Here is a 244,955-nt window from a genome sequence, read left to right as displayed (position 1 = left end):
TCAAGTTACGTATTGTTAGCCATGAATGCAATACTTTTATTGCGAAACATAAAAAGCAATGCAGGCGTAGATAATTACAAAATTACCACCATGCCATCGAAGATTAAATTCAAAGAATTGTTTAATTGCCGCACGTACGTATCTACGTATAATTTAAGAATATTCATAAACATAAAAATCAAAATATCACACTTTGCAGTTCCAAGTACAAGGTGCTAAGATAATTATAATCGATAATCCTTGGCATATCCTAAACATATCATGTTTTGTACAGTTTAATAAAACAATATGGCGCTTTTAAACAAGTTTTCTGGTACTGCTAATGTTCTATTTATGTGCAGTCATGTACTCTAACTGATTAACGACACTTAGCACTTTGAACACGCGTAATTCGAAATTGGACAACAACCGGAACGAAAACCGAACAGTTTTCTTTCTTGTGTCACTGTTATTGCTTAAGAAAAACATAATAAATACCAGGGATATCACAATATAGTAACTGGATATGCTTGTAATTTAAATTTGAAAACATCGTTTAGATTTTCATTGTTTCGATAATGGTTGGATCCGCGATGGTCGTGATTATCGTGTTTGGCGGAAACAATGGCGTTGAAAATGTGGCGAGCTTTTTATGTCTACTGCATGTAGTTTATTACAGGTGCTTTCGTTACTTTAATACCTTGAGAGTTGTGAATGACATTCATTACGAAGAAGTGCACTGACCTAATTACACCCCATGGATTTTTTTATTAATAATTGGCTTTTAGTGCCGTTTTTTTACAAAATAAATATTTACCAAGTGAATTATTTATAAATTTATAGTTATTTATGTAATGAGGCATTGAATTATTAATAAATTGAAGTTTTGTATTTTTTAACATCTGTTAACATCTATTTATCTCAGAATAAATTTTGATTATAGATATCAAATGAAAATGCGGGAATTAAAAAGAAAACAACGGAACTAAATAAAAATATATTTCGGTCCACTAACCCACGTACGCATGCATTCATTCTTCATCGTCGCGGTAATGTATGACTGATTAACAAGTTGTAAATCAGCGCCGGTTGTCGTACGGAAGAAGTGGAAACAGTCGGCGTCAGCAAGTCAGCCCGCGACAACATGAAACAGAAACAATAAAAGAAACTAGAGTCTCAGAGAGTTAAAGCAAATTGACGTCGTCTTCGCGGTATACAGAAATTAATCTTGTGACCACCACTGGTAAGCTTTAACGGTGTTTGTGTTTTCACAAATAAATTTTATTCACACCAAAATGTGTGTAAGTAAACTTTATACAAACATTTCGATTCTTTATAAGGTTTAGAATTTAAAAAACTTGTTTATGCGAGTTTACGCAACAAAACAGTTTTTATTGGAATTAGCTGCAATTGCAGGAATCGTGATCTGAAGGTATTTATGCGTAGGGTTACGCAGGAGAACAATGAAGCAGGCGGATGTAAGAAGCTTGCGAAATTTGCGATTCGTTTGTAGGAAAAGGGAATCTAATCAGACGTTTCAAGCTGCTAGTGACGAATTACTTTGGCGATTATTGTAATTACCTTACAGGAGGAACAATAATACAATGTCTGGTGATTAAATAAACTGTGTGAATGAAGAAAAATGGTTGTAATCGTGATAAATGATGATTTTTAATCTACAAGAAAATTATTTAAGGAAAAAAAAATTTTTACTTGTTTATTAATAAAATTTTTGTTATATTTTGGTAATAATAGATTTATTACTGCAAATTCTTAAACAATTTACGAAAAAAAATGTTAAAACATCCGCCATTTTAAAAATAACCTCATTTTTATCATAAGTAATAAAAGAAAAATCTTCAAGAGGCTAGTATTTTGATTTTTTTTTAGAGGTATTAGTTTTATTTGATTAGCTTACGAATTATATTTACGCTTTCAAAATAATTATGATTCCCACAATCTATTTCTTTGTTACGTATGACATATCCCATTAAAACTCATCAACTTTATAAGAGCATACCAAGAACACACGGCGATGGGTTATGTTATCACCATTATGACGATTATAAACCAAAACCATCAAATGACAAATGTCAATAACTGCGCATGCGCATATTTGAATATATCACAACCGCGCCATAACTATATTTTTACAATTAGCACCATAGAAAAATCTTAAAATAGTTCATGGTCAAAATACACAAACAAATTATATATTATTTATATTATGCAACATATTTTTTATAGCTTCACCAGTAATTCTCTTATTCAATCACGGACGATTATTATTATTAATACTTACATGTTATAACCCGTAACAATTTTCAACTTTCCATACAGTTCATCTGGACACAGACAGCAATCCATTACCTAATATTAACCATGTAGCATTGGTTATTCATAACGAGATTAAAGTGGAGTTAATTTATGCAACTAATGTTTTAATTTTATGTTTGCATCTTGCGTTATAAGCGAACTACCGGAACACAACGCCGACTCTAATTTGCAGCGATGTAAATTTGAAAATCACAGGTAATCCATTATTCGGCGATTAAGCACCACGGAATATACGAAAAGATTTTAAACATTCCGGCGCTTCTGAAGCGCTTGATTTATCCAAGTTACACGTAACGGTGTTCTGCGCGCGCGTGCAATGTTCGTTACTGCGTGTTTTAATTGCTGCTTAATTGTTGAATTTGAACTGTAAAATACGCACTCGCTATGCTTGCTTACTTCCTGGTCACAATTGCAATGCAGAATCGCAGATTTCGTAATTATTAATAAATGCGCAAGCGCTCCCGCGCAAACGCTTTTACGGTCTAGAGCATCAAATAATTATTTTTATATTTATTTATCGCGCAGATTAAATTATAAATTCAATTATATCTGATTTTGAGTTTTAATTATTTCATCTCGTTGATTAACTTCAGTTTGCGTGATTTGATTAATGATGATTGGATTTGTGAGTTATGTCAGTAAATTATGATTTTATTTGCGCGAAGACGAGTAAAGAATAAAAACAAGTTTTTCAAGTTTGTGTTATTTTGGTTATTTTCCGATAGTGGTTTTGCTTTTAAAATCAAATGTTTTTACTTTAAATCGGAGATTTTTCGTAGACAGTTTAGTCAATTGTAAGCTGTTGATTTTGTGAATTTACCTGCTTAGAAGCCTTTGGGTTATTAGCAATATTTTTAAGAGAATGGAAGTATAAGCTGCAACGCTCTTGACTCTTGTACTCGTAACTCTTGTAAAACTGTTGTCTATGAAACCACTTGTTGAATTAATTAGAAAATATTAGTGTTACACCGAAATATGTAACCTGTTACGGATTTGTTAATATACAATTTTTAATTTAAAGATAAATAACATAAATTCACACATGTGTTGTTGGTGTACTTATATTGGGTTGCCTATATTTAAATAACTATAAGTTATTTCATGTAACAATTAAAACGAAGATGTCATTAAAAAACACGTAATATACATACTTTTATTTGCAATTTCACATTTATCTTACATCTATTACATATCACCCTGAAAATATTTGTTAATCTATTTTGGCAATCACACATAAAATTGATGACTCAATTCCATAGTTTATCAGGATTAACATAAAAATGCATTTTATGAAAATTTGTTGTCGTTAATAACAATTTAAATACATGGACACAGAAATCATTAATATAATCTAAATTTAATCTAGTATACATACAATAACAGAAGAAATGAAATACACCAACTGCTAAAATGTGTTACCAATGGGAACATAACCTCTACCTTGACAGAAGTTGAGCATTGAAAGAGTTGACAAAATTAACTTAAAACTGACCCCACTTTCGGCAATCGTTTTTGCGGCTCGTTTCGAATTCTGAAGAACGGATTTTCTCATCCGATAACTTCCTCCCGCATTCACATGTCGCTGTAGCATCAGCATCAAATCAACGCATTGCATTCCATGCATGATCTGCGCATTACGCCTCCGCCGTGAGGCAGCATTGATTATTTATTTATGAAAAGTACAAACAAAAAGAGCAATAATTGGGCAATAAGAATCGTGTTTCTGTGTCAAGCGCACTATTTTACTATTTTGCATCACTGACAAAGCACATTTTTCATTTTGATTGAACATTAAACTCGTCAAAAGTAGAAAGAGGGTTAAGATCTTTAGAAAGGACCTTTCTTTGATTAAAATCAACTAGAAAACAGAAGTAAATTAAGCGGAACCATGCAAGGTAATAAAATTAGGGCAATAATTCGTTTTATGCTGTTTTTAAATGACAATCAGGCGTTTTACGTCGTTTTTCCATTAAAGTATTCAAATATTGATGGAAATATTGCGTGTGTGCAGGTTCACGGCCAAAGTAGAGACGACGGAGGTGGGAAAGTTGCCGGCAGGACGTCGACAGCGGATTTCTTTCGGCGGACGGCGCTGCCGCCTCCATTGGCGGCGAGGGATCCGCAGCAGCCGACCGCCACCACGAAGGCCGGGAGTCGCGCATCATGACAGCGGCGGACGCGCCAGCACCGCTACAAGTCGCGCTACGCTGCGTCCCCTAGTTCGTCGCCTGCATCGTCATGAGTGCGGTTGGTGCGGTCGTGGCCGTTCAGCGCCGTTTGCGTACTTCTTGAACTGGCAATCCGTGGTGCAGCTTCCAGTTGCTTTGTCGCGTTGTTGCGTATCTCACCATACTGGGAAATACAAATGGAACAAGTGGTTTGCTATCAAAACGACTCCACGGGATCTTCAGTAAGTAAAATTCACTTATTTCATAAAAGAAACTTAAAAAATTTAAAATCAGCTTGAAAATAATTTGATTTTTGATATATTTAGAGATAATATGGGAAATCAAAGTTCATATTTTTATTGAATATGAACTTTGGCGGGTATTTTCTATTCATTGACTATTGATATTAATACGTAATGCTTACGCGCATTTCTTTTATACGTGGAATTTTTAACTAAGTGGTTTTTTTTTGATTAATAGTAGAGATTGTTTGGTTTTGCATTGTGCGTGGTTTCGTCGATTTGCATTTATTTATTAAAGCCGTCAATGCTAATTTAAATCAAAACAACAAGAATTTATACACGTGCGATGAATGTACATGTATTGCGTGTTGCAATTTACAATTTAACTCATTGATTTACAAAATCGACTTTTTGTTGAATATAATTCATCCTAGTCACGCACAATCAACAAATTTCACTTAGGTAGTCCCATGCTCATCGATTATATATTTTTTATTTTCGTTGAGGTACAACGAAAAAGGTTTCTCAATTTAACTTTCGCTGAGTTTTAAGTGGCTCAAACATAATAGATGCGTAATTCTCGCAACCGCATTTTAAAACAAGTTTTTCGGGTTGTTGCTGGTGGGTTTACAACATGGGCGGTAGTGCTGGCTGGGCACACTTTAATAAAATAATTTAAAATTTTGGTTATCTTTGATTACTTGCTTGAAATGAGTAATGAATAAACATTGTTATTCTGCATTCCTTTACGAGTTTTTATTTTATTGTGTTTGTTTGGGTTGGGTGCAAACATTCAATTTATCAATTGATGAGGAAGTTTTACCTAATAATAGCACGCGTTTGATCCACGTTCGCGACCTTCTACCTGCCTGGCATTCCCCGACCTTTAACATTAATTGTCACCAGACACACGTAGGAACATTATAGTCTCATTTAGGCCTTTTGTCTGTTCATTGTTGGTAGACGTTTCTATTGTGATTGTGAATATTTTTAATGTATTTACAACTTGGAAATATTATTTCTAATGATGTTTGTAATGATGAGGTGACAATAGGTATCTAATTAATTTTGTTTGTAGAAATGTTAAAATATGGAAAATTTCTACCACATGAATTATCTGATTGACATGATTCACTTGATAAATTTCACCAATTTTCTAATGTAATTTGTAGCGGTAGTGAAAATAAGCGATTGCATTTTGCTTGGCGATTGAGGTGAAAGTCGCTAGTACTGTTACTCGTGGTTTTCGAACCATTAATGTGTTGAACTCAAAATCTATGTTCAATGATAATGAAATAAAGTAAATTACGCTTAAAAAATTAAAGTATGGTTCAGCTAATAATGATTAGTCTAATGAAACGAAATGTTGATGGAATATTACCAATATTCAAATCAAACTATTTTTTCATTAAGTTTATACATTTTTAAAGCCGTTTTAACTTAAAGAGGCCGCTAAAATTAACACGTATTGAGAAAATGGCGCCCATGACCTTGACAGAGGACAGTTTTGAAAAACTCAAACTTTTATTTCAAAAGTTTGTTTTGATAAATTTTTTCTTAAAACTTACTTCAACTGCCTTCTTAAAACTATCAAAATTTTCTTAATTTGGTGATTTTATATGATTAAAGATTAGAATAAGCCTAAATTTGATAGAAATATTTGATAATACTGATGATTCAGAGCACTTTATGGATATATAAGACTGCTGATACAAATCAAAGGGATTCCAACGCAGGACATAATCCTTGCTGACATTTTCAAACAGCACGTGAAGAAACACCCGAACAAAACCTGCATCATTTGACGATCAGGAATGGACGTTTTCCAGTAGAAGAAATTTTTAACAACAAAATAGCGAATGTCTTTAAGAGTCGCACGGTTACAAAGAAGGCGATGTTGTTGCACTCTTTTTTGGACAACAAAGCCCGGAATTTATCTGCACGTGGTTGGGTCTTTCAAACTGGGTGTTATTGTACCTCTGCATTAATACAAATCAACGATTGGCGTCGTTGGTCCATTCAATCACAATTGCTAAGAGTCAGGCGGTTGTTTTCGGTGCAGAATTATCTGAAGGTAAAAATAATATAGTTATTAATTAATAGAAAGTGTTATATTAATTTATTTGTGTGTTTTATAGCTGTACGTGATGTAGGATAAATTGAATCAAAAGTCGCGCTTTACAGGAGTTCAGGCTGGTTTAAGGGAACAACCAAAGTATTTTGCATCCAAGTTTTCGTAACGTATTGAATGGCCCTTCTGGCTGAAATAATCCTACTCCACCGCAGAATACGGAAAAAAGTTGGGTATTATGATAAGCGGTGTATATTTACACTTCTGGCACGACAGGATTACCAAAAGCTGCAGTTATTACCAATTCAAAGGTATGAAAAACTAATTTTCATTAGTATTTACGCTAACTTTTAATGTTTTTATACTCTAAGGGTACGCATTTTATCGCTGCTGCTATCCATTGGCTCGCCGTTTTTACAGGATTCCGACCGTTTCTACACCACTTCCACTTTATCACACAGCAGGTGGCTGTATGTCCACTGGTCAGATGCTGTACGGCAGTACACTTGGTGATAAGAAAGAAATTCTCACGCGTCTTCCCTTCTTTCAGACATACGCAAAATATGACTGCACTGTGGCGCAATACATCAGCGGAAATGTGTCGCTATGTACTCGCAGTAAAACCAATGAAGGGGACGGTAATCACAAGTTGCGTTTGATTTTTTGGAAATGGTCTACGTCCGCAAATCTGGGAGGAATTTGTTCAAAGATTTAACATTCCGCGCGTTGCTGAATTCTACGGAGCGACTGAGAGAGGCAATGCGAAGATATTTTGTCAATGTGGATAACACTGTTGGTGCGATAGGATTTATCTCAAAATTATTCCAGCTGTGTATCCCTATTAGCATCATTAAAGTGGATCCAGTGACTGGTGAACCAACAAAGAGATGCAGATGGATTGTGTCAGTTGTGTAAACCTGATGAACCCTGGTGTTTTCGTTGGGAAAATTGTACCTGGAAACGAATCCGAGAGCATTCCTTGGATATGTGAACAAGAACGGCTTATAAAGAAATTGTACATGATGTATTCGCTCGAGGAGATTCCGCTTTCTTGTCAGGGGATATTTTGGTAGCGGATGAGTTGGGCAACTTGTTTTTCAAGGATCGTACTGCTATAGGGGATACTTTCAGGTGGAAAGGGAGGAAAATGTTTCTACTTCGGAGTTGAAGGCGTGCTTAGCAACATTGCAGGTATAAAGATGTCGTTGTGTATGGGTTGAGGTAAATTTAAACATAATTTCGGTAAATGTAAATCGTAATACTAATATCTTACAATAGGTTAGAGGATCGGAAGGACGCTGGCATGGCCGCATTTTGGACACAAGGGAATACTTTGAATATTCAATCGTATCTGAAGGAATTAAAACAGTTACCATCCTATGCACGTCCAATGTTTTTGCGAACGCTGACAAAACTTGATATGACTGGTAAGTTTAAAACATTGTGTTTTTGCTATAATTAAGTTAACCAACCTTAAAATTTTAATTCAGGGACCTATAAACTGAAGAAAGTGGATCTTCAAAAGGAATGCTACGATCGAACGTGATTAAGACAAACTTTACTACTTGGACGCGAAAACCGGCCAGTATCAGCCGCTCACGCCCGACGTGTTCGAGAAGATCAACAGCGGCGTCATAAGACTTTAATTTCATGGCGTTTTTAGCTGAAATCATCAACTTAAGATCAATCATACTATATATTTAGGGGATATTCACATAGAAACTAATGTGACTGTTGTTTTTGTTATATAAAATGCTGCGGTGCACAAATATTTATATAGGTAATTAAAGAAACGAAAAACTTAAATCGAGCTGAATACGTAAGTGCAAAGAATTCTTGTCCTAATATACATATTTTTTAAGTGGTGAAAAGAGATTAAATATTTACAGATTTACACAGTTCGACTGCAGCACTGTTTTGTTATCGTATTTTTGTAATGATGTGTACTGAGGATAAATTTATTTTACATTGCGTTTGCAATAAAAATGTTGTTTGCTATTTTCCAAAGGTACAAGTTCAAAAAGTACAGCAAATTTTAAAATAGGTTAAGTGTAGGTGCGATGCAATCACTTTCTGAGGGTGCTTACAGTGTTTTCAGAAAACTTTTCTTCCAGGGATGGATAAACCTGCAGCTTGTGATTCAGTCTAAAGGAGAAAACATAATATATTAATAAGAAAAGTTAACAGTTTAATGATAAAAAACGTACTTTTCAAAACCTTCTTTGATTTCTTCAGCTTTGCACGGGTCGCAAGCAATGGCGGTTTTCACCATTTTGGGTTCAAACAGGTTGGCAATATACTTATCTCCAACACGGTTAAGATCATCAGTGGTAACTTTGTTAACCTTACTCAACAACTCCCTAAAAATTAAAATAAAAGATAAAATTAGTGCCAAAATACATAAACTTCTTGTGAATGGGAAAACTGCCGTGCTTTATAATCAATTCCATAGAAGTATGAGCTCAAGGAAAGTGGAAATGGCCGAACCAATAGTCTTCATTATCAATCAATTCAAAATGAGCAACTTTTTTCGCTGATTCAAAAACAAATTGGCGTCCCATTTCTCCTGCAGTTGTTGGGTGACAATATCTTGGGATTCCTTGTATGCACCAACTACATTTGTGATTTTATGAAGACCAAGTAGAGTAAACCTTCGTTAGGTTTCAAAGACATTAAAATGTATGATAAACCTTTTACTCACGCACTTGTTTCCACAAAGGACCCCTTAAATAAAATAACAGTACTGTAAAATTTTAGGTATAAATTATGCAAATAAAGCAATAAAAAAAGAGAAAAATCTTACCTCACACTGAATTAAATATTGCAAAATAAAGCATCAATGCTGATAGTCAGGATCATTAAAGTCTTTAATGCTTGGTGTTGCCTGGATAGAAGAAATGAAGATTCCAAATAAACCCATGCCAATGATAAATTGGCTGGCGAGTCGGTTGCAAGGTTTGCTGTGAGCAAATGAATAATCCGTGTCAGCATGAAGTCTAAGCAAATTAAAATTGAAGTAAAAATCATTTTTTAAAGTTAAAATTGTGAAAATAAAACGTACGGTTTTGTGTCTGCAATTCATTAAGAGATTTCGCAGGAAATCATCCACAACTCAGCTGCACCATTAACCAAATCCACATTACCCGCACAATACAACAAGCCAACATTTACTGTGAGAAGTGATTATTTTACGAATCGACCTGAATGTTTCTAACTACAGATTCGACCGTCTGAATCCAGCTGCTCCAAGAGCTTGGTTAAGAAAGCATGTTGGGATAGAATACTATCGCTTGTATGTTGCTGTCTATAAATATACAGTGAATAAATAATATCTAAATACTTTTGTTTGTTTATATGTATAATTACCTTTATTATAAATCATTGCTTTCATAGCATAGGCAACCATACTCGCCATTACGCTTCAACTGCGCAATATTGTTCGCCATCTTGTTAGCCATAATCTTCAGCACTTCCGCCATCAAATACGGTTTCATACAGGAATTTCGCAACCAAGCGATTCCTTTCGCATATTTAGCGCATTCCAATTTGCATCTGTAAGCGTGGCGGTTTGCGAATGCGGCCCAACTTTGAAAGATGAAGCATTGCCATCGTTTAGACCAATCGTCGCAGTCCAAGACACTAAATCAACGTTCATTCGGGCGATGACTTCGATCCTCGGTATGACTGTTTCACCGACGAATTAGTTGACTCTTGAATGGTTTCGAGAAGAATCGGTAAGAACATACGTTGTTCTGCGTTTAATTTTGATGTATCCAATAAAGCAAAACATCTAAAACACAAATACAATTATTGTGATTATTATGATAGAAATAAAGACTTACATAAACAAAGTTGCTCTTAATGTGATCAAAATACGAACACGGGTGTTTTGCTCAAGTCAATCCTACTTATCCTCGCTTGGACGAAAAACGTTCAATCGAATGGAAACTGATGCTTTTAACACCAGGTATAGGCACAGATTGCACTACGGAATCAGGAGGCGGGCGTTCGTTATAAGCGATTGCTTTCTAACATTTCATCCTTTTTCTTTCAGGCCTCCTCGCTCAACTATTAATTTGTTGTCTGCGAGCCTCTCATCGCTTGCCATCGACGCCTGCTCTTGTATACTAGGCACCCCTGGAATCGCCAGCTGGATGTTATCGACAAAGCATTGTTTCCAGTAATGAAACCCAGAAAGACTCTGGCCTTCGTCCAACATCTTTTTCAAATCAACGATTGATTCACCCGCTCCAACTACACAACAATAAAATGTTAATTTAATATTTAATATCCTACAACTTGAAGAAATGTAATTACTTTACATCTTCTTTAGTGTCGCATACAACATGTGTCCAATCACTCATGAAAGTTTCAAGCAGTATGACGCGGATTGACCCCCAACGCTGCTCAAACCTCCTGAATGTGCCTGTTGATGACGTTTTTCATCTGCTCCATGAATATCCTCATCATCAGCAATTTGTTTCAACACTTCGGTTCAGCCAGCTCACCCAATGCCAATTTATTAGCCGGCACGTTGTGGAAAAAGAAATACACGCATGATTCAGCATTTTCAGTACTGCATGAAACTCGACTTGCATACGGCTCGGGTATTTCAAATGAATTTTTGCAACGAACTGATTGATAAATCAGACAGATATTTCATGAGTATGCCAACTGCGACAGTGCATACTGATCGCCGACAGCGGGTGGACCACGCCAGGCAACACCAAACATTCCGTTGTTCTCCCTCATCGATGGATATTTAACCACCAGGTCTTCAGCAGTCTTAAATGGCGGAACTGGTTTCTTTTTGCCATGGACGATAAACAACTTTGGGGCCTTTCGCGAGATTCTGTCCTCTAGTTTTCAATGCTTGGAAACTTTCTGGTTTTATTTGCCCAGTGATGATTAATTCCTTATATTTTCAGGCCGGTAGAACTCCTTGTGATACTCCCTGCACCTTTTATGTTTAGAAAAGATAAGATAGCATCTTAGAAAAACACATTTCATTGTTTCACTTTAGTATTACTGCAACTTTCTCAAATTCTTCACAATTCCACCTGCTCTAGATGAATATCCACATTCACCAGGATAGATCTTCCTTGCCATGGTCAAATGCATTCTAGACTCAGCACTGTTTTCTCTTCCAGCATTTCACAGTAGACTACTCCTGCATCTTCAGCTTTCTCCAGTAACATGATGGACTTCAGTCACAAAATCCTTCATCCTTAAATAATAGGGTTTAGTCAGGATAAAGGTGAAATAAGTTTAATTTAACTTACAGTCAGAATAGGGTATGAAAATGTGATCAAGATAAATTGGTAGCAAAGGAGGAAACCTTCACTGCTCCGCAGTCTCCATGGTGTAGCAGGTGCGGGATCCTACATCAGTCCATGTGATTGTACCAGACGCCAAGCACCTGTTGGCTAGTAAATCGGAGAACTCCCTTTGTATGGATATTCTCTACGCTACAAGAAATACCAGATGTTCCACCGGCGAAAACCATCATCATCCAACAAGCTTCAGTTACTAAATTTTATGATAATAAATTGGTACCTATTGGTTTCTATGTTGTGAATTTGATAGTCTTTACCAAGACAGAAGTACCCATTGACTATAGGCCCTTCAACTTCAGCAACAATCACAGTTAATCCTGTTTTAGTTGATTTGTACTATGCAATGGATTGTTGTAGGCTTTCAGTGAATATAGGTGTTCAAAACCAGAAGGCTCTTTGATGCCAGGTGTACTGTCGGTATGGCATGATTAAAACTTTGGTATAAATGGCAATGCTGCTGAATATTCTCTTAAAAATATTAGGAAAATATTTGAAGAACACGCCGCTTTCCCTGTAGCAGCCGGAATGAAACCTGAATTTTGAAACCGTCATGTACGGCACCGTTTGAAATTCAAACGGTCACTTGAAAACATTTATTATTAATTTTTAACAACGGGAATGGGCTTATTGCAAACTACAAAGGTCTTAATTAATAACACTGTATTATTAAGTTATAAATATTTTCGCAGAGTAATTTGTTACACGTAGCCGATATATGAGGAGTTCAGATAGGCAACTCAGTATACAAAATTACTTTATTTCTTTGAAAGTTCTTAAGGATTAAACGATTAAAACATTATAAAGCAATAAACAGATGCAAGTATATTATAATTTAATGGCTTACTATTTAAACTTAGTTTACTTGATTAGAATGCTGCTTGCAAAGTTATTCAACTGCTTAAATTAATTAAATATACTTAAACACAATAATAAAAAGCAATTTTCTACTGCAGATGTAATTTTGCTAACTTTCTTGATAATTTGTTAATAAAATCGATCTTTTTTATAAATCTAAGTATTCCCTTTAACGTAAAACATTTAAGTGTCCCAGCCAACAAATACTGAATCGATAGGCCGTGGTTGTTGAAGAAATAGTTTATGATTCCAGCATAGAGGCAGGTATCTAGAATATGACCTCAGTCCCTCTATTACCATGTCTGATTCTTGGTTTCAATACAGCCTATACCTTGGGGAGGAGCTTAGTCGGCAGGTAAAATACAAAAATGCCTTCCAATGAAGAAGGGTGGACGACTTTACAACCCCAGGCTGATCTAAGGTGCATGTGGAAAACTAGAACAAATTCAATTAGCAACTTAGGAAAACTTTGCTGAACAATGTACATTTTAATGACTTTACCTGCTGTAAGACTCGGTTAATCTGAATCTGCAATTAGAATCCTAAATATCTTATCGGATTAGAAATTATCATAAAGAATGCATGGGTTCAACTCAATCTTGAACAATTTCGACCAATTAAATTTAAATTACTCAACAAAATAAGTAGAAATAAAGATGATGAAGGTGCCCCCTCAACTTCCTTGAGAAGATCCAGAAGTTAGAATTGTAAATTTCACTCTTCCTCCACTGTTATCACCACTAATAAGAGCAACTGGATTAACCTCAATATGGTTTCAAAGTCCCGGTATGTAACTTTATAGAAAATATGTAATTTAAATCGAAGTAACGTAAATGTCTCACCCCAGATACCAAGGCCACTGTAGCGATGTCCAAAACATGAAATTTAAAACCAAAGTTATATACAAAATATACCTTCGAGATTAAATGTGTGTTTAACTTGAATCACAGTAAATCAATTTAAAACCTTTTTTGAAGCAACTACACGTATATATTGCACAATAACTGTTGCTTATCCTTTATATATCTACACACAAGTGAAACACTCTTCAAAATAGCCCTGAAAGGCTTAAATAACAAAACAAACAGCTTTCAACACCCTCACTTGAACAACCAAACTATACATCTCTATAAATGCTCTATTAATACCAAACCAACTCAAACTAAATGCATTGAACACTTAGCCAAGGTCCCAAAATGATAAATCCAATCCAGATTTCTAGGTTCTGAGTTCGTTGTGGGGCCCCTCAACAATGTTGCAAGTTGTGTGTAAAGTTGAGGTTTTGTGTATTCACGTTGATCACAACATCCACAAAACCGTTCGACACAATAAAAACATCGATATCGATAGTTTTTGAGTTGATCTAACGATTGGTGGCCTTAGATTCGCGCAGGAAACTCAGCAGGAAAGTCGATTCACCTGCAAACCCACCTGCTACACTTAATAAACGACACTGTCGCGAAACTTTGAATTAAAGCGGTATTCATGGGGATACACTTGCTGGGGTGTATTCGACGACGAGGATCACGGGATTCCGCACGCAGATTTCACTTGAGGTGTGATTGAAAGAAATTCACGAAAAATGTGTTTTGCCGCCGACGGTTTTTCATGTCATTCACGTAACCGCCAGAAATTTTCGTCGCGATTTAAACCCAAACTTCTTAACACTATGAATCGGCTCGTGCGATACCTCATTTGAAGGGCAAGCGCGATTCTGTACACATTGATGTAACTCTCAGCCGATTTCGTTAATTTTTGGGAAATAATTTTTCACCCATAAGAGCTCCATATAAATAAATAATTCAATTTTTAAAATTTTGTCAGGCCGATTTTACAGCAGCTAGAAGTCCCAAAAGAGGTATCAAAAAATCATAGTTAAAATTCTAGTTTATTTTGGCTAAGTTAGATTGATCACAAACGGCTTAATTAAATTTTTTCATTTTTTGCTAATTACCCCTTACCCAAAAATCAGGTTTCTATAAATTGCGGAACTTCGGCGGTTGGATCTTCTTTCTATCTTATGCGATTATCAAGCGTATCGTGCGTCAGTATTCATAGCGTTAATCCGAATCAAAAATCTAACCCTCACTAAAGTTTCCGCAACAGTTGGTAAATCTATAAAATGCGCCTTCCTCGTCAATGTCATTTTTTCACACTGATACCAACCGCAACCGCAACCTCAAAGTTGAAGCTATACTAAAATCAGTGCATACTAAATCAAATCGGTGAGTGTAAATAACTAACAGCCAACACAAATAATTCAATATTTATACATTTTAAAATAATATTTCTATTTTTAGAACTTCATGAACGCAAATAGCTGACATTCATAGAGAAACTGATAGTTTGGAACAAATTCATCAAAGAAAATGGAAAACAATTCGTTAAAGTAAGTTATATTTTTCAACATCAAAACAAATCATAACCTGCAAATATAGTTTAATTAATTATTTAAATTTTTAGAAGTTTTAAGTAAGAACTGTGAATAACTGCAATTCAGAGAGACTGATAGCTCTGGAAACCAATTCGTCAAGGAAATGGAAATCAGTTGTTGAAGTAAGTTATTTTTTTTTACTTTAAGACAAATAATATTTGGTTCGTATATTTTAAATTAATTATTGTAATTTTTAGGAATTTTAAGAACGTGAATAACTACTGTTTTGTAATGAAATACAATCCATTATTACAACTACACATCAATGTAAAGGATACTGCAGTTATTTAAGTAAGTTATTTCTTAATTTCAACTTTCCACTTCAATAAAAATGCATGAAACTTAATATAAATAATTTCATACTAATATTTTTTCATTGTTTTAGTCCAACAACAAAGAAAACAACAAATAATTTCAACAAACATTGCGGTGAAAGTCACAGTTTTGAACAACAGAAAACCAGCAAAGTACGAAAGATGGTGCCCCTGTTGTAATCTGGATTCCTACGATGCTAATTAGAATTTCCTGTCCCAAACTGACGAGATGTTGCTTGATGAGGACCAATGGACCAATATAAAACCTTTTATCAACGCATCCTGCGAGATGAGCTGTTATCTCGAGGAGCGATTAAAGTAGGTAGTGGTGATGCCTATGATCGTAGCTGCTGGCGTGAAGCCTCCGTCACTCTTGTATCTGGGGTGCCATTGAAACCAGTATTTGTCATTCGGCTAATCCAACCAGCAATTGCTAGAAACGCCGGATGTCCATAAAGCAGTGAGTTTGTTTTTCATCGTGTACGCACGAATATATTTGAATCGTGTTTCGCGTCAAGTGTTACCGCGAACACTTCTTTTGCTTAAATTTGCATCAAATTCACTAATTAATTAATAATTACACTACTTCTATTCATTACAGTAGTTTATTTTAATTTTATTATTTTATACTTTAATTGTTAATTACATGTCTACGTGAACATTTTATTAAAAATCCTTTGCTTAAATTTCACCGAACTCGTATTAACGTACATAGAATCAATCGGTCAACACACACATACACACACACACACTACAAACACTACATTGGCACTTTTGCTCGGTTCGTTTCGGCGTGAATGCGTGAGTTCCTGCAGTATTTGGTGTGTCTAGGTACACTTATTTACCCACATTCTCAACACAACACTTTACACGTTCTGTCTCACGCAGAACACCACAAATTAACACAAATTAATTAATGCAACGCGCGCGGCATTTTGAAGTAGAGATTTCAAATGCTTGCAATATAAGTATGAATTAATGCATGCCTGTTGAATGAATTGTTTATATTTCTTTTTGGTATGATTTGTGTTGTACTGTATTGTATCACTCTCATTTGTGTATGTCGTGTTAAATTTTGGGCAACTAAAAGCCGGTTGCTGCCGCTGGGATGCAGCAGTCGGTCACTTTTGTTATCCGTTGCAAAAATCAGTTTTGCACATCGAGCACACCGCCAAACGCGTCGCGGTCATGTTAGGTGCGCCTATTTTTTTTATTATAATCGGTTTGTGCTCAAAGCTATCTCATGTACTTAGGCAGGGACAAAGGCAGCAGTCTTATTAAAATAGTTATAAGTATCCTACCTCCTCTTAGCTGTGTGAATGATGAATACTGTTTAGAAATTTGTGTACTAATCTTTTTCCGCTTTCAGGATAATCGCGATTTAGCTATTGGTTGTCATTAGGCAGGGTTTTAGGTCCTTCTATCCTGATTAATGTCTTTTTTCTGTATACAAATTTATATATGTATGTACTAATCTAATATGTTTCTCTTTTTAGGTGACATATTTGTTTATTTTTGTATGTTTTTATTGCTATTATTTATATTATGTATTTGTATTGTGTGTGTGAATGAGTTCCAAAATCCAAACAATCCTTACTAATGAATTATGTTTTTCTTTCAGCAACTAATTAAATATTTCTTTCTATGTTTCCTTTCAGGGCGTTTTGTTTGAATCTGATAATCAGTATTTTAATTTATGTTGCAGGATCCTGATGCTAGGCCATTGTGGATGTTCTGTGTTGTTTTGTGTTCTATTCTTGAAATTTACTAATCACAACTTTGTTTGCTTGTTTGTTTGATACAGGTATTCGAAGTGCTTGCTGAACTGGTAGAATCATTAATATCAGTGTATTAATAATCATTTATTACTAGTCCTTGTGTCTTATTAAAAACTCGAAAAGCTGAATGCTTTGTTGCTGCAATGTCAATCCATCATTATTCATCCATGGATAAAGAAGATAATTCAAGAAACGGATTCTGATATGATGGGGAAAGATTTCTGCAATATACCAAAAGAAGAAGATCTTAAATGGGTGGTAGTTAAATTGATGGTAGAAATGAGAAAATCGTCGAAAATTCTTTTAAAATGGACGGCAAACAAGAACAAGTCAGTATCAATTGGAAACTTGTATTCGTTTATATCGGACAAACAAAAATCTGCTTTAATTTCAACTGAACTTTATTTCAACTTTGTATTGAAATACTTAGAGTTATTCGGTCAACAATTTCACACACACACACATACACTTACACTTTCTACCCTGTTCATGATCATTGACTGGGTTTCCGGTATTGCTGTAAGCCAGCACAGCTTACCTAACATTTTAACACAACTACACCTACACATTTTACATCATCATAAATAACATAAATTAAAAACAATACAACATTGGGTCAGCAACAATAAGAACTGAATAAAATTAAGAATGATACGAAAAGATTGAATTAGATTTATTTTCTGAGAAAATATTTGCCAGTACAACTTCAAATTGCATCATTTATAATAAAACACGAAGAAAACCAATCAGATGGAAAATTTTCCCCAGATGTAATGTAGATTTCTATTAAGAAAAATGGAAATACATGAACTGAATTATTCCAAATGAAGAACGAAGTCGAAGATAAAATGACAAAAACAACTAAATAATTACCCCCAAGTTAGATACAACGAGAAAATGGCAAATTGAATAAAATTGAATTGGATATGAATTACAACTGTGATAAATAATTGTGTTTGTGTGTTTTATATAGTGCGCGAGTGTATTTATATAGTTCGCGAGTGTTGAATTATAGTGTGGGAGTGCGGGAGTAAATCGAATTTCATCAGTTTTTCCAATTTATATACACACACATACACTACACTATCTACCCTGTTCATGAGAGATCATTGACTGGGTTTCCATATTGCTGTACTTCATACGTTTACCTAACATTTTAACACAACTACACTTACACATTTTTTACATCATCATAAATAACATAAATTACAACAATACAACATTGGGTCAGCAACAATCGGAACAGAATAAAATGAAGAATAATAGCCAAAGATTGAATTAGATTTTATTTTCTGGGGAAAAACATTTGCAAGCAGCCAACTTCAAACTGCATCATTTATAATAAGACACGAAGAAACCAAGAAGAAAGAGAATTGTCCCAAAGATGCATGAAGATTATTCCGAACGAGGAACGAGAAATCATAAGAAGTCGAAGATAAAATAGATCCTGACTTAACTGTAACAACTAAAGAATGAACTTCAAGTTAGATACAACGAGAAAAATGGAAAAATTGAATCAAATTGGAATTGGATATGAATTACAACTGTGATTAATAATTGTGTTTGTGTGTTTTTATATAGTGCGCGAGTGTGATTATATAGTGCGCGAGTGTTGAATTATAGTGCGGGAGTGAAAATCGAATTTCATCAGTTTTTCCACTTACATACACACACACATACACTTACACTTTCTACCCTGTTCATGATCATTGACTGGGCTCTGTGGTATTGCTGTGCTTCGGCACAGCTTACCTAACATTTTTAACACAACTACACCTACGCAATTTTTTACGTCATCATAAATACTCGTAACATAAATTAAAACAATACAACATTAGTAGTAGCAGCAGCAGTAATCGGAACAGAATAAAATGAAGAATGATACCCAAAGATTGAATTAGATTTTATTTTCTGGAGAAAACATTTCCAAGCAGCCAACTTCAAATTGCATCATTTATAATAAGACACGAAGAAACCAAGAAGAAAGGGATTGTCCCAAAGATGTATGAAGATTATTACGAACGAGGAACGAGGAATCATAAGCAGTCGAAGGTAAAATAGATCCTGACTTAACTGTAACAACTAAAGAATGAACTTCTAGTTAGATACAACGAGAAAAATGGAAAAATTGAATCAAATGGGAATTGGATATGAATTACAACTTCGTTATAAATAATTGTGTTTGTGTGTTTTATATAGTGCGCGAGTGTGACAAATAGTGCGGGAGGTGAAGTATACTGTTTTAAATAATCAACAACTATTTAGAATAACAGAAGACAGAAGAACCCCAGGAAGAAGAATAACAGAAATTGAAAACTTAGAAAATATCAACCTCAACTAAAAATAAATGGAATTGACACCTACATCCCGAAAGAGAACAAAATAAAAATGGAACGGTTAAATGCTGATATCAACTTAAAGTGAAGTGTTGTGAATTATTAATAGTGCGCGAGTGTTGAAGTATATTAAAGTGGGCCGCTTTATACAAGTGATAGTGCGAGTGCGGGAGTGTCGTGAAATATTTAATAATATCTTTACAGATCAACAGTTTGCACCGATTGCACGAAAGTCACTGTTTGAAATAGTCATGTTGCACGTTGTTGCGTTTCTTGCCTTTGAATGAAACAAGAAGATTCTTTCCATCCAAATAAGATGAGATGAGTAAGGCTCCCATTGATATACGCACATTTCAAAAGAAGCAGGTGAGTTAGCACCACATAAATTCATTTACGGTCAAAATAATATTTAATTGTATGTTATATATTTTACTATTAACAGAAGCCGAAGAAGAAGATGTTATCCGTCCACGCTGATGCTCGATCCTGAAGGTCTCGGCTCAGCTATCTTCCGCCTTTGGGGATCAGGGCCTGATGTGCTACCCATCAAGGAGTGGGCTACTGCCCTCAGGGGTATGCAAAACTGAAAGAAACTGAGGTGAGTTTTATTACAGTCAACTTTTTATTACAAGATTTTATTTGATTTATTCATTAATGTTTATCTCAGCTGAAGACGAAGTGAAGAAGAAGCCGATGCGGGATGCAGTTCCACAATGCCGATGTCCATCCTAGTCCTAACCCCGCCATCTTTCCGCCTTAGATCAGGCCCGATGTGTATACCCATCAAGGAAAAGGGCTACCAGCCCCTTCAGGGTATGTAAACTGGAAAGAAACCGAGGTGAGTTTATTACAATCATTTTTTACTACAAGACTTTTTATATTTGGTACTTATTTTTTATTATACCATATTTATATTTTATGTTAACTCAGCTGAAGACGAAGAAGAAGAGATCGATGTGATGCGGTTCCATCAACTCCGCTGTCGATCCTGAGTAGGGGACCTGTTGCAGCCAACTATTCGACCAGGAAAAGCCTCTGGGGGTCGGCCTGATGTGTATACCCATCAAGGAATGGGCCACTGCCTCCGGGGGTGTGTACAGTTCCAAGAAAATGAAGGTAAATGTGATTTTAATGAATTTTTGTCTTCCACATTATTAATTTTATTCTTCTATTGATATTTACAGATGCGGCAAGGGTTCATTTCTCGATTACAAGCTAATTTTATTTTTCACTAATCTAATCTATGTTTACTATTAAAGGAAGCAACATGCCATCTGCAGCACAACTCAACATTTCGTTTAATTATCGCGAATCCGAAATAAAGGACAATCGGGTTGCCTGTCCTCCGCGAGCTCCAGATTACCCTCGAGGGTAGGGGCAACTGCCTTTGATGGTGATCAGGGGCACCTCAACAGCTCGTTAAAACGCTGCGTATTAGTATTTAGTAGTAGTAGTAGTTGAAGTAGTAGTAGTAGTAGTAGTAGAAGTAGTTGCACAAGTAGTTAGTTGTAGTTGCCATTGTTACCTCGTTTATTTTTTGTTGTGTTTTATTATTTTCTTTTTTTTTTTATTTTTATTTAGGTAATACTCGAGGTAACATTAACCCGGCCCAGGGGATTGTCATTGCAAACACTCCACCTGGGTAATTCTTGTCAGACGCGTCCACGTCGCGGGGGTGGGCACCATCTTAATTATTTATTTTAATTATTTCAGGAATAAGTTTCGAATTTTTATTTTCAAAATCTATTAAGATGGTGGCAAAGTTCTGACAAGGACCCTCTCACATGGGTATAAACAGTGAATTTTGCTTAATTTTACTGATAATATATTATTTTAGTAATAAAATTACTTCATTATAAGTTAAATAACTTGTATTTAATATAACTGCATAAACTATTACAGATCATCGAACAACACACTTCAAATACAGCAGATACATAGATGTTAGGCAACCAACATAACACACAGTTAGTGATATTAATAAGTACGTACAGCTGTGTGAGTAATCTTCTTCTCTGTCTCTTCAACATCCACTGCTGTTATGAATGTATTTCTCTCCTTGTTTTAAGCTGTTCAACATGGTCCACTCCTCTACTGTCCGAATGACGTATGACAGCCAAGAATTTGGTGAGATAAATTAATAATTCAATACCCGCGTAGTTGTGGAGCGAGAGCTGGTGATGGTGCGCGCTGGAAAGTGAACATGGTTACTCTCCCAACGGCGTAAACACAAACCATGCAACCAAGCACATAGAAAAAACCAGCAGCAATCAGGTACTACCAAATAAATATTTAATAACTGCTAAACTAGTAAACTACTCTTATGTTAGCATACATAAAACAATGCACACATTAATTTCAATGTTTGTTGACAAACTGAGTGTCGTTACAAGACTAATCACCAATTAACAAATGAATACTCTCTGAATTACTCGTCTATAAATCATAAAATACGGTAGCGAGAAATTTCATCATTTAGAGCAAATTTAATTTATTGATACAATGACAACCGTTATCAATATGTTTACTTTCCAGATCAAACATGCTGCAAATTTAACATGATGAAAAAATGATTAGAAAATGCAATCGCTGCAGAGTCGATCTGAATGATTTTGTGCATGGCAAGCAACTTGTGGAAACACAGCAAGTGGAGGTTGATTAACATGTGAATATATTTAGATAAACAATCAGTGCCATAGAATATATGATATGGACGAAATGCGTACGCCGATTTTACGCCCGAACAGTCGGCAGAAATCCAACATCTTATCTCGACTGCTGAAGAACATGACCAGATGGAGATTCTTCCCGGCTCGACTCACCTCACAGAAAACGTGTATTCTATTAGTTATTATTCTCTGTTGCCTGATTATTGTATATAACTACTATTATTTAAATCATTCAAGCACCACATGGCATACATATGGGTGAGTTTTCAATATTTCACAGTTATGATTACATTGTTTATGGAATATTATATTTTTAGATTTCATAGAAGTACAAGACCCACTCCAATAGTTAAGTGCAACGTGGGAAATGGTCCACGATTTCCACAAAATCACGAACACAAAATGGAGGGTCGATTAAGGAGCGATCCGAAAGTGTTGCTCTTTGTAGAGACAATGTATTCGAAACTTGGTAAAGATATTGCTGAGTTATTGGTGTATACAAGGATAAAATATAAGGAGGAAGTGGCTGGGAAGAGTCTGCCAGTGTTGACGAGTCTAGATAAGGGTAAATACGGCGTGATTGTGTTTGAAAACTTCAACAAGTACCTGCAAATGGATAAGTGGAATCGTGAGCTGCTCGATAAGTATTGCAAGGAGTATAATGTGGGAGTGATTGGTTTCATCACGCAGAAGGAAGAAACGTTTGTCGGCGCTGAGCTGAAAGGATTTCCGCTGTTTATTCATACAAATTTACAATTGAAGGTGAACACTCGCGTTATTTAGTAAATTTTGTTCGGTTTCTAATTATAGTTTTGTTTGTTTCTTTAGGATGCAACACTGAATGATGCTTCACAAATCTTAAGACTGACGCGTCCTGGCGAAACGGTCGAAGGCCCACTGCCTGGCGATGATTGGACGATATTCCAATCACATCACAATACATATGAACCGCTGGAACTGGCGCACAAATTGGACGATTTCGAACAGAATCACTCATCCAAAATGCCGTTAACTACTGTCATGCAAGATCACGGTCGTTTTGATGATATTCAACGTGTTATTTTCGGCGCAGGGTTGAAATTCTGGCTGCACCGGTTGCTTTTTCTTGACTCGCTGAGTTATCTTAGTCATGGGCAGCTTAGTTTATCGCTTGATCGACAGTTTCTCATCGATGTGGATGATATCTTCGTTGGTGATAAGGGAACACGGCTTAAACCGGATGATGTGCGTGCTATGTTAGCCACACAGCAACGTATTCAGACAATGGTGCCGGGTTTCCGGTTTAATTTGGGTTTCTCTGGAAAGTATTATCAACATGGTGATGCTGAGGAGGATAAGGGTGATGATCTCATACTGGAAAACATTGACAAGTTTTCGTGGTTCAGTCACATGTGGAATCATCAGCAACCGCATCTCTATGAAAATGAATCGCAGCTAATTGCAGATATGATTTTGAATAAAAATTTCGCCAAAGAAAAAGGTAATTTTGTCGATTTTCAAGAGAATTTGATTAATTTTGTTGTTACTTAAGGTATTCCTGTGGATTCTGGATATTCTGTGTCACCACATCACTCTGGTGTGTATCCTGTGCATGAAATTTTGTACAGTGCATGGAAAAAGGTGTGGAATATTCGAGTAACATCCACTGAAGAATATCCGCACTTACGTCCAGCAAGGCAAGTATAACATATGCAATCAAAGTAACATAAATAAATAATAAATTTAATTATTTCAGACTTCGTCGAGGTTTTATTCACCGCAATGTAATGTGTTTGCCAAGACAAACGTGCGGTTTGTTCACGCATACAATGTTCATTGATAGATACCCGGGTGGTCGGGTCAAACTCGACGAATCGATTCAAGGCGGCGAGCTCTTTCAGACAATAGTTTACAATCCTGTAAGTTATCAATCGCTTTGTGGTGGCTTCCCAATAATTAAATGATTTATTATTCCACGCAGATAAATATATTTATGACACACATGTCCAACTACGGCAACGATCGCTTGGCCTTGTACACGTTCGAATCGGTAATCAAATTTCTGCAGTGCTGGACGAATATTAAGTTGACATCAGCACCGCCGCTGCAATTGGCGGAAACGTATTTCAAACTATATCCGGAGGAAACTGATCCCATCTGGGGCGTAAGTGATTATAATTTGCATAAAATATTAAATTTAATAATTATGCATGTTTAGAATCCCTGTGATGATGCGAGACACAAAAAGATTTGGTCCCGTAACAAGTCCTGCGACTCACTGCCACGTTTTCTCGTCATTGGCCCGCAGAAAACCGGTACAACAGCATTATACACATTTTTATCCCTGCATCCGTCGATTGCGAGTAATCTCCCTAGTCCGACAACCTTCGAGGAGATACAGTTCTTCAACGCGAATAATTACTACAAAGGTTTAGATTGGTATATGAAGTATTTCCCGGTGGATGCAAATGCGACGCGGTATTTGTTCGAGAAGAGCGCGACGTATTTCGATGGCGATTTAGTGCCTAAACGCGTGCACGCCCTGCTGCCGCACACCAAATTGATTACGATACTGATCTCGCCGGCGAAGCGCGCATATTCGTGGTATCAGCACACGAAAGCGCACGGCGATACCATTGCCAATAACTACAGCTTCCACCAAGTGATTACCGCCGGCGACACTGCGCCGAAACCGCTACGCGACCTGCGAAACAGGTGCCTTAATCCTGGCAAATTTGCACAGCATTTAGAGCGATGGTTGAATTACTTCTCGCCGCAGCAGCTGCACATCATTGACGGCGAGAGTTTGAAGTCAAATCCGGTTGAAGTTATGGATGAAGTGCAGAAATTTCTCAAAATTGTACCACAGTTAAATTACACTGATTTAATAAGGTAACCATTAATATTAAACTTTAAAAACTTATAATTTTAACTAAATTATATTACAGATACGAAGAAAAGAAGGGATATTTCTGTCAAGTTGTCAAAGGCGACAGGACTAAGTGTTTAGGCAAGAGTAAAGGACGAAATTATCCACCAATGGAAGATAAGTCACTGAAACTGCTGCAGAGACATTATCTCAGTCATAATACCGCGCTGCTGAAGTTATTGAAGCGTATTGGGATGCATAACGTGCCACAATGGTTGCAGGACGATCTTACCGACACTCCGACATAGAACAAACAGTATTTTACAATGTATACCAGAGATTTCATCAAGTTGCAGTACTTAATTGTTTAGGAGCAAGTCGAGACACTGATGCGCGGCAATTTTTACTTGAGAGCAATGATTCATTTCTTGAATTGAATTGATGATAAAATGACAGCCGATCGTGCAAGTTGATAGTCAATATTTTATATGGACGAACATTATTCTAAAACATTTCTATATGTGTACATATTACGTATGTATAGTTGCGGAGCGTCGTTTTCTAAATGTGATCATTTATTGTAGGTAGGTTTATTGAGCGATTCGCACGCGTTTGCAAACTGACATTCCTTCAAAGAGTAGTGTATATTGTGTATCTATTTTTCTATGTGTTTTACATCATTTTCATCATTTAGGATACAACAGCTCTAAACTTTGGATCATCTTACCAGGAATGTCATCTTGTAAAGTTGCGACTTAAAACAATATTTTGATGACTTATTGAACTGGTTTCCGAGTCAATCTGAATGTATCTATTAAATCTAAATGGAAGCGCTTAAAGTTTAGTTGTTAAGCGAGACGAAAGATGAATATATTAACGCTGTTAGTAGCTGAGTAGTTGTAGAGGTAGTGCAGAACGAAGCAAGAAACATTTCTACGTGAAAATCTAAACTTAAATTTAACGTATCGCCCAACAATAGTTCGTTTACTTTCTGGGTCCAAACTGTTTACCTGTAACCACGGTGTTGTAACATATCACATCGGTTCGTTTATTATTGTGACGTTCCTGAATGCAATAACAATGTGAATAAAGCAGTGCAGAAACTGCCTCAGTGTGCAATAGCTAATCATTGTTCAAGATGAAGTTGTAATAATGCTTAAACTAGACGAAGAAGGGAACGGAAAGTGCACTGGCCATACACAGATATTTGTGCATATCTTCTACTACGTAATAATAGGGACTGACTGTTTACTGATTGCGGATGATGAACTACATGTTTGATTAAGATTACTTGTAGCACGTGCCATACGAGATGAGTTTATTGAGTGGAGGAAGCAATAACGGCAGGATTTTTGAATTGTGGCTAAATAGTTTTTGTTGATAATCGATGTTACGCTCAGAGATAAGAGAGAGAGAATGATGAATATCATTGATTGTAATTGTTGAATCACAAAAAGACAATAAAATATTAACTTCATCTTAACACCAACTTGATATTTGCACGTTTTTGATCGATTGCACTTCTAAGAAAGAAGAATGTTTCACTTTGGTGTGACATGTTTGATCAATATTTGTACTATGTTTTCGTTTCTATGATAAAACTAGGGTAGTAGAGTAACAGTGCAGTAATTTTGCAAAACCTAACAGGAAAATGTAGTCAATTTTGTGTTTATTCTGTAAATTACATCATCAATCATGGGAAATACTGAGAGTAACGTGACAAGCGGTGTGAAGAAACAAGCAGGCGCATCTGTTCAGCCAATTTATAAATTGGCGAATTTAAAAGGTATCAAAACACCAGGACCTTTTGGATTTTAATTAATCATTCTCTTTGTTAGGTGGTGGATTATTAGTAGAACTTATGAAGAGAGCAACACAGAATAAGCAATATGCAGAGATTGATCACGCAATTAAAACAAAAGTATGTTTTAAACAAATATCTTACTTTCAATGATATTTTTGTTGCCACTTTTATATCATTCTTAGGTTGAACCTTTTCTGTACAACAAAGGAAAAGGTAGATATATACCAATTGCGGATCTAGTCCTTCTAAGAAACAAAGAACGAGCTAAATATAAACATCTACCACCATTGAAATCCATGGAAAACCCAGACGATTATGAAGTGGACGACGAAGGACCAGAAGTCACCGAAGAAGAATATCAAAGAAGTATGCAACACAATAATTTAATTTAAAATTCAATAATTTATGTTTATTATTGTATTAGATCCGAGTGCATATCGCCATACTTGTTGGAAATTGCGGGAACGTGGAGCTGTAGGTGAAACCATCCTTCATTTATGTCTGTTGAATGCCACATCTCTCCATGCAGATATTGCTAAACGTTTACTACGGTTTTATCCGAAACTTATTAATGACATTTACATATCTGATGAATATTACGGTGAAAATGTATTGCACATTGCCATTGTCAATGAGGATCCTGGAATGGTAAAGTTTCTTCTGCAATCTGGTGTGAATATTCAAGAGCGATGTTTTGGTAATTTTATGTGTCCGGAGGATCAAAAATCGTCAAGAACAGATGCCTTAGATCATGAATGGGTTAATGTGTGTCCACAAACTAATTATGATGGGTATATTATAAAATAGTCGCCATTTTTGTTTTGTATATACTTATTATGTGTAGGTATGTCTATTGGGGTGAATATCCTTTAACATTCGCTGCGTGTCTAGGACAAGAAGAATGTTTCAGACTCATGTTATCAAGAGGTGCGGATCCAAATGCACAAGATACAAATGGAAACACAGTTTTACATTTGTTGGTAATCTATGAAAAACTCGTAAGAAATGTGTTCTTTAGCATTTATTGCTAGTAATACTATTAATATGATTGTTTTAGGAGTCTTTTGACATGGCTTACGAAGTCGGGGCCAGTTTACATATCAAAAACGTATTAAATTTAACTCCATTACGATTAGCTTCTAGATTAGCCCGTGTTGAACTATTCTTCCATATTCTCAATCTTAGAAAGAGAGATTTACTGGCAAATTGGTAGTATTACATGCGCGGCGTACCCGTTGAATCAAATCGATACAATTGATACAGAAACAGGCAATATAAGTCGAACGTCCGCTTTGAATTTAGTTGTTTTTGGAGATAAAGACGAACATCTTGAACTAATGGACGGAGTTCTTATTGATTTGCTAAATGCAAAATGGAATACATTCGTCAAAAACAAATTCTATCGACAGTTCTTCATGTTTACGTTTTATTTTATAAATTCATTGATTGCGTTTACTCTGCGTCCTGGGCCGCCTACACCAACTGAAGCTAAAAACGCAACAAATGCTACAAATGGCAACTTTACTCTTAGTAAAATCAATGAAACTTTAATTTTAATTCCAAATATTACACTTACTACAATAGGTATGAATCTATTATAACATTAAATGTAAATTTGTTCTTAAACTTGCGAATTTTAGGAAGTATTGATGACATAGATGATATGGAAGAATGGTGGGACAATTTACGTGAAGAATGTAGATTAATGGCAGTAGATCAAGCCGATCAACAGATTCGTTTGATAACTGAAGTTGGAATGCTCATTGGTGCTTTTGTTTATCTATGTGCAGCTTTTAGAGAAGCTCGTTTCTTAGGTGGACGCATGTTTTATGAAAATTTGGTATCATAACTCATATATTCATTTGTAACAATAGTTTAAATCTTAATTTTTGTAGATGACTGCGCCTTCAAGAGTTATGTTTTTATTTTCGTGCATTTTGACGTTAATAATGCCAGTGTTACGATTTTCTTGCCAGACTGAAAATGAAGATATCATGTCGCTAGTTATAATGTTAACAACGGCGCCATATTTTTTGTTTTTCTGTAGGCAAGTACCTAATAATAACAAACATAATAAATTAATCAACATTAAAAATTTATGTTTTCAGGGGATTTAAAACAGTAGGTCCTTTCGTCGTAATGATATACAGAATGGTAATGGGTGACTTGCTTCGTTTCGCTTCGATTTATTTAGTGTTTGTTATGGGTTTCTCACAAGGTAAACTTTCAAAACTTATTTTGAAGACGTATATTCATAAAAATTTGTTTGTAGCGTTTTATATCATCTTCCTATCGTTTGATAATCCACTCACACCCTGAAGAAGTCGACGATTCGAATACAAATCCAATGTCTACGCCCGTGGAATCCATCATGGCGATGTTTCTAATGTCAATGACGAATTTCGGAGATTATTATGATGCTTTAGCAAAAACTGAGCATGAAGTTGGTGCAAAGGTAAATTTTACTCAGCCTAATACAATAATACTAAAATATTATATTTCAGATTATGTTTGTAATATTTATGGTCATTGTTGGCGTACTTTTGATCAACATGTTGATCGCCATGATGGGAAACACTTATCAGAAAATTGCAGAAACAAGAAATGAATGGCAAAGACAAGTAAATATCTAATTCTACACTTATCCAACATAAAAACATTAATAATTTGTATTTAAGTGGGCGCGCATTGTTTTGGTTGTTGAAAGAGGCGTCAGTCCTTCAGAACGACTCAAACAACTCATGGTTTATTCCCAACCAATGTCAGACGGCACACGAGCTCTGGTTCTCCGTCTTAATCAAACAGTACAGCTTCAAAACAAAAATATTTATGATTTCTGTTATTAATATTATGTTTTTTGTTTAATTAGGATGAAGATAAGGAAGAAATGAAAGAGATCCTCGAAATGAAACGCCGACACGAACGCTACTTGAAAAAGAAGCTACAAGCTCAAACAACCATACATTCTACAACAAATGGACACAAAGTTGTTTAGGTTTACACTTATGCATGTCATACTTTTATTGTTATGCTTACAATTAGCACTTACATACATTAATTCCTTAAGTTATAAATACTATGTAAATATGTATGTATTACCAGGTGTAATTTATGAAAGTGAACATAGGAATTTGAAAGCATAAATTACACAAGGTACCACACACTATTGAAGCCTATTGATTATTGTTTAAAAATTAATTCTATTGAAACATGTTAGTTTTCTATCTATGTCTAGCTTTTTTGTTATTGTTTTTCTTGGCATTGCTACTACTGAAGTTTTTCTGTTTTGCAGACATTTCCCTTCCTGGACTAGATCTATCCAGACCATTGGGTGTACCATTTGTATTGGAATTAGTTGAATGTTTGCCAGCTGTTTTTATGTTTGAGTCAATGTGATTGGAGATAAGTGGGGCCATGTTGGTATCACTGGAATCTTCATTTGTTTGTGATTCAGTGTCACTGTGCCTCTCAGTTTTTTCTTGTGTATCAACTATACCACTAACAGCCTGAAACAATTCATAATTCATAAATGTTTGTACACCACAAGAAGTCAGTGTGTTCTTACTGCCATAGAAGTAATGGAAGACTTTGAGAACAATCTTTCAGCTTCCTTGAACTTTCTATTGCGTTTATCTGCTTTGGAGTTCGTGGTTTTATTGCTAGAGAGATATCTGTCCCAACCTCTGATAATATTGCCATAGAGTTGTGTGTCTTCCAGGTAAGAGCCTTCGAACGCATAGATTTGTCGCTCTAAATTCGCCAATGTTTCCTATAATTTTGAGGTTATAATTAAAATTTGCTGTTTTTTGGAGGAGCATTTAACATTACAGCTATTTCGGCTTTGCGTTTCACTAACTCCGCTAATTCTGTACGCGCATCAATTGTTGTACTGCTTTTGTTCGACATTTTACGTGGTTTATGCACAAAAAATCAGATTTATTTTGGTTCTCGTCCCAAACAACAACAATGACAAGGAATGATCACGTGGTGTTAGTCTATGTATATTTGCACATTGCCACCACCAGATGGCGTCTGCATTCCTGCACATTGCTAACATAGTTTTATTTCAGGTGTTCCGTAGTTCTTTTCAACAACAACAAGTGATACCAGGCGAAAAAGGTGCAAATAATACACAAGGTAAACGCATACTTACATATATTTATAACCACGATAACATTCGCCATCGTATTTCAATTGTATCTTCGTATTAACAATAACTTCTCGTACCCTCGTGATGCCTCATCCCTCAGTTCAATATTTAACTCGACGCTTCTTAACAATAATAGAATATTTCGATTTCTCGTATTAATACAAAAATAAGACGCATTAGAAATAAAAACATATAAAAGTCTATCATCAATCAATGAATACGCATTAACTTAAGTATAGTTAAAGTTAGATCACATTGTAAAGCATTGAACGATATTCACCTCTGAACCGGCATCTCTTAGTTAACTTTTGATTCGTTCGCGTTGGAAAAGTCTTAGAAATTCTCATTACAAAAGTCGAACATATCTCAGAAACTCACAAGTATTAAATACAAATCTATACAAATGATTGAACGATATTTGTGTGTGTGTGTGTGATGCTTAAAACTAGTCACATGAAACGGCCGACGAAACCAATATTATTCGTAAATGTAAAAAAATATTGCCAGTTTCGTACAAAAATAAATACTCCTATGATGCGTAAGTGTCCGTCTGCTTCGGGCGCAGTTAAATAAAACTCTACTAATATAACATATACAAAATAAAAACGCTAAAAGAGGTCCGTTCGGATCAATCCAGATCGAGCGCGCTCTCGATCATCGTCGTCTCGCGCAGCATCTGCATGCGGTTGGCGCTCATCAGGAGGTTCTCCTTATCTTTAGGCGTGAGGTCGTTGTTCTCCAGCTTGCGTTTATCCGTCGCGTTGAGCGCGTTGTTATGCACCAGCGCGTCGGACATCTCCACCGGGTCGAGATATAAATCCTCGACGTCAATGTGCGCGTCGAGGTTCTGCGACAGCGACTGCGACTTGGTCAATTCACTCGCGACATTACTGTACACCGGCGCCGAATTCAGACATGGCTGCGAGGTGTACTGCGTGGGTTTTAGATTGGATGCGGCCTCTGACATCGCGACAATCGCCAGCGGTTGTTCGTTGTTCACCAGTTGTGTGACACTGCCAGCGTTCGACTCTGAAATTAGCATATTTCAATCAATATCATAAAATTAACATCCACACAAACTAAAATCGACTATTATTGCAAGAATCAAAAAAGCGTAGAGTGCACACGTCTATTCGTCGTTTTTTTTGTGCGAAACAAAATTAATTATTAAAATGAAAACAAAACGCATTCACCTATAGGTCCTAGACCTAGCTCTAGACGACTAGACACATAAAAGTTTGAATAAAAAGCCGTTCATTAGCAGAATTATTAATAGTAAGAGAGCAGCCGTGTTCTGTACGTGCACAATATCCACTTGCCACTTACCGCTTCGACACCGTAACGCGAGTAATATTTTTGTTTCGCAAAAACGCTTCCATCACAGCGAGAGTACAATGCAATTCAAACAAAAAAGAAAACAAAATCTGTTTATAAGGTCTAACAAGACGACGAATCATGAGCAGAATGTAATGTGTTAATCATTTTAAACGTCGAGCTAATTAAATTCATTTCCTCCACGAATTCAGTCTGAAATTTCATGAGTAATGTGTCGCAGACGAGTTGAGAGAAGTGAGATCAATAGAATCAGAGTGATAGTGATAAAAAATAGTTAGAAAACCGCGCGTTTCACGAGTTTACCGCGTTATTGTTTTAAATATTTGAGAATCTTTGATTATATTTTTGTTTTTAACTCTCTGCACTTCTAGTTGAGACACTAGAAAGTCCCGAAATAGTAATTATAATCGTATTTGTTTAGTATCTTTGCTTTTAAATATATAGATTTATATTTTTAGTATTTTGTATCTTGTATCTTGTATAGTATAGCAATACGAGGTAATAATATTGAATTTGTTTGGTTTTTGTGGGTGGTTTTCATTTGGAAGAGTAGTGTTTATCTGTTTACATAACGTCGCCATCCGTGTGTTATCCAAGATTGTCTTGAATATAAAGCCGACTAAACTCGGGCTTGGGAAAATGATTAACATTCGCGATGTTGTAAACGCCGCGCTCGTTGCGCAAGCGATTGTTCGGACAATCGCTATTCGTGCAGACGGCGTCGTCGGCGTGCACATTCTGATAAACAAACCCGCTGTGCGGCCGCATCGGGGGCCGACGCCCGACCGGGGGAGCGTAATAATCACCGCGCGAAGGCGGCGGTCGCATACCAAACGACGCACTGTAGCGTTTATCCGGCGGCGTGTACGCGCGTTCGCCCGGATCGCAGTCGTAATATCGATCAAAGTGATTATGATGATTGTAAATCTGATCCATGGAGCGATCGCGAGCCGCAGGCGGCTGCTGCTTCAACTGCGGCAGCGAAGAACTATGCACCGGCTGTCGTGGATACATGAGTTCCGGTGGATAAGCAGCGTATGCGCGCGGTTGTGGCGGCGGCGGCGCCATGGGCACCATCGGCACCGGCACGATTTGATGCGACTTGGGCGCCGGCTTCTTTATGGGCGTGTTATGATGCGTTGGATAATGACTGTAGTACGCACCTGTGTTTTCCGTCGTCTGGCGGTACACGCCCGGCATGTCGGCTGTTATCGGCGGCGCGTTATTCTGAAGCACACATTAGACAGAAAACATGTCACACCACACGCGCTTGTGTTTATCTTTACAAATACTCACAATACTAACGGGCGCAATGGGCAGGCCGTACATTTTCTGGGGTAAATGCACTTGCTCGGTGATAGGGTGCTTGGACAGTTCGGCTTTGTACTCGTCGGTGACAATTCCACGCCTGGAAATTGCATTTTATTCAAATCACATCACATATCATGCGTGGCTTTAGAATCTATAAATACCTGTCGATTAGAGAGGGACCCAATGGTCCGCAGAGGATTTGCAGGCAATTTAAACACACATTGCCCTGCGAGTACGGATTGAACGGCTCCTGGCCGCGTTTCGACGCGAATGAACCCTTGATGTCTTCGTTTGTGGTTTGATTGCTGGTTGTGAGGTATGTGTGGAAGCCGGCGAGGCCGAGAATACTCCAGATACTGAAGAAGCATATCAGTGCTACTATCAGACTGGCCGGTGACTTTTTAACGGCTTCCAGGAATTGACCACTCTCGTCCTTACTAACTATAATCAAAAAACAACGAAAATTAACGATTTTCAACACAAAAAATCATAGATAACATTTTTTACCGTTGAAATATTGATAACAGAATAATATTTTTAGTTTTTTTTGTGTACTTACTTAGAATTAAATGAGTTATTGCGCAAGCAAATATAAATACGGCGAGAAACGCTAAAGAGACTATAAACATGTAGAAGAAGCGGTAATTCCTTCGGCCGACGCAATTACCAACCTGCAACAGAGAGACAAAACAATACCAATTAGCGGGGCCGAAAACACGATCCGTCATAATTAACGCCAACGCCAAATAACATAATTAACGTGTCAAGTTCATTATTGTGCTGCGGCGCGCATAGTTTCAATCATTTCAATGCGTGTGACCGCCGGGGAAAAGTTAAGCTGCCGGCAGATTTACGCGAATAGGCGTGTAAAATGGAAAGTTTTTAAATAATCGTGACATAAACCACACACGTGATGACAAAAAAATAAAGAACCGCTAAAACGGTTTCAACTTTCACCTAAAAAACAACTTTTTTCGTGCTTGCGGATTAAGAAGTAAAACAGAATTATTATCATGTTATAATGACAATTAACTAAATAAATAATTTCAAATCATTTGTAGATATTTGGCAAGTATTGGCAATGGCAATAAACCGCAAAAACGTTGCACACACCAATGAATGCACAAACAGTTTGATATTTTTTACGCATACGTCTAAATATAACAATCCTTGAATCATAACACAGACGATATTTTTTCGAATTCCACTTCTTCATTTGTTAAATCGAATAATAAACCGCGTAATTTATTTTTTTTACTGAATTCAAGCGTAAATATGATTTCATAAAAACATTTTCTCGACCTTGTCCTATTTATTTATTTCCGATCAGCTCTATTTAATATATTTTGAGTAACCTTATTCTCGAGAATGTAGTTTGAAGTGCAGATACTAATTATAGCATTACGCCACCGTTGCTTTCATCAATCTGGCCAGTCATCGCAAACAAACACAAAAAAGACGCGTTTTACATTGGTAATAATTAAAATATCACATGGAATATAATTCTGAGTTAGTAGACATGATTTTTAACGTTGAACTGTCAATAACATGTTATTGGTGAGGTTTTTTTACAATATGAAGCTTTTAACATCATTTATCCTCGAGAAATGTAATTATTTCGTCATGTAGTAATGCAATTGTGTTACAAATTGGTTAATTTGCTTGAAAATGCAAGTTTAATTTACAATTAAACTATAAATTGTCTTGGGAAGTCGAAATTATATTTATTTTGTGGTTTTTGGTATTCTGCTTATTGCTTATTGACAAAAAAATCGATTTTTATTAACATAATTTCATATTTCGTGAGATTTTCCTAATTTTTAATCAAATTTATTTATTTTCACACATATTCTACACACGCGTGATTAATTAATAATTTCCTAGGATGTTTAATCATCCAAATATACGTGAAGATGATTTTTCTTTGAATATTTGCTCAAGTTCCCAGAAATTTTTCAATTTCCCAATCAACACATGCACACATCTGCTCTGAATGTAATTTCGACATGAGAAGAAAATCACAGCTCACGTTTTATTGATAACATTCGACAGCTATTTTTATCAACACGCCACAATCGGCGAAACACATCCGCGCGATATCAATATCGCACAACGAGCTGCTCCCAGAAAATAATCAAACTAAGTAATTTTGAACGTGAAATGTACGTCAAACTGTGAAATACAAACAATTAAAACATCATTATTCGTTTACGTGTTTAGCAGTAGACGGTAAACATCCATCAACATGTTAAGTAAATATCAATCAAAGTCTTCAGATGTATATTAACCCAACGCATTAACTAAACATTTATCTTGTCAAATAAATAAATGAAGAAGCAGTTAAATCCACAGTGTAGATTTTATCACATTATAACGAGGTGACGTTACATCCAGGAACAAAAAATAACCAAATATTGGGATTTTACGGCGACCGGCATCTGTCTAATCATTTGTAAGCTGATTATAAACTCAATTACTCTAGTAAAAATGCCGGTAAATATTTCCTGAAGTCTAAATATGAATTCCGCGTCGCTCAGTTGTATTCACTTGTGTTATGTTTAAATGATTTTGTTGTAACGCAACGTGCACCCCAACAAATTAGCTGAAAAATCGTGCTTAAGTTATAGAAATTTGCATTGCAATTTGTAGGGATGTTGGGATCATAATTACAACAATATTTCAAATGTTTCTATTAATGTCATGTCTTTGAAAAATATTCTAGATTATAATTTCTAGAAATAAAAATATTTTTCGTCGTTACCCAGAGGAATTGTAACGCTATAAAGAGGAAATTAATATAAAAAACCAAATTGTACAAATTTCGTCCTTATACGGAGTTATATTTAAAAACTCGGACAAAGATTAATGAAACCAGCGCATATGTTGCTGTACTTTTATATAATTTACAATTTCGAGTGATATCGCAATGTTACATTGAGGTACAATAAAACAAAGCGTTTTATTAACGAGCACGACGAAACCTGTGCGTTTCATCATCAAAAAACGTTCAAATCATGGGAATAAAAACGAAAACACCGCTTATAATTCACAAATTAACATAAATTAGAAATTATAATTTCTACAGTGCGTAGTTTAGCAACGAGAACACTTTAGGTATAATTGATTTAGGTGAAAATGTAAATAAATGAAAATAAACGTCTGCTTACCCAAGGACAGTGATGATCGAAACGATCAACGCAATTATCACACAAACTGCAGTGTGAGGCACGTGGCGGTCGGAAAATCTTGCACGTGAAGCAGTACTTCAACTTCACCGTCTGCCCCTTGACGATCACTTCTTTCGTGCGTGGTGGAGGCCTATACGTCGGCGAATTCGCCGAATTTGTTACTTCTGAAAGCGTCGATGATGTGTTTTAGCCGTTTTACAAAGCGCAAAACTAGTGTAGGTGAATTAATATATACCGATTTGTTTCTCTACGTAAGCGGCCTCATCGGGTGTCGCTCTCGGGATAATTCCGGGGTCGGTGAGTGATGTGCGTAATAGCGACAGCATGGTAAAGAGGAAAAGCAAGGCGCCGATGATTGGTATCGCAATAGTGACATTCACCGCTAAATACGCACAACTAAAACACGATAATTAATCACTTTAGCACATGATTTCTATTTTAGTATTTTAGGTGTATGGGTAATACTCTTACTCGTAAATAAAAAACAATGTGCTGGTGATTGTAATTAGCAAAACGGTGAGAACGAAGATGCTAGAGTTGGGCGCGATCATCAACCGGCCATCGCAGAAGAATCTGTTCCGTCCAGCGAACATTTCCCATTTTCTTGTGATTTGCCTCTTGGTCATTTTCACCCTAACGCGTGTTACACGGTTACAACCTGTGTGATGCGTTTGCTGCTCGTGTGACTCACGCAAATTTCGAGTTGTAAAAGTAAACAATATTGGGTGGAGGTGTGATGCAGAAATGAATAAACTGGTAGAGTTGGTTGTAGAAATATGGTGGTGTAAATTGGTGTGATGATGAGTTAGTTTCCTACGGCGAGGGGATTATGTCCAGTCATAAACAAAATTGTTGCAGTGGGCCCTGGTGCACATTATCGTCACGCGTCGTGTGATGTACATTTTCTCATTTTTCTTGCGCGGAGCGATTGGCGTCGGGCTGGCGAAATGATTGCGCGCACTTGTTTGAGCACGCCACGATACTGCAAAGGCAATAATTACGAGGATTATTGCGGGCAGTTCGATCACGACAAGTTAATCATGTTACGACATATGAGTCGCTTACACCGAATGCACTACTTCGCGGCTACTCACACGCCTACATCCGACGTTGTTGATAATCACAAACTGGACTGACGCGAGTGACGTTTGTGTTCATCGCTCATGTGTAAATGAATGAATGAGATTTCCAAGGAGGGGATAAAACTTTGGTGATGTCAATCCTCCTAAATATTACAAACATTAAACGTTGATTTAAATTTGTTAATATAAATTATATAGAATTATTATGTTATTTGGAAACATGTGATGAGATTTGTGTAAATTTGACATATCCCATGTGTTTTTAGTTCTCTTAAAACAGATTTAAACTTAGTTCAGTATGTACCAATCTTGAATATAGTAATTTCCAGTGCTGCCAACTTGAAAGTAACTATTGGTTTAAAATTTGTTACTTTTATAGATGTGATTTCGGCAATTTTTAGTTAAATTTTTATTTAATATGATACTAATGTTTTATTAATTGCTATAAGATTTTAATGTTATGTATTACTTATTTTATTTTAATAAAACACTTCTTCAGTTCCATTCTAACCTTAAATTATAAACATGTTATAAACATGCGAAGAATGCGAATGGTGTGAAAAGTTTTATTTACTTTATAAAACTATTTACACCCCAAAATTTATACATAAGGAAATAAAAATGGGTGAATACTCGGGTGCAACATCGGATACAAACGTAATTGGTGCTCTTTTCGGCGATTCACAAGACTATAACAAACCAATCAAAGAAATTGAGGTATAAATATTTAACATTTTATTTAATTCAATTTAATATTAATTAATACACAGGAAAAATGGAAACTAGTACCAGCTTTCCTCAAAGTAAAAGGTTTAGTCAAACAACACATAGACTCATTTAACTACTTCATCAATGTAGAAATCAAGAAAATAGTGGAAGCAAATGATAAAGTTACATGTGATGCAGATCCATTATTTTACATCAAGTACACCAATGTTTATGTTGGGACACCTGATGTTGATGAGGGTTTCAACATTACAAAACCAACAACTCCACATGAGTGCAGACTGAGAGATATGACTTATTCAGCTCCTATTACAGTTGATATTGAATACACTAGGGGAAATCAGAGAGTTTCTAGAAGTGGATTACTAATAGGCAGGTTAGTATAGAATTAAATATTTATATAATTATTCTATTAACATTAATGTTTGTTTGTTTAAGAATGCCTATAATGCTGAGATCTTCAAACTGTGTTCTTGACAACAAATCTGAGTATGAATTAGCTAAGATGAATGAATGTCCATTGGATCCAGGAGGATATTTTGTTGTCAAAGGACAGGAAAAAGTTATTTTGATTCAAGAACAGCTCTCAAAGAATAGGATTATTGTTGAGGAGGGAAAGTATGGCATTCAGTGCCAAGTTACAAGTTCAACTCATGAGAAGAAGACAAGAACACTTGTGTTTGGCAAGGGGAATAAATATTATATGGGACATAATACTTTTACAGATGTAAGTATAAACTTACACAATATAAAAGTAAATTAAGTTTAATATTTTATTTGGGTTGATTGTAGCCTATTCCAATTTCAATTGTTTTCAAAGCAATGGGCATAACAAGCGATCAAGAAATCTGCCAAATCATCGGTGTCCCTGACGTGCGAAAAATCACACCGACACTTGAAGAATGCCACGTTCATCGAGTCTACTCACAAGAAGCCGCGTTGAAATATTTAGCATCGAAGATTGTCGTCAAACGATATGTAACTTCAGCAAGTAAAGTAAAAACACCAGTGGATGAAGCTAGAGAATTACTAGCAACGACTGTTTTGGCACACGTGCCTGTTTCGGAGTTTAATTTCAAATGCAAGGCTATTTATCTTGCATTAATGGTAAAATATTTATTTTATTTTTCAAAAATTACTTTAAAAATACTAAATTTGTTTTTATTTTTATTTTAAGCTAAAGCGAGTAATAGAAGCACAAACAGATAGGACTCTGCTTGATGACAAAGATTACTACGGTAATAAACGTTTGGAACTTGCAGGATGGCTGCTTGCGCTGATGTTTGAAGATGTCTTCAAACGATTCAACTTTGATCTGAAGGCGATTGCGGAGAAGACGATTCCGAAGATTCGCGCGACGCAATTTGATGTTATCAAATACATGCGATCAGAACTTATTACCAATTGTTTGGTTTTTGCTATTTCAACTGTAAGTTTTTGATTAATCAAAAGATAATCATTATAATTCAATTATTTTGATTTAATACAGGGAAATTGGACCATCAAACGTTTCAGAATGGAACGACAAGGCGTAACGCAAGTTCTCTCACGTTTAAGTTACATCTCTGCTTTGGGGATGATGACTCGCGTCAATTCTCAGTTTGAGAAAACTAGGAAAGTGTCAGGTCCACGATCTTTACAGCCCAGTCAATGGGGGATGCTTTGCCCAAGTGATACACCTGAAGGTGAAGTAAGTATAATTAAAGTCAATCGTAATACGCATGCGTTCAACACTAAAAAAAATGACTATTTTCTCTTAAATTACAATATTTTTAATAGGCTTGCGGTCTTGTCAAAAAATTTAGCATTAATGACTCATATAACAACTGAAGGCGATGAATATCCACTTATCCGCCTAGCGAACAACACCGGCGTTCTCGATATAAATACAGTCGGAGGCGAATTCATAAACAACCCAAAAGTATACCTCGTATTTCTCAATGGTAACATCATCGGTGTAATCAAAAACTACCGCCATCTTATCGATATGTTCAGACTAATGCGACGCAATGGATTAATATCCGGCTATGTTTCAATCTATCCTAATCATCTACATCGCTGCGTTTATATAAGTAGCGATGGCGGCAGACTTTGCAGACCTTACATTATAGTCGTAAAAGGTCAACCGTTGGTGAAACAAAGTCACATCAAAGAATTAGAACAAGGCATTCGAAACTTTGAAGATTTCCTACACGACGGCCTCATTGAATTTCTTGATGTAAATGAAGAAAACGACAGTTTTATCGCCTGCTACGAGTCGGATATAGACCCACAAACCACCCACCTTGAAATCGCGACGTTTACACTCCTAGGTGTATGCGCTGGACTTGTCCCCTACCCGCATCACAATCAATCACCTAGGAATACTTATCAATGTGCTATGGGTAAGCAAGCGATGGGAACCATTGGTTACAATCAAAAGAATCGCATGGATACTTTACTTTATAATTTAGTATATCCGCAAGCACCAATGGTGAAAACTAAAACCATTGAACTGACTAATTTTGATAAACTCCCAGCTGGACAAAACGCTACTATTGCTGTGATGAGTTACAGCGGTTATGATATTGAAGACGCGTTGATTGTGAACAAAGCTTCTTTGGATCGTGGTTTTGGACGTTGCTTAGTCTACAAAAACACTAAGTGTATCATGAAACGCTATGCGAATCAAACTTTTGATAGAATTCAAGGTCCACTCATTGATACCACGAATAACAAACCAATTTGGAAACATAAAGTGCTTGATTCCGACGGGATTGTTGCACCGGGTGAACTTGTCGAGAATCGACAGGTATTGATTAATAAATCTGTGCCGACTGTACCTTCGGTACCTACTCCTGGAACGGCGGCGAGTAATGCTACTTATAGAGAAGTTCCTATTTCTTACAAAAATCCAGAGTCGAGTTATGTGGAGAAAGTTATGGTTTCCACAAATGAAGAGGATTCTGGTTTGATTAAAATTCTGTTGAGGCAGACGCGAAGACCTGAGATTGGAGATAAGTTCAGTTCTCGTCATGGACAGAAAGGTGTGGTAGGGTTAGTGGTGGAGCAGGAAGACATGCCGTTTAATGATTATGGTATATGTCCTGATATTATTATGAACCCGCATGGTTATCCGTCTCGGATGACAGTTGGGAAGTTGATTGAGTTGCTCTCTGGTAAAGCTGGTTTGGTTGAGGGTAAATTTCATTATGGGACTGCGTTTGGAGGGTCGAAAGTGGCTGATGTGAGTGAAGAATTAGTTAAACACGGGTTTAATTACCAAGGGAAGGATTTTTTCACTTCGGGGATTACAGGAGAACCTTTAGAAGCATATATTTATTCAGGACCTGTATACTATCAGAAGTTGAAGCATATGGTACAAGATAAAATGCATGCCAGGTTAGTTCTATTGTTTTATTTGTTTTTATATAGTTTTTGTTAATATTTTGTTGTGGAATTTAGGGCACGAGGACCAAGAGCGGTGCTAACCCGCCAGCCAACTGAAGGTAGAAGTCGTGATGGTGGCCTGCGTTTGGGTGAGATGGAGCGGGATTGTTTGATTGGCTATGGTGCTAGCATGATGTTGGTGGAGAGATTGATGGTATCCAGTGACCAGTGCGAAGTGGACGTTTGTAATCAATGCGGGCGATTGGGATACTGCGGCTGGTGTAACAGTTGCAAGAGTTCTGGTCAAGTGTCTACTATTACAATGCCGTACGCTTGTAAACTTTTGTTGACTGAGTTGCAGGCAATGAATATCACAGCCCGGTTGACTTTGAATCATTATTGTCAATAGACTTGATTAGGTATATCATGTTATGTTTTTATAAATGAAAATCATTTCCCACATTTATGACTTATCTGTGCTTTTCTTTGAGAGTGATTGGAAGGAATGTACGATGTAGCGAAGTGGTAGAAAGTGGTAGAAGTGAGGGTGGATATCCCCTATGAGCGACCCAAGTGGGAAGAGAAGATGCCTGACGCGCCAACCACGACTCGCCGACCTTCCCCACCACTTTTGCGGGTAGCCCGCTGATATGAAAAGGCAGCGCACAGTACACTACGCGCTCAGTTCCTCTCCTCTGCCTCTTCAGGTCTTCAATTCATCAGTCACCTAACAGCGACCGTGGTTGGCGGGTGTTTATATACTTTGATGTTTTAATGTATGTTGGGTTGCCAACATGTGGTTACTTAAATAGATACCGCATGCGTAACATCAACACTTTGCATCAAGGCCACACAATTTATATATCACACCAAACATAACGCAGTTCAGCGCGGTCATGAATACACATGAATACTTCAACTTTATTTAAGTTATACCATGCGCTCGTAGTCGTACGACAACTTTCAGTTTGTTTCATAACTTGTGGTCGATAACAACGAAACGATGGCGCTCCGTGTGACAAGCAAGATGCCAAGTTACAAGTTCAACTCATGAGAAGAAGACAAGAACACTTGTGTTTGGCAAGGGGAATAAATATTATATGGGGCATAATACATTTACTGATGTAAGTATAAACTGATTCATTAGAAAAGTAAATTAAGTTTAATATTTTATTTGGGTTAATTGTAGCCTATTCCTATTTCAATTGTCTTCAAAGCAATGGGCATAACAAGTGATCAAGAAATCTGTCAAATTATCGGTGTTCCTGACGTGCGAAAAATCACACCGACACTTGAAGAATGCCATGTTCATCGAGTCTACTCACAGGAGGCCGCATTGAAATATCTAGCATCGAAGATTGTCGTCAAACGATATGTAACTTCAGCAAGTAAAGTAAAAACACCAGTTGATGAAGCTAGAGAATTACTAGCAACGACTGTTTTGGCACATGTGCCTGTTTCTGAGTTTAATTTCAAATGCAAAGCTATTTATCTTGCATTAATGGTAATAATAATGTTTTATTTTATAGAAATTACTGTAAAAATACTAAATTTGTTTTTATGTTTCTTTTAAGTTAAAACGAGTTATAGAAGCACAAACAGACAGAACTCTTCTCGATGACAAAGATTACTACGGTAATAAACGTTTGGAACTCGCAGGATGGTTGCTTGCGTTGATGTTTGAGGACGTTTTCAAACGATTCAACTTTGATCTGAAGGCGATTGCGGAGAAGACGATTCCGAAGATACGCGCGACGCAATTTGATGTTATCAAATACATGCGATCGGAACTTATTACCAATTGTTTGGTTTTTGCAATTTCAACTGTAAGTTTTTATCAGTCAAAAAGAAAAGTTAGAAATTTAAATTTGTAAGTTATTTTTATTTAATACAGGGAAATTGGACCATCAAACGTTTCAGAATGGAACGACAAGGCGTAACGCAAGTTCTCTCCCGTTTAAGTTACATCTCTGCATTGGGAATGATGACCCGCGTCAATTCTCAGTTTGAGAAAACTAGGAAAGTGTCAGGTCCTCGATCTTTACAGCCAAGTCAATGGGGGATGCTTTGTCCAAGTGATACTCCTGAAGGTGAAGTAAGTAATTAAAGTTAATCGCAATACACATGCGCAAAGCACAAAAAAATGACGATTTTCTCTAAAATTAGAATATTTTTAATAGGCTTGCGGTCTTGTTAAAAATTTAGCATTAATGACTCACATAACAACCGAAGGCGATGAATACCCACTTATTCGCCTAGCGAACAACACCGGCGTACTCGATATAAACACAGTCGGAGGCGAATTCATAAACAATCCGAAAGTATACCTCGTGTTTCTCAACGGTAACATCATCGGTGTAATCAAAAACTACCGCCATCTTATCGATATGTTCAGACTAATGCGACGCAATGGATTGATATCCGGCTATGTTTCAATCTATCCCAATCACCTACATCGATGCGTTTATATAAGTAGTGATGGTGGCCGGCTTTGCAGACCTTACATTATAGTCGTAAAAGGACAGCCATTAGTAAAACAAAATCACATCAAAGAATTAGAACAAGGCATTCGAAACTTTGAAGATTTCTTACATGACGGCCTCATTGAATTTCTTGATGTAAATGAAGAAAATGACAGTTTTATCGCCTGCTACGAAGCGGATATAGACCCACAAACCACCCACCTTGAAATCGCGACGTTTACACTCTTAGGTGTATGCGCAGGACTTGTCCCCTACCCTCATCACAATCAATCACCTAGGAATACTTATCAATGTGCTATGGGTAAGCAAGCGATGGGAACCATTGGTTACAATCAAAAGAATCGCATGGATACTTTACTTTATAATTTAGTATATCCGCAAGCACCAATGGTGAAAACTAAAACCATTGAACTGACTAATTTTGATAAACTCCCAGCTGGACAAAACGCTACGATTGCTGTGATGAGTTACAGCGGTTATGATATTGAAGACGCGTTGATTGTGAACAAAGCTTCATTGGATCGTGGTTTTGGGCGTTGTTTAGTCTATAAAAACACAAAATGCATTATGAAACGCTATGCGAATCAAACTTTTGATAGAATTCAAGGCCCACTTATCGATACCACGAATAACAAACCAATTTGGAAGCATAATGTGCTTGATTCCGACGGGATTGTTGCTCCCGGGGAACTTGTCGAGAATCGACAGGTGTTGATTAATAAGTCTGTGCCGACTGTTCCTTCTGTACCTACTCCTGGAACGGCGGCGAGTAATGCTACTTATAGAGAAGTTCCTATTTCGTATAAAAATCCAGAGTCGAGTTATGTAGAGAAAGTTATGGTTTCCACAAATGAGGAGGATTCTGGTTTGATTAAAATTTTGTTAAGACAAACACGAAGACCTGAGATTGGGGATAAGTTTAGTTCTCGTCATGGACAGAAAGGTGTTGTTGGGTTAGTGGTGGAGCAGGAAGACATGCCATTTAATGATTATGGTATATGTCCTGATATTATTATGAACCCGCATGGATATCCGTCCCGGATGACGGTTGGGAAGTTGATTGAGTTGCTCTCTGGTAAAGCTGGCTTGGTTGAAGGTAAATTTCATTATGGAACGGCGTTTGGAGGATCGAAAGTAGCTGATGTGAGTGAAGAATTAGTTAAACATGGGTTTAATTACCAAGGGAAGGATTTTTTCACTTCGGGGATTACAGGGGAACCTTTAGAAGCATATATTTATTCAGGACCTGTATATTATCAAAAGTTGAAGCATATGGTACAAGATAAAATGCATGCCAGGTTAGTTTTATTGTTTTATTTGTTTTTATTTGGTTTTTGTTAATATTTTGTTGTAATATTTAGGGCACGTGGACCAAGAGCGGTGCTAACCCGCCAGCCAACTGAAGGTAGAAGTCGTGATGGTGGCCTGCGTTTGGGTGAGATGGAACGTGATTGTTTGATTGGCTATGGTGCTAGCATGATGTTGGTGGAGAGATTGATGGTGTCCAGTGACCAGTGCGAAGTGGACGTTTGTAATCAATGCGGACGATTGGGATACTGCGGCTGGTGTAACAGTTGCAAGAGTTCTGGTCAAGTGTCTACTATAACAATGCCGTACGCTTGTAAACTTTTGTTGACTGAGTTGCAAGCGATGAATATCACGGCCCGGTTGACGTTGAATCATTATTGTCAATAGACTTGATTAGGTATAGAATGTTATGTTTTTATAAATGAAAATCATTTCCCACATTTATGACTTATCTGTGCTTTTCTTTGAGAGTGATTGGAAGGAATGTACGATGTAGCGAAGTGGTAGAAAGTGGTAGAAGTGAGGGTGGATATCCCCTATGAGCGACCCAAGTGGGAAGAGAAGATGCCTGACGCGCCAACCACGACTCGCCGACCTTCCCCACCACTTTTTGCGGGTAGCCCGCTGATATGAAAAGGCAGCGCACAGTACACTACGCGCTCAGTTCCTCTCCTCTGCCTCTTCAGGTCTTCAATTCATCAGTCACCTAACAGCGACCGTGGTTGGCGGGTGTTTATATACTTTGATGTTTTAATGTATGTTGGGTTGCCAACATGTGGTTACTTAAATAGATACCGCATGCGTAACATCAACACTTTGCATCAAGGCCACACAATTTATATATCACACCAAACATAACGCAGTTCAGCGCGGTCATGAATACACATGAATACTTCAACTTTATTTAAGTTATACCATGCGCTCGTAGTCGTACGACAACTTTCAGTTTGTTTCATAACTTGTGGTCGATAACAACGAAACGATGGCGCTCCGTGTGACAAGCAAGATCTTCCGAAATGTTTTCCAACCGCAGCTGACTGCGGTGAAATCTTTATCACATTATCCCATTGACGATGATATTTTTGGTCTAACTGATGAACAAAAACAGGTTACAACTACTTAATTAATTGCAACTCAATTTTTATTAAACTAATATTGCTTTAGTTACGAGAATCGGTTTTCAATTTCGCTCAAAAAGAATTGGCTCCGCATGCGCAAGAAATCGACAGGCTAAATAACTTTTCCGGTTTGCGCGAGTTCTGGAAGAAGTTGGGAAGTTTAGGAACGTTGGGTATTACGATTAATTCAAAGTACGGTGGTTCCGATGGACAGTATCTCGATCATTGTATTATCATGGAGGAGTTGTCAAGGGCTTGCTCGGCAATTGCGCTTAGTTACGGCGCGCATTCTAATCTATGCGTCAATCAAATAAATCGTAATGGCAGTGAGGAACAGAAAATGAAATATCTACCAAAGGTATAAATATATATTATCAATTTAATTATTCCTAATAAAATCATTTTAATTATCATTATAAAACATTTTTTACTTGCAAAATTACCAATTTGCGATAGAAAAACAGTAAAAATACGTTTATAGCATTGTAAATTACTAATAACTAATTCTAAAGTTTAAGTTTATTAATATAATTTATGGTTTAAGCTATGTACGGGTGAACACATGGGTGCACTTGCAATGTCCGAACCAGGATCAGGATCGGATGTTGTTTCAATGCGTTTACGTGCAGAGAAAAAAGGAGATTACTATATTTTCAATGGTAATAAGTTCTGGATTACCAATGGACCGGATGCTGATGTTTTAGTTGTATGTTTATCATACTTTTCTTTATAAATTTATTCTTACGACAATAATTATTGTAGGTTTATGCGAAAACGGAGATGGATAAACACCAACACGGCATCACCGCATTTATTATCGAGAAAGGTTTCGAAGGCTTTTCCACCGCTCAAAAACTAGATAAACTTGGTAAAATAGTGTCCATCATTTTGTTTTCATTTGAGAGTTATTAATTTTATAATTTTCTAGGAATGCGTGGTTCAAATACATGCGAACTTGTTTTTGACAATTGCAAAGTTCCTGCTGCAAATATGCTAGGGAATTATAATAAAGGTGTCTACGTGTTAATGTCTGGTTTGGACTTGGAACGGTTGGTCCTTTCTGCTGGCTCGCTTGGTATTATGCAAGCGGCGTGTGATGTTGCCTTCAACTATGCGCATGAGCGTAAACAATTCGGCATGCCAATCGGTACATTCCAACTATTACAGGTTTATTGTTATTTTTATTACTTTTTTATTTATTTCTAAATTTGGTAATGTATGTAGGGCAAAATGGCCGACATGTACACTACTCTAGGAGCATGCAGGAGTTATGTCTACGGTGTTGCGAGAGCTGCAGATAAAGGCAAAGTTAATAGCAAAGACTGCGCCGGTGTGATATTATATGCAGCTGAGAAAGCTACTCAGGTTGCTTTAGATGCTATTCAGATCCTAGGTAAAGAAAATATGATAACTTAATGGCCATATGATTGAATTTGTTCGGTTTTAAAAGGCGGAAATGGTTATATTAATGATTATGCTACTGGGCGATTAATGCGTGACGCTAAATTGTACGAAATCGGTGCTGGCACGTCGGAAGTACGTAGAATGCTGATTGGTAAAGCTCTCAACAAGGAATATATGAGCTAAAATAATTAAATAAAACAACAAAAACTGGTGTGACTGGTTTGTATGCCATTTATTTTTACAATTACAAAAAATCAATTGAAACTTACTTCTTTTAAGTGTTAAATCAAATTTAACATGTACAAAATGTAATAAATACAACAAAGCCATTGTAATTTCAGAATATTTACTTGTAATAATTTGTCTAAGTGTTAAAGTAAACAAGTTAAACAAAACTAGCGGCAGCCTTTAGATGTCGCTGCTTATTACCACTACTGCTAACTTGTAAATTTTAAGATATGGTATGCAACATACATTACTTAACCTCAGATTGCCGAGTGGGTTAGTCAAGTTTGGCAAATTAGTCATTGAAAAACATAACAAAACTTTCGGTTTTGGGCGTAGTTGATAGTCTGATACTGTAAATATTATAAGATAACTGTGAAAATATGGCAAAGAACACCTCCAGTTCGGCGTTTCGTAAAATTGACGTCGACCAATACTGCGAGGACAATTTCAAAGAGGATGAAACTGATTTGGGTGGACCCACAGGCCCTGATGAGAATGAAATACTAAATCTTCTCAATAAATATCCTTTTACAACACTAACAATAAAATATTTAAGTCACAAACACTTGGATAAGGTGATATTTCCTTAACATTTTCAACACAGGTCAACAAATTGATGCCTTAAAGTCAGTATTAATGAATGCACCACTAGGATCCAAAAAGGACCATGTTAGAGTAAGTTTTAGTCATTTATAAAGTTAATTTATTATAACAAAACAAATGATTCTCAGGAACAAGCCTTAAATATCACAATGAAAGTGCTCATTGCAATCAAGGCATCACAAATTGATGAAGCAATCAAATCATTGAACATTGAACTGATTGATGTGCTGATGAAGTACATCTACAAAGGATTTGAGCAGCCCTCAGAAGGAAGCAGTGGTCACTTGCTGCTGTGGCATGAGAAAGTCTACAATGTAAGTGGGGTGGGGTGTATTGTCAGGGTGTTGGCAGACAGTAAAAGAGTTTAGCTCTCTCTTAACCCATTAAATTATACAGTACACAAATGTAATTTTAACTTGGTTTTATATAACAATTTTATTGCATTCTTTGTTACAATTGTGTTGCATAAAATTTAGTCATGATAAAAGTATAAACGACTTGCTCAGCAGCGTTACAATTTTGATTTGTTGGTCTTGCAAAGCAAGTCTTGCATGTCGACGAACGCGTCTTTCAGACTTTTGACCATATCTTCAGTGGAGGCAATTTTAGAGCATTTAAAAGAAGCGACTGACATAATTATATCATCCGGGCGTGGATTATAGCAAATGCCGTAACCATCCGGATCGGATGGGCCGTAACCCATGAAACCTTCGTGTTTTGTCGGTACTTGACTGGTAGACAACTTGAAACTAGACGAGCGGACATATCCAACACTTTTGAAAAACTCATGCGGTTTGATGTTCTTTTCGAGTGCTTGCAGTTTCAATCCCAGCAAGTGTCGATCGACGCCATTACCGGCCAAAACCTGTTGAGATACAAGTAGTTTAGGGGATATTTTATGTTTTTTAACTGGTATTAATATTAACTTACGGCTTTCACGTAATCTTTGTGTGCGTTGACAGCGAGTTTCAATTTCTGAACTCTGGTCGCATCGTCGGAAGCTTCATCACACATAGCTTCCGCGAAGGCAACAGCTGCGCATGTGCAGGAACGAATAGTTTCTGTTCTGCCGTGAATAAAATGGCGCATAGCTGCTGATTCATAGGTTGGTGCAGGTTCGTTATGCAACCTACATAACACAAACATAACCTAGTTTAAAAGCTAACTTTATAGTATTTTATTGTACCTATAATATGCCAACTGGAAAGCCACCTGAATGTAACTGTCTGGACTGAGTTTCTGCGCCTTGATGAATTCTTTTCCATATTCATCGAATTTATACACTTTGACGTCGAAATCTGCGATGAATCTATCAATTTAACATTTTAAAATAGGCAAAGTTTATTTGTTAGTTAATTTAATTACTTATCGACTTCCTCCTTTGCTTTGTCGATGCTCTTGCAAAGTTGCTCATTTAATTTGAAGACGAGTGTACGCGGTACCGGATCTTTTAAGGCTGCGTCTTTTGTTTTGTCGCCTTCAGAATTTGCGATATAATCTTGGATAAAATCACCCATGGTGGTGACAGGACCACCTTCAGCTGGTGAATGTTCATAAGTAATTCCATTATGACCATCGGAACTTACAACAAACTATAAAAATAAGAAAATGTCACTTAATTGATAAAATTTATTTAATATTAGAGTTATAATTACCTGAATGCATTTATCAAACCATCTATTGCAAGAATTATACTTGCTGCCACCACCATGGATTGTTTGCATACCACTAATAGTGAGTTTGTTCTCATCCCCCAACTCTTTTATCGGAGTATCCAGGCAGAGTAAAAACAGCGATCTCTGAATGTAACGAATGCACGCCTCGTTGCACTGTGCAGCAGCAAACAAAGCTTTGTAATTTTTACCCCAGGTATCTCTATGTGTGCCTGACAAAATACCAACTCCTGGTGCAGGTTCCGTGGAATACTTAACGATGGATGTGAGTTGTTCAATCAATTGTTTTTGACTGATTGGGCATTTACAATCGTCGTAGACATCAATTTTGTAGAACTAACCAAGGGAGAATGTTAAATAGTTTGTGTTGTGACGATTTTATGTGAAATAACTTACATGATTATTGCACACGACAACAATATGTTTGCTATCGGTGTTGTATTGAAGACAATCGCTCTTCTCGCCGGGAATTCGGCATGTTCCCAATACTTTATGATATTGCTGCATGTCTAAAGGCATTTTACCCATCATTTCTTGCTTGATTTCACCACTAAATTAAAAAGTTAATTTTAAATTATTATCAAAAGGACCTAATTGTAGATTCATACTTGTCAATCTTTTTCTTGAATGCCAAAGCACCGAGAACAACATTCGCGGAATATTTTATCCATTCCTCATCACATTTAAACTTTTGATAAGCGAATGGCGTACCGGGACTGGACCATCCAATCACCGAGTTTCTATAGTCTAGGTAAGCAGCCTGGAGCCACCAATCAGCAAGCCAATTTTCGCATTTCTTCGCTCTCTCCAGAAGTAAACACTGCATTTTACATGCCTGTCCATCCTGGATAGCAAAGTTCTGCGCGTGTTTAGCGGTCTCCTTCAGCTCCTGCGGTGTCAGTAGTGGTTTACATGTGTCAAGGAACCTTTCCAATGTATCTGCCAACTTTGGGACCGGCTGTTTCGCCAAATCTTTGAGTTGATTTGATGAGTATTCTTTTGAATAAACGGGGAAAACGGGAGTACGTTTTGCGAGGACATTATTCGTTGTTAGAACAACTCGCGGTGAGACCTAAGGCATAACAAAAGTAGAAAAAGTTTAAACAATTGAACTTTTCTTACCTTGTTCTGTGCAATCAATTTCAATATGTTGGAATACATGTTAGCTTGAATATCAGCAACCTCTTGGTGTCTACACTCACAAAACCATGAATTACAACACACAAGTTATGGCAACAAAGAGTTTGATTTACTTTGAATTTAACGAAATGTAGATTGATGGGCAGGAAGTTATGTTTTACCTGACTGATGTGGCTGTCGAAGCAGACAGTTGACTTGGTGGCATGACAACTTAGAGATGCAACAGGCTTACTAAAATGATAGTGTGCACATTAACAGACTGGAACAAGAAACTAAGCCTAGGTGAAAGTCACTCACTTGCCTAGCTTGCCCTCCCAGTCCAAAGGTAAACTTGTTCATTAATTATACTTTCATTTTTTATGTGCGACGTTGCCTATAACCTAGTATTGATAATAATAAATAATTTTTCAAATATAAGTGAAGATAACGGTATTAATACTTATATACACTGCAAAAATACTAAATACTAATAAGTAGGTAGTAGTATAACCACAATTGACACAAAATAATAGACTATTTATAGCTAAATTTCTTTTATTTCTTAAAAAAATAGTATGTATAATTAATGGTCTATAATAATAAGTTCATCAATGCCCCAATCTTCATATGAGTTATCTGGTAGATATCGTCGAATAATAATGGGAATTTTCCGGGCTTTTAACTCCTTCATAGCAATTTGTAGTGGATCTGTTTCACCATCAAGTTCTACCATTACTGGTGCACACATTGCTATCTGTAATGCACGCGTGCCCAGCACCCGAGCGCGTTCATATTTCGTCATGTATTTCGTTGTTATCCGTTTGTTTTTCGGCACCCCGCCGCCAGCTTGTCCAGGTTGTAGAATATCTATATTATCACCCTCTTCTTCAGGTTGTTCTAATTCTTCAATGTTTTCATCCTCAACGTCATCCTCAAAGTCGTCTCCGATATCTCCATCTCCATCATATTCTTCGTCAGCCATGGTAGTAACAAGAAGAGTGGTTTCGAGATGGTAATTTGTTATAAATTATAACTATTTAACTATTATTGTTGATGAAAACGAAAGAAAACGTGTTTTTGGCGCGTGTATTGCGGGTTGCATGAAACATGCTGCTCACAATACTGCTCTTGCTTTATAACGTTTATTGCGCATGCGTCAACATTACATATATACAGAATGATTATATTTTAAAATGAAATAATTACTAAAAACAGCAGTATTTTTCAACGCCGTTCTTCGTTTGGGCTGGAACAAAATGATAATTACTTTAAATATTTGTAAGTTTATATGTGGATACCTTGGATTTTAAGAATACTTAATTCATTTATTGGCCAATCCTCATACGAACGATCTGGTAAATATCTGCGAATAATGAGCGGAATTTTCTTTTCTTGTAACTCCATGGTGGCGATCGCAAGAGGATCAGTTTCTTCTCCGATATCAATCATAACCGGCGCAGACATTGAGAGTTGCAGAGCTCTCGTTCCCAAAACTCGCGCAATTTCATATTTTGTTATATATTTTGTTGTAATACGTTTGTTCTTCGGTGCTCCTCCTCCAGCCTTCCCGGGTGTTATAATATCAATATAATCTTGTTCATTATTGGGCTCAGCAGTTTCCTCAAAGTCCTCTTCTTCGGCCTCCTCTTCATCGTAATCAGCTTCTTCACGTTCGTAATCGTTGTCCGCCATCGGAAGTTTATTTAAAACAAGCAACACTTGAATGAAATAAGCGGTTGATCATTGTTATGACCAAGCCTCTGTTTGTTTTAAAAACAAATTCGTAATTTTGTTTTTGTTTTGGAACCGCCATCGTGATTTTATTATGTATTTTTAAGATTAAAATTTTACCCTCTTGTTAGAGAGTAGCGAACACGCAGTATATTTGAATGGCGGCAACCTTCACCAGCAAAAGCAGTTCGCCGGTATTTTCTCCTCGAATTAATCTCTTAAAACTTAATTAAAGCTCAATCATTGTACAATGACTGACACTAAATTATCTGTGGACGAGGCCGAGTTGTACGACAGACAAATTCGATTATGGGGCATCGAATCTCAAGAAAAGTAAGAAATATGTTTTAGTTGTAAAAATAACCTCAAAATTTATCATGGTTTCTCACAATTTGATTTGAACTAAAACACGAAATTATTTTAGATTAAGAGCAGCGAATGTTCTCCTGATTAACGTGCGAGGATTGGGCTCTGAAATAGCAAAGAACATTTTGCTCTCTGGCATCAACTCACTTACTCTTCTTGATGATGGAGTTGTAACTGAAGAGGAAGTATTGAAGAACTTTTTATTATCAAATTCTTCAATTGATCAAAAGGTTAATCATAAAAATAATTATTATAAAGTAATATTAAAATATTAATTTTGATATTTATAGATTGCTGAATCAGTGGTTTTGAAAGCACAAGCTTTAAATCCTCTGGTGAAAATTTCCACAGAAACTGCTTCTATTGATTCCAAAGATGCTAAGTATTTTGCACAATTCACTATTGTGGCTGGTACTAGGCTCAAAAGGTCACAGATTCTTAAAATCTCAACTGCTTGCAGAGAATATAATGTAAAGTTCATTTGTGGTGATAATTTTGGGATGTTTGGGTATACTCTTGCTGATTTTCAACAACATCAGTATTATGAGTAAGTTTTCATTGAAAATTTATACCAAAACTTGTATTTTGATTGTTTTTACAATCTTTAGGGACCGAATTCAACTCACATCTGGTAAAAAACGAACACATGGAGGTAGCACAACTTCAGAAACTAAAAAAGTTAGTGCTACTCTTTCCTATCCGGATTTGGGCGATGTTCTAACTCTTCCCGAAACTCCATTGAAGCCTAAACGACGAAATGTCTACTTTTATTTGATGCAGGGTAAAAATTTTATATTTCTACCATTTGTTAATAGTAATTTTGTATGTAAATTGCAGTTATGCTCATGTTTCGTGAAAAATTCAATCGCGATCCAAACATTTCCACCAAAGATGATGACATTCAACAGTTGAAAGAAATAAAAGAGAAGATTTTCCATTATTATTCGGTGAATCCAGATAAGATGGACGACAAAGTGTTGAATTTACTCTTTGGCGAAGTAGTTCCCATTTGTTCCATTATCGGTGGAGTTATTGCGCAGGAAATTATCAAAGCTGTTTCTGGTAAAGAGGTTCCCATTCACAATGTTTTTCTTTTGGATCCTTTTACTTATGCTGGACGCGAAGAGCGCATTGAAGCAATGAATTTGTAATTCAGTACATTATTTATTCCTATAATTTAATAATTTCATATATCTGAAAATAAACGAATACTTTTCCATAAATTTATGTTTCGCAAAATAAGATTGTATGTTGTTTGTATATATTAAGTTCAAAATTTAGTTGAACGCCTTGTATATTTAGAGTTTAGTGAGTTTTGCTGTTGGCAACACTGTTGTCATGTTACTGTTTCTGACGCCTGCGCAGGCCGGTCAGTTTGCCAAACGCATTCGTTGCGGATTATTGTGTAAAAGGCGACCGACTTTCTCGTTATTTTACCAAAATATTTGCTTCGCAGAGTGTTTTCAATTACTACATCGATACCCCGTGGCACAGATACAACATTTGCTACATTTCCAAACCTGGATTCGAAGTTGTGAGCCCATAAACAAGTCCGCAGTCCAATCGCGTTTGTTGATTCAATCATGGCGGAGGACTTCGACGTTGAGGCGATGCTCGAAGCGCCCTACAGAAAAGACGTAAGTGGTCAGGAAGTAGCATTTCGTTATTCTCGCTTGGCATCGTAACGTGCCAACGTATTGTTAGTGTAATTGTAGATTATGCGATGTATGTTAATCACAGTGATTGCGCATGCATACAGTACGCTGTCCGTCGCGGGCATTATTTCTAAGGCGAGCCATGATCAATTGTGCACGAAATACGGGCGTACTGAATGCATTCGAATGTGGTCAAGACATGAACGCAAAATTCGTGTCGATCCCATCACGTCACAATTTTATGTGATAATTTTTTTGCTACATTACATCGTAATTTTAATTTTAGACTAATGAGGTTAAAATCGGTCTCTTACGCCATCGACACGTTAACTGAAAAAATAAAGCAACCAGGTACTGTTCAGTCACTATAATTTAGTTTATAAGCAAACTATATTCATTCAGATTGAGACAAGTCTAAAACTAGCAAAAGCTCAATGTTTAGTAAACAAGCAGTTTGAGAACTCAAATGTTTTTGTTTACACTTTCTCTATATACATTCTGTTTTATTATTATTTTTTGATGGTGATTTACTGTGTTACATTGTTGCTGATGGGTGAATTTCTCGCTTAGGGTTGTTGCTGAGGACTCACTATGATCCCGACGCGGCCAGTCGTGTAGTTTCGACTTCAATCAGTCTGCAGGCCGAATAAAATTATTGCTTCTGAGCAAAAACATGACCAAAAAGTACAGCCACAGTTACTCTAATTTACACACACAACATACACACACACACATTCTTACACTGATCATATGGATTCAATTGGTCCAAGTTTAGGAGCAAACGTAAATAAACAAAAGAAAAATTATGGAAAAAAAAAAAAAAAGACAAACAAAACTCTTCGAAATCGCTTTGTAGCGCCTGGTCTTATTGCGTGTGTTTTTTCAGAACGTAATTGATTGAATCTCTCTCTGGATCAAGTAATACCCAGCGTCCTTCCTCTTGTTGTTAAGTCTGGACGACGGTAAGTCTAGTCCCGACTAGACGTCGAAACGAGCGCAAAATGCGGCCCGCGTATTATTTTACTCGAAATACTTCGACAATTATCTGCTCCGCCACCGGCGACGATGATTCTGTGCGATCAACGTCGCATACTTTTATATAAATATATACAATATCTGTTGCAGTTATCTACCGACGAACACAGCCTTATATGTTTTGTTGAATTGAGAACGTTTGTTATTGCGCTCACATTTAAAGCAGCATAATATTAATGATTATTGTGTAATTGTTGTCATTTTTTTTCGTGTTTGTTAAATGTGAGCTGCAAAAGATTTATGTATGCGCGCATTGCGCGTACATTTGTATGTTTTGATTCAGTTGATTAATGCATTTCTGTTTTCGCACACCCCTTGTCTCTGCGCCGCCCCTTCACACATCACTATTGCTGTTGCTGTTCATAGGACGAGTACTCTGGGTCAAAGGGCAAGGAAAATGGAGGAAGTGATTCAAATAGTAAGAAATCAACCGAGTAAGTAAACTTTTTTGTTTAAATTTAATTTAAAAAATCTAATTCTAATATTTTGATTATATTAGGAGGAGAAGAAGTCGTAGTAAATCAAAGGATAAAGAACGTGATAGAAGACGCAGTCGTTCGCGTGAAAGGCGACGCTCGAAGGACAAGAAACGCAGTCGCTCTCGCGATCGTCGCCGCTCAAAGGATAGAAAACGCTCACGATCGCGCGACAATCGTCGTTCCAAGTCGCGTGATCGTGACCGCGATCGCAAACCGCCGAAAAGCGGTCGAGATGGCCGCGATCGTAGGAAGTCGCGGTCGCCGGTGCATCGCAAACGCTCACCATCACCACCGTCAATTAAGTACCCATTTCCGAAGAAGCGTCATTCTCCCATCGGACTGGGGTATCAACGTTCAGGCTCACCTAATGAAGAGTTGAGTCCAGAGGAACGCGATGCGCGTACTGTTTTTGTCATGCAGTTGAGCCAGCGGATTCGCACTAGAGACCTGGAGGATTTCTTCAGTGCCGTTGGTAAAGTACGTGATGTCCGGATGATTACCTGCAACAAGACACGGCGATTCAAGGGGATTGCCTATATTGAATTTCGAGATCCAGAAAGTGTAACTTTGGTAATTATTGTAATTTTATTCGTGAAAAAATATATTAATTGATTTCTTTGAGTAGGCTTTAGGTTTGTCCGGTCAGAAACTGCTGGGAGTTCCTATAATTGTTCAACACACTCAGGCCGAAAAGAATCGAATGGGTAACGCCATGCCTAACTTAATGCCAAAAGGAATGACAGGCCCGATGCGTTTGTACGTCGGATCCTTGCACTTCAATATCACCGAAGACATGCTGCGTGGAATATTCGAACCGTTTGGTAAGATTGATAATATTCAACTGATTATGGACCCTGAAACAGGTCGGTCGAAGGGATATGGCTTTATCACATTCCATAACTGCGATGACGCGAAGAAAGCGCTCGAACAACTCAATGGGTTCGAACTGGCTGGTCGACCAATGAAAGTGGGCAATGTTACCGAACGTCTTGATTTACAACAACAAGGTCCGTCACTTTTGGATTCTGATGAACTGGATCGGTCTGGAATAGATCTCGGAGCGACTGGTAGATTGCAACTTATGTTCAAATTGGCCGAAGGCGCCGGAATGCAAATACCAGCACCTGCTGCAAATGCACTCAGCATGGCAACGGGTCAACCTGTGGTACCACAAGTTCAACAAACCACCACACCACCAATTGCAACACAATGTTTCATGCTGAGCAACATGTTTGATCCAACCAGCGAGTCAAATAGCAATTGGGACGTGGAGATCCGCGACGATGTCATTGAAGAATGTAACAAACACGGTGGTGTGTTGCATGTTTACGTCGACAAGGGTTCACCACAAGGCAACGTCTATGTCAAATGTCCATCCATTGCCACCGCCGTGGCTTCAGTCAATTCACTGCACGGTAGATGGTTTGCTGGCCGGGTGATCACCGCTGCGTACGTCCCGCTCATCAATTACCATTCGCTGTTTCCGGACGCCATGACAGCCGCGCAATTGTTATTGCCTACCAGGAAGTGAGCGCAAAGTTAAATAATAATACAAATAAGTACAACGCGGAAACGCTAGGAGGCGTGCAGGCATTATTCGACGATATTGTGAATATTAGTATGTACTATAATTAATTTACCTTAACATTTAGTTGATAAATACTGAATCATATTGTGTAGTCGCCAATGGAATAATTACTGTTTAGTTAACAAAATTTCCAGATGTTTATGAATGATTGTTTCAATTTGTTTATTTGAGAGAAATATTTATGCATATGATTATGACGATTTACGGATAGGTGGTTAATCTGTATAAAGTAAAGAATTTTGATATGTAAATCACATTTGTTCTGTCAATGTCAGTTGATAGTGATTCGATATTAGCTGCGCTGGCTTCCCTTAAATTATTAACGTAAGTTTTAATAATTTATAGCTATAAACTAGATTTAGAAGTGAAGATATGAAAGTTTCGTACAGGTCGATTTCTAACTGTACCGTTGGTTACGCTGTAATTACACTTTTCAATCATAGTTTTTGCTACAGTCAACTTTTCGGTATTAATGTGTTCTTGACCTAGAAATGTCGCTGTCGCAGGAAGCGAAGAGTTGAAATTCAAAGCTGCGCATGAGCACCTGACACGTGCTCCTTCTAAATTTGCCCGTATGCCCGCAACACTCGCGGAAACGCCAACAAAGTTGGAAACTACATTGCGGCTGCCGCTACTCGCTGCTCGTGGGCGTTAGCAACGAGGCGGGGAGCAAAACGAGCGAAACCGTTGTCCTGCCAGCCGCTGCACCGAGTGCACCTTGTTGCCCATCCGCCAGTGCGTGTGTTGGTGCTGTTCGCGCGTACATCTCCACAGCCGATTCGACGTCCCGCAGGTAAATATCCTTCGCTGTCAGCGTATCCCCGCGATTGCGAATTGCCATCTCAATGTCACGCACGACAATGCGTCGCGTTAAAAGTGTTGGGTAAGAGGTTTTTTTTTCATCTCAGTGCTCGAGCGCGCGAGCCATGAGTCACCCACTTTTTCTAACTCGAAAACAGTCGCCTGCGTGTTGTGCGAGCCGCGCGGCGGCTTAATGTGCGCTTCATTTTTGTAACCGTTTATAAATATGTACATGTAGCCACGCGTCGCTTCGGTTGCAGCACCGCTAGTCCTAAGTAACGAACGCAACGAAAAACAGCCGTGATCATGTCGTCGTTGGGAATTTCGGCCCGATTGAAGTATCCCAAGCAGAAGCTGCAGCATGAGTTGATCAAATCGCACAGCCAGGCGCAGATACTCGCCAATAAGTTGAAGCAGGATGGCGTCATGTCAACTGGTAAATATTGCGCTTTTCCTTACACAATAATACAACAATATTTAATTTATCAATATAAACAAGTAGTGATTGTTATGAATTTTAATTGTTTTTGTTTTTTAGTTGAAAATGTCATGCAGGCTGTGGATCAAGTGGCTGCTCTCTTGGTATCACCAAACATTGATCCAACTATTTCATATAAAGACAGTATTATTAATCTGTGCCAACACTTGAAGGTAAGATGTGTTTATTTTATTCAAGGCAAGATGACAGGGTTTTATTTGTGTAGCAGGCATCAACAAATATTTAAATGTTTGCATGGTAAACTTTTATGCACAATTGAGTCAGATCAGATTAAATATCACTCTCACAAAGAGTTATTTACTTATTTCACATCAAATTTAATCAGTGTCTTACATTTAGAATTAAATTGTTAGTTTACTTAATGGTAGGTCAGGTATATTATTATTTTTCAAAAGAAGTTCGTGATAAAGCCGTGGTTTTTCCAACCAGTGACATCTGCTCATCAGATTTTAGGGATTCCCAAAATCTCTATCTTTGGTGTCTCAAAATTTTCCGTTTATTGCTTTATATTTTGCTTGGAATTCTCTCTCCTATCGCTAACTACCATTTATTACTATCGATGGTCATATAACCCTCGAGACTACTCTTGAATTCCTAGAATACAAAAGTTCTTTTCAACATCTCTCAACATCTGTTTTACTAAGTGGGCTAGTCTTTCAATTCTAGTTATTCCCAGAAATATTCGTATTCGTTTTTACTGTGTTTGGAGTAACTTTTTATTTCTTTTGTTTGTATTACCTTTGGTTTGGTGAGTTTTGCATAAAAACATTGTTGCTTGATAACACTTCACACAATATTATTCAAGAATTTCAAACATATTATGTTTATCTTACCAATGCTTATTTTCTTTAATTAATAAATAAATAATCAATCGTTTTTACAAATCTTACAGGTTTATGGTGCATATTTGGATATATTATACCAAGATCAACTGAATCGTGCGTTCGTCGTGTTCAGGAACAGCTCGCAGGATGATGCTCGACTAGACTTCTTGTCTAGACTACACTTACTCGAACTTATCGAACTTCGCGCTAACGACTGGAAGGGTTCTGATCTAATGAATCAGTATTATAGAAAGAAGGTACTCACTCAAAATCAAAAGTAGCGTGGTAGAATTAACATACTTATTCCCGATTACAGGCCGAATCGACTGATAATGTAGCCGCAATGTCCGAATCAATGATGGCGATGTCGATCACATCCAACAGCCCGCCGCTGCTTGCTCCCGGCGAGGTGATAAAACCTTCCGGGAAGTTCAAGCAGCCCACGCGAATACCAGGCAAGAACTATTGTAAAGACGAGGTCGTCATACGCAATGCAGATTCCGGAAAAGGTAAAAATTTTGATTAATTTGATTGTAATTATGTTTATTTGTGAACATAAATCTTAATTGTTAGCTGGTCATCGCTGAAGATGTGCGTATCGTATTGTGTTTGAATATATAAATGTGTGATTATAGTAATGGGGATCAAAGGGCGGCGAGTGCACATGATTGAAGAGCTTAGCGAAACGATCATTTCGTTTCAGCGAGGTAAATCGCATCGGGTGCTAGCAAAGTTTACAAAAACCGCATTACTGACTGTGACTGACTGATAATGCCACACCATACGCTCGCAATTACCACACTTATCTAGACTTACCACATACACCCACAAAGCAGATTAAAAATTTAATGTATGCGCACTAATTAAGATATGTCATGTGAGAATTTTTAGTTTTTTGGTTTCAAAAACGCACTTTACACATGCACATGTTTTGCATTTTGCATTTTTAGCGGCATCATTAGATAATAGATTCATGCCGAGTTTTACAATCATTATAACAATATTAATAGCAATAATGTTTAATAGTTTCGTGAAATATTTATGTTTGAGTATTAATTTTTTACTCAAAGAGTGTTTTTTTACGTTATTTTGGCTGTGCTAGAAGGAAATATTTAGTTTTCATTTTGCTGATGTTAATATTGCGCATGTAACAACTTCGTTTGTTTTCGTTTTATTAATGCATCAAATCTAACGCATAATTCCACGTTTTTTATCCATCTGTTTTTAATTGAGTGTTTTTGCAGTTAATCCCGGTGCCAAAGAACGTTTGGTCCAAATAACTGGCGCAAACGAAGAAAGCATCATGTAAGTAACTTAAAACTTAACAAAAGTGTGAGGAATTTAATGCATAATTTTGTAGACACGCTAAGCAATTGATCGAAGACACAATCAGGAGAAATGCGTCGCCTGTGCGCGAGCACGGCGCCGTCGGAGGCCCGTTGACGGGCTCCAGCTCCAGCATCAACTCGTCCGCATCGGAGGAGAGCGGCCTTCAACAGAATCAGCGCCATAGATCGCTGCTTCACAGTCTTAGCACCAACGACGCCAGTATTGGCGAATACAAGTACACCGTCGTCACCGGCGGACACACCATCAAGATTACCGGCGATAATTTGGATATTGTTCGTGTAAGTTGTTGAAAATTTCTTATTTTTAAACAGATATTCATTTTTCGATGTAATTCTTAGACAAGTAAACTCGTTCTGGACGAATATTTCTCTGGCGAACCAATCCAAGACATCGGTCAATTCTACAGCTTTGACAGTCTTCCGCAAGCGATCGCCGCCGATCTGCCGCCCCTTTCTCCACCGGACTCTCTCCCGTCGCCTGGCTTCGTACCAAACGGACAACCCGAAGAAACATCGGAACGGCCTATGCTGCGTCGTCCCAATATATCCATTGAGGAAATCATGCAGGGCACCACGTCACCAGAGGCTAATGGTAAATATCAGTATACAATTGAGTATTTGGCGCGTTTGGCTATGTCGCCGCTATGTTTGGTACCGCCGATTGACTGGGAGAGGATTAACACTGACTATCCGGGGCTAGTGAGAAAGGTAGCTTTCATGACTAACCGCTCAGATATCTGCGATGCCTGGTGTAATTTTGACTCTTTGCAGGTGGTGGAGCTGTTTGACGCGAAGTCATACTTGCATGATCGCTCGGACGTTAATACGGAACTATCTGTACAGAGCGTGGACGAGATGGATCCGTCGGAAGTCTGACGACGACACGAAAAACAGTTACGAAAGAAGCAATATTTTAAGGCGCGACACTCTATCGCCGAGATATGAGAGCACTGCGTAAGTTGTCGTTCGGAGCGAATATTTTTGGGCTAGAATTTTTTTGAAACTTGTTAACTTATATTTTCTACAAAAACAAAAGAAAGAAAACAAAAGCAATTCGACGAGAACGCATTGAATGAATGCACTGGTTAATAATTGTAACGACGTTCTCGAAATATTTTTGAATGTAGTGGTAAATGTTTTGTTCGATACTTTCTTGGAGGCTGTACAAACTTCGACTAGTTTGTACATCAGGAAAATGACATTGATGTCATGTGGACGTGTTTGTTTATAAAGTAGTAGATTTAGTGGGCAGGGGGTCGGTGTTACAAGGCTATCGAAAATGAATCGTAATGAGAAATTAGTTTACGATCTAAGCTGTTTCTTAATTAATCTTTTTCGAACTATGTATACTCGTATTCACAACCCTGCATTACCATATTGTTTATATGTTTTGTGTTTGTGACTTTTTTATTTGCCGTTATTCTACTGACTGATACTAATTTATTTTGTTTGTTTGTGTTTTTTTGTTTAGTTTATGTTGACAGAAGTATTTTGTTATGCAAATTGGCTATCGCGTTTTGTTTCGATACTCTTATTTGTTTCATTTTGTATTATTTAACATTAACTATATTTGAAGATATTGATGTTGGGGAGGTTTGAAGATGAAGGTTGGGTGTGCTGAAGAGATGATGTCTGTAAAATCAAAACAATACGATGCGTGAGATACAAGATTTTTATATAGAGGTGATTTTTGATGAATATTTACAAACGAAAATCAATTTTCATACGCGTGTTTTTCATATAATATAAAATCAAAGTCAAATTAAAATTGTTATGAAAAGCGTTATTTCAGATCTGAATGATCATTGAATCTCGAGATTTGTAAAATTATAAAAACTATGTAATAAGCCATTTTAGTTTGTGACTTTAATAAAATTTATATTACTCCAGAGTCGTGCAGCTTTTTTCTTACAGTTATCGATAAGTATATTGTAAGTTTGGTTGATACTGCATGTACACTAATAAATACTTTTGTTAAATAATTATTTGATTTGAAATAAATGAACAGAGTATTTATATTTATGTAGGTATATTTAAAAACAACTTTTTTATCATGTAAACCGCGCATGTTCTACGCGCATCAATGTTGCGTGCTCAGCTTACCTGCAAGCAGTGCAGCGCAGTTGGCACGCAGACTCAACGGTCTCAACACTTTGTTATTTGCATTGCGTACCGGTCGTCATGTTGTATTAGAATAGTAATTCAGATCGGCAAATAGTTATGTGTCGTAATTTAAGTGAGTGTTCAAATGAAGACGAGTGAGGTTCCACACATGTGCCCATTAATATTAATATAAAGGTAATTTAATTCTATAAATCCTTATACTATGTGCTTTCAAATGTTGAAAATACCGTGAAATATCTACGTATTTATGTTTTGTCATTTGTATGTATACATACATTCTGATTCAATTCATTCTTTCGATGTTGCACGGTATTTAGCTTGTACCTAAATTATACATAAAATTTGTACTCATATTCGTCTTTTTGGTGGTGTGAGTGTGAACCACGTTCTTGTTGTGTTCTCTTTTCCCTCTTATCGTTTGCTTTACTGTTCCTTCCAAATCTACAAATTCTTATTTCCCGTATAAGTTTGTGTACTTTAAAACTAATTTCTTTATCTCCTATATTAAGAGATAATGGTAACCTGAACGTGCGTATGGGACCACCGCATCGTGCGGACCTCGAATCCAAACAATGTAAGCATACCAAAAGTACATTTTACTATTTGATTTCATGCGTTCAGCTTGTATAGTACAATCGCACAACCTTCCCAGATGCGGAATTTAATTCTTTATTTCCCTGAATCGAAATTTATTGCGAGAAAATTCCGTAACGCGAGTTATAATGATAGTTGTGTGTATACGCATATACGCAATAGTACTCGTTGCGCTAGGAATTGTACTTTCTTAATATTATAACACGCGAACGCGGTCTTAAACTAAGTTCAGAATAATTTTCCCAGATGCGGAATTTAATTCTTTATTTCCCTGTATCGAATTTTATTGCGAGAAAATTCCGTAACGCGAGTTATAATGATAGTTGTGTGTATACGCATATACGCAATAGTACTCGTTGCGCTAGGAATTGTACTTTCTTAATATTATAACACGCGAACGCGGTCTTAAACTAAGTTCGGATTAATTTTCCCAGATGCGGAATTTAATTCTTTATTTCCCTGTATCGAAATTTATTGCGAAAAAATTCCGTAACGCGAGTTATAATGATAGTTGTGTGTATACGCATATACGCAATAGTACTCGTTGCGCTAGGAATTGTACTTTCTTAATATTATAACACGCGAACGCGGTCTTAAACTAAGTTCGGAATAATTTTCCCAGATGCGGAATTTAATTCTTTATTTCCCTGTATCGAATTTTATTGCGAGAAAATTCCGTAACGCGAGTTATAATGATAATTGTATGTATACGCACATACGCAATAGTACTCGTTGCGCTATGAATTGTACTTTCTTAATATTATGACACGCGAACGCGGTCTTAAACTAAGTTCGGAATAATTTTCCCAGATGCGGCATTTAATTCTTTATTTCCTTATATCAAATTTTATTGCGAGAAAATTCCGTAACGCGAGTTATAATGATAATTGTATGTATACGCACATACGCAATAGTACTCGTTGCGCTAGAAATTGTACTTTCTTGATATTATAACACGCGAACGCGGTCTTAAACTAAGTTCGGAATAATTTTCCCAGATGCGGAATTTAATTCTTTATTTCCCTGTATCGAAATTTATTGCGAGAAAATTCCGTAACGCGAGTTATGTTGATAGTTGTGTGTATACGCACTAATACTTGTTGTGCTTGGAATTCTAGTTTTCATGATATAACACGCGAACACGGTGTCACAATAAGTCTGCATCTAGTTGCATCTAGAGATGCGGAATTAAAATCTCCGTCGGTCTGTATTTATGTGTTGCAGAAATTCGATCTGCAACCCGCGAAAATTTGCATAAAATGGTGAATTTTTTACCCTTTTTCCAGAATTATTTGTATTTTTTCGGGTTTGCACACGACTTTGGCAGCTCAGAAACTTCAGCGTGGCATCTAGAGATAGGGATAATTTATATGACGCTACACATGGTGGGCGAATGTTTAAAATGGCCCCGGATAATCGTCGGTTGAAATAACAATATGTAATATCTACATAAATATGAATTCGTAAACTGTATTGTTTTTTTCTCATTTTATTTGTTTCAGAAAACGGTCTCCATCTTACGATTAATTAGCTGTAGTTGGGAGCGCCGTAGAAATACTGCCTAGGGAGCTAGACAGGAATAGTTTAAAATACACGAATATTTGTATGTAAACAATTTTTGTTAAGCCTATCGCAATAGCAACACCGCGTGACCGCGTGGTCGTTTCAGACATGCCGTACCCTTGCAATCCGATGAGCGCTGCATTGGTAAGTTTATAATTCAACGCGCGTTATTCATTGGTGACAACGCATATACGCAATAGTACTCGTTGCGCTAGGAATTGTACTTTCTTAATATTATGAAAGTCTTAAACTAAGTTCGGAATAATTTTATGCGAATTTAATTCTTTATTTCCAGTATCGAATTTTACTGCGAGAAAATTCCGTAACGCGCGTTATAATGATAGTTGTGTACGCATATACGCAATTAATCGTTGCGCTAGGAATTGTACTTTCTTAACGCGTCAGTACTCTTATGAATTTTGCTCACGCTAATTTGAAACGGTGATAACTTTTTTCGGAGATGAAATTTCTTCTACCTTCAAATAAGTTCTTCTACTTTAGTATTATGAACTTTTAAAATTCTTTATTATACATAATTAATAAAAATATTTTCCACTTGCGAGAAAATCGTGAGCATTTATCTCATCACGAGAATACAGATGTAACAATAAAATGTACTTTCGGTAACGGTCGGGTCAGTTCGTGCGCCTTCGTCAGTGTAGCCGTGTATTTCAAACGCATTTTAAAAGTAAATCAACCGCGCGAGATATTGAACGCATGCGCATTGAGCGTGAGCGAATCTTTCATCACGAGACTAAAGATTACCCGAAAGTTCACAAGAGTGCTTAATATTATAACACGCGAACGCGGTCTTAAACTAAGTTCGGAATAATTTTCCCAGATACGGAATTTAATTCTTTATTTCCCTGTATCGAATTTTATTGCAAGAAATTCCGTAACGCGAGATATATTGAAAGTGGTGAGAATACGCACTAGTACTTGTTGCGTTTAGAATTGTAGTTTTTTTTTTGTAGAACACGCGAACACGGTGTCACAATAAGTCTGCATCTAGACGCATCTAGAGATGCGGAATTAAAATCTCCGTCGGTCTGTATTTATGTGTTGCAGAAATTCGATCTGCAACCCGTGAAAATTTGCATAAAATGGTGAATTTTTTACCCTTTTTCCTGAATTATTTGTATTTTTTCGGGTTTGCACACGACTTTGGCAGCTCAGAAACTTCAACGTGGCATCTAGAGATAGGGATAATTTATATGACGCTACACATGGTGGGCGAATGTTTAAAATGGCCCCCGGATTATCGTCGGTTGAAATACGAATATGTAATATCTACATAAATATGAATTCGTAAACTGAATTGTTTTTTTTTAAATTTTATTTGTTTCAGAAAATGGTCTCCATCTTGCGATTAATTAGCTGTAGTTGGGAGCGCCGTAGAAATACTGCCTAGGAAGCTAGGCAGGTATAGTTTAAAATACACGAATATTTATATGTAAACAATTTTTTGTTGAGCCTATCGCAATAGCAACACCGCGTGACCGCGTGGTCGTTTCAGAGCGCGCATTCAGTTCCATTCCGGTTGCCGAGCAATACACGCGTGTTCATTGCAACTAGTTTTACTTCTCCATATTTTAATTTGATCGTAAATCGATTTATATTCAATAAGCAATCGACGACATTCATTCGAATTGAGCGTGAACGGAATTTTGCCAGAGAATAAGCACGAGTGAACTACTGTCGGTCGTCGGGGAATATTTTTCGTGTGTTGATTATACTGCACTCGTGTTGGCCTGCATGCGCACGGCTTGCGTATCCGTCTGCTGTCGGTTATCGCCCAGAATAACTTGGATTTATGTTTAATTCGAATAAGTAGATAACGGATGTGCCCGGAAATGAAGTTTACACTTACACGGGCCCTGGAGTTCCGAATATTCATCGCAGAATAGTTGCAAATGTGTGCATGTTTTAAGGCAAGTCTTCCGCGGCATTTAATAGTTGTCGATATTTTTCTATATCGTAAATGTTTGTATTTGTAAATGTTGTCAATAAAATAAAATTAATATAAATTTATATCTCATTCATATTTGTTTTTGGTATCCTCCTTGCCTTTTCAGTATATGAGCGTTTCACACATTCAATATAAATATTATGCGCATGGAGCAAGTGCAACATATCTGAGACTTGTGTTGTTGTTTTTAAAAAGTTGAATAAAGTAGAAACATAAATAGAAGAATCAACATCAGACAATAAAAACACCGTACGAGTGGGAGACGTGCACCGCCGCATGCCAGCAGACACGGATCGAATCTCAGCGGTTATAGCTGCATTTTTCTCAAATATAAAATACGGGTGAAATTTGCTGCATATAGCGAAATGCAACGAAATATAAGAGAAATTGAAATACAAGTGGAGGCGAAATAAGAGAAGTAAGAAAATAAATGGAGAACGGGAGAACAGAGAAATAGAAGAATGGGAGTAGTAAAGAATAGGAGAAGATAGAAGGAAGAGAACAGAGGAGTAGAGTAGAGAAGAGGAGGAGATAGAAGAAGAGAATAGTGATAATTTTAAATTTTTGGCACGTGTCGTTATAAGATTAGTTCGATGAAGTCGATCCTCCCAGAGGCGCCTCCGGCGCCTGGTCGATCGCCCACTGCCTCAATGCCTGCATTGCTCCCGGTCCTACAGCTACGATGTTCCCGCACATCCCCGAAATTACTGTGGGCATATCAACAATTTTATGGTGGGGATCACCCCAAAGGTGATCTCTTATAAGGACAACTTTATAAGGTCTTGTCTAAATATTTCAAGTTTGCCGCCCCGCGAGGAGGCGACACTTAAAATATTCTTACAAGTTCTGACCTGCTGAAATGAAAGAAGCTGAGGCCACTAAATCATATAGGTTACCTTAATAATTTCTATATAGAGGGGATCATCCCCTGAGAGAGGGAACTTCTTAGACCTGTTCCTGAAATGATAGAAGGCAGAAATTACACAAATCAATAAAGTAGTCAATATATCTTACTATTTATTTATTAACAATAGAATACAAGTTTAGATTTTACATGTCAACAGAATATATGTCTACAGAATACATGTCGCCATATTGAAACCGGACTTACGACCTGCTAAGCCGCGCACATATAAGCAAATACCACTTCGTACAGTTCTACCGGAATAACGCAATTAGCAAATAGCATATTTTCTACGGGGTTGAAAATGGAAACAAATATACAGGGTGTTACAAATGAAAAATTTAATATGAAAACAGAAAAACATTTTATATATGTATTCTATTTATTAACAATAGAATACAAGTTTAGATTTTACATGTCAACAAAATACATGCCGCCATATTGATACAGAACTTACGACTCCAGCATTATTTCATATACCTAAGCAAGTAAATGACGTCAAAATGTTCTATCGGGATAAAGAAATTAGCCCATTTTCTAGGTGATGGAAAATAAGCGCTACAGGAATTCATAAAAAGAAAAATTCTTAAGTGCAGACAGGAAAACATTTCAACACCAAATATCGCCTGTTTTTCTTAAACGTTACCCGGAAACAAATATACAGGGCGTTTCAAAAGAAAAATTCAAAGTGCAAAGAGGGAAATGCTAAAACAAACAGTTGAAGCAAAATATCTACGGGCACAATAAAACGAATATGAAAACAAGAAAACCTAAGTTCGAAACAAAGAACATCCAAAACTACAAATAAAACAATCTCTACGTGGTGCTAGTAAAACTAATATACAGGTGTTACAAACAAATACCTGCAACTACAAAGATAATCAATATTCACATCATGACACGGAAATTTGTAAGGAAAACAATGTAATGATTTAATGAAAATCAAAGATCTTACACAAAATCAACGGAAATTGAGCAAAAAGGTGCTATAAAAATTAAAATATTGCCAACATTTTAATATACTGTGAAATATATATTTGCTAATTGATGGCACCAAATCCTTACATAAACTATGTGCGGCGCATCATCATAAATTAATAGAATATTCGGTGGAACACATCAAATCAACAGACGGCAAGTGACGGCGCGCAGCAATACAGTCGGTAACAGGGACAAAATAACTATTTCTTTGTACATATTAAGATATACCAAACTACAAAAAACGAAAAACTACTCATGATAGAAGATTTTATTAGGTCAACAAAAATTTCTTAATTTAATGATGTTATCGAGAGCAATTCGATTAAAAAAATCGTCTACGTCGAAGCGAAAGATGACTGAGCTGACGGCCGACGGTATAGTGAGCGCGGTCGACCACATAAATATTGTCATTTTAATATTGCGCAGATTTTATAACTGTAATAATTAAATCATGCACATTATTTTCCGAAACGCGATTAAGAATTTTGATAAAACTGCTACCACGTGTTTGTAATTTGCAGATACATGCAAAAATAGTATCCTCAAATGGAATAATCAATTTAAGTTACACCGCCTTAAGTTTCCATGAAAAAAATTTATTACACACATACCTTTTCATTAATGAGGAGATTTTATATCCTGTAATATATTCTACCAACTGAAAACTCGCGCAGAGATTATTTCTTAGTTAAGAACACTCCAACCGCGACAAATCATTAAACAAAACCGCCACACATGCCCGTCCCGAATATTTTGCTGATGGCCGAAAAAGTACACGATGATTAATCCAATTAAAACCTCAAATTTTCTACAATTCTCTAAATATTCTCTGCAAGATATGCAAGTTAAAATCGAAATTTAAGAGATTAAATATTAATTCTTAAGAAAAAATTGCTTGATACTTTTTTTCGACGATTTTTGATAATCAATATCTCTTAAACTAAAAGCGATAGCAACCAACAAATTGCTGATTATGAAAGACTGAAACATTCTCTATCAGATAAAAACATAATAGAATCATATTTCTTATAGAAAAGGGTCAAAAAACGCGACTAAAAGTACTAAAAAGTGACATTTTGGTAAATGGCCATTTCTTCCAATCGCGAATATCCCGTAAACCAAAGACAAGACTGACGCAGCGTCTTAATCTTACTCATTCTCTGGCAAGATAGGATAAATAAAACGGAAATCTGAGAGATGAAATTTTAATTCTTAAGAAAAAAATTGCCAAGGGGGGGTGCTTGATACTTTTTTTCGACGATTTTTGATAATCAATATCTCTTAAACTAAAAGCGATAGCAACCAACAAATTGCTGATTATGAAAGACTGAAACATTCTCTATCAGATAAAAACATAATAGAATCATATTTCTTATAGTAAAGGGTCAAAAAACGCGACTAAAAGTACTAAAAAGTGACATTTTGCAATTTTTGGCCATTTTCTTCAATCGCGAATATCTCGTAAACTAAAAGAGATAAATAAGATCTGATCGCAGCGTCTTAATCTACGGACTATTCTCTATAAGATAGGATAAATAAAACGGAAATCTGAGAGATGAAATTTTAATTCTTAAAAAAAGATGGAATTTAAATATAATTTAATTTAATGGGGCATGAGGTCGAAAAACGCGAATGATAGTGCTAAAAATTGAAATTTATCAAATGTTTCCGAATTATTTTAATTGCGAATATCTCTTATCCATACAGATTGCATTACGTATACAAGCTGAGAGCAAATAATCAAATAGTAAAATGTATTTAAGAAATGCTTACATTCGAATTCGATGCCAAAGGCTCACACGCAGTGGAAGGTAACCATTATCCCTTTAATATAAAGGATAAACAATGTACCTGCAAGAACGCAGTGACATATTAGTTTCAATGTTCACAAACCTATAAGAAAGTAGTAAAAAAGTAGTGTGTCGATTAACGAGAAACGTTTCACTAGTTGCAATGATAAGAACATATCGACGAAAACGCGGTTCACACACCACCGAAAAATTCGAGGATAATTATATGAATTTAGATACAAGCTAAATACCGCAACGCCGAAATAAAGAATTGAATCTGAATAGTCATTTAAATGATAACAATTAGTAGATACAAGCTCCACACCACTTTTAATACGTGTAAGCACATGATATTAGGGAGTTATAGAATTAAATTACCTTCATCATATTAATAATTTTAGACCCATGCGGCATTTCACTCGCGTTCACATACGCACACTTAAATTACAACACATAGGTACACCCCGATTAGAATTACAATTCTTATACAGTATTGCTAACGGCCGCGCAATGCAAACTACGAGCCGAACGAGTGTAGGCCGCGCCAGCAATAAAGCGAAGCGTGCAGAGTTGGCGCGCGTAGCACTGATAAACAAGTTGTTTTTGTAGAGATATGAATTGGAACTGTGTGCATGTATGCGCGTGGTGATACAACTGATAAACACGGCAATGGTGAAGACAATAATCATTTCATGTTAGCATTCTAAAATGTAAAAGAAGCATTGACTAAATATGATCTTTAATTAATGTAAATTTGTCTTTACGCGCACACTAAGAATTAGCAAACAAAATGCGAGCATCTTATTTCAAATGGAGCAAATACAAAAATAAGATTACAAAACTTTGATTAAAAATTGCTATTAAAATTTACTTTAGTACATAGTTCAAACATATGTTGAAAGGATAAATAAAAGCAATTACCAGTTCAGAAGTACTCGTACACATCACAACACACAAACCACACGACAAAACACTATTTGCGTTGGTTAACACTAAAACCATGGCGAGCACACTACCGAAAGCAGCAACAACCACGCGACCGCACGGAGAGCAGGACCAGACTGAAGCGACTGAAGCAGCGCTGCGCCGATCGTGCTGGCATCCTGCGCGCAGAGCGCAAGGTCAGTGCGCGAGACGACGTGCGCATATCGATAGTCTCCTAAAATGCAGTCATACCATTTGTTTACTCCTAAACTCAAAATATATACTAAACGGGAATAGTAGAAATAAGCAATATTTATCAATCTGCTAAGATACCAAAATTTCAGCATATGACTGTAAATAGAAACACCACCATAATACATTCATCATCTATTGTAGTTAGATACATTTATACATTTATTTTATAATTTATGGATATTATATTGTGTTTTGTTGATGATTACCAAGCAGCAAAGCTAATATTGGTGCTGGAATCGACCTTAGTTGGTGTTTTAGCAAAGCTCAAATGTTTTTCCAGCCGCGCCCGTTCCATATCCAACTTATCCAAAAATTGCTCAAACTTCTCCAACAGATTCGTGCCCACATTGGCAAATTCTTCCCACACAATGTACTCATGCGTGACCAAAACGTCTATGTTCTCTTGTGAGTCGCTGATCCCAAATATTTTCTCTTCATCCAAGAAATCGACAAGAATGGCAATCATCTGCTGCACTTCGTTATCGCTGAATGCATCATAAAGATTAACACTATCAATACTGTAGTTCCAAATGACTTGGCACACCAGCATAGAAAGCGTCCAATCATACTGTCCGTATTGATTCAACACGCCGATCAACTTCTCGACACCATTCTGCTCTTGGAAAAGTTTGCGGTTTTTCGTATCCGACATGAGATTCACAAACACGCCAACGGTGGTTTTAATCAGGTTTATTTCCTCTGTGGAAAACAAATGATTATGTATCATGATCTGTTGACTGATAGGACAGTCGTGCAAACCTCCACTTAGAATTTCGATTAATGAGTTGAAACTATCCGAGTCTGCGACGTAATCGCGTGTAATTTTAGATCGGGACAAGTTACCCAATATTCTCATCGCTTCAATGACATTCTCCTTGTTGTCGCACGCAATGTATTCCGAAATAGCTGAAAACAGACAATTTTCAAATTGAGGAATGATGTAAGTTTAAATTGGATTCGGAGCGTTGATGTATTATTAAATGGCTCGGGTTATGAGAAAAAGTGGGTGGAAAGTAGACTGGTCACGTTTACCTTCCATTATATCGATTTGTTTAATGTGGAAAATGTCTTCGTCCAGATCCGGTGAATAGTAGAACGATAAGTTATTCATCGTGCTCAGAACGGACAGGACTAACTCGTTGTTTTTCTTGAACGGATTGCTGATCAATACTTTTAGAAATTCATCGATTAGTTGCGAACCGTATGCTTCGTTCATCGTTTTGCCAATGTCAGGATTTATCGCCATGTTTGCTATTATCCTGATTATCTAGAAAATATAAACACCGTTATTTAAATTCCGTATATGTATTATTATTCAATAAGTATACCTTAATCATCACATCTTCCGAATTGGTATTTTCAGTGTTCTCGCTTTCCACACCCATGGAACAATATTGTAGAGTCCTTTCCAAGTAAATGCGCCACAAATTCAATAAGGATGAAATGGAATTACTTTCGTTATAAAACTGTAAAATAGTAATAAATAATTCATGTTCATGTGGCTAATCAATGAATATCTTACTTTGACACGAGTATTATCCAAGTTAGCAACAATATTACCCATGGTGTACGTGAGCCTCACAATAATTTCTTCATTTCCAGGATATTTATCAAAAAGCCGCACAAAAATACGATAGATATCTTTATAACTCGCAATTGCGTCGCAGCACCCTTCATTAGTGGAGATGGTGCTGAAGATACGTGAAATGTTACTGATTATGTCCAAGTCGGTTGTGAAAATGTCCATTGTAAGACATAATTCAGGAATTGCCTGTGACGTTACGAAATTTTCGTAGATATCTTCATCAGAAGCAACGTTTCGCAAAGCCCCGGTTAATTGAAACAAGGCGTGGTTAGTTTGTTCCGGTATTTGCAACTTTTCCAATTTCTAAAAGTAATATTAATATTTTGGATAAAAGGTCATTGGCATCATGCGGGTGTTTAATATAAACCTACCGCATTATTCACGAGTTTGATGTGTAACACCATCAATGGTAGAATGCCTAACGATAAGATTTTTTGTAAAAGTTTCGAATTCATTGTAAGAAACTTAATCGATCCGTAACCGTAGACGCATGCTTCGGCATCGTCCAAAGGGCTGGATCTTCCAATAGCGTCCACAAAAAGTTCTACAATCAAAGGGCAATGAACGATGAAAATAGTGTGTCGAGAATTAAAATTTCATAAATCACCTAGTAAATTCTTATTGAAGAAAAGTTGGTCGTTCCTGTCATTCTTCGAGACTTTGAATATTAATTTACACACGCCGCTTAAATTGTTGCCGGTGACTCTTAGCTGAAACACATTAAACATTCATTACATGCCCGATATTTCCGACGGGGCGTCACCCCCGCGGTTGAATATGCTAACAGCCAAAATAATGCGGGCGATCGCCAACAGCAGTTCCTCGTTCTTGCTCTCCACATACTTGTACAGGCACTTCAGTATGTGTATTTTCATCTTGGAGCTAACTTTCGAGTTCAACATCCCCTCGGTTTCCATGCAATCATAGAGCGAGTTCAATAAACCGATGACCACCGGTTCGTTCACGTTGCTGTCCGGTGTAGGCTGGTGTGCGCTCTCTTTATTCAGCGAGTCGATGACCGTGGTGACGGTCAGTGGCGGCGGCGGCGGTAGCTTGCCTCGCGTGTTGCCGGCTAAAGGATAAGAAGAATTACGCCAGACCACCGGCTGGATATGAATGTAACCTGTCTGCCCGAACAGATTCTCCGAGCTGTTGACGATCTGCTTATTCTCGAAGATCTTGTTCAGATTCTGAGGTCCTAGAAGCAGACATTGCGAAAGGTTCTGCTGCTGGCGGAAGGGGCGGCCAAATGGCGTTTGGTTATGGTTGTCGTTGTAATCCGTACGTTCCTGCGGCGAGCTAAACGCGTTGCGTGTTAGCATTTCGCTCGCACCCGCCTCATTTTCCTCCGGCACTATTTCGGGAAACAAAAACACATTAAATAATTACACGAAACTATTACCATTAATAGTATGCATGTTAATGTTCTAGTAACAAGAATAGATGAATAGTTTTTATTACGATTGTCCAGGGAATACGTGTTTTTCCCAAGTTTGCGTTTTTGTAAGGTTTTTATGTTTTCCAGCGAAGGTAATCGTATCTTTTGGTGGGTTTCCTTGACGCCCAAATTAAAAATGCGCCCATCCGAGATTTCCGAAATGGAATTGGAGCGTTGGTGACGTTTTTGAGGACTTCGTGCGCTACCATCTTGGGGAAGCGGTGCATTTTCCGGTGTGCTCGGAGGAATTGAATGTTCTGCCTCAGTTTGCAAGTATTTCAAGCTATTTAAAAATACATTTTTTTCATAATTACATTGTGTTTAATTAGTAAATGGAAAAAATACCTAAACGAACTTGGTGGCCTGTTTTTCGTCCGCTTGCCGAATAAAAGACGTTCTTTATCGCGTGGCGTGAACGGTCTTTTCGTTTGTAGAGGCTTAATGGACGTTGCCGCAAACGAGTTGTCTGCCATTTGAGAATCTAGAAAATGTTTTAACGTTGACACATTTGTTGGAACTAATTGACGTATCGCGCGTATCGTTTTTTTTTTGCTTTTATAAATTTGCGTGTCATTCAACAATTACCAACGTCTTGTCATCTATCGCTAGACAACTTTTCGTATTATTGATTGTATTTAATTTCCATGCGGAAGAAAATTGTGACGGTCGCTCACAATGAGTATTGCAGTGTAAATGCATTCAAAGATAATTTATGTGAAACGGAAAAAGTAGGTTGAACCGGAATGGGTTCGAAACATGATCGAATCGTAGGGTGGCGGCAAGAAACACCGCAACGGATGTAGGTCGATGGGTGGTAGGTGTACTGCATGACAATGAAGGAGCAAGAACTGAAAATATTTTATAAATTGCTTTTGTTTGAATATTGTACAAAAACAATCCCTTGCATGTTGCATTGAATTAATTTGATTACAAACTGCAGTTTGCTTTGATCGTGATATATTGCACTTGTGTTTTTGTTTTGATATATGTTCTTTGAGCTCTACTCGTATTTTATAAATAAAAAACATTTTAGTATTGCAACTGAAGTTATAGTAAATGAAAATGATTTTATATTGTCCCTGACTAAAGTAAATGTAGTAAATATCAATCAAAGCATTAAATCGGGTAATATTGATCATAAAATGGTCTAGAGTCAATAATATTTGATTTAACAACTTACCCTTATAGCCAATCGTGCTTCGTTGATAATCTCCGCGCTTGTTTTCCTCGGCGGCGGTTCGTAAAACGGCAACGAAATCTTACTAATGGCGCCCGAACTTCTTTTATTATCCATTGCCACAAATATAAGCTTACACAAATTGATTAATCAAAAATAACGTTTAAAAACATTGAGACTACATCAATTTCCATAATATTCGTCGAATAACGCGTGTTTTGATGAAGTCAACGGAGTGTTTGTAATATGTTCAAAGCGCTCGAGCGTCTCAAACAAACTGAAACGCAGGAGCGGCGCGAAGAACCCTTCGTCCACACGCCACCCGGACAATAACAACAATTCCGTACACCTAGAATACAATTATCGATTATTTACAACTTAGCATGCAAAGCCGTCGGCGGCGAGGTGAATTCGTACGTGGAAAATGTGTGTGATGTGTTTGTGGGTGTGTGCGTGGCGCGTTGTTAGGAAACCGTTAAAACGACTTGGAAATAATCAATATTTTGAGAAATTACTAAGCGTCTAGAGATAGTTATGAGAAATTTAATGATTCAGCAATTTCCAATGACTTATAACCATCAAAAATGAAAGAATATTGAATTTACTTACCATTTACCAGTTGATAAAGTAAATAAAATTGAAGGAATGGTGAAGTAAATTAAATCAATTTTAATTCTTCATCCTAACCACCTGTATAGCACACACACTGCACACTGCACACTGCACGCTGCACTAGTCACATCTTGTTTTGTTTTTACTATTGTGTATCGAAGTAAACACATAATTGCGCGTGCAGCACGGTATTTTTCTGCGTTTTGTTTTCCACATTTTCCACATTGTTTTATCAACTATCAGCTAAGGTCGTAAAAAAGAACAAGCGACGGGTACCGCGTACTCTCTTTATTACCTTCCGCCGTTCTTACTTTTCACTGTTTGGTTTATGACTTTTAACAAGAACGTGCAGCGCAGTTGTGAATTTATTTACGTCTGTCGACTTCCGATAAGGTCTCAAGATCAAACATTGCTTTGGCAAGGTTTAGCAGTGGGGCTAGAAATTGCAGCGAGTGTAAAATAATGTTTGGCAACCCATTACTCTTAAATTGTTTAGTCTTATATTTAAGTTTATGTCTATTTATTTGTTACTAGACTCGAAGAACTTACCTATTGTTGAGTTTCAAGTTGGGTACCAACAATACAATAAAATTTGAAGCGATTATGAGCTAAAAAACACAAACACGTATATTTTTAAATTAAAAAAATAAAATTGTCATAATGAGTATTACTATTTTTCTGATAATTAATAAAGTATAAGTAAAATTTCATAAACTATAACATAAATCTCATAAAAATTCTTTTTTGTTCGTCTCATGAATTAAATTAATCTAGTTTATCCACATGAAACGAAATATCAGCATTATTATTGTTAATCACACGTTAATTATGCGTTATCATTGCTTGTTTGTTCAGAATTGATATTATACCATATTGAATATTAAAATGCACAGTTGTGTCTGCAAGTCAACATGAAACAGTCCATCATCATTACAATTTTCTTTGTTATAATATCAAAAGTTCAAATCACTAAGTGTGATGAACTACCGTCTGAAAATGAAGTAGACGGGATGTTTACTTGCCTCAGATATATTTTCAAAAACGGTTTACCTTTACTGGCAGGTCCTATAGATCCTTTAAATGTGGAGCACTATGAAATAGATTCTGAAAGTAACTTGGTATTGTAAGTTTTTCAATAATCATAAATTTTATATTGCTAATGTAATAATTTTTAGTGGACACTATGAAATAAATCAATTAATAATGACCGGCTTATCAGACTTCATTGTTGGCAGTTTTTCCACTTCAAACATTGATGACGAACATATTCTCCGCATTAAATGTAAGCTGGCATTTCATTTAAACATTACTAGCAACTATCGTTTGGATGGAAAAGTTGGAAATGTCGCATCAATAAATGGCGATGGAAATCTCGTGTAATAAAAATTTAGTATGCAATTTAAATCATTGTCTGAACTATGATTTTTTCAGAATGAAAACAAGTCCAGTCCAACTTGATTTAACAATGGATTTTGATAGCAGGTGTGAAAATCTGAAATGTTTCAAGAAAGCTCATGCAGATATTCATATGGAGTCTTCTGTATGTGACAATGTGAATATTGTGACTAGTTTAAATAATTTGCGATGTTTTATTTTAGGTGAATGTGACTGGATTGAAACCAAATGCACGGATGAGTTCCCTTATTAGCCGACAATTAACAGCAATTATCAACGATCTCTTCAACCACAATGCTGAAATTGTGGATGCTTTTCTAGATCCTCTCCTTAACGAGTTGATAGAATCATTGACTAAGATTGAAATTCCATCTGGATTAGAAGGAGTGGTGAAAATCTATTTATACTTTTTATGGATGTCTTGCAGTAAACAATTTGATGCCCTTGGTCATGCTATAGGTAAACAATAATATGTAATTATGTATGACTTTCAAATAAAAATAAAGAAAGTGGACAGCAAGTGAAATTTCACATAATATTTATTAACTCTACTATATTCAGAAAATGAGAGGCTCTATCTTCAATAAAAACCTCACTGTTTGCATGATCATTGTATCAATGATCATTTTTTATCATCACATCATTAGTTTATTCTTAATATTTACTTGTTTTTTACATAATAATAATAATAAAGAATAATATAAATATATATATAGATATATCAATAATTAATTATATATATATTTATATCAAGTTCAGAAATTTCTATTCTGAACTGTAAACCTTCAAGGACAAGGTTTACATTTATATAAGCGTGGAATTTAACAAAATGCCAGGTTGTTTTAATCATGAAGAATTTCGTGGCAAATATCCAACAACTCAATTGTTCAATTTAAAGAGAATGATAATATGGCACACTGTATAAAGAAAACAATTGTGTGTTGAATGATACAGTGCATATTGACATTTTATTAAATTCTTGCATTGGGGTAATAATCTCTATGGAAATTCGGAGTGCTAAGTACGCTTAAGAATTCTCCAACGCAATCGATCGAACCATGTAAATTATCAGTGGCCCCAACTGAATGATATTTTACCCATACGCGCATTATAGACGAAAAAATAAATATCTTTTTAATTTATACCTGTCAACATAGGCGTTATGAATGTTTGATATTAGATGTTTGATAATGGCCCCCAAAACAAATCTCGAATTGCGTTAGAGACATTATTCTCGCGCGCACTTCACTGCTGGCAAAAACAAAACAAACGACTGTTTTCCAATTGACAATCAATTCCACAGATTTCTTAATCTCTTAAATGCAATGAACAAATGTAACTCAGTAAAATTTTTCACTTGACCATAAAAATATCATTGTCCTGCTTGTCAATTGAAAATGCAACCTTTCGTTCGTCCGAAGGAAAATTTGTTGCCCCGACAGTTACTGAAAAAATGTGTGCGACTGAATCGTCACACAGCGTGTACATAAGTCAAAGAATCCGCTCATAGACAAAACCAATATTATTTTAACAACTCTCCCTCATTAATTTTACGTTTAACTTCATTGTTTTGACTTCAAACACCCTTATTACCTACGGATTGTTAATTATTACATCATTATTATCATTTCGGGCATGTTTACGCTTCGTCGTTTGGTTTCTCATCGAAATCAAAATTGAATAATCCATAAGTTCATGTGGGAAAAGTATGTTTCCATTTTTTATATATCAAGTTTAATGCCTTAACAACTTCGTTTATTGAATGTTGTGTGTGAACACGTACAATTAAGTGTCTTCGTCGTCAAGATTTTCTTATTTATACATTTTCTTTGCTTACGTGATAAACGTGTGGTGTGTTTATTAGTATTCTGTGTAGAATCGGGTGTACTATTATTATATTTCGAAAAGTTTCAAATAACAATCATTACATACTTAAAAATATCACAAAATTGTTGTTGATTGAAAAATGAGAAAACAAATGAGCCCGTGTTGTAAGATAGTATAATATCATCATCATTCCTTAGTTACGTGTGGTATTTTTTTTTTGCATCAATTTCTGCACCAAATATATACACCATAATTATCAATAAATAATCCTTATCCTTTACAATGAACTGTTATTATTATCGCCATTGTGTAGTATTATATATATTTTCTCGTAATTCTTAAGTTTGTGTTTTACTTAAATAGATTTTATAGTACATAATATGTGTAAGTCCGTTATTACAAAGTAAAATAGGGCTCACTTTATATGTTATTTAGAAATTCACTCTCATCTCATCGACATAATCTCAGGTAATTTTTGCAATTCAGATGTTATTATGTACTTACAAGTAAAAGGGTTAGTTCAATTTGAAAAATATTGTATGTATTATCATTACCTTTCTTCTCAGTGTATGAGTTAAGTTTAATTTAGTTTTATCAACAACAACTAGTTATTTTTTACCTTCATTTTGTTTGTGGTTTTAAGACGGGCAGCCTGCTTATGATGACTTGGGACGCGCATGTTTTCTTCCTTCGTTTGTTTGTTATTAAGTTTGCGATTTACAATATAGTTTAAATTAATAATCATCGATAACAACACAGGTTTCATTATGCGGCAATGTCACAAAACAATAAACTTAACACATTGATAAAAATTACATATTGCATCTAAACGTTTTGATTATATGTATATCGTGAGGAACACAAACTAGACTAACTAAATCGAAGAGGTAAACTGAACTGAATCTCGCCGCACAATGTACAAATAAAATTCTGATAACTCAACAAAACAGTTCTCGCATTATCTTCGGATCGTGTATAAAACTGGTTTCAAAGTTGTTCGTAGGACGTTTTGATGTTTCATTGTTCTGTTTGGCGATTAAAGCATTATGCAGTTCATCTTAGTATCGTATGAATTCATTTATATATCAAGTCGATTTGAAACACAAAAACTGACGAGTTAATTTCGAGGGTCTCTTGGAATAATCATAACTCACTAACATTCTGATTCGACACAGGCATGTATAATGTAAATGGAAGCCAAATTTTATGTCATTCTGCCTTCGACGATTGTTGCGATTCGCTCTTTCCTTTTTAGTTTGAATTTAATTTGATTGCGTTTCGGATTCGTGGTGTTTTCGTTTGTATTGGTTTCATTCGTTTCGGACATAAACATATGCATATACAAAGCGACTCAAAAGAATATCAAAGCACGAAGCGGCCGTCAAATTTTCTTCCTTTTGTTTTCCATTCAAGGGTGGCAAGGGGTACACAGATTCAAAATTTCATCAACCGGAGTGTACTTGTTGAAATAAATTAGTTTCTCTTTTCGTAAACAAAAACATGACACTAATTCTAAATCTACTGGTGTTTCGGTGTGTTCGGTTTCAAGAACCTTCTTTCATTTGATACTAGTCAAACATTACGATAGTAACTAGCTAAGAGTTAAGGGACAACATGCAAGGATATCATTTACAATTGATATTTCTAGATGAAATTATTTCTAATGTTTAACTATTTTAATATACGGTTTTCCATCATCTTCTACGATAAATCGTTAATTATGTGATTAGGTTTTAACTGTTAATTCAACAATGCCGCTACTCTCGGATTACAGAATGCGCGCGCTAGCAGGAGCAGCAATTGAGAAGCGGCGTCCGCGTCAGGACATCGGTGATGCGCGAGATAAACCCAAGTCCGGGATGGCGTGGGAGGGTGAAATCAAGAAATCGAACGCGGTGCGCGGAATTGAAGTTGCCAGAAAAGCAGAGACCCATTTGTGTTACGCTTGGAAGCTCTTTCGGCTTGTACGACTTATACGCCCACTCAAATCTCATTTCTAATTCGCCATAATTGTGTGGTAATACGTAAATATATAGTAATTTATAATCGTTTATAGTTGGTATTTTTATTGGTTGGTATTAAAAGGGAAAGACCTGAACAACTTACTTAATAGTACGTAACAAGTGTGTTATTATTTCATAGGTTTTATATAATATATTTTTGAATTTTTTAGTGTTTTTGTGGGTTTTTCTCATTTTTGTTCGTTAGTCATTTAAATGTTTATAATAATTGTTAATTCATTCATTAGTAATTTGGTTAGATTCTAACTTTAAACACTATCAATATTAGACGAATAATAAAGTAACTCATCGTTGGTTTATCGTTTAAGTTATATGCGAGTTTCATCATGCTTGTCATTGAGTTTGCAAATTTGTTGCACCCTTTCGCCTGTTCGAGTAGTGTTCAGTTATCAATAGTAACTTATTAACTATGTACAATTTTTAATTTCTCTTGTGTGTGTGGCGCCCGATGCACGCTTCGCGCGTCTCCAACCGCAAATCGTACACTCGGCGTGTGATAATCAGAATTAATCGTTTATAATATTGTAAGAGAATAAAGTGGCGGGCTACGTCGCCAGCTGTATAGACACCATGCATACAGACCACCCATAAATACAATATCACATCCAGAGCTCCATCCTAAACCCCATCATTTATCGTTAAATAACTTCTCGGACATTTTTTTAGAACAATTTTTCTCCAAACATTTGTTTCCTACTCTGTGCATCTTCGTTCGATTTCAATTGTTTAATTTACTAGTGCTATTTATCTAAAAATGCGCTTTTCAGGAACATTATTATCAACTGTTAACTTTGATCTTTGTTTCGTAATAACTGGGAGATTATCCAAAAAACAGAATCAACATTTCTACACATAACTAGAAACACAAATTACTGAACTTACAACAAATCATTTCTTAGTTTATCCGTTGTGGTTCCAGTTATGAAAAATGTCAATTTTGACAATAGTCCTTTTTGTTTTGTTTTGACTAGACAAAGAAGTCTGCAAAGATGCTAATACAATAAAAACAATACATCAACCAATATGGAAACAAAATCGATTTGCAGACCTTTAACGATTCAACGGATTCTTCTTTTCTCTTTTTCAAATTTAACAAAATTTCGATTCGATCGTAAATAATTAACACAATAAATCATTTGTAATCGAGTGCAGTTCGAAACAAAATTCACACTCAAATAATAATCACAGCAAATAATAGTAAATATTCAAAATGATCACATAAAAGTTTACCAACATCTCCCTTTACAGCTTCGGCCGACCAGTATTACAATACATTACTATATTTTGTTCGATATTTCACCTGGTTTCTAAACCTGTTTGTCGTCGTGTGCCACTGTTTCTGACATATTCTTCGTTATTGGTAAGTATAATAAATTAGTTTTCATTATTTTCAATATTAGTATTGTTATTGGGACGATTTGTTTTTAAATTTTATGTGTAAACGTCTATAGTTATGCTTATATCCTTAAAAATATCATTAAATATACGGGGGTGGCTCAGTACGAGCCCGGTTAGGGCCGTTTCACTTAATTATTCGTTAGTTGTCTGTAGATATTTAATCCTGCCATCATCTTCCATCGGTATCGTTATGCGCTTCTATATAATAATGGCGATACCCAAAGTCGAATACAAAAATTATCGTCATTTCTTCGTCACAATTTACTTCTTCACAGACCATTCCAGACTCTTAATCAGGGCTTAGACAGATTCTCGAATAGTGCTCTCTCTCGTCGCTCACGCATTCACGCAAATCAAATTCTCATTCATTGTAAATTTCTTGTTTCTAACTACTTTTCATGTTTCATCATTTAATATAATAAATCCTAAGTGTTCAATCGAATTTGTTTTGTTTTTAATGTTGCACCGCTCACGGCGGGAACTATCATCGCGTTCCCTTCTCGACCAGTTTGTCGAAACTGAACCAATTATGTATAATATATTTATGTATATATATAATATAGTTATGTATAATATATAACACAAACATTTTTTTCGTCATTATATGACCGTGTCGTTATTATGCCTAATTTAATAATAGAATATCATAATAATTAATTGATTATTAATTAAAAAAGTTCCTATATAAGTATATAATTTATAACTTTCTTCGTTACTTTTTTTGTTTTTTTACTTTTAAATATATATTTATATTTCTCGCAGGCTTTTCGTCATCAGTTGCATCTTCGTGTGCGCGTCGAGCGTGCGGAGCGCTTCGGCGAAGACAAAAATGAATTCCTTTTCCGAAAAACGCGGCCCAACTCGATGGTGTCATGTAGAATCACCGAAAAATTGACCGCTGGCGGCTCCGCGCGATCGACACGATGTGCAGCAGCTGCGGTCCACTTGCTACTGCGGCTGCTGCAAGTAGGAGGCAAGGGCGGCCATGACGGGGGCGGGCGGCAGTGCGACGGGGATGTGGTAGTATTTACAGACGGGACGCGAACACTGCCCCTTGGCAGCGTCGCGACACACGGCCACTCGCTGGTCCACCACTTCCACCCCATCACCTGCAAACAAAATTCAACTCATTAGCCAACCCCCCTACAGGAGAAAACGCCATAAACATGAAAACTTAAAACACAAATTGCAAAAGAAAAGAAGTTTTCAAAGTGCGCGCGACTCACCCTCCTGAAGATGAACAAACTTGCAGGCCGGCCGATTACACAGACCGCGATTAAAATCTTGGCACACCGGGAGGGTGTCCAGTAACTGAAACACAAAACATTTACAATAAGTACCATCGTCGGCAGCGCAATCAACGCAAATAGTTAATAACTAGCAGTAATGTCTAGCACATGTATTCGGAAAATCGGAAGTCTTTTTCATTTCGGCTATAAATTCATATTATTTTTGGCTTTCGATTAGAGATCAAGAACAAATACAATTAAAATTAGGCAATGGAGATCGTTTTCGGCAAGTATTTCATAAATAAAAAAAGGCAGGCACGCATAAAAATATTTAACAACCAACAAAAACTAATGAAAAACTCTTAATTAGAGGCATACAAAAAGCACTAATCTTCAGTATTGATCACTAATAGAGATATTAGATATTAATCGAGAGATATTAAAAGGACAATTCGCAAAAACCACAGAAATTTCAACGCTTTTGCATGCCAAAAAATAATAAAGAAAACGTCGATCGTATTCCAAGCATTCTGCATTTTCGCATCTCTAAAGCTCAACAAAATAAAACAAATTTCGGTTACTATACACATAATAATCGATGAGGAGGATGTAGTATAGCGAAATGAAAAATAATGTTTGATAAGCGATTGGTAACATTAAGTATCTAAAGGAAGCGTTTATTAGCTTCGGTTGGCCTTTCCCGTAGGCGTAGAGCTAATCAACAAAAACATCAATCAATGATTACATAGTAAGGCCAGAACCACAAAGCGTGATGTTAATTTCTTCGTGTTGTTGGAAGAAACAAAGATGTTTAGCGCATTTCATGCAGAATGTTTGAAACCATCGTCGCATTTGAATTAATGAAAGGTAGATATTACGCAATTTTGAAATCGATTAATAATTTAGTCATCTGTCAGAGAGAGGTTGATTTGCAGCAAATTTCTACGTTAAGAGGAATCATCTCTGACCCTATCGCGATGGATAAATTTTGTTCAAATTAAATTGAAGTTAATGAAAAGAAAGATACAGATGAAATTGCACTCTTTCGAGGTGCTCCTAAATCTATAGAAAGCTAGAAAATCAAGTTCAAGTAAAAATAAATAAAAATTAAATAAACTAACAAAAATCAACTGCAAACAGATTGTGATTATTTGGTTAGTCGTTCGGCATCATATTTAATTTGGTTTTAATGTTGCACGTTACTCGTTCTGATTAATAAATGCATTAAAAAATCAGTCACAATATGGTTGCAAATTGTGTGTAATTAAAAGCATCAAAAACAGTGCACAATATTTGATTCGGCGGCAGCGACACACGCAATTCGTTACGATCAAGAATGGACGGAACACAGAATTTTCAAATGCAATTAGGCGGCGGCTACTATTCACAAGGCGGCGGCGGCGATCTAGGAGAATCAAAAATATTTCCACCAAATGCAGGAAGCAATAAAGTAGGTCGAAAGTTGGTCGAGACGAGCAAGCCGTGCTCCAAGTGAAATATTGTGCATTGTCCTCGTTCGTACTTTTCTTTAATTATACTTGCTGGCTGTACTTGAGTGTGCGCATCTCTAAGGACGAATCTCGGCCGGCGAGACAAGTCGGCGATAATTACAGCTAGCGGCGGCGGCGGCGGCCGTACAGCAAACAGGTAGAATCAAATTAAAGTGAATACCTGTCCATGTTCATCAGTGTAGATCACAAAAGGGGCGTTTTGGGGCACAGGCTCACCATTGTCTAGGGCCGGCGACATGCAGAAACCAGCAGTGCAGCAAGCCAAAGTCATCGCAGCCAAATTTCAGCGATATTTATATATAATATGTATATTACGGATAACGGTTACAGCAATTATAAATACGTCAAAAAAACCCACCGTACACCACCACAAAGTAAATTATAATGCAAGAACGTGAGCGTGTGTGTTGTGTGTTTGGGTCGGTTGATCAACAAAATGGTGTCGTATTCAATTCGGGGTTGTTGATTATCACATGTTACAAATGATTGTCGACACATTAAGCACGTGTATAGAGAATGTAATTGAATGGGAAGACAAATTAAAGTGTATTGCAAGTAATGAGCATAAAATTGGCAACAAGGGGCGACGGTGGGCATACCCAAAAACCACAAGGTTTCCGGTCAAGAGTTGATTTTGATTGATTGATGGGTGGTGCGTCGTTTTCACGATGAGAGCACAAATTTAAGTCGTCGGATGGCAAACACACGACATTTGAATCAAGAGAAACATAACGTAAGCATGAAAAAGAAAAAGCAATCAAATTAAAATCCAATTGGAATCAAAAATGAAAAATTCTCGTCACAGTTCTCATACCCATTCACTTTAATATAAAGAGAAAACACGACACACTTGTTGAAAAACTACAGTTTTGTCTACGAGAAGCACGTAATTGGCAACTAATCTGAAAAGCAAAATTTTCAACTAAATTCAACGTTTGGTAAATGAGTTTTGTGAATGGCGGCGTTGTTAGGGTAAATTGTTACGTAGCATCCTAAGAGTGTGTAATTTTAGGTGTATACTTATGATGATGGGCGAGGAAAACAAAAAGCGTTCTACATATTACCAACATGTGTGTAAAGCTTGTGTGTGGTATTTTGTTAACGGCTGGAAAACAATCTAAAAAATAAAAGCATCTTGTTGATTAAATCATAAAAATACAGTAAATTAAAAACTAGGCTGAAAAGCTGGAAAATTTGTTTTTAAATCAATGAATCATAAACAATATTAAAATGGCGTTGATGGGAATCCAGGGGGATTGGGAGGTGTGTGTGAATACTACGCCACTACTGGAAGCACCACATGTCGAAAAAAGGCGCAAGTCGAAAACGACGTTGGCTCCTCAAACGACCGGCATGAAGATGGCGGCGCGTCCACGCTCGGCCATGTTTGTTAGTTGATTTATGCGAGCGGCGCATGCGCGCACGCGCTGTGCATGTATAGACCATGTTCGAACAACAAAGCGAATTCAAAGCACTTGTCAACTACTCTAAAATCAACAAATCGAAGGAGAAAACACAGAAGGAAGCAGGGATATATGTTGTGCTCACAGGACCAAAGAGGACCAAATCCAAAAATTACCACATAAATATATAAAAAAAGCGATCCGAAGCCTTCCGCTCCACGTTTTGTCGGCATGTGTATCGGGTTAAGAAGGGAAGAGACAGAAAGTCGAGGCGGTTACGGCAGCATGATGATTTCAGTCAGTGTGGAGGAGCGAGTGATTGTGAGAAGGGCAATTTCGAGAGAGTTTTCAACAAGATAGAGAGAAGAGACAAAAGACAACGATTACGATCTCGAAAAAAGAAGCAATAAATTACTCGATACCTATGTATATATATGGTATTTATAAGATATACATATATAGATATACCCTATATACGTATACGTAATTAAATACAATCATAAAATGATTAATAAAACAATTATCATGCACGTTTCTCAAGCAATTATTATTACAATTAAGAGTGGTCGTGTGCGATCGATAAACAAATTCCATCCTTCAAAAGCTCAATGACAATGTTTTAGGAAATTACATTACTTTACTTCTACTCAGTAGTTAGCGTCCGACATGGATTTTAGGCAGCGACACAAAATGCCGGCGTGTGGCCGATGGCGGAAACTATTTCATATATACCCAAACACCACCTTAATTAATATTGTGTAAAAGATTTGCATGATGTGCGGTTTTATTTCGAATCGTTTTTGTTGCGGGAAACAAATTGGTACGATTAGCGGTTAAGAACTGCCCAATACGCTCGCATGGAACAGTTTTAATTGTTATTTCAAAAAAAGGCACTATGTCTCCGGATGATCAATTCCCGATTTTCGGACGCCATATCAGGCAGTTGCTAACCTAACTCTCGTAAAGCTAATTTGCAACTCAGACGAGGACACATAATGTACTTAGAATTTACTGACTTACAGCGAGAACGTGTGATCGTTATATGCAATAATATAGACACGAAATGTCTTTGCTTACTCAAAAAATCGATTAATTAATATATAGTGGATAATATATATTCATAATATATAGTTATAGTTAATATAGATAATTCCTATACATGCATCACATATGTTTTTACTTATTTCTCATTTCGTCTTTGTTAGGTTTTAATCAGTAATAGTTGTCTTTAAGTTAGTTTAGTTTCATTTCATAGGTGCAATCGTTTTCAATTCGTTATTTACAAAACTTACACAGAACTTAGTTCGCAAATGTAAAACGAAATGCTTAAGACACATGGTTGTTGCGTTGACGAATTGAAAAACTCGGATTTCGATTAGTTATTATTATTGAAATTTGTGCTTCGAGATCATCGCCAAAAAGAACTCAGGAAGACTTCGAATTAAGCAGTCAATATTCGACTCTATCATCGGTAAAACGTTCTGCTTCAAGCATAAATTCTTATCAAACCTAAACGATTTAGATATTAGCGTGTGGCGCTACGCACACAAAATACTAGAAACCTACGACTAACATTGTACAAACAAGTAAGGAACAAACATTGCCACTCGTTAAAATTTAATAATAAAATATCTAAAGTTACTTTCTCTTTCGCAAAGAAATCAATACTATATGTATATCTGGCTCAGTTTTCCTTCATCTTCATATAGATCTAGTAACTAAAATTACATCTAGTGACACAAACAAAAATACTTAATAATATTAACTACTCCCAACCCAAAAAGAGCTGAGACTGACCCAAGTAGTGTGCTTATAGTAACATCATATAGAATTTAGAAACGCATGCATCGAAAAAACATGTATAGTAATAATATAGAAGCGACAGCGGACCGATGTATAAATAAAACACACTGTGACATGCAGTTGAAATTTTGTACTTATAGTTTGGTAGTTACCCAAAACCAAAGACTCTGTTTTTAAACGTGTAACACAGCATTATTGATTATGTATATAAAAAGCAAGAATTGTAGGCACTAAAAAGCGAATTGTCGACATGTTTGCATATCGCGTCTCGAATCGGGATTATTCTTCAAATCGCTCGCGTGATAGTCGAGTTTCGAACCTCTTTTTGGGTCAGTTCACATCTACAATTTGCTATCTTATCAAGTTTTCAACAAATGTTAGTTGTTTCTTTTGCTTTTCATTTCCTTCGCTGCCGTAATTAATACGAGACACAAACACACAGATAACAAACGAATGGCACTTGAAAAAATTAGTCCTCGTACCGCACAGCGTTCAACCAAAAAAAGAAAAGAAAAGAGAAACTAACAAATACATAAACAACATTACATAATTTAAGAGATAAATAGACGCAACGGCACTACCATGCGATCAACTCGATTGTTTTGTTGTTGTTGTTGCTGATGTTGTTTGTAAGGCTTTATTCGCTCTCTTTGTTTTGAGACGCAAAGAGACGGATTACACACACATTAAATCGTGTATTGGACCAAGCCACCATGCAGCAAAGTCAAAAATTTAAACTTCAATTCCAAAAATACACTAACAAAACACATTTCTAACCAGCACTAGTGTCTCACCCACGTTACTTAGGCTAAGTTTATAGATAGTTATATGGTATAATAGCATCGAAGGACATTCACGTAATGTCGAATTAGTGTGGGTGTGTGTGTTATAAGCCCTTAACTAGTGTTGTTTTTCGTTTTGACAGAGAGATAAAGGGGGAGTGGGGGGTGAGGATAAACAGGACTGCAGCATTGTTTAGGTGCAGACATAGATAGCAGATATATCTAGCGCAGTGGTGCAATATTGAGATATCACAGAGTCGAGGCACTCGCATCTTTGTTTTCATTTTTTTTTTTAGTTTTTAGTAGGCCACCCCGCCGGGGGGCATCATATCGCGGTACCGATCCGCCATTGACGCGCTGCGTGATGCATGCAAATCGGCATTGTTAGTCGTAAAACTTCAAAACATCGCTTCGTTAATAAATTTTGACTAGATTACGAACCTACCTATGCTTAATAGGAGCTAGAAAACTGATTTCTCAACAAATTAAAATTTCACAAACACGGTAAACTAAACGTAGACTAACGAATATTGCAACAAACAAGTTAATATAGTAAAAGTCAACGAACAAAATATACAAATATGTTTTGTAGAATTCGGATCGCGGTATTTATGTCGTCTTTAGTTTTTTATACGGCGGCATCACCACGTTGTTGTTGTTATTTTGCGCGGCGGCGGCGGTGGCTATGCTGTTTTGCGCGGCAGCGGCATTCGTGTATGTGGCCGAGTCCATGGACATGGTGGCGTATTGCGCGGGGCCCAGCAGACCCGTCGCCAGAAACTGGTTAGCGCTGGTGACGGCTGTGGCGGGGTAGGCGGGCCGCATGTATGCCGCCGCCGCGTAGGGGTTCATGAGCGCGGTCGGCGGGCGACCCGCCGCGGCAAAGTTCATCAAGCTGGCCTGCGACATCGCCGCGGCGTACGGGTGCTGGAGGCCGAGGCCCAAAGCGGAATTGCCAGCGGCGGTAGCTGTTAGCGGCATTTGAAAGCGATGCATGCCCGCGGCGGCAGCGGCGGCGGCGCCCTGCATGTTCATGTTCAGCACCGCTTGCTTGTTAAGCGCGACGCCCGTGTAGCTGAGCGGATTAAGCGCGCCGATATTCGCGGCTGCGGCGGCGGCAGCGGCGGCCGTACCCGACTGGGCGAGCTTCACGGCCTTGGCGTAGTTCTGCTGCGCCACTTCTTTCGCGATAGCGGCCGGATCGGGTGCCACCAAGCTGGGCACGGTGGCGGTGGCGGCCACAGTGTGCGTGCCGCTCGCGTGCACTTCAGTGTCGCACTTGGGCGGCTGCTGCGTGGCGGCGACCATTAGCGCCACCTGTGAATCGGCAGCGCTGGTCGCAACTGCGGCGGGCGGGGATGAGGAGGCGGAACTAGCGGGCGGAGCGTGTGTCTGGTTGGCTGTGTACTCACATGAGACGGGCACGAATGGCTGTTGCAGCTGCATCAGTTGCTGGTACGTGGTGGCGTTCGGCTGGTACACGGGCACGCCGGACTTGTCTGCCGCCGGCCGCTTGTACGGCATCATGCCGGGGAAGGCCTGCAAACATCAAGCAACACATCAGTACACATGTGGGCGCCTCCACCATTGCAGCATCAGCGACCTCTTCTTCCTCTCTCGCTGCGTCTCAACTCATCACACAATACTTACAAAATTATCATAATAAAAAGATCCAACAGATTTGACGTCCATCTGAAAAATGAAAACACAGATGGGTTTTAGTGTCCTGCGTGTGCGCCACTTTTCCAGCATACAAAACTGGCCAGTCAACAACATAAACGGAACAAAAAAAAAGTAAACCAAAAAGTACGAACATAAAGTGTAATTGATATAAAAGCAGAGAGAGAAACATCTCAGCAGTTAACAAGGAATGTATTTCTTCCTAATCTCATTAAATTTACTTGAACTTAAACGAGTTATCAAACGAAAAGTTTAGTACAACCAAACAAAACAAACAAATTGTTAAAATTAACGAGCATTACAAGTTACAACGTTTTGTTAGCTCGCCAATTTTAGCGGCCCCAAAAAATCATAATCAAACAACAGAGAGAGAGAAAATAAAAATCATAATTCCATGAATAAATGTTTTTCATTTACTGATATTTATTAGGATCGCTGTAATTGTAGTTGCTAGAATGTTGCGAGTTAATTAAAAACCATAACTTTTGTCTGTTTTGTACCGCTTTCCGAATAACACAGCAGACAAGTGTACGTACTGCCGAGACAAAAGCGACAATTTTCTCCCAAACCACAAAAAATAATAAAAAAACAAAATCGGTTTTTAAATTCATAATAAAATTACGAAAGCCAATATCGCTTGCAATTTGCTTTGCTGAAATCAATTTTGCGGCATGTACAGATGTAGAGATTCGACATGCAAACACATTTATGATTATACATAGTGTTACGCAAGAAAATAATAATCGTAAAAGCAGAAGCTGGCTGATCGTCAAAGCAACCTTACAAGTCTTCCTTGTGGATATAAATATTTTTTGGTAGCGATAAAAAGCTCAATCGAACGAAACGGAAAAACGCTTTTGTAAACAGTAAAAAAATAAGAAAACGCAAATGATCAAATTTTCAAAGCGTATTTCAGCCCTCTCTCACAACATGCTAACAACTCGTCTCAGGTAGCAGGTTTGCGTCGGCACTTTCTTCTTCTACGAGAAAACAATATATGCATTAGGCCCCGGTTGTGTTCGGTTCGGTCGTCAACAAGTGTGTGGTGCTAAGAAAGCAGGATTCAAGTGTGAGAACAAAACAAAGATGTGTGCGCGAGTGATTGAGTCAAAAAATGATGAAGAACGTCGCTTACGATATGTATTTAGCAAGAAGCACGGTCACAATAGCAATAATCTAATCAAAATTAAAATTAAAATTATAAAGCCGTACCACTTCCTTAGTGGTTTCAGATGTGGAGAAGCAACGTTCTGCATAAGAGTAAGAAATTAAATATTTGTGTGTGTTTGTATTTTCCGGTAGAGTGCGACTGCCGCAAAACCACTACCTCGTCAGCTCTTCTAATCATCGTTTCATTTTTACTTGGACGTGTTAAATTGTGTTATCAAATAAAAATAAAAAAGCAACAATGCAAAACTTGCTGTTCGAAGATTTGTAGCAAGTTGTGCATCGCTTGCAGATTCATTAATCAACGAAAAAACATCAAAAAACATAAAATTTCAACTGAAAAACTTTGAAAATATGTGACATGCAAAAGCAAGGCGGTACCAGTAATAGATCTGTGTCGGCGGTGCTAGGCTCTCGCGGCCTCTTCTTGCCTATCTCGAGGGCGGCAGCAGTTTGTGGCGCCAGTAAGGGCGATACCGCAGCGGGCTATTAGTGTAGTAGCACAGCGCGCGCAGAGCAGAGATAGTTTTTGGTTTTTGATTTTTTTGATTTGGTTTCGAGACAATTTTTGGTATTGTTTTCACAGCAAGACCACAAGCGCATCCGGGATAATAATAAAACAAAAAACCAGCACTAAATTAATAATCGACCATTGTACATGACGGCAGAAATGACACCAGAGTGTCCAACTTGTGCCCACAAAAAATGTCGCTCTTCAATGCTTGACAAACATTGAAGAGCAGGTACAACGTTTCGCTCTGCAATCGCATCATACAAGTCCCACAGATTGAAGCAAAACGTTGCACGTGAATATTCGCAATAAATATACAGCAATTGATAAAAATAGTACACATATCAAACAAATATTATCATTAATAATCATCGCATGCAACACTTTCACATGGGTAGCAGAAAAACACACACATCGAAAGCACACATCGATCGCGTTGCGACTTTGCAAATATAAAATGTTAAATGAGAAGAAAACAAGAACTTCAATTACAGCTCATTCGAATATTTTCATCGAAATTAAACTCTAGAAGACAAATATTGATTTGTAGTATGACTACACGTCGATAAAACATTTGTTAAAACACAGGTTATTTTGTAAACGGAACATTGTAAGAAATAATAACGCAAATGCACATTAATATAGAAAACACCCTGTTAAAACCACATTTGAAGGACTTAAATAATGTTAAATAACGTTATGCAATAGTTTCGTGACGCAATGAATCAGATGTTTTTCGTTTTCGTTTTCCCTTTACTTTCGCTTATCGAATCCATCCTGCAAACAAGCCCTTTTTGTGTGTAGAAAAATACGAGTGTGTAATTTGTTCCTGCGTGTATAATGTGTCGGTTTGATCATTTTATTATTATAATACCTTAAAGATTAATTTAAATTTTGGTAGCTAATTTCTAGGAATTTTCTAGAGTACAATACAGAGGTGAGCAAATATACGGGAGTAATTTTAGAGCAGCCAATTTGCAATGAAAATAATTGACGATCAACACAAACGATCTGATTGTATACTGAGTGTAAAACTGTCGTCTTGTTCAACACGTATGTACAATTAAAATCGACGTCGTTTCGAAGGCTTTCCAGCGTTATATAACAAGAAAACAAGGAGCAAATCAAAAACAGATCAAACTAAAGTGCTAATAAATAGGCATTGGGCTTGTTGGCAGGGGCACAGAGGGCGCTGGGGTAAAACGCACACAGCTCATCGCATGCTGGATTTGTTGTTTTTTTGTTTTGTTGTTATTTCGGTTCTCAACAAATTTAGGCACTTAAGCGCACTGCGCACCATGTAATTATATCGCAGATACAAACACAGGAAAAGAAGAAAGATTTTTGAAACAAAAACAGATCGCATGATAGACGCCGAACTAAATAAAGAAAAAAAATAGGAGAAACGTGAAGAGAAGTTACTAGAGTTTGCTAGAGTGCAGCCGCCATTTTGAAAAAACAAGTACTAAGAGAAATTTACTAGGGGCGCTATCTCGGCAGGTATTCGGTTTACTGGTCTACACAAAAAACGCAAGTGACCCACCACCTTAGCGCAAAAAGTTAAATAAGTCACATCAGCCACACATTTCATTGCATCAGGAATTGCATAAAACGAGAAATCACTACGCAGAGTATTTAGAGAACTAAGAGAGAAAAGTAAGTAAACAGAAGTACAAATAAAAATCAAGATGAAAAAGTTAAAAATTAAATAATAAACATTTTTTTCTCATCAAAAAGTCTACAATTACTTTAGTAATGGTGCAAACTGTTAAACATCTGCACATCTCAAAAATATCTACTGTACACTAAGTTATCTACGAGACAGAGTACGAAACAAATGAATAACAAAAGTCTATTTTGAGGTTACAGGTTGGTTAGTAACATAGTGCTACCACCCACAAAAATGGCCAACGGAGTACTACAAGAAACAAAACACTACAGAGAGGAAAACAAAACTATCCAGCATCAATACACTCTCTGCCTCCCCGCGGTTTTTTTTTCGCCTGCTTTTAAGCTTTTAGCTGCTTGTCTGTCAAGTCAAGTCGCATCCACAACAGAGGGAGTGAAGAGTCATTGTTTAGACGTTCGATGCGTGAAAGGGGCAAAGAGTGCACACGATGCTCGAATAGTTCTCCAATGTAAAACAAAACAAAAGAACACAAACGTTAAGAGCATATTAGCTGGTTGGTTAGAACACGTTAGAGACAACACAAAGTGGGTGCAAAAAGAGTGCGCGTGGCGCCATCTGTGCAGTCGCTTCACGCCTACCCGGCCACCAGATGGCGCTGGACGCGTGCGTTGTTAGTGACTTTAAAAGAGTGTGAGAGACAACTAAAGGTGGTCGCTAAACGCTACAGAGTGTTAGAGCTAACTAATACGGTAAACTAGGAAAGTAAGATTGAAAACAAAAAACACAGAAGAAGATTAAAAACAATTAGCGAGCGTGCGCACTAAGAATGCGTAGCATACCGCGCTAGCCCGCGACTGTGCGGCCTTGATTTGGGCTTGGAGGTGCAGAGGGGGGTGGAAATAGCGGCAGGGGTCGCGGTTGCAGCGGCCCTTGACTGCATCCATGCAGACAGTGACAGTGCCGTCCTCGTTGGCCGTCACAGAGTCGGCGGGATGCGCAAAGCGGCACTCAGACTCGGCACGCTTGCACGCCCCGCGTTGAAACTCGCGGCACACCTACAGCAGACACTCCGGCTTCAGCGCCAACCACTTCAACCACTTCAAGCCACCGCTGCAATGTAACGCAGAGGTGCGCGCGCATGCGCACTAACGCAAGAGCAGCACGCGCAACTCGCGCTCATTGTACTTAGGACCGACATGCGCATCTCCAACTATGGTGTTCGTGTGAGCGAGTGAAGGGACTCAAATCTACCATCACGTAAATATACAAGACGATATACAAAAACCCACATACACGTGTGTGTGTGTGTCCAAAGTGTGAGCAGCCGGGGTACTACTAATTTAATTCAAAGACAGCGGGGGTGAGAGAAGGTGAAGATGCGTATGCCTCCAATTTACAATAAACACTACAGGGAGGGAATTATTTATATATATATATATAGATATATTAATTAAGTCATGTGTTTATCAATAATCTATGTGTCTATTTTGTTCTGGTATTGCATTTTTTCTGCGTGTGAATTAGGGTAAATGTGTTTGTGCAAACATACAATTTTTGTGTGAGACACAATATAAATATTCAAATAATGCAATGTCTTGTCATTATAACGTTTTTTTATTATTCAAACTTAAATTTTGAAAAAACACTTCGTTTAATATTTATAAGACTATAATAAAAGGGCGGTGTAAAATCAGCAAAAGAAAAATTGTATGTACAGCACAATGAGACTATAAAAGTGTGTGAACAATATTTACATAGAGGTCGAACGGAAGAGAGAAATTCTACGATAGATTATATAAAGTCTAATAAAAGAGCATATATGTAAAAGTGATAGATAAAGAGCTGCATCATAGCGGCCTTTAAAGTTTTGCAACACTTTGTGTGTATATATGTGATTAGTGTGTTATATTCATGAACCGCGGCGTTGTTTAATCGATAACTCGGTTGAGTCAAAACAATAACCCACAAGTAAAAAACGAAACAAAAAAAACTGAAGAAAACAAAAGGGTAAACAAGACATTTTTGGGGTAGCATGTAATTACCTCCAAAGGTGCCCAACCAATCCAATAATAAAAGTAAACAAAACCTAAGCACAAAATAATAAATTAATCAAAATAAACAGAGTTAATTAAAGAGACAGAAAAAAAAACAATAGACAATATAAAGTAAAGTAAAGTAAATCAAGGTAAAGAAAATAAATAAACAAATAAAGTAATTAAACCGCTGTTTAGTTTTTTATGAATTCGTTTCCCCCCAGTATAGTAATGGCATTTGCTAGCGTCATCCGTCATCGTAGGGAGTTTGATTCCATCGTCAATATATTTGCAAAAATTTTTAGGTAATAAGAAAAGTTCAATTCAACAATAGAACGTCGCAATATTATTATTAAACACATGATGCAGCGGTTCGTAGTAGAACGCTGTCGCAAAATTGTGCGCTAGGTTATGATGATAGTGCGGGGCGAGATCGGCGCTTACCTCTAATCTATCGGAGCGAGGCATCTTCTGTTGCACGACCGTCTGCGAGACGACGCTGAGGGGCGACGCGACGCCGGTGGGGTCGGGGCCCATAATCGCGGGCATAATGGGACCTGGGGCGTAGTACGGGCTGTATGTGTTGCCCACCTGCGGCATGCCGGTGAGATAAGGATTCGCTGCCTGCAAAAACGAAAAAATCCAAACAAAATCGTTAGCGTAGAATTCATATCACACACACCCCCCGCAACACAAACACTAGTCTAAATACTAAAGAGTATGCGTGGCAAAACTACGGCAGGCAAACGAAAAAGCAAAAACCCAAAACTGTTACCATCAGTGCAAAACGATCGTCTAGCGTCATTGCGTTGGATGCGTGATGGCGCGCGAAAAGGTTCATGTCCGCCTCCTTCTCTCGCCAACAGATTAAGTAAAACAATTCAACCCAACCCAAGTGACAAAAATAAAACATAAAAAAACACACATAATTAGTAAAAATACTTTTCTACGCCTCAGGTTAAATGAGCATCGAAAAGCTACTCAAAACAATCTCATGCTATTTATTGTTTGTAGCACACTAATATACAGGAAATATACGTACGACTGTGGGCACTTGTCCAGGGACGATGGCCTGACCGGGCGTCAAACCCATCTGCTGTATGAGCGCATTCTTCAGCGCCAAGTGATTCCGCCCATTGATGAGCAGCTGATCCTTGAGATGTTGCGGCGGGTGGAAGTACTTGCATGGTGGCTTTTCCCTGTTACACCGACCCTAGAACCCAAAACAGAAAACCGACAATAAATAATCAATTCCAACGCCTCCTAGGTGATATTTCCATCCGGTGACAACTGATTTCATATTAGAGGACGTTTTAAAGCTTTTCAGGTTTAATATAAATTCGCGACGAAAACGTAGCAAAGCGGAAAAATGTCGTTCCCGGTGCGTTAAAATTGACAGCGAAGGCTTTGGCGTCCCCGCCTGCTGCGACATGACATGGGGGATGTCGATACCGAGCATTCCCAGCGTGTCGAACGCGATGACGACGGTTTGCTAAATATATCCGTATAAACACGTATAGTGTGCGTTCGCAGCGCGCGGCGATAAGCAGAGAAAAAAGCGAACGAACGAACGAAAGGGCCAACACAACACGTCAGTTACGTAATCCAAGGATCTGCACAAAGGTGCCAGCCGAGGAGGGATGGAAAGTCAATGCTATCTTGAAAGATCAACTTCATCGCTCGGTTGAGTTCCGAGTTGCAGTTGAGCGGAGAGCGTAATAGAAAACCCTCGCGTTTCCGGTGTACACGAAATGACACGGAAGCCCGGTTATTGTAAACAACAACTTATTAAATATCAACAATGTATTTTGACAGTATTCCAAAGGTGTAGCTATAATGTGACCAAAAGAGTTTCCTTTTGTCGAAGGGAAAACACACGCAAGCGACCGCGGAATGAGAAATCTTCGTCTGGTTAGCAGACTACTACTCGGCGGTCTAATTTTCCGGCCGAGTGGACCGTGCAGTCCCCGAGCGCTGTCCCGGTCCCAACTCTTTGCCCAGCCTTGATGCGCCATAATGCTCAGATGATTTTTAATGTCCCAGGCAAGCAAGCAGAGCCTTCATCTCGAATTTTACCTATGCAAAATTGTAAAATGACTAAAGAAAAATACCCAATGCCCAAAGCAATTTGACTTAATGACAAAATGCGCATTTTGGGAATTACCTCGGCCAATAATTTAATAAAGTAAGCAAGTTTACAACCCACTTCAGATTTGACCCCCATTATCAATATGCTGCCGACTTTGACTTCCGAGTTGGCCCCTGAAGATGTCCACGCTGGCCGACCGGGGCCAGTCTATAACGACCAAATTAACAAACTTGTATACGCAGAGAGTTTGTCGGCCCCGCCCGCACGCTGTGTTAGATAAACCCCCCGAGTAACTTTCAACGGCATTCTACACCACTCGTCCATAGATTAGACATCCGCAGCATCAAGTATCAGCTAAACGCGCAGATTGAGAGCGTGTGTTGCACAGATGAAAAGAGACCCTCTTCCCAAACTTTGTATAATGGTAACAGCTGATGCATCATAACCCAAGCAAGCACGAAATGCAATGTTTACTCTTCTAACAAGATGCGAGTTGGAACGACGAAGAGAAACTTATATTAAATATAGAATTCGGCTGCTTGCAAGCGCGCAGAGATGTTTGATCACTACGTGAATTAGACGTCTGGTCTGTCGACGCGCGTCTTCCGACTTCCGATGGCGGTCAATTACGCTCCACCAATGCCCTTTCCTCTTTGATTCGATACCGAAACCGAGCGACTCATTAGAACCCGTTGAAACGATGTTAGCCAAGCGAGTTGCGGGGGCCGACGTCGAAGAAAGTACGTCATATCCGATATCGTGACCGACCTGATGGTCGAAGCCGGAAGTTGCACGCCAACCCCGTTTCCTTATCACTGCGCGCACTGGCGCGAGCGCTGATTACGATTGCAACTAATGGCGAGACGTGAAACAGTGGCGAGATCGAGAATTAAAGCGAAAATATTGTCAATGTCCACTGCCTCGCCTCGCCCACGAGAGTCGGTCGTGCCCGTTAAAAAGATATCTATCGAATAAATGTCGAAGGTTCGTGCGCTTTTGCCACGCCATGGCGCGCAAGCCTATAATCCTCATGCGTTCAACACTTTAATATAATGTTACGACCCCTCGAACGACGCCATATATATGGGCCAGGTTGAACATGCAATAAATTCACGTGCTATTAAATTTTCCCCGTGCGCTCACTAGCAGCGCCGAGGCCCGCGCGTTATGTCGGAGCGACGCGTGTGAACACCAATTCGAAAACTAGCGCCTAGTGGAACAAACACGTAGGAATACTATGTTCGAAAATACAATCAACTTGCTTGTCGGGAGACCCACGGCCCGGGAGTTGAAAGATTGTAAATCCGCAAAATAGGTTTCCTCAAGGGGGAAATTCCGTTCGCCAACCATTTGTATCTCGTCGTGTTCGGAAATAATTGCGAGTGGAATTTTAATAAGGACCCACACAAAACCCCAAAATAGAAGTGATGATTTCTCACTGTAAAACCATCGAATCTAACCCCAAAGTTTCCATTTCTTCCATCGCGCAAGAAAATTGTTAAATAGTTAAAACTTTCGTCTGTAAAAGTTTCATTACATTACGAGGTATCACCGTGCGCGTAGGAAAACACGCCAACCACCGCCACCTAGCGCTTCCACGTCCCTCCATTTAGCAGATTAAAACTAGCCCACATTTTCAGCCGTTAAATATTTATTTCCTTCCAAGCCATCAAGCGCGTGTTTTCTCATCGCGCGCGCGCGCGAAGCGACATGCAATTTTAATGCGATTGCACCGGACGTTGATTAATTCAAATCGCCGCGCCATCTTAAAACTTCACATCGGAATTCCCGGCGCATTCCAGCAGCGCGTCAGGGTAAAGTGCGTCTCGCAATTTAATGACTCGTCATTGTTATGCTCATATTTTGACCTTTTAAACCCCGCGCGCCTCCAGAGAGAGAATTTCGCAGTCGGCCTTTGGCCGTCCCCTCTGCGCGCGCGAAATATGGAAACATGTTCAGCTGGCATTTTAATTTTATGCATGGCCGCGGCCTTTTGCCACCCGGTGAAAATGTCAGTGGGGTAGTACTACTGTGCAAAACGAGTGGACGCGCCAGAAAGATAATAATACGTATATGACCCGCACGAGGACTTGGAAAGTGCTGTTTCACGCACAGCCCGGCGCCTTCACCACCTATCCGCACACATACATACACAAACGCAAGTGCGAAGCGTCCCCTGATTAAATCATCACGAATGGTTGTTGAGGGTTCGGGCCGACTTCATTCAGCGCATTTCATGCAAACCAAATTAATACAGTGATGTTTAGGCTTTCGTGGTTTTGCTGAGAATCCAAGAAATTAGCACTGCACCAGCGCGAAGAAACTGTTTATGAGATTTTGATTACAGATGATGTGAGGAGAGAGATTGGAGGAGTGGTATTATTAACTCGCGTTGTGTTGATTTATCAAATTGATTCAAACATCACGTCAGAGTGTGGCAACACTAGAGGCCGAAGGCCGCCGGGCGAAAATGGGGGGTTCACTGATTGTGTCAATACGCACACGAGCGAAATGCAATGCGCGCGAGCTTCGTAATGTGCAGGAATTACTAAATAAACAGTCATATTTACCGAGAGTGCGTGTATATGGCATCGCACGTATGCTGCCCAAAAGTGTATTGGATGAAACAAGCACAGCGCGCACCGTACGGGGAGCACAGCGCGTGCACGTCTGTCCCGGATTACTCCGTTAATTATACATAGACAGACCCTCTCGCCAGCCGCCCGGCTGAAGGTTCGCAAACGGTCAGTCGTCTGCAAACTTCCTCGCAAAGCCTGCGGACCCACATGAGCCTGACCCCACGTCTTTTGCCACTGTATAAACATGCCCAAAACTCTATATCATTTCTGCTCGCTTCGCTCCATCCTATCGGATTTCGTGTCAGAGCTAAAAATCGCAAAGTGCAAGAGCCAGCCGGCCTGCCTTCCTTCCATCCAGGGGCAAAGCCAGTGAGTGTCTGCTCGCGTATGCACAATCATTTCTTATTTTCCAGATTTGCCGATTTTCGGAGTGAGGTCAAAGATGCCATGAGGAGATAGCAGACGCCCGAGACGCGGAAGGTCTCTGTGCTGGATGGAGAGAAAATCCAGGCGAGGCACGTACGCCGGGGAGATGTTTCGGATTTATTCGCTTTCCTACTCGCCTTTCTACCAAAGACGAAAAGTGCCTGACAAATGACTCCCACGTCCAACTCTCCATGCCATGCGTCGCAGTGTGCACGATGTGCAAGACTATCCATCACATTTTTACAACTATTTCCTGTTTGCTGCGACCCTTCCAGCGATCCCATCTCGACTATCACCGGCAGAAAGAAGCTGCCTCTTCGTGCTTCAACTATGTATAAATATATTACCGAATAAATTTATGCTGAACATACAATATGATATTTCGCATATTATGCAATGAGTACTACCAATCTGGAAAGCTAATTTAATTGCGCTCAATATTTGATTATCTAGTGCGGAAAATCTACGTTCTCCAGCTGTGCTTTTTCTGTATGTATAGAGCACATGATCGAGGTGGAGCATTAATAATTCCACCTTGTGTCTCCTCTTCAGAATGACCGCCGCTCTCGCAGGATGATGACCATATGCCGTCACGGTGTTTGCTCTTTCTCCATTGTGAGCCTTTTGTAAAAATGCAAACATGAATGTTGAAAACCTTCATCGCCGAGCGGAAATTACGTCCAAACAATGAGAAAAAGCCCGGGCGTATTTTTCAACTGCTGCAGCCTGCTGGTCGTCTGTTATCAGTCGTTTTGCTTCGATTGTTTCACTCAAACTTTCATGCGAATGTCACAAGTCAAAATGCGTATTTTGACGAAATTAAAATTTCGAGAATGTGTGAACTCTGGGAATCATCGGTGCGAACACTTTTGTTCTCGATAATTTCAACTTATTTAATTAAAATTCAAAATTTAATTAACTCGAAGGACATGCTCCGGCAACTTTTTCATATTTCCTAAATTTTTCATTTCGCTGGGTTGCGCACCATGCTGGGTGCGTAGAAGACTCTCCAAGAGATTAGAAAAAATTAAATCGTTAAATTATCCCCGACCGCAAACTAGGACGCTGCGCTAATTCGTTGCGTGAAATTAAAACGCGCCGGTTAGCCGGTGCTGCAGCTGCAAAGATCGCGCGGCGGGTGGCAGAAAGAACCGCGCAAAGCGCCAATTATGTCACGCTAAATAAGGCAAAAATGCCGGAGACGCCTCGCTTCTGTGGTTCTACAACTCAAGCGAGCGTGCAGCAGCAGCAGCAAAAAAAAAGAAGATGAAAAAGGTGATAGCCGGCGCGCACAAACGCGGCGAAGGAAAAATTTCAAGCCCATAAAAGACAAATTGTGCGGAAAATGGTCCCAGGGCCACAAGCGGCTCTAGGGTCAAGATTCCGGAATGCGAGATTACGACAGCAGGTGGACCTTCCTCATGCCGCCCAGCAACACACTCGAAGGGCAGATGAGCACAAGGCGCCGGGGCGGGAAACATTTATGCGCATTCCTGTCGCGATCGCGCCCCGTCCGCACGAGAAATGCCCATTATCGCCAGGGTGGAGCAGGACAATGACTGCAATAATTCGCGCAATTGCCCACCGTACACAACGGCGGCTATCATCGCTTCGAGAATGCAAGAAGTGAGGAGGAATTAACCGCATGCTCGCGAACTTAGGTGCTTTCGCGGTTTCAATGGCGCATGGCCGGCGTGAATAAATGGGCATAATTTCGCCAAGAGGCGGATGCTGCGTGCCGATGCGGCGCGAGCGGCGTGCGAGCGCACATAATTTCGTTATAAACTCGGCTACACAATAATTTAAACTTAATAAAGCACTTAATCGTTTAAATATGAACAATTCGCGCGCGCATTACGTATTTAGAAGGTGCTTAACGCAAGCAACAAACTTTAACCCGCAATTAAATGAAAAATAGCAAAATTCAAGCTACACGCGGCGCGTGACATCATTAAAATATGATTTGCGTGTGATAATAGACATCCTCCGGGGTGTGTATCATTTACGCGTTAGCGGCGCATGTCGAGCACGGCCGCGAACACGAAATTAAAGTCAAGTTTCGCATTACAAGTTTTAAATGTGCGAAATGGCAACAGGTTGCGTCACCGGAGCGGAGCTAACTGAAGCAACACAACAATAAAAACAGAAGCATTACACTCGGTAAAAGCAGCGCGCCGAGACACAAAGTTGAATGTGGATTACGAGCGTGTCTAAACAATGAAACTCAACGAAAACGACAATTAAATACAAAATGCAAACATTGCCGCAAATTGAAGTTTTTTTTCACAAAAGCAAAATTATTGGGCGTTAGTGCGTGTCAACACCACGGGAGTTGTTTATTACCATCGCATTTGTATTTCGACGCACGATTGCAGCACGTCTTCCAGACGTATAGGGGTGTCTAATGCGTCTAATGCCAGTTAAGCCGCACGAGTCTGGCGACGTTGAAGCTTCAATGATGAGAAGGTATTCGCGTCGCGTCGACGTGCGATACGACGCCGCACGTCTCGCACTTTCACCCTTACTCTTTGTCGCGCCCCGTAACGAGCTTAAAGACTGCCGAAAACAGATGTTTGATTAACTTTCGCCGGGGCGGCAACAAAGTGAATGCAAACAAAGAGCACCGGAACAAATCCACGACTAATTGTGAAAAATATTATTTTCAGCTGATGACATTTTACCCGCTACTCCTCCCCGCCGCTTACATAGTGAGTCGGCGTGATTAGGCGAAGCACTTGAAGCGCATAGTGAGCGAAAAGTAATGCAAATAAATTGGTCTTTTACACGCCGGAGAGAAATGTATTAGCCATCAAGATGATTACACAAGTGAAGGAAGCCGAGGCGGCAAGGAGGCAATAATTTCATTAGTGTCCGCCATGCCGCATAAAAGCTGCCGCCTTGTCTGCGTTCATCAAGGAGCAAAATTAAAATCTTAAACACTGCGCGCCCGCCACCGAAACGCGAAGCTAAAAATGTTGACGTGGATGAAATTACAAAAATCCCGTTGACAATTTTCATTAAATCTTAGCCCATCGCGCATCATTGCCGCCCGAAGCTCCCCTCTAGAAAATTGTTATTGTTTACGCTGGTCGTATAAACCAGCAAGCGATTTATTTAAGTGCCAAACTGCACTTGGAAAACTCGCCGAAACGTACGAAATGTCTGTGCGAATGTACGTAATGGGCAATGCGTACGTCGTTAACGAACACTGTGTGCGGCCAAAGCAAACGAAAAGTGGACGCACCAAATGGAAAACTCCATTTCGAAGCGGGGCAATAAGAACAAACTGAAATGTCCATCTCTCCATCTCGCTGGACACGGACGTCGGCGACGTAGTTATGTGCATGAAAACAGAATGTTGCGCAAAAGGAATGAAAACCGAGGGAAAACTGCCCTCCGCTTTGCTTGAATTTATCGTTATGCCTGCGCGCTCGCGGACGATAGTTTCGCCCCGGTGGCGCGCGAGCGCGCGGGGGTGGCCGCTGGGGAGACGTGAGTTAGCTACGTGGCCGTCCCGCGCCCGTCCCTCGAGGCCCGTTTACCTGCCCAACGACTGATTGGGAAACGCGGGCGCAAACTCGCAAATGCGCTCAAACACGACGCAAACCAATACGAGCGCGCACACGCCAACAACACACGGGGATGGCAAAGCAGCGAGGAAAGCGCACGAAAACGCCAAAAGCAGCCAAGATCCACTCTCTGGAGGGCAGAGAAGCGCATCTTTTCCTTCGCCTTTGATCAGTTCCGGAGGCTTTCTGCCTGTGAATTACCGACTTTCCAGACGCTCGTGTGGAAAACCGACGGATGCACTCTCTCCTGCATTTTTTCCTTTCTTTATTTTTTAGGAGGAATAACCAGCGCAGGTAAATTCATCGCATACACATTCGTCCTTACAAAGTAAACTAAGTTACGATTTTCCAGCATGTCTACTCTTTTTTGCAAATAAAAAACAAGAGCAAATTTTTACAAGTTTTGTGATCAAAACAAAACTTTATGGTGGAGGCGCCAAGCTGAGTGATGGCGTAGAAAAGGCTCCAATACCGGCAAGAACCAATTACACACGTTTCCGGCGCGCGGACAAATTAGGCAAGATGGATTACAGTAACCCGACCACGTTAAACTCGGCAAAATTTCATTCGCTGCCCAAGATAATTTGTTCACCCAAAGAAAGTCATGATAAATATTGTCGCATTGCGAGTCTGCACAAATTATATCAATAATAATGTAAAATCACGCACGTAACTTGTTTCGGCGCAAGTTTTTATGCCCCTTTTTTGCTATATTCAAGGGATTAAAATACGATTTCAATATGTTTTACGACTTTCCACGCTCGAGGAGCAAAAAAAAACCGAGACAGAAAGCGGCAAATCCACGAGAGGAAATGGTATTATAAGGCACGCCACGACTTTGGCAAGTAATAAAGTGTCATTAAAAAGTTCGCAAGCACGAAATTTTCTCGCTTGTATTGCGCGGGCGGCAAAGTTAGCGGTGGAATCGCGCGCGCTCACACCATTCGCGCGTCGCAGTGTCGTTAAGCAACTACAACTAAAACTGTGTGGAGAGGAGAGAAGCAAAAAAGTCGCTTTATCTTCGGCCTTTGCGCAAGTTTTCTCGCATGATTTTCGGTTCTCGGGTAATTCGCGGAAGCGAAACTACTCCGGCAACCATGAAACTACATCCATCCCAAAGGAAATTAGCGGCTCGCAATATGAGAGCTAAAGTGGCAAAATAATTGCGGCGCAAAATAAGAGCGAAAACGCGCCTCAAACCGATAAACACAACGCGCGACAGCTGGATGACGTCTTTACGGATCTGATTACATCGGCCCGAGAGATGATGAAAAACGTGCACGGATTAATTAAACCGATAAACTGCATATAAATATAAATATAAATATAAAACCACTTTAGTTTAAAAGTGGGAATCGTCATAGAAATCATAAAAACGTGAATGGTAAACGACCCAACACACACACCGAGTTCAACATTCCTTAAAAATGTGAAAGACAAATAAAGGCAACGTTCGCGCCGGGCGTTTGAGGAACGCAAAGCGGCGTAAAATTTAATGAAGCACGTTCTGGCAGCGCCGAGCTCTCGAGGCCCATTCAGAGCGCTTCGAGCACACATTTCACATTTTGCAAGGCCCCTCTTCACCCGCCCCAGTCGTCCTGCAGTTCGCGTTATAATTATGTAAAAAGATGTTAGTTTAAATATCAGTTGTTTCCGGCACCCGTATGCAACAGCAACACTTCAAAGCTTTGCCAGTTATTCTTCATTAATATAACGCGCATAACGAACAAAAATTCTAATTTTTAAAAATAAGATCCTAATACCTCTTTTTATTCTAAACTTACAAAACCTCTAATCGTCACGAATATGAAGGAAATGAAGTGTAACTCACCTGAAACAATAAAAAACAATACGTATTAGTACGGTTACAATATAGAGCGCAGGGCATGGCAATAACATTTTATGAAAATGTCAAACGCATAAATTTTACAGGCGTTTGACTTAAGGGCGAAAGTTAGAGTAATATCGCAATATGAAACGTTTTCGATGTAAATCGCGGCGCGAGAAGAAAGTCTAGAGGGAGCAGAGGTGAGAAGGCGTCCCGAACGCCGGCAATAGCGGCTTTTATTTATATTCCGCTGCGACGCGACGCCTTAAAAATTTATCTCGAATGATTGACGTATTATGAAGCGCGGCGATGCGGAATAGAAGCGTAAAACTCGCGCGACAGCGATGAACGAGCGCGCACTCTCGGTGCATATAAAGCATCATCCTTCATGTCGGCGTTTTTGCGCCAACAGATTTTACAGTGCTGTTCACCTTTTGCACCTTATTTAGCGCCGAGTCAATTTTCACACCGATTCACTCCGGGAGAAGAAATATCGAGATGCATTATCGCAAATTGAATAATTAGGCGCGAAAGGCGACACGCGCGCGATGTGCAACCGTAAAATCAGCGAAGATAAGATTGATCGAAGCGACAATGACACGTCACACGCCCGAGTCTCATAAATACTCGGGTGTAAACTGTTTGCTAGTGCTCTTCGCGAGATGTCATGTCTCCTGGTGTAATGACAACTAAGGAGAACAGCGTGTACACGATAAGATCCGGGTTAATGAAGTAGAGTTAGCTGAGGAGCACGATATTAATCCACAAGCAAAACAAATTGGAGCTTGTGCAAGCAATTTGGATCCACTCAACGCAATACAATATTTCATTTATACTTGACTTGTTTATAATGCCGCGCAGAGATAAATAAACTAATAAAACATCTTGCACGAAAAAAATCAGATTCCTTCGTGTTTTTCATGCTTGACAAGCGCTTCAGGATCGCATTTCAGTGAGCAAACTCCCAAGGCTGAAAATTGGTTGTGCGTTTTCCGAGGGTTTCGTTTCGAATGAGCAGCGCGCATCGCTGCGAGTGTTTGTTGTAATCGAGCGGCGCGCAGATCAGATCGCCGAGCGAACGAAAAGAGGACGAAAATTGAGCGCCGCTAATCTCGATCTGCTATCAGTAATCAACCGAACGGAAGTAAGCTAGCTCTCCCGGACTGCAGGCAGCGGCTTCTTTTATCGTCGTCGCCGTCTTTTCGGCGCAAACTTTTCCTCCCGACATTTCGCTCGTCTTTTCGTCGCGTTTACACATCTACCCGCCATGAATATATGAGAAGCTTCTAAAGCAGTAAGTCGACGGTGTTTTACAGCGTGTTTTTGCCCGAACCTCAGTATAAATTTTCACTTTCATTCGTCCTTGCCGCGACGCGTGCGTACAATAAGTCAGGACCGCGAAATGCGGAAAAACTAAGGAAGAAAAGTGGTTGACGAGTGACAAATGATGCCGAGCAGACAGCTCCTTAGGCGATCGCATGTACGTTGTTGTTTTGTTGCTTGGCGAGCGCGTAGTACAAAACACACGAGAATAGACACCCCACACAAAGAGACGTGGGCGACACAACCACCCACCACCGCTGCCGCCGTGAGTGATTACCGGACAAGACGAGATCTGCCCCAACGGTTAATCTTTTATGTATGTGTTTAGTACACTTTTACTATTTTTCCACCATTCCCTCCGTGGCAACTGTCGCGTGCGCATAAAATCTACACCACGATAGTAATTTGTAATTTAATTCAAAACTTTTACGAAAATACTTTTTGCACCAGAGGACTAATGGAAAAGAGAGGAACACAGAAAAAAAAACTAATCCGAAAATGGATTTGAACGCACGGATGGTCGTTTGACCCGTGCAATACAAATCAAAGTCGGGTCGATTTTTAGCGCGCCCGCAAATAAACTGGGGCTAGGCGACCAGTTATACTCCACAGGCAAAGAAATACGCGCTCTGCAGTGCTTTTCCGCGTTTGCGAGCGTAAAGCTCTCGGTCACATGGCGGCCGCTTGACGCGCGGCTAGCCCCCTTTTTCCAATCGATAGCCGCGTGTCGTCATGACAACACACGCGGCGGCGGCCCGCTTATCACCCATCAGCAGGCCGCCACCGCCGCACGAATGCCACGCGCTCGCAAACCACCAACAGCGCCATCTATAAACCGGTAGCCACGAAATTAATACCCAGGTAGAGAGACGCACCACCGTGGAAAAACTTGATGGAATTAGGAAAATGTGGAAATTTGCAAGAAATTTCAAACTCGACTAGATTTACATTTTCGCCGGCTGAGGCGCAATTACACGCGCACGCGGCAGAATTAAATTTGAAACTCATTAAAAACGAAGCGCGGCAGGACTAAGTCTGCAACGAGGACGCCAAGAATGCGACGATATCGCATGCGCGCGCGCTCGCTGAGCTATAAGTTATTAACGCTCCACGCCGACTCAACGTTCCCGATCGCACGGCTTTCATCCGTCTCATTGTCCTGACCGGCACGCCGCACACTCGCAGGACGATAACAATCCGGCGCCAAGCCCTCCCCAACTTTTATTGCTTTATAATGAACATGTGGCGACCACGCCGCATTCATCGAACGTCGTATTTACCCGCCGTAGGGGCGGATGGATTTTTATGTGTCGCGGCAAATTTTATTGCAAAACCGGCGTCAACAATACGCAATACAAAGCAGGCACAGGGAGTGTAATTAATTTACAAGTGCAATTTGTAATTATTACTAGATTAATGAAGCTGAATGAGCGATAAACAAATTTGCGCGGCGCCTTGGTGTCGCGTATGACGTCATTAACATAATAGCGCGCCTCCACCATTCGAAATCATGACTCTCGGTGGAAATTTATCATAAGCGTGAGAGATATCGGGCGAGTGTGACGCCACCGACGCCCGACTAATTTTATAGACCAATTCGTGAGCGCGCGCGCGTGCTTCTTGCCAAATTGGCAAGCCATGCCGAAATGAGACATATCTTCGCATCTTCGTGCAAATTGGCAATTAAGCGACGTTCGCCGGGTTGCACATCCGCGCGCAGCCGCCGATGCCGATATCCAAACATTTGCTGCGCGTTCGTAACGCACACTCGCGACACTCGTAATCGAGACATTTACATAAGGAATCAGCAGCGGATAATTGCATCTACAGCAATCCACCACGACGTGCGTAGCGCGCGCGCGAACTGGATTTCGTAATCATCCCTGATAGAGATATAAATCTAGCGAATGTATCGAAGAGACAAGCCGGCGTCGAATCAACTCGATGGGATGATAATTTGACCTCATTTCCATCCGTCGCTGGAAATTGAGACAATGCAGGTGTAATTTCAGCGCTGCCGCTGCGATAAATTTAAAACACACGATTCGCAAGGTATAGGCATTCCCGGGTCGTGACATTATCCTCGGTTGGGTCTAAGCCTCCAACGCCATTTAAAACAAGCAAAATGCACGAGCCAGCTAAGAAAAAGAAACGCCGCAATCGAAATTTATGGATAGGTATTACAGTCGGCATTTGGCAAGAAATGATTATAAATGCATTTCCAGTGCCTTTGCACTGCAGTCTAAATAAAAATTATGAAGATCTTTTAATGCACACCTTGGCGCTCACATATTACTTACTCTATACGCGCGATTATGTCATACTGCGTCGTTATTGCTAGCAGTTACAGTAGCAGCATGAACGTATCTCGACACATACAAGTCACATTAAAACCTATTAAGGTTAATTTCGCTCCGACTCCTCCTAATGGTCAAAATGGTAAAAATACCCGTGACGGGCAATAAAACAAAAGGAACGACCCTTTTGCTTCGGTTCCGACTTCCCGAATGAGGTTCAGCTCCAACGCCCGCGCGCAAGCACGTCGGGGGTCAAACAGAGCGTGAGTGCGGCGGGGCCGACCAGCGACCAAAGTCATCGGGGTTTTATAGCCAATTAATCCACTCGGACACGGGACGACAATTTAGTGTTAAAGGGCGGGGATTTTCCGTTCGTGCCGGCGCGCCTCGAACTTTGCCTTCCAGCGCGGCAACATTAAGACGTTTCCAAATCGTAAAAATCACCACCGATGGCCGCTGCATGAATCCCGGAAGGCACTTGTGCCTTCGTCGACCCTCTTCGTTCGTGTGTATATAATTGCCGAACGATGTTGAAATCGCTTTTATCGAGTTTTCGCAACTTGTTTTATTCGTTGAAATTACGCATATCGCTTTCGACTTTTCCCTTCTTTTGTCATCAGCATCATCGTGTCTCCGCAGCCCGATGATGTTTTGCTTTCTGCATTCAGCGCATCGGCTTTGGACGTTTCTGCTCGGTTGCGTCGCCACAGCGAAGGGGAAAACGTTGTAAAAGGATGGTAAATTAGAAGAGAGCGGCGCGCGCGCGCATCGCTCGCTCGCGTCTGAAGAGATTACTGTCGCTCGTGTGGCGGCGGGGGTGTAATTTACTGTGGAAACAAGGGGTACACAATGGGTGTACGCGTATGTTAGAACGCGCCATCTTAGCACGTAATGCTATCGTGCCGGCAATGACTATGCAGCCAAACATAAATAAAGCTCGGATTCAGCGATGCCGCCCCCGCACTCCCTCACACAGCTCAGACCGTACAATGTAATGCGATCTACAAATCATGCGACAAGCTGATAATGCCGAATAAATATGAATTGAGATGAACGACCATAATTACAATAATCTTCTTTATTTTTTCTTAGAAATAATATTTTTTGAATAAATTTTTGTTATTTGTCCATTTTACAAGATCAAAAAAATCCCATCAAGTGGCATATCGCCCTCTCGAGTATCTGCAGCAAACACAACAAACCGGATATTGCAATATTTCCCCAAGCCTTCGAGCGCCTTTTCACGGCCCATCGGACAAGCTGCTCCTGCTGCTGCTCCTGCTGTTGCCCGTATTCTATGTGCGGTCTGCCGACCGCCGTCCAATTATTGTAAAGTGCAAAGTTTCCAACAGTTTTCGGCCGGCACGGAAACACATCGGAATATTACAAAGTTAAAGTAAAACTATCAACATCGCTACGCCCTACAAATTCGCCACCGGCCACAGAAAACAATATAAATAAATAAACGAGTACAATATTAAAGAACACTTAGAAGATCCTCACAAAAATGTAAAAAAAACTTTTAGTTTTACTGCGTGAAAAAAAGCGAAAGAAAAAAGTTTTCGCTATAAAAGTAGTAAAAGTGAATGTGTCGAAAACGTGATGAAATGTCGATGAAACCTTGCAAACAGTCGATGAAACGTAACGTAGCATGATGCACGCGGCGACAAAGTGCGAACGAGAAGCCTCCGAGAGAAACTGATGTGGAAAGACAACAAGTGTCATGAAATTTACTTTGCCACCTTCTCGCCGACGCTCGATTTTCGCCATTTCGCCATTTTCCATCTTGCTTCAAATCGAATCGCATGCATGCGAAGTGCGAAGAGGCGACGTAAAACCCCTTTTTCGAAAATGCACGTCCCAGGAAAAGCGTTCGGCGTTCGAAAGCATTTTATCATTCGCAATGCATTCGCTCGCGTTTCAATGATATTGGAATTCGTTGGCAAATGTTCGATTTCAATATTATGCGCGATCTATACCCACCACGTCTCGCCTCAGAATATGCAAAATACGAAATGCATGAGGCGGCGGCGGCAACCAAAGCAGATACGCCGCGGAAAATGCACGATGCGCAAAGATTAAAAAGTGCGCTCATGTCAAATGTAGCAAATAGTAATACTTTTTGCGAATATTTCGCGCTATGTGCATCGCCACGCATCCGATAGCCAAGTTTCATTATTCTACGCGCTCGCCGACGTACGCGTACGTAAAATATAATGCACATTAACGACCCTCGGCCAACGCGCGCAATGCATCGTGAGCTCGTGTTCGGTGGCGGCGAGCGCCACATAAGAGATAACAACAAAAGGGGCGCCCATTACCCTCATAATTAAGTGCTCTCCGGTGTGCAACACTTCCATCCCCGGCTGGTCCACCACCACGCGAGCGCGCTTTATGCCAGCTTTCCGCCGCCGCCGCCGCCAGACTCAACGAGCGTCCGACGTTTCATGCCTTCATAGTTTCATTGTTTCCGCCGTCCGTTTCGTTAACAGCGCATAAATGTGTCACGACAAAAACTAACAAATCTGCTTGGTGGCACTTGCAAAGACGATTTACCCTTGGAATTTCGCTGCGCGCAAAAACCGGTTACAGAAACACAGCAGAGGTTTCAATGTGGATGTGCAAAGCGGTTTAACGCAGCAGATAGCTTTCAAAACTGAATTGTAGAAAAAAAAATCGCTAAATGCAGAAATATGAAGGAATAAAAATGTCAAAATGTTATGATTTTTATTCTAAAAACTAAATGTGAATTAAACTTTCAAAAGCGACAGATGTCTTGTAAACATACATAATGACGAAAATAAAGAAGCGTAGAAAGTACGTAGTGAAAAAATCTTGCGCGCAGGAAAAGTTTAAATAAAAAGGTGTCGAACTGATTGCGCGCATCCGAAACGTCTGCATTTTCGCGCAAACGGGCACGGAACACAAAAAGGCGCGCCTCTCGGTGAAGGAAGCCGGCAAAAGGAGGGACGGCGTCAAGTGTATTATAATAACGGGATTACACCGAACGCCAAATGCGCGTCCCGGCGCATTCGCCCTCAGGACGCAGTTTGTTTGGCCATGCGTTTTTCTTTTGTGTTTTTCTTTTCGCTTCGCGCGCGCGGCGCGGGGTAATTTTAAATTTATGAAGAGCTCTCGCACTCGCCCGCTCACACACACACACCCACATACACCACCGACCCGCTGGTGAGGCTGGCGCGTCGGAATTCCCAGCGCGCTCCACCCTGCTTTATGTACCTTTATTCCTTTATATCCTTTTTTCGGCCGGAATGCGATTTAAAAGTTTCACGTCGAAACAGACGCGAGGCGTCGATATTAAATTTGAACTTTTTCTCCTCCTGCCCAATGTGCCCCACTATCTCTCTATCCAAGTACAAAGTCGATCAGTGATTAAGCCAGTAGCACCCGGAATAAAATGTATGCGCATTGTGAATTGTGAATAAAAAACAATTTGCGTGCGAGAAAATACGCCATTAAAATAAACAAGGTTCAACGTCACATGGGAGATTTTCGGAATGCAGGCAAACTGAAACTCGAAAGAAACTAAATGGCGACTTCATTATCATATTTATCACCTCGCACGATACGTCGCTTTACAGTGTTTAGCACAAATTTCTCGCTTGAAAAAGAAACGCAAAAAAAGTACAAAACACGAAAAGTTTCCCCTTGATCCAAAGGCAATCGAGTAAATTCCTCGAATATTTGAAGGCGCTAATGATCTTACTAAACTTTTCGATAGCTCAATCTCGCGCCAGTTCGTGAGTGTGCGATGCAGCGCGATACATTTTGCCGGCCGACGCAAACTTTCCGAACGTTCGATATACGCGGATATAAGAAGTACGGGTAATAAGTTCCACTGCGAAGATTTCTCCGCATTTCTTGCGTTCGCGTCGCGTTTTTCACAACTTTTCCCCGGCTATCTTGCTCGCGCGCGCAAAGGCTTTAAACATATGGCACACACCTTAGTCGACTTCGAAAACCGGCAGAGCTTTATTCGAAAATAGCGCAACAGCAAAATATCGAAATTCCCCACCAAAGTCTGAAAAACTTTTTCACTTTTGGTTCACGTTACACATAATATGCACCCAACAGAGTGCGAAGCGGGTATGAAACAACCAATGCGACCGAGTAAAACGAAAGATTTTTATTAAAAACTTAGTGCCCCTTTTCTGCACGCCGGCAAACTTTCATCGTTTTGTCTTCCAGCTAGCCGTGCGACAATACAACTCTTGCACACAGTGTTTGCGCTGCTGTTGGGACGCAGAGAAAATAAAGCGAAACAAGGATGAGTAAAACTCCTTGATTACCGAACGTGATCTCCACATGTCGCGCCAGTTTACCGACTTCGATTCACCAGCAGGCACCACACACAACACACAACACAAGACGCCAAAATGCCAATGATGCAGAGACGAGCACAAGATGAAAACTTTGCCAGATTACTTCGACAGATAGAAGTCGGAACTCGACCCACCGCACACCAAAACGCGCGCGTGCTGGTCGAGCGAACGAATCAAACCAATAAAAAACTTTTGTATTTGATAAATCAATCTGGACGAGCCAGTTAAAGGAGCACAATGGCCTGGTCAGACGATTCGCCAATCGGCGGGAGCTGGGAGCGCTGCGATTGACCATCTGACCATCATCTCCCCGGTCGCCCAGCAGGGGCCGGCGGCGAGGCCAGCAGGTAATAAACTCGAAACTCAAACTTCACGTGCAATAAAATGAAATACAATGAAGCCGGGGAATACAATCAATGACAACTTTTGGTTCGTCTGCCGCTTCCTCCTCACAATGGTCGAATGAACCTTTTCGGCGAACACAATGTAATTGTGAAAGACTTAATTAAGTATTTTAAACGCGCAAAAACAACAACTTGAAATCTCAGGCACTCGAAAACGAGAAATTTAATCCTCTTGTTTTATTTTTTTGTTAAAAATTTTTTAATACAACTGTTGGAATGTGCAAAATGGAAAATTTCATTTTCAACACTACATTTTTAATTCGTATATTGCACTGCAAGCGAAACGCAAATGCATTTAACAAATTAAGATTCATCGCACAGCACGGAGCTGCAATGCGGGAGAGACTCCGTGGAAAAATCCAGCTTACTGCGCTGAGGGCGCAATAATGCCCGAGGGAATGGAAATACCAAACGTCCAAGACTTTCCAATGAGCAAAAACACACACCAAATTCGCTTCTTAGCTATTCCTTCTACTTCCTCCACTTGCGCCCGCTTGACTCCTTGGATTTTTCGCTATTTGTATAAACTATTATTGTATTTGTGCACGTCGGAACGTGCCCCGCCGTGGTACGTAACTTAACCTCGACTGCAGTCTCTTTCACCTTCTTTTTCGTGCACTATAGAGTGCCTAGGAGAGAAACTTTGAACTAAAATTACATTTCCTTTTTTTACATCCGAGCGTTTCGTAGGGACGCACGAAACGTCTAAGCAAATAAAGCCAGAGTCAAAGCATCTCCACCGACGCAAGTACGAACGCAAGAACTGAAGCTAGCTGGTTTGCTCATTAAAGACGGTAATTAGCGTGTTCTCTTGGCATGCACAGGTTTTTTCCGCGCTCCAGCACGCTGTTTGTAAAAGCAGCGTCTTGAAGCTAAGAAAGCTGCACTAAAACTCTCGTTATTTGCTGTTTTTACAAACGACTGCTGATTTTTCAGCGACTACTGCCATTCGTTTATTTCCGAGAGAATTACACTGAAAAGTTAGTGTTTTTAAGCGCAAGTCACTTAAAATAAACCACCGCAATTCGAATACCGTAAAGTTAATTCGCGCAGGCATCGAAAGAAATGAAATATTATCGCGCGCAGTCTCGACTTAATAAATACCGACAACGACAATGTCGGAGTGTGTGTCTTTTGTCGTGTGTAATACACTCGACTTGGCTTTTTCTTAGCTCGTCGTTCCTGCTAGTTGCACGCTCGACTGCGACTTGTTCATAAATAACGGCTCCCTTCTTAGCCGGCGGTCGCCACTATAGCTCCGAGGGCAGTAAATTAGAGTTTTCGGACGCTACTACTAATACTAATACAAATGCGCCCGCCGCCGACGATAGAGGCGGAGACGCTGGCCAATTGGAGAAATTACGATGCACCATTGTGCACAAAGCAAAGACTACCTACGGCAAATGATCTTCTAAACATCAAAGTTTTTCGCCGAGCGGAAATATTCGTATCGCAAGCGAGACTCCTCCGACACACACACACACACACACACACACACACACAGCATCAAGCATTATTAGAAAGTTCAGCGAGGACTTATCGTCGCCGCCACCAAACGAGCCCGAACCGTCGAAAACTCGCCCCCGAAACGCGACTACAACATAATGTCCTCCCATAAAAGCCATTTTAAAGTTTCGAAAGGAAATCAATGGGAGAAAATGCAGCATCGTAAAATCTCGTCGATAAATCTTCACGCCACGGCGCCAACCCCTCAAGTTCCGCGATTTTCATCCCATCCCATAATATGAACAAATTCGACGCGCGATTTTTAAACAAGAGTGTAATGCAAGCGCACGATACACGCACTAGACTATAGAGTATACGAACGCTACAAAGGGCAAGAAGTAAACAGAGACAAAACGTAACGAGGGTACTACATCGAGGATGGGTATGTAATTGAACGATTAATCATTCCCCGGTAATAACGCGCCGCACTGCCGGAGACACAGAGATGTTTCTCAGACGCCCCCTGCTTATAATTAAGAGGGCGCACTACATTATAATTATTATACGCGTCGTTTGTACCGGCGGTGTTTGCATAGAGCGCGCAAGGCATCTAAGACATTACGAGGAATTATAAAAGGTCCTAAGTCCCTTAAAATTGGAAAACCGAGTATACGCAGCGCGTATTTATCGAAAACGATAAATTTTGATAATGCGCGCAGCTGTGACAACAGAATTTCAAAGTTTTCGAGGTTGAAAATATCAAGTTCAAATCCCCGTTGACTTTTCACTTCTTACAATTCACAATTCACAAATAAAGACAGTTTTATCCGGAATGTAGTAATTAAACGTATACGCATAGTGCGTCGTTGCGCCCCTATATTGGATAATACATTTGCCTGTCCCTGGCGTACGCTGGAGCTTAGGAATTTGGCAATTTCATCTCGACGTGCAGACGGCGTACCGCAAGCGCGCCCGGGTGGTGGTTGGTTGGTGTGTCGCGCCGAGAAATCGAGCGCGAATCGAAAGCGAAGAAGAAATTAACGCGTTCCGAAATGCACTCATATCTTATGCCAGGTGGCAAGCTAAAACCCTAATCCTTGCGCGGCGGCGACGGCGCGTCTCCGAGGAGACAAGATATATGCAGAACCGAGTACCTACTGAATGTTGGCTGGCATCACCCTCTCTACGCTCTGCGACAGCGTGACGGCAGAAAGACGCCACGGAAGGGATTTAAAGTTAAGTACTTAAAATGCACCTTTATGTACTTTCGCGCGTCCTTCATGCGCACACGGTGTCAAAAGTTTCGCGCAACTTTCTCGCATGCATACAATGTGGGCGCGCGTCATTGCAACATTGTAGATGCAAATCACATTTTAAGCGGACTTTTCGATGCGTTCGACGCGCGCCATTAATTTTACAATTTCCTCAATTCGCGAGCACAAGACGAAATTGTGAAATACAATGGACGGCGATATAAAAATTCGAAAATAAACTACGCACGCAAATAGAGCGCGCATTATTGCAATGGGCGAGTCGTAAAATTATTAAAAATGTTTACGATCGCGTACAGTCATCGTAAAACACAAGTGCGGCGTAGAAGGGGGCGGTGGGCGATTATGCTTCGATGCTCCGATAATAATCCGGAACATTATTATGCTTCCTTTATTCCCCTTGCATTCGGATCGTCTCGCCGGCGCCGCCCTCAAGTTTTCATCTTCATCATTTCTTTGCATTCCCGCATTTAATTTAGGCTTTTTCGATTTCGATAAGTAACAGAGTGACTATTACATTCGGCGCGCTCGCTATTTTATCCGAAAGTTAAACATGACGTGTTAAAAGCTCTCCCGGCACTCTTGAAGGACTGATGAAAACTCGTCGCTGACTTAAAATAGTCGAAGAGCAAGTCGACAAGCGCCAAAAGTAAAAAGAGGATTTCTCCTCCAACCTACAACCTCGCGAACAAGTCAGACGACGAAGCGAATGACTTTCCAATTTTGCTGCTTGTTTTAACAAACAAAAGCGCCCGAAAACCCTATCACTTCGCACTCGCTGACTTACACCCCCAACACATACACATAGAACAGAGGAAACAAGGATCGCTAACATCATGAGCGACGCCAACCTCGCTGAAAGGGGTGGGTTAATTGCTATTCTGTGCTACCAAGTGAAACATTAGTTTCGAATTTAACTACAAGACCTCCTACTCGTGCTTCCAGGCGCTACAAGCAGCAGCCAAGGGCGCGAGACGACAATGCTGTAGCTTGTACAAGTACTCGATTGCGCGCAAAAATCACAAGATGTCGCCGCGAGACACAAAATCGTACACGTGTCAGAGCATTGCTTTTATTTAGTGCGCACATAAGTTTTGCAGTGCAATATAATAGAGTCGCGTTTGTTGTGTGCACCGTGTGCACGACGCAAATACGCACATAAATATAAAGAAAATAAGGCGAGCGCGGCGCGCACGGAAAGAGGGGAAACACATTATTGCGTTACATACTCTGCTGAATAAACAACAATAAAAGAAATCAGAATTCAGAAGCAATGAGCAGCGCGCAATAACAAATCGACGAGCTTGTAGCTTAGGGGCAAGTTGGGAAAACGCGGTAAATGACTTTCGAGCAGCGCAAACTTCCTGTACTTTTCTCATGCATTACACAACAAACAAGTCAAAATATATTGGTTGACTTGATCCGATAATTTGATCATTTTTTTTGTGATCGTATCATTTTTGGGAGGCTTTCTGATGGCAATGAGCATAGCAAAATAAAATATAAATAAGTAGAATGTGGCCTAATCTATAAAGTAAAAGTAAACGTGGAGGCGCCGGTGTTTGCGTGCTCTACGATCGTTAGTCACACGAAGCAGCCACGGCGAAAGAGAGAGACGGCGTAATAAAACTGCTTAATATTGTTCCGAATGGCATTATGGCTTTGGCCGACCTAGTTTCGCGCCCACCCTAAAGCGCCCAAATCCAGAGAGAGGTAAGCCTTAAACACACCTACTACTCGTACACTGCTTAAATAAAAATAAAAATACAGCAATTTAATTAATTTCCTGCCATTTGCCGAAAATGAATCGACATAAAAGCGATGAAATTTTAGATTTAATTTTCGAAAAATGTTTGCACATATTTTTAGCAACGTGTAGGAGACCGTGTAAATTATTCCCGCATGAATATATTTCTCATTTATTTTTACCGGCGCGCGCGTTTTTTTGCGTTTCGCATTTTTTTCCACTCTGGCGCTCTTCGCATTTTTTCCGCAGGGCTAGAATCGGCAAAGTCAATAAACGTTGGAAAACGAGAATTTTTAAGATGATATATGCTTAATAGTCTGGTGGGGTGGCTTGGCGCGCTTTCGGGTATAATAACATTTCGAGTGCAAGCCGGCAGGCAGGCAGCGGCGTATAATTTGTACGCGATGAGCGACGAGGGAAAACGCAAGACCCATTTAGGTACTCGAATTTTAAGCGAAAGGGGTGCCCCGCTTGGTAAATATCAACAAGGAACACATCGACACGCACGCACATACACACACACACGGGGCGCCCGCTCAAAGGGCGACGAATGCAAACCCCCTGAACGGCGTCGCTCGTGAAAGCAGAGGAATGTAGGTACATTGCTTTGCATGGAAACGACGATTATGCAAAAAGCAAAAGACGGGGACGCCGAAAACGAGAAAGGGAGCGCGCGCCACGCCGCCGAGGCCGGAATAAACGTAAATGTGGGTCATTCAGGGAATGAACAAAGTCCGTTAACATTTTTTTTTTCTCGGAGAGGTACAATCACCGGGAGAGTCTAAACACAGCGGCAGAAAAAAGCCGAATATTTGCGTGTTGGAATTGAGCGAAGAAAACAAAAACTGGTTATTCAAGTGCTATAAAAAGCAAATTTTCGTTAGACTCGAGTTTTCATAGACAAAAACTAAATTTTTTTGTGCCAACAAAATGTCAATTTCATCACAACTGAAGTGAAGCAAAAAATGAACTTTTTGTAAATAAAAAAATTATAAATACGTTTTACATGTTTTGTTTTCCGGGGCGTATAAATGTATAAAGGTATCACATCAAATCCCGCCGTATAGGGTTAATTATAGCCAATAAAACTACAAAATTATCAGCCATAAAGTCATATAAATTTGAGCGGGGCACACAACACAATGTTATTTAGTTGCTTAATAACGCGCGAGTAATTTCACCACCCCCGTGACATTAAACACGTGTGTTCGGACGCAAAGCATGAACGCGGCAACAACCGAAAACATTGAAAAAACAACAAAGACAATGTGCACCACCAAAGTTGTGTGTGTGTGTTGGGAGATGGGCATGAAAGCCATAATATGTTGGCGCGCTCTTGTTCGTCGCTCGTTGTGCTGTGGACAAAAGCGTCGACGACAACAACGTCGCCGCCGGTTTTTGGAAAATTAAACAACGCGCGCTCGCGCCCGTATCAGCCGTTGTTTATTAGACTGGCGGCAGGCGTACTACACACATAGGTGCATTTTGTTACAACTGTGCGCGCCGCGTGAAAAGATGAAACGATACCAAAGAACGACGAAATAAATTTATTGCCGCGCTCAAAGCTCGTTAATTAACACTTAATTAACGCATTAAAAATGCCATCGGTGGCGCGGCAATGATAATGAAAAGCGCAAATGCTATCATCAAAGATGAATGAAATTTGAGGCACGACTAGTTTCACGTTGGTTTTCAACCAGCATTGAAAAAAAAAAAAACGAACCTCTGACGTCAAAGTTCGATGCCCGACGCGCGACGGTTCACAACACAATCGTTTCGTCATTCTCGAATTATTTTCGGATCAACACGCGAAGAGATCTTAAATCCACAACCGACAAACACATTAGAAATAAGCTATTTTTAAAAGCCGTATTGTGTCGTTTTTGATTCCTCGAGTAAACAAACACCGCGCTGCAAACAAGAGTGGACTAAAATTTCCACTTTTTGTCCACTGTCGAGAGTTTTGTGTTTTTCTTCTTCAAATTTTTTTCTTGTGTTTGGCGCTTCGGGGAGCTCAGAGGTAAATTAAAAAACTAAAAGCGTGCGCCGCGCCGTAATCGGAGAATTGTTGGTTTGCTAAAGCTGTACTTTTACTCGCCGAGCAAACACAGTCACAGATACAAATACAAATAAATAACGCACTGGCAAGGCGAACGCAACTATTATAAATTAACGAAACTCAATTAAAACTTTTTTCATGGCGGGCGCGCGCGCGCGCGCCGGGGGTCGGCAAACCGAACGCGCCAACTCAAAGATAAAATTTAAACTTGCGAAAACGAACCAAACTGATTGTGCGACAACAAATCCGCCTCCGAACTCGACAGTGAAAAGTAGCGAGATAACCCGCGCTGCAAACGTAATTATTTATTTGTGTACACGAAACAAAACAAAAATTAAATCTAAATTAAGCCACGTGTCAAATGAATACATCAAGTGCGGTTGTGTACAACAAGTGCATCATGACTCTATGACAATGTCCCGTTTAGGGATGAAGAGGGTCGCCTCGTAGGTAGACACCCATTCACCTCCAAATTACAAGAGTAAGACGTGTGCCCAACACGCGCGACAGGCACACGCCCAATTCATCCCTCAAACCCCTAGTCATTCAGATCGTCCCGTACGAGAATGCCACTGTTCGACATTCGAGGGTCGCACCTAACCCAAGGTGTTACAAGGTAAAAGCCAAGTGCAATATGCACGCCATACGCCAAAGACCCAACACGGAGGAGGGAAACACTAACTAACCAATTTGTAAGGTTCGCGCAGTTTGAGAGGTCTATAAGGTCAGATCAAAAGGTTAGGAGGCACCCTCCTTGATCTGCCGCTGCCCGCCTCTCTAATGTCGAGCGCAAACACAAGACGCGGGGCCCAAAGTGACCAGCAACCGACCGAAAGTTAACAATTTGCAACTTGTGCGCGCTGCGCAACTAGTTTAAATCTGTATATCAAAGGACCTCAAGACAGTAAATTGCAGCACAACCCAAAGAGTCATTAATTTGTTTTTAAGCGATTTGCATGTCTTGCTTATTTTAAGTTATACACCCGAAATTAATACAGAAAAAGCCTCAAATTATTTATTACATTAGGCAGAGCCGCAAGAAATTTTCATAGCGACCGCGCGTCTTCCTGAATGATGGCGTCGAAAAGCGGGCAGGAAGTTGCAACATCTGTTCAAGAGAGCACCGCCGCCACCGCCGCCGCCGCCGCCTCGCACAAGTACCATACATAATTTTTCCACGAAAACTCCGAGAAAATCCCTTCTAGTTAGCGCTGTGCAGCATGTATTCGAAAATGTATAGCAGCGCAAGCGAGCGCGCACGCGAAGCAACATTAAAATGCTAATACGGCGACGGAAAATTGTGTCTCATTCTTTACCCACACCCGCAGCCGCCGCCGCCGCCTCCGCGCACAACCGGATGCAAGACAGAGAGCCGTAAAAGCGGGAAAAAACTAAATTGCACTTTTTGTGTGCCGCGCGCGCTTCGCATAAGCCAAGGCATTTAAATTTCGCAAATTGTGTCTAATTTTATATTATATGAGATCGAAACGAAACGAAAAGCTAAATATAAAATAAACTCGGGTTGGAATTAAAAATTTAAATCTTTGTGTAATAAATACAACTTGTACAAAACCAGCTCGCTTAAAAGCTGCAAACAACCGTTAAAGAAACATCTTGAATGCTAATGGTCAACAACCCTTTCTTTCTCAGTTCTCATGCATGCCAAGATGCGCATCAGCTGTCTCTTGACCACCAAACAAGTTTCTATTCTCTACCAACCGTCTACTTAATCAGTATTCCAAGAAGTCCCACGTCAATCATAAAATCATAAAATATTTCTACAAATTTCTGATACTTTACATTTTCCATTACGTTGCTGCTCGCATAATGCACAAAATGTTCTCTATTGTCATGCGTATATATGGTTTTAGAGTCAAATTGGTCTAGATTATATCAGCGCTATTAATCTTTGGAATTGTCGAGGGGTGCCCCGCATCGTACTCACTCTCTTCTCCCAACACAATGCAATAGAGGGTTAATTTATTTCAGATACGAATTGCGTTTCTTTCTCAACGCATATTCAATGCGTACGTCGTATAAATGTCTTTTCTGCCGCTGATCTAGAAAATTTCAATCTGCGCCAGTGTGCTAACCCGCATCATCCCGGATGGCATCACGAATCACGAAAAAAAAATATCGGAACGGGAATATAAAAACGCAGAGAAATTGAATTACCCACATCGAGTTATGTCGAGAAATTGTGATACAAATTCTAAAACCGTGGCATCGACGCGTAAAATATCCTCACATTACACTCTATTACATTCAGTTTGCGATAGTCGCGCGACAGATAAACATAAAAACTAATTATGCGCCTCGCGCTCAGCCATAAAAAGTGTTAATAAATCACTTGGTGCCGCGATATTTCATTCCGGCCGACATGATATACTCACAAAAATAGACCCGAATTAAATCGTGGTAGCAGGATGTGAGTGCATATTTTTCACCAGTTTCATCGCAGCTAATCTCTCGCGCATTGATAGCACGAGATAATTTTAGAAATTTTCTTCGAAATTTTCTCCGCGACAAAAATCACGTTTAATACGAACACCGCCGCGGCTCGAAGCTCGCTGGCGCGAGTTGACAGATGCTAAGCAATATATTTCCACGAGTTATGAACTTTATGAACTGCTGCATGTTGTAAGCGCGCACACGTAACGTCGTGCCCTGACTGCGTTAAGTTCGGTTCGAACCTTTTTCGGTTCGATGTTGTCGCGCTGCCGACTTCTTGCCTAATGCCAACCAGAGTAGCGAGAGCGCAAACAAAAACAACCGTAAATCACCAACACGTGGCGTTTTACTACAATTACATTGACAATAAATACAGGATTGACGTTTTCCGCCCGGTTTATCCAACCTCTAGCGCCGAAAACTTGCAAACAGCACAACATAAGGCGTTTCAACTTTTCCACGCAACAAAAAATCACACGCAGCGCGCATGATAAATCAGCGGAAAGCTGTTTGGAAATTTAACACTTTGCTCGCAAATGCAACGAAATCTCAAAGCGCTTTCCATCCTAAATTCCCTCGAAAGCGATTTCAGTGCGAGCAAACTAACAGATGGCTAATGCTCCAACCGATGGCGGATGGCCGGGGCTAGTGGAAAATGTAATTGTGGTGAAGCCGGCGAAACTACTGGTGACGATGTGACGGTGCGCGCTATCCGATTACAATGCATAAAACAATGCGGCGCTGCGTCGGTGCGGGATAAACAGGGATTCCGGTGGCGGCTGCGTCGGCGGCGGGCGACATTTTCGGATAACGCGTGGCGCAACCTTTCGGAGCGAGATAGTGTGTTATTAAAGGGGTGCGCGCGCTTTGTGCGAGCGGGGAAAATCAACGCGCAGAATGGCGCAGGTAATCAGAATCGGAAGTGAGTTGGAAACCGAGCTCGAAACTATATGCTCGCGTAGTTAGCGCAGGACAAAAGCTTTCATGCAACTCGAGTGTATGACATATGGTTGCGCACCGGCCAGTTATTATCGTTGACGTAAAAACCTCTTTTCTCTCATCTTATTAGAGTTTATACAAAATATTACAAAGTTTTGATTAAATCGCACGCAATTCTCCGCTTCTCCCCCGGTTTGGGCGCATAATTAAATAATAAAACAAACACAAATTGCGCTTTCGTTTAGTTTATCGCCCGTTGTTGTGGGTGGCGTCCAAAATGACCCTCCAAGCACCAAATTCGGCATAACTGCATTATCGGTTATAATACCTATGGGAACTGCGTTGAATTGTCGATGCCGGCGCGCAGATAGCAAGGGAAATTAATGTGCATCGGGATTTTAAACAAAACTTCAATTAACACCGAACGCCCACAATGCGCGCAACGCACATATTTGCGCTTACAACATCCGAGTTACACGCGCGCGCTGCGCGATGCGCACCAATCCATCCATCTATTTCGAACGCCGAACATACGTGCCGCCGCCGAAGCGAAATGCACTCTGAATATTAATAAACCGAGTTGTGCACATAGTGTACCACCACATCACGGTAGCAGTTGGTAGCCACTGTCGATGGATGACCGATTGTGTTCCTCGCCTTGCGTGGCGCGCAACAGTCCTGCAAAACGCGGCGTGCGTGAAATGTAAATGATTCATCTGTGATTTTGTCCAATTAACGAATAATTCAGTCGGCGTAGCGCGCGTGGGCAATTCGGTGTTTTCCAGGAACGAAAACAGAGCAATAAAAAATCAACAATAACGCGCGCACGTTAACGTCGGGAATTTGTACGAATCAACGCGTAAATTCTCCGCGCGTCCATGCGCGCAGATGAAGCACAAACTTATTTAAAGCAGCATTTCGAGTATAAATAAACCTCGTAATTATCGGCATTTCATCTTATTTTATCTTCCCATTCGGCGCGCAACAGACACACGAGAGAAAAGTGAAAATCACAACGTCACTTAAATAGAACGGGCGCGTCAAACTCGTTTCGAAACAAGACGAATTGTTACTTCATTAGACGCCATCTGTGATGAAATAGCGCTCAACGTTTTATCAAAATTTTACCTAATTTCGCAGTGAATTTCCCTTCATCAACAAGTTTCCAGGGCGCGTATTGTGCGCCGCGTCGCTTCGTAGGCGCCACATTTCCTCATCCTTTTCATCCTTCACTCATCCTTCCGCAATATGTACGCTCGGCACGCTGGCTGCAGGGCAGACGGAGGCAAGAGGCAAATAAAGCATACTTTAATGCTCCCTCAACATTCATAACGTGGCATAACTACGAGACAAAAACGTATCGCCCGCCTGCGAGCGCGGCAGGAAATGTTTGTTCAAGTTTAACATCCACGGGCGCCGCGATTCCCGACGATGCGGAGCAAGGAGCTACCGCGTAATCCAAACGGGAGGGAAAAAAGGAAACGTTTTGATGTGCGTATTGCGCGCGTGCTGTGCGGATGAAGAGTTGCAATAAGGGTCCGAGGATTACAAGACGGCTGCGCACACACATAAGACACTGAACAAATAAACGCGCGCGCCCAAACGAACGAACGTCTTCTTCGTTCCCGATAGGCAAATGCGAGATGAAAACTGTACGCGAGTGGATAAAGGGAAAAGACGCCGAGAACGACGAATATCTCCCAATGCGAGCCTGCATTCGAGCGGAATTATATCAATAAAACGAGCGAGCCTCAATTGTACAGCACACGACAATCAGATTCGGCGAACAAGTGAAGCATTAACGCACGAAAAAGTGAGCAGTCTGTGGCGCAAAACAAACGGTTAGCCATTTCACCGAAAACCCCAACCATCCACCAATATTTAACTTTAATATTTAAGAAAACCCCATCCGCGGGTTTTAATCATGATATTTTTAAACATCTAACGCATTTCTACAACAACAAAACGCAGAAAAAAAATGTGATCATTTCCACTGGCAATTCCCGAGCTCCGTTCCAAGAGCAAAGTTTTTAATTAACATTCGCCAACTGTGTGCGATGGCAGCGACTGAAACAAACAAAACCGAAACCAACAAAAAAAAAACGCGCCGCACGCTGGATGCAGAGTTGCAGATATTTGGTAAGAGGGTATCGCAACCGCGAACGAGGCGCGCATCGCGAGAGCGCACACACAATGTAAAGAGCTCTCCTCTCGCCAGCAGCCAAGGGAATATATGAAGCCCTGTCTGAAAAGGACTTAGCGGGGGATTTATGCGCGCTGAAAACAGTTACAGCGCCGCCCGCCCGAATGTATTATGTCGGGGATCACGGCTGTCTTCTTCCGCGCGCGCCTTTGCATGCTCGTGCAGGACGATGTGACAGTGGCGCAAGAAAAAAGGCGGCGAAAATGTGTGCGCGCCGCGAAATAACTCCTCGGGATGTGCGCATGCAGTGTAAAATAGACTAGGGTGATACATTATACGCATAGGAAAGTAATCCTGCGCTACGAAAACAGCAAGATTTTTAATATGAAATACGAAAACGCGAAAATTAGACAACCGGAAATGTAAGTATATCGAGCCCATCGCGACTCGTCGCTAGCTGGTACCAAGTATCCACGGGGGGTGGTGGTGGAAAACCTTTGCCGCAACTTCGAGATGGCACGAGGAAAACCAAAAACCGCAATGGAAATACACACGCCTCTCTGCCGCCGCGCAAAGAGGGCACACGTACACGAAGCTAACTGCTTATTAGAGACCAGGGAGAGCGCGCGGCCCATAACATGCAGAAAGAGGTCGCGCGCGGCTTGGGGGTGTGAGCGGGGGTTAAAGCCATATATAATGCACACGATACCCGACTTGGGAGCCATGCATTAGACCTCATTACTAAGGATATTCCGCAGACCGCCATCAAGGACGTCAGTTATCGCCGCGGAGCCAGGTGTCTCTTCTTGCAGTCGCGGCGGCGGCGGCAGCGGCAAAATCTCAGACCGCTGGGGAAAATAATTACCGACGCCTGACACTTTCCGGGCGCAGGCAGCGCGTATTAAAACCGACACGCCGGCATAAAAACCAAACAGATATTTTCCATTAAAAACAAGCTGACAAATCCATCCTCCCACGCAACAGAGGAGATATTTGATGGCAAATTGAAGCGACAGCGATTCGTGATTTTTATTAATAACAGAAAAAATATCAAATTTTCCTCCGCCCGCGCGCCTGCTGACTCACAAATAATTCTTGCCAAACTTTTACACCGCAAAATAACTTGGGAAATATATAAGAAAAGTTTTAAATGTCTCCGCAATTACGAAAAACGGAGGGTTCCACACGCAGCCGCCGCCGCCTCCCTCCTCGCTTACGTAATAAATACATTCCTGCACTCATTAACTCGCATACTTTATGCTCCCTTCTGCCGCGCGCGCGTTGGAAGAACACAAGCAACAAACCGAAAACGCAACAACTCGCATTTATTTTGCATGAACGCTACGTGTCGGAGCATCGGTGTCGCGCATCACCTTTCTTACACCGCGCTCATTACAAAGTATTGTCGTCGTCGCGAGCACGTTTTTGCGGCGGGGCGAAACTTTTCTCGTTCGTTGGAAAACTCGCCGTGCGCGCTTCATTTTCGGGCGACCCCATCTCGCCGGGGCTTCGTTTTCGTTATCTTTTCTCAGCTCGCGAATTTTGAAAAATCGGCGTCGTACTGCATTTTACATGATTACAGGAAGCGTGTCGCCCAGACACTATAACACGGCGCGCGCATTAAACCCAAACTTTATGCCACGTCGCGCAAAGTTGCACAACTTTGTATCTGGTGGTATCTTTGAAGACGTAAAACCGGCGTCGCACGACCCGAATTTGCGTACTAGTGGCGCGCACGACGACGACGAAAGCCACTGAAGCGTTTAATTATTAAAGTAGGCGATATTAAAATCCGCAGTCATCAATCAAAAAATTGCGTGATGGCACCGCCAGAGTAGCGTGAGCGCTTTGCACCACGCGCCAGAAGCCATTCGCCGCGCGCGTTTTCCCATCGATCAAAAAATCACACACAACTTGCGACTCACCGGCAATTTATTTACGAATTTTCCACTCGTTGACAAGTATAGAGAAGCGGGTCAAAACTCACCTGCAACAAAAAAGCACACACACACCACGTTAGAAAACATAGAAAAGTTGATAAAGTAAAATCGATAACACGCGCTTAATCGCAGCGCAAATCTCGGGAATCAACCAAAAGTGAGCAAAGATTATAATTACAGCGCGCTAGAAAATTACCCAAGGCGATCACAGCTCACCTTATAGCCGCGCAATTAATAATTAATGACAAAGCACACGAAAGCACACAGGCCAACCTTGGCTCAATATAATCTACCTTCTTATTAGAAGGTAGCAACGCGTTCCGAAATTGATTAATATCCTTTTTCATTGGCTCAAATCCGAATGCGAGCATGTTGCAAGATATTTTAATGTATGAAAAAAGAAAGCAAGATGTTGAAATTATGATATGAAGCACTCGCGCGTCCGACGTGCAGCACCTGTCTTCGCACAGACGACATCGCTAACCCACTTCTAGAAATAGTCTCTCCTGCGAGCAGCGCGCAGGAGTCGCGGCGCTCAACCGCATTAAATGTAACGCGCTATGCATTATACGCTTTTACACAGTGTTTCTTTCCCTCTTCCGTTCAACTTTCCTGCTGAACGAGGTGCATTAATGTCGGTTAGTGTACGTTATGCCGTATACGTCATTCGGGCAAAGAGTTTTGAGCGTTGACGCCGTGCCAAGACGACGCGAGGCACCAAACTATGCGCGCCGCACTAAAGTAGTCGAGCTGACAGGTAGGATTTAACATCCTGCCACACATAAAGAATAAATTTAGCTTTAATTTCGCGCGTCGGCTTGATTAAAGAAAAGCGTTTAATTTTTATTTCCTGAGAATATAAACTTAAAGCTCACTTAATAATTTGTAAATTAATTGCAGCGCTCAAGCTGATAAGACAACGATGGGCGCTGCTAAACAACCGCCCCCGCAACACATGAGCATGATTTATAAGTCTTTGCCAAAGTGAAATAAATCACAAAACGCGTGTTCCGTAAGACACTGGAATCCTACCCAAAGTGTGTCTCAGCAAATGTCTCTTAAGCTTTCGGAGCAGGCGGAGGCGGCGGCAGCGACGCAATAGGTGCGCGCAGGGGAAGCGCAAACATGTAACTCGTTTGAATATGGAAATAGTTGCGGATGAAGTTCGCCGTTAATTGGTTTGAGGTGTTAAGTGGCGAGAGAGATCGGGCAAACGCGATTAGCTGCCGCCTCCGCCGCCGACGACCCCGAGCAGGCAGCCCGGCCGACTTTCGGCAGCACACCACCCGCGTAGTATTGATCTTATTAGCTTAAACCAAATCCCGTTACATGTTACACGCTCGCAGAGTCGAGGAGTCGGAGAAAATGCCTAAACACGTAAATCCAATCTGTCAGGGCACGATTTTGCGTGATGGGGAAAACTCGCGCGCCAACTCGCCGACAACATAAAGAAGTAATTATCATGGTCGTGCGACGATTTCGAAACAAACACGCTCGCAAATAATTGGAAATAACGACAAATACCTTCCGAGCGCGTGGGGCGAAATAAAACATAACGAAGAATAATGTGTAAGCGAATGCGCACGAAGGGGAGAAAACAAATATTCAAATATTCGATTAAAAATCACTTAAATAAATGCATATGAAACAGGAGGCGGGCGGGTTTCATCGCGCGAGCGCTCCCTCTCCGACGCGCTGTGTTTTTCCACTTGAACCTTCAGCAGCGGGCTGAAAGCAAATATCGTCTCAAGATGCACGAGCGAGAATTGGAATATTCCCATTCCGATTGCGCGACGACGCCGCCGACGACGAGCGCAGAAAATTGTGCGCGCAAAGACGACGACGAGAAGTTGAGACTCCAAGGCGGCGGCGGCAGTGCGCGGATGAGATTCAATTAGACGCGAGCGGGTCCTAATTGGGCGCACTCACCCGCTGCCGCCGCAGCCGCCCGCCCGTCCGACAGCCCGCCAGCCGCAGCTTGCAGAAATAATTTGAATATAAGCAATATTTAATGTCGAGATATTTGCTTTTATTATAAAGTGACTCGTGCGCGCGCTCGCATCTCCCCCCGACACGCTAGGTCACGAGTGCTTTAAATTGCCAACATCGGTTGAGCGCAAAATATGCCAGCGCGTGCAAGAAAGTCTTCCTACCGCCGCCCCAACTTCACCTTTCGGCTCCGGCTGCTAACAACCTCATATATTCATAAACACACCTCGCATTAACTTTATATTAACTTAATTATGCCGAAAACGCATTCGCCACTCGTGTTTGACCTCGTAAAAGCTTAATAAACTAGAGGGATCGCGATGATGGCATTTTTTTGTTCCGCCGGCGTGGTGGCAAACTTTAGAGGCGTTTCGGAATTGTAATTGCGTATTGAGAGAAAATCCGAGTCGTTTGGGGGTCCTTCCAAATGACGCCAAACAACGCGCAACAACGCAAAACAACACCATTCGGCGGCTCATCGCCGCACATAATAGTGGCGCCCTTATTATATTTTATGTCGAAGGGTGTCTCGGGGTGTCGTCACATAATGACAACGACCAGACACACCGCACATAAAATGACCCTGAACATAGATGAAGAGAATATTTCGATGAGAGAAAACGGCCGAGAATAAAAAAAGTACAAAAAGACGCAAGAATGAGAATAAAACGATGACAGGAAACGATGATATCGAAACAAAACGCAGATAAAGAATGAAAGCGCTGCCGGGTTGAAACGTGCCAGGATGATATCAGAGAGGAAAATCGCACCACCGTCGGGAGACATTATACCGAAATAAAGAAAATCGACACCATGAAAAATCGATCCCCATGGTAAACAAAAATTATTCCGATGGCGAAAACGCAACTTGCGAAATGTTCTCCATGCTGTAATCGTCTAACACTCTAATCTAAAGGACACTTCAAAGCACACTTTCAGTTTGCATCCGACGACCTAGGCAATTAAACAAACGACATCCGTCCTCTCGTCCTTCCTCCCAGCCAGATGTAGGACATGCCTCAACCTCGCCTGGACTAAAACCCAAATTCGTACACTCAAAGCGAGCGCCACCATGTACACATGTTATGCCGCTTAAAGCTGGTCTAAAGAGATGGAGAGAAACCTGTGCAATGCCCTTTGCAAACCACCACCAGCCCAACCACTACCACCAACAGGCGCAGCACGAACGCCTTCCGCCGGCCAGAACAATAGAGTTAATTCACAAACGGACTCTCCGAGCGACTCGCCGCCGTTCGAACGTGAAACACATAACGCGAAAGCGCACAGACAACGTGCGTTGGCGAGAGGGGCTGAGCGCGCACGGCCAGAAAGAAATCCAATTAAACGACGAGCCGGCAGCGACGCCGTAAAAAAAGACGGCTCATCGGAAAAGCGAGAAGGTACTCGCTGCCGCCGCCGCCACCGCTGCTGCTGGTAAGGTCGAAGCGAAGCGAACAGGAACGCCACGAGAAGCCTAGACTAGTAGACTATGGGGAATGAAGGAACGCAGAGGAGCGCGTTTCTGATGGGAATACAAATGCCATCGCTGGCCGACGGTGCGCTAAGCTAGAAAATGCCAGAATGCACCCACACACACGTACAACACGCTCGGCAGTGAGCGGAAACGCACACAAAAATGTCTATACCGATTCCATCTACGAGTGGATCCGCGAGCATGTCGATCGGAATACCGGTTGGTGCTGCATTGCAGTCGGAGTCGCGCGCAAAAAAAGCGAAGCGAACCAAAGAAAAGGCAATTTTCAAATTCACCCCGCGTACACATTTCCTTCCATCCGGTAGCCGCTATTGTCGGTGCATAAATAAATCCCGCCAGGAGGATGATAAGAATTCGAGAATTGAAGCGCATCTTAAAATTGCATTTTGTTGCACATTTTATATCCACGAGCAGCAGCAGAAAGAAAATTGTCATTCGTGCACCACCCTGAGCGGGCATTCCGACCAGCAAGCAGATGGCGCCTCCACCAATTAATTAAGCCGCCGTCATAAATCATCCGGGGCCGTGTCCTGCGCACGTTCCGCAACTCGCGCGCGGCGACAAAATTAAAAATTCCTTCATATTTCACCACTTCGAGTCGCACCGAGTTTTGCACACGCACGTGCATAAAATGTAAGAATACGAGAAAGAGAATCATCACGTCCTGTTCATTATGAGACTTCCTGCTTGAAATGATAAGTAAAGCACTAGTTAAAACTATTAAATTAACATGAGCAGAATTTGGATGCGACTGCCACGACTGCCACGACGACGACAAAAACGACGAAATGAGCGACGAGACGAATCCAAACTCTCAAACTGAAAGCGCATGAAAATTCCACTCGAAAAGTGTAGACATCGCGGTTTCGCCCGTGCACCCCGCCCGCCAACAGAGCGCAAGATCCAATTTGTCTCCACTTTTCGTGCATTCGCATCACGCGGTTGTTGGTCGCCTGCCCGCAAACTTAATTACGAACAACAGCTTAATTACCGAATACAAGAAGAACTAACGCTGAAAAGTGTACCCAACACCCGTGCTGCGCTTGAGATTGCTTTTTATCGCAATCCCCACGTCGCACACAAAAACTATGCTTAAACATAAAATAGCGCAAATAGAGCAAAGGCTAAATAAAGTCCAAGTCCAAGATTTTGTTCGTGGGGGTTGTTCATGTACAGTTTTCACTTTTAGTTTCACTCGACGCGCTGCTTTGCAAAATAACAAGCAAGGTCTCGTGACGTTGAGTGATTGACATCGGTTTGTCGGTTTAGTGGTCCGCACGTCGTTGCCTCATATCGGCGAACGCCGTCGAGGGGATGAACGCGGAAAGGCAAGTCTTGTTCTTGTTTACTCACTCTATTCACGAATATCGTGCGTGCGTAACGCGCGTTTACCCTACTTTCCCACTTCATGCTTGCGCTCTCAACTTCACTCTCGCTCCGCGCGCGCCCGCCGCCGCTAAGGGGCTACTCAACTATTTGTGTACTGGTTTCGGTTTGATTAATGTCTTCCTCAATATATTATAATCCATTCCAAAAACGAAACCGAACAACCCTAGCACACACAGAGCCAAAGAAAAAAAAAACAGCATGAAAAGAAGAGAAAGAAAAAAACAGCATGAACATGCAAATAATACTGGATGAATAATATAGAATCGCAACTTTTTTCCTATGCGCGCCCTGTTTTTTAATGCCGGACTTCCGGTTGGCCAATTCAATGCAATAATTGATGCGAAGAGTGCCCCGACTAGATTCGCCCGGCAACAACGACTACAACTTACACACAACACAAAACGTAGTTTAGCTGCGATCGTAGCAAACGTATTCGCACAATGAATATTCAACCGAGTACAACATCATGTACGGTGGTACCATTATGATGATGTCCCATTGTGCGCTCGCCTGCAAAAAGGACTCGACTACTAGCCGCTGGCGTTCGGCACGAGAAAAAAAACCAAGACAAAATGCGCGATTTCAATGCACGTCAAGTCGGCGGCGGCGACGGGGGCGCCCCGAACAGAACGGTCGGCGATTACGATTACCGTCGCCCGCCGTCCCGTGCACGTTGCGCACGAGCCGAAAAACGACGAAAAGTGCAAAATCGGCGCATTGCAGCAGCAGACCTCCGAGCGATTCGAGAGCGATTCACGTCCGATATTCGGAGAACGCAGCAAATGGCACACGCCATTGACGAAGCCCTATAGGCGCGCTGGGAGATAGGCAGGTAATGTCATGCCACCCCCCCAAACTATTTCCGCCTGCATGATGGGTATGAACATCGCGATAAGAATTCAAAGCGCGTGCGGATGTTCGCCAAAAACGAAATGAGCAAAACGCAAAAGAAAAGTAGCTCCGACATGACCTACATGAAACGAAGTACGAAACGAAGGATCAGAGACGAGAGGAGAGTATAAGCAGAACTTACTCTAGTCAAAAATATGTCATTACAGCATGGGTGGTGCTAGGCGCTACTCTTATCGTGAGAACAGACAACAGGCAAGAAGTTTGCCGGGGCGACGATTTGATACGAAGGGCGACGACGTAAAGCAAAGAAGCTTTCCGTTTCGGGTCTTCACAAGAGGATATAATGCAATTTGATTCCTGCTACGCACACACCCACACACCCACACACGCTATTCATTCTTCTTGGGTGTGTGGAGTGGATAGCAAGTGTGGAAAATACATTTTAGACTCCCTTTTACTAGCTTTCTGCGCGAATAACTTGAAAGCGACACATGTTTGTTACCACTCCTCTCCAACGTGGCGCGCACACACATTGTACACACATTTTACTTTTACATTAGCGATTATCTGCCTGCATACGAATACACGCGCGCTACTTAAAGCTCATGCTGCTCGCAACGTAACGCAACAAAACGCACAAAACCAAGCGCCGCGAAGAAGCAGCAGAAGAAGAAGCATTGTAAATGCCGCGAGGGGAGAGTACGCGCCGCACGCCAAGGCGACAGGTATTATCAATTTTATTTATACGCCCTCGCCTCGCCTGGCGCGGTTATCCGATAAGGAACTCGTACATCAACTACTCTTATCCTCAAGGAGGCGCGCACCACCTCCGCGATAACACGCACGAGTGTACACAGAAACAAAGCTAGCCGCCGCCGCTGGAAAATCATTTTTCAACGTTAGTACGGAAAATCTGCACTGCTTGCGCCGCGCCGCCTCATTTACGGATGGAACATGTCCAAATTTCACCTAGGAGCTTAGCGCAAGTCCTTCAGGTTCAGATTGTGGTTGAACCGCGGTAAGCTCGCGCTTTCTACTGACATAACATAATGAAATTCCATTCCTGCACACTTCATACTCCTAAGCAATGATTAATTATAATCGTCAACGCAGTGACCGCCGGGCGCACACCCCCAAAATCGTATTGGCAATGTAAATATATATATAATGCGCTGAAAATGGAAACAATGACTTCCTTTGTTGCCAGCTCAAATCGAAACTCCTCGCAACGCCGACGACGACGACTTCTATTCCTATTTCGTATTCCTACTTCCTAGCAGCTGTTGTAGTGTTGGTAGTGTGGCGTGAGCGTGTGTGCACGTGGCGCCTATGGTGTGCGGATCGATAAGTTGGCATGTCCAGGAGCGATGCTCGTGCAAGTTGGCATGGCATGTCCTGCCAGCGGGTGCGTGGGTGTGCGAGCCGGCAGGGGGTCGAAGGCGACAGGCGTCTAGACTCGCGGACGCCGCGGGCGGAGCTCGGCGCGCGGCATAGAAAACGACGCAACAATAACGTCGATGGCGTCGATCGGCTGGGGGGCACACACCACACGAACGTACACCGCCGTCGACGACGACATCGCGCATTAGGCCTAGCGCCAGTGCCAGCGCGCGTTAGTTAGCGATATTCTATGCCACTAGGTCAAACACCCACCCAAACCTCCCTTGCCAGGCATTTAACGACTAATAAAAACCAAACCGGCGTAATTTATTTCACTGCCGCGAAAACTAATTAGCAAATTAGCCAAACGCTGTACTAAAAACTACGCAAAACATAAAAATAGAGCGCAAATTTGGTTGAAGCGAGTTTTCTCTCCTCACAATTCCTCAATCAAAGTTTAAATATTAAGCCCTCCGGCGACCACTTTACGAGCCATACTCTCCTCTCTTCGCACGTTTCTTTCGCTGGGAATTCACGAACCAAGTTGCGCGCGGTTGCGCGCTCCACCGTCGTTCAAATATTTGTGCGAAAGCTTTCGGTAGAACACAAAAGCCTCAAGCCAAACTACGATTCCTACTCTGGCGCAGCACAGCTTAGAGGACCTCACTCCACCAACGCACATATTCAATAATAAGAAGGACGACCCGACAAAAACGAGGAATAAGCACACACACAGCCCCTCTCATCCTCGTCCTATGCAAAGTAATCGAAGGGAAAGAGTCTCAACTCGAGATTTATCATCGATATGTTTCGAGTGTTTTCATCTACACCGGCGGGCATATTTTCATCCAAACAGTTGCGTGGTTGTAAGTACTATTCATGTATGTAGGTGTGTATGTGAACAGATGTGAGTTGTACATTTGAACGCGAGCAATGCGATAATTAACAGGATGAATTAGTGGCTTGCTCGTATTAATGCGCTGCTACACACAACATGCCGGAGCGCGCACAAAGCGAACGCTGAACTGTGTGTTGTTGGTTGGCTTCGCGAGCATTTATTGTATCCGCGGTGAGCTCCGCATGTGCGCCGCGAGATAGATGTGGGTCGGATGGCAATCATATAATTTTCGTGATGACATCAATTTATTAAACAGAACGTGGACGATGACGACGTGCATAAAGCACGCTGTGCGCTGTGTGTGCCTTGGCCTGCATCTCACATTACATCAACACTTTTTTATTTTATTTTTTTCATCTGCGAGCTGATTTATAAACCGCATAATAAATCTTTTCTACCCTAGTGAAAAAAATTGATTCTCTTGATGATACAAGTCAAAAAATGCTAATTTGTTTACAATTACGTGCATCACGCTGGAATGTGACGGCCGCGCGCGCGTTCAACAAACATTATTATTACAAGCGCGAGATAAGCGCAGTCGTGCTCAAGAATTCGTTGTTGAGCGTTTAGTTTTCGTGCATTTATCCTCCGCCTCCTTCTTCAGCGAGCGCGCGGGCGCGCGTTTTGTGCGCGTGCATTCGAGCGTAATGTTGAACTTTCCAAGAGCCGCAATATGTCGGGAATTTGCGAATAATTATTGTATGCCTGGCGCGAAACTAAACAGCTTAAAACAGGCGGAAAATTTAACACGCACGAATCGCAACGTGATGGAATACCGCGCGGCGCACCAAAAACAACATTTGAAAATTTCATCATTTTATCAAGCGAAACTGCAATAAAGCGGCGACATTAAAAGCTTCGTGCATTTTCTTCATCGCGATGCACATTCAGATATTTTTAGTGCCTGTATTTTATCTATAAAATTATTATTACGTGGTTTACTTCATTGACTCAGCAAGAAATAAAAAATAGCATTTAATGCTTTATTAAACTCGTGCAAAAGCCTTTGCTTCAGATTTACGGATTTCACGTGGATTAAACACGATTTAATAAATTGAAAGTTTTAATTCGGCGCAAAAAGTCAGGTTAACGTATCCGCGTTTCCGAGCATATAATGCGTGTATTCTCCAAGGGAGTTACCAAGGGGATGAAAGCGTCAATCCCGCAACGTGCATGCGTAGCGATCGGCTTTTATCGCGCCACTTTGTGTTCGAAAGGTCGGAATACTTTACAGTTTAAAGACGTTGCGGTACGCCGCCCTCCAAGGCGCAAGAGAACAACCCAAGCATGTAGCAGAGAGTAGAGCTTAGATTAATACATTATTTATTAATAAAAAGCAAAATCCGCGGTGTGCTTATACAGCGCGTCAATATAAATCCCTCCTCAGCTCTACAAGTGTATCAAGTGTTATCCGACAATATGCAATATGTAATCTAGTTGAGCATCGAACCAACCGAAAGTAAACAAAGTCGAATTAACATCGCGCTAATGCGTGCGCTGCAAAAGCAATCAAACGCAAAACGAAAAGTTAACAACGTACACGCCTGCGACTGTTGTGTAGTTGATGCCAAGTTAAGTTGTTTATGTTTACTTGTTGGAAATTTTGTTTCCTTTTACGTTATGTTTGAATAGCGCGTTTAGACATTTCGCAATACGCGCTTCGCTGAATTTCACCCAACTCTCCGATATGAATTGTTCCACAGGTCCTGGCTGCTGTTACTGCTGCAGCACAGCAAGGATGGTAATTTTCCATTTTCCCTGTTGATCGTAAATTATCAAAAAAAGAGCGCACGAGGAAAAAATATAAGTTTTTTTTCCGGTGCGCGCACGCGGCCGGCTGTGCGCTCCACGCCCCGCTGAAACATTCATCCAAATGTCAATTTATTCAAAACTCGTTTCGACAAAAAGGGGCCGCGAATATATTTGCAATTGCAATAACCGTATATCTTGCGCAGGCAACGCTCGCGCTCGCCTCGCTCTCCCCGTGCTTCGATGCGTCCGATCGTAGCTCTTCGTTCGCGGGCGCTCCTTCGACGGAGAATTCACGGCCTAGCCTCTCCCGAGGTCGTACGTTTCTCGTGCCTTCGCGCTCCACTTTGAGCCCTGCGCGCGCCCCATGGATGCACAACCGTAGCAATATTATACGCATACCTGTGTGTGACGGGTGTGCTAGCTGGTCCTGTTCAAGGCCCACGGATAGTTTTAGCATTCGAACGCGCGCAAACCCAACGTCCCCGGGGAGCGTCCTCACCATCCTCACCTGATAAGCACGACTTTTCGCTGCGAGGCAATCCAAATTTGTTACCCACGTACACCGAGCTATATAAAACACCTTTGCAAGGCGCCCTGAAGAAGGAAAAAAACCGAACGCACAAAAATTACACAAAGAGACCCCGAGAAGCGTTAATCACAGGCCGAAAGGCACTTAAACTCGACAAATGCGCACGCAAAACGTAGAAAAAAAAAAGCGCGCGCGGAAAAAGTCAATTACGGTTCGGGGCCAACGTGGAAATCAGTCGAAACAGTCGAAAATCGTTAATCCTTCATTTGAATACACATCTATCAATGCGTATTTGCTGTTTTTTTCCAACAGAAAACTTCTCTCTTCGACGCAATGACAGTATCCCTTTTTATTTTACCATCCCTAGCCCGCAGCCATGAGGCAATTAAATTGTTTTCCCTTCTAATGCGCGTCCTCTCTTCTTATCCTCTTTGATTCAATTCAATCAACGTTCAAATGCGATCCGAACGCGAAAAAAAAATGAAAAATTCAAAGTGATACAAATTGTAAAAATTCGGTATACGATCATGCTTTACAGGCGCCTTTCGATATTTCCAAGGGTGCAAATAATTCCGATCACGTTTCCCGACTACGTTACGCATCGGTTTGCGCAGTGAGCCGATATAATTCCGCGATTCTCACAATTTTTATTTTATATCCCTTCATAGAATTTCACTTCTTTTCAGCTCGCCGATATTTAATGCCGCACTTCAACTTTTTTTTTGGTAAAATAAAACAAGACATGATGTTAACTTCTTGTAACATTTGCTACTTATTCTCCCTCACAGATATTTTACCGGCTGCAACAAAACTTAGAAATCGTTTATCCAAAACGTACACACCGCACACAAAACTCTGTAATACAAACCCAACAACATGCCAGCCAGCAGAGGCAAGCAAAAAAAAAAACAACAAAGAAAACTTGTAAAAACTTGTGAAAAATATGAGTTTGGTTCGCTCGAATCCCTCCTTCATTCCTGCGTTTTAAGCAAGTGCCTCGCGCAATGCGTCTCATTCTCTCCAAGGCATTCGCCGAGCAAACTTTCCGAGACCTTCTTCACCGACTCAACCGACGACGACGCGCCGGCCTGGTCTGTGCTGCCACTTTTAATTAAACTTACGTCGAGTTTTCAAGAGTTTTGACATTACCGGAAAATTGAAAACGCGTATATTGCATTCGCAACCGGGCGCAGAAGAAGCCCAGCGCTTCCTATTCATTCCGCGGTTGGTTTTTAACGCCCTCAAATACCACCAACCGCACCACCCGCACCGTCGAGTAAACAAACAGTTAAGAATAAATCGATAAAAATGCGCGCAAGGACAAATACCGAGGCAGCAAAAAAAAAAAATTAATGGTGCATCCACCAACATTGGCCTGTGTCCCGATAACAAACGCCAACGATTAAGGTCGCCCAACAAAATCATGAATAATAAAGATTCAATTAGGCAACTTTAATGAATTATTGAGAGCGCACGCACCCGCAGCACCGAAAGTTAACGAGAGCGAATGATAGGAGCACGCTCCGGGTGATAAGAGAGAAGAAAACGAGAACCCAGCGCAGCCGCCGCTTGTCGCCGCTGGCAAGCATTGTGCAAGAGTTTTACGAGCGTTTTATTGTCGACGAGTGTGGCACACGTACAACGAGTGAGTGGAGGCGCCGGGCAAACACATCCTACATACGCAAACAAAGCTCAAAACCTGTACGGAATAACACGATACAACATTGTGCTAATTAACTTCGTCGTCGACTTAAACAAACAATTATATCCGGCATAAAAATAAATCAGATTTGAAACAAATCAGACGTTTGCAAGTAAATTACGTTGTAAACTCTAAGAACCAAGTGGAGGATGGGTGAGAGCTGGTGCAAAACGCAAAATTGAATTGATAACGTCGTTACATCCTCGCACTGAATTTGTGGGCGCGCGGGGCAATAAAACGCCGATCTTGATGATCGTAAAGCTCGAGCTGTAAAAGTCATCCTCCCACCTTTGGGCGCTCAAGTTTCAAGTTTTCAAGCTTGTTGTAAAGCAATTTTGGCAGCGACATAAAGAAGAAAACGACCCAAAGACGCAGAAATGCCTACTTAATAAGAAAAAAAACATCGCATTGAAATATAAAAAAGAGCAAACGATCACGATACACATTTATATTAGTAAACAATAAACGCGAATGAAAATTAAACAAATGCATTGCGCATTGAAGCACTTTATGATCAGTTATATTGTCGCTTCAAAACACACAAGCTGCAAATCGAGTGGAATATAATAATAAGAGCACAGCGCAATTATTAATAATTGCAAGTTTTAGTTTAATTACGCGCTGGCCTCCCGGTTGAAAAATCCTCCGCACTCTCCTGTTTGTAGTACGCATGAATGCGAATTTGTTCTCGTATTCGGGCGCGAATTTATTGTGTGCACTTGCCAGACGAGTTGTGTACGCATTGTGTACGCGTCGTGTACTTGCGGGGGGAATATTTGCATACGGCGTGTATGAATATTTCATCATAAAACTGCTCAATGTGAATGTAAACGCAGGGCGCGCGCGCGCGCAGATATTTAATTCACTCGCTTGTTCTCCGCCACTTCCGCCTCACCGGCGGGCTCAATTCGGCTGTAACTGTAGCTACAATTAGACGTGTGTATGGGGCGCAACCCCGGGGTTTTCAGTAGGCAATCAGTAGCCTTCTCATTCGACGTGAACTGGCGGCGCTCACCTTCTCCACATACACACACACATATTCATATACAAAACACGCTTACATTACGCGCACTTGTTCGCCGTTTTGTCTACAAAATGAAACCAACACCTTTCTTGTCTCTCGCCGAATTAAATCAACATATACTCGTACATCCGTGGGTTCAAAAGTGAATAATCCCATTAAAACTTGCTGCAATTTAATTGAACACACAACAAATGTGTCCATTTGCTTTCGTTTTTTTTTCGACCGGCAATTATTTCTATTCGGCTGCAATCGAATTTAGCGCAAAGCAAACGCAAAAAATTAATTAGTATTCCAATCGGCGTTGAGTGACGAAACGCGGCGCGTCACGTAAACAGTGCACCGACACTGGAATCACACGATGTGGAATTTGTAAACATTTACATTTGATTTGCCTCGCACAAAAAAAAACATTCATGCACTGCGTGTGCAATCCCAATAATATTTTATTAAATCTGCATTCCACACTGATGCTTTTACGCAACAAAAGATTTTACACAAGTTCCTGTTCATTATACACAAGATCAACTTGTTATCGGAGGGCTTGTTGTGCCAACTAATGACACAAATTATACTCAATTATGCGCCGTGATTTCAAGGGCTGTTGTAAACCGCCAGCAAAAGGGTCGCACAGCAAAGGGTTGACTATCGTATCGTATGTGTAGTGAACACGTACCCATACCACACGCCCATCCATGTCATATAAAATAACGGAAACGAAAGCCCAACGTGCATAAAAAATAAAAAGGGAAAATTGCACGACGCCGGCGTGTCACCCTGGGAAAGGGTAACTGCAGGTAGTAGCTACCTACCACCGGGAGATAAAGGCCATGGACAAGGCGGCAAAATTTGCGAGGAAATGGCAAATAAAAGAGGAACAAGTTAAAAATATAAAGAAGCAGGTCACGTACGCGTAACAACTTTATGCTACTAGCGGGCGCCCAGCGTGGCCGCATAGAGGAAGCGAAAAGAGATCGGCACGCAAGCCATGTATATGCAAATAACGCCCCGAGCGAAATTTGAAGTTATGTGTCATAAGGTAATGGAGACCAAATTTCCTTCATCCCCCGCGCGCGCGCAAGTCGTTCACTGCAAACTTTAGCCTTTCGAGGAAAAATTTCAAATTAAACGCGTGTCATTTGCACGTTCTGCACTCAGGGCAGGGATTAACGAGCATTTGATTTTCGGTTAACGCAAATGAAAATTTATGAATTTTCACATTTCAAGAATAACGCTAGCGCAAATGTGATGTCATCGATGTAGCGGCGCGCAAGTGCTCGCTATTTTGCTAACTACGTAAATTTGGAAATGTTTAAACGCGCCGCATTTCAGAGGGGAAATTTATGGGGAAATTATACGCGTTTGATATGCCGATATGGCAATCGCCACGCTGTCGCCTCTCGGCTGGCGGCGAGCGCGCGGGCGCAATAAAGCGAAATAACGACGGAAATTGAGAATTTTTCCAGAAATACTTTTTCGATTCTTCGTGTATTTTGATATTATTGTATTTTGAAAAATATTCAATGCGAGAATAAAACCGCAAAAAGTAATTCCCGCACTCATTTAATAAAGCGTTTGTTATCGCAGCGAGCAGAATAAAGCAAAAATATATATCTAAACGAAAATATATATATAAAACATAAAAAGTTTACAGCGGGAATCGTACGTGTACTCATTGAAATGCAACGAACGCCAGCGACGCGTTGAAAAGTTGAAAAGCATGCGCCCGCAAACGATAAAAAAGTGCCAAGTATTCGACAATTAGTTTGCGTATTCGTATTCATGTCTCGCCTAGGCCAGCGCCCGGCTCCTCCACCCTGCTGGTCCTTTTTGCGCGCTGCCACCACCAACGCATCCGCATTCACATCCGCAGCCAGGCAGCGCGCACGCCGCAACAACACAACACAACGTGCACACACAGGACGCCTCCGCATTTAAATGGAATACGCGCGTTTTATTTAATGCAATTTCATGGGACAGCGGCATTACGGCCAGAAATAAAAGGCGAATTTCCGTTTCGGGGGTGTAATTCCGACACCCCGAGTGCGGTGACCGCCGACGCCGCCACCTTTGAGTGCATTGCGACGCAGCACACAGAAGAAAGCCGCCGCCGCCGACGACGAGCGGGCGCACAGGAGGAAAAGAAAAGGCATTTTAATTCGATTTTTTCTTCTTGTCGGCGGGCGTCGCGGCCGCGCACGAATTTCCCAAGAGGATCGCTTCGCCCGGGCTATTGCTCGCAGGAAGAGGTGAGAAAACGAGCACGCAGAGTGCAAAAAGAAGAGTTTTACCTTCCCCGTTTTAATACTACGTGCCTTCTCACAGCGCACCAGCACAGAAAAAAAAAACATTCACAGAAGGCCAAAAAAAAAAAAGATTTCAACTTAATGGAAAAGAATGAGACGCGACAAACACCAATGTGGGAGTCCAGGAATTGCCGTGACAAAACACGCCAGAAATCGAATAACCATCACCTGTCTTGTCGGTGGAGCGCCGAGCGCCGCCGCAGAGCCCGGGTAATCCTCTAATCAACATTTGCATGTAATCAAACTGGTCCCTAAAATATACACACCTTCGTGTTGGCACGCTCGCGCCAATCGCAATACCAGCGCGCGGCTGAGCAATAAACATTAAGGACGTTACCATCATCATCGTCGCACGAAGACGTTACAAGCTCCAGTTGTGCCACCACCGCCGCCGTCGAGGAAAAGTTAAAGTTAGGGCAATTCCAGTCACGCCGAATGTGCAACTTCCGCGCGGCCGTTAAAACGCGCGCACCACCCAGAGAGACAACACACCGAAAACATTCGGCTCGGCAAATATACAAACTTGAGCATGAGCATTCGTAGGCACCCAAAACCGAAATAATAATTACACGCCCAGCAGCATCGGCAACACACACAGACACACATCGGTGATTACCTTATCTCTCGCACGGAACTAACGTGCGGCGCGCGTAGCAAACGTGAGCGCGGCGAGCCGAGTAACGAGCAACGATTTCGGGCCATTATCATAATCATATCGAGGAGGCTGATTATTGCTTTACTTTGCCATGCGAGCAACACACACACACACACACGAGAGATACTGCAGAGCGTCAACAGAGAAGGAAGAGAAGGGCGAAAAGCAAGCAAAGATAGCGGCGCACCGCGTGCCGAAGCATACTAAAATCGCTTTTCTTTCCCCAACATCAGAAACCGACCATAAAGGTTCGGGGCGCGCTCGTACATTTTTATATATCTCGCCAGCAACGATCCCAAACGATGAAATATTAATAATTCATACAACCGTCCCGGCAAAAACTCAAAGCATCGAAAGGCGGCGACTCTGTGGTGTTGGTGGCGGTGGAGGCAACTCAACTGGCGGATGCCATTGTGGGAATTCCCCCACGACGCGTCCACGAGCGACGAGCGATTAAACAGAAGAAGGGAAGACGCGGCCGAAATGTCGATATAACATCAAATATGAGGGCAACGATGTGCACATCACCTTTTTCGATCATCGCCGCCCTCCGAATGACCGGCAATACAATTTCGTCGAATTGATATTGTGCGTGCGAAATGCGCTCGCTCAGGTTACGTCATGTGTAAGAGACGAGAGACTTGCGGACTTTGCCATTAGAAATCGATCGGGCGGCGACGATGACTCGATTCGACTGGTCAAGACACGTCCACACACACACGTCCACATCCACTCTTCGAGACGTCTCCGACATCGATAGCATCGCATCACATCACATTACACCGCAGACCCCGACCGAGTAGTCTGCTGCTCCAACGCCATACGGAAATTAAATGAAATACTTTGAAATAGTTGAGTTGAGTTCAGTTGAGAAACTTGGACGAAAAGTTTACTAATCCTTAGAAACATCAACTTCTATAATATTGCATGTGTATGTGAGTGGTTGTAAGAGTCAAAGTAAAAGTAAACTTCCACCACACATATGATCCGAATGAGATAATTATCTATACTTTTGTTGCGACGAGCGAGAGGAGTTTTTATAGGAATGTCTGAAAGTCTACATCATCTCTGCGTGATGCACACGCCATCGCGCAGCAAAGTTCAAACACATAACGCCGTCGTAAAACACGAGAGCTTTCCGCTATTAATACCCAAACAGGCGCGTCGGGACGGCGGGCGTCGAGATCACGTTCGCCAAATTTAACATCCCGTTGCGCGATGCGATGCATGATGCGAGATGGGTAGCACGAGAGATGACGACCGTCGTTAAAAAAAAACCGAAGCACTTTCTCGTGGGAACATTAAATATGTTGTGGTGATAACTGGCAGGAGCAAAAATAAATAATTTTAAATTTCAAATAAATTGTTTCCATAAAAATAAAATAGTTGAGTTGACTAGTAAATTACTCGATTTCACTGATAAAGCACCAAAAGGGCGAAATGCCATTACACCACCAGCAGGCGGAGTGTGCGCGCATCACCGCCTCCAAAACAACTGCAATCTGCAGCAATAATTAAACAAATAAACGATTGTCCATTACGCGGCGCCCGTTGGGCAAGCAGCATGCGCCGAAATCAAATTGCTCTAATTGCGCCGCAAAGAGATTTAGTTACTGCTGTGCTGTTGCTGCTCTGTTCCCATAGCATAGTGATTTTCGCTCTTGGCCATCATGTGCGCCCGGCGCCGCACAGCTTGCACCGAAGCGAAATCGATTCGCTTCGAGTCTATTAAAAATGCACCCACGTTGAAACTCTCAGTGCTGCGCCGCACAAGTTCACCCCGAAATCGACAAATCGCATTACTGCATTATTACACCATAATGGCACGAGATGTGCGGACAGATAGTCGATACATTCGTGGAATGCTCTCTTGCATTGCACATTCATCGTTTTGTCACTGCAGCTGCTGCTCGGCTTCCTTATCGAGGCTGCAGTGCGCGCCTAGGCGGCGATGACATTTCAGATGGACAAACCGCTCGCATGTCGACATTATCAGCGCGTCCATGCCACGATTGCAAACATTATTATGCGCCGGAAAGGCCATCTATAACAACTGCGTGAATAGGAAAAGTTACCACTACTACTAGTAGAGCAACTGAGTTAGTTGCCAGCAAACTGAGCGATTGAAATTGAAATTTGAAAATTAATTTCCCCGCGTGTCACTCACGCGCCGCTCACGCGTAATTCAATTGTTCTACATTAATTTCCCGACTTATCTGCCGGAATAAATGCTTCGCACTCGCCCGCACTTCGCACGGCAGCGGCGGTGAGATAGCGCACACGTAAATAGACAGACACTTAAATGCGTATTCAGCAGGAGCGCGCTCGTATTCAGCGCACACGAGGGGTGAATTTATATTACGCGCCATTGTCCTTTCGCCCTCGCGCCACCGGCTCGCCGCGCTTTTAATTAATCACTTAACATCAACATTGGATTATCTCAATCAATTCGGATTTATCGGCGGACCGCGCGGCACGAAACGATTACCTCGAGTTTCGACGAGTCCACTACGCGCGCCAAGGACCTCCCGCCCGATTCGGATTGAGTGTGCGAATCATCATCTCGTCGCCGATCGATTTGCGCCGCGCGCAAAAATCGGGGCTGTATCATCGCAGCAGCACGTCACCCAAACGACAAAAGCACCTTCATTATTATCATTAAACGTTATACTCGTGAACGAGTGTGCCGTTAGAAGAGCGATAGTGCTCTGCGCAAAGACAGCCGAGAGAAAATCATATACACGAGTGTAGGTGCACCGCCGAGCGAGCACAAAGCGAACAAAGCTTGACAAACTGAATCCGATTTTCACTGTGGCAAAGCGAGTTTAAGCACAGCGCTCTGTTCGTTAGTATTAACAGTCACATAAAACCCAACTTTCAAAGTTCATTTTCGCCCGCACACGGCTTGCCAATATGCCTAATTGCCCGTGTAAAGAGAATTTGTTATCAACTTACAGCGTCGACTTCATTATGATACGAGATTTTATTTTATTATTCCCATCATATTGATTTTTCCCAATGCGATTGCATAATATTGTAAATAAAAGACTCGCGGATTAAGTTAAGCCTTTAAGAGCCGCCGCAGTGTAAATAATAAAAATTAATTAAAACGTAATTTAGTTTGAGTGCAAAATGCAGGCGTTGCAATCGATATCTTGCGCGCGGCATGTTCGTGGAGAAAATGCATTTTCTGATTTGCGTCTTAGTAACATCTGCATGCGTCACGCCGCGCCGCCTCCCAAAATGAGCCCCCGCGGCCAAACTATATTATATTTGCATTTAGTGCTGCTCCACAACGCGCCGCTGAAAGGCAATGCAAACAAACAACAAACTTTGTCATTCGCATGTTCGCATGTCTGTAATTAATCGAAATATATTGCGCGGAAAGGCTTAAAACGCAAGTTGCGCGCGCTCAAGTAGTTCACAACGAGTTTGCCGCACATTTTTACGACTTCATTAATTCTCTTTTCGAATACACGCCGCCGTTTCGACACCCCGTTTTGGGGGGTGTCAAAAGTATTGCGCACGCCGTTAAGGGTGTTGAAAATTAAAGCGAAGATTAAAAAGCGCGCTGGAGTCTAAAGCCTCAAAAACCCGACGCAAATGTGCAATTGAACATAAAATGCCGTCGCTGTGGTCGACTGTGCTCAACGACTACCAAAGTGCAACTTTAGCTTCGGCTCAACTCCGCGTTCGGATTTGCAAAATTTCGCACCACCAGCGCGCGAGCGCGCTATTTAAGACTTTTCTTTCATAAAACTGCGGGGCTCGTGCGAAACAAATTAGGCGCACTTAAACGGCCAACCGCCCATTGTGGAAAATTGGCCAAAATTGCGCCGTAATAAATTCGGGGCTTTACCTTATCTCATTCAGTCCTGCGCCGCGAAGAAAGCCAACCCCCGCGCAAAAGAAAACCGATCTTTCTTTTTTCTTCTCACACAATGAAATGAATACGAAACTCACCTGAAAAGAAATAAAAATACACATTAGTTGTTGAAAATAAAAAAAAAACAAGTCGAAATTTTATTTATCTATGCGCTTGGGTGACGTTTGCAGGTAGGTAGAGAGATCGTATGAAAAGGGTACGAAATTACATCAAACCCTTCTGTTTGCCGCGTCTGGGGTGTGCGCGCGCGTAAAAACAAGCGCACGTACGGCACCTATCCGGCCGCAATTAACAAGGATAAATCACTTTTTACGGTAATGCGATTATCAGCACTTTATGTAAATAGCTTCCCGACGAGAATAGCGGCAGCAGGAGCAGGACGACGACGACGAAGGCGCGGCTGCGACCCATTTTCATTACCAAATACCTATTTAACTAACCCCGCAAAGCCGCCCTCGTCGTTTGCCTTCTTGCCCTTCTTCTTCATACGCCACGCGCGCAAAAACTGGATGATACATTCATGCGACAATTCCACCAGTCTCCCATCCTCTTGCATCCCGGTGCCGCAAAACGCAAAATGAGGACAAACACAAAATGAGCATGCAGCTTTTTGTCGCGTGTTTGCGATTTTGGTACAATGCCTCTGTCACAAACGAAACGCCGTGTGATTTTCTTCGTAAATTACATACACAGAAAAAACCAAAGAAGAAAAAAAGTGAAAAAAAAAAAAACCTCAACCTCACGCGATTAGGACACATCACAGCATGTGTTGGAAGACGTCGCAGCATGTCAAGAAACATCGAAATAAACGCAATATTCCGGCCGCAAAAATGCCCTAAAAGCAAAGCGAGGCGAATTTTTCCTCAGCCGCCACCGCCGCAACGCTCATTCTTATTCCGATGATGTTTCCAGTCGTTTCCTCCGCGCGCGCGAACTCCACCGCAGTCGAACAAAACACAGCCAAAAAGTGATTCGGAGCGCGAGGCTGTGCGCCGTGTGATAGATGTACATCGGCGGCACACATGTATCTCTCTCTCCATACTCGGCCCCAAAATTGCCAAAACGCATAGCTCAGCATCGCCGCGGGCCGGAAACTCGGCAACTGCGGCGGCATCTCGCAACCCCGAGAATGCCAAAATCCGACATCATCAACCAGATATTAAAACTTTAATGTCGAGATATAACATGATGTAACATGCTCGAATATACATCATACGCGCACACACTAAACCAACAGCGTCGTGTGTTCGGGTGGGAGAAAACTTGTAAAAACGAGCAATATTCGAGACGATCTTGGCACTTTATCAACTTTTATAATATTGGCTGATTCCGGCTTTTCCCGAACACACCAACACAAATCCATAGCACACTGGTACAAGTGGTGAAATATGATGTAAGATGAAATTGAATAAAGCGGCAATTACAATCGTTTCCGAGAGAAATATCGAGTAATTTTCAAGCCGATGTGCAAGCAGAGCTGGGCAATAAAGATAACACTGCACTTGCTTGTTCGACGATGTAGGTACTTAAGTTGCAAGTTCCGCCCGCATTCATAAATCTCAGCCGCTCGGCGATAGCCACCTCAGCAATATTCAAATGGCGAAACGCTCTTCGTACTCTATTAATATGATCCATCTAAGAATTGCGCACAAGTTAAACAATCTCATTTGTTTGATGTAAATTTATACACACGTAAAACCCGACATTTATGCGTCATTTCGACAGGGGTGCAAGTGGAGGTCCGTCCAAGGGTTGGAGAATTGACTTAAACAAGCGGACGTAAGCAGCTTTTTGCCGGTGGTGAAATCTGAAGTTACTTATTATGGACTTCCCTGCGACTGCGAATGAAGGAATGAAGCCGAAATAGTTATACTACCTCACACACACGCAAACATTGAAACTGTTATAGAAAGAGAAATGCAAAGAGTCGCCGAGAGACGTTTCCTGTAATGGCATACTCTTGCACCAGTCGAGTTCATAGCCCAACACGCGGCGAGGGAAAAAGTGAATGTCCCAAAGTTACATTTAGTGAAGCTATACAATCGTCCCCGGCAATTCGGCAGAGTGCCTCGCCCAGAATGAGCGCGCGATGCGGTTATCGTTTCTCGTTCGAGGGCAAAGCCAGCCGGCAAATTTCGGACTTTATTTCCAGGTCCATTCCATTCGATCGCAATATATGTAGCTGAAAACAGGACACGCAAACAAGGCGGCGGCGGCACACACGCGTGCACCCCTTCGCTACGAAATTTCGTGGAAAACTAGCCAAAGAAAACCCGGCGACAAAAAGGCGAAAAAAAAAGTTAATCCCAACAAAACGTCGATACTTGCTTATGCTTAGTCCCTTTTTTGTGTTGTTGTCGGGGCTTTAAGCTACACGTACCTGCAGGTCGTTCACGTACTTCATATAGACATGATACAGGGTGTTTAAACTACACTTGAATACAAAAAAATCAAAATTAAAAGATTCCGAAATTGATAGAAGGGGCGCCTCCACCAAGAACCAAACGCAGAGCAAAAGTTTCCCGAGTATAAATCAACGTCATCCCTTTTCCGTGCGATGCGCGGGCGCAGTGCGGCTATAACAAAGTTTCAATTTCCCGAATCGAACAGACATTAAGATTTGATTCGAGGAGAGAGCGAAGGGGGCATGTTGCGTGCATGGATGCGCAACCATGCCAGAGATAACCACGCTTCAGATGCACAACAAAAGCATGAAAAGCATGTTCAACGATAGAACTTGACGAAGAAAAAAAAAACCATACGAGCGTCCTTTTTAATAGAAAAATACACTATAAAAGCACACAAAGACAAAAGGTACAACAAAAAACCACAGCAGAGACTAAAACTGAAGCCACATTATTTCTTGCATTTTATTTTTATTTCCGCCGAACCAAAAATGGGAAAACCAAACAGGGCTCTTAAGCCTTGAAATGCTGACGGCCGGCGCCGGCAAGCCAGTAGAGTCTGCGGCTCACCCGAGTAAAATAAGTAATAAGACGTTTTGCCACGACGGCGACGGGCACGGATGAAAAATTGTGATTACAAAAGATACTTGCTACTCCCATAACTATTACAAAGCCCGTAACTGTAGAGCGCTTTGCGTCGGACGCGTATTTATATATACAAGAAAGCTCAAGGAGATATCGAAGAAAAAAAGAAAAAAACCTACAACACACAGAAACGAGTGCAACAATAGCGTCTTTGTTCAGGTAAGAGTAAAAAGCGCGCAAAAATATGACGAATGGTAAAGTGGATATTTTCCAGCGTATTGGACGCGGAAATGAAGATTTGTTTCCTCATTCTCCCCGCCGCGCCGACGACGACGACGACAAATATAAGGCTTATATATCACAATCTGGAATATTGCACGGCAAAAAGCAATGCGGCTCACAAATAGGATAAATTGGAAAGATTGAAATCCTCCACATGAAAATATTTTAATATTCCCGTTTATTCTCCACAAACCAAACAACTACTCGTCTGTAAAATCCCAAACACAATGCACGTGCAGAGGTAAACGTGTGAGAGGAAGTCGGAAGTAGAAGAAAAAAACACACAAGTGGAACGAAGCAAAATTGGAAAAACAATGCGGCCATTTCATGGTACGCTGCACAATTGAAGTGATTCGGTCGGTTCCTTTTACTTCTTCGACGCGCGACTTGCTCAAATTTCGTCTTTGCTTTCCCGTACCGGTGTGTATATTAACGATTCCACACGCTGCGGGCGCAGGTTCATGCGGAATGCCCCCCTTTGCGTCACCCAACACTTTCGCACAGGTGGGGTTCTCTTAGGTACGTTGACGCTCGCTCAAACACGCCCGGATATAGAGGTTCATTAATACCGACCCTTTATTTCTCCAAATGGCAAAACGAACACACCATGTGCTTCCGTGAATATTCACTCATTCATTCATTCACCTTTCTGATAATTTCGCACACACACGCATATCGTGTGTGTGAGACAAACGAAATTTATTTCCGATTCGCAGAAATCAGTCCTAATTAAAATCTATACACTTTCCCATTGTTTATCAGCGCCGGCGTAATGTGATAGTCTCCAAGGAAGAAAAACAAACAAAGGCTAAACTTTGCAGTCGCCCTTTACCCAACCGGAAAAACAACTTTTTGTCATCTGTCTCCGTTACGCTCATCTGGCAAACTTTCGCCGGTGCAAATTTGCTCGGCCTCGACGAATTAAGACGGACGAGTTAAATATATACCTACACCTTTCGCTGTCAATTCACCGCCGCCCCCGCGCCTACGCAAACAACACAATCGGCAACACAGTGAGTACATTTCCTTTTGGAATTTATTTATTACTAGATTCGGCCTTTTGAAACGCTGCGCCCCCGCTGAGCTTCCATTAAATCAAGCCGAGCAAACAAGCAAAAAAGAAAAACTAAAAGCAGAGGGTGGGGGCGGCGTGCGCGAGCGAAAGAGGTCGGCGAATAATTTAATTCCTACGGTATGTGCGCGATAAACTGCACACTAAACTCTGGTCGGCGGCTCCGACAGACGTCAGAATACTTTCACCCTCAGCGCAAAGGATGTTGTTTGCATAGCAAAATTCGCTCAATGATAGAATTATACCGAGAACGAGGTCAAATTGTGATGAAAAACAGGAAGTATTTAGCACCACAAACAAAAACACATGCGGCGCGAATAGCGAAAATGAAAATAAATAGAAAGATACAATTGCGCCCCCAGAAAATAAAGAGCATTGTAATAATTAGTTTTCTTTGCTTTGCACTTTTTGTGCGTTTTTTTTTTCTCTCTGAGCGTCTGCAATTGCGTTTAACGAATTTCTAAAAGACTTTTGCGCGCGTTTTTCTCTCTGCAAGCGCGCATGTACACCGAAATTCAAAAAAATAAAGTGGCGACGATAAATTAGAATTATAAAGTTACCGCACCGCCGCCATGGCGAAGTGAGCGTCAGCGTTATGGGTGCCAGGCGCGCTCGCAGGACACACAACGATGCTCGTTCGGCGCTAATTGAATTACCGAGTAAAGTATGGGGACGGAACCGACGCGCGACGTCCTGCAGGCGGACGGCCGGGGGTGCGAACAGAAGCAAATTTCGCAAAAGGAACTTTGCAATAATAAATTTTAACTACCCGCATTGATTAAGCGAGCAAGTGCGCAAAACCTCTCTCTGCGAGCCGAAGAGAAGAGACCTGTGGTCCTTGTAGACCCTCTCAAGGCCTCACAAAGACGCCTGGCGTAACATGAGGATAATGAGAAAATCTTGCCAAAGCAAGCAGAACCTACAATTATTGAATTCATTTCGAAAACATTTTATCATTCATTCTTTCTTCCTCGTTTCCTTTTTTCCGCTTTCTTGCTACAGGCGTTTATGTGTACAAATGCAAAGAAGCGAATGAATACGTCATAATATCGCCGAAAGAAACCATCGAAGAGCAACGAAAAATTGCGCGGCGCGCTCAAAGCGAACGAGCGTTAAGTAAATATCGGCGTGCCTTCAACTTAGCTTCGCGGCATCGAGAAAATGAAAAGGAATCGCGCAATGAAAAGAAAACGCTCTGGCAATCGAATGCAGCAGTTATTAGATTTCCAAGCAAACAGTTCATGAAACAGCTGTGCGAGTAAGCGAGCGACGCCCGCCGCCGCAATCGTCATCGTCGGAAAAGAGCGCGCACGACGGGCTCCTAATGGCGGTACCGCGTCAGGGACGTCGCGGCGCCTCACCTATCGATTGAAAGTCGTGCCGCGCGCATAGTACCCAAACGAAAACGTATGAAGATGTCATGGAGTCACGGCCACACACCAACACACACACACACCCATACTAGCTGAAAAGTTCGCCGCCGACAACTCGCATGCAAAACGTAATATGCGCGCCCGCTAATAAGCACGCACCACCGACGGGGTGGCGGCGCGCGCTCAACCCTCTCCCAGGAGGGCAAACGGCTGAACACGCAAATGCGGTAGTTGCCGCAACATTTCCACCCAAATGCCACAGCCAACAGAGCTAAACAAAGACCGTTTTTACACTCACACACAAATAATCATCTTTTCGCGCTGCCGAAAACAAGAAAGTGGCAAGAAAAATGTTCGCGCAGATATTCCAACCATTCGTTTAGCCGAAAATGTTTTGTTAACTATGATACCACCATGAAAAAAAAACACAACAAAAGAAAGTCATCATCATCAGTTTCGGTCGCGTCATGTTATTTATCATGGCTCGTCATAAACTATGCCTATCTTGGTGCGCCGCCCCCAGTTTGCCGCAATGTTTGTTTACTTCGTGCGCCATGGTTGCCGCCTCAGCCACTCTCAGTGAGTGAGAGCGGGAACACGCCAAGAGGAAAATATAGTTTTTAGCTTGTTTGTTTAGTCGGGTTGCCACGTTCGAGCGCGCGGGCGGGCCGCGCCGAGCAGACGACGACAGCACTGAGCGCTAATCTACTTACGCCGCCCCCGCAGACTTGCAGCGCATAATACGCCGAAATTGTGTACCTGTGCGGCGGGCGACTCGCCGCAGCGGCGAGTTATTTATACAAGTGTTTAACAAGACACCGAAAACAACGCGCAGGTAGCCGAAGATTGCAGCTTTGAAAACTATAAAACAAAAAGCGCCGGACTGACTGTGTGGAGGTGCACACACCCACAAATGGAAATGGGAAAACAAACGAACCTTTAAAACAATAGTCATAACTTTTAAAAAGCACTGGGCGCGCGAGAAAGGCAAAACATCGAATCGTCGAAAAAGCAACCAGCGCAAACGAAATATGAAAGACCAAAGCGAGAAATACACTTGAACGTCACGTACTGCGCGCGCCTTGGTTTTACGACTGCTGCTGGCTTCTTTCTTCGACTTTCAGAGCTTTACTTCTGTCGCATTGTCGCACTTGATTTTAAAAATGTACGACTGCCACCGCCGTCGCTATAACTTACAGCAGCGCGCCTCTTTGTTGTATTTTTCATGCTTTAAATTCAAATCTACAGAGATACCCAACGACGCTCCCCGACAAATATAAAACCCTTAAACAACGAAATATATCTATATACGTATAGGGCGAAAGAGATGAAATTTGTTGAGATAAAGTGGAAGCACAAATTTACCGTCAACATTTCCGAAGGTTTACTATTTCAAATAAAAAGCACAAAATAAACACGCAAAGGTAAAACAACTCGACAACTAGCTGTTATGAAATAAAGTGTTGTTAGAGTCAGTTTTTCACCCCTCGCAGCACCACTCCAGCAACCCCTTCATCGCGCCGTGTGGAGCAGAAAAACCATCTTCACGGCGTCGCCGTTTTGAAAACTTTTCCACGTGAACACAATGCGTGTACAAAGCGATAATTAACAGGATAATAGCGCACAAAGGCGTGATGAAGCGGGATTATTACGGATTTTTGCTTCTTGCATACAACGCTTCGCGCGTTTTTACGCCGCGCCATTGTTTTCATACCCGCACTAATGAAGAAAAGCGCATATTGATGCTCATAATTTACGATTATTGCAGTCTTGCACAATGTGCGCGTTTGGCGCGCTATTACCGCTACGGCGATGGAAGAAGAAGAAAAAGGCCGTCCTGTTTGCCAAAGGAGCGCGAAGAACGCCAACGAAATGAAGCATTGTATCGCGGGGCCCGTTGCATGTCGCCGCACTGTTGCTCCGCATCTTGGCATTAAAAGGTGGGAGGGCGAAGGTTAATGATCTCGAAAAGGCGAAACGCGAAACGAAACGCCAAACCCGACACGACCATCGGACACATATCCACATCGAAAAGCACAATGAAAGAAGCGCGGCGGCGTGCGCGCTCAGCGGCCCCGAAAGCAACCTGCAAAGACCAGTTTTCTTTCGGTTTGCTTGCTTGCTTGGCGCGTCGATAAACCCAAGCTCGTCGCAAACGACGCTTTGGGCTTATTTATTAGCCGCGTTCGTTTGCAGCGCGCGCAATCGGCGAACGCCATGTGGCCAATCTGCATGCGTTCCATGTGGCGAATCGATTGTTTCGTTTCGTTTCATTTCTTATTTAGCTTTTATATTGCAGTCGATAAATTCAATACGTTTCCATTTAGCCGCGACGAGGAGGCGCGCAGAGGCACAGGCACAGCGTCCTTAATTTTTGTTCCTTTTGCAGGCCGCGCGGTGCGCACGTCTTTTTCTCGCAAGTGTCGAGCTTTTGGCTTACATTTACATTCGCTAAAGAAGAAAAATATGCGTTCATACGGCGGCAGCGGCGACGGTGGTGGTGGCAGTTGTCTTCGATTCGTTTTCGTGCAGCAGGAGATGCTAAATATAAACGTTATAAATCTTCACCCACTTCCATTCACCAGCAGCTTTTCTTTCCTTGTATTATGCACATCCGCGCCCAAACAGCATCTATATTTAACTTTCGGCTTGCCTCTACTGCCCAAACACAGGCGTAGCGAGAAAAAAAAACACAACACGCACATACAACAAAAGACATAAGAAATATGCTCTTATTACACTCGTTTCGGTTGTTTTTTTTCTTCTCTCGTTTTGCTCAAACAATCAATAAGCAGCGCGCCAAGCATAAAAGTTAAACGATCACGCAACTGCATTCCGGCGCATTGTGCAAGGCACGCGTAATAAGACATTACAAGACTGGATGCTGCACGATCGCCAGCGCAGACACGTGCACATCTGCATAAATGTGTAATTCGCTATAATTCATTGCAATTACGCGTAATGCGCGTGTTTTCGTCTCGCACGCGCGTGTCGCTGCAACATAATGGACCGACAGGTGTTTATCCCAGTCAAAAATTCAACTAGCAACCAAATAAAAACCAAAACTTTTTTGTTTGTGGTTGAGTAATGTTAATGCAAAGCGCACAAGAATGTGTGCAAAGTCTCAACGGTCGAAAACCAAGAGCCAAAGAGACGCAGAGAAGCGAGACATATGCGTCTCTCCAGACTGACCTTCCTGGACCGGTTTCACCTCCTCGAAACGTCCTCGCGAAGACACAGTGCGCGCAAACTGCAAACAATTCGCGAGCCACAGAGAGAACCAGAGAACCAACTGCCGTTTGATAGGGGCCTCGCCCCGTGTTCGGTAATAATGCTGCGTGTGTTGCGTTGGACGAGGCGGACATCCGAGACGCGGCACCAAGGTCGCGCCTAAATAGAATCACGCTTTGCACAAACATCACACACACATACTACTCAGGTGTAGACTACGTCTATGTTACTAGGCTACCGCCACTGCCGCCCGTGTCAAAACCAGAAAGGCAGCGCTTCGACACTCGATATCAAAGCGAAACGACGCGCTGGGAAAGCGTTTGTGAGCACACACATTGATCAAGCAACAACTCCAGACCTCTCTCAAAGCGAGGAGCTCCAGATTTCACTCGTCTACATCCGGATAAAGTTAAGACGCGCGTCCGCAGTCCGAGTTTCAAACAAAACAAAAAAAAACTTTTACTGCTATTAATCCGCAGACGCGATGCACGCACGCAGCATGCTTGTGATTAGATGAGAATTACGCTCAAAAAAGGGTCGCGTACAAGTGCGTGTAGCGCAAACTCCAACTAGCGGGATGGAAATTTGCATATTTCTCAATTATCGCTAATGGAACATGCACGAGCGCGCATTCCCGGCAAATCTTTAGCGCACACAAACATATTTCATTGTACATGGGAGAGAAAACAGCAAGCCGATTATAAACTCGTGAAAGAAATCGATCGCTGGGCGCGTGTGAGTGTGTGTGTGCGGCGTGGTTAAAACATTTTAATAAAAATGTTCACTTTTTCTTCGCGCTGGCGTGCGCTATGAAAATGTTTGAAAACATGTTCTGCGTGCTTTTCCGTGCGCGCTCCTTTTGTGTGGTTGTTTTGATGAATTTTCAATGCCCGAAAATCTATCTGCACGCATCGATTTCCGCAGATAACCATCGGATAGATATAGCAGAGCGCAGACATTATCGATAGAAAAATGGAAAAAGGCACGCTGTAACATTAAGCAAAAAGCTTTTTCCTTCGCCGTACCCAAACCCATATACACATGCAGCATTTCAGTTTACATCCAACTATTTTTAGCCATCAATTTCGTTGATGATATATTTTATGTATTCGAAATTACCGCGCTGCCGACACGCCGGAAAATTGACATTGGAAAATCGCGCCGTGGCTATTATTAACGATAATTAATATTTACATCCCACGCTGCATCTCTCCTCAACAACAGATTCTGTTCAAGTACACACAATTTGCTGCATTCAGATTTTCATCGATGAATAAAATATCGAGCGCCGCGACAGACATAATTGTGTCACTAAATAAGCAGTTTCGTTTAATTCCAAAAGCAAACGAGGATGATGATGACGACGAGGACGGGGCACGACACGCCATGTGATGCCGTAATCAAGTAATGTAATAATAAACTTTTATATTGGGATATCCGGTTGACAGCGCGCCGCGGTTCGGGAACGCGGGCGCACGCAGCGCATAACCACCGGGCGGCATAGTGGCAACTGTGTGCGGAAGTCGAAAGTTGGGGAACTTTTCATACGCGATATACAAACAGAAATTAGAACAGCTGCTTCAATCATACAGAGATAGATACAAACTTTCATGCAGTGATTTTTATTTTTTTCCCGATTTTTTTCGATTTCTCCTCGTAAAATGAAAAATGATTCAATCGACATTGGCGAAATGAGTAAATTCACGCCTCGGGCACATCATCGATAGTGATTTAAAAGAGAAAAATAAAGATTGGTGGAGGTGCCATCCCTCGCTGCTGCCATCGATGGATCATAATGAAATGAGCTGCGAGCGGATAATAGAATTGGCTTCATTACATTGTCTACAGAATCTCTTTTGCACTTTCGCATCAAACTGTTTTTCCTCATCGTGTGCGCGCCTCGCCTTGCCCTGCTTCTATTCTACAAAGGGCAAAAGCGTATCGTGTCATTGCGAACGCGCCAACGTCGGCGACATTTCAGCGTTTTTCAGTCCAAAGTGCACGAGGCGATAAATCGACGTGTTTGCACGATATTCCCTGGATATTGTATCGAAGCCCAGCAGCGTGCGGCGCGCGGCATGCAGGCGGCATTAGATTGGCGAGGCGGCGGCTCTTTTAATCCGGTTAATATCGGAAATTTAAAATGACACAACGCGGAAGCGAGTTCAATTAATGGCCGCGCCACGCAAAGCTCCCCAAAGCTTCGCAAAAAAACCCACCACCACCACCACCACCAGCAGAAAAATAAAAAGCGATTTTCAAAACGAGAATATAAAAATTGATGTCACCAGAGCATGAAAATTATTCGAAACGCATAAAATGTGTGACAAAATTCACTTCAATCGCCTCGTATCAAGAATAGAGCGGTAGCACGAACCGCACCAAACCGCTATTAATTAAAGAGCCACTTCGACATAATTAACAAACTAGAGAGGGAGCAATTACGCGATTAATAAAACGATACGCGCCGCGTTCGCCAGCGCGCTCTGCGCGCTAATTGATACAGAGACGCGCAATCGTCTCTCCGCTTCAGGCCGCAGGCGAGCGCAAACCTGACAGACGACACAAGGCATCTCGACGCACACACACACACACACACACTTATACTCCTACCGCACAACTACCAGTACCACAGCCAAAGAAGAAAATTCTTGCTCGTCGGAAATGTCTAGCGCATCGCAACGCGCGCCGCGCCCGAATGCCAAACACGCGCCGAACAATAAGTCTGATGCTTCCCAATTTAGCGATATATCAAATTATACGCGAGCGCACCGAGGAAATATGGCTGACAGTGACAAGTATTGTTCGGGTAATGTCATCAACGGCGGCGGATTATAATTTCAATGTTCCCATTTACTCCACCATTCACCGGCTGATAATATGCGTGTGCACCGCGCGCGCGCACAACTACAACAAGTATGAGTGATAATGTGCTCATACAAAGTGTTCCAACATCAACAACATCAAAGCTGGGTCACGACGTCTGCCAACCAACTTACAAACCGGAAGAAACAGAAAAGCAGCAGCAGCAGAAAAAAAAAACTATTTTGACATACATCACTTCACGAGTTTAGAGTTGGAGTTGGAGTTTTCAGTCCGTTTGAACTTTTTAATGGCGACATTATACGCCTAGTGTGCGCCCGAATCGAGGGCGATGGATGGATGGATGAATGAATATGTATCTGGCTGTCACGAAGGTGCACGCGTAATAGGAGAGTAATGCAAAGCAAAGAGATGCTTTCGCGCCGAAGGCACAATCACAGCACACTTCCATCCGTATGTAATGTATGTATACGCCGTACAAATATTGGATAAACACAATTTCGAGCTTTCCGCGAATATCAACCGCCCTCTAAATATGCATATGAGGCAGGTTTTGATCGATTATGTACATTCAAGTACAACACGCGCGTCACTTGCACATCACATAAATATCACATTAAACACACACAGAGAGAGCAAATTAATAAAAGTAATAATATCTCATATTCACCTTGATACTGTCGTAGCATGCGGTCACCCTGCCGTTCTGGACCTCGACGTTCGCCGGCGGATGAGCAAACTTGCACTCCGTGTCCGGCCGGGAGCACTTGTTACGCTGAAACTCCCTGCAGACCTCCAGCTGCAGCCAGCGCGAGTCCTTGCCGTTCAGCAGATTATTCATATTCACCATTGCCATCTTACGCGCTCCAAATCAAAACGCTTCGCTAGTAAATGATTCTCCGCGGGGGTTCAAAAGTGGAGGGGGGGTCAGAACGAAGAAACACGCGCACTGTATACAATATTCCGTCGATATGTGATAAACAATCAAATTCGGGGGTGGTGGGTAAGAGGGGGGTAGAGTTTTGGGTGGTCTTTGACGAGTATCAACAATTACTGTTCATGTTGCGCGCGCACGTTTCGGTCGTATCCGTTCGCAAGCGGTGTGGAGCACTAGAGAGTTTAAGATGCTGATAGATGCAATTAATACTCAATCAGATATTGAGGGAAACAAAACAACGTTTTGCAGTTTATGTAAAAGCGGGAAGGCGAAGCGAAGCGGCTTGTTTTTGTTGTTGTCTGTTGGTTGTTGTAGTTTTGGTTTGTGTTCGATCGAGATAAGATATATAGAGAAAGAAGCTAGCGCATTGTTGGATTCGCTTAGTTTTTGGTTTGCTTGGTTTCACAACACACACGCAACAAGCCCAGAGAGTGCGTTTCTACTGCTTTTTGCTTGGCCGGCGTAGGAGGATGCGTGTGAGAGATAGATTTGTCTACTCTGGCACTGCGTCTGCTTCTTGCACTCGACGGCGCAAATTCTGCAAATAAAGCGAAATACAATTAGAAATAGAAGGTTTAACTAGCCGATAATTTAATCTACATAATAGACCAACACAAAGAATGAAAGCAAGATGGAAAAATAGAGTAAATAGCACAAAATTATAAACAATTGCATTAAAAGCGATTAAAACATTAAAATAAAAGCAAGCATGCGGCAATTTTCTAATAATAATGCAATGGCTAAGAGCATGACAAATGTGTGATGTGATTAAATAAAAACATGACTCACTCATCAACAATTCATCCTAATCCTAATATACGATGTTTATTGTTTTCGCGCTATTCGTGGCGCGAGTCTCGCGCATGAAATCCAACATTTATTTGATATTCAAAGTGCGCGGAGAGCGTTTCTAACATAGGCGTGCGTCGAAAATAGAAAAACCGCACTTTTTATACTAATAGCGCGGTTTTTTATAGCCCACTTGATCTCAGCTGGTGTGAACTGTAAACGCGCGATGGTGCCTCCTCCTCACACACACAAACACACAAAACGAATAATGATGATATCATTGACGAGGCCACGACCAGCGTACGTAATTCGGTGCGCCAGAATCAAGTCCCATTTGCGTGTGGGAAGCGCAAAAATTACATAAGCGTCGCGTAGTAAATGAAAAAATTACGACAAATGGATGATGCCTCCGCCCGCCTGGTCAAAACAAAAGTGCAAGAGCGCGGCGCACAATTGCTCGTCGGACGTCTCATAAATCTGAATTTGGTCGCCTTCCGCTATTCTGCGGGTATCCAAATTAATTCCAAGGCTGTCAATGCCGCGCTTAATTCGATTCATAAATTAACAACAACGTGGCAATGGGTGCAAACGCTCCGCGCACACACACACCCACATGTGTGGCGTTTTTTATTTTTCAATTGTGCGATATTAAAATGCTAATCGCGTGACGACGATGCGATGAGCGATGTAGGTGAGCAAGGCCTTGACCATGTCTAGCGCACAAGTTATGTGTCGCTGTTGTGCATTATCACACGCCTAAAAATAAACTTATCGCACCGCGCTGCTGCTCACGAACCAAACAGAGCGACGAGTAGCGTTTTTCAATTTTTATGCTCACAATTTTTAATCATGTAAACGAACCGGCGTTACACGGCGTAATTTTTCTGAAAAGAGTGCTCGAAGCTTGTAGATGCGCGCACAAAGATGAAATGATAAATCCACGGAAACTGCAGCGGCGAATGCGATATGCAAACGCCAGAGCGCCGGAGTAATAGCGTCGCATAATCGCCGCATGCATAAAATAAACAGTTCAACAGCGACATCACGATGTGAGTCACAAGTTTGTGAATAATTAATGAAGCGGAGCGAAAGCGTCGTGCGCTCATCATACTGCTCAGAACAGAATAGACACACACACACACACACATAGAAATAAACCAATACAACACAAACACATCATCATAATGCCTAATTACAGCGCAAGCGATTGTGCGTCGCATTAGAATTATTGCCGTTGGCATTAGCGAAAACAGCGCACGAAAATTAAAAATACGATTTGTACCCGAAAATGACTCACATAAATCCTTGTTATCCGCGGCGGCGCGCGATTACATGAACACGTTAAGTGTGAAAGTCGTGTAGCAACGTAAACAAATGCAAAATAAATAGACCGGCAGCCAAAATGCGAGGCGCTTGTGATGTTTCTGGCAGCGCCGACAACAATGTTGTGCGCGAGCAAAGTTGAAGGAAAATCCAAGGAAAATTGTCGAATGGCGTGTCGCGGCTTTGGCTTCTTGGCTAAGCACTAAGCACAGTATTGTTAAACGCAACGCATGCATCATTTAAATCGCATTTCTTTGCTTTTCGCCACGGCACCGGCAGCAGCAGCACTAATGCAAACTCATTTGTCCTTGACTTATACAAAACTCACTTTCATTCAAATTAAAAACACACACACACAAATTTTAAGTTTAAATCAAACGCAAAGTTTAAATATAAATCTCAACTTTGTACACAAGTTACAAGTTTGTAGCTGTAGCGACCTGTGACGTGTGTCGTAAGCTAAGATTAAGATGAAGAAAAAAAAATTCCGAAGACGTGAAAAAGCACCCACGCAAGTACGGATCCACCACCACCCCGGATGGATGTTCGGATGATGGGAAAATCTTGTACGTCGCGCTAGGCCGCGCCGCCGCCACCGTGTATGCTAAGGCTAAATAATTTCATTTGGAGCACTCACTCACGGTTACCGCACTTCGTGGACCTTCTCCATAGAAAACGCTTTTCACGCACGCACCACACACACTCCAGACATAAATAAGTTTTTTCATTTATTCATCGGCGTGAAATATTCACGCACACATGTACTTCAGCTTCCGGATAAATCTGCTCGGAAAGCATAAAAAAATGTACACGGGCGGCGAATTCAAAAAAACCGCTTAATTTTTACCATTCGTGCGTTGGAATCTGTGTTGAAGTCATAGCCAGAGTCCGAATTTCCCGAACAATAAATGATAAGAGACGAGTGAAAGCTGTTCGCATCGTCGAGCGCGTTTATATCCCCGATATATTCACGAGTGGCGGGCGGCGAAATTTGCAACTTGCAACGCAGATAACTTGGAGGCGGCTTTCGCATCGAATCTATCCGCCACTACTCTTGCGTTCGTGCGCGCGCGAGCCGCGCCAGAGCTATAGATTTGCGACGCATTGTTGTGTGAAATTGGATTTTGTCATTTTAATTATAATTTTATCTCGACGCCACTGCGTGCGCCACCATCATGTTGTTGTTGTTCCGAATGCCCCCCGCGCGTATACATACGTTTCGCGCGCGCATTTCATACAAATGGCTCGTATGCGATTTTAATTAAACCGAGCCAAAGCAGGTCGACATGTTGCAAACGCGCGTCCGTCCTCCGCGCTGGGTTGACGTGCGTGTCGATATCATCCGCGGCGCTGTGTGTTTGTCGATCGAGTGACAATCGCACACACCGACGCCGACGCCAGATACTCGTATAGTGTGTGGCCCGCGCCGGGCATAATGGCGCTAATAAAAATTATTCGATGATTAACAATCGTTTAGCGATATTAGCGCTGAGCAAATACGTCAGTGCACACAACACACACAACACGAAATCGATCATTATTTTAATAAATATGTCACAGCATGTACGGACAAATAACAAATGTATTTTTGAATGTTTGTTTTTATTCTACTGGATTTTAATGGCAATTTAAGTGAAGCATTGCAAAAAAATCTAAATCCCTCTGATTAAATTATATTGATAAATCTAAGCCGGATAAAAATTGCCTCGCGGAGTAAACTAATTACGAAGGCATTCTAGCGGCTAAATTATCGTCCAATTTGCAGACTTAATAGAACCTCCATCCCACCTCCGCCCGCGCGCAAAAAGGACCGCTCTCGGAATATAATGCACGGATCGATGGCGCTATAAATCCGTGGGAAATAAGGAAACAATTAAAACGCGAGCCGGCGCGAAGAAGCACAAGAGAGTAAAGTAAGTATATACGTGGGGGCAAAAACTCTTTTGCCTCTGCCGCCGCTGCCGCCGCCGTCTCAAGCGGTAATCGCGCGCCGACCGAGTAATGAAAAGGAACATTTTTAATACGCGGCTCTTTGCTTGAAACTCGACGTGAACCTGAACTTTTCGCGGGCGCAATCCGCCAATTCTCCAATTCCCATTCGAGTGCTTACCAGTGCGTCTGCAGATATACTCGAAACTTTACTGATTATACTCGCAGCAAGAGCGCCGCGCACTAAATTTCACTTTTCCCTCCGACCGGTGCAGCCAACCCCTTCTTTTACGGGCACACTGGGCGAACGCAAGACAATTTCACCCTTTCCTCGCCCGCAACGCATTTTCTTTGTATAATCTTCGCACAAAATACTCTTCTTATACACAAAACGTGCTAATTTAAAATTTAACCAGAAAAAGATAAAAAATTTATGTCGTATGTGAAAAAAGTTAAATTCTTTAAATATCCATGTTTATTATTTTTTAACATCCTCCGCGCAAAGTCCAGAAAAAAAGCCGTTGTAACTTGACTGATATACGTTTAGGTGATTTAAATTGTGCGGACGCATCGCTATCTTTAAACGTATCAGCACTCCGGCCCAAGCGACCGCTCCACTTGACTAATTACAATTTTTCGAGCGCTCGCCCAGCGAAAAACAGCGAGGGCAAGATGGAAACACAAAAATAAAGACGAAAAAAAAACGTGAAATGTGTGCGACGCATAATAATTTTTTAAGTCGCCGGCGTTTTAAATGTCGTTTTTATCGCCCTGAGAGAGCCCGGTGTGCGTTGTGTGTCGTTTGTTTGTATCGTCGCGTTATCGCCCCATATTTCGACGAGCCGCACAACTCACAAATGACTTAAAAGAATGGCGAAACGTTGCTGTTATGACAGCGCTCGCGCTCGCGTAAAATAATTAATGACACTGACCAATAAAATTAGACGCATACGATTATTAGGCAAAAATTCCGCACAAGCAGCACACGTGTAATCGTACTAATTAGCCAAGAAAAACCTTAGCGTATATGCACAATGTGCACGCTGGAAACCTTGGATTAAATCATTAACCCGGCTCGCTATCGGTGCCATACGTATACACACACAACATAGAGCGACGAGGTATGGTATACTCGAGAGAATGAACACAAATGCGCGACTCGCGAGTTTTTCATGAGGCGCGCGCGAGCGAGCAACGAGTGAGCATTATGCCCACACCGGTGGCGAAGCCAACGAGCCTTCAACCTCAACCTACCCAAGAACAACACAAGCACTATAGAAAATCGAGTATGGAACCGTGTAAAGCGTAATAGTACGACATAAAACACGCCAGGCAGCAAACCAAGCCACATCCAACGATACGAGACGAAACAAAACACACAACTGCAGGAGAGCGAAAATGCTGCTGCTGCTCACTGCACGCTGCACTGTTATGTCATATTTGCCTGCAAATACTCGCGTACAGCGGCAGAGACTGTGACTCTCTCCGCTCGCGCCAATGGCTGCTTTTTACGAGATCTTTTACCTAAAAACACATTAAAACGGCGGCGGCGGCGCGCCCGAGCGCGCACACACAACGCAATTAAAATATTTATTATTTAATTGTGCCTCGGCTACCGCCGGCCAGTAGCGTTTTTATGAGCGCGCCGGGCGCAACAACACGACACGGGAACAATTAACGATATGATGAAAAGTACTGCACACACGCATTCCACATACATTCCACTCACAGCGCAGACAAGCAGCGGCGAATCTATTCCAGTCCAATTCAGTCCAATAAGAAATTCGAGCGCGCACGAAATCAAGCTAATAAGGCAACTAGAATATCACATTATCTATGACTCCAACCAACAACGTTGGCTTTAGCTATACTGCGATATCAAATATCACATCGGATTAAATTCTATGTTTTCCAGTAAAAGTATTATAATATATCAATATCTTCACGCAAAACAAGCGAAAAGAAAAGCCGTGAAATCTGAATACGTAAAATAATTCAATATGTCTCTCAATAAAACGTGAAAAAATATCGCAATAATAAAACCCCAACATATTTATTGATGGATTGATGGGAGGTATAAAGTGGACCGATGGATGATGATACGTGCCGCATTTTTTTCGCACGTTTCTTAGCCTATTTTCCGTGTTTTACGCGTTTTTTTTTTCTTCTCTTTGTTTTCGGGCGTTTTTGTGGTTTTCCTCGTTAAAATACCGCAAGGCACAAGAACTTCCGCGACGCTTAACACCGCACATAACAATTCTATTAATAAAATATTACATCATTGCAAGCCGCAGAGAGAAATCGAATATTTGAATAAAATAAAATAAAATATTGCGCTTGCAGCGTGCAGTAATAAATAATAATCAAATGTTAGTCGTGTACTATCACCCTCCTTTATTTGTCTTTCGCTTTGCGCTATCAGTTTGCGTTCTGGGCGAGGAAGCGATAATTTTTTGATAAAAAACACTGTCACAACTTGTTCCCAGCCTCAAAATCAAGCCGTCACACTTTCGCACACACATATTTGTTTGTGTAGTAATATTTTTCAAAATCGCTGTTTGCACTCTGTGTGCGTTTCGAAGCAATAAATATCCTACGTTAACATATACGCAGATGATGAATAAAAAAATGATAGGAAAATAATCCATAACGTACGTGTGCGTGTACGCTCGACACGATGAAACATGTTCGGCACACAAATCAGAAACAAACGGCACACAAAATAAACAAAAAAGAAGAGAATAACAATTTTTGCACATTGAGTGCGCACTCACTTCGTATAGATTGTTGGAGATATAGTAAACTTCCCAAGGAACTTAACACAAACGTCGTGATCCTCTCGCACACAAAGTTTTTTTTTTTAAGTTCAAAAGATTTCCTGCGCTCTCTCGCAAAGAACCAACAAAACGCAGCGGCGACGCGCTTGTTTTCGTTTCGGTTTGCCGACGCACTACTAGTGATATTCGGCGTCGCTTATCAAGATAGCCAATCAGGTGGTTGGTTATTCCTCGTTGTAGCACACCGCGAATGTAACGATGGTGCGTGTTGGAAACACAACAACGACACACGGGGCTGGTAGCGCACACGACCAAAGAGTGTGGTGCACACGCCTCGGTACAGAGACACTGACTGATTTCGAAAAGCGGGCAAGCTAAGCGGTCTGGCGGTAGGCGAGGGACTGACGACGGAATTCGCGCACCGGCGGCTGGCTGGCGGTGCTGCGCGGCGTGCAGTTCGAGCGCGTTCGCGTCTCGACCGAGCGCGAGCGAGCGCGACGCCGCGCGACCGCGCACCGCGAGGCGCGCGCGTTTCTTCCCTCCCTATCACACTCACCTAAAAACTATATCTAACAGCTCACTCGCACTCATATAGTAAAGTATGGCTGGTAGTCGAGTCGAATATTCGTTCGCGGCGCGCTGCGAGTCAAGCGCGCGCTCGCTTCTTCGCATAACTTCAACTTTAGCCCATTCTCTTCGACTCCGCGCTGCGCGCCGTACTTCATTTCACTTGCAAGTCGCGACATATGAGTTTTCTCTCCGCACAAAATCTTACATCAACGAATTCCAGCCGGAATTTTCGCATGAAATTCCGCGAGAAAAAAAAATTAATTTTTCAAAATGCAAATTTGGACAAGATAAAAACCCACAGGCGAGACACGTAAGCAAACACAGTCGCTGCACACGGTTACAGCCAGCCAGCCAGAGATTAATCACCATTATCACATTTTGTTTGTTTGTTTATTTATAAAATTTAATTAGAGATAAAAATTGCATAATGCCTGTTGCCGTGCAACTCGTATTTTTGTTTTGCACTTGTTGCGGATCACTTTTAATTGCATTTATCAATAAATTCGCATTTATTTTCGTCGCTAATTAAATGAGGCGCTTATTTTTAATACACGGACGATAAGTGCATGATTCTGCATAATGCTTGCGCAATTAACATTTCAATCATGTAATTGCGACGAAATTAAATCTTCATTACCGCTCAATTAATATTTATTTTTGAGGTGAAAAAAAGCATCGCAGCGAATGAATACACACCATGTTCTCGTTATGCAACATTGTGACTACATTCTCTTGCAGTGGCTGCTAAAGTTGGCGGCGCGAATCTATTAATACGCGACGATTTAGCATCTTCTTCGCGCGATCCATCCTATTTACCAGAAACGCTCGCATAGCAAAGCAAACACTAGATCACAGCTCACAGCGCGGCTGCATTCTGGCGGCGTGTACATGTCTTGTACGCGTAAGATGCTAACAATCGCATTAATTTATCGAATGGAAAGATGACGCATGAAACACACAGCTCAGTGACAATCAATCTTCGCGGATAATGCGCGCGCGAGGCGCACGATTTGGAAAGTAGTCGCGCGCGTCGATAACTCATTACAAATCGTTACAAACGCGACGAGTTCTCGTTAGAGATGACATTGTTGCGATTGATTGTGATTGCGGTGCCATTTTCAGAAACAGTAAGATTATATATTTATAACTTGAGATATAAAATACAACAGAATTTTAATTTTTGATTAAATCATGGATAAATATTGATAAAAAAGTATTTAAACAATAAAACACGGATTAATTACTCTTAATTAAATATAAATTGACTACAAAAGACTTTTTTAATGCAAAAGTTTGTATATTTTCACTCAGGACTAACGAAAAATAAAAAATAACCAAATATTGGGATTTTACGCGGATTGCCATCTGTTTAATCTTTGTAAGCTGATTATAAACTCAATTACACTTGTAAAAATGCCGGTAAATATTTCCTGAAGTCTAAATATGAATTCCGCGTCGCTCAGTTGTATTCACTTGTGTTATGTTTAAATGATTTTGTTGTAACGCAACGTGCACCCCAACAAATTAGCTGATAAATCGTGCTTAAGTTATAGAAATTTGCATTGCAATTTTTAGGGATGTTGGGATCATAATTACAACAATATTTCAAATGTTACCATCGATGTCATGTCTTTGAAAAAATATTCGAGCACATAATTGCTAGAAATTAAAATATTTTTGTCGTTACACAGAAAAACTGTACTGCTATAACGAGAAAATTAATATAAATCAATCAAATTGTACAAATTTCATCATTATAACTTTCTTTTCTCAAAAATTAAATATTGACTTCATGACCAATACCAAATGAAACGGTAGGAATTTCCAATTTTCCCATGAAAATGAAATTTTTGTTCTTACAAATTGCGGCGTAAACGTAACTAAAGAACATATTGTTTTACGCTGTTCTCTGTACGCGCCATTGTGACTGATAATGGCAACACAAACGGAAGCCAAGTCATGCCCTGCACAAGCACAATTCGGCGAAAATTGATTGTTTTCACAATGTGATGCCAGCGCAAAGCGATATGAGCGCCGAGTGACGCCTCCGGTGCGGTTGTTGCGCGCGTGTTTTGTGTTTGCGCAAGTTGTGTTTTACCAGCTTGAAGCTCGGGTGCTGGCGCGATAAGCCTCCTGGGGTCTACCATCAAGCAAGTGGTCGGAAAAGGCCGATAAGATAAAATTAAAATATAACGCATTTTTATTGCGCATACAGAATGCACACGAACATAAATACAACTCAATATATTCATTAATCCACAGGAAACCAACAAAAAAACAAAAAATAAAAGTTAAAAATTAAATTTTGATTTACACCATTTCTCCATTGATCTCATTACGCCTAATTGTTTATACTTACGCGTAGATAAAGGTGCGTATTATAATGAGGATTAAATCGAACGTTACCCTGGATTGAATCAGGTCTGAGCTGATATTATATTGTCCTACGGCGACGCCGCGGGATAGCGATAGCTATAGAGCTCTATGCGAGAGAGCTGTGCGCGCAGAGAGGAATATAGGAATATAACTTGTTGCGTCTCGCTGCTCCGCACTGCTGCTGGAGCAAAGCACGAGGCAATTACAATGAATGAGTGTACGAAGGCGTACCTACAACCTACAACGTACGCGTCCAAACAAACACAAACTTTTTCGCATTCGCATTCGACGTTTTCACCAACAACAACAACAACAAAAAACGTGGCAAATTGCGGACGAAACATGCAGAGAATAAATGAAAAACGCAACAATAATTCAAAACCAAGCCATTTCCCAGCTAAATAAAAGGGTTGAGAAGAGGACGCGTAGCGGATGGTTACATTTCAACGCCGTTTCAGTGGGTGTCGCTTTTGTTTTCCCCGCTGGTATTTTTTGCAGTCGGGTATTACCCGCTTCCCATTACGATAATAATGCCACAAGTGGAATAAAGCCGCGTCGTCGTCGACAACAATGCCGCGGACAAATTCACCAAAACTTCCACACGGGACAAAACTCGCGATTCTAAAGATTAACGAACGAATATAGCGGCGAGCCAACTAAAACACACGCACTCTCCTCCTCTCTCGGCGGGGGAAAAGTTGTGAAAACCCACGGAAAGCTCGATTGAACGGCGAAAGCTTTCGCATTCACGCCGTGGCGACGAGATAGCTCCCAACTACTAACCAACTCTTTCCAAGGCGCTGCGCGCTTTTGTTTGAGTTTTACTTAAAACTAGCGTGTGTGTTTACCAACAGCACACATCTCCACCAAAGGAGAAGAAAGTTTCACACACGAAACGCGGAGGAAAACTTTTATTTTTATTTTTTTTAAAAAGTCTAAACTGAATTAGACAGAAACGTGTCTTTTTTGAGCGAGTTTGCAAGGAGTGAGTAACGATATAACATTAGGAAAAGGGTCTCAAAAGAAGCAGAGAAGAAGAGAAGAAAAGTGGCCACCAGCTGGTCCACGCAGCATCCCCCTCGTGGTCAACGGCGTCAACACACATCGAGGGGGATGCCAAGCAACTTGATTGTCCAGTATCATTCAACACATCGTGTTAATGCACCCTTCAAAATCGAAATTTGAATAAAAATAGAAAAGTAGAAATTCACCCGGAGATAAAATTAATAGAAAGGGATAAGAAATAAAAAAATTAAAACCTTGACATTGAATTTTTCCTTTTTTCAAAACTTGTTCTATAGATACGGGTATGTAGATGATTAAATTCAAATTTCATGAGAATATTCCGAATTGAAAAAGATCAAAAGCCAAGACGTATCGAAGACTTAAAAGTAGCTCCCAAGTTGCAATTGGCGGCGGTTTCCACCTACTTTTGAAAGTACTCCTCGCATCACATGAATACCTCTCGAAATTCACATCTCAACTATTCAAACATAGCTAATATTCGCAATTAAATCGCTTATAACTGCTCATTGGCACGCCGTCTAAACGATGCTTCATTTAAATCTCGCAATTTAACAAGCCATTAGACATTAAAGCCCATTCGAGCGGCGGTCATTCAATTAGTTTTTACCACCGCTGCGCTGCAAACATATGTGCACACATACAGCTCGGTTAATTGTTGCTTGGGAATAATTGCTGTCGTTTCGAAAAGGTTTTATGTCCAGTCGAAAAAGAAAAATCATCCCTCAGCACGTGTAATTAACGTGCTAGAGCTCTAAAATGACGCGAAATTGAAAATATACAAAAAATCCTCCTTCTACTTCTCGTGTTGCTTGTGCTCGTGGCGAGTGAATTTTCTACGTCGTAAATATACGCGCATTCTAGACCCGGTGCGTTCATTAAACATTTCTTGCATCGTTTACGTTTCAAGTTTCGAAGCACGCCGCGTTTTTCTGAGACAATGCGCATTGGATGTGGATAATTGCGCGCGGCAGCCATCGATAAATGCCAATTGATTTATGGACCGTTATTGAAATGAGCAAATTTTATGAATACGTAATGGACGTAATAGCGCGTCCGTTCGCGAGCATAATGGACGAGTTAAAGAGCACGCTCATACGCGCACCGCGCCATACGCGAGAGAAGAGCGCAGCGCGCGAATTCGGGCGAGGCGTTTTCATTCTTGGCTGCTTCATGAATTTCATCAAGGCGCATTACTTCACATGCGCATTCATTGATGAATTAACATGACGTTTGTACTCCCAAACGACACCATTCAACGCAGACGACGCGGAAATTCAGATTTAATGTGTTTTTCAAGCAAAAATAATCAAAATGTTAATTATTATTATCTTAAATCACAATATTGTATGTATTGTATGAAAATCTTGTTTTATTTTATTTACAACAACGTGATTCTAAGATTTAAGAAACTCTGGCGCCGCCACTAATCCTCAAGTTAACGACGCTTTAATACCAACATCGCACCAGCAAGCACACCAGAACGCCAAGTAGCTTTGCTGTACAACATTATTTATTTATTGCCGATATCCAATAGGCCATTGTTATAACGATAAATAACTTTATGGATTCGCGCAGTTGAGCAGCGAACGACTTGCAGAGGCTGGGCACAAAAATGACGCTTTGCACTCGCGCACCGGTTGAGTAGAGCGTTATAATTCATTGTTTTATACCGGGAATTATTATATATGCGGCAATAAAGGCGCTACACGTAAAACGCGTAAAGTCAATCGATTTGTTGATATATATCATCAGCGAAATACAATAGCAATTGTTTTTTTGGACGAAAAAAGTTCAGAAAGGAATTTCATCCGGAACTATTGAAAAAAGTAAATTATACATTTAGTGTAAAAAACAATGAGTTGAAAATTGTGTTTTCGACTCGTAGAATGTAAAAAATTCGGAGATTTTGTGGTAAAATATGTTTTTTTCTTCAGTAAAGTATTTTTCATACCGCAATTTGGAAAACAGCTCCATCCTATGACTAAAACCCGTGGCTAAAGTACTTTAGTCACGGCCTAGGGCCGCCTGTATTTAATGTACCATTTTTTGTGTCTCAAAACCGTGAAAAAACTGTCATTTTATAGGTGGAAGTAGCAAAAATATTTATCTTCAGTCGCAAAATGATATTTCTTGTAAAAATTTTGGGTAAAAAATGTTTTCTCCGCAGTAAAGTGTTTTTCACACCACGATGTGGAAAACAATGTTTTTAAAATGGGGGATGATTACAAAGATTACATATCTAAAGTGGAAAACAATGAATTACACATAGAAACGTGCTATTTGTATAAAAACGAAGGTTTATAAGATCACCCATTGTTTAATTATTGGCGTCAATGTGTCACCGTGAATACCACCGCATGCAACCATTTTAATGTCGTAATTCAGCGCTGGTGATAAATCCAGCACGGCATGTTTTTATAAACACCATAAACGCCGCGCAGTAGTAATGCTGCATTTTGTCGCATCATCCGGTAGAAAACGAGTTATTTTTATGTGAAATCCGAAAGTGTTTTAATGTCATTTAATGTCATCTCAAGCGCGCGCTCACAACACGAAAACGCCGCGAATTGTGCGACCAAACACTACTCACTCATCACATATACTCCTCTACGGTTTTATATTTACAACATTTACAGATGTGATGTTCTCTGCGTGCATTTGTTTCATATTTGTTCAATGTTTGCCATTTTTAGGCAAAACCGGCGATTGCATCAATCACGATGCGCTTTATAACTTCACAACCGTAAGAAAATGTCATGCTAGTTCATAAATCAAGATGAGTCTTGAGTCTTAACCAGGCCGAGCCGTATGCGCGCGCGTTCGATGTCTTTCCAATTTTTTTTCTCCATTTTATAGAGAGAAACAAGCTGTAAACGGTACGGCGCACGCCTAATTAATGCAAACTACCAACGATTTCATTGATTTGCATGTTTATAAGGCGATGAGGCAACGGCTGCAAGCGGGTTTAATTTTAATATTGCCTTTACTGCTCTGTAAGGCTCGTTTTTTTTATATTTAATGCGCGCTGCATGAAGTTATAAAATTCTTCATTTCGCGCGCTTTCACCTTTAATTTTGCATGTTCCGAACGGGATTATCAATCAGACCTGAAAGCATCAATCAAGACACACATAATTACTTGTTCAAAGTATAAACAGCGCAAGAGACGCAATGATGTTTTCAATATAAACATTTCGAATATAAATTCACCATTCAGCGTGCGGGGAAAAAGAACACAAGGCGATTGAATCACAATTTTCGTCGTCGGCAGCGTGAAAATGCGCACGACAATCGCGGAGACGGAATTACGTGTATGTCTCGAGACGAAACACGAGTTAAACGAACAGGACGCGCGATTCGACGCCTTCGTAAGCGCGATTGAAGAGTAAATGTTATTTTCCTATGATAATATTTGTCTAACCTACTTTCGGGCGATGAAACACCAGCGTGCGAGTGCCTAGACACTGCCTGTTTTTCGTTCATTGTGCGTCCAGCATAACACACAAAGAATCCGATCGCATTTGGCACGAAAAGCACACGTCTTCGCAAAGGCGACACAAACGAAATGATACGGAAGGGCGCGCGCAGGCGAGCGAAAAACAAAACGAATATTACCAACCGAGAATATAAAGAACCCGCTCGGGTAGCACAACGTTCAGGTAATAAGTTTTTCATTAAGCGGCGCTTTTTGTACGCGTGTGCGCGCCTGCTTAATAAAGTAGGATTTACTACTTTACTGTCCTGGCTGGCGCTTTTTGTTCACGCCACCCGAGCTTGCGGAGAATATACAACACGATATAGCTACTGGGGAATTTGTTTTTAGAGCCGTGCGAGATTAGAGCAAAGTGCAAACTGCAAATATTCCAATTAATATAACAACGCGAAATGCGCCAAAATGATTCGTAACGAGCACCAAAACAAAAATGTTTATTCCCCACGGTAAGTATGGGCCGTGATAAAATAGCAAATCGTTCGATTTCTTTGTCTGCGACGCTCGCTCGGCTTTAAATCGCTTTTGCGATTATATAAACACAATGCGTTCGTGTTTCATGTTTGGCGAACATGATTCGATTTAATATAAACATATTGCCGTGCGCATATCCACTTAATGTCTCACATTTAGTTTACAAAGAGACTAGCAGCACGCCAATATTTTGCGCGGTGAGTGATTGTGGCGAAAAACGCTGACGTAATTCTACTTTCTGACACTCTAGTTGTGTAGTCGATATGCTGGTATGTGTGTTACTCACCTGCAAACAAATAAAACGCAATTAATTACAATCAACGACGGCAAACAGCCCAGAGTGAATAATAGATAGGAGACAACAATAAAACGGCAAGATAAATACAGATAATGACTTCAAAAAGGAAAAGCGCTTACCCGCTGCTCGCTGCTTGAACGCGAACATCATCGTCGGGTGCTGGTAGAATAAATATAAATAATAAAAGAACCAGTCGACGGTGCAGCGCGCCAACTTCTTATCTGTTTTCCAAAGTATTTATAAACAGCAAAGCACAATGAAAACAATACCGGCGTGTGTGCGCGCGCGAAGAAAACCCAAAGGACTTGGGAAGATGAAGAGCACCGACTCGCGAAATATTCCGCGCAAGGATAAGCGCAGACAACGCAGAAACTAGCAGGACATATCTTGTCTGCTGCTGCGCTTCTATCGTTAAAAGTTTGCAAATGGAATTATCGACGAGTGCAGCAAACCGGAAAATCTAACTTAAATCTTTTAATATGAAAATCTCAACAATACGCAAACGAAAATTTTTGTGTAACGACGAAAAATATTTTCATTTCTAGCTATTATGAGCTAGAATATTTTTTTCAAAGACATGACATCGATGGTAACATCCCTACTAATATTATAAATGCGAAAGTCCTGATGTTTGTTACACTTTCACGCAAAAACTACTTAACCGATCATCATGAAAATTTCTACACATATTCTTAGTGGTCCCCGAATGGTTATAAGCTACTTTTTATTTAATAAATAAAATTATTTTTTAAATAAAATAAAGAAAATGTTTAGCCAATAATACCTCTGCATCTGGTTATATGACTACTTTAACGCCATCTAGCATTCCAGCAATGAAGCTCAAACCTAAGTACTATAGTACCATCACACTGTATTATCACAGTGTATTACCGACAGCTACGTCAACATCAAATCCAATTGACTACACTATGGAGACTGTACACTATACTTCCATAGACTATACTTTCAGCCATTTTAAACTTCCCGCCATTCTACTTCATTTTTACTTCTTCTGTGACTACAGACTCGTACGGAAGCAACTTCATTATTTTAGACATTCGCGAGCGAAGCCGCGGGTTAAGGCTAGTTTGAAATATTGTTGTAATTATGATCTCAACATCTCTACAAATTGCAATGCAAATTTCTATAACTTAAACACAATTTTTCAGCTAATTTGTTGGGGTGCACGTTGCGTTACAACAAAATCATTTGAACATAACACAAGTGAATACAACTGAGTGACGCGGAATTCATATTTAGACTTCAACAAATATTTACCGGCATTTTTACAAGAGAAATTGAATTTATAACCAGTATACAAAAAATTAAACATATGCTAATCGTGTAAAATCTCAATATTTTTTTATTTTTTTCTTAAATCTTCTAACCCTTGTTATAAAAAGGCAAAATTGTAATTTAAAGCTAAATTTAAATGATATTTCATAATACTATTATTGAATTAAAACTAAAACGTGTTTCCCTGACGCGTTGTGTCGCAGTCCAGCGCGATAATGATGATAATCGACACGATTAAAACGCAGTGCAAAATCCCGTCGCTTATTTTGATATACAGATTTATAAACGGACAGCCGGCCGCGCGCGCACAATACTAGTTGATGATTAATTGACTCCAAACTCGTTACATTGAATTAATCACGCTTTAATTATCGAAATTTTCAATTATTTCCCGCGGCGCATATTTTACGCCTGGCGTGCATTTTTAGTGCGGCGTGCAAAACTCATAATTGAATTCGCATTTTATCGCTATTACCTATTTTTTCGCGCATTATTTCATTTCATTTCGCGGAATATACATACATTCATCAATTGTGATTGTGCGTAAATGTAATCTGGTAATCCGAAATTGGACGTCCTCTGATATCGTCTATTGTTACAGGCGAGCATCGCAGCAAACACACAACACACAAAACACAGCCATTAAATCCTATTGCGTGTATAAATATTGAATTTGATTGTATTTATTCAGACGTTCTAACTGAATATTTAATTACTTAATGCTTTTATCTTCTGGCTTCTTTGTAGCCAAGCACACACAGAGCAGCGCGCAAGCATATTGCTTTCAACTCGTTCGCTTTTCGTAATGTGTGGCATCATGAGCGCATGTTTTATGATAAGGTTAACTCGGCTGTAAAACCAAATGAATTAGTTGCCGTTCTTCGGTGCGGTTTTTTACTCGTGTGTGTGTGTATGTGAGCGCAGGTGAATTGTAGTAGCACAGAAAGGTACCAGTCGTAAATCGACGACGCACACCAAACTCCCGACTTTAACGCAACTCCAATTGCCGGGATTCGCTGCTGTGGCAAGGAAACCGAAATTCGCTGTAAGCATAACTTGTAATTTGCAACTGCTAAAGACTAAACCTATGCTATAGGCGATTTTAAACAAAATATTACCAATTTTCTGCCCTAGGGCAACAAAAAATAATATTTTATAATAAAAAAAAAACTGTTTTCAATTTAATAAAAAAATAAAATTTAATTAAAAACTATTAGTATTCGATTAGTAAATATTTTTATTGACTCCACCAATAAAAACATACCGAACAATAAATATTGCCTGAAAAAATTTAATTTATTTGCTTCGTTTAGCGCACAAAAAGCAAAACAATCACAAGAGTAATTTAGGCCAGTAAATGGTAAATCAATAATTAACCATCGACATGCAGTACACTCGCCAAAACTTTCGAAATCACGAAAACGGCACAATGTCTTATTAATTAATTACAAATCGGGACGATAATACACTTACGCGTTCACATGCCACCGTACTTACATTTCACATGCTAATTAATGCAAGCAAAGTGTTACTATCATTAAAGATCGATGTCAATTTAGCTCCGGCGAACAACACTTTACGATCATGTACAGTATCACAACTTTGTGCATGGTACATTGGTACATCTTCGCGCACAGCGACTGCGAGTGTAAAGGTAATTAATTGCAATCGGTTCAATGTCGCGTAATTATGATGCGAAAATCATCGACTGGCTTCGCTTGAATATCTAGCATTAGTGGCGAAGCACTACGCGTGATTAAGACTCGTCGTCGCCGGCGAATTTCACATCGAATCGCAGTTCGATTTATGCTAATGTGAACCAGTGGAATACATTCCGCGAGAGATAAACTAATGTCAAATTGCACAAGCCTGCAGCACGAATGCAAATGTTAGCTACAACATCAACGCGAAAATAAAAAAAAAGTGCGCAATGTTTGGTTTTAATTTTCGAGAAATGTTTGAAACCAAATCGAAACAAAAACACAAATAAACGAAAATGCAACGCAATAAATTTAAAAATCCAATATGTAAGCAATAATGTCAATATCAAAACAGCATTATGCTCGATGGCAGAGCGTGCATGCCGTGCGCAATTGCATTGCCGTGGAGAGAGAGCAAACTCGAATTCAACTCGCATCGCACATAAATTTAATTAATCGAAAATCGCTGTTTTATATTCGCATCCGCACACTTGATACACGCCAATAAAATTTATCAAAATAAGTGAATAGTACAAACCACACCAGAAAATATCAAAAAATAATTTCAGGTTTTTCCAAAGAAAATTTTGCAAAAAAAATCAATTTTTCAAAAAAAAGTTTTACCTGTAAATGTAATTGCGATTAAAAAAAAAACTATGCAATTGGAGTGCAATGCAGTCATGTTCAATATGAACAGATTTTCGCATTTCGCGCACGATGGCACAAACTACAGCATTAAACGTCCCTGCACGACGGCGCACACATGGTGGGCGCGTAGTTGTATTAATAATCCAATTAAAATTGATTTGGGCGAAACAAGTGTAGCGCAAATGGACCTCAAATACAATATACAATGATGACTACCGCAATTCCACCGTGTTTCGTTCCATTTTTTCAATTAAAAAAATATCTCTCGGTTTAAATAAATTAAATAATAAATAACATCTCATTATATTACGTTAATTAATTTAAATATTAGCGTGGGCGTAAATTACGATTGGCTTGTCGAAGCGCAAAGGCAATTAATTACCGCACTTAATTAAATTGGTCATTTTTAATCTTCTCTGCGCGTGAATAAAATCAATATGATATTACTAGCTTTAACTCGCGGCTTCGCTCGCGAATATCTAAAATAATGAAGTTGCTTCCATGCGCGTCTGTAGTCACAGAAGAAGTAACAATGAAGTAGAATGGCGGGAAGTTTAAAATGGCTGAAAGTATAGTCTATGGAAGTATAGTGTACAGTCTCCATAGTGTAGTCAATTGGATTTGATGTTGACGTAGCTGTCGGTAATACAGTGTGATAATACAGTGTGATGGTACTATAGTACTTAGGTTTGAGCTTCATTGCTGGAATGCTAGATGGCGTTAAAGTAGTCAAATAGCCAGATGCAGAGGTATTATTGGCTAAACAATTTCTTTATTTTATTTATAAAATTATTTTTTTTATTAAATAAAAAGTAGCCTATAACCATTCGGGGACCACTAAGAATATGTGTACAAATTTTCATGATGATCGGTTAAGTAGTTTTTGCGTGAAAATGTAACAAACATCAGGACTTTGGCATTTATAATATTAGTAGGGATTTTCGCAGTTGTGAACACAAACAGCATATTTTTAGCTCATTTATTGCTCGTAAACCGTTAAATAAAAATCAATTCCATCATTTGTCAAGGCTTTAGAAGAGCTGCACACTTGCCAATTAAACTCTAAACTTAAATCAACGCATGTAGACAAAGCAGAGTTTATTCAGTTGGCAAACGATGCAAATGCAAAATGAAAATGAAAACAAAAACAAAAATCTTTGATTTGCACATTTGTAAACCGATTTTTTCAGTGAAGGTTGCACGCAATGACATAACACACATCACAATCAATCAAATTTCAAACTCGAACACAATCGTCGCAAACAAACACACAGCGCCCGAATTGTGAACATAATGGATTTTAAAGTGCGTGTTAAATCCGCACAAAGGCACAAATTTGCATGATAATAGTACGTGTAATTGTTAATAACGAGGTGCCTCATACACATACACACATGCGCATATGAATGTATTCGTAGCGGCGGCGCGACATGATGAGCGAAATTAAACAAAACCGTTTCCTGCACGATGCGATGCGATGCACGATGTGGATGTGATGCAAGCCGCCGCAATTTGCGAAATTTACGACAACGGCGCATATAAAGCGCAATAATGCCGCGTAAAACAACCATAATATAACACTTGCTTAAATAAATTACAGTCGGTGGTAAAATACGGCGGGCGCGCTAGACCGATTTGCATCATCATCCGCGATGGAGAAGAGAAGACTATTTTCAATTGTGTCGGTTGAGTATTTGCTTAAATGTCATTCGAGGATTTTATTGCGTATCGTTTGAGTATCACACACGCAATGCAATAAATTAATATTTTAAGAGTAATATAAACAATATTCTATTGCCTATTGCAAACACGTGTAGAAATTAAGTCGAAAACAATACAATTAAATTTCAAAACGAAAAGTTCAAGATAATTTAAATTTAACAGCCTGTAATTTATTGCTTTATTACCGAGAAGCATGGTTAAACCATTAATCAATGCAAATTGCCACAAATCACCCAGGGAATAATTAATCTGGTCAAAGCATTAATAGTTTTAATTTAAATTTCGCGTGAATTAATAGTATATTAAGTAACAAGCGGTTAAACGAGAGATTTTGTCAAGAAATTGATTAAGAGCGAGTGTAAGAAACATTTCATCAATCGAGTGTTTAATAACGTTTAGCCACATCATGCTTACGCTATTTTTTCTATTTTTTTTTTTAACTTTTTATTTTAAATCTTCGAAATTCGCTCGCACAATACTAGAAAAAATGCCAAGCTCCACCCCGTGACTAAAGCCCGTGAATAAAGTACTTAAGTCACGGCCTTGGCAATTTTTTATGATTCAAAACCGTGAAAAAACTGACTTTAATGGTGAAAGTAGAAAAAAACTAATAAAAATTATATTTGCGTATGAATAAAATGCAACTTTGTCAAGTGAATGCAACGCAATGAGTAATCTCCACAAGTGCATAAATTACACCGTCACTATTTGCTGATAAAAAAAAATAGACGAGGCGTATTTAAAGGTCGATTAATTATCATTTTTTTCTTCGCGCTGTGCGCGCTCGCACAGCACACGCTCGAGTGCCGCGACAATTTGTCGTTGGAATAAACAAACGGATAACTGCACGCATGAATGAGCAACTCCGCGAATAGAACGATTTCAATCATTCCGAATCAGAGGCGAGGCGTAAGCATGTGATTAGTGCTTCAACAGTATTTACATCCATTAAAAATTTACAAAAAAAAATTCAATTTTAACAAATATTTTTTAAATATTTAAACAAAAATATTTTTAAGCCGCGTAAATAGTCAGCAAATATGAACTATTTGCACAATGTGTCACAATAGTATAAATATGCAAATGCTGTACAAACATACCGGATCGAAATTTTATGATGTTGAATATTATATGGGTGTAATTACCCATATCGTAAGTGACACGTTAAGAGAGGCGTTAAAAATGCTCAGCCCACGCGATTGTCAGCAATGTCACCCGGTGTCACTTACATTACGCTAGGAATCAATTAACGAGCTCATTCATAGTTTTATGACACGAATTAAAACAGCAACTCGCAACGATTACACATAAATACTTACAATTTACATTTAATTATCAAACAAGCGGAAAATTATTAAGAAATAAATTTATATCATAGGAAAGTCTATGTTCAGTGTATATACCGCAAGTCAAAGCGTTGATTCACAGTATATCAGTAATATTTCATGTGTTAACTATGAGTAAGTCGCGTATCATCGGTAGTAAAATGTGTTTCTTTACAAAACGGCTATCTGCGGCCCGTTTTCCTGTTTGCTTTGAAATTTATCAGTCTTTGCACTTAGTGTCTGTGGCCCAGAGTAAATATGCGACGATAAGGAAGAGAAAAAACTCTCGCCGCAGAAATATCTCGGCATTAGCACGACAATTCTCTTCTGTAAAGTATCTACGAAGTATTTGTTATTTATTTCTCATTGTTCGCCTTTTCTTCGTCGTTTTAGAAACAAATTAGTATAACCTATAAGCATTTGATGTAGGTTACGCGCCCCGTCATCAAATTGGATGTCCCTGCACACCCCACAGACAACGCCGCGGGCGTGTAAGAGAATAAGCACAAATTTGGTGCAAAATGCGCGCTCGACGTGCTCATCCTCGACGAAAGCTCGCAAACATATGTGAAACAACGCAAGGGGTGTCTGCGCGGTAATAAACAAAGTGTTACACGCATATTACACATCCAACAATGGTGACATCGCAAGATTTATTAAATTATTTCCGTAAAATAAAAAATAAAAATAAAAAATTCGTGATTTTGATAAAATAAATCAATATAAAAATAAGCAAAACAAAAATATTTTAATACTAGTGTCATCGCTCAGTAGAGACGAAATCCAGCGGTTTGCTTCGGTAGGTGTGGAAATTACAGTGGTGTTACATTACATCGAGGAGGATTAATCTTGTTCCCGACGTATTAAGACACATGTTGTATTTATTACACGATCTGCACCGCGACGCGCGCTCAATCCGCAAATATTGCTGCCAAAAGTGCTGTCCCAAATTCGCACAAAATGTGCCAAAACGTACAAATCCTCTCTTGTCCTCCGCGCGCGCGCGCTTAAAAATTTATTTTTACTCTTTGCGTATTTACTTATTTAGGTACTACAATTTGCAATTTACTACAATGCGCACAAGCCGGTAATTGCTAAGTAGATTTTAAACAAGTGCTCAACATTCTCCGCACACTTCACGAGCGCGGGGGCTCTTATTTTCGCAATTGCAGTTGCAGTTCGAAATAACTTTCGTGCACTCTCTCTGTGGGTCAGTAATTTACGATTACTGATGAAGGAACGGAAGAATTGTGTGTTTCAAATAAAACAATTTCGATGGACCTCCGCGCACACAGAGTTTCGGAGACCGGTTTGCAGAAAGACAAAAAATCGAATGTGAACAACGCAGAGAATGCAAGATTCGAATATGTCCAACAGCAGAAGTCGAGAGATGCTTGTAAACTGGTTTTTATTAAAGCGTACGCACCCCCGGTTTGGTGGACAAACAAAAATGCACTTTATCATTTACATATTTACTAGAGTAGTAGACTGAATCTTGTATTATGTAAATATTTATAATTTTAAACGACTGCGGCGAGATTTTCTTGAGAAATTTCGGTTATAACGAGTTGTCTCCAATAAATGATGCGTTTACTTTATGCATATTAATTAACAAAGTGCAGCTGTCGCGTCTTTCATTCCAAGAAGCGCTTTTATATTATTTTGAGACGCGTGAAATCAAGCTGTAATATACAGGTGAGAAAAATTGCATTTTACGCAGATCATAAAAATTGACTCAAATTCAGTTTTATGTTTGTTTGTAACGCTTTGGAGAAAAAACCACTCAACCAATTTTATTAAATTTTGGTATGGAGATAGTTTAGACCTAGGAGAATATCATAAGCTACTTTTTGTCGCCAAAATATAACTTGAAGGGTGCGAAAATTGATTTGCAAGTTTGTGTAACAAAAAAAAAATTTCATGTATCAATATTTCGCAAATTTTGCACTAATTTAAATACAGCTAATCCCTGTCAATCAATTAAAAAAATTATCAACGCGAAAGCTAATGATGAATACAACTTGCGTGACTAGTAAAATGATGTAATATTAAATAAGTATCTGGTCCACCTCGTGTAACATTGCAGACAAAATTAGAACATAATTTAACTAATCATAATCTTCAAACAGCTCACATCTCCCGTGCGCGGCCGTATGAAAGCGTTTAATCATAACACCCATGTGTGTATGGCCACGCACGTAAATCACCTGTCGCTTCGAATTTTGGCGTTTTTGGTCCACGCGCGGAAAAGCTACAAACCCGCAAACGATCTCGTCGTTTGCAGGCGAGCATAAAGCGTCCGCTTTATTCTTCTTACATTTTCCGCTATAAATACAACAACGTACACACACAGTGCGCGTCTCTAACTTCGGTTACACATTTGCGTAATCGCGCGCAATAGCAATGATAATCATTTATAAATACGTATTGCTCGTGGGTGCGCGCACAGGGCCAGCGCATATTTTTAAAAATCGGCGACGCATCACGCAGCAGATCGTAAACGCGCGGATAATTGGATAATAATTCCAACTTGAACGTTTTTATTTCGACGTGTAATGTAATAACGATCGCGCAGCAGCGTTTGAAATTGAGTCCGAAACGGGTGTCGACTGCTGGCTGTGTCTTATAACTTTATATAACCAAATCATATGGGAGTCGCAACATGAACGAGAGCAACGAACGCGAGAAAAAATAATGTTGCGGAAAAAAAGCATGCTGGCTGCGTGAGTGAGTGTGATTCATCGGAATCAAAAACGTTCGGTTTATATTTATCTCTGTATCTATAGATTAAAAAAAGAATTGTTGGGTGTATTGGCGTTGGCAGGCCAATCATTCACGCCATAAAACAACAGTAAATTATATTTCGTTCACCTGCATGAAGAAAATTATGTTTTTTGAGGTTTTTTCTTAATTTTTAACAAGAAAAATAGAAAAAATATTTTCTTAAGCCTAATTCTTCATAATTCTTATGGGAAATTATTTTAACTATCAAATTAACTCATTATTTATTGATTTTTAAAGTAAAATATTTTAAATTAATTTTCTTCTTTTAAAAATACTAAAATTTTAATTTTTTTTCTAAAAAATCGAAAAAATTATGAAAAAATTGATTTTTTTAGAAAATATCACCAAAATTTGTTATAAAATTCCAAATAAACACATTATTTAATGTTTATTAAAGTAAAATATTTTTCTTCCTATAAAAATATTAAAATTTCAACAAAATTTTCCAAAAATCAATTTAAAAACATCAAAAACCTAATTTTTGCAAACTCTAATAAAATTTCCCTATAAAACTTAAAAAATTCATCCAGAATTTTATATTTACTACCCAAAAATAATCTAACATAAAGAAAAATTCAAATAGTTTATACATATCCGTTATACTTTGACACAAACACAAACAAAACTCAACTGAGCGGGTTTTCCCCCCGCGTGAATCGCATTACGAGCATTGCGCGCCATGCCCGACCAGCACGCACTCGTTTGTTCGTTGTTATTAAAATTTCCGTATACATAAACCTCTTAATGTCACTAATAAAGTACGCCAGTGCGGCGCGCTAGATAGCGCGCGCCGGCAAAGGAAACGCGCGCAAGAAAAGAGTCGCCGACTTCTCGCAGTCGTTGTCGTCGTCGCTGCCGCCGCCGCCGCCGCCGCCGCCGCTGCACATAAATCCTTAACGCATATGCCGGCGTCTGCATGGCTGGCGTCGGCGGCGGCGGCGACGCTTTCAACCCACATCGCACATAAGTGCAGCGCAGCGCACGCTCCCGAGCAATTCGTGATAAATTTGCGAAAATTAAGAATTAACGACGCATTTGCGGCAAATAAAACATTAAAGTTTTAATTCGACATTGCACCAAAACGAGTGTAAATTAGATTCACCAACAAAATAAATTTCAATCAAAAATTGATTTCATCATCATCATCAGTCTCAGCCTCTCCTCGCGTTTCTCACCTTTACACTTTTACATCCGACGAAATTTCAACGCCTTGTTTTACTCGCCTGACATTTGAATGCAACATGATGAACTTTTTGTTTTTTCATCTTTCACTCACAACATCTCACAAAACATTTTGTTTCGCATTATGCGCATGGCCGCCTCTCTACTTAATTCATTTTCTAATTAAATCCTCTTACTTTTTTGTGCATGCAGCATCGTAGTGGATTCAAAAAGAAGTCTATAACTTTGTTCGCCTTCGAGGAGTTGATGCCTTTCTAAAATAAATGTGTAACACGAGACGCTCGAAACTTTACTTCACTTCGCAAGCAAGCGAGCGAGCGCTGTGGAGAAAAAGCCAAGTTACGATTGCAAACACCGAATGCAATTTGTTGAAATCGGAATCTCAAGTCGCACACAACATGTGCAGCAAAGTAATACCGGTGAAATTCAACGATTCCTATTTGTTGTCGCATTGTCGCTTTGTTTCCCCAGTCATTTTAGTGTTATAGTCTAGAACACTGTAACATAATCGGCGCTTTGATCGCTTACAAAGCGCAAAATAAACAAATTTGGTAGCAGTGTGAAGCTAGTTAGCAGAAAAAAAAAACAAAAAAAAAGAATTAATTAGTTTTTTCCGCGTAACTCTTGCTTTTTAAACCATTTGATTAGCATTTTAAATAAAATTAATAGCCGATTGACCTTTACAATAAAATAACTTCCACAGATTGTATAACTTTGTACGAAAATGGTTTTATAACCCTTTATATATAAATTCTACACGTTTTTTTCTCGGGAATGGAGCTATTCAACTTTTCTTTTTCCTCGCTCTGCCAAATTCCGAGTTAATTTGGCAAAGTTTCGTCGGCGCACGCTAATCTCGATCTTCCGATCGGTCTCGAGCAGCAATTCGTTATCCATTTTACGGCCTTTTTCGTCCTTTATTGCCCCCGGTACAATCATCTGGTTGCTTTAGCTCGCTTTAGTCAGGTATAACTATAGCGGGGCGTAATGCGAATCTCTGCAAAGCCAACTACTACGTATCCTGCAAACAGCGGAAGGCTATATACGCGCGCAAGTCGAGCGGAAAATATGTTTTTCTTTCAAATTAACACGCCGTGCTCATCCACATAACGAGCCTCTTAAAGTTAAAACGTTTTAGTTTCTACAAACCACAAAAACTTAAAAAAAATCATTTATTACGTAAAATTCGCATTTTCAATTTTATTTTCAATTTCAATTCCATCCGCAATTGTTCCACATAAAAAATATAAAATAACTTATTCAAATCGAGTCGATAAATAAATTACGATTCCGTAAACGCTTCGATTTGCTTCGCAGCGCTCAAAATTAATAGTCCCCGCTTCCTTCTGCATTCAATTTCGCCTCCAATTTTAATTTCATTGTTCGACGACGCACATATCTGCAAATATTCCGTATATGAATGTGCACGCCGTCGTTACGAGTTCATCATGAGCGAGTGCACAACGAGGTCAGTCGACATGCAGTCGTCGCGGGCATTAATGCCCCCGCGAAACATCGGCGTCGTCATTGTACACCACGCATGTGTAAAATTGTGTGTTTACTGTGTGTACGCGCGCAATGAGTTAATGAAACTGGCCCACATGCTTCTCGCATTAACACAATCGTAAAAATTACCAAAGACACACAAAAAACTTTCTAGCAATCAAAGAAAATTCTTAAATGCAATAAATGCAACTTTTGTTATTTTGTAAGATTGTAATAAATACAATGATTGACAACACGTATTTTGTTTGACTCATGATTATTTAAATATTCATGAAGGCACAGCGCGCCGCGCGCATGTCGCCTTTTTCCATCGCGTCATTACTCGCGCCATCCAGCGATATTATTCATCTCTTCGTGCGTCTCTGGAAGTCTGGACGTTGGCTGGTGTGCTGCGCTGCATTACGTCGTCGTGCGGCGTTATTTATGCGGTAAAACACGTGAGATTAAATGAACGTGACCTCATCCGTGCACTTTCCACAGAGCCGAGGAGAGTTCGTGGCATCCGCCGCACGAATGCCAACAGACACACACAATGCGCGACTCACAGGAGTGTGGGCCGATCGAAATTAAGATTAAGTCGGGGCTTCGATTTCGCATCGTAAAAATAAATTAAAAAAAAAACAGAATTTTTCACTGTACATAAACGCTTTGATTTGCAACAAATATTCATTAAAATCCACAATTTGCACTTTGCAGGTTCGTGGGGCGGCGGCAAAACCGCTTCGAGTTTGTCAAAGTGTTTAGTTTATAAATTAGCCAACTTTGTTTGCTAGTTTGCAGCTTTCTCGCGCATAATTCTTGTTTATTGTGTTAGCCGCTTGTGTTGCTTATGATGCCTCGCAAAATGCGCGCTCGGTGTGTATTTCGCGCCGTTTCGCAAGCAAGGAAATTGAGTAATTAGCACTAATTGTGCAGCTGACACGTGCAAAATACGTCCTCGGTGGCAGACGGGCGTGCGCCCGTGCCCGATCGACGTGTGTTCGACTTTTCCGAAAACCGCCCCTCGCTGCCTGGCTGGCTGAAAACCGCCCCCGCACACACAAAGTGAAATCGACATGTTGATCCACGAGCCAAACTCCACTACGCCAGCCACGGCGGCGCATACAAAGTGCACTCGAAACTTGCGCGCTTGACATTCTGTTTATATTCGTGAATTAAGTAAATTTACAGATTTCGGATTTTGCAAGCAGCGTAAATTACACTCCACCAGCCTGAAACTTGTATAATTGTACACCGGGTAAAACTCAATTAATCTGCGCGCGCGCGCGCGTAATTAATTGTGCAACTAATTGCGCTTTTTGTCGATTGCGGAAATGCTTTTCATTAAACTAGTCGTAATAAACATTAAAACACATGGCGAGCACTTTCACTATGCGTTTGACGCTCCCAGCAATCGTGGCAGTCATTCAACCGCCCTTTAAACTCCTTTTTAAAGAGCAACTATTGCGCCAAAGCAGGCAAGATTCAAGAGTCGTCGCTTGATAAGGCGCTCTTTGCCCGTCACTCTCGCAGCGTACGCTCGCGCTTTTCCTGTTTTTACTTCTTCTACCGCGGCTGCCGGCTGCTAAAGCAACCTTTTCTTCATCCACTCATTCAACGAGCGCGCGCGCTGACATAATGCTACCTTATTTGTCGCGTTGTAGGTGTGCATAAAATCGAGTGAAAGCCTTTCCCGCAGATGTGCAAATAACCCTCTTTGGCTGCTGGCTTTCAAGCAATTCCCGCGCTTAAATCTTCGCAACCGCTTTTGTCACCCGTGCGCAAATTATGATAAATAAAACGGCGCGGATAATCGGATGAAATATTTAATCTTAATAAATGAATATATTATTTCGTCTTGAAAAATTTTGCAAACAAATTTACACATGCATATTTAAAACAAACTTTTAATCACCATTTATTTTTCTCCATATTTTGATAGCGATTATCTCGTAAACTAAAAGCGATAGAAACAAACGGATTGAAAATTCTGAATTCTCGTAAAATTCTTTATAAGATCGGATATTCAAATCATAAACATTCAAGAGAAAATTGACGAAATTTGAAAAAAAATGCGAAAATGCTTTTTGATTAAAATGCAAAAATTTGTTTTCAATAGAACAGAAATATTTATAAAAATAGGAACTCCATAGAATTGACAAATATAGTATATTAAAGAGCAATTAATTCCTCATCGTATGCACCTATTAGTTTCCAAAAATACGCGTTATTTTGAGATTGCAAGCCAAAAAACTGTTTTATTTTGCTTCAAAATTCTTTTTCACTTAAAAATCATTATCTACTAAAAAATTCCAGTTGTGAATTAAATCTTGCAATAAAACATTACCGTCACCCCGACGTAATACAAAAACAAATTGCACGGCTTTAAAATTATGAATTACCTGACACATCATACAACTTCCAAGCGTCCCAACTTGAAACGAAAGGTGAAACAAAACCGGCGGCGACCAAACCGAAGGTGTTTTAAAATAGTTTTTCAAGCATGACGCTTTAATAATACGCGGCACGCCGGAGTGATATACCTACCTGGCGTCGAGTTAATATTAGAGCTTATAATAGACGAAGCAAACGCGCACCGAGACCGTCGCCTATAAACTCATAACTGCTATGTGTGTGTGTGTGTGCACCGTTGAAATATCGCATTTTAATTTAATTAATTCAAGACTGCACGTTACCAACACCGGCGCGCAACGAAAACACAAGATTTAGGGTTAGATAATGCTGTCATAAATTAGCAAACGCAGAAAAAACACATTTTATTCGGCTTAAAATCGAAAACACACACACACACATCCAGTAAAATAAATTGAAATGCCAGCCGAGGGCGAAAGCAAACATGGCGTTGATTAAAAGGCGCCTAATTAAATATGCGACGCAATCTAAATACGCATCTAAGTGTTACTCAAAATATTAGTCGTCGTCGTTAAAAAACTGGTGGAAATAAATTTCGCCAGCGTAAAAAAAGCTCCGCACACAAGACGTTTGCCTATTAGAATGTGTAATTATTGCTATTATGCTTCATTGTCAGGACAGAGCTCTCGGTATTTTCCTAATTTACTTCCATTACACGGCAAATATCTACAAGACAATGGCGCGTGCATTAACAGCGCGCCGACGATGCACCTCACACGTTGTTGCCGCGCGCAGGAAGAAAAGAAGACAAAAGAGTCTGCAGCGCGGAAAACCGCATAAAAGACAGAAGGTACGTACCTAGAACGCGCGGTAAATTGCATTTCGGGGCCGGCGAGCCACCTCGGAATAGTAAATAAGCAAAAATTGCTTCGATGCACTTAACGCAATCAGGCTATATTGAAATGAATTGAATGGGATCGCGCGCGCCGAGCGATGTAAATGCCGGAGAGATAGAAGGAAAAACACAACGGTACAATTGAAAAGCTTCGATTTAAATGTAAATTTAAATGCAGAAATGCAATCGGAGTATTATATAAACACGACAGAAAGCTGCAAACTGATTTTAAGTGAATAATTATGAGAAAAAGCGATTTTTTTTATCTTTAAGTTATATTTTAGCATCAAAAGGTAGCCTATGTTATTCTCCTGGATCAAAACTATCTCCGTACCAAAATTTATCAAAATTGGTTGAGTGGTTTTTGCTCCAAAGCGACACAAACATACATATATAGTATAATCTCTAGGATAATTCCAATATTTTTTATTCCCCGGCGAATAAAAAAACTAAAACCGAAAGTAATCTAGCAATTCACATTTACCTCCGCTACCGGTAGGTAACTCGTGCAATTTGGACGTTAGTACTTAACTCAATTAGATGAAAACTTTGCTCGCCAGGCGGACGCATTATCGAGTTATATGCGACCGCATACATTAGTGGCCGAAGGCGCCAGCTCCGGCGCGGACTAAACTGTAAGCTAGTACATACATCGTAATCTAGAGTAAATCCCATCAAGGAATTACAACGTGCATGCACAGCCTCTGCCACCGCTGCTGCTGCTGCTTCTCCAAGGTAACCCGGCTGTTTGCAATCGACGGCTAAAGAGGTAAGCGTCGCTTGCGAGGTGTGGATGGGGCACACCTAGAGGGTCTTCGGTGTCTAGGGGTTGATTGGGCACAAAGCCAACGATACGCTGCTTACCACCACCGCAGCGCCCTATCAATCCTCATTGATCGCGGATTCGCTCTTGCGGCGTAAGCTCGCCTGCATGCTTAATATCGATGCTAATGCGAGTTATTAGCATTAATGCCGCAGACTCATGCGAATTATTATCATTCACGCGCGCGCGCAACTCATACTAATTTCGGGTAAATGTAATCAAATCAAACTAATTCTAAATAAACCAATTTTAGCGAAAATTTATGTTGAAAAATTCACATTATCTCCGAAAATATCTATCGTAGATCTTCAGACTAAAATTTATTAGGTTTAGAATTAAATATTTTATAATCTGTTAAAATTTTGTTGAAATTGATTGATTATTAAGAAAGTTATTAAGAAGAAACTAAAATTTTATTTTTTAACTCATTTTTGGCAAAAAAATCAAAATTTTTCTTATTTTTTTAAATTTTCTCCTATAGGGGAGGGTGGGGCAAAGTGGGCCCCAAAAGCGAAAAAAGGGAATTTGTTTACCTTTTTTCACTCGTTACACTATTTTTTACATCCTTGTTCAGTATTCAATATTAATAAGACGTGTCTATCAAAATAAAAAAAAATCAGAATATGGGGCAAAGTGGGCCCCCACTCATAAAAATTAGGCTCTTCCGTTTGTATCAATTTTTTGCTTATATTATTTTCTTTTTTTATTTCTTACTTCGAATTTGTTGTGGATAAGTTGTTTTTGCAACTTCATCCTATATATCAAAAATTTTAGGGGGTCCACTTTGGCCCTCAATTTTTTAAGCCTCCTGAATTTCAGGGGGCCCACTTTGCCCCCAGGGGCCCATTTTGCCCCCCCCTTCCCCTATTTACTACCAGTAACTCCTAAATTATTAAATTACTACCCGATTGAACTCACCACACCCACACAACATACAAAATAAACCAATTTCAGCGTAAAATTATGTTGAAAAAATCACATTATCTCCAAAAATATCAGTCATAGACCTTCAAATCAAATTTTATTTGTTTCAGAATTAAATGTTCTATAATCTGTCAAAATTTAGTTGATATTGATTGATTATTAAGAAAGTTATTAAGAAATAAACTAAAATTTTATTTTTTAAGTCATTTTTGGCAAAAAAATAAAAAAATGTCTTATTTTTTTAAATTTTCTCCTATATTTACTATCAGTAACTCCTAAATTATTAAATTACTACCTGATTCAACTCACCACACCTACACAAACACACAAACTGTGTTTTTTAACACACAAAACGATAAATTTTAATTTAGATGTTCACTTCAAGCGATTGCGCTGCACGTACGATGAAAACTTTTCAATGCAAACCATCAACATACACAACAAAAAACCCAAAGAAAGATAATCAGCGTGGGCCTTAAATGTACCCGTACGTTAACCTAACCTCAAATCCTCCTCGAGCTACAACGCCGTTCACGACCTGTTTCTCGCATGAAAAACGGTACAAAACACATGTAAACATTGTATTATTAATAATTAACGAAAATTATTGGGATATTAAAGCGTCGTTAGCGACGCTAAATTTGGCGTTTTAGATAAACGCTGCTAACGAACACGTACTCGTAAAGTGAGCGACTCTCGCTCGCGTCCGTCCCAAAATCGGAGAATTATAATTGTCACTCCATTTTTGGGCGCAATCTTTGCATATTTAATCATACGCCCGAGCCTTCTGAATACAGTAAATAAACGTTTCGAATTTCTACGCATTGAATAATATTCATAATGTGCGTACAAAGTGCGTGATTATTTAATTGCGCAAGATAGGCGTGATTCACATATGGCACGCATCAAAGATGTGTGTTGTGACTTTCCCTCGACACTTGTAATTAATGTTTGTGCGCGCTCAAAATCAAAGTTTGCCAATTATTTCATTGTAACATTACCTGGTAGGTAACAGCGTAAAATGACTCCGAAAACACATACCTGCAACAAAAATAAACAACGCATTAAAAATTGATACGATTACAAATATTTGCAGGCGCATAGCTTTCTTTTTGCGGCTGCTTGTTTTCCGCATGTGTGTAATAATAGCGCACAACGCCCACCCGACAAATGCATTGTTATGCAAAAATATTACACATTTCAAACGCGGTGTATTAAAACACACAATACCAAACATGTTTTCGTATAGGTACTAATTTCGCATAATAAGTATACCAAGAAAAAATTGAAAAACAACACTAAACAGATGCGGAGTTTGTTTCGCCGCATAATTTTTCAATTCTGACGTGTTTTACCAACTTTATAAACTGATCACCGGCGATTATTCAACACTTATTCAACACCGAAGGCTGCATTCCAAACAGTACACACACAGGTGATGTATATACAAAACGTCAGGGATTTATTTAAGCCGCGTAAGAACGTAAGAAGTGAGATATGAAGCGACGCATCGCGAGTTTATCTTGCCGAGGATGCGCGTTTTCCGAGCGAACGACGTGAATGTGTAGAAAGATGTGAATAGCCTGTTCATACACACATACAGAGTGTTTAAATCCCTTCATAATAAATTTTTATAACAAAAATTTGATTAATTTTATTTTATCTCAAAAAAAAATATGTTTTATTGATATTTTTATCTGTAAATTAAATTGATTTAATGAAATATTCACCTAATGGTATAATTCGTGTACAAAGTGTATGTACAGAGTACACACCGCGTACCCAAAAATAGCCCACGTGAGCTAAACGTCTAAAATTAATATCGCCAGGGTCGAAATTTTCACGTACGCGAAATATCACTTATTACTTGCACCGCACATAAATTAACAAGCGCCGCATTGAAAACCGACTAAAAATAAATACGTATATTCACATCAAAGTAAAAAAAATTGCAAACAATTTCAAAAAAACACACAAACAATCAAATTTCCTTACATTTATAATTTTTTTTCCAACTAATGACAACTTCTACTTGAATAATTAATCCCACTATGTTAATAAATAAGAAATATTACTGAAAACACCACCGCGTACATAGCATAAACAACGCATGATTAAATAATGAACATTACAGCAGGTATAATGAGCAGAAACAGGTAGAAAGAGTAATTTGGGATTTGATAAACGACGATTATTAATTACCACATGCGCACATGGCATGCGACCCCAGGAATAATTCAAAAACCGTACGAATTTCGATCCGATCCGAGAAAGCAATTTACAAAAAAAAAACGTCCACATTCAACTACACATCGTCTTTATGTAACGACGCCTCTCGTTTTGTTTCGCGCACGCGTGCAGAGAAAGAAAGAAATTATTTCGTTGCGTGCCTGTGGCGAATTTAATATGCATGGGCCACCGCGTGTCGTATTCTTCGCAATATCAGTTTATGCACTGTCACAATATATCCGCGTACTCTTCGAGAGAGACACAGAGTTTTTTTAGGGAGACTTTTATTCCAGATTGGTGAACACAACACGTTTAATAATTTATGCGGTGCGTAAAACTTACATGTACACTCACTGTAGGTACATGTGGGGAGCGTAAAAAATGTCACTGCTTTAATCATTACAAATAAATGTCGCGCGTATAAAAAACGCAAAGCTTGTCGTATGAAAATTTATATTGTCGATTGTCATGCATGGTGATATCTCATTTCTACTGGATGAATTAAACGTAAAATGTTATTAGCGCAACTCTTCGGCGGGTCAACAATTTCGGTATGCGGTTTCTGTTTGCACAACAAATCAAATATTTGGTTCTCCTCGCTGCGCCCGCAAGCAAACACCCACCGCAGCCAAATATCCAAAACCAACATGCGAAAAATTCGCGCCTTAATAAAGTTGTGCGACTCGCGATAAATCTAGTTTTTGCACACCTGCATCGCCTATTTTTTTTTCTCTCTGTGTAGGATCGTAAATTAACGTTTGAACTGTACAAACTGTAGCATTAGTATACTGCGGAGCGTGCCCGCAATCGAAAAACCGCCGACCGACCGCCGAAAATCGCAAATGAAAAGAAAACGAAAGTTAAAAAGTTCTCTGGCGGTCGTCAAGTGCGCCCGCGGTTCACCTTCCTCCTCTCGCTAGCGAGCGCGAGTTATTTACGGCTTTTCGCCGAGATTAATTGTTCTTGGCAATGAGTTTTGTAATTTGTACTCGTACGTACACTACAACATCACATCACGCGAGACAATATCGAATGTTTTTCGAATCACCCACACTTTTCGCCTGTGCAAAAATGTTAATTGCACAATACCTCGACCATAACGAATAAAAATAAACAACAACAGGATTTAAAGCAAGCAGGGATAAAAGAACGTAGAAATAAAAAAAAAACGCGCGTCGTCGTAATTCGATCAATTCGCAGCGTTCCTAATTGCTACGAGCGCGCGCACAATGCGCTGAATGTAACGAATGTAATCGAGAATTTGCGAAGCGTTGCGCCCGTGCTCTGCATTCCTGCTGCTGCTGGTGCACGCCGCCGCCAGGAGCGAGGACGCATGGAAATGCCGCCTCTTTGATTTGTTTATTTTATTTCGGAAATTTCCAGCGCGGCACAACCTCACCGGATGCGAAATACGGGAAACGAAGACAAACACGTCGAAATACAGAGTGATACAAATTCCGGCGGCGGTAAATATTGCACCTTTCTTTACTAGGCTTCAATTTGAATGGAATATTGTTATCAGTGGGGCAGAGGAATGAAGAAAGCGAACGCCGAGTGTAATTATTTACATTTCGCTCTTTTAGGCCGTTTTCCGGCTGGCTTATAAACGTATTAGGCACATTTTCGGGGGCGGCGCGTACGTCCACCGACGTAACGAACGATACGACCGAATGAAGACCCGAGTCGAACAGTCGTCGCAAAAGTAAAGCGAAATTTTATTATCAAAACGTCCTTTACTCTCCTTCTCTCCTTCCTCGCGCTTGTCTCTTAGTCCGTATTTAATAATACACAAAATCCCAATTAATTTCAAATTTAATACAAACCCAACGACAAGATGTCATCGCCAGCAGAAGCTATTTGTATCCGAATAAAAATGTAATTTACATTCAGTCAATGCCGACGATAATGAGCCGCATAAAAGTCAAAGCCTCTTCTTTCGTTTTTATTTCTCCTTTTTTTTTTCAATTTCTTTTGGTTATCATTAAAAATTAAACAACTTCAAACGCATTAATCAAAGGAATCTCCTGTGTTTACTTTTATATAGGTACCAACTCGTAAAACCACAAATTGCGATTTGATTTTACTTTTTTTGCTGCGCGTTTTTTTTCTGCGTTTTGCTTGTTGTCTGTGCGTTTTTGCGCATTGCTTGATTTATGTATCGACTAGTCGTCGACCTACATTCGTTCATTAACGTTAGATTCCCGTTGACTCACGTTGGCTAGAGCAAAAACACGACATTCACAAATTTGTTGTGTTGTCAGATATTAGTTCCGCCGGCGGACAAAAACCACAAAATACGCTAAACAAGAGGCATAGAAAGTTTTATGTAGATGCAATTTTAATTTTACTTTCCCTACTTGTGACTTTTGACACTAAAAATAATCATTAACCATTTTTTTTTATTTAAAAAAACGCGAATTTAAAGCTAAATATTAATTTCTTCGTTATAGCGTTATATTTTCTCTGTGTAACAACGAAAAATATTTTAATTTCTAGCAATTATGAGCTATAATATTTTTTCAAAGACATGACATTGATGATAACATTTGAAATATTGTTGTAATTATGATCCCAGCATCCCTACAAATTGCAATGCAAATTTCTATAACTTAAGCACGATTTTTCAGCTAATTTGTTGGGGTGCATGTTGCGTTACAACAAAATCATTTAAACATAACACAAGTGAATACAACAGGAAATATTTACCGGCATTTTTACAAGAGTAATTGAGTTTATAACCAGCTTACAAAGATTAAACAGATGCCAATCCACGGAAAATCTCAAAATTTGATTAATTTTAATTCCCTGATGTAACAAAACCTCGATAATAACAAAATAATAATAACTAAATATTTTTAATTAATCTAACAGTACAATAAAATCCAAAAATTCATCTCCACGCGTTAAAATCCTCTGCCCAGTTTCACAACCCGCCTAATTATTATAATTGATCAATTTCCTATATATTTAATCTCCACAACACGCAGAAACCAACCGTGAAACAGACATTAAACGCATTGCGATAAACTCCATCGCTTTTTTTCCCTCCACGCCATCCGAAACCTGTTTATTCCATTCGGGATTGTCGTGCACACATCAATCGCCTGCCATAGAATAACCTACACGACCATAGGCGATAAATTAATTGAAGTTTTAATTTACATCGCCTCCTAGCAAGACGCTAGCAAGAATGCAGACGTCATCGGCGCGCACATAACACGCGCTCATAAGTCATGAAGATGGGGCCATTACTTAGTACCTAGTTGGTTTATTACTGCCAACATTATGAGTTTTATGTTAATACCGAGATACCGTGGATATATGATCGGACGCCGTAAAAGTGTAAGTGTACTAAAACTAGTGCTCGGAGGATGTATGCTCGAGTGGCACACACATAAATTAATATCAAGTGTATGATGGTACCTTGTGCGTTTCAATTTAATCAAGTAAGCAAAAGTAGCTGTTGTTATGTGTAATATCAGCTTGTTTGTTGTTAATAAGTGGGTAAACTTAAAATTTGGAATTAATAGCAGGGAGTTTCCTTTGTCCTTCATGGTTCAAAAACATTTTTTGAAGATTGTTAAGTTTAGAAATTGATGCGTTAAATTTTATTCAACGATTTAATTATATTATGCATTTTTAATAGGCAGGTTGTCATGTTGCGCCATCTAGCGGAGTGATTGGTAACCTATGTAACATAACCTAAAAACTACACTTACACTGGTGGGTGTGGTGCGTAAAAGCACAATCACTACAATGCATTGTCTATTTCCCTGCAACACGTTTGCTACGCGTGTATTTTGTATCGACGCTCGCAGGCCTGCATGTGCTGCGCACAATCATTCCCCTTCTCTGTTTATCACAGCTTAGAGCGGCTCTATCTGCCTCTTCCTGCGAGCCGCGCGGCCTCGTTCCGAGCTACACTAACCTAACCAAACCGACCGAAAACAACACCGGACACAAAAACACAACGCACGTTAACCAACAAAACAGACCGAATTGTACATGTTATATAAGCGTAACCGGTCTAAAATCGCAATTCATTTACCTTTCTTTCTGCAGTGTTCTCTCGGCCAATCCTGCTGCAACCGCACGGTTCAATATGCCCGCTCAAATGTAGTACGTGCGGCTGTGGCTGTTTGCGGTCGGCGGACACGTTTCGTATGGCTGGTAACTCGTGGCAGGATACCTCGTCGACAACATCGGCTGGTTGCAGTTGCACGCTGGACACGCGCAGGCACACAAAGCGAACGAAAAATTTTGAAAAAAACTAAACGCCGACGACGTAAAACGCTAACAAGCGCACAAGCGAGGACAGAGAGGAGAGACGTCGCAACGCTGTGAACGCGAGCAGCAGCAGCTGACACGCGCCGCGTCGTCGCCGTCGCGGTCGCGGATCACTTCGGGCGGAATCGCGCGCGCCCGCGAACGCTGCGGGCGCGTAATTCAAACGCGATGAATTATTGATCAAATGCACTTGCTGCGTCAGGCCGGCCGGCCGGCTTCTCTTCGATCGACAACAAAAGACGCTGCCTGCTGCTTGAGCTATTGATAGGGGAAAAATTAGAACGATACATGTACAATAGAATTAAATCAAATAACCGCCGCCATTGTTCGCGTTCCACGAAGAAACAATTTTGAATCAACTGTGGTAATTATTTGTATATGATCTAGGTTATGTAAAGTTACACATAACCTCAAATCAATAACCATTAATTTTTTTTAACGTTTTTCTTGATTTTTAATTGATTATTTCTGTTTGCAGTTTAAAAATAATTAGATTTCCCACAGTTAATTATCCGGCGTCATTCCAGCCGTGCCCGACGCACTTTGAATTCCAATCATAACGCATGTGATTTGTGCTTAGTCGCCGCATGTACGCACTCGTTTTGTTTGCGGTTTATTTTCGGAGTGTCGCATTGCAAGCAGACAACTCGCGCAATGCGCATTCCTTGAACGCCGCGCACTTTTTGCATTCGCACACTGTTTTTCTTTTTCTACATCCTATTATATAGTATTACGTTCTCTGCATGCGCAATTATACCCCCGCTGCGGGGGAAATTTTCAATCACACGCGATTTAATAAGTTTGCAAAAGTTGCGAAATGTGTCGTAACAGTTTATTTCTTCACGGATAATTTGGCAACGCCGCACACGTTGCGCCTAGGTGCGAGAGGAAGGTCAGTAAATCACACGCTAATCCTTTGCCATCCTTTCATCCGTGGCCCACCTACATAATTCTTCGGCCTGTCTCGCATCCGAGTTGGAAAACTTCGCGCTATCGATTCCAACTTGTAGCCCAAGTTAAAGTTTTCTAATACACATGACGCATTTTAAATTCCGCGCAGGCGAACGCCGAAGGGTGAACGTGGAATGAAGAAAATACATTACCACATTTTATAGGCACGGAAATACCGGTATTAATAACGGTTAACCGGTAGTTTTTAGTTTTTAGAAAAATTTTTGAAATTTTTTTTATTTTTAAATTTTTAATACATTATTTACAAAAAATACCGGTATACCGGTTAAATGTGTGAAATACCGGTATTAAAACCGGTATACCGGTATTTTTTTTCATAAAATTTAAAAAATAATAATTTTTTATTTAAAAAATACCGGTTTTTAATACAAAATTCACATTTCCAGGCACTTGCGATTGAATGAATAGAAAATGTGAGAATTTTGCAATTTTCAAATGGTCGAGCGCGTTTTCCGACTCGCAAATGTACATAATGACGATAGAAATAGAATTTATGACCGGCTTTTAATGCTGCCTAAAATTGCCCGCATAAATGATATTTTTAGTTTTGGCTATATGTTTCGCTGCGCTTGTTTTACATTTTCAGTTTCTCGCTCGCATTGCAATGGAAAATTGAACATGTTGTTGTTTAAACAAGCAAACTTTGCCACTACACATAAATATTTAATAAGATGCATACGTACAGTTTCGCTTACTTTTCGCTGGAAGCGTGAAATATTCAAAATTTCATTCGGTTTGCTTTTGTATTTATTAATTTATTTATATTTCTGCGTAGGAAGTAAGTAATGAAAATTTAATTGAAAGTGAATCAGAATCAGCATCAGCTAGGCAAAGGTAAAATTGATGATGTCACACGGCGTGAATTATTCTAGAAGCGAGCCGAAGCCCGCGTGAAAATGCAATTTCCGCGAACGCCGTCCAACGAATTTAATGCGCTTTTATCGCTTTCGGATGGTGATGAATCACGCGTAAAAGCATCGCGTCCATAGATAAATACATATTATTCAGCGCACTTTGTGATTTACGAATTTGTCGACTGATTGTGTATTTTTTCCTTTTCTGCTTTTATTTTTTTTGTGGGCGAAATCTCGAGCTGCATTTCAATTCAATTTCTGAGATACTTTAAATTAAACGTTTATAGAAAGTCAATTGTAATAAAATAAAGCGTCGAATAATAAAAACGTGTTCCATTGAGTCGAGCAGGTTAACAAGTTGGTGTAAATAAAGAAAGAACAATAAAACCAGCAGAACAAAGGCAATTGCCTCCAGTTATTTGTAGAATTTATTATAGAATTTCAATCGATTGTCTTCTTTTGTATTACGAATGCAATTAAATGTTTAAATGCCAAAAAAGTTATATTTTTAGATCGAATTCAATTTGTTTGCATTGTGAAATCAAACAATATCATTTTAGAAATTTAATTTTTGCCTAAATTTGGTGTAAAAACAAAAATAATTAAATTAGGTAAATGGGGAATGATTTTATTATAGGCAACCAATGATACACTAACAAAAGTACATTAAAATTGATTTTTTTCAGTTTTTTCGTTGTTTTAGATGATTTTTCTATCAAAACAGTCAAAAAACATTGCCTGAATGTCTTTGTTGATAAGTAATTATCTTTATTTTTACTAAAATCATTGATTTTCTTCAAAAATAAAGATTTTTAAGCTATTTTTAAGGTTATTTCAACTAAAATTTAATATATGCAACCATATTTAACCATTTCTACTCTTGTTCCTCTTAAATTATTAATATTTCACATGAATATCTCTAAAATTAGTTTAATTTCTTTCCCGAATCGAGTTTAGTATGTTATCGTCTAAATTTAGCACCATAGCAGGATGCAAATGGAAAATCATTGCTTTCGCAATTAATGCTGATGTTTTGATGTTTACGGCGGCGCACATAATTCATCCCGACATCCCGGTGTGTCTGCCGTCTCTGGAGCCGCCGCCGCCATCGCGTAGGTGTCTTTAACGAGCGCCCCGACGCGACATAAAATACCCGCCTGCATCTGCAGCGATCGGAATAGATCCACGCACGAAAACTAACATTCAAAACAATCTCATTCCCGAAGAACACGCGACAAACAACACGACCTAATACTTAATACTATTTCTTCACCGAGTGTGGAACGCGTGCGTGAATGCACGTAGGCCATATCAACTCGGTTGAAATTAACAGCAAGAGAAAAATAAAAGGAAAAACGAAAAAAAATGTGAAAAGTTGCGTCGAGGGAAATTAATTCTTTTCACTATTCATTAGTTGCAGCGTTTAATTGTTGAGTGGCGAGACGCGCGCATCTGTGGACGATTATTCTGTCGCCGGGAACTACTAACACATTTTTTCGAAAATTACGCGGCCACGTGGCTAATTCGAGCCGGAATTTGAATGGAAATATTTGTGGTCCAATATTGGAACACATGAATCTATTTTTACTCCGAAAAAATGCCAAAAATGCCCGAAATACGAAAATAAAGCGATTTTTGTAAATTTCACGCTCGATTATTTATTGAAATGATTTAATCTTTACGTGTACATGCACAATGAAGTATGCAGCTGATGTATATACTAATAAAGTGTATGGGTGTGTCGTACACATCTTGTGTGCATGAAAAAGTGGCTGTTTTTGACTTTTAGTGGGCTTTTTCCGCATCGCCGGGCTCCCTTTTTAAGCGATCGTGATGTGCCATTGTGTGCTCGTGCTGAAAGCTGAAAGCTCGTTTGTTCGGCCGATCGAATGAGCGCGCTCGCGCGCAGATAGCCTTCTCGGCTCATTAATTTAGCTTCGGCTATTATTCCCCGATGTGGATAACTACGCAAAATGCGTCAAAGGCAACACAACTAATCACTATCGACCATGTATGCAGCAAAATCTAAATACGGTCGGTAAGGTAGATATCTGTAATGGGTTTTGCGCATATTTGAGGTTAAATAAGTTTTTATAACCTACTAGCTTTAACCCACGGCTTCGCTCGCGAATATCTAAAATAATGAAGTTTCCGTACGCGTCTGTAGTCACAGAAGAAGTAACAATGAAGTAGAATGGCGGGAAGTTTAAAATGGCTGAAAGTATAGTCTATGGAAGTCTCCATAGTGTAGTTAATTGGATTTGATGTTGACGTAGCTGTCGGTAATACAGTGTGATAATACAGTGTGATGGTACTATAGTACTTAGGTTTGAGCTTTATTGCTGGAATGCTAGATGGCGTTAAAGTAGTCAAATAGCCAGATGCAGAGGTATTAATGGCTAAACAATTTCTTTATTTTATTTAAAAAATAATTTTTTTTATTAAATAAAAAGAAGCCTATAACCATTCGGGGACCACTAAGAATATGTGTACAAATTTCCATGATGATCGGTTAAGTAGTTTTTGCATGAAGGTGTAACAAACATCAGGACTTTCGCATTTATAATATTAGTAAGGAATAAAGTATTTTTAAGGTTAGAATAGGTAATTATATGAATTTTTTACTTATTAATTGTTTAAAAAACGTAAAAATAGCAAAAATGGTGTTGAAATTTCGAAAGTGTGAATTATTACTTGTTAATAATCAAAATTACTAATGTTTCTAATTAATACTAATCGAATAGTGATAATCTAGAACAGGAAACCGCAATACTACAAAATAATTAACAAACCACAAGCATTAATAAATTTAATTTGGTCAATATCCAACGCCACAATTCCAAATTACCTAATTCCAATTAACAACCCACGAAAAAATGTTAATTACCGCGTGAATTTCCCAAAAACACGTTTTGGACATTCCCGCGAATTTTCGCGTTTTATCGCTTGGAAAACGCGCCTCCACCGCCATTATCCGCTCCTTATTCCTTTCCAATTTCGCTCCCCTTTAACAAAACTATAAACTTTAACTTTCCCACCACTGGCGTGGCCGCCGCTTGCCGGAAATCTATCCGCACTTGCAAATAGCATCCGAATCTTTGGAACGCAAGCCCCCGGAAAACGACGCCGTTTAAAATAAACGAGATCGTCGGCGGGCGGCAATTTACATTGAATTTCAACATCTTAAGACGATTACAATCTGTAATTTACTGTTTGGGAATTAACACAAATCAGTTTTCTAATTAGAGTCCCCGGCTCGTTTTAAACCGCCCCATAATAATTGTCTTCCATTGCAACGATATCGTTTGTCAAAGCGCCGCTGTAATAACAGTCACATATAATTACGGCGCGTTTTTCATTGCAACTTGAACTTACATACAAGTTGCCAGTCTTGCCCGTGGGTTAAATTATTATCATCCGAGATTCATTCAGGTTCATTTCACGCGCAACATTTTATTTTCGACGGCGAGTGTAAGTGTCTTGGAATGCGAAATTTATGAATTGATTAATCGCCTTTTGATTGTCCCGCTCGCGGTGCGGTTGGAATGCGTGCGTTCCCAGCGAATACCGGTAGCTCGCGGTAGGCGTTTCGTGGCGTGTCTAGGCATCGCTGATTAAATTCTCACAAGCGTGCAATTTGCAAACGAGCGCGCCGCCGAGTGCGCGAATGCCGACTGTGATTGCGAGCGCAAATTGTGCGATCGGCAGTATTATCAACTTCTCGATTTACAATCGCCTTCTGCGGCTTCTGCAGCGACATATCACATTGCAGGTCAAAGTTATTGCATTGGATACTAATTAGGTTTTGATCATATCAATTCCAATTCGCATTAGAATTGGTTATGTATGGCTTTGTTTCGTTTTATGAACATCAGAGGGCGGGTAGTTTAATTTTTCATCGCTATATCTCGAATATCTCGTAAACTAAAAGAGATAACTAAGATCCGATCGCAGCGTCTTAATCTACGGTCTATTCTCTATCAGATATGATAGTTAAAACGAAAATCTGAGAGATGAAATTTTAATTCTTAAGAAAAAATTGCCAAGGGGGGTGTTTGATACTTTTTCGACGATTTTTGATACCAATATCTCTAAAACTAAAAAGCGATAGCATAAACCAACGAATCGCGATTACTATAAAGATTAGAAAATTCCCTCTATCAGATCAAAATATAAAATAATTATATTTCTACAGAAAAGGTCAAAAATCTACTAAAAGTGCTAAAAGTGACATTTTTCAATTTTTGTCCATTTTATTCAATCGCGAATATCTCGTAAACTAAAAGAGATATTTAAGATCTGATCGCAGCGTTTAATCTACGGACTAAACTCTTATAAGATAGGATAGTTAAACGAAATCTGAGAGATGAAATTTCAATTCTAAGAAAAAATTCGCTAAGGGGGTGTCATTACTTTTTTCGACGATTTGATAATCACTCATTATCTCTAAAACTAAAAGAGATAGCCAACGAATTGTTGATTAAGAAAGTGACCAAAATTCTCTATCAGATAAAAATATAAAATACTTATTTCCTACAGAAAAGGTCAAAAACGCGACTAAAAGTGCTAAAAGCGACATTTTCAATTTTGTCCATTTTATTCAATCGCGAATATTCCCGTAAACTATAAAAGAGATATTTATGATCTGATCGTATGTTTTTATCTACGGACTAAACTCTATAAGATAGATAGTTAAAATGGAAATCTGAGAGATGAAATTTAATTTAAGAAAAATTGCTGGCAAGTGTTTGATACTTTTTTCGACGATTTTTTGATAATAAATATCTCTAAACTTAAAAGAGATAGCAGCCAACGAATTGCTGATTAGAAAGACTGAAAAATTCTCTATCAGATAAAAATATAAAATACTATATTTCCTACAGGAAAAAGCAAGGTCAAAAACGCGACTAAAAGTAAGCAAAAAGTGACATTTTTCAATTTTGCCCATTTTATTCAATCGCGAATATCTCATGTAAACTAAAAAGATATTTAAGATCTGGATCGCAGCGTCTTAATCTACGTGACTAAACTCTATAATATAAGATAGTTAAACGGAAATCTGAGAGGATGAAATTTTTAATTTTAAGAAAAATTCACAAGGGGTGCTTCGATACTTTTTTTCGACGATTTTTGATAATAAATATCTCTAAAACTAGCGATAGGCAGCCAACGAATCGTTGATTGCGAAAGATTGGAAAAATTCCTCTATCAGATAAAAATTTAAATGACTAGATTTACAGGAAAAGGTCAAAAACGCGACCAAAAGTGCTAAAAAGTGACATTTTCAATTCTTGCCCATTTTATTCAATCGCGAATATCCTGTAACCAAAAAGATATTTAAGATCTGATCGCAGCGTCTTAATCTACGGACTAAACTCTATATAATATGACAGTTAAAACGGAACTGAGGAGATGAAATTTTAATTTAAGAAAAAATTGCCAAGGGTGCTTGATACTTTTTTTTCGACGATTTTGATAATAAATATCTCTAAAACTAAAAGCGATATTAAGGCAGCCAACGAATCGCTGATTATGAAAGATTGAAAATTCTCATCAGATAAAAAATTTAAAATGATTAGATTTCCTACAGGAAAAGGTCAAAAACGCGACCAAAAGTGCTAAAAGTGACATTTGCATTTCTCCTTACATTTTCATTCAAAATGCGAATATCTCGTAAACCAAAAGAGATATTTAAGATCTGATCGCAGCGTCTTAATCTACGGCTATTCTCTATCAGATAGGACTGTTAAAACGGAAACTGAGAGATGAAATTTAAGTCTTAAGAAAAATTGCCAAGGGGGTGTTTTGATACTTTTTTCGAGGATTTTAATAATTAATATCTCTAAAACTAAAAGCGATAGCAACCAACAAATTGCTGATTATGAAAGAATGAAAAATTCTCCTTTAGATAAAAATATAAAATAATTATATTTCCAATAGTGAAAGATAAAGAAACGCGACTAAATGTGCTAAAAAGTACACCAGCACCACCAGATGGCGCGAGTTGAGTTTTCCCTACAGATGACAGCACTACATGTCTCTATATAAAATAATCCTATTCAAAGTGTTTTGCAGTTCCTAATTCTTTTCCAACCTGCATAAATAGAACTCTAGTAAATCTCTTAACGAGCGAAGCCAAGAGTTGTGCTGTAGTAAAATAAGTCTGTGTAACAGCTACAGGACACGTGTTTTAACCTTAAATAAGCTTATAGGTTAGGTTAGATTTAGTTCGGTCAAGGTTTTGTTGGTGGGTTTGCTTGATTTAGGTTAAATGAGGTTAAATTAAGTTATGTTGTTGCTAGGTTGGCGTCAGGTTGGCGCAGGTTAAGTTAGGTTAGGAAACTAAAAATGGATACTATTACCATATTTTTACTAACCTTAAATTTATCATCAACAGTATTCCTACTAGACTCAAACTCTGGAGAATCCAGAAACTCGCAGGGAAGAATCGGATGTAGAAATTGATTATCTGATAAAACATTGACTTTCCCTGATAGCAACAACCCCAGACGATCTGTCCTGGTCAAATTTTGAACGGCATAAGCTTCTCCCGCGTGCAGGGACATTATTTGCGAGAATTCTTCACTCACTATCTTTTTAAATTGCAATCTAGGAATCTAAAACCCCAAAATAGTTAAATTTTCATTCTGATTTTCTAATTATGGAATTCTCTTACCTTGAATGGTTCAAACAAGTTGTGATAAACTTCCTCCAACTCCGGATCGAACTCAACGGGTCTCAATTGGTAAATTATGTGAAACACTTGACCAATGTTCAGCAAGGCGAAGGCGAAATTCCAGGTGAATACGTCCGGCGAGCAGATTACATTCCAAGCCCAACCGCAGAGCAGCAGCAAGCCTGGAGCACAACATAATCCCATTCAAATAGCGGAATGTGGTCAGCGCATTGAGTTGCGATGGAGTTAATTGAATTACCTATTATCAGCCAGATGTGCATGTGCAGCGCGCCTTTCTTTGTGCACTTGGACGCGTACGCTATCGCGAAACACATGTTTGCCATTTGAAGAGATAGTGCTGGGGTTCTTTCCAGTAATCACACCATGGCCACCAAATATCTACAAAAAACTTATTACAAAATCAAACAAAAAAAGTAAACAGCATTGCAATGTTTAGGTTCTAGAAAATATAAATGATACCTTTGGGTATTGTATAATTTAGATTTTGATCTTCCAAAGGCCAGGAGAGACTAGCTCCTGGAGAAACATGAAGAATTGTCGTTTCTGTTGGGTTGAAGACCACCCAGGTCAGGATCCGACGGCATTTTGAACAAATGTCACGTGTGTTTTGAGGTGAATTTTAGGAGGAATGTGTTTCTTTTTGGAATGATTTTGCTTCACTGCTCTGCAGGCAGAAGCAGTGGAGGAACAGAAAGGTCAATATTGATTTGTTTTTCAAATTAAATTCAAAGTACTTCACCTAGGAGCAAACAGAAGAAGAGTGTGAGGAGAAACGCTGTAAGAAGTTGCAGGAGGGTAAAATTCTGGGCGGGACCTATTTGAATAGCGCACAAGGGAAGGGTGATCATGAGTTGTTAGGTCAGATGTAGATAGATGGCAGGAGTTATTCCAAAATAAAATTTTTGGAGAGAAAAAAATCAATTTTACGAATTATTTTATCAAATATAATAACCAGGTTTACGTTCTATGGTCTTGCTAATTTCTGGTTTTCTAGAAAAGGTGTTTCAATGGGTTTTTTAATGTTTTGTTTGGAAAGTCCTATTAAAGTAAAACTATAACTACTAAAGTAACGGTTCTGACAATATTTGACGGCATTGGATCGAAATTTCTACCTCTTTAAACCCTCGACCCATAGTCAACCCAGCCATCAAGCACGCAGCTGCTCAATACCGAGTAGTTTCGCTAATCCACCCGTCCGACCTTCCAACACCCAGAACGTTCCTTCCATTGGCCGCCATTCCCTTCCCCTAACCTCAACTAGGCGTACACCAAGAGGACAAAAGGCGGGCTCGCTGCAAACCCAAATTAAGTGGGAGGTACCTGCCTGGAAGCAACCGAAAAGCGTCGTAGTCTGTTTGCGGTGCCGGTGGGATTAAGTAGGCTGTGCGTATCGAAAACTGTGGCACGTGCTGCATCCGCTCGTAAACCATCTATAGATCCATTTAAAAAAATTTCAAAAATTTAAAATATTCAAATATTATTACCCCAAAAGTGAACCAGTAAGAGTATCTGTGCGGATTGTTATCAGGAAGTGTCAGAAAGGTTGTAAGAATAAGTTGTAGGGATTTGAAGCAGGAAAGTTGTAAAAAGTGCTGTGAATTGTGACAGAAATCAATTTTCGGGGATTGCATTGTTTTGGTGACGAATTGGTGCGCGTGTTTGGTGATGTGCCATGAGCTGCTCTGAAGTTATGTACCAGGCGTACTATCCGTATCTGTATCAGCGGGCCGGCGCCGCGCCGGCTCATCCTGTGCCACGGGCAGGACCTTTTCCATCGCCCTTCAGTGCTGCACATCAATATGATAGGGTTAGTCAAAGTTATCACCATAAATTTTCCAAAAATTTTGATTCCAACCAAAATTTTCGAAAAATTTAAAATTTTTGATCAAAAAACCTTCAAAAACGTCCAAAAAAATTCGGTGTCTTTCAAGTGCCCTTTATGGTAGTCCCCAAAAACATTCGGCACTTTTGTCCATCCCAAAACCTCATTTTTTCTTATTTTAAAAGAACCTCAAATGACAACTCATTAATTACTTCAATTTCTCAACCTCCCGACGGAAACTTTTCCTCTATGTCTAAACACAATCTATTTAATTACGTAATGCTTCGATTACTTTGCAACCAGCCGCCGGTAACATTTACTCCATTAATACACAAACTCATGCACCAGATAAAAATTATCTAAGAAAATGCTGTAAGACCATTACAGAAATTAAACGCACTGCCAACAGAAACAGGATATACTCAAGCACAAGACTTATAAATCATAAGCAGGCAACTTTATGCACAAATTTAAATAATGGCAGTCGTAAACCCAGCGCGCACACCATCCACACGCCGCCTTCGTTGTTCATCGTCTTCACGCGAAGAATGAAGACTTCGCCGAGGTCCGCCCATGATCAAACACCCGGCATCGTCCGTAGGTAGCAGTTAGTGGTTATTAAATTATCATAAAACTTTCATATCTTTATATATCGAAATCTTTACGCCGTCGTAAATCATGACGTTGTTAAACTTACAAACTCTGCGTTTTCTCAAACAAAAAAACGACAAAAAACGTTTCCGTCGTTCATAACTTTCAAGTGTTGATGGGTTCTAAGTGAGATAGCAATCTAAATCAACGGATGATCTCCGAGATACTTTCGTCAAGTAAAGATGTCCACATGACATTTCATGCTATTTTATATACTTGGCCTTCCCAAGATGGAAATTTCAAGCAGTAGGAGTACGAAAAAGTTTCGAAAAAGAAAAGTAAAGTTAATACTTTAGGTTAGAAGTGTTGAAAACGAAGCGCAAGTTTATTATATTACAGGCACGAGTCGACTACGGTGTTAAATTACAAGGCTTCATCTTAACTTTAGCCCCGATCGCTTTAATATTCCTCGTGAGACGCAGGCTTTCATGTTGCATGTAGCTACACACGCCTCATGTTGTGCAAACATGCGTAAACTTCACTAAAACGTGTCTGTAACTGTCAAAACACAACATAACCTTAAATATGAGCTATTTTGGTTGTCAGTTGACTCCAACGCCATCTATTGATGTGATTTTTTAATTTTTTTAAAATTAAATTAAATGGTTGATGATGTTTTGAAACAATCAGTGTTTCTTTGTGGGTTTTGGTTCGGCAAACTTGCGAATCGTTGTTCCGACGGCAGCGAATGTGCCGGTTAATTTGAATGTTAATATACCGTGGCTAACGATTATAAATTCAACGCTTTACTCGTTTACGCACGCCGGTAAGCGAGCGAGTGGTGCGTTGCAATTGAAATGAAGATTAAAATTAAAATCGCTTCTTAGAGCTCTCTCGGCTGCGGCGGCGTGTCATTAAAACGCGCAAACGTCCAATAACAACGCGTCGAATCGGAATAAAATGGTAATGACTTCATGAATTATGAACGCAAACAAACGGCCATGCTTCGGACTCCTCGGAAAATGTCAATATAAAAAAACAAAAGAGCTTTGTTTGTAATTCGTTTTTTGTTTGTTTGGCAATGTGTTAATTTGGTTGCAGAAACAACTGTCAACAAGACAAGAACATTTGTTGAAAAATTTTATGTATTTTGTCGCATTCCGATCGTTGTGAATATGAAAAATTGCGTTTTAGACGCATGTGCATGCCGGCGATGTGGATGATTAATTAAAGAGTTGATTAATTAATTAATCCTTGTCTAGTTGTGGATATCATAACCGTTGCAGTGTTATTAATGCTTTTATATGGACACAATGTTTCAATTTCTGCACGTGACACTCCTAAACATAAAAATTCTCATGTAGAAATTTTTTTCTAAAGAAAATGTTTGTTAATTAATGATTAGTTGATTAAAAATAGAAAAAATGCATTAAATAACATGTAATTACATAAAACATAACATAACCTAACATAATTTCACCCAACATAACCTAACATAACCAAACTTAACCTAAAATAACCTAAACATAACATAACCTAACCTAAAAGTCCATTTTTTGATATTTTACATGATAATCCTTTCCTCTTGGTATTCCTATGTGCGTTGTTTATGTTTATGCATCAAGAGACGTACCAATGTCCTCCGCAGCTTCTTCAGTGACCAACAACTGTCCGCGTGAACATTGCGCCAACATTGCACACCGGTGTACTTGCATTATCTCCAGCACATAGACTCCTCAAGTTAAAAGCTCCTCTCTGGCTTCTTTCTTCTGCATGTGCCATGCGCGAATGCTCGCCATTCTTACCTACTTGTCGCACCTTGTTGCCACGCTTGTAAAGTCGCTTATTTATACCAACGGCCTGGCAGAAGTTCCACTCGGGCGGAGTGAAGTATAACTCACTACTCACCTGGCACTGGCATCGCCTGCGAGAACAGATTAGGCTTTTACTGCTGCTACAGCAAGCACAAGGACACTTGAAAGAAGATTATGAAGAGACATCAAGTCTCCTTTACTCTCGACCACAACCAGTATTTGCTTATGATGGCGATACCGATGAGTATAGTCTGTGTTTGAGGTTATGTTGAGGTTATGTTACGATAGCGTGTGCTATGCAAGAGGCAATCCACTGATTTTTACAAAAGTTAAGGCGATAAAAAGTAAAAGCACGACTGCAATCTCAAGCTCACAGCTTGTCCATAAACGATATGATGAAGAGTGAAGAGTGAATAGTGAAGAATTCAGAGACGGATATAGAAGTAACGACACGTTACACACTCGATGCGCATGTTATTCGTGAAGATGCAGCATGATGCATACAAATGATCTTTGGTTAAAGTGACTCTTGGTGTTGTCGATGTAAATTAATTGCAATACAAGCAATTTGTTCACAGATTTCTTTGGTTTTTGTACTTTTTTCGTTGATTTTCCACGAGAAATTGCTGATTTATTGTGTGTTTATGATGATGAGCTTGGCAATGGTTCAAAAACATACGACTGGGTTCTAACAGACGATTACCAGTATTTTGACAAGTTGCAAAGCATCGCATGATGTTCAAAACGTTTTTTCTGCTTCCTTTGTTTGACAATTTCTTTTATTCATTTTTTTTTGTGCCAACGTCAGTTGCAATTCTTCTTTTTATACAAACATGAAATGCGAAACAGAAGCGTGCTGCCTGTTGAGTTATTCTTTTGGTCCCCTGCGCGGACGTATAAAATGTATAAAATGTACGACTTCCGGATGTTTGGACGTAATGTGACATAATTAATAAACGTTAACTCTTTACAATCGTCCACCGGTTTATTTTTTCATTTTTTTTTTTCATACACTTTCATCTTGATCTCCGCCATTTTTTTTATTTTTGATGAATTTTCTTAACGTTAGCACATAAATTTCCTTCTCCCTTCTTCGAAAACAATTAAAGTTAATTACACGTACATTATGCCTGGGGTGGCGACGCGTAGGCGGCGAATAACCGCCGGCGAAATGTACCCCTTTGATATCCGACGATTACTACGTTAGATAAGAAACTTTTTGACTTTGTAACCGCTCCCCAAGTCACCCACCCTTTGTTTCAACCTTCCACAAGGCTTGAAAGCTTCATTACAATAAATTATTCTCGATAAATTGTTCTAAAACCTTTGTTATTTCACTTTTCCAGTTTAATGTCCAAAGATTACAAGAAACAAGTCATCCACTTAGTCAAGCATCAGCGTCGGCGAGCGTGAACGTCCTGCCGTCGGGTCTGGAATCCAGCAGCACATCAGCCGGGGGCGGCAGCGCCGCCGGTGTTTATGGTGGCGCGGCGCATAGCACAGGCGGTTCCACCGTCGGATCCACACCTAGTAGTCCACTCCGACCACACAAAGAAGAAGAACAGCATGATGATTCATCCGAAGAGGGGGCGGCAACACCGGGCGGCTCGCGTGCGCAGTACGTCTCCGCCAACTGCGTTGTCTTCACCCACTACCAAGGCGATGCCGCCGCTGTCGTCGACGAGCACTTTTCACGAGCGCTAGATAAAAACACGCATGCAAAAGGTAAATTTTTATTTATTTTTAGTTTTAATAAAAAATAAACAACATAACCTCAAACGGGTGGCAATTACAAGTCTCGGGTGACTCTGAGAATCGGCGCAAATGTCTTTTGGTAGACTTGTTGATCGCCGAATGCTCATAGTTTATGTGACAAAGTGTTCACAAACAGATCGGTGCGGAGATGCGCTTTGCGGTGTCTCCGTGGGTCCGATTATCACGCAATAAATTAGTCTCCGAACAGGCGCGGTCGAAAAGGTAGTCCAAAAAGCGGTCGTTTACCAAAAATCAACAAGTTTGTTGGTTTTATATCCGAAGATTTCTCGCTGAGATTTCAAAACGTACATAAACCTTTAAAAAAATAACCAGAAATATCTCCCAAAGAGTTATTTATGGTTTTAGTGCTTTTTATGTAAACCTAACCTCAATTCATAACTATTTTAATGGCGTAGTTGAATATTTCGCGTAGCGGCTTCTGGTTATTTGATATTATGCTGCCATTTTGAAGTATTTAAACTGATATCTTTTACGATCCATCATCTTTTCATCACGTCAAAGGGTATAATGTATAAATTTCATTAAAGAGTCATAAATTAATCATAAATTAAAGCAATTCGCTGCCGGCGGGCTGCCGAGGCGTTTCGGTGGCACACCGTGCGCCATTAAGCTACTTTACTAAGTATAGCTCACTTTACGATGGCGAGTGGTTAAACTAGGGGTCACATTACGCCGGCGCGGCAACATAATAAATCCATTATCGTTAATTCATCGCGCGGACGATATCGATCGCCATTTTATCGATTTCGGGATTGCGGCCAGCGCGATGAAAGTGTTTGCCAAGTGTGCAATAACTTGATCTAGAAGTAAGAGCATAGAGTGGCGATTAAAAATCGATTTTCTAAGCGAGTTTAGAGGTTTGGAATTGTCGCTTGAGATGAAGAAGAGTTGTTGGGGATATCTAGGATCGGCATCGCTTTGATATTTATAAGATGCTGTTGTAATTAGCATGTTTTATGGCTGATACATCGAGCGCGTACACTTTCCGAGATACGCTTCCATGTTATTCAACGGTACCATGTTTAGCGTTTACTTGGAATATCGAGAAATTAATTAAACTGGTATTTTGAGTTCAATACCGGTATTTTGGATATTTTTTAGTTTTTTAAAGAAAATATCGGTATATCAGTATATTTCGGAAAAAGCATTTTATTGAAAAATACCGGTATTTGAAAATAAAACCGGTATACCGATATTAATACCGGTATTTCAACCGGTATTTTAGTATACCGGTATTTTTTTAAATTAAAATATTAGTATGTCGATCTGAACCAATATTATTTTGAAAAATACCGGTATTTGGAAATAAAAATACCGGTATACCGGTTTTAATACCGGTATTTTTCAATATTACTTAGTAAACTTTATCAAATTATTTATTTATCTAAAAATATCGTTTATTATCGATGAATTTTCTGTTTCTTTAATTTTTTTAGTGGCACATTTATTTCTTTTGTGTTTTGTTTTTATTTTTACGATTTGTCGTTTTATTATTTGTTTATTTAACGACAAATAAAACACGCATTTCGTAGGTGCTTATACCTTTATGTCCCTTCATCGGCGGATCGCTTTTTACACTCGCAGCGCACTAATTCGTGGCTTCTTTCTGCGGCGGCGAGAATTTCGGCATTCCGGACCAAGAAAAAAACTTTTATTGACATTCCATCGAAGGTTTCCAACATATATTACGTCGAGGGCCGTCGAAAGCTTTGAAAATCGATCGGGGTGCAGCGTTTTTCGGCGCTTTTACTATCGCGCAGTCGCGTTTAATTGAAATCAAATCGTAATAAACGTAGGCAAACAAACACACACACAGCGAAATAAAAATAAAAATAAAAAAATCTTCAGCGGTGTTTATGCGCTTCTGTGCCTTTTATATACGAAATAAAATCCCGCAATAAAAATAAAAGCAACGTTTGTCGAAATCTTAAATGATAGTTTTATTAATCTAAACGTTTTGAAACATTTGATTCGAATAAAAAACATTAAGCAACCAAGTTCACACATAATTCAGCATAAAAACATCAAAATCTACTATGGAATGCTGCCGAACAAAGAAACATTTCGTTAATTTCTGGTGCTGGATATTCGGCTTGGATTAAAACATAAATTATCAAAAACTACAATAAAACCGAATTCCACGAGAGCATTATATAAACAATTAAAATAAATAAATCATAAAATACTATTGTTTATTCATTCATGCGTTCATCACTTGTTTTGTTTCGTTTGATTTTTTTGTGTGCCGCTAGATTTCTTAGAACTTGTTAAATTAATTATCCGAATTCGAAGAGTGCTGCAAGAATAATTTCTAAATTTTTACATTTACTCGTTGAAGCAACAAAAGACGACATTTCGCAGAACATGCAAACAGTAATTAATAAAGCAACAAATTAAAGATTTACAAGCATCGACCTTAGCGTTGAACCTTGCTGAAAATTATTTACGATCTTGTCATCGCCTTGAATTAAAACTTAAAAAAAATTCAAAAGTTTATTTTTGTTTATTTCCTGATTATATTAGGTATATTATCGAAAGTTCTTCTTTCACTTTTAATTTCAAATTTAATTTAAAATGCTTGGATAAGAGTTTCCAATTTGTTTACGCGGGCAATATTTAACGATTCAATTATAAATAATAGAAAACAAATTATTATGCTAATCGCAGCGCTCGTTTGTCGTCTCAGACGAAATTAACTAACTATTCGGGCTGCGGAGGACCACACACGTCTACGCCGCTTGCCGAAAGCCGCGCGACGATAACCTGCTTAATTAAAACATACTTAACTTTGTTGACTTTGTTAATAAGTGTGTGTTCGCGCACGCCGCGCCGGAATATTCAAATTAGACATGATATATCGCGCATGGAGCGTCTCTTTTCGATTTCTCACACAACCGGATGACATAATTAATAAAATAATAAGCTGGAAAATATGTTGTGACATACCTATAATCTATAATAGTGTATTAAGTATCAAGTGCGCTAAAGTCACTTTAACGACGTTTTTTCAAGTTTAAGTTTTTAAATTTGATTTTTTGTATTTTTCTATTTAAGTCTTTAAAAAGTCAGTTTTTCACGGTTTTTAGACACAAAAAGTGGAATTTTAAGCACGGGCGGTCAAAGCCGTGACTAAAGTACTTTAGTACTTAGTAAAGTACTTTAGTAGTAAACACTTTGATACGGACTTTAGTCTGAGATTGAAGCTGCGTCTCGCTACTTTTACTCTTAATCAATCTCATAACAAAAACTCACGTTTAACCACTTTCACCCTGAGAATATAGTACTTTAGTCATGACTTTGGCCATCCGTGATTAAAATACCACTTTTTGTGTTGTTTTAAATGTGAAAGTAGAAAAAATAGGTTATATTTGAGGTTAGGATACAATTTGTCTTTGTCCATGGACATTTTGGCAGGTAAAGCACCCTGGGAAAATTCCTCTCCGTCGCACAGCTCCACTTTTCACAAAGGACGTTTGTAAATAATGTAAATTCGCGTGGAATGTCAGAAATTCCCGCCGTTGTCACGCCGTGTACACCACTGCACGGGAACGACAAGTGCACGCGAGAGCGTCAGTAATCGGGATGAAACAGACTATGGCTGAAATAATTCAACTGTTTTACCCAAAATATACCGAGTGTTGCTAAATTAAACTTTCAATATAAAAAATTAAAAAAAAAAGCGCTGGACATCGATTCGAGTGACGAGCCGAAAAGAGTACGAAACCCGTTTCGGAATGCGTCGACACGCCGGTGATTTATATAAAATGGCATCTGATTATTTGTGAATGTTAACGTTCGAGTTCGAGTATTGTCGGATCCGCCGGGCGGCCTTTGAGCGCGCGCCGCGGTTCCCACACTTCTGCAGCGCGTCATCTCGTCCTTCTCGTCCTGCCACGTCCTCGACTTGTAGCGTTTCACTCCGGCTGGCGACCGGTCCGGGGCGCGAGACCAATTCGAGGAACCCGGCGCGCGTTTCGGACGCGTAAAGAACGACGTATCGATGCTGATAATAAAAAAGAAAACAAATCCAAGGAGCTCGGTTGGGAACGTTTGACGGATGGCTGCGCCGAAAGCGCCGAGCGAATGAGGCATTAGAAAAACCATTCGGGATTCCAGCTTTGATTCCGATGAAATCACTGAGCGAGAGATGAAGGAAGCCGCGCGCCGCATTCCAGGCTTGCTTTTACAACTCGCCGGCGATGGGCGACATTAGGCGACAATCAGAAAACATAAATAAATGGCTTTAATTACACGAGATTTCCAACACACATTGTCTTCAACTATGGAATTTAATATTTTAAAATAATAGAGATTTTTTAAATCAAGATAAACCAAATATTTAAATTTATATTTAAATTTTTAGTTTAACAAGTGTTTAAGAAACGCGTCGAAGATAACAATCAGATTTTCGTGGGTCTAGTATCTTGTCACCGGATTTATAGTGTTAGAATTATCGTAAATCATCTTGTACCTACGCCTTTGTTTCAAAAACTCTTCAAACAATAAATTCCACTCGAAGAGAAAAAAAACTCAGTTAATTACGCCTGTAGAACATGAAACCGTTGGAAAGTTGGTGGAAAGCGCATAATGTCACCAAGTCACGCTTGTGTTTTTTGTGTTATCAGTGGTGTAACATGTGTTTAAATACGTATTTTATTTGCACTTGCAGATACGTCGCCGATGTCGACGCGGAACTTCCCGCCGAGTTTCTGGAACAGCGCGCAGTATGGCACGACGGGGGCGGGCGCGAGCGGCGGCGGCGACTTGTATCAGGGCGCGGCGGGCGGCGATCACTATCACCCGGGCGATTGGTATCACCAGTACACGGCGGCGTCGCATCGCGCCGTTCACGACTACCATCACCACCACCACAATATGGCCGCGCAGTACGGGAGTCTATTGCTGCCCGGCAGCCGCCTCCACATGCCCGGGGCGCAGTGTAAAGCGATGGACTGGCAGCATCCATCGCTGGAGAATCCCTATACCTCATATTCGACTATGACCGGTAAGTTATTTTCAATAGAGTAAAAAACAAAATTTTTAAAAAGAAAAAAAATTATTTGTGTAAGTTAAGTACTGGCATATTCTGCTCTCATTGGTCAGTTGCTCTTTGCCTGTTGTACGAGTATTGATTCGAATTGTCCGTCGGCAATGGTCGGTGCTTCCTGGAAACGCGACCACTGGTCAGTCGACTCGACGCCTCTCTATCTCGCTTACTGCTTGGCTTTGTTTTCACTCTCTTGGGGTGTAGGTATATAGCCATGAAGCCATGAACTTATACGCGTGTGCAGTTTACATAGAATTTTAGACGCAGAGAGAGTTCTAGTATTGTAGCGTGTTTGAAGAGGGTTCTTGAAGAAAGGAACGAGATGGACGTGGCCAAGACAAACGAGATCAGGTTGCTGCGAATGGTAGCGATGCCATTTTTGTAGGTTTATTGCGACGCATTTTTCACACCTCTGGTGGACTTTCACACTTGACCGAATAATAAACAACAAACTAGTTGAATTTAATTTTTTTAAGTAAAAAATTGATTTTTTCGTTTTTTGGGATTAATTTTGATCGTGGAGTGTTAATTTAGGTTAGAAAAATTAGGTTATGTTAGGTTATGTTGGGTTAGGTTAATTTAGGTTAGGTTTTAGAAGCTTCCAAGTATATTTCTTTAAAAATTTGGTTAAAACAGTGCAAATATGATAGAAAACGCTATAAAAACAAAAATATTTTAAAAATTAATTCAAAAACTAGTCACTAGGTTAGGTTATGTTAGGTTAAGTAAGGTTACTTCAATATAGGTTAGGTTACAAGACCGAATAATAAACAATAAGCTAGTGGATTACATTTAATTTTTTAAAGTAAAATATTTGAATTTTTTTTGTTTTTTGGTTTAATTTTGATCGTGGAGTGTTAATTTAAGTTAGAAAAATATAGGTTATGTTAGGTTAAGTTAATTTAGGTTAGGTTTTAGAAGCTTCCAAGTATATTTCTTTAAAAATTTGGTTAAAACAGCGAAAATATGATAGAAAACGCCATAAAAACAAAAATAATTTAAAACTTATTTCAAAAACTAGGCTAACCTGATGCTGTAGTGGTTATGTTGCTTATGTTGCTGCTGGTTATGTTGGAGTTAAGTTAAGTTATATCAATTTAGGTGAGGGTTAAACTTAGTTCATTCAAAATTCAGTCAAAACCTCGAAAATCACCGCAAAAGCAAAAAAAAAACAAAATAACCTAAAACTGTTTTAAAAGCTACTCACCAGATGGCGTCTTACTCAAAATATTTAATTTTTATGTTTTTATTTATTTCCAGGTTTAGAAGCACAGGTGCAGGATTCCTCAAAGGACCTCTACTGGTTTTAGTGCTCCAACTAAACAAAGACAAAGTCTGTATAGTGCTAAATATAAAATTTGTTAAAATGGGCAGTAAAATACTAATATATTTGATTCTAAACGCGACGACGACAGTGATGACATTCAGTGGACTTTTCTACAAAAAAAAAAATTCACCACCTACTTGAAACACCTTCAATGTACAAATGTTTCTGACTTGCAGCCGACGCGAAACGATAGCGAATCGTTACCTAAAACCTAATAATAAATAATCAGACACGTATTAAGTTATATAAATACTAGTTAAACGTATACATTTGTAGTTGATATGGATTGAATGTTCCTTAAAACTCCGATGCGGATTCAAAAAATTGATTTCTTTGAATGACATCATTGCTATGATTATGATTAATGAAATTTTGATTTTTTAGACAATTTTTACATCAATGGCGTATGTTTAAAACACTAAAACATAATTTCTGTAAATATTTCTTCTTTAAATTAAAAAAAAATCAAGAAAATCAACGCCTTTAACTAAATCAACAAAAGAAACACTTTGTAAATATGTTAATATGGCTAATATTCAGTATACCCACACTAGTAGCGCTTAAATTATTGTAAACAAAGCTGGAAATTTTGAAATTTGAAATTTTTGAAATTTTTGAAGATTTGCAGCGATAGTGTGTAAAATGTAAACATAAACTTTAAACGACGATAATGTTGGCAAGTGATATAAGTTAGGGCCATCGTTTTATTCGACACACTGTATTATTATAATTATGACTTAATTGTAATTCGATTAGTAAACCTCTTACACATTATGATAACTTCAATCACGGCAACAAAACAGAAAACAGAAATGAATGTAATTATACCTACCTATGCTGGAAATAAGAGTGTATGACTTGTATAAATGTGAAAATGGTGACAAAACATCCAAAACTTGGTTTAATGTTTGTGCAATAAAAACAAAATAAAAACAAATTCATTTTTATTTATTTTTTCACAAAATTTTAAAAATTTAATTTTTGTGTAAAATTTTTCTTCGTGACTAAAACCCGTGATTAAAGTATTTTAGTCACGGCTATGGCTGCCCATGTGCAAAATATCGCTTTTCGTGCCCCAAAACGATGAAAATCAAGTGTTTTACAAGTAAATTTTAAATTTTTGGTGAAAAATCTTCTTCCCCGTGGCTAAAACCCGTGATTAAAGTATTTTAGTCACGGCTATGGCTGCCCATGTGTAAAATATTGCTTTTTGTGCCTCAAAACGGTGAAAATCAAGTGTTTTACATGTAAATTTTAAATTTTTGGTGAAAAATCTTCTTCCCCGTGACTAAAACCCGTGATTAAAGTATTTTAGTCCCGGCCCTGGCCGCCCATGTGTAAAATATCACTTTTCGTGTCTCAAAACAGTGAAAATCAAGTGTTTTACAGGTCGAACGTAAAAAAAAAGATTTTAAATAAATAATTATGAAATAAATCGAACATATGGCACTCGCAGGGCAGTTTGTTTGTCGGCACGACGCAATCACAACGCGCAATCATTATCCATCCATCTCAGCGCTCGAAATTGTTCAAATAAAAGCTTTTAATGCTGGTGCGCGCGCTCGCGGCAGCAGATCTCCGATCTCCGCGGGCCGCTCGAGAAATGCGCCGCATATCTGCTTAATTATATTTTTTACGTCGCCATCAGTCACACGACGCGAGCGTAATTACACCCCGCAATTACATTTTCCATGTAAAATTCCGCCGCGCCGAGCTGAGCGCGCGCGCGCTCTATCGATGCATCGGCATTTCGCATATTCCGCTCGACTTCTTACTCGCCACAAGTTGCTTTCATCTTAGAATGAAACAACACTTTGAATAACTCAGTTATTTCTTTGTTTACAAGCAATTAAATTAGGTTATGTTAGGTTAGGCAACCAGATGTTCATTTTATTAACCTAACTTATATAGATACTTATTAGCAACTTATTTTAAAGCTATGGTTTTACTAATAAATTATTTTTCGACACATCCTCGTTCTAATTGATCCCCGGCGTCATCAATCACCACGCATACGGTAATGAGGCATCTCAATCGGATGCGTAGGAAATACAAATAGCATTGGGTGCTACTTTCCCTAATTAACACATGTTTTTCCTTCTCCTAAGGGTGCATCTTCTGCAAACGGTGAAATTTTACGTTCACACCATTAGTAATCCGATACGACTGTGTGCGGACATATGCGAAACACAGCCCTGTGTCGGTATCCTTTTCTTTGCATTTTACGATTATTACCTAATAAGAGTGTTGCACACTGCTGCGCACAACAGAAAAATTAATATTTTAAGTGGTCTTTAAGCTGTAAATGTGGATGGTGTGCCGCAGCATCTTCCCGAAGATTCACAGCAGATAAAATCCGGCAGCACACGCCGCATAAACAAAAACGGCGATTACTCGTAAAACCCGCGCGCGCGTTCAATATTTTGACACTTTTACGAGTTGCACTTAACAACGTGAAAATAGGAAGCTAATGCGTACAAATTTGTTGCGGCTGTTCGCTAATCACGACTTTATGATGCTGTGTTTCAGAATAAAGTATAAAATGATTAGGAAGGCATTAAATTGGTTGAAGATGTTGAATTTTTCGTGTGTGTTGAGTGGTTGACTGGTTGAGCGGTTCCCCAACATTTGCTACTTGTTGAATATCGATAAAATTGCCAAAATGTTTGAAACGCGCGGCCGTTATTAATTTGTAAGTAGCGATGACAAAACATGCGAGGAATGCGAGACTTTCGTTTGATGTCGCGCCGACCAAATTGATATTTTAATGCGATCGCAACGTGCGCACTTGCGTAGCGAAGCAGCATGCCCGGACGGACATGTTCGCGGCCGTCAAGCGGAGGCCCAATTATGCAAATGCGGAGCGGGCATATGTATGTGATCGAATTTATTGGATTCATCATTGAGACACTACAAGACTAGGTCTTACATGGAAATTGAAGATATTTGAAAACGCAAAATGATGTAGTAAATATGGGTATAGAAATATATTTGGTTTAAGTTATTCTTCATTATTTGATGAAATAAGAAATTAGTTTACTATGATTATTTTTTATAGAAATATGTTTTTGTGTATTAATATTGATAAAATATGAAGAGTATAAATTTATATTTTATTAATTTTTTAGCTTATAAATAAAGCAAAAGGTAGTTTTTGTTGTTTTTGTATTAAAATATTACATTATTACAAAATAAATCAAATAAGTATGACAATAGTCTCGAGATGCCGCTTTACGATGCACTATTTTGCATTAAAATTAAATCAGGTGATTTCTTACCTTTCTAGCAGTTTGCGTGTGTGTCAGTGAATTCGCGCGGCAACAATTGACGATTGCATTTATCAGTAACCGCATGAGATATGGTGCACATTGGGAGAATGTCAACACACGAACAAAATATAAATATATTACTGCATTGAATAGACAGACGACTATTTATAATAATTTAAATAATTCTTGACTTTTGGCAACAAAATATTGTTTTTTTAAAGCATAAGTTATGTATGTACTACTTTAAATTTAAATATAAATTAGTAAAGAATAAAATAAATAGAAAAAATCAAGAGGTAAAAATGAATGAAAATAGAAGTATGATAAGCATTTTTCATCTAGGAAAACAAAGCAATAAGTAGCGACAAATGTAATTTATTATTATATGCGCATGAATAGAAGAATTGCGTTTATATTTCGACAGGTAATCAGAAATACACGGGTACAGTGATAGCACCCGTTATTCTTGTTGTTTTGATCGTGTTTCTCTTTCAAGATTAGAATATAAACAAAACAAATATATTTTATGGTCCCAAGATGCCGCTAGGATGCACTATTTGTAATAAATTAAATCAGGTGATTTCTTACCTCAAGTTTGCGTGTGTGTCAGTGAATTCGCGCTTCGTAGTGGAGATTGTACTTATCAATAGCCGAACAGATAATGCACATTGGTAGAACGTCAACAAACGAACAAAATAAAAGAATATGACTGCGTTGAATAGACTGGAATACTAAATGAATATTCTTTTTAGTAATTCTTTCATTTTCTAATGATAAAATTTATTATGTTTCTAGAAATATAAAGTTATGTACCCATATTTAATTACAAATTAGTAAAAAATAAAATAAATAGAAGAAACAAAAGAAAATGAATGAAAATATAAGTAGGTATAAGCATTTGTCTTCCAGAAAAAAAAACAATAAGAAATGTCAAATGTAATTGCAAATTTCATGCGCATGTTAAGAGAATTGCGTTTATATTTCGACAGGTAATCGTAAGAACACGGGTCTAGTAATAGAAAGAGTCAAACATGTTGTTTTGATCGTGTTTCTTTTTCATGATTTGAATATAAACAAAACAAATATATTTTATAGTCCCGAGATGCCGCTGAGATGCACTATTTGCATTAAAATAAATCAGGTGATTTGAAACAACAAGTTTCAACATGTTCACATTTTACTGATAATGCGCACGTCGTAGCGAAGATCGTACCAATCTGCAGCGATATCAGATAGTAAAGTAAACATTGGTAGAATCACAACAAACACACTAAATAATAAGAAATAACTGCATTGACTACATAGAACTGTTTTGACCGTATTTCTCATTCATGATTTGAATATAAACAAAACAAATATATTTTATAGTCCCGAGAGGCCGCTGAGATGCACTATTTGCAATAAAATAAATCAGGTGACTTCTCAGTTCAAGTTTGTGTGTGTTTGTTTTATTGTACCTATTTGTAACGGTATCTGTAAGTGCACATTGCTGAAATCACAATAAACAAACACAATAGAAAGAAATAACTACATTAAAGAAGAATAACTGCTGTTTCTTTCAAATAATTCTTTGATTTGTTAATAATTTTATTTCCCTTTATAGAATCAAATTTTAAAGCCTAAAATTTCATATATTATAAAATATTATAAAATATTTTGAATATAAATTAACATAATTTAATTCAAAACCATTTTTTGATCAGATCTGTCCTTTAACGTGTCTAAACTTTAAATTATTAATTAATATCTCACGGACTAAATATTTATGCGTTGAGACACACAACCTCTCAGTTGTCAATAGAAACATGACGAACACGTCTAATTTAATTATAATATTATCAAAAATATGAAAACTATGTAAGTTATAAAATACTGATACCATTTTCAAGCGCGTTTGGAAACGTGCCGAGCCTTTAACTTAACCTGCGCTGAGCAGGTTAGAATGTTGTGACGGATTAATTTTATTAATTTTATGCTGATTTGGTGTTAGAATTTTATAGATTTATGGAGCGGTCGTGGACGTTAATGTGTAACATTTCGACATTTCCACATATCAAATCCACGATTTAATTGCTTTCGCAGCAACCTCAACGCCGCGCGGCTTAAATTTCAGATTTGAGCGCGCAGTTGAGAAAGTTGTTTTATCAATAATAAAATTTCACACGTTTTGATTTTATTTTATATTTTTGGATTACCTAAATATTAAAAAAATATAAAAAAATCTACTCATATATTCATTGAAGTAGAAAAATCCTTATATCTTCTCCAAAAATAAAGATAATTCAAGTTTTTCTTTAACAAATTAAAGTTTATGAGATTATTAACCATATCCGCACTATTTCAACCCTAAAAATTCTTGTTAAATGCCCTTAAATGTCCTTAGAAAAACAATTTGCTATTAAAAACTTCATAAACTTCAATAAATTGAGTTTTTTGTCAAATTTTGCCTAAAATAAGAAAAATAACAACAAAAATACATTTATTTTATTTCAATATTATAAAAATATACTGAGTGTTTCCTATATCAATTGTAAAATTTAATTTCTCAACATTTTTAATAAAATTTTGATTAAAACTTATTAAAAACTTAATATTTTTACTATTCACCATCTTGAGAATATAATTTCTAAGAGATTATTAACTGAATTCCTAAATATGCTCACAAAGGGAAATTGAGCGCGCGCTGGTGTGCACTGACTATATCGGAAGATGATTGCCGAACGCTTTCCGCGGATTGCGCTAATCAAGTGCCATTATTGGCTGCTTGGCTCGCCTCCTTGCAAACTTGCGCGAGCGTGAACACAACGCCACACACACTCACTCACAAAACTCCTTCTCCTTCTATACACCTCTACCTCAATCTATATATGTATAAGTAAAGATAAGAACCCGCGGAAGCACTCCTCGAACATCTTCCCATCGTCATCTACGAGTACTCGTACTCGTCTGCTTGTCATCTCCAACGTCTCTGCGCGGTAATTGATTTCCAGGAGGAGTTGATGCGAGCGCATAAGGTAAAACCTTCATTTTTTTCCTTTCTACGCTCTGCTCCATTTCATTTCATTTCATCTTTGAGTGTTTTTACATCTCGTCATCATTTTGCTTTTATTTTTATTTCCGATTGTGACTTACAACTCAACGCTGCACATTCGAAGGCCCTTCGAAGTTATTTCTCAATTCCACAATGAGTTGGCAGCTCACGAGACATTTCCTCACTTTTTGCCCGACAAACACGCTGGGCTTCCTTGTAACTCATTTGTATTCACGGAATGTTAAAACTAAAAATATCAAGGGTGGAAATTTAAAAAAATAAAAAAATAACTCATACAGCTAATCATGTTTAATAATCGATTTGAACGTGAGTGTTTTTTGCGTCAAAGGAAGTTTTACTTAACGAGGATGAAGATGAAAAAAAAATTGTGTCGCGCGTGATATTAAGACAGCGCATCGCGTTGTTTATGTCTATTGGGGTGTGTTATGACAGCAATATTTCACCCTCAAGCCGGGGACGCAAAGCGGCTATAATTACCCGGATGGAGCGCGCGCTCGCGTATAAATCACGTTCAAGTAATCACAATTGTTGAGGCTGACATTGCGCTGCGCTGAACTTGAAACGAAAATAGACGGTAGCGAGAAATGCACGTTCGGCACAACTCACATTCACATTCAAAGTGGTAAAAGTCGTATTCATTCTATTCATTAAACAGCCAACAAAAAAAAATTTTTTTAAATAAAAATTCATTTTAAAACTTAATTTCTAAGATTTAGGTTATGTTAAAATAGGTTATGTTGTCTAAAATGAGGTTATGTTAATTTAGGTTATGTTTTTAGCAGTTTTGAGGTTATTTTAAGGTAGATTCGTGTAACAGACTGTATAATGGCAAATAGAATCGATGTGAATAGCTAGCAATCGAAACTATGCGCGTAACGCGTTGAAAAAACAATCCAGGAATAACTTTCCGAGTGAATTGTGTACTTTTCGGCCGTGGTGCGCCGTTAAACAGCACCCCATTCTCCATGTCGCGAACGTAAACGCAAGAAATAACAAAAACACGAATACCATGCGACACTGCAAGTGAAAATGCATTTTTAAACGCTAAATGCGCATTAAATTCGTCGCGAAGCAAATTCTTCGACGTTTGCTCATCATTTCAAAGCTTTTAAACCTCAATATACTAAAACTAAATATAACTATCTCATTAAAAAATAATTTACATGCATAGGTATATTAATTGAGTCAATTAATTTCGTTTTTTCATATTTTTAGCTATTTTTATTGGTGGACGGTGAGATTATTGAAATTTATGACAGTTTAATATGTTTTCGGATGTTTTATGCGATGAGACTTGATTTACTCGGGAATTAATTGAATTTTTGCCTAATTTGCTACGAGTACAGCGGTCTTCTTGATCTGCTTAACGACACGTCGTTTTTATCACGCAATTAGAAATCGTTCCGATTCGATCGATTTGTTTTGACACTTTTTTCGATTAAAAATTTTGATTTGAAGTTTGGTTCACATATAAATTATAAAAGTCCTTGATACTTTTTAAATTTTTTTTTTATTTTGTGATGAATGATCGATTCGACGATTTGGTCGTCGTTTTCGGGTGATATATCGGCCGGCGGTGCGCGGCCTCACTATTAAAATATAGCGGCGGAATATGGCTTGTCGCGGCTTGTAAGGACCAATTTACAGACATTCCGAGAGCGTCCTTTCTCGACCGCTGCGGCCCGGCGATTGGTGGCGGCGATAACGGAATGCCACCGTTCCGTTCTTGCATCCACATCTTCACACAACGTTTTACTCATACAATGAAACAAAACCCTTCTGAACCTTTCAACGTGGAGAATATTTATATGCACACATGTAAAGTAAAGGTCCGTGGATCTTTTACTGTGAGAAGCGATTATCAGTCGCCTAGACCAGAAAGAAATGTTTATGTGGTCCGCATCAAACGTAAACCTTCGATGACAATTGTTTTATTTATATATTTATCGATAAAATTCAGTTTAATATGGTGTTTATAAATTAATTGAATTGTTAAATTAGGAATATTTCCAATTTTTACATTTTTGATATTTGATTCTCATTTTTTTGATATTTTGATTGCGGTTATCTCAGAAACTAAAAGTGATAGAGAGGAACGGATTAAATATTCTGAATTATCGTGAAATTCTCTATAAGATAAAGTATTAGTAAAATGGGTATTAAAATAATTCAGGGTCAAAATATAAACACAAAAATGCAAAATACGAATTTTTATATTTTGCAATATTTTGATTGCGGTTATCTCAGAAACTAAAAGTGATAGAGAGGAACGGATTAAATATTCTGAATTATCGTGAAATTCTCTATAAGATAAAGTATTAGTAAAATGGATATTAAAATAAATCAGGGATCAAAAACAAATATAAACATAAAAATGCAAAATAGGAATTTTTATATTTTGCAATATTTTGAATGCGATTATCTCAGAAACTAAAAGTGATAAAGAGGAACGGATTGAAAATTCTAAATCTACGTAAAATTTTACTATTTATCGATAAAATTCATCTCCAAACGTTTTTATGTATTTTTATAGTAAGTAAAGTATAGGCAACCAAATATACATGTAAATGAATAACAAATTGCATAGTTTGTCATGTGTGTATTTGTTTCACTGATTCGTTTTACGTGGAAGGCGCTTTATGACAGTCGAGAGACAAAACTGGTCCGGTTCTGATCGGCATTCTTCTCATTCCGATGCGAGCCTCGAGAGTCAACCCGCTGCGCGCCGGAGGCATTAAACACAGGCGTGTGCAAATCTATTGTTTGACATGCCAATTCTATGCCAAAACATCATCATATTGCTACATATTTCTACTCCTACGTTTTTACACAATCAGCATTAAATGTCGAGTACGTGTTGAGTGGGTATTACGAGTGTGACCTCATTACACCCACGCAAAATAGCAATTATTATATTATTCACATGTAATTTATTATTAACATTCATCGGGGATATAGCTCAGTGGTAGAGCATTCGACTGCAGATCGAGAGGTCCCCGGTTCAAACCCGGGTGTCCCCTAATTTTTATTAAGTTTTAAATTTAAAATTTTGGCTAAAAATAAATAAATTTTTTATTTTGACAGATTTTGTTGTTTATCTTGTCCGTTTGAATGTTTTAAGTGTTTGAAACATCGGAGTTTGTTAGATCTTCAGATCAATCTCGAACGATTTTTCAATTTCACCCAACACAATTAAGATATCATGAGTGGCGCACGGCGCAGCGTTTGAAACAATCAGACGAAATACTTCTTGCTAGCCGTGAATGACGGCTGCACGAACATCTGAGGCTGCGCGCACGAACAAACGCCACGCTTAAATAAATTACGTGTAATTAATCAAGCGTCGCGAGGTAATGCGAGGCAATTATTCGTTATCGAGCGCATTTTCGGTTGTCCTTTGAGGCACAAAGTGGTCTCGCGGACCGAAAGGGTACACACCGAAATAAACCTGCTTCACTTGCTCTCAAATGTAAAACAATTAATTTACGAATTAGTCAAATTAGTTAAGTGTATTTTAATCAATGTAAAATTAGTTAAAAAGAGAGTTTTTTTAGAATAGAAATGATGGTATACCGGTAATACCGGTATTTATAAATTAATTGAATTGTTAAATTAGGAATATTTTCAATTTTTTAGATTTTTGATATTTGATTCTTATTTTTTTCGTTATTTTGATTGCAATTATCTTGGAAACTAAAAGTGATAGAATAAAACTGAATAAATATTCTGAAACCTTGTGAAATTCTCTATAAGATAAAGTATTAGTATAATTGATATTAGAATAATTCAGCGGTCAAAAATGAGTATAAACACAAAAATGCAAAATACGAATTTTTATATTTTGCAATATTTTGAATGCGATTATCTCAGAAACTAAGAGTGATACAGAGGAACGGGTTGAAAAATCTGATTCTACGTAAAATTTTCTATAAGAAACTGCATTAGAATAATGATTATTACAATAATTTGAGTGTTTAAAAATGATTTAAAAAAATATGCAAAAAACGTTTTTCATATTTTGCGATATTTTGATTGCGATTATCTCGGAAACTAAAAGACATAGAAAGGTACACATTAAAAATTACAAAATTTCTTATATGTTAAATTAGTTTAATATATTATAAACGTAAAAATAATTGAATGAATATTTTTTCTAAAAAAATTATTAAAAACTTGTTTTTACGTTGTTTTTGCGATTGAAACTTAATAATTATGTGATTATGCACTTTTTCTTATACATGTTGTGCTTATTCCAAGACAGTTTGAGACTTTGAGACTTTGGGACAGTTTGAAACAGCTGCGGAGCACCGCGCTAGAAGGAAGACGCTTCCGTCAGTAAATCATCCCGCGCTGGGGAGGTTCGCCGCATTCGGGGACATTTCTCACATGTGCGCGCAAGAACAACTCGAACGACACGAACCGATATATTGGTTGTCCGTTAACTGCCGCGCTATTTTTTCCTCTCCACCAGTGAATACGAAATTATGCGGGAGCCGAGCTGGTGCGGGCAAATTGCATTCGTAGACAAGACAAAAACCGAAAAAAGCACATAAATTATGCAAAACATCACGACACAAACAGACAACATGAATTATTATATTATAATCATCATTATGAGAAAAATTAAAGAAAAAAATAAAAAAAAGTTTTAGATTTCATCTGACTTGCTTGATCATTATAAAAACTGAAAACCCAATCGAGTCATCCGATAAAAACCGAAAATTTCAAACGACAGTAGTTCGCTCGTAAATTATGCACCTTTCAGTTCACATCTGAACTTTGTTACCTTTGATTCCTTCCCAATATCTAGCGATACACTATCGTCATGGCGCTTGTAGATGTTTATCTTTATTACGAACCCCCACAACGCATTCAATAATAAAAAAAATAATCCAAAAAGTCTCATCTAATAAGTTCGCAATTAAAACGAATACAAAATAAAGTTTTGAGAATATGTATCTGACAAGTTGACAGCGACAGCCATCTTGGCAAACGATTTAATTCCAGCGTGCGCAGCGCAGCAGGACAGAAGTTGACACGTTCGGAGCGCTTCGTTAAATATTAATCTCTCTCATCGTTTCTTCATCGATCGCAATGAGTAATAGTCGTAGGCATGAACAATACCGAAGCTGGCGCTGGCGCTTCACGATGCAAGATGTAGGATGGTTTATAAGATGCGTGCGCGCGATAAGTGTTAAGACAATGCGGTTGGGAGAAGAGCGGCGCGCATCTCGAGGTAATCAATAATGCGCCGAGAGGTTGGTATCGGCCTCGGCGGGGGGTAGTCGGTCCGAAAACGCGACCCTCGTTAGGGATGACACTGGAAAGACGGATCTCGACGGATTCCGCATAGAAATTCATCTCGGAGCACCTGTCTCACGATGCGTACGGACTGCAAGAGTTTACAATTAGGAGAATGGGAATATTGAGTTCCGATATTAATTTTCAATTTTTTTCATATTTTCATTGCGATTATCTTGGGAACTAAAAGTGATAGAGAGGAACGGACTGAAAATTCTGAATCTACTGAAAATTCTCTATAAGGATAGATATTAATATAATTAGTGTTATATTAATTTGTCTGTCAAAAATGATTAAAACAAAAAATGCAAAACGCGGTTTTTTAAATTTTGCAATATTTTGATTCCGATTATCTCATAAACTAAAAGTGATAGAGAGGAGCGGATTGAAAATTCTGAATCTACAGGAAATTATCTATAAGAAAAGCTATTACAATAATAGATATTAAAATAATTTGGGGGTCAAAAAATGATTTTAAAAAAATGCAAAATTTATTTTTTTAAATTTTGCGATATGTTGATTGCGGTTATCTCAAAAACTAAAAATGATAGAAAAAAACAAATTACAGATTCTGAATCTACGAGAAATTCTCTATAAGATAAGTTATACCAAATGATATTAATATTGCTTAAACTGTACAAAAATAAATAATAAAACCAATGATTCCTTAATGAAAATATTTAAATGTTAAATGACAATTTAGCAGCTAAATGAAGCCGTTAATTCCGAACCGTGCAGGAATTATTTAAAGCAGCGCTTAGAAATTCCCTGGCGAGCAGGCGTCGCGACGCTGCATACAAAACAGTTAGTTGGAACACTCCAAACACGATTTTCACAGTATTCCCGGAGAAATTCCCGCGTTTCTCGCATTTCCAGGTTTTCGACTTTCGACTCGCGCTTCTCACTCGGCACGTACGTTAATTCCGTATGCAGGATACGTGCCTAAGGATGTCAAGGGGCGAAAGTCTTATTATTATTTAAATTACCGCATCCACCATCAGCACCATCAGCAAAACAAACGAAATAATTACTATTAACCACAAAAATAAATAAAAATAAATAAAAATAAATTTTTTACGAAATGAAATTTTTATTAAGTAAACTTTATTAAAATCGACTTAATACGCTTCTCATCTGTGCTCTTAATTTCCCCGAACACTTAATACACTTTTATTACTCTCGGAGTTTAAGTTTTGAGCTTGTTATCTGCGGCCTGCACTCATTAAAATTTAATAAACCACCCTTTTGCGCGATATTAATCTTCGGTCGCCCTCGCAGCGAAGAATATTCGCGTTCGGCGCAGCGCGGCAACGTTTTTATTAACGCACCCGTGTGGATGTGGATGTATACCTGCGCGCTGCGTGTGAAGGTGAGGAGTTTGCTGCTCGATTTATGTAAACAAGCGCTCTTTTTAATAATCCCACATCGCGGCTGCGCGAACGTCGTTAACTGTTTTATTTACGACGCCGATTCCTCATAAAAAGCGACCTTTCACTCACAGCACACCGACGAAATCATTCTATCTTCTATCTTCAACATAATTCCAGTTACACATCTCACATGTGTGGATATTATTTCGATTAGAACTTAGAAACAAGTGGAGATCAGAATGTCTAATGTCAACTTGGTTTGGTTTATGAGGCTGATATTTAAGATTTAAATTTGCAATATCGTTAATCATCCGATTAGATTCACAGCTACATTTTTGATTAATGCAAAAGTTGTGTAAATAGTTTGATTTAATTAATTTAGAGTAAGTTTTGAATTTTTTGTTGAAATTAAATTTTTTATATAAAAAAATATTTTTATTTTATTTTGATATGGAGTTGAGTATTGCCTAATCAAATATTCAAATCGTGAAAGTATAACGACCTACTGATACCATACCATACCAGCATTATATCGTCTCGTATATTAACATATTTAAGTGCCCTCTCGTATTACGACCAACCTAACAACCTTTGCTAGAAAAGTTTTGCTGCAAACTGCGCTAAATTGCAGCCGGCATGCAAAAAATATGGATAATAAATGTGCAAACGGCCTAACCGACTACTTTATTTTACATGACATCGGTTTTATTCGTGTCTAAGTATAAAAATGTTAGTTTTATATTAAAAATTAAGAGTTGGTTGCATAACTTTTGAACTAAAACTCAAAAATTGTTTATTTTTGCTTAAAAACTCAAGAAATTAATAATTTTTAAATTTCTTGCGTAGATAATTTAATTTTTTAAACATTTTGCCTTTTTTTAAGTCTTTACGTTTAATATTTTTGGAAATATTCCAAAATTTATGTTTTTTAAGTAAAAATATGACTACCAGTCAATATAGGCAACCAAGTATACAATTCTTGTCTTTTTATATATTATTCAAAGGTTATAACCTATAAAACTTTATATTTTCTAAAAACTACAAAAATATGATTGACAGTCAAAATAGGCAACCAAACACACATTTTTCTTTCTTTTGTAATAAATTTATACAATTTATTCTAAAAACTTAATTTTTTCTTTATTTACTGTATGTAGGCAAATTAAAATTAAAAAGGGTGATTTGTAAGTGTCTCCCTTGATATAATTTAAATGGTTTGCGAATTGTATTTAAATGGCAAGGCGGCGAATGATTGCCCACTTTGTTCTGCTCCTCCCGGTTGTGTTTATACATATTTTCCATGTCGCGACCGCAAACAGCGCGGCGAACACGAAACTTCCCCGGCAATTAGCGCGACATTCAGAGTGGCCTGTTTCGCGCAAATGCATTAATCCGCATGACATTGAACAGCACTTTTAATAAACGTGAAAGTAGCGCAATTTGTCAACGCAAACTCAAAGGGGATGCTCGTAGGTATAAATTGTCCACCTGACAACCGATGCAAGTAAATAAAACATAAAAATAAAAACATACAGTGTGTTTATTTGAATAAAAATTAAATTTTTCATTATTCAAACAAAATGTAACGTAAAATGTGTTTAGGAAATTTATTTATTTGTGTGTGAAATTTATTTCACGCGAATACACGATGCCGAAGAAGGTTTCTCCCTGTATCGTGTACGCTGCGTTTAATTACCGTGTGAAAATCGTCTCTATAATTCGATTGCCATGCTCGCGCGCGCGTTTTTTGCTCGCCAAAGGTGGCACACTCGCCGGAGCGTACGTGGAAGTGTGCAGAAGACGCACACGGCGTTTCCGATTTCTGCGAAGAATTTTAAAATTTGTTGCGCGTCTTCGTATGCGGTGTGCGCACGGTGCAGAAATGGCGCACGACGCGCATAACATAACAATCGAATCGCGCGTTAATCGGAACCAGTAAATTGAGATTGACAGCCAATCCAATTCTAGGCGATTCTATGAAGATAGGCAACTAAAATGGTATAGCACATGTTTTATAATTAAATTTAGAAGTTTTTCTGTACTTAACTTTATTTTTTTATGTGTTTAGTCATACCTATATAACCTCAATTTAAGTCTAATAATGATGATTTTATGATGATTTTGTTATTGTTTTCGATTTTGGTTGCGATTATCTCGGAAACTAAAAGTGATAGAGAGGAACGGATTGAAAATTCTGAATCTTTGGAAAATTCTCTATAAGATAGTACACTTGATAATATAAAATTAAGGAAAATAAAATGGTGTAAAATTGATACAACAAAAAGAAAAGGTTTATATTTTAATTTTTCTTGATATTTTGATAGCAAATATCTCAAAACTAAAAGGATAGAGAGATGAACGGATTAAAACGAATCTTCGAGAAATTCTCTATAAGATAAATATATTTCCGAGAATATAAAATTAAGAAAATACAAGGTGTAAATTAGTAACAAATAAAAATGCAAAACTTTTCTCATTATTTTCTGATATTCTCTGATTATGATTATCTTAAAACTAAAAGTAATAGAGAAACGATTGAAAATTCTAAGTTTACATAACTCTATAAAATATCAATTTTTGACAATAAATATACCTGCTACCGGTATTGATAATGATATCACAATTTATCACCAAAAATCGATGAAAACTCAGAAAATTAAAATAAAAAAATAAAATAAATCACTTTTTAAATGAAAAATATGTAAAACTTTGAATATTTTAAATGTGAATTTCTAAAATTTCTCCATAACATATTAAATCAACTTCTTTCTTTGCATAAAAAAATTCAATAAAAATACCAAAATTATAAATTTCTTTGTTTTTTCTGCAATTTATAATTTCTTATCACATTATTATGATATTTTCCAATTGCATTCGTTATTTTCAGCCATGCACGTTGAAAACGCGAGAAATTGTGCAAATATTTAGCATGAATGGCGAGACCGCCGCATAAATAGAGAAATACAAATGCAAATATCGCGAATTTCGCATTCTTTCGCATCACGCGTGCACGCTGCTCGTCATTCATGTAAGAATCGCGTTGTATTCCTGCATTCACATAATCACACGAGCGCTGATATAATTTAATGCGCGGCGACGTTAATTGAGACGGAACACGTCTTTGTTATTAATAGACACAAGTTTTTTTTCTTCTTCTGCTTGTGTTTGTAATTTTACGGGGCGTGAATTTAAATGGATGAGAAAATTTCAACTTCAAGAAGATTTCGATGACTTACAGCTCAATTTCCGAGCTGTTCAGGCGTGAAAAACTCGTCAAACTCATTTGCGACGCTTCATGACTTCTTACTTTTTGACAGTTCAAGTGCAAAACCGTGAAATGTGCAATAATCAACATTTATTTCTGTGTTTTTAAAGAATATCTTAAGAAATTTTAATGAAAATGAATTTGGAAAGTTTTGCTTTTATCTGTGATAAATATATTTCGAGGGGAAAATATTCTGTACGCTTTGGATGTAATATTCGTGTCGCAGGCCGCGCGCATGAAGGCTGTCGATCGTTGTTTGGCCGAAGAAGAACGCAGCGCGCAACCGCGCCGCGGCAGGAGAAGCCGCTCGCAGGGGCGTCGTCATGGTTACGACCAATGGCCGTACTCCTGCGCGCTCGGCCGCGCGATATTTGCATAGAGCGCGCTCGGCGTAATGGAGTCCGCCCGGCCGCAGGATCTTCTTCTTCTGCGAACTCGCCTGCGCACGCCTTACGTCGATATCAACTTTAATAATCAACACAAAGGGAAGTAACTCTAGTGGATTTTACAAGTCTATTGATTAAGAACACGCAAAATACTCAAAAATATCAAAAATTTAGTCAATTCCTGCTAAAAGCTGCAAAAAATCATTGAAATTATTAAAAAATTAACAAAAAAAATTATAAATTTTTCAAAATTTTTGATTTTTATTTTTTTGTGAGTTAAATTAGTATTTTTATTATAATTTTTATATTTTATTGCATTTTTTGTTTATTATTATTAATATCCTGCTGTTATAATGCAGTTTTATGCTTATTAGCAGCCTTATTACGCTTTTTAAAATGTTTTTCTTTTTGGTCTAGACATGCTCACGACATCGCAGACAAAATTGTTCGCTCAACGATGACAAATGTCCTTGCTGAAGCGCCTTTTATGCGCATTTGCCGTCCGAAATCTTCAGCGATTATTAATAATCGAGCTGTTAACGTGCGCTTTTAGTGCGCGCTTGCCTTCGCGGACAACACGCGATAATTTATAAACAGTAGGAGCCGCACCGTTTAGTGCGGAACGTCGTTTCGTCTTTATTTCAGCGTCAGCGAAATGCAAAACACACTTTACCGAGTAATCAAAAAACTTACCACGAGAACAAATGTTTTAAAGTTGTATTAGCAGCAAAATCAAGTTGAGTTAGAGTAATTATACTTCTATCATCAATTTTTTGTATAAAAATATTGCAAAATGTGATAAATTATTTAAATTTGCGAAAAAATGTGTAAAAATATTTTAAATTGTTTAAAAAATAACAAAAACACAATAATTGAACATTAAAAATACTTGAAAACTAACAATTTAACAATAATTAACGCAAAAAATTTAAAATATTCCAATTAAAAATCATATTTATTTCATTATTATTTAAACAATTTCGTATAGATAACTTGAAAGTGTAATATTATCATATTTTTATCAAAAACAATGTTTTATCAAACAAAATTGACAAATGAATGATAAAATACTGTTTTATCGTATTAAACGATAAATTAAACTTGAAATTAATTAAAAGTGTGTAATCCTTTACATGTGCTCATTGATTGAACAATTATGCATGAACTGCCGGCCGCGATCGCAATTATGAGCGCAAATAAAAGCGTAAAATGCAGAAATTAAAAGCGAAACGATCGATTCGACCACTCTGCTTCCACTCTGCGCCGCCGACATAGAGGTAATTACAGAAACGTTTGCATTCATTAAAAACGTTTAACAGACATCGAATCGTTTCAATAACCGTTCGCGGAATCGCCCATCCGACGAGTTTTATCTCCACTCATGCAAAGCATTTATCGATCCGCTAATGTGTCGAACGAGAAATATGAGAAACGCTCGAATCATCGCTCGAATGCGCAGCGCGCCGACAACTTGAAACAATTCCACGGCAAATAAAAACATTATTTCTTGTAATATTCCAAGTTATGCTAATGCAATCGTTGAAATACTCGAAAAATGAAATAAAATGTTAAAAGAATGGAATTTCGAGCCGAATTAAAATAAAATTAAAATTAAAGCGTGTTGTACACTTCTGTTCTTCAACATTATTCAATTTTTATGTAAATTTTAAATTTTATGTGAAAACCGCCGACGGGGATTAATTTCTAACGTCCGTGACGATTTTTCAGACAAATTAGGAAACAAAAGACGCAGATAACGTTTTCTAAAATTTATTACCGCATAGACTAATTAAAAATAAAAACAATTTTTATATAAAAAAAAAGTAATTTCGCGTTGTACAGCGTAATTTGTCTGACATCGTGCAGAAAATGCAAAAAAATAATGTCGACATAAAAACTTAAGTAGTTTTTTATCTGCGCTCAGTAAAAGCCAAGCTTTATAGGTTATAACGTTGATATTACGTTGTTAAACGTTGTAAAAATTTGAATTGAAATAGTTCGCCATGTGGCCGAGCGGATAAAACTGAAATAAACGAAAGACGCAAAGAAAACAAAACGTTTCGTAGTAAAACGCGGCGAATAATTTACGCGGATATTTTTAACTCGTTTCAACGTCGGGAGAGTTCATAAAAGTTGAGTGTGCCAACGGTAGCTGGGTATTTAACAACCTCGAAATATTTCTTATGTTATAATATTCAAATGTTGCTGTTGAGATAGCGTTGAATGGGTTTTGAAGTGGATGTGGAAGTTTTCATAAAAGTGTTTATGTAGCGGATATTTTATGACTTCTTTTTAATGTTTAAGGAGGATGCTTGTGATGTTTAATGATAATAAAGTCATAATTAGAACAAATGGACTATTAAAATTTGTTTATTAATAAACCGAAACATAATGAGACATTAACTCTTTCTCCCGTCGTTAACATCAAGTATTCGTTAATTTACGGCCGTGCAGCGTCGATTAATTAAAATGCACGTCGCACTCTATACCTACCAGAACGCAAGTGTTAATTAACAAATATTTTTAATCTTAAACCAGTAAAAATAAAATTTAAACAAAAATAAAATGAAAAATCATTGAAGTTTTAGTTGATTTGACAAGATGATTGCATTTTTTTCAGTGCTTTGCCTTTCGACACACTTGTAAAGTGATGTGATGCGAATAGGAGAACACTTGTAGCAACCCCTCGTGACAACACGATCAAGGGTGAGTAGAGAGCACGCATATTTTTTTTTACATCGCCCCTTCATGTGTGTGATATTGGTTGCATATTGAGGCAATGAAAACGCACAATGGGGAGTGTAATGTAATATGGGATATCGTCATATAAGGGGTTGCGAAGACAATAGCCAGGAATTTATTCATTTCATTTATTGAACTACTGCAATAAGCAATAAATGCACATCTAAAAATTTACAAATAAATAAAACCAGTTTTTCAACAGAAAAATTAAAATAAATGTTGTTTTTAGTAATTTTTTAATTTTTTTTAAATTTTTATTATTTTTGTTTATTATATTTAATATCCCGCTGTTATAATGCAGTTCCATGCTTATTAGCAGCCTTATTACGCTTTTTAAAATGTTTTTCTTTTTGGTCTGGACATGCTCACGACATCGCAGACAAAATTGTTCGCTCAACGATGACAAATGTCCATGCTGAAGCGCCTTTTATGCGCATTTGCCGTCCGAAATCCTCAGCGATTATTAATAATCGAGCTGTTAACGTGCGCTTTTAGTGCGCGCTTGCCTTCGTGGACAACACGCGATAATTTATAAACAGTAGGAGCCGCACCGTTTAGTGCGGAACGTCGTTTCGTCTTTATTTCAGCGTCAGCGAAATGCAAAACACACTTTACCGAGTAATCAAAAAACTTACCTCGTGAACAAGTGTTTTAAAGTTGTATTAGCAGCAAAACCAAGTTGAGTTAGAGTAATTATACTACTATCATCTCTTTTTTGTATAAAAATATACAAAGTGTTGTCGAAAATTTTAAATTTAAGTTAAATATTATTAAATAGATGTTGATGCTGTTTAGTTGGGTGTTGGCCACCCTGTAGGATATATTTCGCGCATGGATCGTAAATTACCGCCGCGAGGTTGGTTCCTCGGCGGTGGTTATTTACGAGCGGCTCGGCGCGGCGCATCGGGCGCGCACAATGCTTGAATAATTTATAAGGTGAGATCTGACAAACACAAATTTTAAAAACTCCCGGAATGTCGCGTGCGTGCATTTCGCTCCGTACCCACGGTACGACATATTTTCCGCGCCGCGAGGACGAGCCGCGGACGCTAAACGCAAGATACGCCAGAATGCCGTAGTGGAATTGCTGCAGTCCTGCAGAATGCGAGAGATGAAAGCAAGGGTGAAAGGTTTTTGATGTTTCAGCTTCTGCAGAAGTCACAGAAACAAGAAAACTTAGATTTTGTTGAAAATTTCCTTCAATAGAAGATAAAAACAATAAAATTTATTAATTTTATAATAATATAATTTATTATTAATTATTTTATGTTTTAAAATGATTTTTAAGTAAAATTTTGATTTTTTATAAAAATTCCCGGCGCCTCCACATTTTTCATGAATTTCAAGTAATTTATGTCGACACTTTCACATTTAAAATTAGATTTTGATCCGCCTTTTGTTAAACGTATAAATCAAGCCCCCGTAAGTCTAAAAGACAAATTACTCTCATGAATCTTTTACTTTGAGATAAGAGTTTAAATTACAAAAATATATTTTAATGTTTTAAATTTAAATCACAGCAAAGAATGTTGTTTTAATAAAAAAAAACTGTTCTGATTGAGTTTGAGTTTCTCGCGAAGCGGACAATTAACAAAACGTTTTCTGCGCCGTGCGAATGCAAAAATCAGTTTC

The 244,955-nt window shown here is 39.5% G+C and overlaps 19 protein-coding genes, 3 long non-coding RNA genes, 1 other non-coding gene and 2 pseudogenes across 42 annotated transcripts; 15 read left to right on the top strand and 10 right to left on the bottom strand.

Annotated features, from left to right (window-relative positions):
* Positions 1-1,442: 1,442 nt before the first annotated feature.
* LOC135795540 (long-chain fatty acid transport protein 4-like) lies at positions 1,443-8,597 on the top strand (annotated as a pseudogene).
* A 173-nt stretch (positions 8,598-8,770) lies between these two features.
* LOC135795539 (uncharacterized) lies at positions 8,771-12,555 on the bottom strand (annotated as a pseudogene).
* An 8,834-nt stretch (positions 12,556-21,389) lies between these two features.
* On the top strand, positions 21,390-26,844 carry sfl (N-deacetylase and N-sulfotransferase sfl). Of its 2 annotated transcripts, none has more exons than XM_065308814.1 (10): positions 21,390-21,848; positions 21,920-22,124; positions 22,386-22,777; positions 22,837-23,281; positions 23,348-23,999; positions 24,051-24,195; positions 24,255-24,417; positions 24,480-24,662; positions 24,717-25,390; positions 25,447-26,844. In XM_065308814.1, exons 3-10 carry the CDS (start codon positions 22,560-22,562, stop codon positions 25,673-25,675), a joined length of 2,709 nt encoding a protein of 902 aa, XP_065164886.1. In that variant the 5' UTR covers positions 21,390-21,848; positions 21,920-22,124; positions 22,386-22,559; the 3' UTR covers positions 25,676-26,844. The 2 variants fall into 2 exon arrangements, with proteins under 2 accessions (XP_065164886.1, XP_065164887.1); XM_065308815.1 differs by having other exon boundaries at positions 21,819-21,834.
* Positions 26,845-26,963: 119 nt separating this feature from the next.
* nan (transient receptor potential cation channel subfamily V member nanchung) lies at positions 26,964-30,337 on the top strand. Its single transcript, XM_065308816.1, is given in 15 exon segments — positions 26,964-27,153; positions 27,206-27,288; positions 27,354-27,537; positions 27,596-27,962; positions 28,016-28,169; positions 28,229-28,351; positions 28,353-28,710; positions 28,713-29,011; positions 29,067-29,218; positions 29,280-29,389; positions 29,444-29,490; positions 29,492-29,626; positions 29,676-29,792; positions 29,850-29,975; positions 30,041-30,337. Coding segments are annotated over 15 exon segments (2,472 nt in total). The 5' UTR covers positions 26,964-27,062; the 3' UTR covers positions 30,167-30,337.
* Positions 30,159-31,166, bottom strand: Eaf6 (chromatin modification-related protein EAF6/MEAF6). Its single transcript, XM_065308818.1, has 3 exons — positions 31,000-31,166; positions 30,737-30,940; positions 30,159-30,677 (listed from the first exon to the last, which is right to left on the bottom strand). Exons 1-3 carry the CDS (start codon positions 31,075-31,077, stop codon positions 30,393-30,395), a joined length of 567 nt encoding a protein of 188 aa, XP_065164890.1. The 5' UTR covers positions 31,078-31,166; the 3' UTR covers positions 30,159-30,392.
* An 88-nt stretch (positions 31,167-31,254) lies between these two features.
* LOC135796691 (uncharacterized) lies at positions 31,255-37,930 on the top strand. Its single transcript, XR_010549375.1, has 2 exons — positions 31,255-31,308; positions 37,598-37,930. It is a non-coding gene; the product is annotated as an uncharacterized lncRNA (long non-coding RNA).
* app (Palmitoyltransferase app) lies at positions 31,310-37,781 on the bottom strand. The gene is made up of 8 exons (XM_065308817.1): positions 37,627-37,781; positions 37,391-37,551; positions 37,135-37,319; positions 34,527-34,638; positions 34,129-34,408; positions 33,953-34,064; positions 33,820-33,883; positions 31,310-32,350 (listed from the first exon to the last, which is right to left on the bottom strand). Exons 1-8 carry the CDS (start codon positions 37,779-37,781, stop codon positions 31,950-31,952), a joined length of 1,470 nt encoding a protein of 489 aa, XP_065164889.1. The 3' UTR covers positions 31,310-31,949.
* An 801-nt stretch (positions 37,931-38,731) lies between the features above and the next one.
* Positions 38,732-42,794, top strand: LOC135796686 (DNA-directed RNA polymerase III subunit RPC2-like). The gene is given in 9 exon segments (XM_065308813.1): positions 38,732-38,954; positions 39,008-39,339; positions 39,402-39,690; positions 39,756-40,070; positions 40,141-40,392; positions 40,453-40,653; positions 40,743-40,757; positions 40,759-42,344; positions 42,408-42,794. Coding segments are annotated over 9 exon segments (3,420 nt in total). The 5' UTR covers positions 38,732-38,858; the 3' UTR covers positions 42,742-42,794.
* Positions 42,795-43,366: 572 nt separating this feature from the next.
* LOC135796677 (DNA-directed RNA polymerase III subunit RPC2-like) lies at positions 43,367-46,528 on the top strand. Its single transcript, XM_065308799.1, has 6 exons — positions 43,367-43,456; positions 43,522-43,836; positions 43,907-44,158; positions 44,227-44,427; positions 44,513-46,113; positions 46,177-46,528. Exons 1-6 carry the CDS (start codon positions 43,433-43,435, stop codon positions 46,508-46,510), a joined length of 2,727 nt encoding a protein of 908 aa, XP_065164871.1. The 5' UTR covers positions 43,367-43,432; the 3' UTR covers positions 46,511-46,528.
* A 458-nt stretch (positions 46,529-46,986) lies between these two features.
* LOC135796681 (isovaleryl-CoA dehydrogenase, mitochondrial) lies at positions 46,987-48,988 on the top strand. Its single transcript, XM_065308808.1, has 7 exons — positions 46,987-47,231; positions 47,288-47,599; positions 47,786-47,947; positions 48,004-48,109; positions 48,170-48,408; positions 48,466-48,634; positions 48,692-48,988. The coding sequence occupies exons 1-7, from the start codon at positions 47,106-47,108 to the stop codon at positions 48,826-48,828; spliced, it is 1,251 nt and encodes a 416-aa protein (XP_065164880.1). The 5' UTR covers positions 46,987-47,105; the 3' UTR covers positions 48,829-48,988.
* A 121-nt stretch (positions 48,989-49,109) lies between these two features.
* Arpc5 (Actin-related protein 2/3 complex, subunit 5) lies at positions 49,110-49,984 on the top strand. The gene is made up of 3 exons (XM_065308812.1): positions 49,110-49,393; positions 49,476-49,548; positions 49,605-49,984. Exons 1-3 carry the CDS (start codon positions 49,254-49,256, stop codon positions 49,842-49,844), a joined length of 453 nt encoding a protein of 150 aa, XP_065164884.1. The 5' UTR covers positions 49,110-49,253; the 3' UTR covers positions 49,845-49,984.
* On the bottom strand, positions 49,897-52,737 carry LOC135796678 (carnitine O-acetyltransferase-like). Of its 2 annotated transcripts, none has more exons than XM_065308800.1 (10): positions 52,587-52,737; positions 52,451-52,520; positions 52,272-52,341; positions 51,758-52,221; positions 51,546-51,699; positions 51,132-51,485; positions 50,842-51,068; positions 50,663-50,785; positions 50,407-50,605; positions 49,897-50,341 (listed from the first exon to the last, which is right to left on the bottom strand). In XM_065308800.1, the coding sequence occupies exons 2-10, from the start codon at positions 52,492-52,494 to the stop codon at positions 49,988-49,990; spliced, it is 1,989 nt and encodes a 662-aa protein (XP_065164872.1). In that variant the 5' UTR covers positions 52,495-52,520; positions 52,587-52,737; the 3' UTR covers positions 49,897-49,987. The 2 variants fall into 2 exon arrangements, with proteins under 2 accessions (XP_065164872.1, XP_065164873.1); XM_065308801.1 differs by having other exon boundaries at positions 52,403-52,520; positions 52,587-52,706.
* Positions 52,738-52,805: 68 nt separating this feature from the next.
* LOC135796683 (DNA-directed RNA polymerases I, II, and III subunit RPABC2-like) lies at positions 52,806-53,402 on the bottom strand. The gene has a single exon (XM_065308810.1). The coding sequence runs from the start codon at positions 53,248-53,250 to the stop codon at positions 52,852-52,854; it is 399 nt and encodes a 132-aa protein (XP_065164882.1). The 5' UTR covers positions 53,251-53,402; the 3' UTR covers positions 52,806-52,851.
* Positions 53,403-53,473: 71 nt separating this feature from the next.
* LOC135795538 (DNA-directed RNA polymerases I, II, and III subunit RPABC2-like) lies at positions 53,474-53,960 on the bottom strand. Its single transcript, XM_065307245.1, has 2 exons — positions 53,567-53,960; positions 53,474-53,514 (listed from the first exon to the last, which is right to left on the bottom strand). The coding sequence occupies exons 1-2, from the start codon at positions 53,958-53,960 to the stop codon at positions 53,474-53,476; spliced, it is 435 nt and encodes a 144-aa protein (XP_065163317.1).
* Positions 53,961-54,130: 170 nt separating this feature from the next.
* Positions 54,131-55,588, top strand: Aos1 (activator of SUMO 1). The gene is made up of 5 exons (XM_065308809.1): positions 54,131-54,332; positions 54,424-54,595; positions 54,656-54,912; positions 54,974-55,146; positions 55,203-55,588. Exons 1-5 carry the CDS (start codon positions 54,250-54,252, stop codon positions 55,514-55,516), a joined length of 999 nt encoding a protein of 332 aa, XP_065164881.1. The 5' UTR covers positions 54,131-54,249; the 3' UTR covers positions 55,517-55,588.
* Positions 55,589-55,722: 134 nt separating this feature from the next.
* Positions 55,723-59,373, top strand: Caper (RNA-binding protein 39-like protein Caper). Its single transcript, XM_065308803.1, has 4 exons — positions 55,723-56,002; positions 57,422-57,489; positions 57,555-58,104; positions 58,160-59,373. Exons 1-4 carry the CDS (start codon positions 55,949-55,951, stop codon positions 59,063-59,065), a joined length of 1,578 nt encoding a protein of 525 aa, XP_065164875.1. The 5' UTR covers positions 55,723-55,948; the 3' UTR covers positions 59,066-59,373.
* A 386-nt stretch (positions 59,374-59,759) lies between these two features.
* mxt (Eukaryotic translation initiation factor mextil) lies at positions 59,760-64,486 on the top strand. 4 transcript variants are annotated; one of them, XM_065308805.1, is made up of 10 exons: positions 59,760-59,915; positions 60,184-60,359; positions 60,462-60,574; positions 61,315-61,503; positions 61,563-61,755; positions 61,882-61,953; positions 62,491-62,551; positions 62,607-62,874; positions 62,935-63,303; positions 63,367-64,486. In XM_065308805.1, exons 2-10 carry the CDS (start codon positions 60,230-60,232, stop codon positions 63,469-63,471), a joined length of 1,500 nt encoding a protein of 499 aa, XP_065164877.1. In that variant the 5' UTR covers positions 59,760-59,915; positions 60,184-60,229; the 3' UTR covers positions 63,472-64,486. The 4 variants fall into 4 exon arrangements, with proteins under 4 accessions (XP_065164877.1, XP_065164879.1, XP_065164876.1 ...); XM_065308807.1 differs by having other exon boundaries at positions 59,761-59,915; positions 60,162-60,359; positions 62,935-63,187; XM_065308804.1 differs by having other exon boundaries at positions 59,761-59,915; positions 60,162-60,359.
* A 3,180-nt stretch (positions 64,487-67,666) lies between these two features.
* On the top strand, positions 67,667-68,914 carry LOC135796685 (uncharacterized). The gene is made up of 2 exons (XR_010549373.1): positions 67,667-68,159; positions 68,225-68,914. It is a non-coding gene; the product is annotated as an uncharacterized lncRNA (long non-coding RNA).
* A 4,902-nt stretch (positions 68,915-73,816) lies between these two features.
* On the bottom strand, positions 73,817-78,851 carry LOC135795938 (armadillo repeat-containing protein 2). Of its 3 annotated transcripts, none has more exons than XM_065307764.1 (12): positions 78,509-78,851; positions 77,903-78,248; positions 77,068-77,204; positions 76,746-77,005; positions 76,070-76,638; positions 75,892-75,994; positions 75,656-75,828; positions 75,222-75,587; positions 75,028-75,165; positions 74,732-74,966; positions 74,459-74,605; positions 73,817-74,398 (listed from the first exon to the last, which is right to left on the bottom strand). In XM_065307764.1, the coding sequence occupies exons 2-12, from the start codon at positions 78,014-78,016 to the stop codon at positions 73,902-73,904; spliced, it is 2,739 nt and encodes a 912-aa protein (XP_065163836.1). In that variant the 5' UTR covers positions 78,017-78,248; positions 78,509-78,851; the 3' UTR covers positions 73,817-73,901. The 3 variants fall into 3 exon arrangements, with proteins under 3 accessions (XP_065163836.1, XP_065163837.1, XP_065163835.1); XM_065307765.1 differs by lacking the exon at positions 78,509-78,851 and having other exon boundaries at positions 76,070-76,356; positions 76,408-76,638; positions 77,903-78,439; XM_065307763.1 differs by lacking the exon at positions 78,509-78,851 and having other exon boundaries at positions 77,903-78,440.
* Positions 78,852-79,416: 565 nt separating this feature from the next.
* On the top strand, positions 79,417-80,426 carry LOC135796283 (uncharacterized). The gene is made up of 4 exons (XM_065308226.1): positions 79,417-79,634; positions 79,687-79,887; positions 79,943-80,051; positions 80,110-80,426. The coding sequence occupies exons 1-4, from the start codon at positions 79,423-79,425 to the stop codon at positions 80,374-80,376; spliced, it is 789 nt and encodes a 262-aa protein (XP_065164298.1). The 5' UTR covers positions 79,417-79,422; the 3' UTR covers positions 80,377-80,426.
* A 5,694-nt stretch (positions 80,427-86,120) lies between these two features.
* On the bottom strand, positions 86,121-203,106 carry LOC135796282 (splicing regulator muscleblind). Of its 13 annotated transcripts, XR_010549301.1 has the most exons (11): positions 171,130-171,563; positions 164,048-164,852; positions 99,944-100,114; positions 99,677-99,751; positions 99,346-99,525; positions 97,708-97,923; positions 95,109-95,213; positions 93,531-93,572; positions 93,293-93,419; positions 86,379-86,463; positions 86,121-86,261 (listed from the first exon to the last, which is right to left on the bottom strand). XR_010549301.1 is itself a non-coding variant. In XM_065308217.1 (9 exons), the coding sequence occupies exons 2-9, from the start codon at positions 164,231-164,233 to the stop codon at positions 92,490-92,492; spliced, it is 1,905 nt and encodes a 634-aa protein (XP_065164289.1). In that variant the 5' UTR covers positions 164,234-164,852; positions 202,800-203,106; the 3' UTR covers positions 89,707-92,489. The 13 variants fall into 13 exon arrangements, 9 of the variants coding, with proteins under 9 accessions (XP_065164289.1, XP_065164288.1, XP_065164291.1 ...); XR_010549302.1 differs by lacking the exon at positions 95,109-95,213 and having other exon boundaries at positions 171,130-171,560; XR_010549304.1 differs by lacking the exon at positions 99,677-99,751 and having other exon boundaries at positions 171,130-171,556.
* Positions 203,107-210,919: 7,813 nt separating this feature from the next.
* Positions 210,920-212,292, bottom strand: bves (popeye domain cAMP effector bves). The gene is given in 7 exon segments (XM_065307244.1): positions 210,920-210,958; positions 211,242-211,481; positions 211,541-211,722; positions 211,800-211,886; positions 211,889-211,939; positions 212,021-212,100; positions 212,102-212,292. Coding segments are annotated over 7 exon segments (723 nt in total). The 5' UTR covers positions 212,146-212,292.
* Positions 212,293-212,783: 491 nt separating this feature from the next.
* On the top strand, positions 212,784-224,875 carry vg (transcription factor vestigial). The gene is made up of 4 exons (XM_065307952.1): positions 212,784-213,368; positions 217,135-217,513; positions 222,234-222,569; positions 223,872-224,875. Exons 1-4 carry the CDS (start codon positions 213,234-213,236, stop codon positions 223,919-223,921), a joined length of 900 nt encoding a protein of 299 aa, XP_065164024.1. The 5' UTR covers positions 212,784-213,233; the 3' UTR covers positions 223,922-224,875.
* A 4,497-nt stretch (positions 224,876-229,372) lies between these two features.
* LOC135795788 (uncharacterized) lies at positions 229,373-230,810 on the bottom strand. The gene is made up of 2 exons (XR_010549144.1): positions 230,737-230,810; positions 229,373-230,485 (listed from the first exon to the last, which is right to left on the bottom strand). It is a non-coding gene; the product is annotated as an uncharacterized lncRNA (long non-coding RNA).
* A 2,397-nt stretch (positions 230,811-233,207) lies between these two features.
* Positions 233,208-233,279, top strand: TRNAC-GCA (transfer RNA cysteine (anticodon GCA)). Its single transcript has one exon. It is a non-coding gene; the product is annotated as a tRNA-Cys (tRNA).
* The last annotated feature ends 11,676 nt before the right edge of the window (positions 233,280-244,955 follow it).

The sequence above is a fragment of the Atheta coriaria genome, unplaced genomic scaffold (genome assembly GCF_025399875.1).
Source record: "Atheta coriaria isolate IRGN ID8LTWV9N9 unplaced genomic scaffold, Caltech_Dcor_3.1 hic_scaffold_7_pilon, whole genome shotgun sequence".
Classification (NCBI taxonomy): Eukaryota; Metazoa; Arthropoda; class Insecta; order Coleoptera; family Staphylinidae; genus Dalotia; species Dalotia coriaria.
Note: the sequence above shows the minus strand (reverse complement) of the source record. Positions and strands in the feature narration are given on the sequence as shown.

What these genes read in the sequence shown, in the direction of transcription:
- sfl (XM_065308814.1), top strand. Translation starts at nt 22,560, where the DNA reads ATGGACGAAATGCGTACGCCGATTTTACGCCCGAACAGTCGGCAGAAA. An exon ending in ACCACATGGCATACATATGG is followed by an intron (nt 22,778 to 22,836) that starts GTGAGTTTTCAA and finishes TTATATTTTTAG; the next exon opens with ATTTCATAGAAGTACAAGAC. An exon ending in AATTACACTGATTTAATAAG is followed by an intron (nt 25,391 to 25,446) that starts GTAACCATTAAT and finishes ATTATATTACAG; the next exon opens with ATACGAAGAAAAGAAGGGAT.
- Eaf6 (XM_065308818.1), bottom strand. Translation starts at nt 31,077, where the DNA reads ATGTCGAACAAAAGCAGTACAACAATTGATGCGCGTACAGAATTAGCG. An exon ending in AACGCAAAGCCGAAATAGCT is followed by an intron (nt 30,941 to 30,999) that starts GTAATGTTAAAT and finishes TCAAAATTATAG; the next exon opens with GAAACATTGGCGAATTTAGA. An exon ending in CTTCCATTACTTCTATGGCA is followed by an intron (nt 30,678 to 30,736) that starts GTAAGAACACAC and finishes GAATTGTTTCAG; the next exon opens with GCTGTTAGTGGTATAGTTGA.
- app (XM_065308817.1), bottom strand. Translation starts at nt 37,781, where the DNA reads ATGACCAAGAGGCAAATCACAAGAAAATGGGAAATGTTCGCTGGACGG. An exon ending in ACATTGTTTTTTATTTACGA is followed by an intron (nt 37,552 to 37,626) that starts GTAAGAGTATTA and finishes ATCGTGTTTTAG; the next exon opens with TTGTGCGTATTTAGCGGTGA. An exon ending in AATAACTCATTTAATTCTAA is followed by an intron (nt 34,409 to 34,526) that starts GTAAGTACACAA and finishes TTTTGATTATAG; the next exon opens with TTAGTAAGGACGAGAGTGGT.
- LOC135796677 (XM_065308799.1), top strand. Translation starts at nt 43,433, where the DNA reads ATGGGGCATAATACATTTACTGAT. An exon ending in CTATTTATCTTGCATTAATG is followed by an intron (nt 43,837 to 43,906) that starts GTAATAATAATG and finishes GTTTCTTTTAAG; the next exon opens with TTAAAACGAGTTATAGAAGC. An exon ending in CAAGATAAAATGCATGCCAG is followed by an intron (nt 46,114 to 46,176) that starts GTTAGTTTTATT and finishes TGTAATATTTAG; the next exon opens with GGCACGTGGACCAAGAGCGG.
- LOC135796681 (XM_065308808.1), top strand. Translation starts at nt 47,106, where the DNA reads ATGGCGCTCCGTGTGACAAGCAAGATCTTCCGAAATGTTTTCCAACCG. An exon ending in CGGATGCTGATGTTTTAGTT is followed by an intron (nt 47,948 to 48,003) that starts GTATGTTTATCA and finishes TAATTATTGTAG; the next exon opens with GTTTATGCGAAAACGGAGAT. An exon ending in TCAAAAACTAGATAAACTTG is followed by an intron (nt 48,110 to 48,169) that starts GTAAAATAGTGT and finishes ATAATTTTCTAG; the next exon opens with GAATGCGTGGTTCAAATACA.
- Arpc5 (XM_065308812.1), top strand. Translation starts at nt 49,254, where the DNA reads ATGGCAAAGAACACCTCCAGTTCGGCGTTTCGTAAAATTGACGTCGAC. An exon ending in ATACTAAATCTTCTCAATAA is followed by an intron (nt 49,394 to 49,475) that starts ATATCCTTTTAC and finishes CATTTTCAACAC; the next exon opens with AGGTCAACAAATTGATGCCT. An exon ending in CCAAAAAGGACCATGTTAGA is followed by an intron (nt 49,549 to 49,604) that starts GTAAGTTTTAGT and finishes AATGATTCTCAG; the next exon opens with GAACAAGCCTTAAATATCAC.
- LOC135796678 (XM_065308800.1), bottom strand. Translation starts at nt 52,494, where the DNA reads ATGCCACCAAGTCAACTGTCTGCTTCGACAGCCACATCAGTCAG. An exon ending in TTGTCGTGTGCAATAATCAT is followed by an intron (nt 51,486 to 51,545) that starts GTAAGTTATTTC and finishes TCCCTTGGTTAG; the next exon opens with TTCTACAAAATTGATGTCTA. An exon ending in ACAAAGATTACGTGAAAGCC is followed by an intron (nt 50,342 to 50,406) that starts GTAAGTTAATAT and finishes GTATCTCAACAG; the next exon opens with GTTTTGGCCGGTAATGGCGT.
- LOC135796683 (XM_065308810.1), bottom strand. Translation starts at nt 53,250, where the DNA reads ATGGCTGACGAAGAATATGATGGAGATGGAGATATCGGAGACGACTTT.
- LOC135795538 (XM_065307245.1), bottom strand. Translation starts at nt 53,960, where the DNA reads ATGGCGGACAACGATTACGAACGTGAAGAAGCTGATTACGATGAAGAG. An exon ending in AAGTATTCTTAAAATCCAAG is followed by an intron (nt 53,515 to 53,566) that starts GTATCCACATAT and finishes ATTTTGTTCCAG; the next exon opens with CCCAAACGAAGAACGGCGTT.
- Aos1 (XM_065308809.1), top strand. Translation starts at nt 54,250, where the DNA reads ATGACTGACACTAAATTATCTGTGGACGAGGCCGAGTTGTACGACAGA. An exon ending in GGCATCGAATCTCAAGAAAA is followed by an intron (nt 54,333 to 54,423) that starts GTAAGAAATATG and finishes AAATTATTTTAG; the next exon opens with ATTAAGAGCAGCGAATGTTC. An exon ending in CTACTTTTATTTGATGCAGG is followed by an intron (nt 55,147 to 55,202) that starts GTAAAAATTTTA and finishes TGTAAATTGCAG; the next exon opens with TTATGCTCATGTTTCGTGAA.
- Caper (XM_065308803.1), top strand. Translation starts at nt 55,949, where the DNA reads ATGGCGGAGGACTTCGACGTTGAGGCGATGCTCGAAGCGCCCTACAGA. An exon ending in AATAGTAAGAAATCAACCGA is followed by an intron (nt 57,490 to 57,554) that starts GTAAGTAAACTT and finishes TGATTATATTAG; the next exon opens with GAGGAGAAGAAGTCGTAGTA. An exon ending in ATCCAGAAAGTGTAACTTTG is followed by an intron (nt 58,105 to 58,159) that starts GTAATTATTGTA and finishes TTCTTTGAGTAG; the next exon opens with GCTTTAGGTTTGTCCGGTCA.
- mxt (XM_065308805.1), top strand. Translation starts at nt 60,230, where the DNA reads ATGTCGTCGTTGGGAATTTCGGCCCGATTGAAGTATCCCAAGCAGAAG. An exon ending in ATCTGTGCCAACACTTGAAG is followed by an intron (nt 60,575 to 61,314) that starts GTAAGATGTGTT and finishes CAAATCTTACAG; the next exon opens with GTTTATGGTGCATATTTGGA. An exon ending in GATCATTTCGTTTCAGCGAG is followed by an intron (nt 61,954 to 62,490) that starts GTAAATCGCATC and finishes GTGTTTTTGCAG; the next exon opens with TTAATCCCGGTGCCAAAGAA.
- LOC135795938 (XM_065307764.1), bottom strand. Translation starts at nt 78,016, where the DNA reads ATGGATAATAAAAGAAGTTCGGGCGCCATTAGTAAGATTTCGTTGCCG. An exon ending in TCGCCCGCATTATTTTGGCT is followed by an intron (nt 75,995 to 76,069) that starts GTTAGCATATTC and finishes AATGTGTTTCAG; the next exon opens with CTAAGAGTCACCGGCAACAA. An exon ending in AATCGAAATTCTAAGTGGAG is followed by an intron (nt 74,399 to 74,458) that starts GTTTGCACGACT and finishes TGTTTTCCACAG; the next exon opens with AGGAAATAAACCTGATTAAA.
- LOC135796283 (XM_065308226.1), top strand. Translation starts at nt 79,423, where the DNA reads ATGAAACAGTCCATCATCATTACAATTTTCTTTGTTATAATATCAAAA. An exon ending in AATGGCGATGGAAATCTCGT is followed by an intron (nt 79,888 to 79,942) that starts GTAATAAAAATT and finishes TGATTTTTTCAG; the next exon opens with AATGAAAACAAGTCCAGTCC. An exon ending in ATATTCATATGGAGTCTTCT is followed by an intron (nt 80,052 to 80,109) that starts GTATGTGACAAT and finishes GTTTTATTTTAG; the next exon opens with GTGAATGTGACTGGATTGAA.
- LOC135796282 (XM_065308217.1), bottom strand. Translation starts at nt 164,233, where the DNA reads ATGGCAATGGTGAATATGAATAATCTGCTGAACGGCAAGGACTCGCGC. An exon ending in CTCGCTCCGATAGATTAGAG is followed by an intron (nt 97,924 to 99,345) that starts GTAAGCGCCGAT and finishes TGTCTGCTGTAG; the next exon opens with GTGTGCCGCGAGTTTCAACG. An exon ending in CTTTTTATTATGATAATTTT is followed by an intron (nt 93,420 to 93,530) that starts GTAAGTATTGTG and finishes TGATGTTTGCAG; the next exon opens with GCCTTCCCCGGCATGATGCC.
- vg (XM_065307952.1), top strand. Translation starts at nt 213,234, where the DNA reads ATGAGCTGCTCTGAAGTTATGTACCAGGCGTACTATCCGTATCTGTAT. An exon ending in CTGCACATCAATATGATAGG is followed by an intron (nt 213,369 to 217,134) that starts GTTAGTCAAAGT and finishes TCACTTTTCCAG; the next exon opens with TTTAATGTCCAAAGATTACA. An exon ending in TAAAAACACGCATGCAAAAG is followed by an intron (nt 217,514 to 222,233) that starts GTAAATTTTTAT and finishes TTGCACTTGCAG; the next exon opens with ATACGTCGCCGATGTCGACG.